Genomic DNA, 288,358 nt, shown 5'->3' on the forward strand with positions numbered 1-288,358 from the left:
TTGCCTAATGTTGTAATCATTTATTCATTTTGTTGCCATGTTGGTATTTCATTGTAGGACTGTGCCACCTTTCTACTGTTGACAGATATTCTAGTGGATTCCAGGTTTGCACTGTTAACCGTGGCTGTTAGTGGCACCCTTGTCCATGTCTGCTGGTACACATACACTTCCTGGGATTGATGTTCTGGCTCCTGTGAGCTGACCTTACTTTGTGTTAATGAGATTTCTACCCATCTGTGGCCACAAAACAGAAAATTGATAAAGACTCTGGAGTTTGGGAATTCGAAGCTGTGGCTCTTGTTGTCGTGGAGTGGTTCTTATTCATGACAAAGTCAGATTTCAAAGGACTGAAAACCTAACAGTTTTCTTAAATGTCAGAATAAACCTGCAGTTATTTAAATGCATTAAAATTATTTTAAATGGCAAGAATCAGTCTTAAAAGGCGTTCTATTTGAAATCCATCACATCTAAATGTGAAGGGCTCTGCTTTGTGACTAATGAAAACATTTGCCAATATTTCAAATTAGACAATTTTGCTTTTAGCCAGAATCAGAAATTTTTGGGGACCTAGAAGAGATTTTAGGGAAACTAGCTCAACCCCTTCATTTCATAAATTGGTAACTGAAACTTCCTTGAGGTCAAATGTCCTCTCAAGGTCATATTACTAAATAGCACAGAATAGAACAACATGCAGACTTCTGACTTCCAACCTTTAATACCATTGAAGTCCCCCAAAAATATTACATTAAGCCACCTTTCAAGTTGTGAAATGTGTAGAAGGCTGAGAATGCAATCCTGCCATTGTCACCATCATTATATCTGATTTATTAATACACCCTGCCTGAGCATCAACCCCTCTGCTTGTTTTTCCTGCCCCAGTGTTACCACGGAGGTACGGTGGCAAGATCATACATTTTATATGGTACTACTGCAGTGGTCAAGTTTTGTAATATTTGACCCATGTATGGCAACAGATGCTGGTAAAACTGTAAATTCTTGAATATTGTTGCTCTGTATTGACCCTAGTCATCTATTATTGCCTATTGAATGGAAGAGCACTAGAGATAGCCACTCTTTGCAAACACTAGTGCTGTGATTCCCAAAGGCCAGTCTGAGATCTGGCACTGGTTTGGTGTTTTTCTTGATCTGTGCTAATATGAGAGAAAAAAGGGACAAGATAAGGAGTTTTTCATAAAGTTAACTTTTTAAATTTAAAGGGACCCCCTTTTAGACAAGATTTGTCTTTCCTACTTTTTTTGTATCTTAAATTGTACTTTTTTCTGTATTTATATTTTTAAAATGTTTTGGAGGACAATGCTTATAAATGTTTTATTCACTCTCCTATCCACAGACTTGGCATGGTGCCTGATGTACAATAGAGATGAAGTGAATATTTAAATGAGTAAAAAGTTAATAACCCTAGTTTGCCCACCAATTTCTTTAGCAGGGTTTGGGGGGAGTTACTAATCCCTGAAATCTAGAAGTCTAATAAATTTCAGGTTGTCACTCCTGAGGAGCAATATAAAACACCTAGTGTTTCTGGAGTGTCCCCCCACAATTTGCATCTAGCTAGAACCTCAGCATGTGACCTTATTTGGAGATAGGCTCTTTGCAGATGTGATAAAGTTGAGATCATAATGGATGAAAGTGAGCCCTGATCAAATGACTGGTATCCTTATAAGAGGAATATTTGGGCACAAGTCACAAGGAGAAGGCCATGAAGTGACAGATACGATGAGGCAGAGGTTAGAGGATGCAGTTCCAAGCGAAGGATGCTGGCACCACCAGAGACTGGATGAAGCTAGAAAAGATTCCCCCCTAGAGACTTCAGAGGAAGCATGGTCCCACTGACCTAGAATTTGCACTTCTGGCCCCCAGAACTGTGAGAGAATGCCTTTATATTGTTTTGAGCCATCCAGTTCATGGTGCTTTGTTACAGCAGCTCTAAGAAACAAATACATAGGAGTTCAGGCTAGGGGATATATTGGGAAGTAGTGGGGGAAAGGGTGCAATTTCTAGAGACTGATTGTAATCTCTCTATTTTGTAATCTCCTATCACCTTTCTATTTGGGAACAAAAAAAAAATAGTGAATACCCACACTCTTTCTTCAGGCTATAATTAATGACTGTAAGTATAGGAAATCATTATCTGTAGGATACTTTTCTATTTTTAGTCACGTCAGATCCAAGGGAAATGCTTTGGGATGGTGTAGGAAGGATCTTTATTAGATACGAATCTTGATGCAAAGAGGTATGAGGCTCTTGGGACAGGTTAGAACTCAAAATGAATTTCTAAACAGCTGGGTGTAAATCAGTTTTTTAAATTAATATATTTTACATGTATAAATATTATAGAAGCCCAGTATTTAAAACAATTGTATGATAAATTCATATATAAGAGGAATAATAAATACTTTGGGGAGAAATAGTAATATATAATTTATATATCTAAATTTTCATGTATCCCATTTATCTTAAACAAGAACCATCTACACAAAAGGAAGTAGGTTAATTTTAACTAAAGATTAAATAAGAATGATAATGCCTATATATGAACTTCCTTAGGGCAGGTATTTTTGTCTCTACTCTTTACTGGGGGTAAATGGTACCTACACATAAAAGTTCAATAAATATTTTTTGAATGAATGTTCCAGGTAATTTATACTGTTACCGGGAAAGGTGGGATTATGTGGTCTCTATTTCTTGGTTGAAGACTTCATTGTTGTGACAAATAACACATTTGTTTATTTCTGTAAGGCAGGATGTGAGAAATAAGGAAAAGACAAAGAATTATGGAATTTAAAAGCATGCACTAAGGTCTGAAAGGCTATCAAACTAGATCTATAAAGCGGACTATCTAAAATGATAGTGGTGACGTAAGCTCTTGATTGATTTCAAATATTAAGTTTTGTGAGGGCAGGGTAAGGCTTCTGAGAGACTAGAAGGTCTCATCCTGCCAGTTAGTAGGGAACATATGCATTCAGCTTGGCCACCTGGGGCCCATTTAGTGCATTAGTGCAATAATTTGCTAAATGGGTCCCTCCTAGTAAAAAACAATGAGTGAACAGTGAGCAATTTAGGCAGGGTAAACTACTAGTAGCTCAAGGACATAAAAATGTGGAACTATAATTACATCCCTTGTTCATAATGTACTAACTAAATGTATTACATTGTATATTGCATCTTTCTGAGTTTATTTCTGGACACAGCTGAGCCTTTAACAATTCAGACTGAAACCATCCCAGCTATCAATTCATGTCTCCATTAAAATTCCAACTGCTTATATTAGAAAAAAAATTCCAAAGATGGTTTCTTTTATCTTGGATCTAAGGATGCGAACAGGTTTGACCTACATGCAAAACACCGCAAGTCAGTTATAAGTCACACAGCATAAAATAAACTGTGGCAGTAAATTGAAAATTATGTTCTCTTTTTCTATACTTGGCTGTGAAAATATTTTAACAAGTTGGCATCAGGATTTGCAACTTTTATATGTGTCGTTTCTTTTCAGGATTATCTTTTAGCATTTTAAGATGTGATTCTTTGAGAAGTGTGGCGAGTCAGAAATGTGGTATTAGAATTTGGAATGCTAAAGGGTAGGGTACATTCGTGAGTTATAGGGTTTCAGGATACTGGCTTATTCCCCACTCTGCTTTTAAGTAGGAGAAGCTGCTATTTCATGGATGTGTGGGAAACATCTGTCCTTTCTGAAATCCTTAGTCAGAGAAATTGTGTAGTTGGGGTTGCCTTAGATGGCTTGGATGGTGTTCCATGATACTGGCAATCTCTAAGTACAAGGTTGCCTTATCAATGCCTGTTATTTCAAGGTTCCAGTTCCTCCAGTATTAAGGATCAAAAAAATCAAAAAAACTCTGATTTTCTTTCTTTTTCTCTTCTCACCCTCAAGTCTAGTAACTTGATTGCAGGTTTGGAGGTAGGACAAGGGATGGATCACAGTGGACCCTTGCTCTTCTGCTCTCCCTCAACTCTGATTTTTATTATTCTGGGTAAAATGGAAAATGGCATCTTTCAGATTATGGACACTATGCATGAAATAGTTTCTGATTGTAGAAATTATATTCTACATTCATCCCTGTCCCCTTCCCCACAACACACTGTTTTACTGAAGCTGGAATGCATCTCCTTTTTCTTCATGTTAAGATACTTTAACATTATTCATTATTCCCCTTCTTTTCCCCATTTAGTAATCCCTCATACCAAGGTTGGCAGGTATGTATGATGACTCCCCAACCCTCCCCTCCAATACGTTGGATACTAAATTCTCTGAGCAATGTTTTTTCTTTAAAATTTTCCCTCTTGGAGATGTTTTGGTTGTAAATAGCTTCAGGGTAAACAAAATTTCTAGAGGATAAAAAGGCAGAGTTGTGGTGATTGTGTAAAGTTAAGTGACAGGAACCTGGGCTAGATTAAGTACAGTACTGTAACTTCTTAGAGAGGTTACAAGTGGGTCCCAATGGCCAATGGTAACAATATTTATGATTAGAACAAACGAGTTCATTACATTAGCTAAAGAAATACAACTCTAGAGAGCAGATTTATAGGAGTTAATATACTATTTCTTAACAGCAAAAATTAAAGTTTTTTAGGGAATTAACCTAGGAACTAATGCATATAAAAGCATGTAAACAGTGTGTGTTTCAGTACTGAAATTTAACATGCATTTTGTTTTTTAATCTTATTAAAGGAAGGCTAAATTAAGATACCATTCTTTTCATTTCTAGAACTAATAGTTTGTGTGAGGGGCTACTTAAGACAACATATGGATTCGTATGGTTGAAATTTACATTTCAATATCATTACATATTTCTCTGCCTTTCTGTTTTCTTTCAGAGTTTGATCCTTCAGAAAGTACTGTTTCATTTGTTCCAGGAAATTTCATCCAAAGTTTAGGTCTTGTTTTTCTGACTACCTAGACTAGATAAGTTTCCTTTGGTTCATTTTTCTTTCTTCCCAGGGCACTTGTATTTCCCCCTTCCCTATATCACTCACTTGTTAAATGTCTTTCTAATCTATAAGTTCTATGAAGGCAAGGATGTGTCTTATTCAATTGGTATAATACAGTGACTGGTATATAGTATGTTTATAATTATTTGTTAAGTTATTGGCTAGACTATCTTATCTGTCTCTGGAGAGTTTGTATTCACCTTAATTTAAAAAATGGAACTCTGCTGTTGAGTGAATTGCAGAATAAAAATTAGTTTCATGAGGCTAAGGGGTAAGACTTCAAAAGAAAAATACAGAAAATCATTTTCAGGAACTTCAAGAATCAAGAGAAATAATTTATTTTCATTCTGGTAGCTTCCTCCAATCTCTTTAATGAGACTGTGTAGGTAACCTAAGAGCAACTTCCCTTACCCTTATTCATTTCTATTATTTCAGCAAGAAGTTCCAGTTGACCTCTTTCCCTTTCCTTCCTCTCTCTCTTTCCTCATTCTCTCTCTTCTCCTTTCTGACCCCTCAATTTAATAACCTTATTGAAGTTAAGGCAAGCACCGGATAGCATGCAGTTGAAAAAGTCTGATATGAAAGACCAGATATATTAAACAACCTGGGGGAATGGTAATTCAATTAAAAAGATTTACCGAATTTAAACAAATAGAAAACTAGCCTAGTCTAGCCTACAATATTGTTCTGACAACAAAGTGCACCTTTTCAGACCATAACTGAACGTTGTAGCAGAAAACAATTTTTTCTGAATGTTGAAAGAAAAAAACAAGAGAGGACATAGGAAAACACACCCACCATGGATCCATTCCAAAGTTTCCTCTATTTTTCACTGCTTTCTGTGCCACTAAGTTCCCTCAGACTTCAAGATCAATGGGAAAAAGTGAGACCCTGGCACTTTGCCTTTTTCTTTCCTTCCTTTTCCCACTTCTCAGGAGTCGGAGAGGATCGGAGTGGGGTTGCACGATTTTCACCAAGCTCATTGAAAAACTGTCCAAGTTAGCATTTCCAGACACTGCCTGTAATCCCTGGCCTTGAAAAAGTTGGGAAAAAGTGAGTTTGGCTCCCTTTGACGGCCAGTTATCCTGTAGTCCTGGGGTTGTGTATCTGTATCTCATACAATGACTGGAGGTGAGCAGAAAGGACCGGGGACCTTCGTGCCGTTTAGGGTCCCTGAAAGCCCAAGCTTTCAATCAGCAGGGAAATCGAAAGTCTTCTGGGGAGCGGGAGTGGGCGGACTGGGTACTAGCTAATGAAAATTTCCAAGCATAAAGTGGAACAGCAGAGGGCACAGTACCCACTGTCCAAGGCCAGCTACTGGCAGCAACGGGCGGGCAGAACCTAACGATTTCTGGAGCTTGTAGTTCGCCACGTTTCCCGCGGGCGTGTGCGTCCCCGCGTTAGGACTACAACTCCCGAGGTGCCTTGCGCGCCGCTCTCTTCGCCACCGCCCAACTCCGAGGCCCGCGCTGGAACTTCCAGGGAAACTGCTCCCACCCCGCCCTCGTACGCACCCGTCAGTTTGTTTACCCTGAGGCCCCGCCCCCTGCCCTCCTTCCGCTGTCCCCACTCCTCCCGGGAATGCGGTCAGGCTACCGATACATATTCATGAGGCCCGCGTGGAGCTCCTACCCTGCCAGCCCCCCCGCCCCCAGCCTTCCCGCTCCCTGCGCTTGATTAATATTCAATGAGCCCAGCTTCGCGGCTGGTTCGCCGCTGCGAGGTGGGGCCTGCGCTCGGGAGCCGGCGACCCGGCTGGGGAGCGCGGCGGGGGGGCGGGGGCAGCGGAGCAGGCGAGCGCGCGGGATGGGACACCGACACACCGACGGAATGCTCCGAATTGCCACATAATTCCCTGGAACGGCCGCGGCGAGCGCCATTGGCTTCTCTCTTCTCCGCGCGCCGCCGCCGCCGTCTCCCACCTTCGCCTCACCGCCTCCCTCTGCGCCCGCTGCCTCCGGAGCTGGGGGGGAAGCGCGGAGCCCCACCGCAATGGAGCCCGCTGCCGCGGCTACGGCGCAGCGACTCCCAGGGACCAGCGGGGAGGACCGAACTCCGGCCCCGGCGGCGGCGGCCGGAGGCGGCCGGAGCCCGGAGCCTGCGCTGACCCCGGCGGCCCCGGGCGGCGGGGCGTGGGAAGAGGCCCCCGGCCGGGCGCAGCCGGGGCCGCTGCCGGGCCGCGCGGGAGGCACGGGCCGGAGGCGGCGGCGCGGCGCTCCCCAGCCCTCCGCCTGCGGGGCCGTCCCGGGGTCCGCGGCCGGCAGCGGCGCCAACTCCCTCCTCCTGCGGAGAGGGCGGCTGAAGAGGAATCTGTCCGCGGCCGCCGCCGCTTCGTCCTCGTCCTCGTCCTCGTCGTCGTCGGCCGCTGCCGCTTCGCTCTCCCCCGGAGCCGCCGGTCTCCCCGCCTCCTACACGGCCTCGGCGTCGCCGTGCACCCGGAGCTTGGACAGGAAGACGCTGCTCCTGAAGCACCGGCAGATGCAGCTGCAGCCGTCGGACCGGGACTGGGTGAGGCACCAGCTCCAGCGGGGCTGCGTGCACGTCTTCGACCGCCACATGGCCTCGACCTACCTGCGCCCGGTGCTCTGCACGCTGGACACCACGGCCGGCGAGGTGGCCGCCCGCCTGCTGCAGGTGGGCCACAAAGGCGGCGGCGTGGTGAAGGTGTTGGGCAAGGGGCCCGGACTCGCGGCCGGCACGGAGCGGCCCCCGGACGCCGGTGCGCGACTCGCGCCCGCCGCGCCGCAGGACTTAGGGCCCGCGCCGGGGAGGAGCGGGCCGGCTGCCGTCGTGGACCCGCCGCGCGCCCCTCCCATGGACCTGCCGCTGCTCCGCGGCGCGGACGGCTGGGCTCGCCGGGCCCCCCGCGCCAGCCCCGCGCTCTCGGACTCCAGCCCGGGAGAGCCGGGCGCCCCGCTCCCTCCGGACGGCGCGGTCGCGGGCCCGGCCTCCGACACCGAGAGCTTCAGTCTCAGCCCCAGTGCGGAGAGCGTGTCCGACCGGCTGGACCCCTACAGCAGCGGCGGCGGCTCCTCGTCGTCGTCCGAAGAGCTCGAGGCCGATCCGACCCCGGCCCCGACAGGGGCTCCGGGCCAGCCGCGCCGGCCGGGCCATTCTCAGCAGCCGCGGCCGGGAGCGGGCGCCTGGACAGCTTCCCCGACGGCCTCCCCGAGTCCGCCGCAGCTGAAAGCCCCGAGGGGCGTCGACGGCCCAGGCGGGGCCGCCTGCGATCGGCCTCGGGAGGAAAAGGCGGCGGCAGTTGGAACCCTTGGCGGTCCCCCGTCAACCCCGGGTGGGAACGGGGTTACTGCGGAGAAGATGCCTCCACCGCCCACCCTGTACGTGCAACTCCACGGAGAGACCACCCGGCGGCTGGAGGCGGACGAGAAGCCATTGCAGATCCAAAATGACTACCTCTTCCAACTGGGGTTTGGGGAGTTGTGGAGGGTGCAGGAGGAAGGAATGGACTCGGAGATTGGCTGCCTCATCAGCTTCTATGCAGGTAAGAAAATCATTTGCACTTTGACGTGTGGGATGTAAACATTTCCAAGGCCCGAGGAATGAGCCCAGTCGGCTGTGGGTTTGCCCAACCCGACAGTAAACGCAGGTCCTCGGGAGTCTTTACAGCTTTCACGTACAATCAATCTGTAATAGTAATGTGAGCGATTTTTTTAATCCTCCAGTTTTCGTCAATCTTGAGGGCACAGAGGTTGGGAAGCAAGGTGGAAGAGGTGGCAGAACCACCGGAAAGTCGAGGAAGCAGGTACTCCTCAAAGAGGCAGTGGTACATTTATTAATGAGAGTGTTTCCTTTGGGCTCCCTTCCTGGGCATGTTGCGTTTGAGGCAGTTTGGGATTTCAGGTAAATTATCAGGTGCATGTAATACAGACAGAGGAAAATGGGCAAGAATGCGTCGTGACACTCTTCCCTGCGTAATATACCCCCAGGAGCTCGTTCCTTGTCAGCTGTGCACTCGTTCAGGTGTCATGCTTATTTGCGCACCTAGTCCTTTATAGAAACCTAAGAAATGTGATCCTTTGAGTGATTTTTTAGATGCTTTTTTTCTCAGAGCTTTTTTTTTTTCTTTATTTCAACTTCCTCTGCAAGTTTGAATCTTGTATCAAAAGTGATTTTGCCTTTTTCCTTCTCTCATTTATTATTTCTGGCCTTTAGAGCCAGAAGTGACCGTTGCGTTGTGACTTGCAACAGGGATCTCAATAAGACTTTAAGTGGTTAGAGTGTGATTTAAAATCCTCATTTTTTTTGGTTCTACATTAAAGTTCTATTTTATTTTTCTATTAATCTATTCCAGCTTTATTGAAATATAATTACGTGTTAGATCAAATTCTTGACTAGGGGTGGCTAATGTTTCTCTTTTCATTTAAGACTTAGAGCTGGTACTAAGTTAGGGATCTATAGATTCTGGTTGTTATATATGAGCTTTATAAGTTGTTTGCATCCTTTTTCTCCTCTGGTTTGAAGAATTATGTTCTCAGTGATAAGGATTTTTATTTAAAATAGAATTAGCCTAACAAAATTAGGTCAAATCTTCCACAACTCTACCATTCTAGTTTGTGGGTGATGGTGGAAAAATAATTATACTTGTAACTTCATTGATCTGTAGCCATTCTTTCTGATGTGTTTTTGGTCCCGCTTGTGTCCTAGTGGCAGTTTAATCAGTTTCAATGAAGAAAGCTTTACTGTCACATTGAAATATGCAGCACCATTAGTGTTCCTGGTGAGTTGTTCCTCTAAGTGTCATTGAAGTTTTTTCTGTAATTCAGGTGGATTTCGGATGTATTTTTGTCTTATAAAGAAAACCTTATCATCATAAGTCATAGTTAGGATATTTGCAGTATCTGAAGATATTGTCCTAACTGGATGACATGTCTAAAAGTTGATGGCCTAGAAAATAGGTGATTTTTTTAAAAATGTAGGAGCAACAACTATGTCATTTTCTCCTGTAGCTCATGTAATTTGTAAAATACTTTAATTTTACAAAAGCATGAAGTGATAATCACACTTGGAGTGAGAACATTTTGTTAACATCAGAATGATAAATGCCCTTATTACCAAACTAAGTACACTGAAGGAAATACATAAATATGTAGCAAGGGATATGTTAAACAAACAGTATTGAGCATATTTTTTTATGGAAAAAGCTCTACAATCTTTGTTTTCCTCATGGTTGATTATGTTGATCGTGATGAATGTCCATGGGAATGGTTTTGGGTGTCATAGTTAGGATATTTGAATCTTTGGTTCCCCTTTGTCTCTTCAGATGTATCTAAAATATTCTAAGTGAATGATGTGAAATTTCAAAAAAATTACCTCAGTATAAAAGTGGCAAGTGGTTAAATCTTACCTTTCCTGTGTGGTCGTTTTAATCTTTTGTTCTTTATGAAAAGCAGTAATTGTTACTTCATTCTAAACTTACTTGCTCTTTTCTATATGCACAGCGTAAATACGTATTTGCCTCTATGTATACACTAGTAAAAATAACTAATGGGGAAGCCACACACACTGTCAAACCTATTCTTGAATATGAAGCCAGTGTACAGGTGTCCTAGAAGGAAGGTGCCTGATTGTTATAAAGCTGTCTAATTGCTTATTGGTTTTTATGCAAAGTTGAATTTATTTTAATCCTGAGTTTACATACCAAATGTCTCTGTGTTGATATTCATTTGCCGTAAAACAAGATTTAGCATGTAGTGAGTCCACTTGCATTTTTGCAAGAAGTTTTTGACCAATAAAAGGGTTTGTTATAAGGTGGTCTCACTCATTATGAGAACATTGTCAAGACTTCACGTGTAGTGAAAGTTTGTACCAAGCAGGAGGAGGTTCCTAGAAATTATCTCTGTTTGGCAGTGGAATGCAGGACACCCAACAGGGAAATGTTACATTTTGGTAGTAAATTCTTTTCCTTAGGAAGAAGAGAATTAATGTTGGTTTTAGATCACACATTTTAAGAGGGTGTTGTGTACCACATTTGGAGTTTTTGTAATTTTACATATAATTTACTTTTAAATGTATTGCTGTATAATACTTTTGTTGATACATGCAGTTGGAGCTAAGGATAGGCTAGGAAGCTGCCTTTGAAACCCTTTGCATATTTTCCTGTTTTTAAATTAAGCTCCTTATCTGCTCTCTAGTTTATCAAGTTTTATCTAGTCAGCTGCCTTTTTTGAGTTCTTGTCCAACCGAGGTCTTTCATTCTCTGGAGGGTCACGTTTCACTTAAATTTTAGTATTTTTAACCTGACTTGTTATTTTTAAAACGCTTTGAAAGCCATTCGTGATTGCTTTGAATATTTAAATATTTATTTGGGTAAAATAAAATGAAAGTCTTTAATGAACTAAAAAGCATTAGACAAAAGGTGCTATCTATTACAGAGTTGTTAATGAAAAGTTAGTTTGAAAATTGTTATTGCACCTTTCAAACCACCATTCTCTTAGCTGATTTAAAATATGAAATATTTAAATGGTTTTATCTGAAGTTACTAGTCTGAAGTATGTTACAGTCTATCAACACTTAATTTCCTTTTAAATTCAGCCATCTTAAATTTTACCTGAAAGAGAATAATTTTAGGTTACAAAAATTCAACAATTTAGTTTGATGTAAGTTATGGACTTCAAAACATTAATGAGCTTGTGTTTTGGACCCTCTGGGGAGTCTGAATCAATGATGAAGGGCTGTATTAAACTCTATTTTTTAGTTTTTGACTCTTTTCTACCACCTCTTAGATTTAGTAGTGTAGCTACTTCAGTTCAAATTGTAATAGTGGGAAAAGATGTTGACAGAATGGAGAGTGTACCCACTGTGTCTAGTGAGCCTTGGACAAAATATTTTTATGTGTGACTTCTTGGGATTGCCCAGGAGAAAATCTCCTTACCCTTCTCACATTTCTCTTTTTCTCCTCTGGGAATGATCAAACCTTACATGGTTTCCTACATGGAAACTGAGAAGGGTGGTTCAGCATTAAGCTGTAATATTGACGAGCAGGCTCTTATTACTATAATTACAGCAGGATTGAGTAACGTGCTATGAACATGTGACACCCGTGTGTGTTTGAACAGTCCTTTTAATTTTCAGAACAAAAGGTCTAACTTAGTTTTTGTATGTTTAAATTTTATATTTGTTGTTTTTGATGTAAAGCTCATGCTGCCTTTTCCTTTAGAACTGTGGTTTGATGACATCTTTTAATATGTTGGGTTTTATTATCTTCAAAATCTTAAAAGGGCTTTCACATAAATTATCTCATTTGTTCTTTCAAAAACATTATTTGGGAGGAGTTGGTGTCAATCCTCTTTTTAGATGGGGAAGCTGGTAAGCAAGAGGTTTGCCTCTGGCTTGTAGTTTTTCCAGTCCTTGGCAGAGCTGAGAATAGAGAGCTTGGATTATTCTGTTTTGCAATTCATATCACTTTCCATGAATTGGTACTGAATTTCATTTACACTTGAATTTTTTCTTGTTTTTTTTAAAAGCATTCAGAAAATATACTATTTTTGTTGGTAATGAGGTGATACAATGCTCTAGTCCCAAGTGGTATTATTCCTTGTGAAATGTGGATGATCCTATCTTTATCATGCTGTCTTCAAAAACGTGAAGAACCAAGACTGGCAAGTTAGACGGTCCGGAAAGAATACTGAAGTGTTCTCAGTATTCTGATTGCAAGTAGTCATTCTTGCATTGAGTTGATATGAAATGAAGTTTACCTACTGACTCTTTATTCTTGTATCCAAGCATGCCTCACTTGTTAAACTGTAAATTTTCATTGGCTAGAGAGAGTTAGCACTTCATCTGAAAAGTGGGTAACTTTTGAGAGTAGAGGTGTGACAATTTGGCTCCTTAAAAAGATAGCCTTACTTGGAGGTATTGACAATAACCATCACGAAAGGTTTGCTTAAACCTTTTATTTAAAAATAGAATGACTTGTATTTTAGTAATCAATAGTGCTTTATAGGTGTCAGTATGGTATTGTACAATGTTTATGATTCATATGTAATATAGAGCTTAGAAAGTAAGCTATGCTCCCTGCATTTCATAGTTATTCCTAAAGTAGTGTGTCTTTTGTGCTCATGGTAGGGCTTAATGTGTGTAAATTAGTTTGTAAAGTTTCTGTCTTGGAAGTTGTATCCTTTTGTTGCTATAAGATTATTAAATCAGCCACCTTAAATGATTGGTCATCCAAAGATGATTTTTTAAAGAGCAAGGTGTTGTTTCTTATTTTCTTTCTTTTTGGAACCCTGATTTTGACTTATTGGTAACATATCATTCATTGACCTTGTATATGATCCAAGCCTTGTATAATACTTGACATTTTAATTTAAACATTTGTTGAATTTGTGGTATTTTGTTAAGCAACTGGTGATATGTGCCCTGATTCTTCAGCCTTCCATCCTGCTTGAGTCCCCAGGGATGTGCTGAACACACGTACACACAGAGGCATTTCTCCCATGGGAGGAGATTTTGGATGTGCCACATACTATTAATGTCTTCTGTTTCACATGAGTGAAGCTCTATGTGGATTTTGAGAGAGCAGTTCTAAGTTTTCTTAGAGTTAACAGGTGTTTTTCCCCCTTTTTTCAAAGGCGTCTCTTACCTCAACTTTGTGATGAATTTAATGAGGCATCTGTCAAATGAGGCATCTTAGATTTAATGATTTTGTTATGTGCCAGGGTTGAACACAGTTCAGTCTATCTGTGCAGGAGAAGGGTTTAATTGTTGTACCATGAAAATTGAGAGATCCTGAAGCCACTCAGTAGAAAAGCTTTTCCTTTAATAAAGATGCCTGACATTTTGAAAAAGAGAAAGATGTTATTGAAGTGTTCAAAACAGTCTAGGAAAATTAAGCCTTTAAAAAAAGTCCCACCTTCTAAAACCCACTCTGCCACTGTAATTCCAGGCATCTGGTACAACACTGGTAATGAGGGGTTTTGAATCTGGTCTCAGTCCCTGTGCTTCTAGGGCAAACCCTTTTATACTTACCTTTGGTTTTCTAAAGATAGTATAATTAAAACAAAACAAAAAAAATTGGCCATGTGGATTCTTCAGACATATTAGGTATTTATAACCTAAGTCTATGATTGGTTGTTTTTGGATTTGTATGAAACTTCAACTCTAGGCCTTGGAAATTTTGATAAATTGAAACTCAAGGATCTGGAAAGAAGACTTTAATGACACTGATTAAGGAACATTAGGATATTTGGTTAACTACCCAGTAGCGGCTCTTTCAAGTTGGGTGATACTGTACTTTAGAATCAAGCGTAACAACAGTCACTGGATTACTGTAGTGTTACTATACTTTGATAGAGGTTAAGTGGTTTTGTTATACATATTGTGTATTTGGTATACAAGTCTGGTATACCTTTTAGTATGTTAAATGAAGCAAAGTGTAATCATCCCATACTGACACATTCATGTTGAAATAATGTTTCCCTGTTGTATTTTTATGTTTGAGATTGCATTAATATGTTATAAAATGTATTTAATGATAAAGTGTCTCATCGAGTTATAAGTTCACTGGCCTCTTAGTGTGGAACCTGTAAGTTCTGTTGGAAATTAAGTGAAAAAATTTATCTGTAGGATGTACATATTTTGTGTTGGTAAATGTCAGCACTTTAGCAAAAACAAAAAAATATTCAGAAATTTTTGTCATATACTTTCCCAAGTTAAGTTTGCTAAAGATAAACTAGTCTCATTTCCAGTTGCATGAAAGCATTCAGTTGAAGACTGAATAAAATTTGAAATAACTTGGCTTTGGATCTTTTCAATAATGAGTGAAACATCTAAGTAGAAATTTGAAGTTTGAGATAATTTTAATTGGTAGATTTTTTTCCCTGCATTTTCAAGCAGGAAGGGCTTTGTATTTGTTGCTGTGTACTTCTACTCACACGTCTGATGGAGAGCAGTTAAAGAATGAATCTTTCATATGTCTGCCTCTGTTAATAGTACATTAAAATGTTTGGGCCTTCTTTTCAAATATGAGGCACGTTTTAAATACAGCTGATGAAAGTATGATCTGTATTTTTTTCATTGCCTATTTAATAATTACTTGGGTTTTACAATCAGTTCACTCCTGGTACATTATCCAAAGAGTGGAATTTTATACACAGAACCAGTTTTTTAAAAAATCTTTATTGTTAATTATGAGAAATATATTCCTAAGGAATTCTTTCTTTGTTGCCATCCATATTTTGAGAGCCTGTCTGGCTGTATCTCAGTGCTTGAATGGGTGCTTAATTGTGGTTTCTGAGTTGGCTGTTGTGTCCCAGGGTCAGGGGAAAGTAACCTTGTTTTTCTCAAAAATTGCTCTGAGAAAAATTTTTTAAGGTTTTATCTCACACTCTGTTTGAGAGAAAATGGTCTGTGGTTTAAAGAAACTGGTCTGCGAGTTGGGAAACTTGGTGTGATTTTGGCCATTCATTTTACCCTGTCCTGGGCTTCACTTTACTCATCAGTATTAACAGTGAGCTTGGAGTAGAAAATGTCTAAGAGCTCCTCCAACTCTCAGCATTCTGGGCTCCGTTAGAGAGCCTTTTCAAATGAGGACAAAGTTGTAGTTGTTTTAAATTCTTTAAGACCTGTCCATGGGTTTAAAACAGTCAAATCCCTGCCTTTTCTTAGGGACAGAGGAATGGATTTGGACCTAATAATACACACAAGATAATTTGAGATAACCAACCAAAGCAGACCACCTTTTTGATGTAGATTAGGATTAATGACAATGGATAATGTTTGATTCACCCTCTTCCTCTGGTCCTATCTCTCTAAGTAGACTTCAGCGTGCTAGTGATGAATTTAATGAAGTACAGCCTTTTTAAAGTTAAAGTGAGATTCTTAAATTGATGCATAAAGCAAGATGCTTTCTTAATACAGTTTATAAAGTTTACTTTAATGATAAGTCTGTATTTGAGGGATCTAAATGTGGAAAACTTACTGGTTCATTAGCTTTAATTGGTGGTGAGCTTTGTGCCTGTGTATTTTGTGCCTAGAGTCAGTAGGGGAAAAAACACTCAAAATAAAATTTTTTGTACTGTTATTTTCATTAGATTATAGAATTTAGGATCCTTTGGAGATACTAACATCTGTATTTTTATAGGTGAGGAAAGCAAGCCTATAGAAGTCAAGTGTCTGGTCTAAGGTCATTGACCAAGTCAGTCTCAGAATTAGGAATAGCACCAGGATTTGGATTATCCATTCATCCATCCATCCATTTTCTTTCTTTTCCTCACTGTAAATTTACATGCTTATTCTCTTTGGATCCACCTTATATTTAATATTCCAAATGAAAGTTAAAAAAAAAAAGGAGTGCGCTTTACACATTGGTATTTTCTCTGTTACTTAAAGATGTTTCTGTTTTTTTTCATTCTAATTATGCTCTTGAGACATTGCTTATCACTTGACAGATTATGGGGGGCCATGTCTAATGGAACAGTTGGGTATTTTAATTGCATAGATGAAATCAGATTTCATCAGTGATACTCTCCTCTTGGGGATTTATGATAGAATTTTAAAGCTTATGGATGGTTGGCTGTGAGGGGTTACAGTGCTGGATAATCAGGAAATCAGTGGTGATTTGTGTGGTACTTAGAAGTTGAAATTATTAGAATAGAAATGTTGGAAAAAGATATTGAATTTTTAAAAATATTAGGGAGAAAAATTTAAGAACAGATATGGAAAGAATTCCCATTTAGACATATGTTTTTTAAAAAGATTCAGTATTTTATTATTTACTTCAGTATTTTTTTTAAAGAAGAAAAGGTGTCTTCTCATAATGAAATGCGCATACTTACTCAGGTGCACATACACAGTTCTACTTTGGTGTGATATAAGAAAAAAATTGAAACAACCCAGTTCAGTAATCTCTGGGCTTTTGTTGTTTGCTGGTTTTGGAATTCTTTATAATGAAATCTGCTGCTGCTTTGAATATCTCCTCTCTTTCTAAAAAAAAAAATTAAAAATTCTCCTATTGGTAAAGAGATTTGTGAATATTTTTAGGGGTGAGAGAGAGCTTCCTTGCTGTATTAGGTTCCACTTTGATTTAATCATTTGCCTTAAGCAAAAGTTTTAGCTTCTCTTACAGGGAAGCTAATCTATGGAGTCAATTCCTCAAAGATGACTATTCATTTTTAATATGAGGAAAGGGACTTCTTAAAGTACAGAAGTATAAAAGGGTAAAAATACGTTGGATCTGGCATGTGAAGTATGTACTCCAGATGCTGAAGAAGAGGAAAAGTACCTCTTGATGGTCTCCTAGGCGGCATGGCCTGGGGTAGCTGACAGTAATCAGGATCTCTCCTAAGGAAAGAAAGAAACAGCCCTGGAATTGAAGGAGGCTGGTTCTCTTGCTTACCTCACACATGCTTTCTCCATTGAGTACTGAGGTGGGATGTAGTGGGAGATGGTAGTCATATTTATGGACGGGAGGGGGAAGGTAGGGTAAATAGTCTCTGGTGGGGGAAAAAACCTCATTTAAAAAAAATTTGCAGTTCTTAAATATTTAGAACATTTTTTCACTTAATATTTGGTAACTTATTTCTGTTGTGAATGACCTATTCATAAACTTTGCCCATTTTTTTTGTTTGATATTTGCCTTTTTCCTACTGGTTTATAAATGTGTTTTGGGGGGCATATTTATAGAGACCAGCTTTGTTTCATAAGTCACTAACTTTTTCTTACCTGTTACACTCTTATGTCAGTCTTTTCCTCTAGGTATTCAGTGTTCTGTGCCGTGCTTAGGGAGGCCTCCCCATCCCAAGGTTAAAAAAATTTTTTCCCAGTATTTTCCGTGGTATCTTGTAGTTTTATTTTCTATGTTGAAAATTTTAATCTGTCTGTTGTCAAAAGGATAGAAAATAAGAAAGAACAAATTGTCCCATACTTTTTATTGGAGAATAAAGTTATTTCTTCACTCATTTAAAATGCCACTTTTCCTGATTTATACTTTTTTTTTTTTTAACTGAGAGGCAGGGATTAACATCTATGATATAGAACAGTGTAAGTTTACCAGCTGTTTTGTATTTGTTGAGGAAAAATAGGGAGAAAGGGAAAGATCTTTATCTGATTCCTACTACAATTCTTTTTTTACTGCCTAATTTCCTAATGGCTGTCTGTACTATATTACTTTTAGGATGGCAACTCATGTACTTCTAGAATATGGATGTATCAAAATAGTCCTTTCTTATGGATACTTTGACATCCCTAAATGGCTGGGGTGGGAGTGGGTTAGCTGGAATATCGAATACTGTTTGGATATGGCTTCTTCCTTTATATACTAGAAATCTTACATATAATACATAGAACATGCTTATATGCAGAGATATGAAGTAGTGATTCCCATTCTCCAAATTTTGAACTCTTTGAATAATTTATCTTGGATTAGGCACTGATTTCAGATGGTTATTTATGCTGAAGAGATTCCCTTTTTCTGGAGAAATTCTGGGGACTACTCTGAAAATCACTGTGAAGTATGTGATTTACCTTTTAAATAGACAAAAATGAAGACTAACATACCCATTGAAATCAGTAACGACTTTGGCAGTGGTGCTTTGAGGTTTTCTTTGGATGAACTGAGAAGGTGTTTCCATGCATAGTCAGGAACTGAGATGACAAGAATATAATAATGCAAAATAATTGTTATGAGATAGCTGAAAGCTGTGGTATGGGACCAATGTGCTGATGGAACCTGTGTTGATTGAGCACTACAGGTAAATGAACTCCCAGAAAAGATGTAGTTTTAGTGGGGCTAGGGGAGGGGAAAAGTCATGGATGTCAAACATAGCAAAGTCAAACTAGAACACCTACTAACTTTGCTGAGGCAGGTTTTCATGGTCTAGCGACCAATCCTTAGTTATTAAGTGGTTGCTTGACAAAAGTTTTGCTACTCTTGCATTTTGTGGCCTTCTAAGAGTCTGATAGAGAACTGGGTTTCTTTTGTGGGCTTTTAGTTGTATTGCCTAAATTCCAAATCATCTTAACTCTAGACATGAGCACATTAACACTTACTGGAAAAATTTTAGGGTTCTAGAGAGACCTATTGCCTTAAAATACTAAATGAAGGAAAGCTGCAATTGCCAAACTTATTTCTTTCTTCCACAATGACATAAGATGACCTATTTCTTTAATTTGAAAAACAAGTACAATAGGATTAATTATAATTATACCCCACTGTATATAATGTTCAAGAAATTGAGTAGTATTTTGTTACTTAGCAAACATATCATCCTTACTATGTGCTGGGCACTATTTTAAGTACTTTGTAGATGTTAACTAATGTAATCCTCTCAACAACCCTATGAATTAGGTAATGTTATCACTCCAGTGTTATAGCTAGAAGAACTGAGTTATGGAGCAGTTTAGTAACTTGTCTGGATTTGTACAGTGGACAAGATGTGGGCAGAATGCAAGTCCAGTTATCTGATGCTAGAGTTAACTAGTAAGTATCCACCTTGGTTTGCTGAGTGTGGAAAATTTATCCCTAATAACCTTCTGGGACCAGATTGGGCAGATCAGTGTGTGGGAAGCATAGACTTTGAAGTAGTTAAGGATTGGACTTGAGTTCTGGCTGTGCCACTGACCCCAGAGCTCTGATTTTCCTTCTCTGTGGAAAGAATAATACCCAAGTGCCACACAAGGTTGTTGAGAAGATCAAATGAAATGAATGAAAGTATCTAGGATGACAGTGCTAGTTACAAACCAAGCCCTAGTCTAGGGTGGAAAGAGCACTGAGATTAACTAGGCACCTAGATTTGACTGTGAGCTGCTTCTTGCCCTGATGTGAAACCTACAACGAACCCATTAACCTCCTTAAGCCTCATTTATGAAAGAGAAACGTGATAAATTTGCCACAAAGAACTTTATTTGAGGTTCAGATTTGAGGCCATATGTGGAAGTGCTTTGTAAACTGTGAGATGTTACTCAAATGAAGTGTGGTTTTATTCTTTTTAGCAATAGTAAATTGCTACAAATGTTAATTAGAGTTAATTAGGGCTCATTAGGGAATATGGGATATACTGTTACTCAGTGTCACTGGCCAGCTATATGCCTTTACTCATTCATTCATTCACCCAGTAATTACCATGAATATCTACTATTTCAAAAGCACTTTTGATTCGAAGGTAACTAATTTGAATTTTCTAGGATCCCTTGAAATGCTTATAGATTTGAGGGCATGTTAGTGGAAACAAGCAAGTCAGCATGTGTGATGCAGTGGTGCAGAGTGCCCTAATAGAGGCACAGTGTTCACAGATACATAGTAGCAGTAAAGGGGAGGGGCTCCCAGCTCTGTGTGTGAATCCTCAGAGAGCACTGGAGCCAAATCTTGAAGGACCAGAAGGAGTAGACTATTGCCATAATTCTGGAATCCTGAACTGTTTGAGGAGTCATTAGTTATTAGAACTTAATAGTTCAATGTCCAATCAGACTGCATTTAGGATTGGTAATTCCAGTTTAGTCCTTTAAGGTTTACTAAGTACCTATCTAGGCATCTAGGCCTTTTTATCCACTTGAATCATTTGGGCTCCATAGTTTGATATCATGGTTTGTAAGGATCTAAGTTCTGGGTTAAACAAATACTAATTTTGCTTTTTGAAAAGAAAATACAAATTGGCACATACTTGGTTTGCCCTGAAGCCTGGCAGGGGGCCTGCAGTATTGAAAGACATTCTCTTATTTCTTGTTTTAAGGTCTTGTGTGGGTTTTGCTATCCTCAGATTTATGAGATTTATGGGAAGTGCTTTGCGTTCTTCTGTAGGCAGTTACTTTCTTTTAGTTCAGAGTAACCAATTAATGTAAAATTTGGAAGGTGACGAATTGGTCATAATCTGGGGATATTATTTTTAACTTTGCCCATCTACTTTCTGGATCTTCATTGATGAAGGTTTTTTTTTTTTAACTTGTGTGAACTAGGAGGAAACACAGTTCTTAAGTGTTCATTTAACCAAAACAGCATGTCAGCTCTTTAAACCATGGCTGTAAAACCTGGTCTATCCATATGGCAAGTTAAGTCTTTACTAAAGGCCTGTTACAATGTTTTTTTGTTGTTTTAAGTGGAAGGCAAATGTCTCTGAAATTCTCATGCATTAGTGTGAGTGACAACACTGGAAAAAGGTCTTCATTTTTCTTGTTTTGTTAGTTTTAAAATTATGACAAATACCATGGAAAAAAAGTAATTTAGATCCTGTGTAACTAGAGTAAGTCATGCTTCCAATTCTAAACAAAGTACTTCCAGTCCATGTGATCGGCATTTTAACAAGTTCGTCCTGTGATTCGTCTGCACAGCGCAGTTTAACAAGTGCTTGCATTGGATGAATTGGAAGTGGGAGAGATTAGAATTGGAGGGAAATCATTAGGTTTGCTGATGTACTAAGGGCTGAACTAGAGCAGGGGAGGGAGAAAGGGAGAAAGATGTAGACGTTATCTGAAGACTTAGTAGCTAATTGGCTGTTCGGGAGATAGAAGCTCAAAGATGGAGTTTGTAGTTTGATGGGAGAAGTGTGGGTCAGTTTGTGGAAGAAGAAAGCAAGAGGTTGTACAGGGGTATCACTAATTAACTCAGTAAAGCTGGAGGGCTAGGCACTAGAGTTAGGAGTTGGTGATGTGAGAATGAATGAGGGTGTGTCTCCTGCTCTTAATATTTACAAATATTTTTCATTTGAGGACTGATTTTGTAGAGGATGAGTTTGAAATGGCAATACACATTAAGCTGACTGTAGCCATGGGCAATACACATTAAGCTGACTGTAGCCATGTAAATTAAATGCACCTGGCTAACCACCCAGCTTCTAGATCTCAGTGGAGTTTTGTTGCTTTCTCCTGCTTACCTAGTATATGGTAACTCCCAGGAAGGAGACATAAATACTATTTATTTACTTTTTTTTAAAAAATAAGGGCCATTTTTTCACAGACAAAATAAATGCTAGTTTTTGCTGTGGCTGTGGACAAAAGTGAAGGGGCTTAAAAAAGAGTGTTTATGTTAAATTTATGAAGCTCTCAGGATGAATGCCTTTTGAGGCTTTCCTATTTGGTGTGTGTGCATGTGTGTGGAAATTTACATAAACAGTGATAATAAAACTTGAAATGCCTTAATGGAGGTATTTGCAGAGTGACAAGGAAACCCAGAAACCTGGCACACCAACTCTCCCTGGAAGGGGAAGGCTTTAAAGGAAAGGCTTCTTGGGAAGGAGCCCCTGTGTGAATGGGGGACTAGCATTGCATGGAAGGGCATGTCAGGAACTGAAGCATGAATGAAAAGACACAATGTGAGTGGGGAATGGTGAGTAGCTGGAGTGATGAAGTGTTAGGTGATGAGATTAAAAGTGGTAGGAGATGAGACTCAAAAGGAGGTTAGGTTCAGATGGTGAAAGGCCTCCCATGCTAAGGACTTGATTTGATAAGTATGGGAGCTACCAAGCATTTTAAAGCAGCAGTGACACAATCAGACTGTGTTATGGGGCATTAAGGGGGCAGCCAGCTGGAGGATGGATTGGAGAGGGAGCTTGGAGAGACTCAGAGCCTGCTTGGTGCAGCCTTTAATAAACATTAAAAGCACTCTGTTAGAAGCTAGAGATCCAAAGAAAGAACGGCCTTGCCTCCGGGGTTCACCTAGCAGGAGAGAAGGAAATCATTGCAACACAGAGTATGCTACTTCTGAGGTTTAAACAGTGTGATTGTCATACCAAATAGAGAATTAATCAACTCTGCTGCATTTGGGGTCAGTGGTACAGGGTTTTGAATATTAGAAAGAATATGCCAGGAGTAGGAGTGGATGGAATAGAGCATTCCGGCAGGGGGACCACGGGCTGCCTAAGAACCAGATAAGGAAGATCTAGACTAGGTCAGTGCAGGTGCAGGACTGCAGACATATGGGAATTGTGTAGAATGTACAGTTCTTGGGTCTCATTGAATGATTATAGCTGGGAGAGAAGGAAAAGTTCAGGGTTTATTATTCATTCTTGAATTGATTTGAGTATCTCTTCCATGTCAGGAAGTGTGTTACTGTATTCCATGTCAGGGTATTGCATATCAGGATGTCTTGGAGTTTTCTCATTTGGTTAACTGTAATCCCTCAACTAAGGCAGAGTATAAGAGCAGGAATTGGCTGTAGGCTGAAGGAGAGAGATGGTCACTTAGATTTTGGATGTGTTAAAATGTAAGTTGCCCAAAGGACATCCAGGTATGTTTGAAGAGCTCAGGGATCTTCTGTGTTTAGGTAATAGTTGAAGTCTTTGGATTGAATTAAATTGCTTTTAGAGAGGGTCGAGTGAGGAGAGGGCTAAGGAAGCAATTCTGAAGAACGCCTATATTTAAAAAGTGGTAGATTACGTTGAGCGAAAGAATTCAGATACAAAAGAGACATACTATATGACTATGTTTATATGGAGGTCAGTTAACAGGCAAAACTAATTTTTGGTAATAGATAATAATAGGTGTTACCTTTCAGAGGGACATTGATGGGAAGGGACTTGATCCATCTGCTGTTGATAATGTTCTTTGTATTTTTCTGGGTTTCAGTTTTCTGGGTATATACATAGTGAGAATTTATTGAATGTACACTTACTGTTTGTGTGCTTTGCTTGATAAAAGTTATTCCTCAGTAGAAAGAACAGAAGTATTCTTGAAGGAAGACACTGGAACATTGTTTCTATGCTGAAGGGAAAGAGAGACAGGGAGAGGCCAGGGATAGATGGATGAATGAAGGATGATGGATGAATGAAGAGGGACAAATAAAGTCCTGGAGGAAATAAGGGGTGGAATATTGAACACCCATGAAGGAGTTAACCTTGGGTGGGAAGGGGAATGTCTGTTTCTTGAGGCTGTTGGGAAGGATGGGTAAAATAAAGATTGACTTAAGTGAGAGTTCAGGAAGTTGGGCTTCAGTTTTCTTAGTGCATTAGAAGGCAAGGAAGAGCCAGGTCTTAATATTTTTTGTTAATAAGTTTAACTTAATAAGTTTTTTCTTGAGTGAATCAACCAACTAATCATAGTGTATGCCCTTTTGGGAATTTATGATTGATTTCAACCCCTGCCGAATTTTCTGTAGAGTGATCCTTTCTTGGACTGTCTAAAGTACCTTACTGCATTGGAGAGGGAGGGTGGGTAGTAAACTAGAGGTGGAGGAAATGGGTGCCCAGCTTGGTGGTGCTTACATTTGGCAGGTTTGTTCTGCATGGTTTTGATAGTGCAATTTGGTTTCCTCCTCCCTGTCTGTGTGTGTGTGTGTGTGTGTGTTGTGGGGTGGGCAGGCTAGGTACGGAGCTATGGTGGTCAAAAGCCTTCAGAGAAGTTGGAGCTAGTAAATGACAAAGCTGGGATTGTCCCTTCCATTATACTGTGTTCCTTAAAATCACTTATGGAGTAATAAAACTTCTGAGATAGGTTTTTTTTTTTCTCATGACCTATTGATTGTACTTGTAGAAATAAGAGCTTGTTCTGAAGAATGTATTTCCCGTTCCTAAATTGTCAAAGTGACTTGAATCTGTTCATAAAGTGAGCATGAAGACATGATAAATTGTAAGTTTAGATACATATAAACCAGATTGTATGGCAGATAATTATTGTTAAATAATAAATACTGTTACAAAATCATGTCAAACCTATTATTTTTCCTCTTGTTAATTGTATGCATTGATTTTCTGTTTGTGCTTTGTACTGGACTGGATACTGAGATTTCAAACCACAAGTATGAAAAAACATACATGGAGCAGTTCAGTTCTTAAGAATATGATTGCCCAAATACTTACTGAAGCCTCTAGATGATCTGGTTACTTTTTAGAGTACAGTTACAAAGTTAGTTTCTGTAAATTTTTATGTTTTGGAGAATAGGATAAAAACTCTTGAGAAACAAACACAATTGTGAACTCTTCATATCAAACCTTGTGAATTGCCAAACAGTAGTAATATTGAGGGAAGGGGGAGACCATTGCTTTTGGGTTGGAAAGCCTGGTGGATTGGTGGTAGAGTTAATGTTTTTTGGTTGTTTTACTTGCTTAGGAACTTCCTGTTTATTGGGCTGGCAGTTGTTGGCACAAAATTTTGTTTATGTTCAAAGGTTAGTGATTAGTACAACAGAAACTGTTTTTATATGGAATACTGTCTTCTTCCCCCCCATCTATTTCAAACTAAGTTGTGGAGTTCTTGTTTCCAAAGGCATAAGGTGCTTTGAAGGTTGGGGAGAAAGATGAGTCAGACAGTTAGTCTGCTTTTTCGGAAGCTCAAGCCAAATTGCACAAGGACGCAGGTAATCATGGAACAGAGCAGGGTAAGACAGTACAGGGAGAGCTCTCTTTCCTTTCTTATAAATTCCTTGTCCCTACCTCATGCCAGTCTTTAATAAGACAGACATGGTCCCTGCCCTTGTGACTTCGCAGCAAGGGGGCTTATCAAACACATACTTATATAAATAATAATTTAATTGTAATTGTGATGTGTGCCACTAAGGAAAAATCTAGTATTTTTTTTTATAGCAGTGAATCCTTGTTTAAGCTGAGACCTGAGGGATAAAGAGTGTGTGGGGGCTTTGGGTATAGGGTACATGGACGAGCATTCTAGATGGGGGAATGGTATGTGTGCAGGCCTTGAGCCAGGGAGCCCAGCATGTTTAGGGACCTAGGGGAAGGACCGCTGTGAGTGGAGTGGAATGAGTGAGACTAAGAGTATCAAGAGCAAGGCTGGAGAAATAGGGCAAGGTCCTGGGTGTGTGTGGTCTGGGGTCAAGTTCTGAGTGCTGTGATCATCATATTTTTTCCTCCTTAAATTAAATACAAAATAGGTGGATATGCACTCTAGGTTATGCTGGCTGCCAGGGCCTTATAGGTCTCAGTTAGTGTTTTGGAAATGATTGTAAGAATAGTAGGCAACCATTTCACTGAATTATCAAACGTTATTTAGATTTGTCTCCTTCAAGACAAATAACTATCATTTTATAGCTTCCTTTTATCCAATCAGTAGGAGGGATAAAAGTAACCTCGTCTTTTCTTTGTTTACTAATATAAAAGCCTTCTATTCTGGACACGCTAAAAACAGCCACTTTCCTGTGCACTCCTGACGCATGCTTTCTTCATCTTCCTAGCTGTCCCTGGCCACCAAATTCCTTACCCAGCTGCGTCGGTTCTGCACTGAGAACCCAAGTCCAGATTACATGGGGCTGTGGTCTGATATTAAAGGCATATAGCCTTTTTATTGACCTCCCAGTAATTTGTACAGAAAGCTTTATCTTACCCTCTTTTTGCCCTGCCCCAGCCCACTCATTCTCTAGAAAAGAAAAATTAGTACCTCTCATTCAATGAGTGTGTAAACATTCCCTGTAGTACCCTCCAGCTTGTCCTAGTTCATCCCCAGTGATAATAAGCTTTGCCGAACACCAAGCGTGTTTGATTGAGGAAATTAAAAAACACCAATTCAGTGTATTCTCTTGGCATTTTAGCAACCATCTTCCATTTTAATGAAGTTGGAATGTGACATTACAGTTTCTATGTCCTTTTAGGGAGACATTAAGTGAGATTATACCTGCTTAGGATTTCTTTTCTGTACACTTTTTATCCATAAATGAGAGAGGTCCCAGGGTCACTTATGCACAGTCAGTTTTTCAAATAAAGGTAGGTTAATTAGTTTCTTTATAGTTTTTATTGAAGCTGTTACTCTCTGTTCTTCTTTCTCCCACTCTTGGTCTTTATCTCGTGAATCACTTTCCTGATTTTGATGAGATCAAGTGATAGTAAATAGGAGAGAGGTAAAAACCTGTTTTTATTTTAGGAATTTATTGTTGTTATTTATGGGAAGTGTACAAACATTTAAAGAGTAGGCAAAATAGTGTGCTGAACCCTTGCATACTCTTTGCCTGGGATCAATTACCTGCTCTTGGCCAATTTTGTTTTATCGTGATTCCCCTTCTTCTGCCTAAATTATTTTGAAGCAAATCCTAGACATCTTATCATTTCATTTATAAGGATCTCTAAACTTAAGTATCTCTAAAATATAAGTACCCTTTTAAAAAAACAACCAAGACACTATTACTTTGTTTAAAAAAATAACACTAATTCCTATTTTTCAGCAAATATCTAGTCAAGTGTTCAAAGTTCTAATTGTCTTAAATGTTTAGTTTGAATATGATCCAGATGTGGTCTGTATTTGTGATTGGTTTTTATTCTTTAAATCTCTTTAATTTTTGGCGTCCTTACTTCCTTCCATGTCCCCTGTTACCCTCTCTCTTCCCCCTCTTTCCTCTGCAAGTTTACTTGTTGAAGAAACCAGGTTGGTTGTCCTGTAGAGTTTCCCACAGTCTGGATTTCTGTGACAGCATCCCTGTGCTGATAACAGGAGTATGTATATTATAAGTTTGCCTGTATACTCCTGGGGTTTTTCTTTTGAACTGTGCCCAACTTTATTTAACTAAGTTGGATCTTCTTTGGGAGGACATAGAACACAGATCTAAACTAGTGCTCATGGGCCACCTATGGCTCCCAGACCTGTTGTTATTTGCTGGACATGGTTTGAACTATTTTTAAATTCATTGCTATCAGTTAAACACTGTAAAGTTTCCCATGAAAATAAAGCTTTCTGGTTTCTTTTCTTTTCTCTTCTTTTCGGTCTGGAGAGTTGTGCATCCTGAGCTTCTGTGGCGATGCCTATCTGGAGAGCTGATGAGAGGTGGCAGTTCCCTCAGGGTGCCTGTCCTCCAGGTTACCCCGAGCACTTCTCTTGGGGTTTCCTGCCTGGTCCCAATGGGCTGGTGGATTTGTGAACCCTGACTTAGAGCAACAGGAATCACTTTTATCTGTGTGGTGTTGCCTAATGTTGCTCTGTGATAGTTTACTTTTAATTTTTTTGCTTACATGTTTTATTCCAAGCTGGTGTTTGGACTGTTTTATTGTTTGACAACTGATACTTATTCAGATAATGGTCAGAGGGCCAGCTTATGTTCCCATTGTGCTTTGTGTATCTGTAAGACTTACTCAATTCATCTTTTGAATTTATTCTCATGCCTCTATGGAAATTGGTGTTTCTGGCTTTAGAACCTAATAAAATGCTTGGCACATGGTAGATAGTCAATAAACTCTTGTTGATTGAGTGGTGGAGGAAAGGAACCAGTAACCAAACACAGATAGAGAAAACAGAAAGAGAAAGAAATCATGTAATGCACATCCATGTGTGAAATTCCATGATGTTAGTACTCTGCTTCTTCCATTGGTGTAGATCATCAAAAAGTGACTGTAATTGTGGTGTGTTATACAACACTATACAACATTAGAAATAACTTCTGTATGGATATGCAAATACCTCATATGTTAAAAACATGTACTTTAGGGGTAGGTTTCTTAATAAGAGATTCAATATTTTGTGGTTTGGAGAACACAATAGCTGGGCTTCCTATTTTGTCCTAAGAATTTGGAGTTTAATTCCTTTTTTGTTTTATATCCAGTGTTAACAGGGACTTTTAGCAAGTGTGAAAAAAGGATAGTACAGCATGGACAGAGCTCATAGACTTGAGGATAGTTTAAGAAGTGTATCTGGTGTAATTGGTAAAGTTTTTAAACCTGGCATTTGGATATTGAAAACAATTTAAAAATACTATTATATTTTAAAGCTTAATAATCTTACTTGTGTTATAACAATGCATATTTAAAAAGTTACAGTTGAGGTGTTTTGTTTTTTTGGTATATATGTGTGAAGCCTACCTGAACTTTTCCTTGTTTACTGACAGACAAGCTTTTATAAAAGTGTGGATGAGGTCAAGTTCTGTACACTTTTGACTATAGGAGAATATTTAATTTACCATGAGTAAAAAACAGGAGAAATAAATACATGTCACCAGTAGCATGCTCTGCAACAGCCTGAATTATTATTTTCTAGAAGATATAATGTATGAAAATGTAGTTTGGATGACACTTAAACCATCAATAAACAGTAAGAAATCTAGCTCATTTTGCACATTTTATATTGCGAAATGAAAGGAACAAGTGGTGCTGTTACAGGTAAGGAATTTCAGTTTGAAGGGTCCTTCAGGGGCATTGGTGGGTGATGGGAAATGATTAACTCTTTTTGAAAGTATATGGCCTCTTTACATATGAGACTGAGTATTACAGGGAGGTGCTGTAATATTGAAGTAAATTAGATTTTTTTGAGTAGATTTGGAATATAATAATAATAACACCACTCTGTATTTATTTACAAAATGCTTTACATTCTTCAATGCACATTCAATATTGAAATGATAATCACTGGATCTAATCTGAAATTCCTGATTAAAAGAAAAATTCTTAATGCTATTGTTGCCTCTTTTTTAGTTACTGTATTTTAAAAGAATTAGTTACTGGTAGTAAATGTTAGCTAATGTTTCTTTTCTATGTAAAGATAAAAGGAAAATTGCGATGAGCATAAGTTAGAGGAAAATTATGACTCAGCAATTTGAAGCTGAAATACTGTACTAATTTCAAATGAACTGTGTCAGAGTTGTTAAATCTAGATAGCTGACCGCTGATTCATTTCTGGGCCCCAAGGGGAAGACTATAATGCATGCCTAATGGATTGCTTTGTATATTAATAAGTGGAGCAAGATCGTTGGAAGAAAAACTTATTTTTTATAGTGAGATTTCCTCAGATGTTAGCACTTCTCTGCTTTTGTTAAATAGTTGTTTTATTTATGCAATTTGATCTTCTTTTCTACATATTGCTTGTGACAACCTTTGAGAATTGTTAGATGAACACTATTTGAATGATTTAAATGAGTTAGTTTAGTTTGATTTTCCCCAAATGATTTTAGTTTTACAGTATTTCTTTCCTTGAAAAAAATATGTTGTGGGCTATTTCAAGCCTGCAGGTGAGAGTGCCCTGGGTTCACACACATTTAGATAGTAGATTATATGCTAGTGTAGATTATATACTAGATAACAAATACAAATAACACTGTTGCAGCTATCACCCATTGTTGATTTCAACATTTTCTCTATTTGCTTCACATGTAATTTTTTACAAAGAAGTGTACCTGTGTGTATTTTATGATCTCAGCTTCCTAGCGTATGCATTGCAACGTTCCCACATAGTTTATGTGTTTGTTATTATTATACGTGGTGGATCCAAATTTTAAAAAATTGTGCATAGCAATGCATTATTTTTGTGTTTTAGTCTTAAATTTAGCAATCTTGCTGAGCTTTTGTTGGTTTTAGTAGTTTGTATATTTGCTTTAATCGTTTTGTGTAGCCCACCATATTCCTTACAAACAGTGGTGGTATTATTTTTTCGGGTCTTAATACATGTAATTTCTTTTTCTTGTCACACTGGCTAGGACTTCCAATACAGTGTTGAAAGGAAGTAGTGATAAGAAACTTCTTTGAATTTTGTTCCTTACTTTAAAGGGATTTTGTTTGCCAATGAAGTTTCTAGTTGATAAACTTTATAAGATTAAGAATGTTATGAGCAGTTTGTTTTTAGAATAATGAAAGGAATATTGATTTTACTGATTACTTTTCTGTACCTAGAGATCTTATGGTGCTCTTTTCCCTTCTTTAATCTGTGGAATGTGATAAATTATATATTTAGATTTTTCTAGTGTTAAGTGATCCTTTCATTCTTGAGATTTAAAAATTTATCTTGTTGAATTTAATGAGCTAATATTTTACTTAGCAGTGTTTAATTTATGTTATGCAAGTGTAGTTGGCTTAAACTTCCTTTCTTGAATTGCTCTTCCCTGTTATACTGCTCTTAAAAGGTAAATGAGGGAGTGTTCCTTTTTAAAATTTTTTTTCTGGAAAAGTTTGTAAAAGAAAGGGGTAATCTTTTTGTTCCCTGAATGTTTGGTAGAATTTGCTTAAATTTTCTGTACTTGGTAGCTTTTAAACTGCTGCTTTAATTTATCTAATTAATAGGATTTCTAATTGTTCTAGGGTCAGTTTTGGGAAGATGTGTTTTTCTAGAAAATATTTCATACCTGTTTTCAAACAGTATTGAAATCTCTACTACATTTTCAATGTCCCCTTTATATGTGTCTTATTTATTGATGTTCAGACATGGATTTGTAACTATTAATTGGTGTTTTGAAAGAATCAGCTTTAGGTTTTATTGAAACTTCTGTTGTTCTCCTTCCCCTATATTTTATTACTGTATGTTCTTATTTTTAATTATGTCAACCATTTTTTTAGGAGTTCTCTTTCCTTTTATTTCTAACTAAAGTCAGATACTTAGCTTATTAATTTTCAGCCCTTCTTTACTAAGACTGTTTTGGTTAGTTTGGGCTGCTGTAACAAAGTATGATAGGCTTAGTGGCTTATAAATAACAGGCATTTATTTCTCACAGTTCCAAAGTCTAAGATCAGGCATGGTTGGATTCTGGTGAGAACCCTCTTGCAGGTTTCAGACTGCTGACTTGTCTATGTGTTCATTTATCAGAAGAGGAAGCTCTCTGGGTCTCTTTTAGAATCCCATCCATGACCTAACCACCACCCAAGGCCCCATTTCATAGCAGATTATATAGAAGATACTATCTACTATAGATAGCAGACCATAGATATCTTCATACCTCTTCAGTGGCATCCTGTAAACTTTGAAATGAAGTGCTTTAGTTTTCATTTGATTTGCAGTTCAGTTCTAAGTATTTTGTAATTTTATTGTGATTTTTTTTCCTTTACTTCCTGATTTATTTTGAAGGGGCATTTTATATTTAATGTATTTCAAATATATTAGCATTTAAGAAATTTAAACCTATTGCTTATTTCTGATTTTATGGCATAATTGTCAGAGAAAATACCTGTATGATACTAATTCTTTGGTATTTGTTGAGGTTGACTTTGTGGCCTGATATCTCTTTATAGTTGTTCTATGTCTGCTTGGAAAGAAAGTATATTTTAATTGTTGTGTGTTGGGCTATATTTGTTAGATCATGCTGGTTAGTTACATCATTCAAATCTTCTGTAGCCTTACTAACTTTTGACTGCTCAGTCTATTGAGAGTATGTTAAAATCTTTCTCAGTGATTGTGAATTCATTAAATTTCTCCCCCCTCTAATTCAGTTGGTACTTGCTTTATGTGTTCTGAGGCTATGTTGATAATTACAGATAAACTAAGAATTTTAATCTCATTGACTGAATATTTTTTCTCATTATTTAGTGACTTTTTATTTCTAAAGGGACCCTTGCCTTAATGGATTTTTTATTTGGTATTAGTGTGATTACTACTAGCTTTCTCTAGTTAATATTTACTTGATATATTTTTCTTTCTTTTATGTTCTTTTGGTATTGATGTTGTTCTTTTTAGGTTTGATGTTCTCTTGGTAGAGTTTTCTTTAGTTCTAATTTTAGCTTCTGTTCACCTAGAAGTTCTATAATTGTTTTTATTATTTTAATGGTTGCCTTAAAATATTTAACTCAAAGTTATGACCCAAAGAGTCTGTGGTTCATCACCATTTCTTAATCATCTTCTCCTTAAAACAAACAAAAAAACAAAGACTTTAGAATACTTTAACTCTGATAACCCTTCCCCTGTCCCAGGTGTTATTTTTCTTGGTATTTTTATTCTTTCTTACTTTTTACCCCTGAAATTAGACATTATTACTTTATTTAGTCAGCGCATATTTAGATTTACCCATAGGCTTACTGATTCTCTATGTATGCAAATATATAGGTTTTTATAGTCTCATCAAAGGCGAAACTTATTGAGGTTTGGGGGAAAAAAGACACATCCCCTCCCCCTCAATTAAAAAAAAAAGAAAAATACTTACTGTCAGAAAATATTTTTAAAGTATAGAAAAGCACAAAAGAGAAAGTACAAGATTCTGGAAACTTACAGGTAATGGGTAACATTTTGTTTAACTAATAACTTCTTCCTTTCAGTTTCTCTCTTTCCTTCCCAATTTCCCTCTTTCCCACTGTATTAGTTTCCTAGGGCTGCCATAAAAAGTGCCACAGATTGGGGGGCTTAAACTACAGAACTTCTTTTTCTCACAGTTCTTGGAGAAGTCCACGATCAAGGCGTTGGCAGGCTCGGTTTCTCCAAAGGGCTTGTAGATGGCTGTCTTCTTGCTGTGTCCTCACATGCTCTGTCCTCTGTGCATATGCAGTTCTGCTGTCCCTTTGTCCAAATGTCCTCTACTTGGAAGGAAACCACTCAGATTGATGAGGCCTGACTCCAATGGCCTCCTTTTAATCACCCCTTTAAAGGCACTGCCTCCAAATACAGTCACATTCTGAAGTACTGGGGGTTAAGGCATCAACTGATGAATTATGGGGAACACATTTCAGCCTGTGATACCCATCTTCCAACTTATTTTGGCAAATGGTTTGTTGATTGCCACTATGTGCACTGATTGCAGATGTGTATTCACTCGGGATTAGTAGTGGATGAGGCAGAAGTAGGTCATGTCCTCAAGGTTACAGTCTTAGACCAGCCAGTGATAATTTCTCTCCCTCCCTCTCATCCATCCTCTGTCTCTCTCCCTCCCCCTTTACCCTTCTTTCCTTACACACACACACACACACACACACACACACACAGATGTGCACTGTACTTGTTTTGTGATTTTTGTATACATAGAAGAAAAAGCTGTTATAGTCTTGAAAACCTGTTACTTACATTTTTATAGTTTTTCTTAGAGCTCTGCTCAGAATTAAATCATCTCTAGATTTAGTATTGAATTTTTGTCTTTTGCAGTTATTGCTCTTTTCTTTGTCCTATATTTTTAGCTACTTGGTGTCTTGCTGCTGTCATGTAAAGACTATTCTACAGTTTCAGTCATAGGGAGGATGAATTTCTTAGGTTTTTGCAAGGTGCTGGGATCTCTACTTTCTTCAGCAATTTATGAATACATTTCTTTTTTGCTGTATCTCAAAAAAGCTGTCTCCCTCTCCCCTCCTTTTTAAAGTTTTCGCTGTCAAGTTACCCCATTTTGGTTGGAGGACCTGGGAGGAAGAATGAAAAGAAAAAAATGAAAGGCTTCAAGGGCAATAGAGAGGGAGAAAAAGAGAGAAATTTGTGGAGCTGACTGTGTGTGTTTCACTTTAAGTACTGTTTCTCAGGTGCCCTGATTCCTGAGGTGCTCAGAGAGAGAGCTCTATTTATTTAAAATACAGTGTTAACTGCCGTTTGAATTTTGAGTACTGTAGCTTAGATGTAGGTGACCCAGAGGGAATCTTGGATTGAGTCTTAGAACAACTAACAACTGCACATCTGAGATAAGTGGTGAGTTTTCCCCACTACTTAATAAGCCAAATAGGCAGAATTGGTCTGGAAACATTTTCTATTATTATTTTTGTTGTTATTGTTATAAAAATATGCATGAATCATGCAGAGTATTCGTGGGAAGAAGAAGGTAATCTTTCCCTGTCTGAACACCGTCCCTAAAATAACTTACTTTTATGGGAATCTATAAAGGAGTAAAACTTGAATGTGACCTCTAAGTAAGAAATAATTTGTTCTTCTATGGAGGAGTGGATTAAATTATTATATCTAGCCAACTTCCTCCTGAAATGTTTGTCTAAGAGTAAGAACAACATCAACTCAAGGAAAGAAACGGGGAGCAGCAGGGGAGAGTCGTCTGGCCTTGTTAGAGCCGTCCAGCTCCTCAGGAGAGGCTTTCATTTGTATGCTGCCTAATTATACTGTAAAATAAAAGACTGAATCCATTAAATAGCCAGGCCCTTTGTGTAGCTCCTGAATTCCTTTAATTTAGTGGCTGCATAGAAGCTTTATTCAGAGCGTTCATGGTCCTGTACTATCTTTCCTGTCTAGATGCCAGGTCCTATTCACGGTGTTCTCGCTGAAGGAAGTTCTCACATTCATTTGGAGTGGGGGAGGTGGGGGAGGGGACAGATGGGAGGGAGGCAAAGGACTGTGTGGATCTTTCTTACCCTCTATTTCCTGCCCTGCTCCTTAAAAACAGAACAAAACAAAACAAAATCCCAAACGAAAAAACAAACTCAAGAAGACAACTATAAAGGAAATTCTCAGGTGAGTCAATGGATTGATAACTCCTAGTACATCACAGAAAAGTTGTGTCTGCCTCTGGCATCTATTTACAAATAGTACTAAAACACCCAGAAACAGTATCTCCGGTCAGATGAGGGAGGGGAGAAGGCACTGGAAGAACAGATGGCGGTGTGTTCCAAAGGATTTATTTCCTTTAACTGAATGTATTTTAAAGCACCCCACTGCCTTTTTTGGTAAAGAATAGCTCTTAAGAGGTTGTATTAGCAGTCAAGATGGGAGTTGATGTAGAGAAGCAGAAGAATTCAAGTGAACATCTTAAAGTCTAAACGGGGGAATACAAAGAGGCCAAGGAATGCTTTTTATCCCCTCCCTCTGCAGAGGTTTTAAAAATAGTGTTGTATTAGGCCTAGTTTCTAATATGTGATCTTTTACCAGTAGGTGCTGAATTATTGCTTACGTTTCTAATTGTTTAATAGGTATGCACATAAGAAAGGGAACTGGAATGATCTGGGTTTTGTTTTGTTGTGTTTCGAGAGGCTGCTGGTGGTGGAAGATAAGTAAAGGGGTGGTGAGTGTAGATGAACCCTGAAGGGTCAGTGAGTGGTGCGCCCCAATTTTGAACTGTCAGAGTGTCATCTTGGTTAATGGGAGTTCTGTAACCTGGAGAAGTCCAATCCTGTTGAGTATTGTTTGCCTAGAAGTCTTGGTAAGTGGAAGAAAGAAGTTATCAGTGGTGGTCAAGGTTAAATTGTACTCTTTTTACATGTTTAGTGCCTTTTTCAGGATTTCCAATTATGTGGTATCATTTCAAGTTTTTGCCCTCTTACTGTCTCAGTAGACCCCTGCTGAGGCTGGCCGCTTAATTAAGACCAAACCAAACCAAGCAGCCCCTCCTCTCTGTGAAATCTTCAGTAAAAGACTGGAGTGAAGAATTAGGTGAAAACTAAAGGAAAGTGAAGAATGTAGTTGCATGGCATGCCATGTTTTCTATGGTGAAACAAGTTTTAAAAATCATAAACACAGAAAAAAAGTAGCTATTTTAGGGGTGTGGTAGGAAAAATTCCTGACAATGTGGAGCCCTTGACTGGATGCATAAGAAACCAAGGAATAGAAAGGAATTAAGATAAAGAACTGACTATTCAGTAGTTTTTATTGAGAGAAATGTGCAGAATTTTTGTTTCTGTGTTTTGGTGAGGTGGGAATTACAACATGCTGCAACCTTTTTATTATGCTTATGTGTATAATTGGGTAAACTTGTCTATTTTACTATGGGAAACTGATAACAGAACTTTCTAGTTAAATTTGAAATAAATGTTGCGCAAGAGATTGGCTCACGTGAGTAGGCATTAAACTATGAGGAAAACTGGGTGCACGCTGTGTACAGACTCATGGCAGGAGGGGGTCACCCAGGTGCCCTGGCAGATGTGTCCCACGTGCTGTGGGAACGTAGAGAAGCAGGGAATAACTCAGGCTGGGGAGGCAGAGAAGTGTCTTCACAGAAGATCTGAAATTAAACTAAGTGAAAGATGTGAAATTGAACTCAGGGAATGTCTAGAGCATAGTGGCATTTTGCTGGACACAGGAATGAGGGATGCCAGCAACATTTTGTACATATTTTGGTAGATTTTTTGGTTTAAAGCCTCTGAACCATTGGAAGAGCCTGTGGAGTTTGGGAAAAGTGGTTAGTGTTGTGTTTCTGGAGTGAACACTGCCCTGGAGGAGGTGGAAGGAGACTGGGGAGGAGTCGGTGAGATAGAAGCAGTGTGTGAAGGGCCCTACCCGCTGCAGGACATGAAGCGTGGACTTGTTTTGCAGGCTCAGAGAAACCTTGTAGGTGAGTGGCATGGGGTACACGTTTCAGAAAGATCACTTTAGGGCAGTTTGAGAGGGATAGAAGCAAGGAGACCAGGTAGAAGGTTGGCTGTTTCAAGTTCATCTGAGAGAGGATGACGCAGTGGGAATGGAAAAGGGGGATAAAGGTGATCACATTCAGAGCTACTTAGAAAAGAGCCCATAGTTTTTGGCGAAGTTATGAGAACTTAAGAGAAAAGAAAAATAATTGTGACTGGGAAGTGAAGAACATAAGCATGTTTGAGGGGGAGCGCTGGGTGGGGTGGGGGGGTGCAAGGTGTTGAGGTGTTCTGCTCCCTGTTTCCACTTAACAGCTGAAGTCCAGAAAGGTCAGAACATTATGTGAGTTTATACAGGTAGTTTTGTGGCAGGGTGGGAATGCAGCTCCAGAAGAAGCTGCTGAATATGGCAGTATGGGTTGTGCACTTCACACCTGCAGGGGTGCCAGTCGCAGGTGAGGATGAAGTGCTGGAGTTGAGCTGCTCCACAGTACTTCCTCCTGATGCCTACAAGAGAAGAGGCGTAGGTGCTTTCAATACAATTTCAATAAAACGTACTTTTATTTAATCCTTACAACATGTTTGGATGGGTATAATTGTTTTAAAGAAACTAAGATGTTAGGAAGTCAATGAGTTCCCTTTTGGATATGTTGAGCTTGTTGATTAGACTAGTGTATTTGAAATTGATCTCTTACTGAAGAAGAGAAAATACATTGTCAGGGACTAGCCTACTTTTTCACCATTTTAACTGATCCATGCAGATACTGTTTTAGGATTAAGGAGGAACCACTCAGCAAATTTATTCTCAGATGAAGCAAGATTTGCTTTATGGCAGAATCTCTCTAATTGACCTCATTGTTCACTCTTTGTAGCACTGACTGTTTCCTCACAAGCGTTTAAGACTGGGAGGCTATTTTCTGGTATGCCCATATAGTTTTACCATACCAATTTAGTTGAATACTATATTGGCACCATCTTCAAAATATGTCCAGGATATGACTTATATCTGCCACTTCCTTAGTTTAAGTCCTGTCATCTCTCTCCTGGATTTATTATGATAGCCTCTTAATGTCCCATCTCCCTGATTCTGCTGTCCCAATGAAAATGATCCTGATAAATTAATTTCAGACCATGCCACTCTTCTCAAAACCCTCCAGTCCTTTCTGCTGCAGTTAGTAAAAGCCAAAGTTACTAATTCCCAGAACAATACTTGGCTTATAGTAGGCACTCAGCATTTGTTGCACAAATGAATGGCTTCTACTTTAAAGTAATAGAAAGTGAATGTGTTAGAGAATGCATTGTAAGTGTGGTTTATGTAAGAACCTTGAGTTTATACTTGGCTTTACATCAAAAGATTGATAAAGGCATACATACTATGTTTTATGTTAAAATGCAACTAAGGTAGTTATATTTACAGTATTCTAAATGTTTTATTTTAATAGGCTTTTTGATTATTAATCAATTGAGCATATAATTCCTATAAGAAGACTTTTACAATATGGTATATATGGAGAGTTTGATTAGTGGGAAATAACTTAGGTCTTATTCTAATAATAGTGATTATAATAACTGTCATTTGTTGAACCTATACAGTATCACATAGGCTGCATAGGCACTTTGTGCACATTGCTGGCATCTTGTCCTGTTCCCTCCCTGACAGATGTCTGAGTCCTCTATTCATTGCCACCTCAAATTTGATCAGTTCCGTGTCAAGAAATGTGTATAGCTGTGTTCAGATGCTGTGCTAATTGGTGGGACTTTGGAAGTTCTTTAGTTACTGATTGCAGTATAAACATTGAAACAGGACGTGCCATAGCTGGTTACTGACTCTCTGGATGAACTTCTCCATACTCAGGATGTGACATGATGTGACTGTTTATGTACCTTCCAGACAATTCGATTAATAAAAGAGTAGTTTCCTTAAGGTAATGACTTTAGAAGTTTGACTTTTTTTTTCCTCTGCAACTTTGCTTAGAGAAATTGACTGTTTTGTAAAATTTCTTAACATGAGCCGAAGAAAAAGATATTGCAGTGATTTTTGATCCTGTGGAATTGAGGCTTTTTTTTCTCTTGAAGTCAGCTCTTTTGGAGCTGGGTTCATTTCCTTGAGCTGTCACCTATCCCGTTTTCCCGTGAGGGCTGTGTGGTGAGAGCTTTTCCTTACAGTCGTCTAACTAGCCCTTCCCACCCTTCCTGTCCTGAGCACTGCAGCTGTTCTTCTGAACTGCCTTCCCATCTTACCTTCGTGGGGAGCGGGGGGTGGGGAGAGCATACTCATTGTGCTCTGTCTTGGATATGGGCCTCTCACTTGTGCTGAGTAGCTTGCTCAGCTGTTCCTGTTCTTCTGTGGAATTCCTTTTATCCGTGTGCAACAGGCATTCCCCATCACCTGTCTTGTCACTCTGGCAGCCTGTGCTTGGGGCCAGGCCAGGCGGTGGTGGTTGTTGGGTGTGTCCGTGTGCACATAGGAATGTGTGAGGGGTTCCGTCTGCATTGGGCCACTCCTAGAGGTGTGGAGGCTGCTGCCTCCATGCTTTTCTCACCTTGGTTTCTACCAGGGTGTCTGTATAATCAAATGTGTCTGGCTGTCAAAGAAGGCTTTCTGTACGAGGAATGAGTAGATTGTTTGCAGTAGATTGTGATTCCCGAGAAACTTTTGCCTACATTGGACCAACAGCGTCAAAAGCAGAGACTTCCTGACAAAAGTAAGAAAGCAGGGCACCTTAGTTATTGTATTAGAGTTGTCCATTCCCTTCTAATTTGCTCTAAGGGTAACTTGACATGTGTAATGGACCGAATTCTACATATAAATTAAGGAAACATACAAGTTGTGGTTGTAATTTTTGTAATGTGTGATAGAAAGCAACAAATTGCTGTATTCTTTATAGGATCCTTAATATGTGTCTCTGGGAAGAAAATAGGCTTCTTGAGATTAACAATTGGCAGGTTTTTAATTTTTTGAGTTAGCCAGCTAGATAACAGCATTTTTAAAAAAACAGATATAGTTAAATGAACTAATAATTATCTTTTGTATGCTATTAAGGTTTAGACAGACATTTTATATTCCTTTCTTTGTTGTCCTTTGGATAGATGATTATTAGAAATCCTTTAATTCTACATAGATATGGAAGGTTGAAAACTGCTGTCACTAGCCAGAACATCCAATATCTGATCCTGTTATGCTCTGTCAGCCCACTGGCTCACTCTTTTTCTTCAGGGTCTTACCAGTACCAGTCTTCTCCATCAATAACTGCTTTCCCTTTAATGACTAGCTTGGGGGAATGAAGAGGGAACCGTTTAGATAGAAAATTGCGCTATTGCATTATATTGTTCTGTTACAATAGTTTGTAACTACTTTTGTTTGATTTAACTCCACATTTACTGCTGAGGTTTTCTTAGAAGGTACTATTCTTTCTTCAGATGTAACTTTCTCTTATTTCCCCTTGGCAGACTGTTGTCATTTCTTTGCATGTGGGTAGGGGTAAACAGAGTCATGATTTGTGAGAACACATTGTTTCTCTTGTGTGTGTACTAACTGGGAACTCAGATAAATGTTTCTTTTTCTTCATTTGTTTTATTTTTTTAATAAAATGTATTTAAATTTAGTTGCTTAAAATAATAAAGTCACTTAAAATAATTTTAAAATGTTCATGTTCTATATATTCCTTGTGGATTAGCACTGAGGGTGTAGGGGTCTCCACATGATTGTTACTTGGGGATCCAGGATGATGGAATAAACACTATCTGGAATGTTTCTAGTTACCATGCCAAAGGGAAAAGTTCAAGTTCTAGAGGGTTTCAGCTCACAGGGCTGATGTGACATGGCCCTATCCAGCACAAAGGAACCAGGAAAGGTGATTCTTCCATGTGCCCGGAAGAGAAGGCCCACGCTGTGGTGTGAGTCACTCAGGTTCTCTTTGGATGCAAGTAATGGACAGCCTAAATCAAGCAGTTTTAAATTGTAAGGGAGTTCAGTATTTTACAGCACTGAGAATCTAGAATTTGGTGGGGTCCAGAGCAGGTCATCTGATCAAGAACTTGAGTCTTACTTCTTATCTCTGCTCTCCTTGACCTGGAGCTTTGCTCTCAGTCAGGCTTCCCTGCTGGTCAGTAAGCTACTCAGGAGTTTCAGGTAGGACTTCCAGAAATGGTATGTCTAGAAGATAAGGGCACAGAAAGAAACTGATGCTTTTTCTTAGGAAATTTTTCCCAGAACTTATATTTCTCTTGTTTCAGTAGGAAGAATTGTCACATGTCCATTTTGAAACAGTTACCACAACTGGTTTAGAAATCACAATCTTACTGGAGGGAGCTAGGAGTAGGGTCAAGTTTTCCCTGAAGCACATGATTATAGGCAGGAGAGGTGGCTACTTAAACGAAAGTGGAGTTCAACTAAGAAGTGGAATGTAGAATGAGCCACCAACAGCATCTTTACTGCAGGTATGCATATGTTTGAGGCTTTTGTTTCTACTGATCATGAGAAATACTCATCTCTTATGCATGAAGGATTGTACATTAAATGGAGGCTTGAGTGGGCAAGAGGTAGCCTTAACTTTAATACCTCTTTTTCAGATTGTTCAGAAGGTGCAGAATATGATTGTTTTACAAAAGTCAGCATCATATGCATAGCACTGCAGTGGGTGCCAGGTAATGCACTATAGGAAAGACAAGACCTCACATGCATCCTCTGTCAGTTTATGGAACAACTACCTGAACAAACAGAAACCTACATGAAGCAAACCTGGAAGGGGCCATTGCTTTAGGTATCTCTGAAAGAGTGCAGATTTTGCTTGGATCAGATAAACTCAAGTGTGAATTTTATTAGTTTTTATTTCATTTTCGATCTGTATTAGAGATGCATTACTAATATAGTGATTTGTTATGCTGTATTTCAAATAAGGCTTGGTTTTTCTTTGTGGTTTTGAAAACATAGTGTTCAGTTTCCTCTTATTTCTATAGTTCAGGCCAGACTGGGGATACTGCAACCCATTTGTATGGGGTAGCCCTGTTTTAACTTCTGAAACCTTTGTTTCTTTTCTGTTCTTATAGTTGAGCTTCACTCTTCCATCTGTCGTATGGGGTACCCAGAAAGGGTACTGACCCCTAAAACTGGCAGTGTGCTGGTGGAGGTGTGATCTATCTTGTGGCCTTTTATTTGTTGTTTTTCTTTCTAATTCTTTAGCAGGACTCCTGGGGCCGGCCCCATGGTTGAGCACCTGGCAGAGAAAACCTGACTGTGTGGTGCTTGCCCTGGGCTGCCCCATGCTCTCTCAGCTTTGTGTTTTAGCTTTCAGCCCTTCCTGGCTTGCTCTTTCACCTGCTTATAGACCTGTATGAACAGATCAACCTCTGAGTATTTTGTGCAAAAACCTTTTCATCTTGCCTAGTTGGCTCTGGATCCTTAAGGTATTTGTTTTTATGAGCAAGGCCTTTTCATTTGTGTGTTTAGGGTTTGAAAGAAATGTGTTCTGTTAGTTTTCATCTGTGGAAAGTTCCAGATTATGGACACTTCTAAATAAATCCTCATAGATTACAGAATGGTGGAGACAGCTTGAAAATTGACCCCATGAGCTGGTTTTCACATGTTTAAAATGCCTTTTTCTCTAAGTATTTGAAAAATATTCTACAAATGTGAAGTCTGTTGTTGTTGTCAGAAAGTAGAAATCTTTTTCTCTAGTCTAAGAAAATTTATTATTACTTGATTGTGGTAGTGAACTGTTTTTTTTTTTTTTTCAACCTTTTAGGGTATATTTAGCAAAGTAAGCCATACCTGTGGCATCCAGTAATTAATAACATAGTGCTAGAAAAAATGGAATACCTCACTCAAGGTCAGTAAACTGACATTTCAAAAATGAGGAAATGGGCACAGGGAGGTGAAGTGGCCTGATGGAGGTCATGCAGGGTAAATGAGCAGCCTTTCACGCTCAGCTCTGCCGTTAGGACATTAATTAGTCTCTCCATAGTCCCCTTTAGCTTCTCTTTTCCTTTCGTTTCTCTTTTCTTTTGCTATAGTTCATGTCTTGTTTTAAAACGTGCAAAGGTCAGAAACTGTACAATTCTTCCACATTTTTCTTTTAGGCTGGTGACCATTAGAACTTTTTAAATATAAAAATAAAACACAGTAAAACCTCTGTTCTTCATTGTATTTTGGATAGTTGTAGAAACCCATAATTACCAAACAAAGAAAAACTAGTTTATTTTTGCTGAGGTAAAGAGCCTCTGACATCTTAACTTTTTAGGTATGATTTAGTGAATTAGTCTGAGGTAGAGAGGAAACATCTTTCTGTTGATTAATTTGCCCAGTGAACCCATTACAGAAAATTTCAGTTAATGAACGCACTTGCAGTTTGCATGTGGAAAAGTCCTGCCACTGGAATGAACTACTTCCTTAAGAGTTAAAAAAATTTGAGATCTCCTTTCTCCATCTCTGAAAATTCTTCTCTTTTAAGGATAATGAAAGCTTACTATCATGAAATCCAAATGCAAATTGACTTCTTTTCACATGGTGATTTCAGTGGTGAGACGGTTGTAATGTTAAAGCCCCGCAGAATGGACGCTCTTGATCAGGTCATTATAAACCGAGAAGAGAGGAAACATTTGTGTCTGATATCTATGTAATATTTATAGAACCAACTGTAATGTTTGTGAGTGAAAAACACAACTTGTATGCAAATATTTATTGGTTGAATTTGTGAGTCTACTTTGTGGGAACTATGGGCGATAGAGAGAATAGTCCTTTACATAAGTTAAAACCACTTAAAAAATCACAAATATAGTGACGAAGTGACTTAGATGTGCTGAGATTTACAGGGGTCTGTTTGTAATAGTATGGAGTCTGTGAAATGGTCATGCCATTTAGTGAGAAGATTGTTGTAGAAAAAGACATAGGTAGAGTGAATTGTCTTGAGACCTTAAAATGTTTGGAAAATGTTTTCTGTGAAAGCTCAAAAAAATCACCATTCACCTATAAAATTAAAACACTTTTTACTTTCAGGCTACTTTCTGCTTTCTGAGAGTTTGTCATGTTTGCAGCTCAAATGTTTTGAATTTATTCACAAACGTATTTCTTTGAAGGTGCAGTAGATTAAGAATGCATAGAGAGACGGAAACAGCTGTAACTGGGTATGTTTTCATTTGTATCTTTGTCAAAATATTATTTTTCACAAAATAATATTTGTCAAAATCTCTCATATGTAAGAAATACACTTGACTCTTGAACAGTGTGGGAGTTAGGGGTACCCGTGTTCCATAAAGTAGAAAACCCATGTATAACTTTTGATCTCCAATTACCAATAGCCTACTGTTGACGGGAAGCCTTACCACTAACGTTAACAGTTGGTTAACACATTTGTGTGTGTTATGTATTATGTACTGTATTACAACAAAGTAAGCTAGAGAAAAGAAGATGTTTTTACAAATTGTCACAAAAGTTTTCCACTATATTTACTGACAAAAATCCACATGTAAGTGGACCAGCATAGTTCAAACTTGTGTTGTTCAAGGATCAACTATATTTCTGTTTCATTTCAAAAATTTGCTTGAAATGTAACATACTAATAGGTTCCTTAGCTATGCTTTGTTGGCTAAGATCTGGGACCAATCAGTCAGAAAGGACTAATTCTACATCTTTGGCAAAACCAGTGTAGCATATACTTGTTTTGGAGATCAATTTCTTTCACTCTTGTGTTTGGAACCATTGATATTTGTTGGTTACTGGATCTTTTATGGCTTAACCCATTTGTTTATAATTCCCAGACTACTTTCCCTTTGGGGTCTACAGGAAGGATGGGTTGAATTAGTGATTTTCCCATTTGGTTTTAAAAAATGAACCACTTCAGGTACATGTGTTCAAATACCTAAATCTAAATTACTAAGTAAGATAATTTTTCCCATATTGGAAATTTTACTTTTGTCTTCCTGTTTAGTTATGATTTTTGATGCTTCTTCAGACCTGTTATGTATGTACTTCTGCGTATCTTTTCAGGGAATTCAGTGTAATTCTAAAACATATTAGAAGGTTATTGAGAAGAATAGTAGAAGACTGGGATTGTCCACCACTACCCAAATTAATCTTAACTGGTTCAGAACTGGTGATGTTACAGAGTTTCTATAACTAGTGGCTTAACTGACACACCTGGAGCAGGTTTTGCCTGGGCATTAAAATCATTGTTGTATGGTTTGTCCTCCTTTCCTGCTCTTTCTTTTGCTGCCTTTCTTTAACTTTGGGAAATTGAAAAGCAAAAAATTGAGAATGGAACATATTGTTAATAACTAATTTCAGTTCAGATTAAACAGATAGAGTGAATGATTCACCTGGCTTTATAGTCTTCTGGCTTTTCTCAGACCTGTGTCTCTTTGCTCCCTGGGTTCCATACTTCCCTATTTTACTTCTGTTGGAAATGATAGCAGTGCCTCAAAGAGTTGCAGTCTGGCAGGTCCAGGGGCTGACGCCAGATTTATATTTAAATCCAGTGGTCCACAGATTTATATTGTTTGAGGAGTATATCATTTAATTTTTTTAAATTAGGTATCCATATTTTTTAAAAATGAGATTTTTCCAGAGTCTCTTGAAAAGAAGTAGAAAGTCTAGCAACACTAGGCCTGTGTTCTTGCGTGAAGTAAAACACAGTTAGTTGCCTTACTTAGATGAAACACAGTCTCCTGTCTCCGGGACCGTTGGATTCCCTTCATTTTATATGACTTGCCTGGCCGGCCCCCTGGGCATTTTCAGTTTGCAGTTCTGCTTAGAAGAATTCTCACTACAGGTGCTTCTCCATTTTTATGGCATTAGATTTTCTATCTTTACAGCAGCTGATTCTGTGCTTATTACTATGGTTTGTGAAGCAGTGAACAAAATGTATGATTTTGAGAGCTTGGATGGAGTAGCTGCTTTTGAATCCTAGTTTTACCATTTACTTGGCTGGGTGTCTTCAGACAAGTTTTCCCTCGCCTCCATAAGCTTCAGATTCCTTGTGTGTGATGGGTGTAATCCCCACCTAGTCGGGTGGGGTGGTCTTCAGTGTAATGTTCGGTTGCCCTCTTCTGTTTTTCTTTCTCTATTTCCACTCTCCCCCAACAGTATGTTTTATATTATTGAAAACTTTTACATTGTAAACTAAGTAACACCATTTAATTTTGTAGGAAGCACAGAGTTTGGGGAAAGGAGGGGAGACTATAAAACAAGATTTACACATAAATGGGTTTTTTGTTTGTTATTATTAGTTGTCTGCTTATCAAAAGTTGATGAAGTTTGCACAGTGGCACCCCTTGGAATGAGTGTCCCTAATGTTTTTAATGAGGACAGGGTTTGAGTGTGCAGATTCTCTGGGGATGAATACATCTTGTTAGAACTTAAAAGCAATATGACATCTCTTTTAATATTTAAGAAGTATGGTGATTGTTAAATAGTATAATTTTCTAAACAGGGTGTTAAAGAGTATATTGGTATCAACAACATAAAGAAAACATACAGGCATTCTACAAATTTGAACTAGGGATACTGATACATGTTTCTGTAAGGATTTTTTTTCAAGATTTAGAAAATTCTAAAAGAAAAATGCTCTAGACTCCATTGTTATTTATAATCAGATAATCTAAGACCTGATAAGGTCTATTAGTTTTTATTTAGTATGTGATTACTTAAGTGATAGCATTTTTATCCTTAATGACAATTAGTAATGATTTTTAATTAATAAATTATAAGTGCTGTGAGAGTATTCCTCATTGTTCAGCTAAACAGAAACCTGTTTTTGTTGTGGAAAACTAATCACCTGTGTTTGTGAAGCCTTGGTTTTGAAATCTTTTGAATGTAGTCCAACTCCCTCATTGGATAGGTGGAGGCTGGGACTTAAGGGGAGAGACTTGATTGTTTAGAAGCCCGCAAGTGATCATCTGCCAAGCCTGAACTGTGACTCAAGTCTTCTCCATTCAGTTTATATTCTTTCTGGAACTTTCTCATCATTAAAAACTTTTCTAGAAGTCACTTCTGTTCTCTTGGTTTTCACGTAGATTTATACTTGAAATTAAATTTCAACATTAGAACAGTTCTTTAATTTTATAACTGGGTTTTATGGTTGATCCAGGTAGAATATAAATTGCTCAAAGGAAATGTCTTTATTGCATATCTATAACCTGTTTTAAAATACTGGCTCTTTTTCTAACTTTGCCATTAATGGTTGTGGTAGAGGTGTTTGTAGGAAAGAGTTCTTAGTGTTCTTACCCTGGAAATTAAAGCTGTTAAATAAGAATCTAAAACACAGTTTTTACTTTTTACCACCCTTTAATACTACTTTGCACTAAATCCACAAAAGCCAACAATCCAGTTTCCACCTAGCCAATTAAAATTTCCATCCAAAATTTCCCCAGTGTGACTTGATTACTCTTCATTCTTGAACAGTTGGTTCTGCCTCCCGAGCATGGGTGAGCACCCAAACTGCCTGGGAAGCGCGGCCCTGGGTAGACAAACTGTTGTGCTAAAGTAGTTGCAGTACCTTGTCTGCCACCTTCCTCCACTGCTCTGTGAGCATTCTTCTCTCTCTACAACTCTGTATGCTTCTGAAATAATTATAGTGTAGTGGCCTGTAGCCATGCTATCTGACCTCCTTTGGAATTCAGGAGGAAATGGTGCTACCAAAGAAAGGAGGAAGATTGTGAGTGATGTCCACATAGGTTATAAGCAGGGCCCTGGACACCTCTGTCCTCAGCTACGGCTTCCGTCCTTTGGCATCTTACAGGCATCTTGCCTGCAGGAAATGATGGGTGCACTTTAGTTAGCCTCTTGCTGTCCTACTAAACCAGTGCTACCCACCCTGCCCAAGTGCTCTTAAAGGAAGACAGACCTCTACACCCCTGCATTTCTGTTCCAAACCCTCTCAGATTTTACTCTCTCTCAGCTTCTCACTTTGCAGAATCCATTCTGTGGCACTGTGATCCTGTTGTTTGGTAACACTGTGCCATTCTCTTCTGCATGTCCTTCCCTTTCTGCTCCCTGGAGTCTTCATGGCATGCCCTGCCCTCTCTACATGTGACTTTCCCCGGTGGCAATATGATATTTTACCTATTGAGCAGACCTGGATTGTGTCACAGCAGTTGATAAACACATAAGCATTCAGATAACCTAAAAAAAACCACAAACAAAACCATCACCTCCAGCTGCTATTCTATCTTCTATTCCTTTGTTCTTTTATAAGCAAACCTTTTATAACTTTTTATAACTCTTCTTTCTCATCTCTCATTTGTTCTCAACCCCATCCAGTTTGGGTTCTGCCTCACCTTACTATGGAAGTAATTTTCTTGATGCTCACCAAAATGAGGATGGTAAAAATAATCACCTCCTAGGGTTCTTGGGAGGATTAAATGAGTTACTACTTGTAAAACTCTTGGAAAAATGTGCCTGTCACATGGTAAGCACTCAGTAGATGTCTGCTTTCATTATTACTCATTTTTGCCACATCCACGAATGTCATTGCCCCTTGTCTCTCTTAATTATTGACAGTATTTGACACAGAAGATCATCTCATCCTTTTCAAATGCTTTTCCCTTCCCTTGGCTGCTATGACATTTTACTGTCCTTGTGTCATTGGCCATTTTCAGCTTCTTCCTTAGTTTCTCTTTCACTTGTCCTTTAAATGTAAACATTTCTCAAGTATGTCTCCAATTAAGTGTCCTTCCTTCAAATTGCTGTTGGTGTATTTTGATTAATGCTAATACATTTTCCAAGTCATTCAGGATTATTACCTTGAACTAATCCAAAATTCTGTCTTTTCCTTCATGCCCTTTCTCCAAACCACTCCAAAATATAGCCATTTTCCAAATGCTGGTGGTTGTACCCTTGTTGCTGCATACATAGCTGCCGTGTGCATTGCCCCTCTTCTAAGTTCAGGTCTTTCAGCTTTTCCCTCTCCACGTTGCTGCCGGTTGTCTTTCTTAAAGCTCAGCTGTGGTGTCATTCCCCATTGCTTGAAGTGGTGGTCTCCAAAGGGTGCTTGCATCATAAGGAGTATGCGCATAGATACATTTGAGTGTGGGAAGAAAATATGAAAACTTAGATTTATGTTTAAATTAAGCTCTAGTAATATTTTATGTGTGCATTGATGTTGGTACCTTCATTGGATTTGTAAGTCATTTTAGTTGGTCTTGTATCTTGAAATATCCCAAGGGAAGAATGCAAGATGAATTCATAGCTCTCCATTGTTTGTTTCTTCTCAGCATATTACAATCAGTTACAGTGTATGTACACTGTATGCCTGCTTAAGTGGATTTACAGAGTATATCACTTAGTTTTTAAAAAGAAAATGCTCTCAAAATGGATAAATGACTTAATAAAGATTCCTACAAAAAGACTGAAGATGATAATGCAAGATCTTAGATAGGGGGAGAGGAAAATTGTTTCAGCCAGAGAGAACAATGTGTGGGAACTTGGAAATGTCATGCTACATGTTTGGTGAGGACCTTCTTTCTTCTGGTTTTGTGTTTGCTTGTGTGGATGGCCACTAATTAGGGTAATACTGCTGGCCGCTTTAGGAACCCTTTTTACTCTTTTGTAGGGGACAAGTGACTTATCTTTCTGGAGTTTGGAAAAAGTTGAGCACATGTCTAGTTCAGAGAGCCTGCATTGTGCCCTGCCCATTCATGCTTTGAGTTTTACAGGGGCAGGCCTGTGCTAGAAGACCTATGGCCGCAGCTGGGTGGATAAATTGGCCTAATTCGGGGCTGAAATATTACCAAGATCTCTTGGCTAACTACCTAAGCTACCTTGTCCAACCTAGGCTTTATTAGCAATAAAGCCAGTATTTTTATCTCCATCTGTCTGGCTTCCCTGTCTTTTTCTTACTGGTTCTAAACTTGAGGTGGGTGGTAGGGGTGGTGAGTACTGAATCCCTTTCACCTCTACACCAGAGCCTCCATCTCTAAAATCAAGTTACGAATCCCTAGTCTGAGAGTTGTTTTATGATGTTAAAGAGACAGAATGAAGCTTTTGAAAAATAAATTGTCTACAAATGTATAGATATTTACAAATGTTCTTGGGCATGGAAAGTAGAAACAAGTTGGAACTTGTTACCTTTATAATTAACCACCGTCCACAGATTAAATCCTAGCGCCTACTGTCTACCCCACAAAATCTCTGATTACAGGAAGTGGTAGTGGCTGTCGTGGGGAAGGTGAGTGGAAATAGCAAATGAAAAAGATGTCACTTCAAATATAATCTGTGTATCAGACTCTAAATTATAGTATTATGATATCACAGAATATGGGAATGAAGAAATAACAGATAAAGAAAATTTTCCAACAAGAATGGGGGAAGTTAAAATTAAAAATAAGTAATCTCAAAAGAGACCACTAAAGCAAAGGTTTCCTCAGCTTTCCAGAAGCACCACAGTGTTATCTGGTCCTCTCTTGGTTAATGAACAGTGAGAGATGTACTAAAATTGGATTATGGGAGCAAAACCACAATTTCTACTTCTACTTTCAAAGTCCTAGAATTTGGTTGCATATACCTGTTACTATATAAAACTAGAAAAAAAGTCATTTGCAGTTTTCTGTTGGATTTGATCCTTTCCTCCATACATGAAAAGAAACAGCCCAAACATGGCCAAACCCGGTTCAGTTTTGGGGGGGTTTAAATGAAGGGATTTAATGGTTTGGGGCATGTCTTACCTGTGGCATAGGCATGATACCCTAAGTCGTGACTCATGAGAATTGCTGCTGCCACAGAGTTTAGAATGGAGGGACTGAACTCTGAAAATATTTACATTTAATTGCATTTCTAAGTAAGTAAGTAGGTAACAGCTGTTTGAATTTGATGGTAACGTGTTTGGGGACACAGAGAATATAGAATATACTGCTTTTATGTTAGAGAAATTATGCGTACCCCCTCTCCAGTCTGGTTTAAGAGAGTACGGTAGCAAAAACCTAATCACTTCAGGGAGCAGCCCATTTAAATCTGGTTCTCTTTATCCACAAAGTGGTTTGGAATGAAAATTGCTAACATGCAATATTTGGCTAGCACTAGTTAGAATAGGAAAGAATGTAGAATGTAGGAAAGGGAGGTGATGGGAGGCTCAAGTCATCTGAGGGCTCTTAGGAGAGGGGTGAGAACCCATTAGCACCTTGATCTAGCGAAGGATGTGTTGCTGAGAAGCCCTGTTTTATGAGTTTGACTTCTGTTTCAGAAATAAACTATCCAGAGAAGTGCAAAGTTAAAAGTTTGAGAACTACAATATAGTAGTCAAAGAAGTCACAGCTTGAAAGAAAAATTTCAGCTGCTATGACCATAAAGCATATATGAAAAGAAACTACAAAAACAACATATTCTCCTGTTCCTCAAGCCCGAAATCAGTGAGTTACGCTCCTCGAGAGCCCTCAGATTGAATGCAGTGGAAAAGATCGCATGACCTGTAAGGCAGGATGTGCAGCTTGAGCCTCTGCTGAAAACAACCTAACAGTGTTATCATTGGCTGGGATGGAGGAGGCTATTTTATAACTCTCTGAAATACGAGTCTAATAATTATGTTATTCTCTAAACAATAGAAACAGCACAGCAAAAGTAGCTGCAGTAACCTCACCTATATGGAATATAGGCAAAAAGGAAAAGAGGCAGACGAATTCTCTGAATATCCAAATTGATGTCACTCAGCCTTACCTAGCTCAGATTTCATTATCTTTAAATATTATTCTGTTAAGCTTGGTTATGTGGTTGTATTAGAAATGTGCAATTGGGAAAGAGACTGCTATTGGCGTTTGCAGTGACAGTATCAAGCAAGCATGTTAGTGGGGATGAAAAATATGATTGCCTAAAAATGGAAAAGAAAAAAAATTATAGAAAGCAAGTACAAGGATTTAAAATCTCAGAAGGTACATTCTAATTAGAATAAAAACAACACTATATATTGGTAAAACTTGAGGTATCAGAATTACGATTATTTTGTAGTCATCTAGACAATAGTTTATATACTCTGTTCTCTAGGGGATGGTGGTTGTGGGATGGCAATCTGTTAGTCATGTTTGCTGTATTAATTGAGCATCATGGCTGAATGGGAGATAAACTTGAAAGTTTATTATTGTATAAAATGATTTCTAATAATAAGGGTAATGATTGAGTCCTTACAAGGATAATTCTGATGTCTGGGAAACTGTAAGTTGGTGATTCACTTAGTATTCCATATACAGAGTTTGAGATTATTTTGTTGAAAGAAAGTAGTCCTGTGATTTGAAGTTGTGGATTAGAAATACATTTGAATTCTAATGGACTGTTGGATGTAAATTTTGACTACAGTTTTTAGTATTATGGCATCAGAAGTCTAGAAGTAGGAAGGGCTTACAGAAAGGATTTCATATAATCCCTGTTCCTGCCAGGCTGTTTTACAGTTTTGAAGACTATCGTGTTAGAAGTAGAAGTACTGACAAATTGAAAAAAAAAAGATTTCTGATTTTGAAATGAATAGAATAATTAGCTGTAACTGCTGTGGGGAGGGAGGATAAACAACCATAATTTTAAACAAACTCTTGTTTAGTCATGCAAGAATTAAAATATATCTTCTGTCTTTACAAAAGCATCTTTTTAGCTGGCACAGAAATGTTCTGAAGCTGCTTTAGTTCTCAAATACCAGGAAAAGTAGTCCATTACCTTTTACTATCTAGATTCAATGGCTCCTTAAAAAAATTTTTATTTAAGTCAGTTTGTAAATAATTTACAGAACAATAAAGGGATAGTGACAAATAACAAATTAGGACTTCTTAAACAAGGATTTAAGCACAGCAATTCCAAATTCTTATCCCATGTTTTCTAGATCTTAAATATATTTACATCCAAAATGGGTAACGTTCTCTGACTGTACTTGCTTATCAACTGTTATGCATGAATCTAGAAATATCCATCTCATAAATATTGATTCAGGATTTCAAGTATATTTCTGATAGCTTATCATTACTTCTTATTCTTGCATCATCAAATGCCATGCTTGGAGAATTTTTCAAAATATTGGATAACTTCGGTTGAAGGGAAGAAAGCTATTGTCTTTGCTCCATAATTGCAAAACATTTTTATTCCTAGGTTTGTAAATGCCATCAACATAGTCAATCATTGAGTATTTTTCATTTCCATATCGTGTATTTTTTTAGTTCCCTGTCTTCAGTATGACAACTTGTAGTGTATTGACGTACCATCTGAAGTGAATGTTGACACACAAACATAATAAATGAACAAATACTGCCAGAAGTCCTTTTAGCTAAATGGTATGGTCAGTGTTCTTGTTGGAAAATACTGCATGCTTAATCCTTCTTGTGTAACTAATTGGATGAGAATACCATACTTTATTTTTGTTCTTAGAAGTATATTATTTATTCATCAGTTCTTGAATTTGAGAAAAAGCCATCTAGACTGTCTTCATTTGAAGATTCACAGTCTGAGATTTTGCCTATGTGATGAATTTCATCACCATCATGGGGAGCCTAGAGTGGTGCCATCTGTCTCTGCATTTTTCTTCTGATATGTCTAATTGTGACATGCCTTCCTTTGTCAGTTTTCTCTTTGCCATTACGGGCAAAAAATGAAAAATTCTGAATTCTCAACTGTTCAATGAATGCTAAAAGCAGATGACTAAGTTAGTATCTTCAGTCTAAAACTCTTGAAAGATCATGTAATGCTTTGAGCAAAACAGTAAGAAAACTGAAGGATGATCACAATAGTAACAACTTATTATATCATCATCCTCAAGATGATTCCACCATCCTTCAGTTTTCTTAGTCTTTTTTTTCTTAAACATAGTTAGTAATAGTTGATTAATAATAATGAAATAATCTGAGGGTGATTTGTAAAGGTGAAATACCTTGCAAATAGCTAAGTGTTTCAAGATACCTGCAAAATAAAATCACTGAGATCCCATAATGTATCTTAGTTTTATAAAATGGTTTATTGGATCCATCTGGTAATTATATGATAGACTGAATTTTGTTTTTAAAAATAAGTAGATTTTCTCTTTGTTCTTTGGAAGACTTCTATGAAAGATTAAGTCATGATGTACAAGTCCTTACAAACAGAACTGCTCACGAAAGAATCTTAAAAATTAAAATTGGTTATAATGGACACCGATGGTATTGACGAGGGCCAATGGTAGGCAATATGTGATATTTTTTATGGAACTAGTGATGTTTTTATGGATGGATGTCAGAAATAGCATGAGCAAGAAAGGCCTGGATCTGGTCACACTGGGAACCTGAGGCCACTTAGGTTTTGAGAGTATCCCTTCAGCTTTAGTTTCTGGGGTACTGCCGAATTGGATCTACTGTAAGATGCTCACCCCACTTTTTTTTTTTTTTTAATGTTTCATAGATTTTAGCTACTGGAAAACTTCCAAGAAATACAGTGGGACATTTGTGTTAGCTAGTCCCAGTCTTGGAGTTAGGTAGAAGGTGGGACACTGTCAGAGCCCTTCAAGACCTGTAATGCAGTCTGGAGCTTTGTGCTTAGTGGATTATCTTTTTGGTGCTTCATGTCAGCCTTGACTTAGTTTGCCTTTATTGTCTCTCTGTGGTAGAGTAGTACATTTCAGAGGCTGCTGGTGGTAAGAAGTTTGGCTATATGTCATTCTTACCTTTGTTCTGTGGCTGTGTGTATTTCCCTCTTAGTTTATTTGTGTGTCTTATTTATTTATACTTCTTTGTCACCACAAGGTGCCAGATTTGGGGAAGGGTGTTTAAAATTTATTTTTGTGTGTGTGGTGGGGAAGTGGGTATTCAATTAATTTGTTCTTAGCCAAAATCTTAGATTATTTTTATTTTGAGGATGTGCAAAGAAATGAAAAGCCATTCCCAATGCTGCTGTGAATTTGGTAGAAAATGTCACAACCTTCTTGTGACATATTTGTTAATTCGCATGCTGGTTCTCCCTACGGTTCAAAATCTGATTAACTGGGCTAGATTCAAAGCCACGTAAGATGTGGTTTTTGGCAGTCCTTTTCCTCCTCCCACATCTTCTTGACTGCAGCTGAATCAAACCCATCTTACTATACTGCCACATCGTTAGGCATGTAGCATGGTATGGGGAAGTGCAAGGATTGGAGTCAGATCCACTTCATTTTGAGCCTTACTGAAGATCTTTGACCTTGGGAGAGTCACTTGACTTCTCTTGAGCCTTTCATTCTTCATCTATAAATGGATTGCAAAATTGTGATCTTTAAATGTGAAAGCTTTTGACATAAAGGTCACTTAGTAAATAGTCTTCCCTAACCCTTAAGTGAGCTAATATAATGATCGCTACACACACCCTTAAATTTGGAGTAAATTTGAAAGATGTCTTGAGAATCTGTAGTACTCATTGAGATGAGTATTTAAGGGAACAGTTCCACCTGTGTTCTTGGTCTCCCATTTAGAAGCCGTGCCTTTCTCTTTTATATTAGCGGTCTCCCTACATTGTGGGTTAGTTCTCTCTGGCTGTAAAAGCATTCACATTTTTTTCTGTGTACATGCAAAACAAAACAATGTGTCACATCAACAACAAAAGCAAAATTCAACCAAACAAAAATACCTATTCCCAAAAAACAAAACCCTTCTTGATTCTCATTCCTATTAATCAACTTCTTTTTCTCTTTCTGTTATAGGTAGCCTCTTCAAAAAATAACACTATTGTCACCATTAACACTATTGTCACCTTAAAAAATTTTCCTTTCCTTTCCAAAACTGACTGCAGTGCAACTTTCACCCCTAGTATATTAAAACTGCTCTCCCTAGTTGGGGATGATGGGTGGGGAGGGAGGGAGAGGGGGATTAAGGGGCATTATTATTAGCACACATAATGTAGGGGGGACACAGGGAAGGCAGTATAGCACAGAGAAGACAAGTAGTGACCCTATAGCATCTTACTGCGCTGATGGACAGTGACTGCAGTGAGGTTGATGGGAGGGGGAATTGATAATATGGGTGAATGTTGTAACCACAATGTTGCTCATGTAAAACCTTCATTAGATTATATATCAATGATACCTTAATAAAAACAAAAACAAAAAACTGCTCTCCCTAACGTCACAAAAGACCCAGTAGCAAAATCCATGGGGTACCATGAAGGTGCTCTTTTTCTTGCTATTTTGTTCTCATTTAGTCTGTCCCTAGCCACTCTTATTACTTTTGTGCCTACAATTCCCAGAGCTGCATTCAGCTCAGATTTATCTTTGGAAGAAGCCTAAACTATTCATTGGCTTTTTCGCATCACCACAGGACAAGCCAACAAAACCATAGCATGATGTGATTAAAGCTAAATCCACTTCAGCGTTTACCTCTTGTATTCTTGACCTCTGTTAATAGCATCATCATTCACCCAGTTGCTCGTGTTAGGTATAATTTATTGATTTATATACAGTAAACCATACCCATTTAAAGTATATAATTCAGTCAGCTTTGGCATACATATATATACCTGTGAAATCACAATAGTAGTCAAGATACAAAATGTTTCCATCATCCTGAAAAGTTTTCTCATACCATTTTACAATCAGTTCATCCTTCCTCTACCCTTGGCCCTAGGGAACCAATGACAATTTACTTTGTCACTATAGATTAGTTTGCATTTTCTATAATTTTATATAAATGACTCATGCTGTATCAGGGTTCACCACAGAAAGAGAATGGCATGGATATATAGATGCTGTATATATCTGTAGATATATAAAAGCTATTTTATGGAATTGGCTCATGTAATTGTTGGAGATGGCAAATCTGAAATGTGTAGGGCAGGCCAACAGGCTGGAAACTAATGCAGAGTCAGTGTTGCAGTCTTGAGTTTGGTGTCTGTGGGGCAGGCCAACAGGCTGGAAACTTGGACAGGATGTAGTCTTGAGTCTAACTTCTGTAGGGCAGGCTGAAAGTTTAGGCAGGATTTCTATATTACAGTCAAGGCAGAATTCCTTCTTCTCTGAGAAACCTCAATTTTTGTTCTTATTGCCGTCAGTTCCCTGTAATTGTATACCAGGTGTTACAGATTTCTTCTTTGGAAGTACTTTTGTTTTTTTTCCTTCTTCTGGAGTAAGGACTCTCTTTTAAACTCTTTTGTCTGTGTTCAAGCCTTCATTGTCTTTAACCTTCACATTAAAATACCCTTCTCATTGGTATCTTGTGTATGGTGTCTTCCTTCTCCAGTGCATTTTGGTAATGCCACAAGTCACTCTTCTAAATCTCAATCTGTTCATGTTATTCCCTGTGGAAAAATCCTCAATAAACTATCAACTCCCCCAAACTGCTTAAGTCTGTGCGATGTCTCCTGATGGAAGTCCCATGTTATGGAGTACAGCATGGGGAGAGAGTGAATCAGCCAGGTTTCTATGTAAAGGAGTAATCCCAAACTTGGAGTGCTTGGGTCTGACTTTTACCATTTCTTTTATTAGCCTGAACTTGTTTTAACACATTGCCTCTGGCGTTCTCCCTAGCTCCTGACACAGACCATCATGACGCAGGCTTTCATATCTGTTTTTTTTTTATTTTTTTATTTTTATTTTTTTTATTTTTTTTTATTTTTTGTGAGGGCATCTCTCATATTTATTGATCAAATGGTTGTTAACGACAATAAAATTCTGTATAGGGGAGTCAATGCTCAATGCACAATCATTATTCCACCCCAAGCCTAATTTTTGTCACTCTCCAATCTTCTGAGGCATAACAAACAAGTTTTTACATGTAGAACAAATTCTTACATAATGAATAAGTTACATAGTGAACAGTACAAGGGCAGTCATCACAGAAACTTTCGGTTTTGCTCATGCATTATGAACTATAAACAGTCAGTTCAAATATGAATACTCATTTGGTTTTTATACTTGATTTATATGTGGATACCACATTTCTCTCTTTATTATTATTATTTTTAATAAAATGCTGAAGTGGTAGGTAGATACAAGATAAAGGTAGAAAACATAGTTTAGTGTTGTAAGAGAGCACATGTAGATGATCAGGTGTGTGCCTGTAGACTATGTGTTAATCCAAGCTAGACCAGGGCAATAAAACATCCACATATGCAGAAGATTTCTCTCAGAACGGGGGGGTGAGGTTCTAAGCCTCACCTCTGTTGATCCCCAATTTCTCACCTGATGGCCCCCCTGCGACTGTGCCTGTCTTAGGTTGTTCCTCCCGTGAGGAATCTTACCCGTCTCTGGCTAACCAGTCATCTTCCGGGGCCATACAGGGAAATGTGAAGTTGGTAAGTGAGAGAGAAGCCTTATTGTTTGAAAAAGTTAGCTTTTTACTTCTTTGCATATTTATGCCCTGTGGCTTCTATACCCAGCATTTGTCTTGAGGTATCTTTACCACTTGGAAGAATTATGATACTCGGTAAATTTGATATGAGGCACGAATTCTATTTAAGGTTGTAATTAGGAAGGAAGAAGAAAAGCTATAGAAGTAGCAGGCAGAAGAAAACATGGGAAGATTGATTATTTCTTTGATATATCTTCTTGTAGAGTAACTTCAGCATGTATAGGTTTTAAGCTACTACTTAAATTGCACACACACATTAACATAATAGGAGTATAGTTACATAACCAAAGCATATCTGTAATTACCAGCCATCTGCAGTGAAACCAAGAAAACCAGTTAGGCACCTTAGGCATTTGTGAAAACTTATCTATGATATGGTGGATATTGTCCAAATGAACTTGAACAGTCAGAGAGAAATCAGACAAATTAAAACAACCCATTCCTGGGGACTGTTCACATGCCATATGTTCTTTTAACAATAAATAGTTTGTAGTTGTAAGACTTTGGAGCGCTACAATTTGCACTTCTCCAAATTCTTGGTTGAGTTCCAACAGTATAGATCTAGTCCAATTTTGTTGTTTTACTGTATGCACAGGCCAGCTTAGATATCTCCTTCCTCATTCCCATGGCAAGTCCAGGAACTGGTGGGATGAGTGCATCTACAGCTGTAGCAGTGCGTGGATCTTTGTTGGGGTTTTTTGACGATCATCTTCTGGCATGAGTCTTCCAGAGAGTGCAGATGTTGGAAGTTCTTTTTCACATCGTATGTTAGTTCATTTTCGGGGTAGCCCAATTAGGCTTTGATCCTCTGTATAAACACAAACAGACCCTTTGCCTACACTTTTATATGCCCTTTATACCCTTGTGTAGAACTCGTTGGAGGTTACCACACAGGAACTGCCCTTTTTTTTTTTTTTTTTTTTTGCTATCACTAATCTATACTTACATGACGAATATTATGTTTACTAGGCTCTCCCCTATACCAGGTCTCCCCTATAAACCCCTTTACAGTCACTGTCCATCAGCATAGCAAAATGTTGTAGAATCACTACTTGCCTTCTCTGTGTTGTACAGCCCTCCCTTTTCTCCTACCCCCCCATGCATGTTAATCTTAATACCCCCCTACTTCTCCCCCCCTTATCCCTCCCTACCCACCCATCCTCCCCAGTCCCTTTCCCTTTGGTATCTGTTAGTCCATTCTTGAGTTCTGTGATTCTGCTGCTGTTTTGTTCCTTCAGTTTTTCCTTTGTTGTTATATTCCACAGATAAGTGAAATCATTTGGTATTTCTCTTTCTCCGCTTGGCTTGTTTCACTGAGCATAATACCCTCCAGCTCCATCCATGTTGCTGCAAATGGTTGGATTTGCCCTTTTCTTATGGCTGAGTAGTATTCCATTGTGTATATGTACCACATCTTCTTTATCCATTCATCTATTGATGGACATTTAGGTTGCTTCCAATTCTTGGCTATTGTAAATAGTGCTGCAATAAACATAGGGGTGCATCTGTCTTTCTCAAACTTGATTGCTGCATTCTTAGGGTAAATTCCTAGGAGTGGAATTCCTGGGTCAAATGGTAAGTCTGTTTTGAGCATTTTGATGTACCTCCATACTGCTTTCCACAATGGTTGAACTAACTTACATTCCCACCAGCAGTGTAGGAGGGTTCCCCTTTCTCCACAGCCTCGCCAACATTTGTTGTTGTTTGTCTTTTGGATGGCAGCCATCCTTACTGGTGTGAGGTGATACCTCATTGTAGTTTTAATTTGCATTTCTCTGATAATTAGCGATGTGGAGCATCTTTTCATGTGTCTGTTGGCCATCTGTATTTCTTTTTTGGAGAACTGTCTGTTCAGTTCCTCTGCCCATTTTTTAATTGGGTTATTTGTTTTTTGTTTGTTGAGGCGTGAGAGCTCCTTATATATTCTGGACGTCAAGCCTTTATCGGATGTGTCATTTTCAAATATATTCTCCCATACTGTAGGGATCCTTCTTGTTCTATTGATGGTGTCTTTTGCTGTACAGAAGCTTTTCAGCTTAATATAGTCCCACTTACTCATTTTTGCTGTTGTTTTCCTTGCCCGGGGAGATATGTTCAAGAAGAGGTCACTCATGTTTATGTCTAAGAGGTTTTCGCCTATGTTTTCTTCCAAGAGTTTAATGGTTTCATGGCTTACATTCAGGTCTTTGATCCATTTTGAGTTTACTTTTGTATATGGGGTTAGACAATGGTCCAGTTTCATTCTCCTACATGTAGCTGTCCAGTTTTGCCAGCACCACCTGTTGAAGAGACTGTCATTTCGCCATTGTATGTCCATGGCTCCTTTATCAAATATTAATTGACCATATATGTCTGGGTTAATGTCTGGATTCTCTAGTCTGTTCCATTGGTCTGTGGCTCTGCTCTTGTGCCAGTACCAAATTGTCTTGATTACTATGGCTTTATAGTAGAGCTTGAAGTTGGGGAGTGAGATCCCCCCTACTTTATTCTTCTTTCTCAGGATTGCTTTGGCTATTCGGGGTCTTTGGTGTTTCCATATGAATTTTTGAATTATTTGTTCCAGTTCATTGAAGAATGTTGCTGGTAGTTTCATAGGGATTGCATCAAATCTGTATATTGCTTTGGGCAGGATGGCCATTTTAACGATATTAATTCTTCCTAGCCACGAGCATGGGATGAGTTTCCATCTGTTAGTGTCCCCTTTAATTTCTCTTAAGAGTGACTTGTAGTTTTCAGAGTATAAGTCTTTCACTTCTTTGGTTAGGTTTATTCCTAGGTATTTTATTTTTTTTGATGCAATTGTGAATGGAGTTGTTTTCCTGATTTCTCTCTCTGTTGGTTCATTGTTAGTATATAGGAAAGCCACAGATTTCTGTGTGTTGATTTTGTATCCTGCAACTTTGCTGTATTCCGATATCAGTTCTAGTAGTTTTGGGGTGGAGTCTTTAGGGTTTTTTATGTACAGTATCATGTCATCTGCAAATAGTGACAGTTTAACTTCTTCTTTACCAATCTGGATTCCTTGTATTTCTTTATTTTGTCTGATTGCCATGGCTAGGACCTCCAGTACTATGTTAAATAACAGTGGAGAGAGTGGGCATCCCTGTCTAGTTCCCAATCTCAGAGGAAATGCTTTCAGCTTCTCGCTGTTCAATATAATGTTGGCTGTGGGTTTATCATAGATGGCCTTTATTATGTTGAGGTACTTGCCCTCTATTCCCATTTTGCTGAGAGTTTTTAACATGAATGGATGTTGAACTTTGTCAAATGCTTTTTCAGCATCTATGGAGATGATCATGTGGTTTTTGTCTTTCTTTTTGTTGATGTGGTGGATGATGTTGATGGACTTTCGAATGTTGTACCATCCTTGCATCCCTGGAATGAATCCCACTTGGTCATGGTGTATGATCCTTTTGATGTATTTTTGAATTCGGTTTGCTAATATTTTGTTGAGTATTTTTGCATCTACGTTCATCAGGGATATTGGTCTGTAGTTTTCTTTTTTGGTGGGGTCTTTGCCTGGTTTTGGTATTAGGGTGATGTTAGCTTCATAGAATGAGTTTGGGAGTATCCCCTCCTCCTCTATTTTTTGGAAAACTTTAAGGAGAATGGGTATTATGTCTTCCCTGTATGTCTGATAAAATTCCGAGGTAAATCCATCTGGCCCGGGGGTTTTGTTCTTTGGTAGTTTTTTGATTACCTCTTCAATTTCGTTGCTGGTAATTGGTCTGTTTAGATTTTCTGTTTCTTCCTGGGTCAATCTTGGAAGGTTATATTTTTCTAGGAAGTTGTCCATTTCTCCTAGGTTTCCCAGCTTGTTAGCATATAGGTTTTCATAGTATTCTCCAATAATTCTTTGCATTTCCGTGGGGTCCGTCGTGATTTTTCCTTTCTCGTTTCTGATACTGTTGATTTGTGTTGACTCTCTTTTCTTCTTAATAAGTCTGGCTAGAGGCTTATCTATTTTGTTTATTTTCTCGAGGAACCAGCTCTTGGTTTCATTGATTTTTGCTATTGTTTTATTCTTCTCAATTTTATTTATTTCTTCTCTGATCTTTATTATGTCCCTCCTTCTGCTGACCTTAGGCCTCATCTGTTCTTCTTTTTCCAATTTCGATAATTGTGACATTAGACCATTCATTTGGGATTGCTCTTCCTTTTTTAAATATGCTTGGATTGCTATATACTTTCCTCTTAAGACTGCTTTTGCTGCGTCCCACAGAAGTTGGGGCTTAGTGTTGTTGTTGTCATTTGTTTCCATATATTGCTGGATCTCCATTTTGATTTGGTCATTGATCCATTGATTATTTAGGAGCGTGTTGTTAAGCCTCCATGTGTTTGTGAGCCTCTTTGCTCTCTTTGTACAGTTTATTTCTAGTTTTATGCCTTTGTGGTCTGAAAAGTTGGTTGGTAGGATTTCAATCTTTTGGAATTTTCTGAGGCTCTTTTTGTGGCCTAGTATGTGGTCTATTCTGGAGAATGTTCCATGTGCACTTGAGAAGAATGTATATCCCGCTGCTTTTGGATGTAGAGTTCTATAGATGTCTATTAGGTCCATCTGCTCTACTGTGTTGTTCAGTGCTTCCGTGTCCTTACTTATTTTCTGCCCAGTGGATCTATCCTTTGGGGTGAGTGGTGTGTTGAAGTCTCCTAGAATGAATGCATTGCAGTCTATATCCCCCTTTAGTTCTGTTAGTATTTGTTTCACATATGCTGGTGCTCCTGTGTTGGGTGCATATATATTTAGAATGGTTATATCCTCTTGTTTGACTGAGCCCTTTATCATTATGTAGTGTCCTTCTTTATCTCTTGTTACTTTCTTTGTTTTGAAGTCTATTTTGTCTGATATTAGTACTGCAACCCCTGCTTTCTTCTCACTGTTGTTTGCTTGAAATATGTTTTTCCATCCCTTGACTTTTAGTCTGTACATGTCTTTGGGTTTGAGGTGAGTTTCTTGTAAGCAGCATATAGATGGGTCTTGCTTTTTTATCCATTCTGTTACTCTGTGTCTTTTGATTGGTGCATTCAACCCATTAACATTTAGGGTGACTATTGAAAGATATGTACTTATTGCCATTGCAGGCTTTAAATTCGTGGTTACCAAAGGTTCAAGGTTAGCCTCTTTAGTATCTTACTGCCTAACTTAGCTCGCTTATTGAGCTGTTATATACACTGTCTGGAGATTCTTTTCTTCTCTCCCTTCTTGTTCCTCCTCCTCGATTCTTCATATGTTGGGTGTTTTGTGCTGTGCTCTTTCTAGGAGTGCTCCCATCTAGAGCAGTCCCTGTAAGATGTTCTGTAGAGGTGGTTTGTGGAAAGCAAATTCCCTCAGCTTTTGTTTGTCTGGGAATTGTTTAATCCCACCGTCATATTTGAATGATAGTCGTGCTGGATACAGTATCCTTGGTTCAAGGCCCTTCTGTTTCATTGTATTGAATATATCATGCCATTCTCTTCTGGCCTGTAGGGTTTCTGTTGAGAAATCTGACGTTAGCCTGATGGGTTTCCCTTTATAGGTGACCTTTTTCTCTCTAGCCTCCTTTAACACTCTTTCCTTGTCCTTGATCTTTGCCATTTTAATTATTATGTGTCTTGGTGTTGCCCTTCTTGGATCCTTTCTGTTGGGGGTTCTGTGTATTTCCGTGGTCTGTTGGATTACTTCCTCCCCCAGTGTGGGGAAGTTTTCAGCAATTATTTCTTCTAAGATACTTTCCATTTCTTTGCCTCTCTCTTCTTCTTCTGGGACCCCTATAATACGGATATTGCTCCTTTTAGATTGGTCACACAGTTCTCTTAATATTGTTTCATTCCTGGAGATCCTTTTGTCTCTCTCTATGTCAGCTTCTATGCGTTCCTGTTCTCTGATTTCAATTCCATCAATGGCCTCTTGCATTCTATCCATTCTGCTTATAAACCCTTCCAGAGTTTGTTTCATTTCTGCAATCTCCTTTCTGGCATCTGTGATCTCTTTCCGGACTTCATCCCATTTTTCTTGCGTATTTCTCTGCATCTCTGTCAGCATGTTTATGATTCTTATTTTGAATTCTTTGTCAGGAAGACTGGTTAGGTCTGTCTCCTTCTCTGGTGTTGTCTCTGTGATCTTTGTCTGCCTGTAGCTTTGCCTTTTCATGGTGATAGGAATAGTCTGCAGAACTGGGACGAGTGACGGCTGGAAGGACTTCCCTTCTTGTTGGTTTGTGGCCCTCCTCTCCTGGGAGAACAGCGGCCTCTAGTGGCTTCTGCTGCGCAGCTGCGCGCAGACAGGGTTTCTGCTTCCTGCCCGGCTGCTATGGAGTTAATCTCCGCTGTTGCTGTGGGCGTGGCCTGGCTCGGGCAGCTACTCCAAAATGGTGGAGTCGCGTTGGAGCAGGAGCTGCTGGGAGGCTATTTATCTCCGTAAGGGGCCTCCCTGCTCCCTGCAGCCCAGGGGTTAGGGTGCCCAGAGATCCCGGATTCCCTACCTCTGGATTAAGTGGCCCGCCCTGCCCCTTTAAGACTTCCAAAAAGCACCCGCCAAAACAAAACAACGACCACAAAAAAAACAAGAAAAAAAAATTTTTTTAATTAAAAAAAAAAAAAATTTTTTTTTAATTAAAAAAAAAAAAGGTGGTCGTTCGTTTTTCTTTATTCTCCGGTGCCAGCCTCAGGCCTCTGCTCACCGGTCTTTCTGCCCTGTTTACCTAATATTGGGGTCCCTGTCCCTTTAAGACTTCCAAAAAGCGCTCGCCAAAACAAAGCAGCAAAAAAGCAAAAAAAAAAAAAATGGTCGCGCGCTTTTCTTATGTCCTCTGTCGCCCAGCCTCCAGTGCCCGCTCACTGTTCTTGCTGCCCTGTTTTCCTAGTATCGAGGGCCCTGCACTCTGGCCCGGATGGCTGGGGCTGGGTGCTCGGCAGCCCTGGGCTCCGTCTCCCTCCCGCTCTGTCTGCTCTTCTCCCGCCGGGAGCTGGGGGGAGGGGCGCTCGGCTCCCGCGGGGCCGGGGCTTGTATCTCACCCCCTTCGCGAGGCGCTGGGTTCTCTCAGGTGCGGATGTGGTCTGGATATTGTCCTGTGTCCTCTGGTCTTTATTCTAGGAAGGGTTGTCTTTGTTATATTTTCATAGATATATGCTGTTTTGGGAGGAGATTTCCGCTGCTCTACTCACGCCGCCATCTTCCCACTCCTCTCCATATCTGTTTTTTTGAGGGAATAACTAGAGGATCTTTAGGAATTAAAAAAACAGTGGTGGAAATAATTGATTTCAAGAGAAGATTAGGCAGTGAGTAATTTGGAGATGCTATACAAATATTTTTAATCTTGTAGTAGTTTTGTATTTAGAGGCCATAATTCAAAGAGAATACTCTGGAAGACTAAATAACAGCCTTCAATTTAATTAGGAAGTAACTTTTGTTTAACTGGCAGTAGAAGATATGTTGAAGAAAATGATAGAGTATCATTGATCTTTATTCTGAATTTCCTTTGACACACTGGATGCTATGGCTGTTCTATTAGGACCCTGCTGTTGTTTTGGTGTGAGATGTAGATTTCTAACAGCAAGATTACCTATTTTTAGAAATATAGAAGCATGTGCAAAATTGACTTTCTTCTATGAAGGGTTTATTTTGGAGGTAGCATTAGAATACTAAACAGGCATCTCACATAAAATTGTTTTATGACTGCTGTTCTAGATAGTACACAGGCTAAGTATCCAGGGGATAGAATAATTTAGCCTGTAGAGTAACTGTACTACTGTTGATTTAGTGTTTATAGCTTGATGATATGGTGTAGATTTCAAGTCATTCCTTAGCATGTTTGCTCAAACTATGCTTTGGAAATATTTTAAATTAAACCTTCTGACTCCTGTATTCTTGTGAAGTGAGCTGTGGGCATGTACATCTTCACTTCAGGGAATGAGAGTTGCTGGGGGTGATAAACTCAAAGGCGTGTTTAGAATTTGTAATGATCCTATTATATTCATAAGTAATCAAATGATGTTGTGCTTCTATTAAAAACCTTCAAGGGGTTTCCCATTGCAGTTAGAATGAAATCCAAACACCCTACCAGGCCTATAAGCTCCTGCCTGTCCCTCAGCCTTATCTCCTATCCCTCCTGCCCTTAGTAGCCTGGCTTCAGCTGCATGCTGTCTGAGCATGCGAGTTCATTTCCTCCTTCTGCCTTTGAACTTGCAGTCACCTCTGCCTGTAATCCTCTTCCTTTAGACCTTCAAATGCCTTTTTCAGGTCTCAGATCAAATATCACCTCAGAGAGGTCTTTACCAGTGTCTCCTCCTCCCCAGTCACCCTATTTGATTACACTATTCCTATTGTTTCCATAGTGCTCATCACCATCCCTCTCGTTGGTCGGTTATCCTCAGGAGAGCCTGTGCCTTGCTGTTCAGCTCACTCGCTGCTGCCATATCCCTGCGCATGGAAACACATAGTGGGTGCTTTGTAAATATTCAGGGTGATGAAGGTAGTCCTTATAATTATCCTCCCTGAAATAAAGTGGTAAGTTACAAAAGACACATGACTAAACAGGTACTAATTCATACCAATGTCTATTTAAATTACTCAATAATTGATTCATCTTTTCATTACATAGTGCAATCCAATTATGGTAGAAACAGATACTGTCTCTTGTGACTGGAACTGGTATGCAGATACAAGATCCTACCTTTTATTCATTTGACAGGTCATGATCTATCAATTCTTTAATAGAGATAGCTGAATAATAATTTCCTTTTTAAAATAGTTTTCAGTTTCTATTACTTCTAGAGACTTTTTGGAAATTGCTGGGATGTCATTGGATCATGCATCCTTTTTTTTTTTTTTTTTTTTTTAAGTTAAATCATGGCTGAGGCAGGGGGTAGATTGAGAGCAGTATGGACAGTAGGTCAGGAGGCCCAGGCACTGGTTTTAGTTCTGCCAGTAGTTAGCTCTCCACGTGAATCTTTTGGCTCTCAGTTCCCTAATTTATAAAATAATAGGGTTGAATGAAATGATCTTAAATGTCTGTCCTCTTTTAACAGTGTATAATTATATAATTCCAGGCATGAACCAGCCATTTTTTCAATTGTGGGAATTTTTCTGAGTTGTATGGATATGTGGTCTATATTATAATTGTCCAGATATCATTGAGCTTTCATAAGAATGGCATGTCAAATTTAATTTAGTGGAACATTAAAACATCTCAAAGATTCACAAGTTTCTGGTTTATTTCAAGTTATTTTTTTGGTAGCAGCCAAGTAAGCAACTATATATGACTTACTGCAGGTGTTAATCTTAAAAATTGGCATTATTATCTAAGTGTATAATTAAAGTTGGTCTTTAGGATACTCATTTTGGCTTTATCACTATTTCAGGGATACCAATCTTTCCCTTCTTTGGAAATCATTTAAGAATTTTATAGTTGACTTGACCTAACGTGTTCCACTTTATAGCAGTCAGTTTCACTTAAGTTCATGTAATTCTTCATTGACATTTAGATACATATTAGTTTTAAGAAATACTATAGAATACAGTATGTCCCATTTTATATTCTGTAGTTCACCGGTCCTCAAGATTTAGTATGGACATTAAAATTGCCTCTAGGATTTGTTCAAACAGACTGCTGCCCCATCTTGAGTTTCTGATGCAGTAGGTCTGGGATGGAGCTTGAAAACTTGCATTTGTAATAAGTGCCAGGAGATGCCAATGCTGCTCACACTTTGAGAACCACTGCTGTAGTTTATCAGGCTTTTTATGCGTACTTGCTGGCAGCATCTTGACCAGAAGAGTCTAGGACCTTCTATATTGTATAGTGATGCATCTCAACAGTACCCCACTCCTTACCCCCTTTACCTTCATCACTGGGTTCCCTGGTATTATATGGTATGTCAAATCCTTTCTAACCTCTTGGCAAGAGTGATACATAACAAAGGGTTAAAGGCAGCTGCAGCCCTGAACACCACCATGTTGGCAGTAATTTAACCTTTTGGATTGCATGTTTAAATGGGAAACACATGCTTTTAGAGGGTGATGGTCAATTTATTGTCAACTTGACAATACTAAGTATTTCTTAGAATAAGAAATACTTTGGCTCAGATATTAGCTTTACCACTTTATTGGCTATTTGAATTAAGGAAAATCATGTAACTTTTCTGAATCTTAGTTTCTTTTTTCTAAAGTAGAGTTGATAGTATCTGCTTTACAGGATTTTTGTGAGGACTCAAATTAGATACGGTTTATAAAATAAGTGATAGTTACTCAATAATTGGTGTTTTTATAACAGGTCATATGTCATTCATAGTGGTCATAAGTTCCATGTAGATTTGGGTAGTATCTGTTACTCTCAAGAGTACTATTCTTGTCTTGAGCTGCCACCCTCCTTGTGGGAGCCTAGCCATGGGCTGTAGACACTTAGCTGTCTACTTTGTTTGCACAGATTTCAGTTCTCTTACTTGTTTGGAAACGCAATGTCTTGTTCCTGCCTAACCTGGCTTTGTATCCCTGGGCATTTAGCTTCAGCTTCTGGTGCCTGTATCAGGCCCTTTCTGCTCTGAGGACCTGTTGTGGCCTGTTTCTCTGCCTCTGATCCTTGCTGTGTCCTGCGGGTGATTTTATGCTCCTTTTTGGTTCCAACTGAAAAACAGTGTATTTAGAGGTATATAGATCTACCCCACACCTGGAATGGTATGATTTTTTGTCACAAAATTTAACCATCCTGATCTTTAAATATGTCTTTCAAAATGTGTGTGATTTTAATTTTATTAAATTTAAAGAACAAACTTTTCTTGTGCATTTTAAGCTCCAGTTTTCATACTGGATGTTCATGAAACACATTGCCCAATGAAAAGAATTGATTTACTGTGCTTCCTCTTAATAATTACCTATATTCATGAGATTTTAGTTAAGCTTTGAGTATATTGGGGAAATTTTCAACTGAATTTTGTTGATTGAGATGGGGATCCACGAGATGGGGATCCACTAAGAAACTGTCTTGGCCACTCACAAGTGTTTTATGAGAAAGTGCAAGTTGCTCCCATCACAGATTATGCTCAGTGGCAGTGGAGGGAGTTCAATGACTTTTCATTGTTTTACATTCCTATTTTGGATATGATCATGTATTCTCTGTTTTTCTGAGGCCTATTGTAATGACGTATTTTCAGCCATATTTATGACTTCATGCTTTTGAAGAACAAAAGAGGTTTGTCTTTGTTACATATTTACATAAGCACTTTGCTTCCTATTTCCTTTTCAATGTATTGATACTCATCTGGTGTAATCGGAGGGGTGGGATCTTAGCAAATATATATGAGTCTGACTGAGTGGTTGTCTCCTAACTATGATTTTTGTTTGCATTTGCAAGTATCTGACAAGCCTGGTGCACCAGACCAAGTGAGACTCATGAGAGAACAGAAGCACCGGACAACAGACTGCCATTTATGGAATTCCCAAAAAAGGATGATAGATTTAAGGCACAAGATGTAGTAGTTTCACCTAATTGAATTAGGATGTTTGAATATTGGTAGAATAATTTGGGATTGGCACTCAATATTATCACCGAAAAAGATACCGCCTAATGTGAAGGATTGAATAATACCTAGTGGAGCTCTCCCTGCCATTTACATGTCCTTGTTTAACACTTGTATTACAGTGCAGACATATCATATATATGTTTAAATGATGCAGCTATATGCACTCCATCTTTTATATAAACTATAAATGTTGTGTATGTCAAAGAATTTACAAATGAAGGTACTTACAAGGCTAATTTCAATAAGATCTGACTTTTATGCTTTTATTTAGTGACTTTAATATCTATCCCTGCATAAGGTGCACTTCAGAATAGAAGGGCAAGGATGATGACTAGTGTTCTTAAGGAGGCCATAGCAAAGAGTGACCTAGTAATAATCTGACAGATTTAAGATCAGATGTTTTTGGAGCAAAGTCCTATTTGTTTTTTACTTCAGCAAGTCTGCTTTTTGGTATCTGTTTATGCTGGAGTAAAATGAATTTATTTGCTTTCATACCTTTTGAACACTTAACCATGGTTTGGGTTGATTTCAGCTCTTAGAAGTAAGTAGCTTTGGTGAAAGTATATGAGAATCTCTTAGTTTAGGGACCAATAAAATATCATTCTTGCCAGAAGATGGAGATGGTATAGAAATGGTCCCCATCAACGGTATTCATGCTGAAATTAGATGAGTTAGAAATTTGTTTTCAGAGTTAAAAAAATAAAGGTAAGGCTGTCACTTGTAATAACTAGATTCAATACTATTCCCCGAAGTCTTTACATAAACGATGTATTGTAATGGCTATTGTGACAAGAAGCTGTTGTGCTATACTCAGGAAATGAATATCTTTTCTGATCCTTGAACACCGCGCTTATCAAGGGGACACTTGAAGTCTTGAAGAAAAGCTTTTCTTTTGCCCTTTCTTCTTGATGCATTTTTTTCCCCTTACAGCAGCTACTGGTTTATGTTTTAGAACAAAAACCTAATAACTTGTGTCTTAATCTAATTAAATCATCTTTCATACAGGGTGAAATGAGTTATTATAGGCATGCCAGTCCCCATAATGGAAAGAAGAAGGTAATATTTATACTTGTCTTTTAGGAAACTCATACTTCTTAAAATTTAGTTCTGATCTCTCATTCAAGGGCCTGAGAATGAGAAAAACAATGACTACAGTGAGGAGGGGGCTGTCGGCGGCTAGCTAGTCAGAGCCTACACAGCTGGTGTGCTAGTGACTCTACAGCCAGGACCATGGTCTTGAAGGTTTTGATCCTTGAAATAGGGGACAGTGCAAAGAATTAGAAGTTATTACCATTCTTTGTACTTTCTTCATCCTTGACTTTGTGGGAGCAGGCAGACAGTGGCATCTCTCTAAAGCAGTGGTTCCCATTTGGAATCATTTTGCCTCCCAGGGGACATTTGGCAACATCTGGAGACATGTTTGGTTGTCACACTAGGGGAATTGCTCCTGGCATCTTTTGTCACTGTACAGCTGAGCATTCTACAATACACAGACTAACCTCTCAGAAATTATCTTGCCCCAAGGGTCAGTAGTCCCATGGTTGAGAAAGCTCCCACGAAAGCATCATCTCAAAGAGAAAAAACAGAAGCTTCTAGTGTAAAATTGTTACTCTGCATGGCAGTTCTAGGAAAGAGAGAACAAACAGAACTCTTGATTTTTAGCTCCTTCTTTAGAATGAGGTAATAGAAATTGGTGTACTATGACAAGTCAGGACTCTGTTTTGTGGCCTCACCTCATCAACTAGTACTCCTCTTCAGTAGGAAGAGAAGTTTACGGCCTGAGTTGGTTCCAGTGCAGGCCATCTTTTGCTTACATAAGGGTGCAAATTCAGAGACTGCTCAAGTCACAAATTTGTCTGTATGCTGAGAAAACAAGGGAATCATCACCAGAAAAACCTCATTTGCCTTGCAAAATGGCATAAAGCCTGCTTCATTATGTGGTACATTGTTGGATCTGCGCTTTTCCTGTCATTTCATTCAGTCTTGACTTTTTCATAGTGAATTGGAACAGAGCACAAATCTACTTTCGCTGACACTTAAATCAACAGGAGATTATAGGGATCTTTTTTTGGAATTTAGTAATTGTGGCTTCTTTTTTGACATAGTTGCCATAATCAAGAAATTGAAGCATGCCCTACTCAGGGCAGAATGAGTCATGAAGTCAGAAATACATAGATATTTGTGGAAAAAGATTAATATGACATAAGTGCTAGAGGAGGGAGAATGATTTGAAAACTCATTATTTATAACTTGAAGCAAATAAATCATAGTTCCAAAATTATGTTATAAAACATGGAAAACCAGATAATTGGTATGTTTTTCTGTTTGATTCTCAATTTTAAAGCACTCTAATTGATGTATTGTTTATATTGTTCACTAAATACAGTGTTTGGATGACAGGGAGGGAGGAGAGAATGCATGTGATAGCAGCTCAGAGATGTGCAGTGCTTCTCCCCAAAAACAATTACAGTGCAGCGGCTGCCAATGGTGATGTCACAGTCAGTAGAGAAAGAGCCATTTAAGATGCTTTATAACCATCATTAGAAGGACAGAGAGAATTTGTGTAAAATCTGAATCAGGGTTAGGATTCCTACTGTGTTCCTCTGTTTTGTTGCCTTATATGATGTGTTCTCAACATTTAATTACTTACATAATATGCAAATTATATTTAGCATCATCCAGGAAAAGAACAAGTACTGTTTAAAGGGGGCAAAGCAGTTGGTCTGTTTGTTAGAGCAGAGGCAGAAACTTAAGGTAATACTTTGGGACCAATATAGAGAAAATAATGTTGATTTCTAACTTAGTAATGTGGCTTTAGAAGTGGTGTTGGGCAACTCTGACCTTCCCAGACTGAAAATTTTAATATTGTTTACAGATAAGTAACAGCCCTTTGGGGAGAGGAAGAGGTACTAATATAGACTGAAGTGGTGTGTATGGGGGGGAGCTTCCTTACAGGCGGGAAGAGCCTGAGTTAAAGCTAATTTTCTGAATGCCAAAGGCCTCCACCCTCAGCTGCCCCCTGTGCGCTGTGCTGTTTTGCCCAAATTTAGCATGTCTTTCCCCTGAATCATTTTCCTTCAAGTTGAATTTGAAGCTTAAGCTGGAAAGAAGTATGCTGCCTAACATGTACATTGCAGAGACGAGGAAACCGTGCCATCATTTGCCATACCATGCCGTGAATTCTATCTCAGTGTTTTCAGTTCATTGCTTAGTGCCTGACTCATAATAACTGCTTCATCAGTAACTGTAATAATTTGTAGGTAATAATGGATAAATACCAATAGGGAGATTACTACTTCCGAAATATGTCTTTTATCACCTCCTTTTCTCTTTCTGCCCCTGTTAGACGTGCCTGTCAATTTGGGAGACAGAGAAAGAGTAAGAGAGAAAGAAAATGAATACCACTACAACAGAAAGAAAACCAGAGCACATAGGGCCAGGTCCCTTATACTTTATTCCAGTTAATATTTACAACCACCTGTGATTTACACAGTAGTATTCACGTTTTACAGATAAAAAACCTAAGGTTCAGAGATGTTACTCAGTTTATAGTAAAAAACAGAGCTGGGCTTTGATCCCAAATCTGGAGGATCCCAAAGCAGGCTTCTCTTAGAGCGGTCTGTATCTTGTGGTACTTGGGAATCTTCTAAGGACAAGGATTGTTACTCATCTCTGTATCTCCATAACTTAGCAGGTTTAGTTACAGAGAAATGTCCAAAAGGTATTTGTTAAAGGTATGTTTCAATCTAGAAACTTGAGCTTTTCTTTGGAGGAACAGATGAGAGAAGGAAAGAATTAGGGTCAGACTTAGAGATAAGATGAAAGGATAGAGAGGTTAGCATTTGTGGTACATACAGTGAGCCCTGGCAGTGGCAAGCCACTGCTAGGAGGGAAACACACATTTATGATTTTGCCCACAAGTGGTAAAAGCAGGGCCACTGCATACAAATGAGCGAGCTGTATACCGCACAGCTCCTTGGGGAGCCATTCACGATGCAGTCCATGATGGGGTCTCCTGGAGTTGTGCAGGGTGTGGCTGGGTGCAGGGGCTTGCATGGTGAGCATCTAGGTGTGTGCCATGTGGAAGAGCAAGCACCTGCTGCAGGCACAGGTTGTGTTTTTCTGGAAAAAGAGAGAAGTGCTTGGAAGCTTAAAAGTCAGAGTTACTGAACAAGAAACAAAACAAAAATAACTCATTAAAAATGAGCAAAGGACTTGAATAGACATTTCTCCAAAGATACACAAATGGCCAATAAATGCATGAAAAAATGCTCAACATCACTAATCATTAGGGAAATGCAAATCAAAACACAGTGAGATACCACTTAATACTCATTAGGATGGCAACTATAAAAAAGTGTTATAAAGATGTGGAAAAAGTGGAACCCATGTGCACTGTTGATGGGAATGTAAAATGGTTTGGGTGCATATGGAAAACAATATGGTAGGTACTAAAAAAATTAAAAATAAAATGACCATATGATCTAGCAATTCCACTTCTAGGTATATACCGCAAAGAATTGAAAGTAGGGTCTCAAAGAGAGATTTGTACATCCATGTTCACAGCAGCATTATTCATAGTAACTGAAAGGTAGAAGCAACTCAAGTGTCTATTGATGGATAAATAGATAAACAAAAAGTGGTTTATGCATCCAATGGAATATGATGCAGCCTTTAAAAAGAATGGAATTCTGGCACATGCTACAACATGGATGATGTTGATGACATTATGCTAAGTGAAATAAGCCAGTTAGGTAAGGACAGATACTGTATGATTCCATTTATATGAGGTACCTGTGTCATCAAATTCATAGAGACAGGAAGTGATTGCTAGGGACTGGAATGATGATCCCTAGTGACTGGGGGAAGGAGAGAATGGGGAGTTAGTGTTTAATGGCACGATTTCAGTTTGGGATAAAAAAGTTCTACAGATGTTGGTGATGATTATACAACGTGAATAATATACCCAGTGCTACCAAACCATACACTTAAAAATGGTTGAGATGGTAAATTTTGTGTTGTGTATTTTACTATAATTTAAAAAGTAACTGTTCCCATAAGCTTTACTATTCTCTTCTCTTTTTGCCACAAGCTTTTCATTTAATCATATAGTTCTCTTGATCAGTATTAAGGAGAAAAACAGTGATCTGTAATTGAAGAATGTTTTCTACAAAGCAGGGCAATAAAATGTTGACTTTTGCCACATCCAGACTTAAAGAATATCTCAAGCTATTACTCCTAATATTAATTATATTTGTTAGAGTTAATGTGCCCTTCCAGACACAGTGTACTCTGACTTTTCCCTACTAAACTGCATCCTCTCAAAGTTTCACAACTACCAATTGTGTCAAATGGGTAATGACACTTGACTTTGTGCCTTTGGATGGTTTGTGTTATTAAGTATAAGGGCTGTTTTTTAATGAGATTAAAACCAGTATATGATCAGTTAGTTAAAAAAGTTAGTTAAAGCAGAACATAAAGTGTTTTAAAGCAATTTTTTATACATTCCTCTTCCTAGACTTTGTGTACTGGTAGGGAGGTAGGATACCTCTAAAGCATCATTTTGAAGAGGAGCATAGAGAATTTCTAATGTAGTATTCATAGGTTGACAGGTAGTTCCAGGAAATAAGTCAGATAGTACTCTTATTTTAGTTCTTACCTGAGAACCAGGTGGATTTTTAATAGTCTACCCCGCCAACACTATTTACAGTTTCTCCACAAACCTATTTTAATATTACTTTACTAATGATGCACTTTATTGAGTTTTTTTAAAGCATTCGATTTAGTTTTCATAATAATAACTTTCCCTTTGCATTCATATTTACCTGTCTGTATAAAAGTTAATATAATTACAACACGTACAGTTGGCATTACAGGTTAGGTTCAAACTCATCACTCAGCAGATGGAGGTAGAAAGTCCTGTGTTACGGCTGGGGCTTCAGAGAGCCATGGAACTTCAACACTGTGAGAGTGGTTAATCTGACAGGTTGGTGAAGAGGAGATTGGGGAAGAGAGCATTTTGTTTTCTTTGTTCGGAGTCCTTATCAAGTTTCCTGCTTGGGGAGACCACTTCCAGTTGTATCACACCTCACCAGCCCAGTACTTGTTCACTACCCTTGTGTCATAAACATTCATGTCTGTTTTATGTTATTTGATAATTTCCAATAATTTGTCCATGAAGAAGTTACTCCAGTAGCATTTTCTGTCTAAGGCTGTGGTCTCCTGAGCTGGGCTGAGAGGCCCGCTGGTGTTTGTTTTTTGTTAAGATCCTTCCTTTAAATCGCTTGTTGGCGAGAACCCTGGGTGGTATCTCTGGGAGATGGATCGTCTTTCACTGCCTGGTGTTGTGTAGTTTGGCACACTTGCATTTTTCTCTTTGAGCTAGATACTGGGAGTGCAGAAAGCTGAGGTGGTAAAGCAGGAACTGGAACGGTGGCAAGAGAGAGAGAGGGCTGACTCCTGTCAGAGCCAGGAGGACGGGCAGGCCCCCGTGGGTGTGTGACCCTACCATGATTATGCAGGCGAGCAGGAGAGCACAACAAGAAGTCAGTCCCTCCCGGGCTCACTTTATATTGGAATTGTGTCCTTTGCAAAAGGTAAAAGCTTTTTCCTTTTGTATGTTATTTATAACAGAGCATCATTTTATGTGATTCAGCTATTTTTAAAGGCTCACTTGAATGAGTGAGCCTCATTCACTACCCACCTTCACGAATAGGTGGGTGGTGCAAGGTATTCCGTTCTAACCTCGGGGCTGTTCTTCTAGTTTACTGTGGTGTGTCACCATAAATTGTAATAAAAACTTGTTATATCATGTGTGTTTTAAAACACCAATCTTGAGCTTAAAATACCATACAGAGCCGTTGATAAGGCACAGCTTCTGTTGTTGATACTGGATGGATAAACCTAAAATAGACAGATTTATGTGAAAAGATATTCTGAAAAGATGGTTTACTCAGAATGCCTTTTTTCTTTTTCTTTCTCTTTTTTTGCTTAGCACATTGCTCTCAAATTTTGATATACAGTTACTCCCAATTGTCTTTATATGGAATATAGGCAGGTAGAAACTTCCAGAATATCTTGGCCACTTTCACCCACTGTTTTCCTTGCTGTCTGTCCTCCGGTAGTTATTAGTTATATGTTCATGAGTGCAAACTAATATTAATTTTGGCCTGAACTTCAGAAAAATCACAATACATTAAAGAATATTTTTGAAGTATCTGAAATTTAACACACCATTCTTTTCTTCTGTTAGTTTAATTGATTGTATGCAGAAACTTCTTACATCTTACATTCCTTTTTCTATTTGTATTCCTATGTCTGTGTCTGTCTATATTGTGCAAAGGGAACCAGTTCTTCCAGGCCCTTCCATCTTGGCGTTAGCCAATAAGGAGTGACTGAAAAACCAGCTTTAACCTGCTATTGAGGTGGCTGGCTTGATTTCCCATCACTGGAGATGTTGATGTTATGGCAGGGAAGCCTATAAAGCTAAATTAAACAAAGCCACATCAAGGCTTGTGTCAAGGCAGTAAACCAGACGAGATGCTCTGATGCCATGTCAGATGAGCACACGTGGGCATGTGGGAGAGGAAGATTAAAAAATACCTTAGGCGTCTGAACTGTGCTGTGTGATTTCTTTCTGTAAGCGTAAGTGAGTAGATATGACTGAAACAAACATAGCAGTGAACATTTCTGTATTAGTAGGTGGCATTGTTGTCCCGAGAGAATCATTGCTTAAAAAATGTGAGATGGGTTTTTATTGTGTGTGTGTGTGTGTGTGTGTGTGTGTGTGTGTAGCTATATATATATATATATATATATATATATATATATATATATATATTTGTCATGTAATAAGTTACTTATAATTATTGAAGAAGCTACTACACAGGTACACCTTAGATTCCGTAAAATACTGCATTTTTACCAGAATTTTCTAGGTTATTTAAAAAAAAAGTTTTATGTGGATATGAAATACTGATCCTATTCCCTGCCATGAAGGGTATGGGTACATTAGGGAAGTCCCATGGCAGGAGGGAGCCTGCATCCTCCACTCCTTGTCAGTGTCTCCTTATTCAGCATCAGACCTTCTGCACCTCTGAAGTCTAGTCTATAGGTACCACAGTCCTGCTGACTGGCTTCTGTTTCTCCATGCTGCAAATTCCTGATGCTCATTTGGAGCATAGCTTGCTTCTTCTATGGCTGCACAAGTTCTGACTGACAAAGGTAAATAGTTCCAGGCTGTACTTGAGACCAATTTTTTATATATATATATATATATATAAAATGCATATATAAATATATCTAGAAAATGTGCAAACCTCTAATGATTTTCATAGCAACCACTTAATTCTCTGGCTTTTTCTCTTCTTTAACACACCCCACATGCCATTTATTGTGGTTGTAGTCCTCGGTGTAAGTTTTTACTAAATTCTGTCAGAAGCTAATGATTTCATGAGCTATAAGGTGATAAAACAGTAATAATAGGAAATAAGATTGCATAAGAAAGAGTAACTGCCTTCACAATACTTAAAAGAATTTGGAAAGGCAGTACTTTATAAATAAGAAAGTTAAATATAGGTACACCTCACCTGTTTGGTTATCAGGCATTATTATCTATTATAAATACAACCTTAAGTCAAGAGGCTAGCAAAAAGGCCTCTAAGCAGCCCAAACAAACACTACAGAATTTCAGTGTAAGCACTTGGGGAGCATTGGAAGTATAGTCATAAAGTGGGGGCCAGCCAGCCTGGAACCTCAGTAGTCCCTGAGGACATTTTTATGAATATCATTTATTATACTCTTACATATCCTTTAATAATGATGACTCAGGGCCATCAAGAAAAAGTATTCACTGTTCATTTGATTTTTGACAAGGCAGGACAAGTTACGGTATATTCAAAAGTATTGAAATAGAAGCTATTGCCAAAGGAATAAGTTTTGGGGCATCTATAAACCTTGGAAATGTAGAACAGCACATGATCCCAGGTTTAGGAAAACCAACAACAAGGATTTTAAATGTTTCAAAAAAAGTCACAGGGTTTAAGTGGGACAGGAGAAGGTACCCACAGTAACTCTGGGTGCTGATGTGTATGCTGGTGGCATGATGGGGAGAAACAAGGTCAGGAAAAGTAGTGAGTGGCTATTGCTGTAGTTGGAGGGGAAGTGGGGAGTTAAGGTCAAGAACCTTAACCTGGGTCATGACGTGGGGAATGGAGAAGGAAAGAGGCAGAAGAGACTGTGAAGCCTACTGGGAGAAGTGATTAACTGGATATGGATGGCAAGAGGAGGGGACAGCATTTAAAAGTAACCCCAAGTTGTGCAGCTCTTAAGTCTGGGAGAATGTTGTTTTACTACTGCAGAAACGGTATAGGCAGCTGATTTTGCAGTGAGAGCAGCTTTATTTCCAGGGTACCTAGCTGTGGAGTTGGCCAAAGACCTGGCAGCCCTTTGGAGCTCTGAGAGGCTCTTTTCAACCATTTCCAAGACAAGTGAAGACAGGCATGCTTTCACTGGTGCCCTGGTAAGTGCTTCACAATTATTGGTTGGTTTGTAGTTCTTCTGAGTTTTGTGACATGATTGGATTTGCTTGAAAACAAACTTTGTTCTGACACATAGACCACTTAGAGACTGGGAACAGAAGCCCAGGCAGGTGTGCTAGCTTGACATTGCTGTAACTTCTCAAGTTTTCTCTATTCTATTCCATGATGTTTATTTTAATATAATTTTTTAAATATAAAAAAATAAATAATTGCCATCAGTCCAAAGTGAAAAGAATTTCCTAGCATGTTTATCTTGTGGTTTTGTTGGACTCTTCTTGCTTCTAAATAGGTATGCTTTTCTCCTTAATTTGAGCTGCAAAGGGAAATTCAGTTTCCCGCCAACCTTATGACAGCTCTTTTGGTACATCAGTGAATATCCTTGTGTTGTTTCCATGACCTTTGCATAAATATTCTAAATTAGTGGAGCATTATGAAATTCTGTTAGGAAGTCAGGATAGTTCAGCCCATTTCATTGAAATATTTTTGTGGTTGGATTTATAGTAGGTTAATAGGAACACCTGAAGGGGCTAGTTAAGACTTTTGTCTTTTTAGAAAATGGTGTTTTTTAAAATTAAAGTGGCTAATTAATAATTATACACACTGTCATTTAAGGATTCAGAGTCTAAATGGTTAAATAAGTGTACTTGAGGGAATTCAAACCTTAGGTGACTTGGATCAATAACTTTTTGAAAAATGATTACTCTGCAGATTAATGGGCATACCATTTTTTCCTGGACTGAGACATTTTTCTTTCTAAATGAAGAAATGATAAAAAAAACCTTTTTTTTTTCCAGTTTGGGTATAATCAACTTGGAATCCTGTAGCCAAGGAGAACATTTTGTTTTTACAAATTCATCAAACAGTTTTCTAATCTAAATGATTAAATCAAATGCATCTTTCTCTGCTACAAACTTTTTTCAGACGAAGGCTACAGAAATAGGAAACTAAACTCCAGAGGAGTATAAAATACTGGCTAAGCTTCACCTCTAGACTTGGGGAGTTTCCCGTCTTTCACAGTGCTGGAGCCTGAAGGCAGTTTAGGAAAGAAATGTTTTCTCAGGCATAATTTATTGCATCTCCAATGATTATTTTTCAGTGTCAGGGTAAAACTGTAATTTGCTTTCACATTTGTGCTCCATGGACACTTATGTGAAAGGGTTGATATTAATGCTGATGTTCTCAGTATAAATCATTTCTCTTCATTTTTGCAAATGGCATCACTTTTTCCTTGGGAAAATAAGTTGATTTTGCTATCCTTTTCTGACCAAATGACTGCTTTTACTTTTTCTTATGTTCTTCCAACCTACCCTTTGTCTTTTTATCAGTGTATTCTGATGAGTTTTCTAAGTATTGGCTTCTTCAAAACTAATGCAAAGGAACACCCATTGATAAACAAGTTGGAAAAAAATCGTCCCTTTTATTACTGAGCTCTGAGTTTGAATTGTTTTTATAATTAAACAACCACAATAAGAGTTTTCAAATTTCCCTTTTCTTCCCCCTCTTATCTCTCTTTTGGGGGTTTTCCCCTATGTTTGATTCTTTGTGTCACTCAAAGAATGTCCCTTGCAGTTAAGAATAATATTTACCCATTGGAATAGAGATAAGAGTATAGTTCCATTAGAAAATCTGTTGAAGATTTATTCAATGAAAATTGGTTGCAAGGGGTACTTGTCAGGACCTGTCAGTAATGTAAGCTAGATATTTGCATAGAAAACCAGTTCTGAAATATTATGTTTATGACATTAATTGGATGTGATTTTATGTAGTTCTTAAGAAATAAGCTTTCAGATACTTTGAAGGGACTTTCTAACAGTCATCAATGCATATAATGAACTAGATGAACCTCTGTAACTTGGAGATATTGGCATCTGCTTGCTGTACAGCCCTGATAGCAAATCACAATGATTCACTGAGTACTGTGGCTGCAGAGATGAGTGAGACAACCCCATCCAGGGGCGCATTCTTGAGCAGATATCTCAGCTGAGTTTCGTAGGATGAGAAGAGTATTAACCCGGTGAAGTTGGTAAGGAAGAACATTCCCAAGCAGAGAGACTTCAGTGAGACATGAGCATATTGGTGGGTTTGGAATACTGCAGGTGGGTCTAGTGTGACTAGACAGATGGCAGGTTAGAATAGAGCATACAGAAAGACGAGGTTGCAAATGTCAGCAGGGAGAGGGGCCTGAAGAGCTTCCTTTGCTGTGCTAGTTTGGGGGAAACAGTATTGTCCAGTGGTTAAGAGCATGGCTTGGAGTCGAATCTTGGCTGTACCTTCTTCTAATTTGTTCTGCGACCTGGGAAAACTGTTGGTCTCTGTTGCCTCATCAGTAAATTGCAGCTAATAACTGTTCCTACCTCATAAGAATGTTATGATGATTAAATTAGGTCAGTGCCTGAGAGTAGGCACTGAATCAGGGTTAATTCCTCATTATTGTCATTGGTGATGTAATTATTGTTACTGTCATCTGAAGGCTGTGGAGGAATCATTAAAGGGTATTAGAGTAATTAATGACATGAGCATTTTAGAAAACGGTTTCTGGTAAGCAGGTGTCAGGATGCAGTACAGTGGATTAAGTAAAATGGATAAGGCACGTTTTTGCAATAGTGACATGAGGGCTGAAGTGAAGCAGGTGCAGGGGGAGTGGAGAGAGGAAAGAATGAATTAGATTGAGAATGGAGATTTGGCTGGTGAAAAATTTGATAGGGTGAGAAAGAACAGTGTGTCCAGGTTAACTAGCAGCTTTAGGTTTGAGTAACAAATGGGGAAACCAGGGAGAAAATATTGGTGAAAAGATGATGAGTTTAACTTGGATTCCATGTGCTTGTGGGTTCTCGTGGTGGAGAGTCCAGCAGCCAGTTGGGAACTGGTATGTGGTTCTGGAGAACCACTAGGATGATCCTGAGGTGTGGGAATTAAGGAGTGAAGTCATGGAAATGAATAGAAGTGAAGAGCCTGAGAAGGCAGAGTGGAAACCAGCCACATTTATAGAATCCCCCATATTTAAAGCTTTTGATGATGGGGGCTTCCACAAGAGGGAATCTACAAGGAAGATGAAAAAGAATCTGAAGAAGTAAAGAGAAGTGGAGAAGAGGAATGTTACGGAAGGCAGGGTAGGAGCTTGTGATGGAACAGAGGGTTCCTCTCCCCACCCTCCTCCCGTATTGAAGTCCCTCCTCTGGTTTACAGCCTAGTACTTCCATTTCTTGGAGACTGAGTTCCCACCTTTTGCCTCAGTTCTTAATGACTCTTATGAGTAAATCTTTAAAGCTGGGTCTTTATTGCCTACTGCCATTTCACCCTCGTGTCAGCCTGCCTACCTGTTTGAACCATCTCATTCTAACGCCGGATTCACCTGGTGACAGAGCCTGATCTACAGCTGTTTAGCCTTGGCCATTCCTAATACTGACTGGTCCTTTGCCCAGACAGTCTCCTACAGCCTGCTACTCAGCTGTCCCATAACAACAACCATAACCTGTATTTATTGAACACAGTTTTATATACATTATTACGTTAGTTAACAGGGATTGAGTGCTTGCTGTATATCAGGTATATGATTTAGATGGCAGTTTCATCTGTTTTACAGATGAATAAACTGAGGCTTGGTTTAGTAACTGCAGTTAGGGAGAGATGAGCGAGCATGCAGACACAGGTCTGCCTGACATCAAAGCCTGTACTTTTAACTGTCATATCATGTTGGCAGTTCCCAGCTCCACCTGCTCTGGTTTGGACTAAATGAATGTTTCTCAAACTTGGGTCCATTGACCTACTGTTTGGGTCTTAATTTCCATTGTGTCAAGTGCTACATCAAACCTCAGTTTTACAAGTTTGGTTTCTTTCTATGGATGGGTCTCTGCTGTTGTTATTTGTGTGTTTAGTGACCTTTGCCATAACTAACTGATCTGCTTTCCTGAAAGGTAAGTTTTGTTAAAGAAATTTTAAATCAGCCCATCTATTCTGGGGGTAAGTGGCTCTCTGCAAGATTATGATAAGCCTTCTTTAAAAATTTCAGGAGAAATGTTATAAATATACACATGTACACATAATATGACATATATATAAAGTGCTTCTTTTTTGTTTTATGTTTTGGGGTTGGGAGGAAGCTCTACATCCTTGCTTAGAACTTTTTATAAAATCAGTATAATAGTTTGTGACTTTGGACATGGGAAAGAATGACTTTCCATTCTACAAGGGTATGATTTTTGTGGATAATTATTACTATTTTAATCAACAATTAACAATTTGCTTTTTTACACAGATCACTTAGATTTTATTTGTAGGCTTATTGTTGATGAAAGAGAGGGATGAGGGATTCAAAACAAAATTGGCGCTTATTTAAATATTCAAAGAAACTCTGTGGACCTGGGGTTTGCAGTGCTGAAAGGATTAGTTTTTAATGAGTTTCAGTAGTTTTACTAACATTAACATAGCCACATTGAGGATTAAGTAGATGGAGTGGGCAACAAAACTTTTATCTTAAGGCTAAAGAGTAAGAAGTAGAGGAAATGGAAACCATGGACCTTATGCTGTGCAGCCTCTTCATTTTCCATCACTTCCACGTTACATTGGAATCTGCCTTAATATTGCTTTAGTCAAGGCTTGGCAAACTCTTCCCATTAAGGGCTAGATGGGAAATAATTCTACTCGTTGCCGGAAACATAGATTTTCCTTCCTTCCTTCCTTTCTTCCTTCCTCCCTTCCTCCCTCCCTCCCTCCCTTTCTTCTTTCTTTCTTTTTTGTAGATAATTATTTTTTACTGAAGGGTAGTTGACACACAGTATTACATTACATTAGTTTCAGGTGTACAACACAGTGATTCGACATTTATATACATGATAATTCTAGGTACCAGGTATCACCATACCAAGTTGTTACAATATTTTGGCTATATTCCTTATGCTATACGTTACATCCCGGTTACTTATTTATTTTACAATTGGAAGTGTGTACTTTTTTTTTTTTTTTTTGTGAGGGCATCTCTCATATTTATTGATCAAATGGTTGTTAACAACAATAAAATTCTGTATAGGGGAGTCAGTGCTCAATGCACAATTATTAATCCACCCCAAGCCTAATTTTCGTCAGTCTCCAATCTTCTGAAGCATAACAAACAAGTTCTTACATGGAGAACAAATTCTTAAATAGTGAATAAGTTACATGGTGAACAGTACAAGGGCAGTCATCACAGAAACTTTCGGTTTTGCTCATGCATTATGAACTATAAACAGTTCAAATATGAGTACACATTTGATTTTTATACTTGATTTATATGTGGATACCACATTTCTCTCTTTATTATTATTAATTTTAATAAAATGCTGAAGTGGTAGGTAGATACAAGATAAAGGTAGAAAACATAGTTTAGTGTTGTAAGAGAGCACATGTAGATGATCAGGTGTGTGCCTGTAGACTATGTGTTAATCCAAGCTAGACAAGGGCAATAAAGTATGCAGAAGATTTCTCTCAGAACAGGGGGGGTGAGGTTAAGCCTCACCTCTGTTGATCCCCAATTTCTCACTTGATGACCCCCCTGCGACTGTGCCTGTCTTAGGTTGTTCCTCCCTTGAGGAATCTTACCCGTCTCTGGCTAACCAGTCATCTTCCGGGGCCATACAGGTAAATGTTAAGTTGGTAAGTGAGAGAGAAGCCTTATTGTTTGAAATGGTTAGCTTTTTACTTCTTTGCATATTTATGCCCTGTAGCTTCTATGCCCAGAATTTGTCTTGAGGTATCTTTACCACTTGGAAGAATTATGATACTCGGTAAATTTGATATGAGGCATGAATTCTATGTAAGGGTTGTAATTAGGAAGGAAGAAGAAAAGCTATAGAAGTAGCAGGCGGAAGAAAACATGGGAAGATTGATTATTTCTTTGACATAACTTCTTGTAGAGTAACTTCAGCATGTATAGGTTTTAAACTACTACTTAAATTGCGCACACACATTAACATAATAGGAGTATAGTTACATAACCAAAGCATACCTGTAATTACCAGCCATCTCCAGTGAAACCAAGAAAACCAGTTAGGCACCTTAGGCATTTGTGAAAACTTATCTATGATATGGTGGATATTGTCCAACTGAACTTGAACAGTCTGAGAGAAATCAGACAAATTAAAACAACCCATTCCTGGGAATGTTCACATCCCATATGTTCTTTTAACAGTAAATAGTCTGTAGTTGTAAGATTTTGGAGCACTACAATTTGCACTTCTCCTAATTCTTGGTTGAGTTCCAACAGTATAGATCCAGTCCAATTTGTTGTTTTACTGTATGCACAGGCCAGCTTAGATATCTCCTTCCTCATTCCCATGGCAAGTCCAGGAACTGGTGGGATGAGTACATCTACAGCTGTAGCAGTGCGTGGATCTTTGTTGGGGTTTTTGATGATCATCTTCTGGCATGAGTCTTCCAGAGAGTGCTGATGTTGGAAGTTCTTTTTCATATCGTATCTTAGTTCATTTTCGGGGTAGCCCAATTAGGCTTTGATCCTCTGTATAAACACAAACAGACCCTTTGCCTACACTTTTATATGCCCTTTATACCCTTGTGTAGAACTCATTGGAGGTTACCACACAGGAACTGCCTTTTGTTTTTGTTTTCTTTTGGTATCACTAATCTACACTTACATGACGAATATTATGTTTATTAGGCTCTCCCCTATACCAGGTCCCCCTATAAACCCCTTTACAGTCACTGTCCATCAGCATAGCAAAATGTTGTAGAATCAATACTTGCCTTCTCTGTGTTGTACAGCCCTCCCCTTTCTCCCACCCCCCCATGTATGCTAATCTTAATACCCCCCTACTTCTCCCCCCACTTATCCCTCCCTACCCACCCATCCTCCCCAGTCCCATTCCCTTTGGTACCTGTTAGCCCATTCTTGAGTTCTGTGATTCTGCTGCTGTTTTGTTCCTTCAGTTTCTCCTTTGTTCTTATATTCCACAGATAAGTGAAATCATTTGGTATTTCTCTTTCTCCGCTTGGCTTGTTTCACTGAGCATAATACCCTCCAGCTCCATCCATGTTGCTGCAAATGGTAGGATTTGCCCTTTTCTTATGGCTGAGTAGTATTCCATTGTGTATATATACCACATCTTCTTTATCCATTCATCTATCGATGGACATTTAGGTTGCTTCCAATTCTTGGCTATTGTAAATAGTGCTGCGATAAACATAGGGGTGCATTGGTCTTTCTCATACTTGATTGCTGCATTCTTAGGGTAAATTCCTAGGAGTGCAATTCCTGGGTCAAATGGTAAGTCTGTTTTGAGCATTTTGATGTACCTCCATACTGCTTTCCACAATGGTTGAACTAACTTACATTTCCACCAGCAGTGTAGGAGGGTTCCCCTTTCTCCACAGCCTCGCCAACATTTGTTGTTCTCTGTCTTTTGGATGGCAGCCATCCTTACTGGTGTGAGGTGATACCTCATTGTAGTTTTAATTTGCATTTCTCTGACAATTAGCGATGTGGAGCATCTTTTCTTGTGTCTGTTGGCCATCTGTATTTCTTTTTTGGAGAAATGTCTGTTCAGTTCCTCTGCCCATTTTTTAATTGGGTTATTTGTTTTTTGTTTGTTGAGGCGTGTGAGCTCTTTATATATTCTGGACGTCAAGCCTTTATCGGATGTGTCATTTTCAAATATATTCTCCCATACTGTAGGGTTCCTTTTTGTTCTATTGATGGTGTCTTTTGCTGTACAGAAGCTTTTCAGCTTAATATAGTCCCACTTGTTCATTTTTGCTGTTGTTTTCCTTGCCCGGGGAGATATGTTCAAGAAGAGGTCACTCATTTTTATGTCTAAGAGGTTTTTGCCTATGTTTTCCTCCAAGAGTTTAATGGTTTCATGACTTACATTCAGGTCTTTGATCCATTTTGAGTTTACTTTTGTATATGGGGTTAGACAATGGTCCAGTTTCATTCTCCTACATGTAGCTGTCCAGTTTTGCCAGCACCATCTGTTGAAGAGACTGTCATTTCGCCATTGTATGTCCTTAGCTCCTTTATCAAATATTAATTGACCATATATGTCTGGGTTAATGTCTGGATTCTCTAGTCTCTTCCATTGGTCTGTGGCTCTGTTCTTGTGCCAGTACCAAATTGTCTTGATTACTATGGCTTTATAATAGAGCTTGAAGTTGGGGAGTGAGATCCCCCCTACGTTATTCTTCTTTCTCAGGATTGCTTTGGCTATTCGGGGTCTTTGGTGTTTCCTTATGAATTTTTGAATTATTTGTTCCAGTTCATTGAAGAATGTTGCTGGTAGTTTCATAGGGATTGCATCAAATCTGTATATTGCTTTGGGCAGGATGGCCATTTTGATGATATTAATTCTTCCTAGCCACGACCATGGGATGAGTTTCCATCTGTTAGTGTCCCCTTTACTTTCTCTTAAGAGTGACTTGTAGTGTTCAGAGTATAAGTCTTTCACTTCTTTGGTTAGGTTTATTCCTAGGTATTTTATTTTTTTTGATGCAATTGTGAATGGAGTTGTTTTCCTGATTTTTCTTCCTGTTGGTTCATTGTTAGTGTATAGGAAAGCCACAGATTTCTGTGTATTGATTTTGTACCCTGCAACTTTGCTGTATTCCGATATCAGTTCTAGTAGTTTAGGGGTGGAGTCTTTAGGGTTTTTTATGTACAGTATCATGTCATCTGCAAATAGTGACAGTTCAACTTCTTCTTTACCAATCTGGATTCCTTGTATTTTTTTGTTTTGTCTGATTGCCGTGGCTAGGACCTCCAGTACTATGTTAAATAACAGTGGGGAGAGTGGGCATCCCTGTCTAGTTCCCGATCTCAGAGGAAATGCTTTCAGCTTCTCACTGTTCAATATAATGTTGGCTGTGGGTTTATCATAGATGGTCTTTATTATGTTGAGGTACTTGCCCTCTATTCCCATTTTGCTGAGAGTTTTTTTCATGAATGGATGTTGAACTTTGTCAAATGCTTTTTCAGCATCTATGGAGATGATCATGTGGTTTTTGTCTTTCTTTTTGTTGATGTGGTGGATGATGTTGATGGACTTTCGAATGTTGTACCATCCTTGCATCCCTGGGATGAATCCCACTTGGTCATGGTGTATGATCCTTTTGATGTATTTTTGAATTCGGTTTGCTAATATTTTGTGGAGTATTTTTGCGTCTTTGTTCATCAGGGATATTGGTCTGTAGTTTTCTTTTTTGGTGGTGTCTTTGCCTGGTTTTGGTATTAGGGTGATGTTAGCTTCATAGAATGAGTTTGGGAGTATCCCCTCCTCCTCTATTTTTTGGAAAACTTTAAGGAGAATGGGTATTATGTCTTCCCTGTATGTCTGATAAAATTCCGAGGTAGACAGAGGCGGAGCCAACATGGCGGCGTGAGTAGGACAGTGGGAATCTCCTCCCAAAAACATATATACTTTTGAAAATACAACAAACACAACTAGCCCTAAAAGAGAGACCAGAAGACGCAGGACAGTGGCCAGACTGCAGCTACACCAGCGAGAACACAGCGCCTCGCGAAGGGGGTAAGATACAAGCCCCGGCCCCGCGGGAGCCGAGCGCCCCTCCCCCCAGCTCCCAGCGGGAGAACAATAGGCAGAGCAGGAGGGAGACGGAGCCCAGGGCTGCCGAGCACCCAGCCCCCGCCATCCGGGCCAGAGCGCAGACACAGTACATGCCCAGGGGGCCCTGGATACTGGGGGAACAGGGAGTAAGACCTCTGAGCGGGTGCTGAAGCTGATGCCCCTGTGACAAAGAAAAGCGGGGGCTTTTTGGAAAGTCTTAAAGGGACAGGGACTTAACAGCTTGACGGAAACAACCCAGGTCACAGTACAGCAGCTGGAAATTACAGGGAAAACCGGGTGCACTAACCCCCTGGGCAACAGCTCTGAGACCCCTCACGGAGGCAAACAGTAAAGCAGCCCCCCCATCCATTACCCCACCGGGCGCTGCGAAAGCAGAGAAGCAGCCTGAGACAAATTCCGCCCACAGAAAGGGAAATTTCTCCCTTCCGGCCAGGCAAGACACAAAGACCCAGTCTACACGCAATTACCCAACACAAGCCACTAGGGGTCGCAGTTGCCCCAGTAAAGAAAGGCCAGTAGTAAGTGAAAATTTTGGCCCTCCCAGCTGACAGTCAATAGCACCTGTCAACATGAAAAGGCAAAAAAATATGATCCAGACAAGACTAACCCAGACAGCTTCGGCATCTGCTACATCTTCCCCTGAGAAGGAATCTGGGGAGATAGATTTAGCCAGTCTACCTGAAAAAGAATTCAAAACAAAAGTCATAACCATGCTGATGGACTTGCAGAGAAATATGCAAGAACTAAGGAAGGAGAATTCAGAAATAAAACAAGCTCTGGAAGGACTTCAAAACAGAATGGATGAGATGCAAGAGACCATTAATGGACTAGAAAACAGAGAACAGGAACGCAGAGAAGCTGATGCAGAGAGAGATAAAAGGATCTCCAGGAATGAAAGAATTTTAAGAGAGCTGAGTGATCAATCTAAAAGGAATAATATAAGAATCATAGGCATTCCAGAAGAAGTAGAGAGAGAAAAGGGGATAGAAAATGTCTTTGAAGAAATAATTGCTGAAAATTTCCCCAAACTAGGGGAAGAAATGGCCTCTCAGACCACAGAGGTACACAGAACTCCCATGACAAGGGATCCAAGGAGGGCAACACCAAGACACATAATAATTAAAATGGCAAAGATCAAAGACAAGGACAAAGTATTACAAGCAGCCAGAGAGAAAAAAAAGGTTACCTACAAAGGAAAACCCATCAGGCTATCATCAGACTTCTCAACAGAAACCCTACAGGCCAGAAGAGAATGGCATGATATACTTCATGCAATGAAACAGAAGGGCCTCGAACCAAGACTACTGTATCCAGCACGAATATCATTTAAATATGAAGGAGGGATTAAACAATTCCCAGACAAGCAAAAGTTGAGGGAATTTGCCTCCCACAAACCACCTCTACAGGGAATCCTACAGGGACTGCTCTAGATGGGAGCACTCCTAAAAAGAGCACACAACAAAACACCCAACATATGAAGAAGGGAGGAGGAGGAATAAGAAGGGAGAGAAATAAAGAATCATCAGATTGTGTTTATAATAGCTCAACAAGCGAGTTAAGTTAGACAGTAAGACAGTAAAGAAGCTAACCCTAAACCTTTGGTAACCACAAACTTAAAGCCTGCAATGGCAATAAATTCATACCTTTCAATAATCACCCTAAATGTAAATGGACTGAATGCACCAATCAAAAGACACAGAGTAATAGAATGGATAAAAAAGCAAGATCCATCCATATGCTGCTTACAAGAGACTCACCTCAAACCCAAAGACGCGCACAGACTTAAAGTCAAGGGATGGAAAAAGATATTTCAAGCAAACAACAGAGAGAAGAAAGCAGGTGTTGCAATTCTGGTATCAGACAAAATAGACTTCAAAATAAAGAAAGTAACAAAAGACAAAGAAGGACATTACATAATGATAAAGGGCTCAGTCCATCAAGAGGATATAACCATTATAAATATATATGCACCCAATACAGGAGCACCAACATACCTGAAACAAATATTAACAGAACTAAAGGAGGAAATAGAATGCAATGCATTCATTCTAGGAGACTTCAACACACCACTCACTCCAAAGGACAGATCCACCAGACAGAAAATAAGTAAGGACACAGAGGCACTGAACAACACACTAGAACAGATGGACCTAATAGACATCTACAGAACTCTACATCCAAAAGCAACAGGATACACGTTCTTCTCAAGTGCACATGGAACATTCTCCAGAATAGACCACATACTAGGACACAAAAAGAGCCTCAGTAAATTCCAAAAGATTGAAATCCTACCAACCAACTTTTCAGACCACAAAGGCATTAAACTAGAAATAAACTGTTCAAAGAAAGCAAAAAGGCTCACAAACACATGGAGGCTAAACAACACGCTCCTAAATAATCAATGGATCAATGACCAAATCAAAATGGAGATCCAGCAATATATGGAAACAAATGACAACAACAACACTAAGCCCCAACTTCTGTGGGACGCAGCAAAAGCAGTCTTAAGAGGAAAGTATATAGCACTCCAAGCATATTTAAAAAAGGAAGAGCAATCCCAAATGAACGGTCTAATGTCACAACTATCAAAATTGGAAAAAGAAGAACAAATGAGGCCTAAGGTCAGCAGAAGGAGGGACATAATAAAGATCAGAGAAGAAATAAATAAAATTGAGAAGAATAAAACAATAGCAAAAATCAATGAAACCAAGAGCTGGTTCTTCGAGAAAATAAACAAAATAGATAAGCCTCTAGCCAGACTTATTAAGAGGAAAAGAGAGTCAACACAAATCAACAGTATCAGAAATGAGAAAGGAAAAATCACGACAGATCCCGCAGAAATACAAAGAATTACTAGAGACTACTATGAAAACCTACATGCTAACAAGCTGGGAAACCTAGGAGAAATGGACAACTTCCTAGAAAAATACAACCTTCCAAGACTGACCCAAAAAGAAACAGAAAATCTAAACAGACCAATTACCAGCAATGAAATTGAAGCGGTAATCAAAAAACTACCAAAGAACAAAACCCCCGGGCCAGATGGATTTACCTCGGAATTTTATCAGACATACAGGGAAGACATAATACCCATTCTCCTTAAAGTTTTCCAAGAAATAGAAGAGGAGGGGATACTCCCAAACTCATTCTATGAAGCTAACATCACCCTAATACCAAAACCAGGCAAAGACACCACCAAAAAAGAAAACTACAGACCAATATCCCTGATGTACGTAGACGCAAAAATACTCAACAAAATTTTAGCAAACCGAATTCAAAAATACATCAAAACCATCGTACACCATGACCAAGTGGGATTCATCCCAGGGATGCAAGGATGGCACAACATTCGAAAGTCCATCAACATCATCCACCACATCAACAAAAAGACAAAAACCACATGATCATCTCCATAGATGCTGAAAAAGCATTTGACAAAGTTCAACATCCATTCATGATAAAAACTCTCAGCAAAATGGGAATAGAGGGCAAGTACCTCAACATAATAAAGGCCATCTATGAAAAACCCACAGCCAACATTATATTGAATAGCGAGAAGCTGAAAGCATTTCCGCTGAGATCGGGAACTAGACAGGGATGCCCACTCTCCCCACTGTTATTTAACATTGTACTAGAGGTCCTAGCCATGGCAATCAGACAAAACAAAAAAATACAAGGAATCCAGATTGGCAAAGAAGAAGTCAAACTGTCACTATTTGCAGATGACATGATACTGTACATAAAAATCCCTAAAGACTCCACCCCAGAACTACTAGAACTGATATCGGAATACAGCAAAGTTGCAGGATACAAAATCAACACACAGAAATCTGTGGCTTTCCTATATACCAACAATGAACCAACAGAAAGAGAAATCAGGAAAACAACTCCATTCACAATTGCATCAAAAAAAAAAAATACCTAGGAATAAACCTAACCAAAGAAGTGAAAGACTTATATTCTGAAAACTACAAGTCACTCTTAAAAGAAATTAAAGGGGACACTAACAGATGGAAACGCATCCCATGCTCATGGCTAGGAAGAATTAATATCGTCAAAATGGCCATCCTGCCCAAAGCAATATACAGATTTGATGCAATCCCTATGAAACTACCAGCAACATTCTTCAATGAACTGGAACAAATAATTCAAAAATTCATAAGGAAACACCAAAGACCCCGAATAGCCAAAGCAATCCTGAGAAAGAAGAATAAAGTAGGGGGGATCTCACTCCCCAACTTCAAGCTCTATTATAAAGCCATAGTAATCAAGACAATTTGGTACTGGCACAAGAACAGAGACACAGACCAATGGAACAGACTAGACAATCCAGACATTAACTCAGACATATATGGTCAATTAATATTTGATAAAGGAGCCATGGACATACAATGGCGAAATGACAGTCTCTTCAACAGGTGGTGCTGGCAAAACTGGACAGCTACATGTAGGAGAATGAAACTGGACCATCGTCTAACCCCATATACAAAAGTAAACTCAAAATGGATCAAAGACCTGAATGTAAGTCATGAAACCATTAAACTCTTGGAAGAAAACATAGGCGAAAACCTCTTAGACATAAACATGAGTGACCTCTTCTTGAACATATCTCCCCGGGCAAGGAAAACAACAGCAAAAATGAACAAGTGGGACTATATTAAGCTGAAAAGCTTCTGTACAGCAAAAGACACCATCAATAGAACAAAAAGGAACCCTACAGTATGGGAGAATATATTTGAAAATGACACATCCGATAAAGGCTTGACGTCCAGAATATATAAAGAGCTCACATGCCTCAACAAACAAAAAACAAATAACCCAATTAAAAAATGGGCAAAGGAACTGAACAGACGGTTCTCCAAAAAAGAAATACAGATGGCCAACAGACACATGAAAAGAAGCTCCGCATCGCTAATTATCAGAGAAATGCAAATTAAAACTACAATGAGGTATCACCTCACACCAGTAAGGATGGCTGCCATCCAAAAGACAAACAACAACAAATGTTGGCGAGGCTGTGGAGAAAGGGGAACCCTCCTACACTGCTGGTGGGAATGTAAACTTGTTCAACCATTGTGGAAAGCAGTATGGAGGTACATCAAAATGCTCAAAACAGAGTTACCATTTGACCCAGGAATTGCACTCCTAGGAATTTACCCTAAGAATGCAGCAATCAAGTATGAGAAAGATCAGTGCACCCCTATGTTTATCGCAGCACTATTTACAATAGCCAAGAATTGGAAGCAACCTAAATGTCCATCGATAGATGAATGGATAAAGAAGATGTGGTACATATACACAATGGAATACTACTCAGCCATAAGAAAAGGGCAAATCCAACCATTTGCAGCAACATGGATGGAGCTGGAGGGTATTTTGCTCAGTGAAACAAGCCAAGCAGAGAAAGAGAAATACCAAATGATTTCACTCATCTGTGGAATATAAGAACAAAGGAAAAACTGAAAGAACAAAACAGCAGCAGAATCACAGAACTCAAGAATGGACTAACAGGTACCAAAGGGAAAGGGACTGGGGAGGATGGGTGGGTAGGGAGGGATAAGGGGGGGAGAAGTAGGGGGGTATTAAGATTAGCATCCATAGCGGGGTGGGAGAAAGGGGAGGGCTGTACAACACAGAGAAGACAAGTAGTGATTCTACAACAGGTTGCTACGCTGATGGACAGTGACTGTAAAGGAGTATATAGGGGGGACCTGGTATAGGGGAGAGCCTAGTAAACAAAGTATTCGTCATGTAAGTGTAGATTAATGATTAAAAAAAAATGCAGTTCCTATGTGGTGACCTCTAATGAGTTCTACACAATGATATAAAGGACATATAAAAGTGTAGGAAAATGGTCTGTTTGTGTTTATACAGAGGATCAAAGCCTAATTTGTCTACCCCGAAAATGAACTAAGATACGATATGAAAAAGAACTTCCAACATCAGCACTCTCTGGAAGACTCATGCCAGAAGATGATCATCAAAAAACCCCAACAAAGATCCACGCACTGCTACAGCTGTAGATGCACTCATCCCACCAGTTCCTGGACTTGCCATGGGAATGAAGGAGATATCTAAGCTGGCCTGTGCATGCAGTAAAACAAAAATTGGACTGGATCTATACTGTTGGAACTCAACCAAGAATTAGGAGAAGTGCAAATTGTAGCACTCCAAAATCTTACAACCACAGACTATTTATCGTTAAAAGAACATATGGGATATGAACAGTCCCCAGGAATGGGGTGTTCTAGTTTACCTGAATTCTCTCAGACTGTTTAAGTTCAGTCGGACAATATCCACCATATCATAGATAAGTTTTCACAAATGCCTAAGGTGCCTAACTGGTTTTCTTGGTTTCACTGGAGATGGCTGGTAATTACAGGTATGCTTTGGTTAGGTAACTGTATTCCTATTATGTTAATGTGTGTGCACAATTTAATTAGTCGTTTAAAACCTATCCATGCTGAAGTTACTCTACAAGAAGATATGTCAAAGAAATAATCAATCTTCCCAGGTTTTCTTCTGCCTGCTACTTCTGTAGCTTTTCTTCTTCCTACCTAATCACAACCTTTAAATAGAACTCATGCCACATGTCGAATTTACCGCGTCTCATAATTCTTCCAAGTGGTAAAGACACCTCAAGACAAATGCTGGGCATAGAAGCCACAGGGCATAAATATGCAAAGAAGTAAAAAGCTAACCTTTTCAAACGATAAGGCTTCTCTCTCACTTACCAACTTAACATTTCCCTGTATGGCCCCGGAAGATGACTGGTTAGCCAGAGATGGGTAAGATTCCTCAAGGGAGGAACAACCTAAGACAGGCACAGTCGCAGGGGGGCCAACAGGTGAGAAATTGGGAATCAACAGAGGTGAGGCTTAGAACCTCACCCCCCCTGTTCTGAGAGAAATCTTCTGCATCCGTGGATGTTTATTGCCCTCGTCTAGCGCGGATTAACACATAGTCTACAGGCACACACCCGATCATCTACATTTGCTCTCTTACAACACTAAACTCTGTTTTCTACCTTTATCTCGTATCTACCTACCACTTCAGCATTTTATTAAAAATAATAATAATAGAGAAATGTGGTATCCACATATAAATCAGGTTTAAAAATGAAATGAATATTCATATTTGAACTGACTGTGTATAGTTCATAAGGCATTAACAAAACCGAAAGCTTCTGTGATGACTGCCCTTGTACTGTTCACCATGTAGCTTATTCACTATGTAAGAATTTGTACTCCATGTAAGAACTTGTTCGTTATGCATCAGAAGATTGGAGACTGACGAAAATTGGGCTTGGGGTGGATTAATGATTGTGCATTGAGTATTGACCCCCCTATACAGAGATTTGTTGTGTTTAACAACTATTTGATCAATAAATATGAGAGATGCCCTCACAATATATATATATATATATATATATATATATATATATATAAACACACTTCCAATTGTAAAATAAAGAAGTAACCGGGATGTAATGTATAGCATAAGGAATATAGTCAAGATATTGTAACAACTTGGTATGGTGATACCTGATACCTAGAAATATCATGTATATAAATGTTGAGTCGCTGTGTTGTACACCTGAAACTAATGTAATGCAATGCTGTTGTCAACTACCCTTCAATAAAAAAAAAAAAAAAAAAAAAAATTCCGAGGTAAATCCATCTGGCCCGGGGGTTTTGTTCTTTGGTAGTTTTTTGATTACCGCTTCAATTTCGTTGCTGGTAATTGGTCTGTTTAGATTTTCTGTTTCTTTCTGGGTCAGTCTTGGAAGGTTGTATATTTCTAGGAAGTTGTCCATTACTCCTAGGTTTCCCAGCTTGTTAGCATATAGGTTTTCATAGTATTCTCTAATAATTCTTTGTATTTCTGTGGGGTCCGTCGTGACTTTTCCTTTCTCGTTTCTGATACTGTTGATTTGTGTTGACTCTCTTTTCCTCTTAATAAGTCTGGCTAGAGGCTTATCTATTTTGTTTATTTTCTCGAAGAACCAGCTCTTGGTTTCATTGATTTTTGCTATTGTTTTATTCTTCTCAATTTTATTTATTTCTTCTCTGATCTTTATTATGTCCCTCCTTCTGCTGACCTTAGGCCTCATTTGTTCTTCTTTTTCCAATTTCGATAATTGTGACATTAGACCATTCATTTGGGATTGTTCTTCCTTTTTCAAATATGCTTGGATTGCTATATACTTTCCTCTTAAGACTGCTTTTGCTGTGTCCCACAGAAGTTAGGGCTTAGTGTTGTTGTTGTCATTTGTTTCCATATATTGCTGGATCTCCATTTTGATTTGGTCATTGATCCATTGATTATTTAGGAGCGTGTTGTTAAGCCTCCATGTGTTTGTGAGCCTCTTTGCTTTCTTTGTACAGTTTATTTCTCGTTTTATGCCTTTGTGGTCTGAAAAGTTGGTTGGTAGGATTTCAATCTTTTGGAATTTTCTGAGGCTCTTTTTGTGGCCTAGTATGTGGTCTATTCTGGAGAATGTTCCATGTGCACTTGAGAAGAATGTATATCCTGTTGCTTTTGGATGTAGAGTTCTATAGATGTCTATTAGGTCCATCTGCTCTACTGTGTTGTTCAGTGCTTCTGTGTCCTTACTTATTTTCTGCCCGGTGGATCTGTCCTTTCGGGTGAGTGGTGTGTTGAAGTCTCCTAGAATGAATGCATTGCAGTCTGTTTCCCCCTTTAGTTCTGTTAGTATTTGTTTCACATATGCTGGTGCTCCTGTGTTGGGTGCATATATATTTAGAATGGTTATATCCTCTTGTTGGACTGAGCCCTTTATCATTATGTAGTGTCCTTCTTTATCTCTTGTTACTTTCATTGTTTTGAAGTCTATTTTGTCTGATATTAGTACTGCAACCCCTGCTTTCTTCTCACTGTTGTTTGCTTGAAATATGTTTTTCCATCCCTTGACTTTTAGTCTGTACATGTCTTTGGGTTTGAGGTGAGTTTCTTGTAAGCAGCATATAGATGGGTCTTGCTTTTTTATCCATTCTGTTACTCTGTGTCTTTTGATTGGTGCATTTAGTCCATTAACATTTAGGGTGACTATTGAAAGATATGTACTTATTGCCATTGCAGGCTTTAAATTCGTGGTTACCAAAGGTTGAAGGTTAGCCTCTTTAGTATCTTACTGCCTAACTTAGCTCGGTTATTGAGCTGCTATATACACTGTCTGGAGATTCTTTTCTTCTCTCCCTTCTTATTCCTCCTCCTCGATTCTTCATATGTTGGGTGTTTTGTGCTGTGCTCTTTCTAGGAGTGCTTCCATCTAGAGCAGTCCCTGTAAGATGTTCTGTAGAGGTGGTTTGTGGAAAGCAAATTCCCTCTGCTTTTGTTTGTCTGGGAATTGTTTAATCCCACCGTCATATTTGAATGATAGTCGTGCTGGATACAGTATCCTTGGTTCAAGGCCCTTCTGTTTCATTGTATTAAATATATCATGCCATTCTCTTCTGGCCTGTAGGGTTTCTGTCGAGAAGTCTGATGTTAGCCTGATGGGTTTTCCTTTATAGGTGACCTTTTTCTCTCTAGCTGCCTTTAAAACTCTTTCCTTGGCCTTGATCTTTTCCATTTTAATTATTATGTGTCTTGGTGTTGTCCTCCTTGGATCCTTTCTGTTGGGGGTTCTGTGTATTTCCGTGGTCTGTTCGATTATTTTCTCCCCCAGTTTGGGTTAGTTTTCAGCAATTATTTCTTCCAGGATACTTTCCATCTCTTTTCCTCTCTTTTCTTCTTCTGGTACCCCTATAATACGGATATTGTTCCTTTTGGATTGGTCACACAGTTCTCTTAATATTGTTTCATTCCTGTAGATCCTTTTATCTCTCTCTGTGTCAGCTTCTATGCGTTCCTGTTCTCTGGTTTCAATTCCATCAATGGCCTCTTGCATTCTATCCATTCTGCTTATAAACCCTTCCAGAGTTTGTTTCATTTCTGCGATCTCCTTTCTGGCATCTGTGATCTCTCTCCGGACTTCATCCCGTATCTCTTCCGTATTTCTCTGCATTTCTGTCAGCATGTTTATGATTTTTATTTTGAATTCTTTTTCAGGAAGACTGGTTAGGTCTGTCTCCTTCTCTGGTGTTGTCTCTGTGATCTTTGTCGGCCTGTAGCTTTGCCTTTTCATGGTGATAGGAGTAGTTTGCAGAGCTAGGACGAGTGACGGCTGGAAGAACCTCCCTTCTTGTTGGTTTGTGGCCCTCCTCTCCTGGGAGAACAGCGACCTCTAGTGGCTTGTACTGGGCAGCTGCGTGCAGACAGGGCTTCTGCTTCCTGCCCGGCTGCTGTGGAGTTAATCTCCGCTGTTGCTGTGGGCGTGGCCTGGTTTGGGCTGCTACTCCAAATGGTTGGAGGGGGAGCGGCCTGGAGGCTATTTATCTCCGTAAGGGGCCTCCCTGCTCCCTGCAGCCCAGGAGTTAGGGTGCCCAGAGATCCCCAGATTCCCTACCTCTGGATTAAGTGTCCCGCCCTGCCCCTTTAAGACTTCCAAAAAGCACCCACCAAAACAAAACAACAACCACAAAAAAAAAAAATTTTTTTAAATTAATTAAAAAAATAAAAAATAAAAAAAGGTGGCCGCTCGTTTTTCTTTATTCTCCAGCGCCAGTCTCAGGCATCTGCTCACCGGTCTTGCTGCCCTGTTTCCCTAGTATTGGGGTCCCTATCCCTTTAAGACTTCCAAAAAGCGCTCGCCAAAACAAAACAGCAAAAAAGCAAAAAAAAAAAATAATGGTCGCGCGCTTTTCTTATGTCCTCTGTCACCCAGCCTCCAGTGCCCGCTCACTGTTCTTGCTGCCCTGTTTTCCCAGTATCGAGCGCCCTGCACTCTGGCCCGGATGGCGGGGGCTGGGTGTTCGGCAGTCCTGGGCTCCGTCTCCCTCCCGCTCTGCCTGCTCTTCTCCCGCTGGGAGCTGGGGGGAGGGGCGCTCGGCTCCCGCGGGGCCGGGGCTTGTATCTTACCCCCTTTGGGAGGCGCTGGGTTCTCTCAGGTGCGGATGTGGTCTGGATATTGTCCTTTGTCCTCCAGTCTTTATTCTAGGAAGAGTTGTCTTTGTTATATTTTCATAGATATCTGTGGTTTTGGGAGGAGATTTCCGCTGCTCTACTCACGCCGCCATCTTGGCTCCCTCTCTTGGAAACATAGATTTCTGTTGCATATTCTTTTTTCTTCACAACCCTTTAAAATTTTAACTTAAAAAAACCTAAGAACCATTCTTAGCTCACAGGCCATGCAGAAACAAATCACAGTCTGGACTTGTCCTCTGGGCAGTAGTTGCTGACCTCTGCTTGAAAGGAACTTTTCAACTGAGCCCCATGATCACCTGAAATGTAAGCTCATCTTGCATTCTATCCTCCAGAAAGTCCCTTTCCACCCCTAGTATCCTGTTGTTCTTCCTCACTCTCAAACTAGAAACGTCTGTCTACCCCTTCCTTTCCAAGTTCACCCTCTAAACCTTTGTTGCCCAGTTGTCTGGATTATTGAAGCAGTTGCCTGGTATGCAGGTTTCTCAGCTTTCAGTCTTACTGGTCTGGACTGTCCTGTACACAGGAATTAATGTTCTGGAGATGCAGTTATACGTGTCATCTTTTTACTCAAGGTTCATTAATTTTTGTTTGTGACGTTGAAGCTAGTAATTCTCATCTTTGAAAGGTTACTGAGTTTCCTATGCATGGAACATTTTTCTTATTTTCCTATGTCAGCCCACAGTTTATAAAGCAGATTTTGTGATTGCTTTTTGGGAAAACTTAATGTTGTTGGTCATAATGGACTTTGTTAAAGTGCATTGTTAAAACTAAATTCCAAGTTTGTAAGACTTAGAGATTATAGTCAGAGGCCCTAAGAAGAATATCCATGTGAAATGTCGGTCATTGCACTTAACAGATGTGTAGCATCCTTACCCTCACATGGTAATAAGGAAAGTAGTGTTGTTTTTACCATTCTTCAGGAGGACCCTAAGACAGGTCAGTAGAGGAAGTAAGTGGCAGAGTTAGGATTTAAAACCTAGGCTCTGTGGCGCCAGAATCCATGTTTCTGAGCCACTGTGCTATATTGCTTCTACAATGAATTAATAGTTAAAAGAAAGACTTTGAACCTAGTAGAAGAAAGGAAGGAATTGTTCAAACATAGCTTTAACCTTCATCCCTTTCCCTGCCAAGGTCTCAGGTCTCTTTGTATTTTGTTGTTTTGTCAGAGAGTTTGCGAACTTGGCTGAGCTTTATAGGTGGAAGTATTTGAACGTTTGAAATAGGGAAGAGTTGAAGGTTATCAGAAGAATAAAAGTACAGCTCTTTTCCCGGAGTGCAATGAGGTGCCTTTAGATAGAATGTGCCAGGGACTCTATCCAAAGGCAAAGAGAAGTGAATGCATTTGAACATAATTATTCATTGTGAAAAATTTTTAAAAACATCAATAAAACACTGTTTTGGTCAGCCATCTGCTGGAAAATAGAAATGAACTTGTTTAAGAATTCGCAGTTGTTTTAAAAAACTGTTAATTACTGTTTGGTTTATGGATTGCATATTGTTATGTGGTTTGTTAATTGCTCAGGAAGAGAAATTCTGTTTTCTGTTTCTTTTACAATCCAAGTCCATATTGCCCTTTCTTAGGATTCTGTACATAGGAGTTCAGTCTATGAACGTTGACCAAGTGGGATACAGATATCCAATCTTTTGTATAGTAAACTTTGATCTTCCATTGGTTGCAGTTAAATCATCAGGTACTTAAGGTAAAGAAAACTGATAAAATTCTTACTTTCCAACCTGTTTGGTTAAGAGTATATTATTCTTTTGTAACTAAGATACTTTATCATAATAAAATATATCTTAAATATTACCCATTCATTGTATGACTTTTTATTGAGGCCACTGTGTATGAATGGCTCCTTTGTTGCAGGCACTGTTACGGGTGCTCAGGATACAGCCAAGAATAAAACAAAGATCTGAGTCCCTAGAAAACTTATATTCTAGTGGAGGGAAGAGATAATATGCATAATACAAAAGTAACATATATTAAATGATAGATGCTATGGAGAAAAGAAAAAGTAGAGCAGGGTAGTGGGATGCCAGTACACTGGCAGGAGGCAGGCAGGTTGCAGTATTATAAATTATAAATAGGGTGGTTAGGGAAGGCCTCATTGAGATTTGAAAGAAAAGAGGAACTAAGCCAAGTGGCTAATTAACTGTAATGCTTGTCACTTTCTCTTATTTTATTACCACTTTTCAGCTTGTTGTAGGTAGACCATGATTAATTTGAGTCCTTATTTTTTTCCGCTGGCTATAATCTGTGATGGCTTATTTAGCATACGTTGTGGAATTTTGAAGTATCTTCCTCTACCTTTTGCCACCATAATCAGAGCAAATAAATGAAGGCTGTTGCATAATGTAACTTACTGGGGCCAACTTTATAGTTTTTGTGTTTTGGTTAATATGAACAATTACAGTCTTCATGTTTAAAACTTGCTCTAACGTTACTAATATTAGATTAGAATGTACAATGGTGGGCTCAAGTTTTGCTTTTGCCTCTAGATTGATCACAGGTAGGTAGTGCAAACTCTCACACCTTTCATAATATGCAGTTTACATTGTTCTCATGGGGTAGACTTTCCTCTAGGGGAACAAATGGTGACAGGGACTAGGTCTGTGTTGTGAAAGACCCTCTCAGTTTTGAGAATTGCCTGGGTTCCAATTATTTGTTTTATTGTCCAATTATTTGTCTTAACTGCTTCTGATCCTAATAATAACTTACTGAACTAGGGCCTTATTTTCTAGAGTGCCTTGAAGATGTTGGGTACTGAGTGGGCTTCTCTAGCTACCTGCATTCTTTGCCTGGCATAATAGTGAGTCTTTGTGAACACTTAACAGCATCAGCCCTTAGGAGTGAAGCTCTCCTGTCACTGCTGGTAATAGATGTACTAACAGAGGGAAATTCAATGGAAGTTTATTTTTTGCACACTTTTAATTGCACACTTTCACTTAATTGGAATTCTCTCTTCTTGGTATTTATGCACATTGAGAGTTGAATTAAAATTACTGTCTTAATATGATTATCCCGAGCAATTAATTCTTAAGTTTATGTGACATGTTCTACAAGGTGACATTGCCAAGGTGACATGCTACAAGGTAGCTGTTGTTGGAGCTAAAGAATGTATCAAACAGAAACTTTTCGTATATATAATTTCACTCTGAAATTACTCAGAGGAACAATTGAGACAAATATACCAAAGCAATTAAAATGTTCTTGGAAAACTGAGTATTTGTAATCAGCTATTTGGGTACGTGTGCCAACGTTTGTCTTAAAAATGGGATCGAGGTCTGTGGAATCAGTGGACTTGTGCAGTCTGTTGAGCTGAATGAGCCTAGAGGATGATGTTTTAGTTCTCATTCTAAAACAATTGGTAAAACAAATTGCTTTGTATCTAATGGTGATCATTAGCCATTATAAGTCTAGTAAATTTCAAAATATTTATGTAAGTTTTATACCCAGATTTTAAAAATTGTCATCAGATACCTTGTGCAATGAATGATTTAAAAGTTATGTTATCCTAATTTGCTTATTATCGCAGGCTGGTGGGAGGAGTACTTCTCAAAAGCTCACTTTATTGAGTGCCTTTTGTGATGCCTGACATTGTTCTGAGTGCTTTACATGTGTCTTCACAACAACCTGGTTTGATAAAAATTTCACTTTATAGCTATGGAAATTCTTAGAGAGGTTAAGGGTATTCATTCATTTATTTGGTATTTTGAGTTTATACCATATGCCAGGCATTGTTCTACGTGCTGTGCATACAGCACTGACAAAAGCATTAAAATAAAGTAGAACCAAAAAAACAAAACAAAACAAAAAAACCTACACTCAGGGAGTGATTAAGGAACTTGCCCAAAGTCACAAGCTGGAATTTGACTGGAGGTGGTCTGACCCCTCAGCCCAGGCTCTTCACCACTGAGCTGTGGGGACATCTGTTTGCTTTTATGTCATTTCCCTTTTTCCTTCCCAAGAGTTAGGCATTTGCCTTCTGTCTCTTCAGCATTTTAACACATTTTCTCACTTCTTTCTTGTCTTTCCCATATTCTGTTGTTTATATTTTGTTATGTCATATTCACATTCATGTACACTAAGGCTAAATTCCTAGTCTCCAGGAACACTTTTCTCTGTGTTGTTTTGCTGTATGTCCTCACCATTTATATTTTCACTTTCTCTCCCCCTCCCTGTCTTCTTGTATTGCTTTTCATCTTCACCTCCCTTTCCCTCATGCCCCTGACAACCTTCCTTCCTTGGCCAGTGTGTGTGCTAGTACCAGAGGCCAAGAAGGGCTGGGAAGGAGAGGTGGGGGGAGGGGGGTTGCTTTGAGCGAGCCTTTCACCATGTTGTTGAAGGGAAGAGAAGCCCAGGGAGAAGAAGACAGTAAACTCAGCAGTGGTAGGTAAAGGACCGACTGTGTGGGTCTGCTGGAGCCAACCCCGGGGCAAATTTGAGCAGATCCCGGGTCTACTTGGAGGGGAGGATATTGGTGAAGGGGGCAGATTAAATTCTATGTAACGGAAAGAGCAGAGTGTAGCCTTGAGCAAGAGAAGCTAACCCCTTCCCAAATAGAATTTGACTTTACTGATTTTGATTATTTTAACTGTTCTAAGCATTGCAGTTACAGTATCTGTGACTCTAGAACATCATACAGCTAACTAAATAGGTAGAGAGAGCAAGACATGGACTATGAAATGCAGCTGAATTACAGTAACTTTATTTCTAATCTCCTAATTAGGGCTAAATATCTGAGATAAAATAAGCACTTAAATACTGGTTGAATCGAAAGCGATATGGTCTTGTTCTCAACTTTTATTTTTAATGCACATGTGCATGTTTTCATCCATCCTCCTGCTGTGGGCCACCCACCGCAAACCGGTAAACAAAGGAGGTAATGCCCTCTGTAGATACTTGCAGCTTAGCCGGGCAGATGGATGAATGACAACTTCTAAAGTTGTCTAAGGAGCTAAACTTGGTAGAAATCTACTAATTATGCCTTTTCTGTAGGGGAGTCCAGTCTGGTAGAATCCAAATGAAAGATTGGATTGGGTAAGTGTTCAGGAAAGCTATTTTAGTCAGGGAGACAGAATTGAAGGCAGGGCAAATGTGGAAAGGATTAAGTGTAGAGGAGCCCAGCGAGGGTTGGGTATATGATGAGTGGCAGAAGATAAATTTATAGAGTGGGCTGGAGAATGGAGAATGCATACTGCCTATGACTTAATCAGTTATATTTTTATTTTTATTTATATGCCTTAAAAAAAAGCTCTCTTAAATGAAGTAAGATTTAAAAATAATCTCAAAATGTTTAATTCTGGAAGGGTTAATCTATCTTTGGATATATTAGGGGTTCACTTGCATACTAGAAATTTTAATTTAAAGATTTGACTGCTCGTTAGTTTTCTAAATCAAATTGCTGTTTTTTTAAAAAAAAAACACAGAAAGTCTTTTATTAAACTATAACATGCATTCAGAAAGATTCACAAGTCTAAATCACCAAGTGACTAACTCTGAACTCACGAAATAGAATATTACCAGCATCCTAAATACCCTTGTGTACCCTGTGACCACCCTCCTTCTCTAAAATAAACACATCCTCATTTCTAACATTATGTATGAGTTCTGCCTGTTCTGACATTTATATAGATAGGATTTTATTATATACACTCTTTTGTGTTTGACTTCTGCTTTAGGTTGTTTGTGAGATTCACCCATGCTTTTGCATGTAGTAGTAATTCATTTGTTTTCACTGCCGGGTGGTATTACATTGTATAATTATACCCAGTTTATTCATTCTACTGTTTATGGACTGTTTTGTTTCCTTTTATTTTCCAGTAACAATTGAGGCTGACCTGAACATTCTTGTATATTTCTTTTAGCTCATTTACATGTGTCTTTTTGTTGGGTTAATCTCTAGGAAAGAAATGGATGAGTCTTGAGTATTCAGATGCTGATTTTGCCATCGGTTCCAAAGAGGTTGTAATGGTTTTCATTTCTGTCAGATACAGAATTCTGGCCATGTATGAAGAGTTTGCATTTCTCCACAACCTTGTCAACACTTGGTATCGTTGTTAAGTTCAGTCATCCTGGTTGATGTATAGTCTGATCTCATTGTGGTTTTAATTTGCATCTCCCAGTAATTAAGATTGAGCACTTTTCATATATTTATTTGCTCTGTAGATGTATGTGTGTGTGAGAGAGAAAAGCCAGGGCATGAGGGAGGCCCAGTTTTTAATGGATTGTCTTAAAAAATTTTTTTTTATTTAGTAATTTTAGAGGTTCTTTTTATACATTCAGAATGTGAGCCCTTAGTTAACTAGTATATGTTGCAGATATCTTTTTTCCATTCTGTGACTTGCTTTTTTTCACTTTCTTAATGGTGTCTTTTGATGGCAGACATTCTTAGTTTTGATGTATTCTAATATGTCCACATTTTCCTTATAGTGATTCCTTTTTGTGTCCTACTTAAGAAATCTTTGCCTATATTAAGGTCATATAGATATTGTGTGTTAGTATCTACTTACTGGTGTGACATAAAGGTCAAGATCTTTTTCCTTCGTCCATATAGATAGCCACAATTGCTGTTTTAAAATTTTCATTATCGGGAAATAAGGTATTTCAAAAGTTTTATGATTGTCTCTTCTGCAAATAATTTTAAATGGCATAAAATGCTCTCAATAGAAATCATGGTTGTTCTGTTTCTGCTAGCTTATAGTATCCTAAATTGCGAACAAACTTTTTTCTGCCAGGCATCCACTTCTCTTCATCTATCTATAGAGAAAACCAAATAAAAGCTCATGCTCAAGAGTCTTTATCCTCAGAAATAATGTCTTTTTATTGAACACAGATATATACACATAACCTTTACCTTTGAGGTCATCACTGCTTGTGTTTATACATATGTGGAAGAATGGGAAATTGGTAGATAAAATTTAGGTAAGTCTGTCAGGAATACCAGTAAGTCTATTACTTCACTCCTTTCTGTTTCTTCCTTCTACACTGATTTCATATAGTGATTCCAAAAAGGTTCTATTGATAGATTCAGAAGGAAAGGAAACCTTCTGTGTTATTACTTCTTAGAATTTATTATTCATACTTTTCTTTTCTATTGTTTTCCCCATTTTTAGGCATAAGGCATAAAAATGGTATTAGTGCACACATGAGCAGGTACAGTACACTTTCAAAATGGTTTGTTTGATGAGTTGGTTCTTTTTGTTGTTGTTTTTATTTTTATTGGTCCTAAGATTTTGAGAGAACCCCTTTCTTCTGAAAGACAGATAAAACTCACTTCTAAGGCAAACATTTTGTGGGGAAATAAAAAGATGGCACATAAGAATTTTATAGTGTATTGTGTGTATACTACTTCTCTCTGTAGTTGGACTATCTAAATGTTGTTTACTTTGTTGAAACTCTCTTTGAGGATTAGCTTAACATCTGTTTGAAATCCGTAATTTCCAGTTTATCTAAACAGAACTTTGCCCTCAGATTTTAGTATGAGATTCTATTCTTTATTTATAGTTTTATGTTTCTTATAAATTTGGGATTATATGAACTGATGTGTTGTCTAAAGGAGATAAGAAAAAGAGTCAGAGCTGTTTGAGGAAACTCCAGAAAGTAAAAATCTTGAGATGAACACTCAGTTCATCACAAATTAGTTTAAATCAGTATGTTATTTAGCCAAAAGTCAACTTTTAGTTTATTCCTTTTTATGAATAAAGTTGCTCTCACGCTTTTTTATTATGAAATCTTATGGTGTAGTGTAAAAATGAATATATTAACTAGGTTTTCTTTTTTTTTTTCTATTACTAATCTTTAGAGATTATTGTAGTATGCAATCACAAAATAATTTTCTTTATCCTATGAAAAGGAAACTCGTGTTTTTATAGCATAGTTATTGGCAAAATATGAGAGGTAGTGATGGTGAAGGACAATAATCCTTGTTAATCACAATGAATATCAGTTTGTCTAGGAAGTTATATTTTCTATTGTAATTACTCTAAAACTCAAGGGCATAAAATGAATGGACTAGACTAAATTTTTAAGTAAATTTCAATTGTATGTATTGAGCATTTGTTCTAAGGCTTATGATTTCTGGGGTAGAAGCATAAACAATATATCATTGTACTCACGTAGCTTATAAACTAAAATCGAACAAAGACATTTGTACAGATGGATTATTCTAGGGTGAGCATTTAGAAATGATTGATTGAGTGGTGTGTTCCAGAGTTCTTCTTCTGCTGTGTGGGAGGAAGGGGTGGGTGAGCCCAGTGTGGTGGAGAGAGTCCAGTTGTGTAAGATGACCCAGTGGGGTGGCTCCAGCAGGCATTCACTTCCAGAGGTGAGTGACATTTTGTCCTCATGCTGGGATTGGAGAAGTTGCCTCTGCAGTTTAATCTACAAACTGAATGTCTCAAGTAGAACTCAACATGCAGATAAGCAGAGGCCAATTAACAAGAGCTGGGTGAATGAGAAACATTCATTCTTCTAAACTTGGGTTAAAAAAGCTACTCATATGACTAAAAAGTTAATAATGTTGTCCCAAAGGAGCTTGTCACCATTAACAATGATAAATGTGAAAAAGGACAGTGGTTTTTCGATTTAGCATAAGAAATGAATGGAGTTTGTCATATTCATAGTTTCTTAGAAAGTTTTATGCTTGGTTGGTTTTGATCACTGTAGTATATAATTTTGTATTCATAACTAGTAGTTTTTCTTTGCCCCTAAAAATATAGAAAGTTTTAAATTTAATATTTTGTGTATATGAAGAACAAGTTATGTAATAGGTTTCACTAGTTGTAAATCTATAGTTCTTTCTGAGTAGTCTATTAGTTAAACTATTCTTTTTCTTCAGCTTGTATCGTCTTTGTATCTTAGGTAATTGAGGTAGTTTCTTTTATGTCCTGTTTATTATTAGAAATGCCATATATAAATTGAATTTTTCCCATCACTAGAAGTGGTTTCTTAATTTTCTTCAGTTATTTCAGTTACTTTGTTTAGATTTTTATTGAATGTCTGCTGTGTGTTTGTCATTGTTCTAGGTTCTCTGAGAATACAAAGGTGAATGGCATGATTCTTGCTCTTGAGCTAACAGAAGATAGAGAGGTTAATAATTTTAACATATGAATCATGCTTTAAGTTTGAAGTATATGTGAAGTGTTACGGAAAGACAGTTGAGGAACAATTAATTCAGTAGGCAAAGAAAGGCATAGATATGAGATATTTAAGCAGGGCCTTGAAGGATAGGTAAGAAATGGTACTCTGATTTGAATAGAGTTAAGAGAAAAAACGTGGTTATTTTTTAGAATTATACAGACTGAATTTAATTACAACAAATATAACAAATAGGAAAAACTCATCTCCTCTTAAATTGCCAAATTCCTCTCAGTGTTCTTAGATTAAAAAATATTCTATTAAATAAACAAGTTTCAATAATTATCAGTAAGGTTTCCATAAAAGGGATTTGACCAGACTTGAGACAGTTTAAAAAATATTTAGTTATTATAGTGATCCATACTTTTGGTGTAATTTCAAGAAATCCATGCTTTTTCTGAAAACCAGTTAATTCATTTTCAGATGTGTGTGTGTGTGTGTTCCCTTGCTATACTGTTGGCTCAGGACTTTTGTCCTACTTAATAGGACAAAAGCTGATGAGACATACTGTGTAAGTTCATACTACTGCATGATGTAATTAAAAATTTTTACTTATTGGTAATCAGTGAATTAATTCTGTTAGTGTTAAATACCAATAACTAAGAATGAATGCCTTTTAAAACTGCTTATAATTGTTAATATGAAAGGCTCCAAATTCCATATGTGAAAACCCAGAATTAACATAGAAGTTTTTAGATGGTTAGCCTGAGAAGTTAGTGATTTAGAGTAGAGGGTGGAAGATTGAACAGAAATAACCAGGGATAATATTTGGGGTCAAGAATGGTTACAGCTAGTTCAGATGCCTTGAGACAAGGAGGCCTCCTTGACTGGGAGGACATGGGCTGGGCAAGTGTGGTAGGATATTAGGTTAGAGAGGCACCCAGGTCAATAGAACCTGGTAGGTGGTTAAAGGGTGGCTTTTACTCTGAGTTAGTAGGTCACTGAAGGCTTTTGAGCAGAGTAGTGAATATGATCTGATTAGTCTTAAAAAGGCCACTCTGGTGCTATGTTGAGAGTAGACAAGAATGGGACAAGGGCACATGCAGGAAGAGCCGCTAGCAGGCTATGCCAGAAATCCTTCAGAGACTTGGTAACCCATCTAGTGTGGATGGTAAGAAGGTTGATAAATGGTTTAGTTCTGGATATATTTAAAAGATAAGGCAGAGGTGGAGCTTGGATTGGATTTGGGGTGTGTGAGCTAGAGGAGTAGAGGAAGATGTCATTAACTCAGGATACTCAATGGATAGAACTGCCTTTTTTGAAGATGGGTTAATCTTAGAAGAGGAACCTTGTAAGTAGATACATGGAGTAGACAGCTGGACAAAGGAAACTGAAGTTCAAGGAAAGAAGATTTGGATGGAGATACAAGTTTGGGAAACTGAAAGTCTGATGTAATGAATCCATACTTAGGATTCCATCCATGCATGCAATCGTGTAATTATCACACTAACTATATGCAAATGATACTTGTTAATAGTTCTCTTATGCTAAGTACTTGTCTAAAATAATCACTTTTGTTTGGAATCAGAATCTTGTGTGATTCCCCAGCACACTGTACTGTAATTGCTTATTTTCTTACTAGACTGTAAGGCTTCTGACAGCTGAACCTGACTTCTTACACAGCCACTGCCAGGTATACTTTTTAAAGAGCTCAAATCATTAATTTCAGAGAAGTTCATGAGGACTGGAATACAAAACTTAGTAAATTTTAATTTTTAAGAATACACATCTTATATGAAAGCTAGAAACCACCATCTTTCAATTTTTACACAAAACTTTGTTGCTGCAAACAAAAAATAACTGATTTTTCTTTTCTCCCTGTGGAGGTTACCTTTGGGGAGACAAGGTCTAAAGTGGTATCACAGTGGAAACATAAGTCAGAACCATGTAACTTTTTAAAGGGCTCAAATCATTAATTTCAGAGAAGCTCAAAATAGCTCTCCTCTGACTGTCTTATTCTCTCCAAAGTTGGGTATTTCTGAAGACCAGTGTAAGCCGTGGGAAGGTTGTAAAATAAAAACGTCATGTTTTTCCATTTAGCAGTAACTTGGATTTCTCACCCTTATTCTTAATAATTGACACAGTTGGGTAAGAAGGAACATTCTTCTGACCTTAAGAAACTTGCTTGATTGTAGCAGATTGCACATAGGTGTGATTAACACATTAAAAAGACATCTGTTGAAGCCCCTCTGACCTCTTACAGAAGAAAATACCTCCATTCAAAGATAAAATAACATTGAAGGAACTATCACCAGTATTTAAAAAAATTAGGAGCATCAAGGAGCCGCCCTGTATATAAATGGGGAATAAAAATATCTGAGGAATGTTAATGTGTAAATCATAGAAAGCTAGAACTTTGCACCAGGATGGGACCCTTAATAATTAGATGATCTAATGTGTGTGTGTGTGTGTGTGTGTGTGTGTGTGTGTGTGTGTTTGTGTGTGTTTCCCTCAGAGCCCTTTCTTTAGAGGAAATATTATTTTCTTTTGTTTTATGAGGAGTTTTACTAGTAAAATAAAACCAAAAATTAGTTTTTAAAATAAAACAAAAATTGTTTTATTAGGAGTTGGATTGGGGGAGAAATGGGACCTAAGACCACTAGGAACATGATTTGGTAATCAGTGATCTAATCTGATTTTCCATTTTCTATCCCAATTTGAGAGAGAATAGCCTAGAGAAGTGAAGCTGTATCTAAAGCCATAAAGCTGGTTAGTGGCAAAGCCAGATCTAGAATTCATGTTTCCATGTCACCTGAATTCTCACTTTAGACTTATAATGTTAATATTTTATTTTAAGTAATGTTAATATTATTTATTATAAGCCCTTATTTAAAACTGGAAAATAGATATATTAAGTTAAAGATTTTTTTTCCGTTTCTAAATTTATGAGAGAAACCAAAAATCAATAACCCAAGACATGAACAAAAATACAAAATTTTGGTTTGGGTTGAGTTTTCCTGTGTGCTTGACTGTGGACTGGAAGGGTATATATAGTTTTGTAGGTGAAAGACTGGACAGAAGCAGCCAAATGGAGCAGCAGTTGTTCGTCAGTAGCACAGAACCCTGGGACATGCTGGTGTGACTGGAGTGTCTAGATTAGTGGCCTGTTCTCGTGCCATTGGCCATGTCCTGGTGAAGGCATGACCTTGGCGGTCTCTTAAAAAGCTGCATGGTGTGCTGACTGCACAGTTAACTTATGAAAGTTTATGGTATTGATGGGAACTCAAGGATGTACAGAAACCAATTGGAACCCTTTTTTTTGCCTTTTCTTAACTGTAAAGGTGAAGTTGGCAGAAATCACCACCATTTTCACTGGTAGTTTTTGAAAGCTTTATTTCGCTTTTATTAAATGAGATAGATAGCTTATGTGAAACAATAAATGTTAGCTTTATTTTTACTCCATATCACATATTGTGCCAATTACTGAAGCTCGAAAGATGAATAAGACATGGCTGCTGCCTTCAGAGTGTATAGTCATAGAAATTGTGGGTAGAGGGGTAAGGTGGGGAAGGTTAGAATAAAGATCTGAAAATAGTGGTATGGAACAAGAAAGCACTTCTGCCCTCGCGAGGTGGGGGTTGGGAAGGGCTTTCATCATTTGAATTGTGCCTTGAAAGATATGTAGGGTCTTACTTGATAGGTATGCTAATGTCACTGGAGAAGTTTATATGTGTTCACAACACATAGTTCCCACTCATTCTTACCTCCCTTCATTTCTTCAGTTCTTTTCTCTCTATGTCCCCCTTCCCTTCTCTCTAACAAATATATATTCACTTGTTAGATAAATTCATGAGCTTCCTAGGTCTATGCCTGGTATGGTAGGGCAATTATGGCTACCAAAGTTATGTCTGCCTCTTAATCCCTGGAATTTGTGAATGTTTCCTTATTTGGGAAAAGGGTCTTTGTTGATGTGACTAAGCTAAGGATCTTGAGATGGGATGGTTATCCTGGATTATCCGGGAGGGCCTAAATCCAATCACAGATTCACACATAGAAGATGTGAAGATGGAGACAGAGATTGGAGTGATGTGGCTATAAACCATAGAATGCTGACAGCTTCCAGAAGCTGCTTCCTAGGGCTGCTAACAAATTACCACAAACTGGGTAACTTAAAACAGCAGGACTTCATTGTTTCACAGTTCTGGATGCCAGAAGTGCTCCCACTGATGGCATTCGGGAGGGACTCTTCCTTGTCTGTCCCAGCTTCTGATGTTGCTGGCAATCCCTGATGTTCCTTGGCTTTGCAGTTGCATCACTCCAGTCTCTACCTCTGTTGTTACATGGCCATTTTCCTTGTCTGTGTGTCCAAATTTGCCTTCTTACAGGGATACTAGTTATTGGATTAGGGCCTAATCCAATATGACCTCGTCTTAGCTTGATTGTATCTTCAAAGACCCTATTTCTGTATAAAGTTGCATTCATAGGTACTGGGGGTTAGTACTTGAACCTATCTTTTTCAGAAATACAGTTCATCTAAAAAAGGGGGTGTGGATGGCTGCCACAGCAACAGAGAGTGGTAGCAGGGAAACTAATTTGGGAGTTTTTTGTACTTTGGGCAAAAAATGACAGCTGTTAGACTCAGGTTGTATTTAGGGAACAGAGCTGATAAGATTTGCTGAAAATAATGAGGGAGACAGGGAGGATGACTTTTCTACTTTATGTATGTGGAGTTGCTAATCCAAGGTAGTAAGAATGGTAGATTTTATAGTGATGACCTTGAATACACTTAGGTGATTAAAAATTTCATTGGCATTTCTCAGCACATTTATAATGAATTGAATGTTGGGTGCTATTTTTTTATGATATTTTTTATCCTGATTTGGTTGAATGCATGTGTATGCTAAATAAGTAAAATCTGTTCATTGTTCTATAACTCATGTGCAAGTCATTTGTGCATGTGTTGGATTTTAGCTCACCGTCCAGTTGGTTTATTTAATTGATGGATGCTAGCTTTATTTGGAGTTATGAGTAGGTAGCAAAAATATGTAAAACTTGAAAAAATATGTAAGACTGGTAGTCTGCAGGGTTAATCTTCGTGGTTTTTAAGTCCTCTTCTAGTGCTAAGAGCTTCTCTTGAAGACGGTTAAATAAACAATGAGGTTTGTTTAACTTAGAAAGAAGTTTGTTTAGTTTAGAGAGAAGTAAAGTGCTAACACTGACACACTCTACTAATGTACCGATTATTGGACTTTAGCCAAGCCTTTGCCCTGCTATAGACAAAAATCATGGAATGCTTCATGTGTCTTTAATAGTTTGAATTTCCAGATACAGTGGTTGGCCGTGGTACTTTTGTCTGCTGGGGCATTTGCCTTTAACATTTAAAAAGACAAAATACCATATTGTACCTAGCAATCTTTTGAGAACTCTGCTAACAGGAATTGCTTCATTTTAGGTGATATTTCATGATTAAGTAAGTTGTATTGTAAACAATATATTCACTGTGTTATATTGTAAATACACTATAATAATACTGAACAAAGGTAGTGCTATACATGTTTAAATTATCAAATTTAAAAAAACTTGTAAAACCAAAGAAAATTAGACTTGTTTAGATCAGAGGTCAGTAGTGTAGTTGGTGTTCTCACAAAATTCATGTCCACTCAGAACCTCAGAATGTGACTTTAGGATCTTTTGCAGATGTAATTAGTTAAAATGAGGTCATAGTGGATTAAAGTGGGTCCTAATTCCAATGACTGATGTCCTAAGAAGAGGATACATATAGATACACACAGAGCAAAAAGGCTGTGTGAACACGGAGTTAACAACTGGAATTATGCTGCCCAAGCCAGGGAATGCCAAGGATTGCCTGCAACCCCAGAAGCTGGGAGAGACGCATGGGGCAGCTGCTCCTGCAGAGCCTCCAGAAGGAACCAAGCCCACCACACCTTGATGTCAGACTTGTAGACTCCAGAACTGTGAGAAAATACATTTATGTTGTTTTAAGCTACCCAATTTCTGGTAGTTTGTTATGGCAGACTTAGGCAACTAATACAGATAGTTTAGGATTACAAGACTAATTTTCATTGAAAAATGGATAATTTGCTACTCTAAGAGCCACTTTACCTGCTTTTTAAGCTCCTCCTCAGAGTCACACTTCTCAACAGTTGACAGCCTTCATGCTATCCGTAAGAACCGTGCTAGTGTCACACCCCCTGCCCCTCCTTTGGGCCAGGCGGCATGTGGGTTACAGCCCTTTTCCCTCGTACATCAGAGGAAGTACAGGAAACTTGGCACCCTACTTACGCCTATTGGTGTTCCCAAGTCTTGAGGTTTGCTCATGGCATATGATAGCAGTTTGCTTCAGTTCCAGTGAGGGTGAAGTGTTGACTTGAATGTAACAGTGTTAGGGAAATTTTAGCTACTGCAACAGCCAAACCGTACCAATCTTATACTTTGACATAATACAGGTTTCTTTTGTTCTCATGATCAAGTTCATTGCTGATGTTTCTGGTCAGGCAGCTCCATTCCAAGGATTCAGTAACCCGGGCTCCTTCCCTCTGTGGCTTACCGTCCCCTTGAGCCCCCTCAGAAAGTTCTCCTGGACCTTTTTCTCCTACCTGGTCTCAGTGGGTGAGGAGAGCATGTGTGGAGACAAATCTAGAAGAGGCACGTATATCTCTGCCCGCATTTTATTGGTCAGGACCAGTTGCATGGCTCCAGCTGAATTCCAAGAGAGGCTGAGAAGTGTAGTTACTGTGTGTCCAGGAAGATGAAATAAGAGTGTTGAACATCCACCCAGTCTCTACCAAAATAGTGCATTACTATCATATGAAAAATAGCATTTTTGGTGAATTCATATTTTAAAATTCATTTCAATATATTTTATAGCCATGAAGTTTTTTTTTTTTTGAATGTAGGATTTAGGTTTTGTGGTGTGTGTTCTAAGTCATTTCTCTCAGACTTTCCCTGTGTTGTTGTGAGTAATAACATTTTATAATTTGTTCCCTTACTAAAATTAAAACTTCTCTTTGAAAACTTAGAAGTGAAAAGTATGACCTGTAGTTATGTACCATTACAATACAGTATTTTGCTTCTTTAAATCACAGTGAAAATTTGCTGGGTTTTAAATTTCTGATATAATGTTCCATAGTACCTGGAAATTCATGTTTCTCAGAAGTCTGTGTTCTTCTGGTCACTTTATTTATAGTCTGAAGAATGAGCTGGCAAATACTCCTTTCTTATTGTCAGCACGTTTGGGAGACAGATTTTGCTTTCTAATTTCCAGGGACACTGAAAATGATAAATGGACATCATTCCTGTTATAAACACAGGCCTCTCATCTCTCCTCCTTTCTGATTGTTCCTAGTGTGATCTCTGTTACTCATCCTTTTTTCATACCTATTTTGCTTGAGTGTTTACATATGTTACCTGTTTATTATCATACTCCTAATACACTTTATGATGAAAATAAGGACAAGCTACTTTTTCAGAACTATAGATGTACTATAACTAATTTGGCTGAATGACTTTCATTTGTGCATTGATAATAACCCCTTTCCTTTCCTTAAAAAAGAAATATCCCATATGGTTCCAGAAAAGAAGCTCAAAATATTTGGCTGATAATTCTAAGTAGATGTTCTCTTTTATAATATAAACTAAAGATTATTAGAGGCTAGGAAGTTTATTTTGAGCCACCCATATTCTTTCTTATCCTGTCTTTTTCCCCAAATATGTAGCTGTAGATTTTATACTTTTTGTAATTTGTGTATCTTGAGAAGTAGTGGTTTTCTTTGGCATAAACTTAGGAGTGTATTTATTCATGCAATAGGTACTGGTTGAGCACTTAGTCTATTCCAGATACTGCACTATGCTTTGGACCTGCACTTAGGAAAGAGCCATACCTAGTAGACTGTGCATTTGGTCTACCCTGGAGTTTACAAGGCAAGGGATGGGGTTAGTTGAAGAAACTCTAAAGCCCAGTTAGAATAGAGTTCTGGGGTTCTAGAACCCTCTGAAGAAGAAAAAGACTTACTTGTGAATAAATGATTTGGTCACCAAGGACTTAAACCAGTACCCTAAATCCTAAAGACTTATTAAATATGTTTTTATGATACCAAGCACTGTGAAATCTATGATAGTCAATCATATCTATTTTTGTTTTCACTGTGACTGTTTGGAAATGCTTTTTTATTTCCAAGTGTTTTTTTATTGCTAAGTGTCTTGCTGCTTCTTTTAGTCCCAGTGACTTAACGGCAGAACAACCTCTCCTTCAGCTTTTCCCATTTGTTGAAAAGCTGTCCTTAGTGGGTTAGGAGCAGAGAGAAAAAACAGTATAGAGTGCTAGATAAAATTAGAATGCTACTTGTCTATGTACAAATATAAATGTTTTCACAAGAGATGTTATAGCTTCTTTTTCTTTCTTTTACTTTTTAAGTCTATTTTCTTTTAATCATTCTTTAAAAAGTAGTGACTTTGCATATCTTAACCAAACATAACTACTGTTATCAACATGTGAAACCTATTTCCATTATGGGTAGTGGATGTGGGTTCATTTTTAATAATGTGGCTTCAGTGTGCTATTTTTTTCTTTCACATGTTCTTAGGATGTCTGGAAAGGTTATTAGTTCCTTTGGGAGAAATATTCAATAATGGAAGCATGCTTATATTTTGCTCATTTTGATTTACAGCTGACTTAGAGTTGCTGGGTTTAGATTTAGAATGAACTGGTAATGTTAAGGGGGGATTGGGAGTCATAAAAAAAAGCCATGCACTTTCATTCAGCAATTAGTAGAGTGAAAACTTAGAAACAATTGTCAATAATGTGGAAATATATAAACAAAAAATACTAATGTACTATCTCAAAAATCTTTAAGATGTAAAGACTGACAACTTGGAAGGTGTGTATGATACAATTTGAGAGACTAAAAAGCAGGAGAGAAAATGGTGTGCATGTTATGATTACAAGTATGTAAGCAAATTAGCTAAGTGAAAAATTTGGGAAAAGTACACCAAGATGTTTATCATACTATGAAGAAAGTAAGTTTATGTTTATTCTGTTGTTCTTTACTCTCTTAAGCTTGATGATAGGGCTGTCCTTTTTTTAAAAATGAGAATAATTTAAGTGGGAACTTTGTGGCTTTTGTGTGTGGTTGTGAGGTTTAAAATAAAGCTTCCAAAGTTTCCTATAGGTAAATCATAGGGGTGGGGTGGGCTAATTGTGGGAGATTTTGTAATTTGTTTTTGAGACTCCTACTAAGTTAGGGATTGTCATCTGTTTGGAATGGGTGAGTTTTAGACATTTCTCAGTTGATGTTTATATAAGATAATTTCTTAAGATCAGTTTTAGAACTTCTGAATGTATGCTCAACATCTTTCGTGTGTAATCCATCTGCGAAGGGAAAAGGGCAGATTGTCAACTGAGTATTATCTAATGCGTTAGAGAGAAGTGGAAAATAATGTTTTTAAGAAATTGTTTTGCTCTTGAAATCTTTGTTTCTGTTTATAAAAGTCAAACTTTAGCATTTGAGCTTAAATTTGTATGTATGTATCAAAAAATGGACAGCAAACTCTAACTATGCCTCCCAGAGAGAACACTGTGGAAGATAATTTAGAATCACACACTGCGTCTTGGGTGATTATGTAGACATTGTTCTTTGTAACCTTCTCAAGTCAGCCTGGCGAAAGCCTGTTCTTGGCAGCAAAGGAAACTGAAATGTAGTTGGTTATTTTTAACATGTCATAGGAGAGAGGTACTGTGGTGTGGATTATCCAAAAATCATTCATGCTTGCTTTTAGAATTTTTATTTTAGTATTTACTTACAAATGTCTTGTGCCTGGCTTCATAACAGTCCTAATAAAAGCATCTCCCAGTGAAAATTTGACTCAGCTGGAGCTTGTGGAGCTGTCTAGCTTCATCAACCTGATTTCCACACCCACAGCAGTATACATCACCTCTGACACAAGTTACCATTCTTATCATAGGGAGGTGTAGTGAGTATGCTGTTTATTCTTTGAGAGCAGTTAGAATATACGGGTATACTGGACCTTAGGTATTCTCAGATGTAAGTCATTCTGTGGCCTCTAGAGCACCATGATATATAGTAATTTGTAATTTTTTTGAGGCCAGTATTTGAATCAAGCCTACCCTGAGGTCTGCTGCCCAGCTTCATCATTTCAGCAAAGTTCAGCTGTTTCTCCTCACTCATGGTGTTTTATGCTTTAATGTTTGTGCCTTATGACAATCTTTGTGGAGAAGTACCACAAAAATGAAGCCAGCTGGGAAAGCAGGTGATTGAAAATTCTGAAGCCAACCAAAGTGATGGTTTTTAGCCAAAAAGTAGAAGTTGTAGGTAATTTAAGATTGTTGAAGGTGACAGAAGCCTAATAAACTTATGGATGTAAACAAGTGTACCATCCATTGTAATGCAGATGACAATAAAAAGTTAATGAAACTATTCAAATGATTTTACTGGCCAAGGAAAGCATTGCTTATTAAATGAAAAAAAAAAATTCAAGAGATTGTTGAAAAGGCTCTTAAGATATGGGCTGGTTATACACTGGAAAGATGAGACTACCATTTCTGGGAAGTAATAGATGGTGAAGACATTGACTAACAGGTGAATGGTGATTTGGTGAAAATTTTCAAATGTGTGTTCTTTTCCAAATATGATGTTTATAAGCAGGGGCCACACCAGCTGACCTCTATATTGCTCCTGAAACTGAGCTGAAGAAGCTCATAAAGTAGGGAAGTGTTATGGTCTCTGTGAATGCAAAATTGTAACGAAATCCACAGTTGAAGAAAATACCTTCTCTAAATACATATCTATCCCATGAAGAGACATGAGCACCAGATATTCAGATACCTAAGGAGTAATTTTCATGACAGAATGGAGGGAACTTTAAAGATGCCTGAGAAATGACTGGTTCTTTGTGAGGACGGGAGATCGGGGAAGGAGGGAGTGAAGAGTGGAGTGTAAGAGGGCAGTACCTGCCTTCTAGTTCATTTCCAGTGTTCTCTCATCTTTTCCCCATCTTGATTCACTTGCTTCTTAGGTCAAGGTTAATCAATCAAATGCTGATGACCCACCAGGTCAAAAAGAATTGTTAACAATACTGTAATTTTTTTTTTCTATTTTAAATTGCTTTGGCTCTGTGTTTACAGGCTCTGTAAGACTGAAGGGTTGGCTCACAGTTTCCAGGTACTGTTTTAATGAATATTATAAGGAAAGCTGTGAGCTCTAGTGGTATTCAAGAATTCAGAGATAAGAAAGGTTCAGGGCATGATATTCTCAGGGATAAGGGTCTGTAATTTGGGAGATATAAATAAACCTAATCAAATTGAGTAGCTGTCAGTATGAAGCAAGATTTACTAGACAGTTGACTTTACATATTTTGATCTGATGCATAAATTAACCCTCCCCTAATTTATTTAGCAGCTGGTTGTCATTTCCATTAGCTAAAAGCAACTAGTCTAAATCTGTTTCGGTGCTCCTGCCAGCACGCCTTGCTGGGCTTGTTGAGCCTTTCAGCTCTGAGACAAAATTCCCAGGTGCCAGTTCGTGCTCAGGTCTCTAGACCTTGTTATGGGGTTGTTTAAATCCTCTGCCAGCTCTTGAAATGACCCTAGGCAAGTAATTTAATTCAGTGTTTCTGTCACTGGAGGTAGTCAAGAAGGATTTAAGGATTTATATGTAATAAGAAACATGCTTTAGAGTTTTATCAGTCTAAGCTCTCATGGTAGAGGAGGTTGAGGTGCGGGTTGAGTGTTCTCACTCATTCCTGGCCGTTTTCAGGTCCAAGGACATGGTAAATCTTCCATTAGCTTTTATGTAGTGATCAGATTTTCTGTTTTTGGTGCCATATCATCATGAATACTGTCATTCTCTAAAGCTTTGGAAATTGTGATTGCTTAATGTGCTGTTTCTATTCTTGCTTTTGACTATTTCAGGTTACAGTAGACCCCCCTTATTTATACACAGTTCTGTAAATAATTTTGTAGATTATTTTAGGGAAATGTAGGTTATTAAAGTACCAAGTTTAGGTAAATAGAACTAAGTAAAACCACCTTGGTTAAAGTTGTATTAGTTATTGCCCCAAAATTTAGTGGCTTAAAACACTCTGCGTTTATTATCTCATAGTTTCCCTGAGTCAGGAATTCAGCTGGGTAGTTCTGCCTCCAGTATCGTAAGGTTTGCAGTCAAGATGTCCTAGGAGCAGCAGTTCTCTGGGCTTGACAGGGACAGGAGGATCTGCTTGCAGTATGGCTCAGTCACTTGGCTGCTGAAGAGAGGGCTCAGCTCCTTACTGGCTGCTGGCAGGCAGTTTCAGAGCCTCACCTCTTTGGCCTTTTCATTGGGTTCCCAGAGTGTCCTCATGCCAGGGCAGGCAGATCACTCCTACTGGGACCCAGTAGGAGTGATCTTAAAGAAAGCAAGGACTTTTACAAGCTGATTTCAGATGTCACAAGTGGCTGTCATTTCTACTGCATTGTATTTGTTAGAAGTGAGTCACTAAGTACAGTCCACATGCAAGGGGAATAGAATTAGATTCCACCGTTTGAAGCGACAAGTTTAAAAGAATTTGTGGACATTTTTAAACTATTGCAATGACAGACACTAGGATATATTTAGCAAAGACTAATTGGCAACAACCAAATTTGTACTTACTTCTTGGTGGTTTCAATGGTCTAGTTAAAGCAAGTATTTCTGCTACTATACATATTTCCTGAAAATCCCGATGTCCTCTAAAATCATAAATTAAAAATAAAAGTGCTTATGCAAAAATGGAGTTGGAAAGGATCAAGACTCCAGGTCCAGGTATCTCTATGACTAAAATACTAAGAAAAGGTAATAATGGCTGCCTCAGGAGATAACCGTGGCAGCCCACGCAGGCAGCTTATTGTGGCTGGAAGTTGAATTGCTTTAGGGAATATTAAGAATGCATAGTATCAGAAGAGTAGAAATGCTTATTTGGGCACTGAGACTACATTTATTGTGTGCTTTTTCCTTTGCTTTTGCAGGGTATAATTCTACTCCCAGTGTTATGGCTCCTTTTGTTTAGAGTAAATCCTTATAAACCAATACAATATGCATATTATACTGACATCATTCCCCATATATTTGCAGCCATATATGAGCTAATTGGCATTAATGAATCACATATTGTGGCGGGGCAGACTGTAGTTATTTCCCTTAAATAAATACTTTTCTTCTGATCATTTCTTGGTTAAAATTCCTTACAGAAGATGATTTCAAATGCAAAAGCTCCTGGTCAAAATTCTAAGTTAGTGAAATCTAAATTAGAGGTAGTTTACTATATTCTTTTCCCCCAAAAAAGTTTAAATGCTGTATGTTTGTGGAATGACATTTAAGTGTAGAGTTTAAACTTGAGAGGAAAGGAGAAGAAAGAAAAGAAATGAGCAAAAACCCTGGCTCTTATTTTTAAAGATGGTTGTGTTTGTCTAAAGCATCACGACACTCTGTCCTTTGGTCCAGACCAGTGTTTATGTAGGGCTTGTTAAAACACAGATTGCTGGGTTGTACCCCCAGAAATGCCAAATCAGTAGTTTTGGGGTGGGGCCTGAGAATTTGCCTTTCTAATAGGTTTTCAGATGATTTTGGTACCACTGGTCCTGGGACCACACTTAGAAGCACTATGTCTGAAGCAATTGTAGTAATAATCAGCCCTACTCCCACTTGAGTCACCAAAGAAGGCTATTTTAGAATTCTCAGTCAGGATTTTCCTATCAGAGTTGTTCTATCCAGTTCTCTTAGTTACGTCTTTTAAGGTTGAAGTTCTAATATTTGTGTCAGGGTGGAAAGATTAATTAACAATGTATTGTTGTTCTTTTTACATTTCTCTTTGAAAGGCAATACAGTGATACCCAACTTAGCCAGAAGTGAATTGTTCAGAAGCCTCCACTACTTGGATTTTAATACAAATATGGAAGTCAAGGCCAGCCTTTGAGTAGAGGAGAAGACTTACCATGAAGTTCAGTCCTTTATTTTACAAAAGTGTAGAGCTACCTTTAGGTTTTTTGTTTTAGGATTGAGTGTAAAGTAAGGCAGCAAGTTGCATAGGTATTCATTACAGTCAGTAATGGGAGGAGAAGAGGAGCCAAAGCTATGTTAATACTGAAGTTTGGAGCCATTTTTGGACAAGGGCAGATGGCTCTTCCAGTGCACTGGTCTGACCAGGCTTCTCTGAATTTCTGAATATAGTAATATACTGATATTCAGCATTTTGAAGAAAATCTTTAATTATGTTAAGCATATTTTTATAATCTATTAAAGTGAATAGTAAGTATTAGAAGGAGTTAAATTTAAACTATGGCACTTTGTTCCAGCCAAAATGGAGTAAATGGGACCACATTTACTCTTCACCCGAAACAACTAAATTCAGGTGAAATATATGAAACAGCTTTCAGACATTGGGCATCGGGCAGCACAGGACACAAAATTCCACAACAAATGCACTAAGAACCCTACAAATTTAACCAAATTTCGATGGGAGAGAGTTGCAGGTGTCACTTGCAGAGAGGCGGAACCCAGACAAGCTTGGTATTCACCCTGAGTTCAGGAAACAGAGCTGGGAGTCCAGTGAAGTGGAACAGCATGAGCTTGCAGAGCAGAGTGCTGGAGGGCAAAGAGCTGCTCAGAGAGGGTCCTGGAGATGTGCAAGGAGTCAGCACTGAGCCTGCAGCTAGATAGTGATCATTGAGTATATGTGAGGAAACTGTCTAAGGCTGGGGGATAAAACACTGAAAAGCAGCAAAGCGGACAAACCTTAAAGCTCACACAGGCCAGGAACAGTTCATATTCCTACCAGCCCGAGTGGAAAAATTTTTTAATTTATAGGTGTCAGAGTGCTCAGCAGGTACTTCTTGCTAATACTACTATTAGCTCTAGACTTAGGCCTCTCTAGTCTTGTATGACAAATCTTAGACAGTAGGCTTCATAAGAACCCAACCTGTTTCCAACTGACTTATCTGTGTCCCAAAATAAAACTCAATAATATTTACGGAAATGCAAAAATACCCAGTACTCAACCCATCAGGTTCATATTGACTGGCATCCAAATTACCCAGGTATGCAAAGAAGGAAGAAAATGTGACCCATAATAAAGAAAAACTCAGACTAACATAGAAATGATACAGATGACTGAATTAGTTGACAAGGACATTTAATCAGCTATGATAATAATTTATTAGCCCCACAATGGTCAGTAGAACTTTGTTTTGATACAGGTGCCAGAGCACTTCAATGGGAATAGATAATCTTTTAAAAAATGGTCCTGGAATAATTTAGGGAGCCATTTGTTAAAAAACAAGAAACTTCCCGACCCTCTACTTATTTCTTGACAGGTACAAAAATTAATTTGAAGTTAATCATAGATCTAAATGTAAAAATTAAAACTATGAAATTGGAAGAAAACAGGAGAAAGCCTTGGTCACCTTAAGCTTGTCAGAGAGTTCTTAACACAAAAAGCACTAATTATAAAAGATAAATAATTGAACTTCATTAAAATTGAAATTTTTGCTTCCCAAAGTGCTGTCAAGAAAATGAAAAAGTAAGCCAATGTGGGAGGAAATATTTCTAAGTCATGTATCTGACAAAGGACTTATATTCAGAATATAATTGGGCAGAAGATTTAAAATTAGTTACCTCAGCAAAGAAGGGAAGCTCTTGAGAAGATGATCAGCATCACTGGTCATAGGGAAAGGCAAATTAAATCTATAATCACATACCACTACACATGCCCTAGAACAGCTACAGGTGTTGACGAGATGGAACAACTGGAATTCTCCTGCTCCGGTGATGGGGATGTAAAATGGTACAACTCAGCCCTCCCAGGCCTGTGTGTTTACCCAAGAGAAATAAAAGCAAATGTCTACACACGAACTTGTGCACCAGTGTTCTTAGTCAAAATAAGCAAAGCAAGTGGAAACAACCCAAAAGTCCATCAGCAGATGAATGGTTAAACAATGGTCTATTCCTACAATGGAATACTATTCAGCAATAAAAAAAGAACGAACTCTTAGCACACTAAACAACATGGGCAAAAAGTGACTGAAAGCAGTAGTTGCCTGAGCATGGGAGGCACAAGGGAGGGTTGGGAGGAAGACGACCGAATCAATAACGGGCACAAGAAAGTGTTGCAAAGATCAGCACACTCATTTTCCAGCAGTGATTTTATGAGTGTGTGTATATCAAATCTTACCAAATTACTATGTGCCAAGTGAGTAACAGAGAAAGTGTATGTTTTAAATCACTCTCTGTTTTGATCAGGTCTATCTCAGCTTGAAATACTTGTTTTGTCTGTCTCTCCTCCTGGATCATGTAAGAAATGCCTTAAACCTATAGGGAATTAGAGTAACATTTCTGATAAATAAAAGCATGAATGACTGATCCACCTTTACATGGGCAGGCTTTGGTTGCTTTGGTGTTATCAGCATTTACTAAGTGCATAGGACAGTTTGAATTCCTCTGAATTGAGAAGTTTGAGACTTGTCAGAACTAAAATAATTCCTTATGTCATAGAATAAGGAAGTCATACACAAAGGAGGGTCACCTGGGTGACTGCCCACATATACACTGCTCATTCATCTCCTTATTCCCCAGAGCTCACTTGGTACATAGCAAGTCCTGAGGTGTGTCTCATCTGGAACCCTCAGGGAGGGAGCAAACAGCAAAGATACTGTAGTTCACTCAGAATAAGACAAGAGGGATTTGATTCATTAGAGCTTTCCAAGGTCAGACTGATCTTACCGTGAGGCTCTAGGACTGTTCTGGCCCCTTCGGAATTTTTCTAACTGGGGAATAAAAAGCCTGCCTCTGCTGATGTTTCCATATTTATATATATCCCTTCCAGCCTTAGTCCACTCTGGTGATTTCCTCTGAGCCTTTTCCTAGGATTATTGTGCAGTTGGAGAATTGACAGACTGTTCCTTATGTGGCCCTGTTGTCTTTTTTTTCTCAGTCTCTAATTACCCACAGATCTACATTGGTGTGACAGGTTACCAAGTGTCCTTGAGGCCAGTCTCTGATGTGGCTGAACAAAATGTTTGTTTCTTTACATTCTTAGTCTGCATGCAAGTGTGTGTGTGTGTGTGTGTGTGTATTCACATATTTAGATCAGACCCCTTGTTAGAGAATATTAGTTTATTACAGTCATGGTGCCTGTTGTACATTGTTTTTAGTCTTGTACTTGCCTTTCACTTTTTATGTGAGTCTCTCTTCTCCCACTTCTTCCCTATAGGAAGAAAAGTCCACCATGTAGAAAGGAGATCTTAGCCTGGGAGCCTGGGCATCTTTCTCTCTGGGTGTAAATAAACTTGTACAGAATAGGACAGGTGAATGACTGTGGTCTTATCTATCACTGGCAGCCTTTGGCAAGTCACGTCTGTTCTGCAGTTTCCTGGGCTTATACCCCTTTGTGGGACATTAGCATTTGGTGGACAAACAACTCAGTGGAGAGGACTGGGAGTGGTTGTTTGCTGGGCATCAAGTTCAAATAGCTGAACCACTGTTCCACCTTATTGTGGCCCAGCCCCAGCAAAACTATGTAGTGTGCAGTATTTATTTTATAAAACATTCTCATACACTGGAAGAAAGAGGAAGTTTCAGATTTGCTGTTTTTTGTTATTTACTAACATTTCTGCCCAAAGGCATGTATTGGGAGGGTTCAAACACTCTCTGAATGGTCTTAAGATACATTTTTGGTGCTGCTTGCTCTTCCTGTTCCTTCTCCTTTAGGTGTTAGACACCAGACATCTACCAAAACAACTTGTTATTTATGTTAATTTTTAATATTCATAAGAATATAATTTCTTTGATATCTGTTTCTCCTGCTAGCCTTTGGCAGCTAGACAGACTTCCAAAAAATATAAGACAACACTGCTGGCTTGGTTCTTATTTGAGAATCTATGTCCCTCATTAATTTATTTTAAGAGCATGGGCTTCATTACTATTTGATATTATATACTCAGTTTCTAGAACTGGGAAATAATTTTTCTCTTCTTTGTATAACTCATCACATGTTAATCACAGTAGTTCCCCTACTCTGTTGACAGGACTTGCCTGAATATCATTCTGCCAAATTCATTTCCATCTGGGAAATGAAGACTCTTCAGATCATTTCTGCTCTTTGTTTCTGAGTCTCAGTCTCTCTTGTTCTCTCTCTGTTTCTGTGTCCCCTCCATTAGTCACAAGCGTAGCCATACAACATCCCTTATAGATTGGTACTAAACTTATTTTTGAGACTTAGCCTATAGTTATAGAGTAGCATTTTCTTAATAGAAAGTCATTCATTTTTAAGTTCTCCTTAATAGTAAGTATACATTGGATATTTGTAGGAGGAAGAATATCAACAGTTAATTCCATTAAAGCTGATTAGTTTCATTAAATGCTGGATCTTGAATTTTCCTATCTCAGTCTGTAGTCTTGCCTTCTTAGCAGATTAAATTTCCTCTGGCCATTCATAAAATTCTTGAAGTCATCTCTTTTTTAAATATAAAATTGTGAAGGATATAGAGGAAAGTAAAACTTGGGATATAACAGAGGAGTTAAAAGGGCCTTCCCTACAGTTTTAAGGAAAAAAACTCCACTTCACCTAATATGAAAATGTTCATGGGGATAGATGTAATTGTTTTTGCCCTAATTGCATTACTACAGGTTTCAGATAATCTCAGTTATAAATTAGGTTGTTTCCCTGTAATTATTCTCTGTTGTTCAAGTAATTTATCTGGTAGGCCAGTGAGTAGAACAAAGCTCTTTCTTTAAGACTGAAATACTTGCTTGTATTTGTTTCAGGAAAGCCTCACAGCACCGGTAGCTCTGAACGGATTCAGCTCTCAGGAACGTATAATGTCCGCAAAGGCAAAATGCAGTTGCCGGTGAACCGATGGACCAGACGCCAAGTCATCCTGTGTGGGACCTGCCTCATAGTATCATCTGTGAAAGACAGCTTGACTGGAAAGATGCATATCCTGCCACTGATTGGTGGAAAAGTAAGTTTAAACAAACGAAATACTAACACTTTTGCCAGCGTCATTAAGGAGCTTACTTTGAGCCATTTCTGTAATAAAGGGTAGGTGGTTCCCTACTCATCTAAGGTCTTATTCAGTTCCTGTTGTGCTCTGCCAACAGGATTGCAAAGAGTCAATTTGAAAGAGTGGGCACTGTTGGTTGGTGGAATTGTGAAAAATAATAATGCCCTTGTTTCATGTGAGGCCCTGGCAATCTTTTCATCATTATTAGTACATGTATCTTACCTACAGGAGTGAAAATAGAGCAACTGGAATTTCAGTGTTATATTTTAAGCTGTTGTAGATGATAAATCAGTCTATCTGAGTAGACTTCCTTTTGCCATCTTGTGCACATATTTTGTAGAATGGTGTAATAAATGATCTTTAAGTCTGTGACCTTAGGATCACTCAAGCATGCTTATTGAAGGTTGAACTCTCTAGCGTGAATCGTAGATCCCCCTTTGCCATACCTCTCTGTGTTTAGTGACTAGTGGGGTTAGCATTTTTAGTTTATCACTAAAGCTGGTCATAATTTTTAACCTGAAATGTTACTTCAGAGAAAACCTGTGATACAGCTGATATTTCCGACATTACTGGCTGCTTTTCTTTGCGCATGTTAATTATTTTATTCCCATCATTTATAAAATAGAAAGAAACCACATTGGGAAAATGGTGCAGTCTTTTCTTTTTTTATTCCAGATTTAGTAATAAACTCCAAATATCAGTAGGTTTTACTACCATATTATATGTTACTATTTCCTGATTTTTAAATGGTGTGATAATTTTTTAATAAGAAGGCAAATTTGGATGAAGAAATGAGTTTCAAGAAATTAGAGGCATATTAAGCACTTTGTTTACCATTTTCCCCCCTGAATAGGCATGGGAAAGAAGGCAGGATGTGGAGAATATAAAGAGAGGAAAAATAAGAAACCAACTTTTGTTCAAGTGAGCTTGTTGAAATTGGTAAATGTTTGCTCTACTGGTTCCAGGGATTAGAAATGAAGAAGGTTAAGACCAGATGTGTGCAGTAATAAATGGTTTTGTTATTCATCTGCTGTGTATTAAGTTCATTCTTCCTAAGTTTAAACTAGTCCTTCCTTTTGAGTAAATACCCATGTCAGTTTTTTAACCCCTTCTACTATATTATGCATTGTAGTCCTAAGAAGACTTATAGTTGATCATTTTAGAAAAACTATATTTTGGCCAGGCTGCAGGGTATATTTAGATCTATTTCAGTCACCCATTTTGAAACCTTTGCTTCTTGACTTCTGTCTGAACATTGAAGAATTAGTGATATCATATTACTGACAATTTTGTGCTTTGGATGGATTGCTGAAAAACTAGTCATCGTTATTAGTCCCCTAGGTCATGATTAAAAATGCATATTTAATATTTGATACCCTGTTAGGTCAACAGTTACTTTCTTCTCTATGATGTTAGGCATTTGCATAGGCAAATTTAATAGTACTATTTATTAAATATCCTCTGTGGGGAATCCACTTTGCTAGGCATCCTGGAAACACCAAGATGGGTAAGTCACCATTCCTAGCTTTGAATAGCTTATCATTTACTCTCTGGAGGTGACGAAAGGGCACAATATCTGCTTCAAGAGAGGTGCAAAAAGCAGTGGAGGAGATTAGTGGAAGGAGAGATTACTTGTGGGGGGAATTGGAATTTTGTGATGAAGGAGGAAGCAATTATGGTAGAACTTTAAGGTGAAAAATTTCTTAACATATAAAGGAGATGGTCAGAAAGATTATTGTGTTGAGAGAAGGAGAGGCAGGAAGGAAGTGGAATGTTCAGATAAAGGTCAGAAGATCCAGTTATAATGAGCATTTTCATTCAGTGCCAGAGACTTGTCCTATTTCCCAGGCCTATTATTGGATGGACTTCTACCATTGAGTGAATTGAAAGGTAATAGCTTCCTCTTCTCACAGCAAACCTTGTAAAACCTGTTTTGTACTACACCTTTAAAAATAATTCAGCATGTTGAAAAATTGTGGCTATGAAAACCTGTTGACCAAGTTAGGAAAAAAATGATTCGTTCTTTACAATCTGAGTTGTCATTAATGTTTATCTGTTAGGTTTTTCATTCTGTTCTGTTCTTAAAGGGAAAACTGAGAGTAAATGGAAGATTTTTTTTGTTTTTTTAATATATATATAGAGAGAAATGAGGTGTGTGATAGATTGGTTAAAACCTAGCCAGAATTGCTGTGGTAATCAAATTTGACACACTACTTAAACATAATCATCAGTATACATTTTCAAATGTAGAATTCCAAATATGAAGTTAAATAAAGCTCTCTTAAAATTTAATTGTTGAGAGAAGGGGGGAAGAAAAAAGGGGGCCTTACGATTAGCATGTATAATGTCTGTGGGGGCACGGGGAGGGCTGTGCAACACATAAGACAAGTAGTGATTTTACAGCATCTTACTACGCTGATGGACAGTGACTAATGGGATATGTGGGGGCGACTTGGTGAAGGGGGGAGTCTAGCAAACAATGTTCCTAATGTAATTGTAGATTAATGATACCAAAAAATAAAATAAAATTTAATTGTTGAAAAAATAATTGTTTAATAGAGAAGTTTTTATTCATTGTGCAGTTATATTTAATTTGTCCTTTAGAATTTAACATAGATTTTTAGAATAATACTTTCCTTTTATTTTATATTTGTTAAGTAGTTGTATATAATAAAGTAAATAACTGTTAACCTGCTACTCAACTTAGGAACATAGTAGTAGCAATACTAGTGTTTCTATCCATGTTCTCTTTACCTCTGTCCCTTTGTGTCCCCCAACTCCAGATGTAGCCACCGTCCTAGAATATGTATTCATCATTTTTTCTTACTTTTTTGAAATGTTTTTATCATTTAACTATGTTTTGCTTGATTTTGACCTCGGTAAAAATGGTATCATATTGTGTGTGGTATGTGATTTGAGTTTTTTCACTCAATACTATGTCTCATAATAAGAGTCTGTGCTGCTTGCTATATGTGGTTTTTATTTCTGCATAACGTTCTACTCTGTAAATGTTCTCAGTTCTCATAATTTCTTAAGTAATTTTCCTGTTGATGGACACTTGGGTTGCTTCTTTTTTGTTATTATAAATAATGCTGGTGAAATAGTCTTATGTTGATATGCTTCCTGGAGTGCAAGAAGTTCTCAAGTAGGGTTACTGTGCCCAAAGGGGACATTTGATGATATGTGCAAGTATTCTGATGGTCATTAGTTGAACATTCAGCATATCATTTAATGTAAGGTAAGTTGTGTTGTGGTAACAAAATTCCCCAGATCTTAGTGACTTGCCATAGCAGTTATTTCTCACTCACGCTAAATGTCCACTGTGGGTTGGTAGAGATCTCTTTCTTCACAAAATTGTACAGGGATGCAGCCTGATCAGTCTCTGATGCCTCATAACACTTGGAAACTTCAGCCTGCCTTTGTTGTTGGAGGGTCATCAATTGGCTTTTGTATATTTGGATGCAGAAGTGACATGTGCCATTTCTGCCCGTGGCACATTGGCCAGAACTAGTCACATGACTTCATCTTAGTGCAAGGGGCCTGGGAAAAGTGAAGCAGTAGATAACATGTTTGGTTACTACTAGTAACTTTGCTGCAGGGAACAGGTAGCACCTACAGGGAAGGAGCTCAGAGAGTAAAACACCATGTAGAGCACCAGACAGTCCTGCACGATGTGTAATGAAGGACAGTTCAATCCAAAATTCCTATCACAACCTCCTTGAGAAACATCGCAATGGATATATACTTTGGAGTGCATTTACTGGGCTGTAAAGCACATGCACATTTACTTTTACAAAATGGTATCAAATTGTTTTCCAAGGTTGTTGCACCATTTTATACTCACATCAGTGTACAAGTGTTCCTATTTCTTTACATCTTCACCAAACTTTATTGATGTGTAATTGACATATAATAAACTGCACATTTTGATAGCAGTTTGATAACTGTAACTCCCATGAGTACGGTTTGGTAGCTGTATAATCCAGTAAGCTGTCACCACAATCAAGAATAGTGGTCATATCACCCCAAAAGTTTCCTTGTGTTCCTTTGAACCCCTTCCCTCCCACTCTTTTCCTCTTACCTTGGCCCATCCCCATCCCCAAGAAGCCACTGGCCTATTTCTGTCAATACAGATTAGTTTAAATGGCATTTAAAAAAAATTAATTTTCTCTTCAGTGTCTAGAAATGCAGTTGACTTTTGAGTATTCATCCTATACCCAGCCACCTTACTAAATTTTATTTATTCTAATATAGGAGTCCAGACTGTGTAGTTAATCATGTCATACTGAAATAATGACAATTTTCTTTCTTCCTTATTAATTGTTTTTGTCTTACTGTGATGGCCAGACTCTAGTACAACATTGAATAGAAAAAGTAGATACTTGTCTTATCAGTAATCTTAGGAGAGAGTGGGATCTCTTCATTAACATTGAAATTTGCCTTGGATGTTTGATAATACTTTGTCAGCTTAAGTAAGTTGTTTTTTGTGTTCTTAGTTTGCCAGGAGTTTTTATCATTAATGATGAATGCATAGTGAGTGTTACCAAATGCTCTTCCTGCAACCATGGGGATGATCATATTAATGTATTAACATGCTCCTTTAATCTGTTATGTGTTTCATGATTTTATAATTCAAATGTTATAAACCATCTTTTCTTTCTTGAAGTAAATCAAACTTCATGATTTTTTTTTTATATTGCTGGATTCTGATGCTATATTTTGTTTAAGATAAGTGTTCATGACTGAGATTAGCCTGTAATTTTCCTTTCTCTTACTGCTGTCATCTGTTTTGGGTTATTCGGGCCTTATAGATTGGGGTGTTTTTCTTCATTTTTTTGTTTTGTTGATGAGTTTGCATAAGTTTGAATAACCTGTTTCTTGGAAGTTTGGTAAAACTCATCTGTAAAATCATATGGGTCTGATATTTTCTTGAGGAAAAAAACTTTTTAATATTCATTGAATTTCTTTAATGGTTATAGGACTATTTAGGTCTTATGTTTTTATCTTGATTTAGTTTTGGTAAAATATATTTTATAAAAATTTGCCACAAAATTGTTTATAATATTCACCTTTTAATCTGGTCCATAATCATGTCTCCCTTTTCATTGTTAATTTATTTAAACTTTTCTTCAGTTGGTATCATTGATCTGTTATCAGTTGATATTCAATTTTTCTAGCCTTTTCAAAGGACAAAGGTTTTGGCTTTGTTAATGTTAGTGCTCTCTGTTGTATATTTGGTTTACATTTCATTAATTTCTGCTTTTTATTACCACCTTCATTCTACTTTGAGTTCATTCAGTTTTTGGTTTTGGTATTTTTTCCTCCCTAGGTTCTTAAGATACATGCCAGTCAAATTAATTTTCTGCCTTCTTTTCTAATATGAGTATTTAAAATTATAAATTTCCGTCTGTGCACCACTTTTGTTGTATTCCATAAATTTTGATATGTAGTATTTTTTAGTGGTTTAGTTCTAAGAATTTCTAAATTTTTGTTATTTCTTCATTTACTCACTACTTGTTTAGAAATATGTTATTTTCTTCTAAGTGTCCTTGGATTTGAAATTTATTTTTTTATTATTGACTTCTAATTCAATGAAGTCCAAGAAAACTATCTGTGTGATAGTGATCTTTCTGAAATTTTTTACACTTTCTTTGTGACTTGGTTTGTGATGATTTTTGTAAATGAAACAGGAGCTTGTGTAGTGTCATGTTACTTTATTGTTTGGACTTTTCCTCCTCATGAAGAATTTACTGGCAGTATAAATTTGATTTGACTATATCACTGCATTATTAACACTTGAAAGTTTTCATGGTAGGGTTATTTCAGGTTAATCTCAATTTCACATTAAATATTTAAAACTTAACATGCTTGAAGACCTCTTTTAAAAAAGGTGGTAATCCAGGGTAATACGAAAGTCCCTTAAGAAAAAATCCACTTGAAGTAAAAATCCTTAAATAATATCTTAAGTAAAAATCCCTCCAAAGAAAGTAGAACCCCAGCATCCTTATTGTGAGGATATAGAAAGATAAGAGAGGGAGTCTGATCCAATTTTGAATAGGAAGGAGAGAATTTCACTATTGTAGGGAAATCTAACAAAGATAAAACCCCCTTTTTTGATTTCCTTGTAATTCTTGGTTGGTCAGATGCAGGAACTTAACATGTTTTAAGTAGTAAGAGAAACATATATAGAGAGGAAAGATGCAAATCTGTGCACACTCACTAATCTAAGGTGTAGTTAATGAACTATGTAAATGGTTCTGCTTTCCTGACTTGCTTTTGTCTCCGTTTGTTTGTTTTTATAGGTAGAAGAAGTGAAAAAGCACCAGCACTGTTTAGCATTTAGCTCCTCAGGACCCCAAAGCCAGACTTACTACATTTGTTTTGATACATTCAAAGAATATTTAAGGTGGCTTCGACAAGTCTCCAAGGTAAGCACTTACCCAAGAATTCTGTTCAGCTGCTAGCTGGCTAAAGAGTTGCTTTCTGCTTTACCCAGTTCCAAAATACAGTTATACACTCAATTTTTTTTTCAGATACTGCCAATAATTAGCAATTTTTCATTTTTTTTAAAAAAGCTCATTTTGGCTAAAAAGTAGCTTGTAGCTCTTTAAAAATAACGCTTTATTTGCGAGGTTTTGTTTATACTTAAAAAAAAGAGAAAATTGAGGGGATAGACTGACAATACTATCTTAATGTTATACATAAGAACACCAGATCGAGAACATTAAAGGGACTAGCCCAGGGTAAGACAACTACAAAACCACAAAATACCCAGAAAATTGTTACAAGTTTCCCCTCTGGTTTTTCTTATAAGATAATCCTGTGCCATCTCTCGTTTACCTTTTCAACTTCTGTCTTTTGAGTGGTTTAATTTATTTTTTCATCTTAATATTTTAAACATTTTATAGTCCCCTGATTAAGTAAGATCACCATGATCTACGAAACAATATAACTCTGTGTTTTGTGTGTATTAAAAACTCGTATAACATGATAGATGAGATAAATAAATGCTGACATTTCAGGTATTATGTGTGAGGATGTTTTTATATCACACTTAGAGAGTTATGTGTAAAATGGATGATTGTAGTACTTGGTGCCTTGATTTTGAGTTTGTTTATGAAATGATGAAACCTCTCTAGGGTGCAGAAGCACTACAGTGGAATTTACTTTCATATGTTATAATCCATTGTGTTATCCAAGTTCAGTGTGATTCAGATGGCTGTATGATGTAATTATTTGTGAAGTGAATGAATAGGGAATAGCTCTTTAAAACAGTTAACAGAAAATTACAGAGTAATGTCTAGAAAGTCTTTTTAAAATACTGGCCACATTTGAATTATCAGGTAACAGCTATGTCCTTTGATGATGCAATATACTTAGGAACGTTAGTGTCTTCTCATTTTTAGAGAAGAAGCAATAGACAGAGTTTAGGTTAATGGGACTTAGAAGATTCACCCAACCTAGTAGGCAAATGGAGGTTCTAAGTGTACAGAGCAGCATCCCTACTAGAGGAGATCTGAAAGATGACACTTCTTCAGACTTAATGTAGGATTAATGTGCAATTAGAGGCATCTGTCTAGTTGTTTTAAAATTACTCTTGTGGTTGCATATGTGAGGAGATAAGTATTAAATAATAGTGTGCTTTAAATTTAAGCAATCATATGGGTTCAAAGCAATAAATCAGCAGCCTACACTCTTGCTTTATTCAGAATAAAATGCCAAACTATGGTCAAAGTACAGTAAATTTCTTTCTACATGGAGATGTTGATTTTTTAAATCAATCTTTTATTTTGGAATAATTTTCTATTTACAGAAAACATGTGAAGATAATACAGAGAGTTTCTGTATACCCATCACCCCTTTTTTTCAAATCTTACATTACCATGATACATTTGTTAAAGCTAAGAACCCACATGAGCACATTACTCTGAATTAAACTTCAGAATTTATTTGGATTTCACTAGTTTTTCCACTAATGTGTCTCTGTTCTAGGTTCTAATCCAGGGCATCACATTTCATTTGGTTGTCGCTTCTCCTTCATCTCCTGCGGTCTGTGACAGTTTTTCAGTCTTTCTGTGTTTTTCATGACCTTGACAGTTTTGGAGAGTACTGGTCAGGTATTTATAGATTGTCCTGTATGGAGATATTTTGATCTTTTAGACTAAATTCTATATCTCAGCTGCTTTGCATCCTTTTTGGAGCAAGTCATAGATACAGTTCTTGAACAAACACAGTTAAGGATGTAAATGAAAATACCCTTGAACAACGTGGGTTTGAACTGCACAAGTCCACTTGTATGTGGATTTTTTTCAGTAAGTATATTGGAAAATTTTTTGGAGATTTGTGGCAACTTAAACTTTTTATTTACTCTGGCTTATTTTGTTGCAAGAATACAGTATGTAATACACATAACATAAAAACATGTGTAAATTGACTGTTTATGTTATTGGTAAGCCTTCTGGTCAATAGTAGGACACTAGTAGCTAAGCTTTTGGGGAATCATAGGTCATACATGGATTTTTTACTCCACAGGGGTTGGCATCCTTGACCTCCACATTGTTCAAGGGTCAGCTGTATATATCCATTATCAAGCTTACCAATGACAGATTGTTTTCATTGAAACAATAATAACAAAAAGATTAGTATCATTTAATAGTCTTATATATTAATTGATTAGTCAATGTCCTAAGCTAGCAAGCATTTATTAAGTACCTCCTATATGTCCATGTTTAATGCACTGGGATTCAGCAAAGAATAAGTTCATTCCCTTCCTTCGGTAGGGCTTATATTCGGGAGACAGACAATAAGTAAACAGACAAGAAAGAAAATAGCAAATAATCATAGTGCTATAATATAAGGTGATATGACAGAGAATGATAGGAGAGGAATAATTCTTTCTGAGGAGGGGACATAAAAGAAGTGTCCAATTATTTGAAGATCTGGTGGGAGGAGCTTTCTGGTCAGTGGGAGAAGATAGTGTGAAAACTCCGAGTGGAATGAGGGATGTAAAGTCAGCGAAAGCAAGGGTCTTATGTTATAGAACAGGGAAAAGAGTCTGGATTTTATTATTGGCATTATGGCAAGCCATTAGTTTTCTTCTAAAAAGTCACGCAATCTGACATTGGCTGTTGAGTGGAGGGCAAGAACAGAAGCAGGGGGGCCTGACCAGTAAGAGGCTCATGTGTATTCTAGGCAAGCGGTAAGGGTAGAAATGGAGAGAAGTAAATGGGGCCATGTTTTGGAGATTTACTAATACATTATACAACACGAGAAAAGGAAGAAATAAAGAATGTCTTCTAGGTTCGTACTTTTGATTACTTAGTAAATTGTAGCCCCAGTCAGAGGCCATACTACTAATTAGACTCCTTATATTTGCACCTTTAAAACTATGGCAAAATACAGTTCTTAACTACAAAGAGCTTCTGTTCCTAGAGAAACAGCAGAGGTGAAACATAGAGGTAAATGATGAAATACCTTTTAAACAGGGTGTGGAAAATATTGATTTCTAATGTTCTACTGGTGGTTGTAAATGTCAAATGTTAACTTGGTTAGTACTCTTTCCTGTTGCTGGTTGACTAATCTGCTATATCCATGGCCTAATAGGATAGTGCATCTGTAGCAAGGCTCTCACTGATCACCCAAACCATGAGCAGATTCAGGCGTCAGACCTCTCAGTAGGAGAAGGCCGGGGGCAGGGGGAGAATTAGGACAGAGGCGAACATGATGGTGGCAGGGTGGAGGGATATTGGTGCAAGTTTTCCATTCCACTGATTACTGTATTGCCATTAGAAAGCATTTGATATGTACACGCTGAAATTTAATGTAGTGGCATGCAGAAGATAATTCACACTTGTACACGCACACTTACGGGACTGCAGCTTACATTTCCTACAAATGTGAGTGCATGCTTCCAGGAGGGAGGAGGTACTTTGAGATAATTACCTTAGATCGCTAGTATTAACAAGTAGCTAATTGGCATTAACAATTTGAATTAGAACTTAACTTCCTTTCCCTTCAGAAAGTGTCTGATGTTTGGAGAAGCTGCATTGGGTGGGGAAAAAGAGTGTGAGTTTCAAAGTAGGGCAGACATGAGTTCTGCCATTTACTGGTCCCGTGACTGTGTCCAAGTTTCTAAATTTTAAGCTTTTTTATTTGATGAAGAGAATAGTAATAGTTCCTACCTCTCAGGGCTTACATGAAATGTGCACATGATGGACTTACACTTGCACATTGTGTGTGTGTGTGTGTGTGTGTGTGTGTGTGAATGACTAAACAAATGCATAAATAAAGAAAATAATCTTATGACCATCATTCCTGCTGTCATCACTGATTAGCCAGCCTTTTTAAAGTATTATCTGTTTTTATGTTCATTTTAAGCTGATAAAGATGTACATATGCTTAGTTTATCTGAACAAATGACCTTCTGCTGTTCTTATAACCCAGCAGCCTTTTGGGGTAAAGTAATTAAGGATGGAGACATTGTGGAGAAAGAAAATTACTTACTGAAAAGTCAGGGGTAGAGACAGAGGACAGAACATTTTAGTAAATGCAGATTTTAGTACAGTGTCTTCCCTTTCTCTAATCTTAAAAACCAAACACACATTTCAGCATTTTTTAGAAGTTGTAATAGTGAGTTAAAGGGGAAATGAGTTGAAAGGGGTTGACTATAGAGATTAGATATTACAGAAGAACTCAGTGAGAGACCTTTCTATCCAATATAACACGTGGCCATACTTTTCTTTAAGTCCTATGACAGTGTCTTTTTCTTTCACCCGGCATCCTGAGAGGGTAGGCTGGGCTACTGGAAGGAGGATGAGAACCTCGGTCCATTTGGGAATATGTGCTTACGGGAAACTAGGAGCAGCAAAGTCTGACTCTTCTAAGTCACTTCTACTTCCAGCTTCCTCTCCCCGCTACTGACTGTTCTTCCTCATATGTAGCTATTAGGAAGTTACATGTATAGTTTAACTCAGGGTTACTGTGAAAGCAGTTTCTTTTTCTTCTCTTCTTATTGAAGAACAGATCACAGAATGGATTGTCTTTACATCCTGCTGTTTGCATGAGGATTCATTTTGGTAAGAATCTAAAAGAAAAACGAACAGCAGAAAGAAATACCCAAGTTTCTGAATTTTAATGGCCATCCCCATCCCAGTCAGGATTGCAGGGCAAAAAGAACTAATTCCAATGATTTTTAAATTAAAATGAATTAGGTAATTAATTAAAAGGAAAACTCCTTATTTTCAGTTTAGTTTCTAGATCTTGGCTACAAAGAGGTTGTCATCTTTGTTTTAATTTGTTTCATTTGCTTTTGGGAAATTTCACAAAAGGGTATTAATTAGAAAAGTTCTACCAAGATATGTCTTACATACTTATTTTTTTAAAAACTTAATCTTAGCACTAAGTATTGCTTGCCAAAATAATAACCACGGCATTCCCTTTAGATTTTTTATTTTGGGTGTGTGTTAGCTGTAGACACTGTGGAGGAAAATAACTCCTTCGGGAGGATTACAATGTTGATTGTAAAGTCATCCCTAAAATATTGATGCACCACATGCTTTAAGAATCCAGTAAACATCCCATTGTATGCTGCGTAAAAAAGGGCTATTTGCTCAGCATGGATACATGTATCCAACATGTTTTCAAAAGTAGTCGGAAAGTTGTGATATAAGAAGACCCAGGTAGTAGCTGAGGAGGAAGGAGAATTGCAGAAGAGCTCCTGTCAAATATACAAATAACAGTATAGAAATGCTGACCTAGCTGTCCCCATCTTTGTGGCCCTCTTTTTGTAGTGCATTAGTTTTAGAAGTGTTGATTGATCCTGTGTATTCTTTTCAAAGGTAGTCTTTCATATGAATTTGTAGTCTAAGTTGTACCTATCTTATTTTTAATGTAGAAGTGTAAGTCACCTCTGTGACACTCTGTGGTCCCACTTTAAAGTCTGTTCTTAATTTCAAGGAAGATTAAGCTAAAGGTGATTCAGATAACAGATGTGATTTGCTTCAGATAACATGACTGTCTTTAATTTCTTATGAAAAATGTCAAATATTCAGAAGTAGAGATAATAGTGTAGTAACATTTATACACATTGACTCAGCTTCCACAATTATCAACTCATGGCCAGTGTATTATAAGTATATGTTATATGGCCCAGTGTTATAAATTCATGGCTCATAAGGCCATTTAGCTTGCCATGTGTCTCACTGATCAGTGGCTGACATGCTGGCAATGTCCTGCTGTCTTTATGTCATTATTAACTGTGGTATTTGAATTCTGGGCCATCTTTTTTTTTTAAGTCTCTGCAGTTAATTTTTGATTGCCATGATATATTGAGTTCATCCTTAATATGCATAGTTTAGGCAAGTCAGGACCACATTTCATGCTGAATTAAAGGTCACATGAAATAATGAGTGAATATCACCCTTTAAACAAGACTAAGATACGTGGTGAATCACAGTTGAACTTCAGTTTTCCTGTGCTTAAAAGAGTATTTTATTGTCTAGATTTTACTCAAAGACTACTTCACTAACAACTTCAGTATAATCACTTTGCTGCTAATAGGATTAAAGTTTCCAACATAATAGATTTATGTCATTAGATATGGCTGCAAGGAACCCTTTAAAATTACTTAGTCATCTTGTACATATATTTTGCCTCTTAATTTGAAATGTTTGCTGCTTTTTGTCGGCACGGTTTACCTCCCGTCTTTTAGGATTGTGGTCTTCTGGGGATTGTACTATCGTTGGTTACATTGGGATTATAATAGTAGAAACTTTACTCTCAACATCATTCTGCTAAGGAGTCTAGGGCTTACAAGGGCTTTTTGGGAAATGCTCACTTCACATTTTATACCCATCCTTTAGATAAAGAATCAAGGGCCATTTGACCAAGGACAATCTAGCAAGTCTGTGTGGAAACTGAAGTGGAACCCAGGATCTGAGAGATACGGATTTTAGCTTTTACTATGTCAGCCCTGTCCCAAGAAGATTGCTCTTGTACCAATTCTGTAGTGCAAATACAAGAAAAGCTTGGAAATTCAAAATAGAGATATTTGGGTACAGGAAGACTTGAAGGAATGGGCAAGCTGAGTCTTAAAGGAGGAATACAACACAAAGACGAAAGGGGAAAGGGCATTTCAAGGAGAGAGAAAATATGTACAAAGGCCCAACTGTGTAAAAGGTAACATTATTGGTTGTTTTCTGGAATGATTACCTTAACAATTATTTGGCATTTTTTTGAAAATGTTCTTTAATTTTAAATTCTAGTCATCATGAGGTGGCTCATAGTTCAGAGACTTAGAATTTAAGATTTGAAAAAGGATCTTGGGGACTCTCAAAACTTCCTTCTCTCTTAAATGTCTGTAGTGTTTTGGGTGCCTGTAGTGTCTGACAAGACCGTTCTTCTTATAAGTGAGCAGAAGGCTTTATCCCTATAGCTTCAGCCCACTAATCCTAGTTTTGCTGTCTGGTATAATACAAGCCAATTCTACTCCCTCTCTTACTTGATAACCTCCAAGTGTTGAAGAGTTATTGTGATTTCTGTGCCTCTCCCACCCTCCAGCAGTCTATTTCCAGGAGAAGTGTCTCCTGGACGCTTATGACAGTTCCTTGTCACTTGGTTCCCAGATCCCTTCTCTAGCTGACCTTCTGGGTACTTTCTGGTTGTTGATATACTTGCAGATAATATCTGATGAGCCGGAAGTATGTGACCATTATTTTCCTTGCTTTGGACGTTATGTCCAAAGTGAATTAGCTACTCATTCATGAGGTCAGTACCAAAATAAACAGACTTTTTGTTTTGCTTTTCCCCCCAACTTGTTGATAGAGATGTTTTGTTGGTAGGAAAATGGTGTCACCTACTGAATTGATCCAATAGTGACAGCAATAATGCAAATAGTAATAACTAACATTTTGGTAACTCTTTTCCTAATTGCTAAGCACTGTTCTGGTTGCTTTATATAGCCTGTGAAATAGGTACTCATAACAACTCCTTGAGGTCAGGTTTTACAACAAAAAATAATAACTCTTGAGGAGATATTATCACCTCCATTTTGCAGAGGAGGGAACCGAGATACAAAGTGTACACAATCTGCAGGAAATTCTGCTTCCTTGCTTTTTTTCTTTAATTGTACTTACAGTGTTTTATAGTGGCCTAGAAGACAAGACAAACCAAGATTCAAATAGCAACTGAGATTTACTGGAAACATCAGAGGAAAGTACTTCTTACATGCAGTTGTCAGCTGAATCCAGGCAGTGCAGTAGTGGAATAAAAGGTGGTCTGTTGCCAAGCAGTCCATTGAATAAGGTATGCTGCTAAGGACACTTGAGCGTAGCCAGGACACTGATCAGTGACCTTAAATGATGACCAAGAGGCATTCAAGAAGTCTGAGATGCCTTCTGAGTCATCTAAGGCTGAGTAAATTAGTTTCATTGTTAGGAGACTACTGTTGTCTAATTCTTCCAAAACTGGTCAAGTATTGCTATATCAGGAACTTAGCATATGATTAACCAGATCTCTGTAACTGGTCATTTTTTTTTTTTTGCAGTTCAGTCATTTTAATCTGAGTATTTAAACCAGTGTAAAAATATTCTTAAGAGTTTAATTTCCATTATATATTTACTGATCTTGGAAGACCCCAATATTTGTAACCAGAGTATAAAATTTTCTAAAACTACTCAGAAGAGTTAATTATTCTACCTGCTGGTTTGATTTATAATTTTATAAAGTGAGGAATAGTGGAATAATTGAAATAATTTCAGTGAATTCTCTATGTTAGATATACCAGACCATGTTATACTTGGAACTTGAGGTTTTTATAAAATACAAAACTATGATTTCTAATAGAATCAATAAAGTACATATTCATATTATTTCTTTAAATAGAAATTGAGAACATTAACTTTTTGTGGTTAGCTATCTTTTCCCTACTCTGTTGTCAAAGGGATGCCCCCTTCGGGGCATGCTGCCACGGTGGGCCTCAGGGATGTCCTCAGGTGGTGACGTTCTAAAGAGGTTTGTTTACACACAGTTTGCCAATAAGGAAATGAGGAAGGAACCCGAGTTCAGACTTGATCTCCACCCAAGCCGAGCTCTATTTTTCTGTTCTTACTGAGAGACACAATGGGGTTTATGTGTGTGGAGGGGAGATAACTGCTGGAGTGACACGGTTAGTGATTCTGGAGGCTGTGGGTGCCATATCCTCTGAGCCTTTCACAGGGAGAGCGAGGCGCCAGGTCTCCATTTCCAGATTAGGCTGTGCAGTGAGCTCCCTGGACACATACCGCAGTCCTGCCTGCTCTTGGTAGTGATGTGCAAGTCTCTGCACAAGGGCCTGGGAATACCTGCCCATTTTGCCAAGTGAGGGGACTGTGGGTACTGGTGATGTCATGGGAGCTCTGAGGTCTGTGTTCTCTGCTCTGTGTGCTCGTATCCCACCATTGCACGTACCTTTTTGAATTACAGTTGTGTAGGTGTCTGTGTCCTCCAGAGACCAAGGGTTTGAGGACAAGAGTGGATCTCTCCAGAACTAAAGGCAAATGAGAAAGATTCTCTCATCCCATCCCCTCCATTCCCATTGCAGAGAGGTTAGGATACTTAGCTGGAGCTCTTATTTTAAATGCTCAATATTGTTTTTTTTCTATATTGTTAAAGCCTTGTGCTTTAACAGTGAGCCAGGTGTGTGGAGGTTGTATTCCCTCCTTCGTGCCTCCCTTCCTCCGTCCTTCCCACTGAAGCTCTCTCCATACTCTTTTAGTCTTGGGTTCTTTACCTGCATTTGATTTGGTACCTTATGGGGTTAATAAGCCTCATCTTAAAGTCAATGTCCCCTCCCCTCCCCAAATGCTTTTACCCTCAGAGAACCCCATCTTTTATTTTGCCTAGTAACGATAGCCTCTCCAGGCATTCCTGCTGTCTTACAGGTTTGCCATTTCATTACCTCTAGTGATTTAGAATTATGTGCAAATTTGTATATTTTCTTTCTTGAGTTCTTTTTTTTTTTTTTAAACATCACTTAATCATTTAAGGCAAAGAAATGATAAGCTACTAGAATTCCAGGTAGAATTTACTAAGTTCAAAATTGGTATACTTCTATTAGGACATTATTAATGTATATATTGTAATTAATTTTATAGGAAGATTTTCTGCATCTGCTGTTAAACAGATTTTATAAAATTGACAATTAGTACAGGATCAAGAAATGAGATATCATTATGAAAAGGTCTGAGGTCAAGTTAAAGCGTTTCTTATATTTGTAGAATTTTTTTAAAAAGAAATGATTGTACATCGTTAGAATGTTTAACTAATGGAGATTTAAAAACACTATTCTCAATTTATATTCTCTTACCTCATTCCTTCCCAAAGCATTTTTTTGGGAGATGAGAATTAAAACTAGGTCAGTTGAGGTTAAGCATTTTTTGCACAAATCTAGTAAATTCTCCAGAGACTGTCCTTGTAGCCGGGTCTGGAAAATAATTTTCCAAGCCACAGAAAGCTAGGCCAGAGCAATTAATGACTCATTATGCCAGTTTATGGCAGTCTTTTACTTTACCCAGCAGACGTATCTGTGCTCTTTCAGCTGCTTTGACCAATTTCAGGGTTACTTTGCTTAATTTTAAGCATGCTTTGCACTAAATAAGGATAAATATCAGTTCACTAAAGTATAGTGGGGACAAAACAACATGAATGTTATTCTGAACTTTCTCTGACTTATAAAAAGATGATTACCCACTAAGTGAACATCAGAAATAATGGGAGTAATGTGGAGTACAGTCCTTTGCAAAGGAAGATGATCATTTCAGAAACATGGTGGGAATAGGTTAGGGATAGGACATATATATTGGTTTAGAAATGTAACTCAGCTAGACATAGAATGGAGACATTTTCTAACAAAAGTGTCCTAAAGATTGGCAAAGAAATGATAGAAGCAAATGTTGAGCTGAGTAACGTGTTCAGAAATGTATGGATGCCCAGCAGGTAATCTGAAAAGTTTGTTGTTGTTGTTCTTATTTTTATGTTTATCCTTTGATGTTCTTTGAGGGAGATATTTTGATGGCCAAGTGAACTTTTTTCATATATGACTATAAGTCATTTGGAAAAGAAGACAGCCTGAGCAGGTGGTTGGGATTCATGTTCATTTTAGTGACTCTCCTAGGGTATGTAATTTCATGTGGGGAAAAGAATCCCACTTAATTTACAAACTAAATCATCAACCTTAAAAAAATTTTTGTTGTTGAGACAAACACCGACTTCCCAAACCACAATTATTTTGAACTTATCTTCTAAAACTTTGAATCCCTTTGTGTGTTGGCGCCCTGATGGTCTGTAAGCTGCGTGACTGCCATAGTGTCTGACTGAGCCTCGCCTGTGTGACTGCTCAGGGTGGCGAGAGCAGCGGCCTGCTGTCTAGGCCTTTCTCTGTCCTGCAGATTCGTATTGCTTGTAGCTGTGAATGTTGGTCTAGGAACACTCGGTTTGCAGAGCCCCTCCCGATTTTTTTAAATGAGAAAAGCATTATTTACAGCAGTTCAGTTGGTCAGGGCAGTTACTTATTTATTCCATTTTAGAAATGAGGAAATGGGACAGATAGGCGGGGTGAGCTGTGCAGAGCCACGTGGCTGGGAAGTGGTGGGACTGTTCTACATGCCCTGCCTGTTGCTGTTTCTCCTTTAGGGCAACTTGCTTGGGCCTCAACTTTGTGTCTTCCACTGTCTTGATTTTTGGCAGCAAAATTGAAGTAGAGTAGCTTTTGCCATAAAGATTCTATACTCTAATTGTGAGGTCCCTTCCTGTGACAAAGCTTTAAGGTGATTTTTACATGTGCCTGTTTCTTCCCTTTTTATTCCCAAAGTTCTGTAACTTTTTGCAGTTCAATTGTGCTCACCAGGTGGCATCATCCCTGCCCAGGTGGACAAGCTGTGCAATATAGGAGTGCACAGAGCCCGTGGTATCCAGGATGGGTGGCTTCATGGGCTTCACCCCTTCCCTGAGGTCTGGGTGTTTTCTTTTCTCAAGTAGGACTCACTTCATTCCTAAGGCTTCATTCCTAAGGCTTCAGCTTCTTCTTGGGGTGACATCTAGTCGTCTTTGCTCTGGGCAGAGGGGCCATGTGACTACTTCATCGTGGGAGTTGGAGGAGCAATCCTCAGGGAAGGTCTGAACTGTGTCCAGGCTGACCGGGTGGCATAGCGGTAACAGGGCAGGCTCTGCTCAGACCCAGCTTCTGCTTTAGCCATGTGATGTTGGCTCTCTCCATGACTCTATTTAACCTTCATCTTTGAAATGAGGATAAGTCCTCACTCCGCTGAGTGGCTGTAAAGATTAAACTATTGTGTCTAAAGCACTGGGAAGAGGGCCTCTCACAACCAAAGCACTCCCTGAATGTTAGCTGTTGTTTCCAAGTACTGCTACTTGGAGAAAAGCTAGAATAAAGAAAGGCTACTTGGCCTGAGGTATATGCAAGTGGTTTTCTGATTTATTTCTGTTACTTACTTAGGTCTTTCTTACTTTGAGAAGGGCCTTGGTTTTGAGGTGCAGTGTATGTGGGTCTCAGCTTCTTTGGGTAGCCCAGCTGGTAGGGTTTTCATTTGGGAATCAAGCTGATCTCTTTTTGGCAGAGTACTTAGTGCCCAGCCTGGCCTGGGTGGAAGCGCTTAACTCCCTGCTTTGTTGCAGGGCGTGGCACTGGGGAGAGGGGCGACTAGTGGCAGCTTTGTGGTCCCCATGGCAGCTCACTGCCCCACTGCCAGCATGGCACTGACGTGTGCGGCTCCTCTTCTCACTGTGGGGGTTCCCAGTTCTGCCGTGACTCGCACAGACTGCGCTTGGTGGCTGTACCCTTTGTTAAAGTGGTTTCTTTCCTCTTCTTTCCAGCATGAACAGCTTCAAGTCCAGAATGAGGAGAGGAATCAAAGACAACTTGACGTTCAGTCATTATCTTTTAATTGTCCAGAGAGAACATTTAGTGTGATGCTTTAGCTGAAACAGAATTTGTCCTCCTCAAAGTGGTCTCCACGTGAAAGAACACACTAGACAGATCAGATGCAAGCTGGTGAGAGAGGAAGTCTTGTCAAGTAGTCCAGTGGCCATTCTTCTGGCAAATGCTTTTTCTCAGGGCCCTACCAAGTACTGGCCATGGAGTGTTTCAGTGAACAAAATTGGTAGAAATCCCTGCTGTTACGGAGCTCACAGTCCAGAGACAGACTCTTGAGAATTTTTCCATGCACCTCATTTTGCTGACATTAAAAGCCAGAGTGTGACAGTGATGGAAAGGCCCTGCGGGAGCTGCCCCCTGCCCCCACGCCCTTGCCTTTCTGAGCCCCCTGCAGCTCACTCTCCCCTTACCTTACTGGGCTCCATGCTGTGTGTGCCTCGAACATCCCGGGCATACTTCCTGTTAGGGCCTTTTCTCTGGCTACTTCCTCCGCCTAGAATGTTCATCTAGATAAACCCTTTCAACTGATTTCCTCATGCCCTTCATGTCTAAATGTCATCTTTTCAGTGAGGCCCACCTTGTCCCACCAATTTAAATTACAACCCACCACTTCCCCAACAGTCCTGACTCCCTTTTCCCTTGCTCTATTTTTTCCATAATATATACCAATATTTTTAACATGTAATTTACTTATTTGTGAGGTAAATTTAATGAGGACAGGGGTCTTCATTTTTTTTACTGAGGCATACTAAGTGCTTACCTATGTCATTGATTGGCACATAGTAGGTATTCAGTAAACATATTAAATGAATGGAAATGGGAAGTACTATGGGAAAATATTATAAAGGGTGTGTTAGTTTCCTATGGCTGCTACAACAAATGAACAAAACCTTGGTGCTATAAAACAACAAATTTAATCTCTCTCAGTTCTGGAGATCAGAAGTTCAAAATCAAAGAGTCAGCAGTACTGTGCTCCTTTGAAGGCTGGAGGGAGAGTCCATCCCTTGCCTCTTCTGGCTCCTGGTGGCTCTAAGCATTCTTTAACTCGTGGCCCACGTCACCCTAGTCTCTGCCTCCTGGTCAGTCACATCGCCGCCTCGCCTATGTCAAAATGCCCTTTGCCTCTCTCTTACGAGGATGCATGTAATTGTAGTTAAGGCCCACCTGGATAATCCAGGATAAGCACCTCCTCTCAAGATCCCTAACTTAAACACATATTTTTCGTCATATCGGGGTAACAGTCACTCTTTTGCCATATAGGGTAATCTTTACAGATTCCTGAGATTAAGTTGTAGAGATCTGTGTTTTTGTCTGCCCCAGTCCCTTGTTGGGGGCCACCATTCAGCCCAGCACCAAGGGCTGAGGGAACACTTTGACTGCAGGAGGAAGATCCTCCCTGGTTGGGGGCCACCTAGTGGCCCAGTAGAACCTATCACCTAGTGGAACACTGAATGCAAGGAAAGCCAGAAGACTGCCCTCATCCATTTTCCCCTTTTGTTGTACTGAAGTTTTTATTGTGATTATATTTTTTTTCCAAATTAAACAACATATGCACACACACAGAAAAACACGAAGGATAATATTACAATTTCCATGTACTGGTCCTTCCTGCTTATTAACATATTGAGATAGTTCCTTCATATCTTCTATTGTCCCTTTTATAAGGAAATAAACATTACAGATAAACTCCAAATAACCTCTCTTCCCATTCCTATGCCCATTTCCTTCCCCACTTATCTAGAGGCAATTAGTATCGTTAATTTGGTATATGACCAGTGAATGGTTTATATGGCTAATAGTTACCATACATATAACTATTCATACATAATCTATTGAGCTGTGTGTTTGTGTTAAGAAGGTTTTAATAAATGGTATTATAATATATGTAACATTCTGCAGCTTTTTTATCAATCCAAGTTGATACATATGAATCTAGTTCATTCATTGTAACTGCAGCTCTAAGCAGCAGATTCCTTCCTTCTCTCTCACCAGGCTTCAGAATATAAAAATCCCAGAGGAGGCCTCTGATTAGCCTGGCTTGGATCAAATGCCAGTACCTGTTGGATCAATCTGTTGGTCAGTGGATGGGGTACTCTGATTGCTGAAGAATGGAGTACATGCCTACCTGTGTAGCCAAAGGGTCAGCAGACTTTGCAGCTCCCATCAGGATCTCTTGTGTTTAAAGATTGTTGTAGGAGAAAGCTACAAAGTAGGAGAAAGGATTCAGGGCAGACAGAAACACAACTTCCACTCAAGCTTCAAGTTTGCGCTTGGACGTTAGGTCCTCTGGGAAGGCATCCCTGGCTCCCTAGAGCAGGCTCTGTGCTTTTGCACTTACAGTTATATAACCATTATGTTGAAGCTTAACTGCCTCCTCCTCTTAAGGTGTACTCATTCAGGGCAGAGATTGAGTCTATCTTGTTACAGCTGCACCATAAGAATACAAGGTCTGACACGCCATTGCATACACCTTGAGTATTTTTGAGGGAATTATTCCACTGACTGGTATGCCTTTCAACCTCACTTCCCATGAACATATCTGTGATATGTTTGCACCTGTACTACAGGCTCATTAAATTCCTAATGGCTCTTTTCACATCTTCTGGTTGACTGGGATTTTCTTTTTCTTATTTAATAGTGAAAATTGAAGGAAAGATGAAATTGCTAAAATGCAAACTCAGACTTCTTCTGTAAAATTTTTTGAGTTGAATGCTGCCAGAGCTTTTTCATCCTGCTGTTATCCCCTTAGCTTTCATATGTGCAGAGCAGTTGCTTTCTAACCTCAGATATGCCATTAACAGAGTATGTTCTATGCACATTTGCTTCTGAATACTTTCTAGTGTCCGAAGAATTTGGATTCCAATGGCTGTAGATGACCCATTCTATTTGGAAGTAGTAGCAGTAGTAGTGATAATAGTACTTAAATTACAACCCACCACTTTCCCAACAATCCTAACTGCCTTTTCCCTTGCTGACCATTTGTTGAGGGCTTTCTCTGTGCCAGGCATGTCGATGTAGTTGTTGTCTTTTTGCCTGTTATACGAATGAGAAAACTGTAGGGTGGAGGGCATTGATCCACTCAAGTTCCATCAACTTCTAAACGGTGGAGCTGTGATGGGAATCCACACACTGACATGAGGGCCACACTCCTAAGAACCATGCTCTGTAATGAGGAAAGAGAAGTCCAAGGTTTGGTAATATAAAGGACATCAAACTGATCACAGGTATGGAGTGGAGTTTCTGCTATAAAGCTTTGGTAATGATAAAGAACACAAGGGAGAATCAATCCAGATCTTAGAACAGCACTCCCTTGGCCTTTGTGAGGAGAAAGGAGCCACGGTGTGTGGAAGTGGGGCTGACGTCCTGTGCTGCGGCATAAGCTGGTGCCACATCACCTGAAATATTGGAGAGGGCATTTGAGAAACACAGGCTACCCAGTGCAGTTCCCATCTCCAGCATGCCAGTTGGTCTGTAGCCCTGGGATTCTGCATGGCAGGAGTCATTTAACCAGGAAGGCTTTGAATATGTGGATAAACATTTAGACATAAAATAAATTTTACTTAAAATACCTACATGAAGCAAAGCACAATGAATTTAGAAGCATCTCACTGGAACTTTGTGGGAGACACAACCCGTGTAGTTTTCAGCAGGCAGGCAGTGGAATCTGATTATGTGCTGCCATTACTATTAAAATTGTACACAAGGCCATTGATACTAGTTTTCTTTATTTGTGCTGCTTTAAATCAGTGTATACAAGACTTTCATAGGTTCAGTCTAGATCTTAGGGTCTATCTCCCAACCCTATTTTTACTCTAACGTCTTGTATTATTTAGCTCTGAATTCTCTTACCATGAGTGTTTTCAGGAATATAACCCCTACAGTTGGAAGAGATTGCTGATATCGCTGAAATTGATAGGACAATCTGTGCGCTTTGTAACCTGTCTCCTCTATTAGTTTACTGTACATACCTTCCAGGCAGGGATACTGTTTTCTGCCTTTATAGTACTTGACTCAGTTCTATACTAAGTAAATATTGGTTTATATTTGGACTGATAGTGCTGCTTGCATACTATGTCTGTGTTCCCAAATGGAATTATCTTATTTCTATCCATAGAAAGTAATTATTGGAAAAATGGATGGTGGTAAATTGAATTGTGCTTTTGTCCTTCACTAGGTTGCCTCACAGCGCATTAGCTCAGTGGACCTCTCGTGTTGTAGCCTGGAGCATCTGCCTGCCAACCTCTTCTACAGCCAAGACCTCACTCATCTCAATTTAAAACAAAACTTCCTAAGGCAAAACCCCAGCCTACCAACTGCCAGAGGGCTCAATGAACTGCAGAGGTGAGCGTGCAGAAATGGGAGGATAATTAGAAAGCGGAGGGGCTGTCGCCTTCTGGTTGTTTCTTGAATATTCTGACTTAAAAAGCTATGTTGTGTAGCCTTTCTCTTTCAGAGGGCAGGGTAAGAGGACTTTTTAGGGAGGACATTATCAATTCTCATTCTGAAACTTTTTTCAAGGTCTCTGCCTTTGAAGTGAATGATTTATGATATTTGTTAACTGGATAAATTTGTGTAAGAAGAACATATCTCTTTAAATCTCATGTCTTATCTACAAATGGTAATGTGAAAAGTTAACAGTATTTGATGTGTTGCTTCTGAGCTACAGAGATTTGGTCAAATTAAATTTTTATTAATTTAATTGTATCATTTTCTATAAAGACATTTCCTTAGAAGTTTAAGAACAGGTTTAAATTCATTAACAGCGGGTCATCTGGATGATTTGTGTGTTAAGCTTCAAAAGTCACATGTTAATTGAAAAGAGTCTACTTTATAACTAGAGAGAAGGGACTTTATTTGCGTGTATCTGAAACAGACTTAAGATTTACCGTATTCTTTTCCTTGCTGTAGCAGCGATCAGTTTTGATTGTGTGGTAAATTAAGCCTCTGATACTTATATATTTGTTACAAATATATGAGGCTATAACTGCAGAAGAATATAACTTTTAAATAAATCATTGTTTATTCTTGAATGGCTGATATGATCAGAGATTAAACTATGGTAATTAACCATTGTGATTGTGTGTTTATGGTTTTTAACATTCAGAAAGAATAATCCAATAAATGTTTATTATAAAGTTCATGCAGATATATACCTAGAAAAGAGAAGAATGTTTTAATGATCATTTCAGATAATTGTGAATTTTCTTCTTTGATACTATACCAAAACTTGACAAGAGATCACTTCTCAAGTGCTGGTTCCAGTGTGAAATACAAAACCCTATTGGTGAACTTTTAAAAATTCTTTTACATTAGTATCTGTTGGCCTTTTTTGGACTTTGAATGGCATCATTTTACCACATTAAGGATTGGTCCTATGGAAAATAGTGGTTCGTTGGGTAATGCAGATATTACAAATGTTAATGTATTTCATTGTGCAATTTAAAGAAATCACCATTGTTAGTATTACCATTGATCATATCAGAAAAATCTTTACCTATTGAGAAGTTGTCAAGTTCACTGTGAAAACAAGTTTTCCAAAATTTAATTTTCATGTGAAAGCTTGAAGGCTGTCCTTGGCAACAGGTATTGTCAGTGGTTTTCCGGCAGTGACCTTCTCACTCCCTTGTAGAGAAGTCTCTGCCAAACACCCAAGTCCACATAAGGAGTTTGTCAGTTGTTCTTTCAAATGAAAGTGGTATTCGGTGAACGTTGTGACTAATTTGGCTCACAACTCAAATAATCATACAAATCTTGTCCTTGAGATAAGTAACCATCATAATTTAGCATACAGCTGAAGTACTTCTCATTCTGTCACCCAAGTAAAGAAGATATGTACCCAAGGGTCAAGAGGTAATACAAATAACTTTTCTTGCATCATCAATGACATTTTTTAATAAAACTGGCATTTCAGTTTTCTCAGACTGTTTTTGCTATGATTGCCTGTCGGAGACAAAGAAAGCAACAACTGACAGTTTGGTGCTGCGTTGAATTAGTTACATAGGCAGTGAGAACTCCAATGAGGATATTATGCCTGAGCACTTCCTTATTGTCCCCTGGAGCTGGTGGTTTGTTCCATGAAAGGAAACCACAGCGCAGTTCTTGAACTTAGGTTTTTATATGCTCTACATACTACTGATAATATTTTTACAGACACTAATAAAGTTAGTATGATTTTTGGCAAAAGATTTATATCATGATTCAGTCTGTTTTTGAGGTTTGACATTATGTTGATGTCAAATATTTTTGTGTATTTCATAGTAGGGTAGTTTTCTACACTTTCATTACAGAATGACCAAGAACTTTGTCATACTTTTGAAGCCTGGTTGTCTTAGAACAGAAAGGGGCATTAGAATTCTCCAAACCAATGTTCTCATTTTAGAGATAGAGTAGACGGAGATGTAAAATGTCAAATTCAGGTAGATGTTGCTGTCTGGGAGAGAGCTGGGGATTGGATTAGAAGTTTAATGAGGGTTTCAGCTATATCCATTATGTTTCTTTTAAGACATTAGAGATAAATATGGCAAAAATGTTAGTATTCGAAAAAGCTGAGTAGTGGATACTTGGATGATCATTATTATTTCCTGTATTTTTCTATTTGTGTGTGTATTTTGTAGTAATCCAAAAATTAAAACCTAAATAAAAAGAAAATCAAAATGCTTCTAATTACATATAAGGGAATATAATGCTCCCAAAGAGCCAGCGTTTTCAGACTGAATAAGTACCCAGATGGAAGGATATTTGGGGCATTGCCTTGCCTTTTACTTCTTTCAGGGTCCCCTGACTTGTCCTTCATATCTGTTAATTTTACATCTATAAGTGTCTTTTCAGCGCATTCCCCTTTCCCCTCTGTTCCCCGTCCCTCAACACACCGCTCCCGCTCAGCTGTCACCTGGACTGTTGCAGGAGCTCTGGGCAACTGTTGTCTTACTGTCATTTTCCCACTGCAGCTCATCCTCTCTAGTGTTCTTGCCTACTGTTTCATACATTTCTTGGTTTTGTTTTGTATTTTTAAAACTTTAAACATTTTTCCCCATCAAAGTAATACCCTATATAGATTTTTTTTTAATCTTAATAAACATTGAGACTTATTAAGAAACAGGTGGCTGGAACTCCAGCCGATCCTTATACCCAAGTCCTGCTCCCCAGGCAGCCAACCACTTTTGAGTCTTTTGGCTATTTTTGCTGTTTTCCTCCATCTTCTGAAATATTATGTATATATTTGCTGTTTTTAAATTTTTTGTTGGACATTGCATATTGACTTATTACAGTGAGGGATGAGGGTATAACTCTTTTATACCCTCCTCCGCCCGAGGCCAAATGCACCAGCCACTGCTTCCCATTCTCTCAATGTGTAGGTGTCAATTTTTGGCTAAGTTCGTGTTGAAGATTGGTATTGTGATCATGGATTTGTGAGTCACAGCTAAGGCACTTAACTGCAGTGATTACATTTCCTTTCTTGTGCAGGGTGAATAGTAGCCTCTTGTGTGCTTTTCTTTGTTTCTAGTATTCCTGTGCTTTTTGACAGCTCTAACATTCTTCTTAACACCCTTCTCTCAGACACCTCTTCCCTTCTGAAGCCAGTGTAGCTCCTTGCTCTGTGGGCGTGCTTCACTCCTGTGGTCCTGGGATTAACTTTGATCGTTTTTCCTGGTAATTCAGGTTTTGTCTCTCCTGTGTTGGGTATTTTCAGATATGCAAAGTATCTCATAAATTTATCCCCCACATCCCCTTTCTCAGGAAGATCGTAGAAGACATTCCATCAAAAAGAGGGAGTAAACCAAGAAAGAAGTCACTAAACACAGGAAAACTAGGAGGTTTTTTTCCTTTTTTATAAAAAACTCCCAAAAGATTTTAGGACCTTTTTTTCTTAATGGCACTCTTTATCAATCTCAGCCAGTATGATGAATACCTTATCAGAAAAAATGTTGTCCATCAGTTCTGAAAAACTTTCTGGTGATGTTTTTGAAAATTTCTTCCCCCTTAGTTTTCTTTTTCCTTCTTCGGGATTCCTATTAGTTAGACAGACCTCCTTGTTTATCCTCTAATTCTCTGATTTTCCTCTCTTTGTCTTAATGCCAAACTTCTTGACAGGTTTTTCTCTCCTTAACCTTTCTGAATTTCTGCTATCTTTATTTTTTTAAGAGCTCTTTTTTGTTGTTTAAAATCTGTGTGCATTTTAATAGCATTCTGTTCTTGTTTTCATGGGTGCTTTTCTTCTCTTTCTGAGGACATTAAATTTATTTGCTAATTTTTTCCTTCTCACACTGCCTTGATTTCCTTTTTACCTGTTTCTATAAATTTTTAAAAAATAATCAGCTGTACATTACAGTGGTTCACAGTCCCTCTCCCCCTGCCCCCACCCACTCCCCTCCATCTTGGTAACCACTAGTCACTTCTCAGTGTCTATGAGTCTAATGCTATTTATTTCCTTCTGTTTTGCTTTGTTTTCACATTCTACAAATATGTGAAATCATGGTATTTGTCTTTCTTTGCCTTGTATAGGTTTCTTTTATGTTAGAAACCTGACTAACTGGTGATCCTATTATGCTTTCTGTTCCTACTTAATGGTAAGTCACTGAAAAGTGAATTGGATGCTGAGGTCTGTGGGCAGGGGCTCTCTGCCAGTTGACTGCACTGCCAGGGCTATCAGGAGTGAGCCTTGTGGTTTCGTTGGGGAATTTCCAAAGACAGAATCTGTGGGTCTTTTCCCGAGGGCATGTCACTTTTACTTGAGAAGAATCCTTTGGTCTTCTGCCTGGACAGTGCGTGTTAAGATTCAGGGAGCTGAGTAGAGAAGAGAAGAGAGCTGGAAACTCAAGGGTTAGTATATGGATTTAATCCCCCTGTTTTAGAACAGTGTCTTACACTATACCTGGTGTCTTTAAGCCAGGGACCCTCTGGTTGAGTTTCTTCCAGGGAATAAACTGTCTTTGCACAGAGAGGGTCCAGGGTTTAACTCCTCCTTGTAGATCCTATTGAAAGTCTTTTTGTAGAAGTATAATACAAACATAGAAAAGGCACAAATACGAGTATACGATTTGGTGAGTTTCACAAAGTGAGCACATCCATGTAACCAGGACCTGTATTGAGGAATGGAATGTAACTGCCACCCCAGAAACACTCTTTGTGCCTGTTTTCCTGTTACCCTAAAATAATCACTATCCTGACTTAACACCATAAGTTAATTTTGCCTGTTTTTGTACTTGATATAAATGAGTCACATTAGTATGTACTTTGTCCAGCTTCTTTCACTGACATTTCCTCTTAAAAAGCAGGAAAAAAGCATATCAGGTTACATATTATCAGCCTGCACTTTATAGTATGTAGCATAAAGCCACGACTTTGATTTGCTTAAGGTAGAGGAGTTTTCAGTTTTATCCTGCAACAAAAGCTTTCTGTTTTGTCTCTCTTTAAGTGTGGGGGAGATAGACTGAGGGGACTTCCTGTGTGGGATCTGAGCGACTGGGAAAGCTGCTGTTGTGTAGCTATTTGGGGAAAAAAAAAGAGTTTAAACCAATTTCTTTTTCACCACATACAACTGTGAGATTTTTGCCCCACTATCCAAGAAAGATTTGTATTGCTAAGCTGTCAAGGCAAGAACTTTGTGAGTATACATGCACATATACACGGACTCTAATGGTAGGAATTAAAGTTATAATTTTTAGAAACTCATGCTTATACTTCAAAAAGCATTGATGTACCTTTTTTATGTTCATATAGTTAGTATGGTAATTTTGAGATGCACCACACATTTGCTAATTTTTGTGTGCTTAAGGAATTTGGGGTAATCTCTAGAGTGTCACAGGGAACATGTTAGGAGGGTACCAAAGGGCAATTTATATTTTTTTGTTTTTACTTCAGTGTCAAGAAATGAATTTTTCTATTACAGTCCAAAATCCAGAGAGAAGCTGAAGTACAACTGAGTTCTGAGACTTTTCCTGTTGATCACATATCCCCTTAATTTTGCTTCTTGTGGCAAATTCTCATCTTAAACAAATGAGATGTTTTCACAAAAACATTTAAATTGGTATTTGGAGCAACATTCTAAGTTCAGAAAGATAATATGTTCATGGACCCACACAGGCCAGCAGTTTCTATGGGGAAAACATTGTTCTTGGAACTTGCTCTGTTTATTTTGCCTTTATTGGCATTGAAACTCTTCAAGTTAGTTTTCAAAATATATAAGGCAAAATTAGAGTAATTTTTAGTAGCTTTAATGGTTTCTTTTCCTAATTATATATGTCACTGATAATAAGGCATTATTTACCTCCATTTTATTAATAGGTAATACCTCACATTATCTATGCCTCCATTTAGATGACCCATCTGATATGGCATTAGTAAAGATTATTATTATTTGCAATGGAGAATTGTTTTTAATAAAATATAGTAAGTCTCTTTGTAAAGTCAATGAAGAGGATAGCTTTTTCTGGTTTACATTCAAGGAATAAAACTTTCTTTTCCATGTCTTAATTTTATTGTTTTATTGTTCACTTATTTGTACTATATTGGCATTCAAACATTTAGCTGTACTGGTAAATTTAGCTCATAAATTTGTCATTTATGCAAGTTTTTTGGATAGTATATATTGCATTGAAGGATCTAGAGTTCATATGATAGACCAGAGAGTTCTTTTATGGTGATACCCAGTGCAGTGTTCACAAAGAGCAATGTAGATAACAAACTTAAAAGCAAAGTTTGATAGTAACAATTTATACATGTATGTTTCTGGTAGCTTTGTGTATGGTACTTGGAAAGTTTGTCACTGAACTTGAACTTACATGTCTTAATGTTAGATAATTTTATTTTACTAATCACTTCTACCTACCACTTTTAGAGATAAACCAAGTTTTTATTAGTAACTTGACAAACTCATGATAATTAAAATAGACACACTTATATTGCTTAATTCTGTATGTTGAAAATTAGACAAATTATAGTAAAATAACTGTCATAAATAGAAATTGGTTATATATGATGTTTCAATTGTGTTTGATAGCTGGTGGTTATCTATCACTCTCTTCCATTAGTTGTGGAAGTGAACCTGCTTTCCAGCTCACTATCTGTAGGTGAATTGGTGTGGAAAAACAAAGCTAGCACAGCTACGGGGTCCTAGCAAGTTCTAGAAGTAGAGGTTTTTTATTATGGGGAGGATTACTAACTTTAATTTCAGTAGAGGTTGTTATTTCAAATCATTTGATAAATTATGTCTGTAGAATTATTAATGTGCTCTTTGCCATATGTGATTCTGAAATAGGTTTAAAAAACCCCAGCAAGTTAGATGTAACACTGTCAACTTTTTTTTAAGCATTCACCTTTGGGTACTGAACTTTGTTGTTGTTTTGTTACTATTTGTCCTCTCAGAGTTTCACAATATTTTATGCAATAGTTAAAAAAAAGAGCCTGTTGGCATAAAGATATAATGCCTAGGAGTAACAGTATTGCTTCAACTTTTAAACATTTGATGTAACATTTAATTTTTGCGTGAGTGGCCCACAGTGTAATAAGGAAAGAATTGGCTTCAGCCTATCACCTTTATGACTTAACTGTTTTCTGTATTTATCTTGTTTGCTCTGCCTGACTTTGAATTCCTAGAGGGCAGGAATCAGTTCTTCCTCAGAGGGAGGGCCTGTTGCCAGATATACCATTAAATACATTCTTGGTAAATGAAGGAATGTGTGAATGAATGGTGGTGGGAATTGTGCTTTTCATTCTATTCTGTGTTAAGTATACCCCACTTCTTTGTAGAACATATTTGTAATAACTTGTAGAAGGAAATGAGACAGGTAACTTATCATTATAGTCCTTTTTGGTTAAAGTTAAGATGAGAAAATAGCCTGTATAATGAGATGACTCAGGAAACATTACATAGAAAAAGACTGGTAAGAAAGGACTTAAGGGTAGAAAAGGAGACATAAGGTTTAAAATGGCCAATATGATACTAGGCTTTCTAAAAATAACCTCAATCTGTTTGCCTTCCTCTTAAGGTACCTTCCGCTGAACTGGAAGGGATGTGCTGCTCCGTCCACCTGCCCAGCCCAGGCTCCCCCTAGTGAGCCCCACCCACCCTTCAAAGCATATGTGTAATGAATTTTGTTTCTTGAAGTTTTTAGTTATTTCCCAATACCATGCGACTCTTTCCTCTTTCGAACTGTTAGTTTTCTTATACTTAATGCACTTATCAATCGTACCTTTTATAGTAAACATTTGAGAACTTCTAAAATTCCCATCTATATGAAAGTCCTTGAGAATAGAGATAGGGTTTCCTTATCTTTGTATATCCTCTCCTCCCCCTTCAATATTTAGCCGTGGGGGAAATATATATATATATATATATATATATATATATATATATATATATATTTATTTATTTATTTATTTATTTATATTTATATCTCAAACCCCTCAATAAATCATTTATTGAATTGAGTTGTTGGTTTTCACCACCAAGGATAATTATAAAAGAATGTGATCCTAAAACTTTCAGAAGAGAACATCCCCAAAATGCTTTGAACAGTGGGGCCATTTCATGTATTTAGTGTTGAGATGAGTACTATTTAGTATTTACTATTTACTGTTCACCTCAGTGAATATTGAAATAGTTATTCATTTTATTTTAATGGGACAGCAGTCATTCAGAGTGATTGTTGATCAATCATATTATACTGCCTAACCTAGAAATCAATTTCAAGGAATTTCTGAGTGTGTGACTGTCTTAGAGAGTATGGTATAAAATGAGTATAATGTAACAGGAAATAAGGTGAAGATTACCTTTCGGTCAAGGAGAGAGCAAATTAAATACTTGAAGTAAAGAAGTGATTTGAGCTCTGATTAGATATGAAATTTGTTTTAACTAAAAGGAATAGGAAATTTGAGGGGTTCAAATGAGAGAACAGTGGAAGAGAAGGAGTGAAGTTGAGTGTGCGATTATGTGGGTGTAATAGAATGAAAGTTATGAAGCAATGAGTATGGAGAAACTCATAATTATGCCTGGCATTTATCAAGTACCTTTCTTCTTAGAAAGCTCAGTTTTCTACATTTTTAATCCCCATGAAGTAGAAAACAAATGACCTTATTTCCTACTCTGTTGTTTTGAGGATCTTGGCATTCCGGAGCTTACAAACTTATTCATGTTAATTACTTATCCTTACCAAAAATTCACATTTCCAGGTTTTTATAGAAAGAGAGATTTTAGCTTTTTGTTTTTATCAGTAATTCCTGAAAACTCACTTTTAATGGAAGTAGGGGTGATTCATTAACATAGTAGAAACAGGAGTGGCATGTTAAAATACTTCTGCAACTCATTTACTTCAGTCAGACTGTAGTACTTAGAACAGTTTCAAGCATCTCTGAAGATTCTCTGCCATATAAAAAATATCACAAGCAAAAAAGACCTGCTAAGCACTGAAGAAAGGGTATAGTTGATGTATTAAAGAAAAGCCACTTAGCACAAGGGCTGCTCAGGGATAGATAACCTTGGGCAGGAATTTCCACTCCTGGGGTTTGGTGAGTCTTGCCAAGTGTTGAAGGAATCCCATAGACTGTATGGAATGCCTTACTTTCAGTTAACTCTTCTCAACATTGGAAGTTCCTTTCTTGTACAGCTTTGCTTTTCAGATGGAATTTTTATCCTCTTGGGAAGCTTTCCATTTCGCATGATTCCTACTTTCCTTCCCTGAACATTTGATCAGAGGAGAGCCTTTTACACGGTGTGTGGGCACTGAGATTGAGTCCTCTCCTTGGCTTCAGCTTCCAGCCATGTTTCTGGAACTAATAGCCTATTTTCTTCTTCCATCTTACAGCGCATTTAGAAGAGAGAGCTTGGAAAGGAATAAGAAAAGTTTTATTGATCAGCCAGACTTTATTAAAGTACAGTTTGCCCTATTGACTTCTTAGGATCCTTTAAGTTGTTCTTTAACTTCTTTTCCCATTTAAATAAAAAGGGAGGGATCTTCAGAAACCTTGGCTTGATTCCAGTGAGACTGTTGTTTTCTGGCCAGTTACATTCTTCTCTTTGTTTTAGTTGAGCTCTTTGCTGCACTCTATAAGCTTTAACTTCATTGCAGAAGTTTAAAGTTAAATGTAGTATTTGTAGGTATTTGCTGTTCGGAGGGGTAACCAGCTTTTTCACTCTCAGTAGCTCTTAGGGAACAGCTGATAAGCAGGCATGAGAGGGCCAGCAGGGTCTTATCTTGTGGTTGTGGATGGGAGTGTCCTCATAACTTGGGACGAGAGGACATGATTAACATTATTGCTGATTTCTGAAATGACTCTGGTTGCCAGTGTGAGAACACTTTGTCCCTCTCTGTTCTTCCTCATGTCAAACATACACAGCTAACTCTGGAGTGCCTCTGACAACACGCACATGTTAACTATTGAAAGGTGAAGACCCATGAGAATTTCTGTTTTCCTTAGTAGTGCCTGTATTTTTTATGTCACTCACCATGCTCTCCATAGTAATAAAGCTTTGAGTGGGAGGAGTTGCATGCCTGTTGTCATTTCCCATGGGTGTGTTAGGGGGATGATGCTGGAGCTGGCAGGATATTTGGCAGTGGCTCTGTAATAGGGCACACCCCTCTCTTGCTGGGGATGTCTTTGGGATTTAGAGCCTTAGGGAAAGTCGTAGTTTCCAAATAGTTGTTTTTTCCTCCAATTTAAAATTTTTTGTCAGAATACACACTGTCACCCCACATCAAGAGGGGTGTGGGGGCGGGGGGAGTGTAACAAGGGAGGTGGAGCTATTTGATTTACATGATACAAGTCCATGCATCTGAGGATAAATCATTTCACTCCCCTATTCAGAATTTTTCAAAGGTAAATAGCAGTGTCTTTGTCTGGATTCTGAGGTTCTCTGTGATAGTCTTCAAGTGTTCTTAAAACCTCAGGAGTTCTTTCTGCACAACAGAAAGACAGTTTGCTTTAATATAATTTTGTCAGTGTTTCCCAAGTACACCCTATAGTTTTTACCCTTGAAATCAGTGTTTCTCAAAATACAATTTATGAAATTCCTGCATTAGACTCACCTTGGGTGTTTCCTGGAAAAAGAGATACATGGTTTTTGTCCCATCCCTGCTCAGTCAGAGCCTCTGGTGATGAGACCAAGGCATCTGCATTCTTAACAAAGCATGCAAAAGTTTGAGAAGTAGTCCTGCCACCCTATTCTCTTTAATTTCTCTCTGACAATTCCCTTCTGTTTATTGCATTCTTGTCCCTTAAAGTGAGATTCCTCTTCTGTAAGCAGTCATAATACTTTTTTTCCAGTAAGTGTTTATCTTCTACTTTATATTATGGTAGCTTTACTCCCAAACTGTTCCAAGTTCCTGGAGTTTGAAAACCATGCCTGTCCGCATTTGTGTGTTTCACACACCTTTGGGCACAATAAAAACTCAAAGGTTTAATGAGTGAATGGTTTAGTCCTAGGCTCAGACTTTTATTACTCCTAGTAAATTTTTGGTGTTGGATTTTTTTCTGTTTAACTGTCAGATATGCTTGTTCTGTTTGTAATGTGAACTTAAGATACGTCTAAGCATGTTTTCATGATATTATTCTCTCTGGCTTTAGCATTTGCTCACTTTCTCCTTTGGTAATCCAATATCCTTGATAGAGATGCTATGTGGTCTTCATTTTTATATATCCTTGTATGACTCAACTGGGATTTTACCCAAGTATATTGTGTGGCTCTGCTTTGAGAAGAGGAGTAGAAAGAGCAATCTCTTTTCCGCCTTTTTCAGAAATCTTCTTTTTGCAATTTTGTTATTTGTCCTGCTGATGTGTTGGTTAATATTAAACATCTCTTGAATAACACTGCAATCAAATTAGCAAACTATGGTCAGATCTATGGATGAAAAAATGTAATCATGGATAAGTTGAGTTTAAAGGAACCATTTCATAAGAAAGATATGTTTAATTGTAACATGTTCTTGTTGGTCTTTTTGATCATCATATTGCCTGTTTATGAAAGAATGAGAAAATGACAGATTTATGCTGCTTATGACTTGTTTTCATAAATTTAGTTTGTGCAGGGTTATTCTAGGTACAGTAGCTGGTGTTTCACGTGTTTGCTGTCTGAGGATTTGCAGTGGTGTTCTGTATGATGTACTTACTTGATTCATGGGAGCCTGCCCTTTGCATGCCCCTTCCCTGCTCCCATGTGGGCTGGCACATTCATTGGGTTGACTTGGTCTAGGGTCAGGTGCAAAATAAGTAACTAGTAAGTGCTTCCTATTTGAATTAGTTTAAAAGAAGATTAAAATTAAAATGTTTCTCTTTAGGGAATGCTTTAATTTGCCTTTATAAGCAGTTTGTCCATTGTAATTATTGCCAACACTGAATGTTCTCTATTTCCTTTATTATTATTTTGGAAATATTATGCTTCTAGGTTGTAGCTTTGGAATACTTATTCTGCTTTTTAACATCTGCAGCAATTCTTAAGAAAAATTTGCTCAAATCTTTTTGTGGCTATAAGTTTCCATTTTTATTAAGTAAAATATGCATGTGTTTATTTTTGTTTTCTATCCATGTGAGAGGGTGATACGCTTGTGTTGCTTGTACTGAGAGTCATTTCTGGTGATTAGAATTAAGATGGGTGGCTTCTGTTTATTTTGGCTCAAATGTTGAGGAGCTGCTTGTATGCCACGTTAGCATTTGTGTGCCCTGATCCTCCCAAAAGACTGGCAGGTGCTCACTGGGAATGAGGCTGGTGGACTGCTCAAGGCAGAATGTCATACGTAGTTCATGTGGATTCATTTCAAAAGTCATAAAGGGACAACAGGAAAAAAGCAATCCACCAAGAAATAGAGAAGTCACCAATGAGAGTTCAATCTCCGGGCACTAGATGTTGGGAGTGTGAAAGCTTAAAGGAATTGAGTCATACCTTCTAAAGAACAGGCGTTCCCAGCGATTCTGAAGCAGGCCCAATGATTCAAATGTTCCTCATGCCACCACAACCACAGACTAGTCCAAGAGGAATGGGGGGCAAAAGGTAGTCTCTCTTTCTGTATGCATCCAGGAGAAGGAGCCTTTTAAGTCTTTTGTAAATTGTTTTGCTTTCTTATGTAATTATTATAGCACAGGTTGCCCTGTATCATACCTGGATTGGGGTAAAAACATTAAAGCATGGCTGTAGGACTATGTTCACATGCCAGTAAAGTTCCACACTAAAGAAATCAGTATTTGAGGAGTGCATGGAAGATAAGTCAAAGAAGTTTCTGGCTTATATCTCTTTCATACATTGATTTAACTAATGTTTCTTGAGAGAAAGTGAGTTCAATACACATTTTTAAAAAGCACTTTGATATTCTTCCCAAGAGTTGCCCTTCTAAAAAGAAAAAAGAAAAGTTACTCTGTCAAACTAGTCATTTTATGAAAGTATTTTACTGGCTCACAACCACAAGGTGGGCCCTTAGGAAGAACAACACTGACACTTAATTTTATAAATTCTCTTGGAAAAAAAAGAAACAAGAGTAAATGTAACTTGTTTTTACCCAAGCTTTTCTCTTTGTCTGTTTTATTTGACTAGCACTAAGCTTTCTCTTCTTAGACTCTCTTTCCCTATTGTATGATGTATTTAAATTGAATGGATATTGTAAAGGATAATTTGTTTAGTAAGTGGTGTTCATAGAGAAAAGAAATAGATTTCTACCTAACATTACATGCAAAAATACATCAGTGAAATAAAGATCTAAATGTAAAGAATAAAATATCATAAATATTAGAAGGAAATAAAGCCAAACATTTATACCACTTTAGGTTAGAGTAAGAGAACAGCCTCAAGCAAGCTGAAAACATAGACTCCAATAAGGGAAGAGATTGCCAAACTTGAGCAAATAAAATAGTGTGTGTTGTTGAAGTCACCATTAACAATGTGGGAAAAATGAAATAATAGGCTAGAGTGTTACGTGACACAAAGGCAGCACATGACACTGTGGGTGGCACGCAGTATTCAGGGAGCTCCTACAAATTGATAAGGAAAAGTGGGCAAAGGACAGGAATGTGAATTTCAAAGATGAGCTTCACCGAGAAACAGAAATTGAAATGACCTGACACCCTTTTTGTCCATCAGATTAGCACCCATGCAAAGGATGTTAGCAGGAAATGCTAGTGAAGGGAGCATGGAAAGAAATCTTCTCCTACATGATGATGGGGAGTATGAATTTCTAAAACTTTGTGTCATTTTGCAGTATGTATTATAAATTGTACATACTTTAGTGCCCATCAGTCATACCTTTAGAAATACAGGTGACAGTCCCTTATCCAAAACTCTTGAGGCCATTTGTGTTTCAGGTCTCAAGAGATTTTTCAGGTCATTAAAGGTACTATGTTGTGTACTGTATATTACATAACACTTTTGGCAGAGTATGGGACAGTACTCCATAAGCAAATGCATTTGTATTTCTAATGAGAACAAATGAATATTTATGTAATTTTGCCACCACATGAATCAGTGAAAATCTTTCCCTTTTCAGAGACTTTTGGATTTCAGAGTTATGGATAAGGCATTGAACACCCGTAAATACTGTATTAATCTTAAAAATAAAAGTTATTTTACCAGCAAAAACTAGTTTATTCAGGAATAGCAGAATTGCAGTTCAGGATAAGCAGGCTAGGTATGTGTGGAGAGCAGAGAGGACCATTCTTTTATATAAGAAGCAGTTGAGCTGGGAGGGCTGTTCCAAATAAAAAGTCCATTGGACTAAACTGGGAGCTCTGCAAATTGTGGCTTCTCTTTGGCTGAGTTGTGACAGTCTCTCACATTTCAGGGAGGCGGAAGGGGGAACCTTCCTTCCTCCTGCTGGGGAGTAAAGTAGTTAAACAGTTTTAACCTGCAGAGTGTCTGTCCTCTCTTCCCCACTGGGTCTGCAGTTCAGGAGGAGTCGGAGGAGGCAAGAGCTATCCCTGCGGCCTCCCTACACCTTATCATTGATCCTTGCCTTTATTAATTTGCACAATTGCAAGATAAAATCATTGATACACAAATGGATAAGCTGAATTATTTCTAACAGAAAAAAAACCCGGAGTGCTCCTAACATCAATGAGCAGAGGGGTGGAATAGATTGTGGTACATTTGTCCTTTGTGTATTACGTAGCTGTCAAAGAGTGAGATTTTTATGTACAGACTCAAAAAGATGATTTGTTTGTATTAAGTGAGAAAACAAGTTGTAGTGGAAATGTGTGTGGAATAATTCCACTCAAAAAATAGGTTATCTGCCCAGAAAATGAAATAAGATACGATATGAAGAAGAAGTTCCAACATCAACATACTCTGGAAGAGTCATTCCAGAAGATGATCATCAAAAAATGTCAACAGAGATCCTGGCGCTGTTGCAGTTGTAGCTGCATTCATCCCACTGGTTCCTGGAATTGCTATTGGAATGAAGGGGGAGATATCTAAGCTGGCCTGTGCATACAGTAAAATAACAAATTTGACTGGATCTATACTGTTGGAACTCAACCAAGAATTAGGAGAAGTGCAAGTTGTAGTGCTCCAAAATCGTGCAACTATAGACTATCTACTGTTAAAAGAACATATGGGATGTGAACAGTTTCCAGGAATGTGTTGTTTTAAATTGTCTGATTTTTCTCAAACTATTCAAATTCAGTTAGACAATATCCATCATAACAGATAAATTTTCACAAATGCTTAGGGTGCCTAACTGGTTTTCTTGGTTTCACTGGAGATGGCTGGTAATTGTAGGTCTGCTTTGGTTATGTAACTGTATTCCTATTATGTTAATGTGTGTGTGCAATTTAATTAGTAGTTTAAAACCTATACATGCTTAAGTTACTCTACAAGAAGATATGTCAAAGAAATAACCAATCTTCCCATGTTTTCTTCCATCTGCTACCTCTATAGCTTTTCTTCTTCCTTCCTAATTACAACCCTTAAATAGAATTCGTGCCTCATATCAAATTTACCGAGTATCATAATTCTTCCAAGTGGTAAAGATACCTCAAGACAAATGCTGGGCATAAAACCCACATGGCATAAATCTGCAAAGAAGTAAAAAGCTAACCTTTTCAAACAATATGGCTTCTCTCTCACTTACCAACTTTACATTTCCCTGTATGGCCCCGGAAGATGACTGGTTAGCCAGAGACGGGTAAGATTCCTCAAGAGAGGAACAACCTAAGACAGGCACAGTCACAGGGGGGCCATCAGGTGAGAAATTGGGGATCAACAGAGGTGAGGCTTAGAACCTCACCCCCACTGTTTTGAGAGAAACCTTCTGCATCCGTGGATGTTTTGTTGCCCTTGTCTAGCTTGGATTAATACTTAGCCTATAGGCACACACCTGATCATCTACATTTGCCCTCTTACAGCACTAAACTATGTTTTCTACCTTTATCTTGTATCTACCTACCACTTCAGCATTTTATTAAAAATAATAATAATAAAGAGAGAAATGTGGTATCCACATATAAATCAAGTATAAAAATCAAATGAGTATTCATATTTGAACTGACTGTTTATAGTTCATAATGCATGAGCAAAACCGAAAGTTTCTGTGATGACTGCTTGTACTGTTTCACTTGTACTGTTCACTATGTAACTTGTTCACTATGTAAGAATTTGTTCACCATGTAAGAACTTGTTCGTTGTGCTTCAGAAGATCGGAGACTGATGAGAATTAGGCTTAGGGTGGATTAATGATTGTGCATTGAGTCCCCTGTACAGAATTTTATTGTTGTTAACTGTTAACAACCATTTGATCAATAAATATGATAGATGCCCTCTCAAAAAAAAAAAAGGTTATCTGCTATTTATACATGTGTATGTTTTATAAGGTGGAAAATCTTTGGAAGGATGTATACCAAAACTTAACACTGGTTATCTCAGGAGGATGGGAAAGGTTTGGAAGGAAGTAGGAGAGACTTAATGTTTTCTCTGTATGCTTCTCTAATTTGACTTGTTAAAATGAGGGTGTATTATTTTGGTAATCAAATAAAAGCAATCTTTCTCTTAAGAGCTATATAGTGAATATTACAGAGTACTGACAGGCTGGCAACTCTCCACTAAGGTGCAGCCACTCTGAACCATCAGGGAGCTTGCTTAGCTTGCTTTTCGTAATTAATGGAAAGTAGAGGACTAAGCCCATAGCTAGACTTACAACTCTAGTTCTCGAGCAGGTCCTTCATTACTTAATATTGAAGCCTAATAATTTCCAAAGTGTATTAGCATGTCCCCAACAGGGAAAAAAACAAGTTAAACGTGGACTATTACTGTGAAATGGAAATCCAGCTACTCAGTGAATCTTTTTTTAATTGATCCACTTGTAGTGAATAATAACTCCAGAAAATAATATTGATGTTTCTCTGTTAGCTCATTGAGTAAAGCAAGTATGGTTTCCTCTTCATGACCATAGTGCGTGACACTCATTTTAAGAACATTTGGAATATGTTTAAAAATAGAACGACTTCTACCACACTGTTATTTTATTTTACAGTTAAGTTTTCTAATATATCCTTAGTAAATCCTTTAGTAAAAGATTTAAATGGATCTTAAGCTAATTAGTATTGTGTCTTCAAATAATTGTCATACTATTTATTTGGTTTTTGTTTCTTAAATAAGTACAGGCTTATATAGCCATTTTCTTTAACTTAGATGCAGAAAGAACTCTGTGCATGAATTTTTGAGTGTGGATAGATTGAATGGATAAATGCTGAGAAATGAAGAAGGATTAAGCATATCTTTGATCATGATAAACCAAGCCCAGAGGCAGGAGGTATATGAGAATTGGCAGCATTTGTGTGGGTGTTTTTCTCAACTTTGTATCGTACAACATTTCCTTTTTCTTTCCTGCCCTTGGAAAAAATGACTGCATTTCATTTTCTAAGGAGTACTTGCTTCCAGGTGATTCTTTTGGAGGTCAGAATGAAATACCCTTGAGAACTGTGGGTCATCTGTTGTAAAACCCTGTATGTCTACCTAATGAAAGTAGGAAAATTAGATGCATGGAGGTGATGCAATTTAACATTTCAGGTTAATTGTAAGAAACTAAGCAGTATTCCATTTTGTAAAGTTAAATAATTTGTTCAAGGGAATAGCTATGAATTGTAGTTCATACTAGAAATTTAGTTACTGAAGAATAAAATCCATTTCAAGCTACACATAGACTATAATACGTTAGCCTGGTGTAATGATTGCTCTGTTCCCTCAATAGCAGTTTTAAGGTATGTGCTATTCCTCCTTTGCTGTAATTAGTTATGAAGTTAGGCTATGAAATTAGAGAAAGAAAGGAAAAGGTAAGATTATACATCAACTCCGAAGATAGTTGAGCACATCTTGTATCTAGATACCCTATCATTGTTACTATACTTTGTTTTGCAATATACAGTAGGAGATGCTCATGAAAGAAATGTCACTAATTTAACATAACAGTGATATTATCAGCTCCATTCCACCATCCTTCCATGTCCCCACTATAACCCTCTATCATCAAGGCACCCCCACCCTTTTTAAACAATCATGCACTTTGTTATATGGCCCTTAGGATGCCTAGTTTGAAAGAGACTTTAAGGCTTGTTTGTGAACACACTACAATTAGAGTTTTCTATCTCTGTAGATTATCAAGTATGTTTAGTTGGTTATACTTTTCTGTGACACTTGGTATTAAAAAACAGAAATGTGCCTTGGAACTTGAGGTTAACTTAAACCTGCGTTCTAAATGCCTGCAATTGCCATTTGCTAAATGTTAATACTCTAATACTCTACCATGTAACTTCACTTTAAGAATTAACTAAGATTACTTTTTATTAGACCCTGGATAAGTGTTGATTTCTTTTCCCTACTCAGAGCTCTTTTATAGAACAAACAGACATGAATTATGTCTCTTTCCTCAAAACATATTGCTTGCTCTGGAAAGCGAAGTCATTCTTTTCAGGTTTTGTATAGTTTGGGAACACTGGGCTGTGCCTGAATTGCTTTGAATGTAAATACATGGTGTTCAAAATACCTCTTGTCCAATACTGAATCCCCTGCTACCTCTGAAGGGTAAAAAAGGAATGCCTTCCTTACTGTACTTGGAGGCCATTCTTTGACCTAGAATTATTAGTAATTGATATCTATATGACCCTCTTAATAAGATGTAGTAAAAGAAGAGCTGGAGGGATGACAAGTAGCACTGATGTTGAATGGCAGTAGATTCAAGTTACATGCTGCAGTCACACAATTTCTAGAGCCTGTTTTCTTTTTCTATGATATTGGGAAACAAAAGAAAGTGACTTCAAAGGCCCCTTCGGTTCTCACTTAATAACCCTGAGAAATAAGGAAGATATATCCACTTTAACTTTCTGTAGCCTTGGCACTGTCAATGTATATACATGTATAATAGATGTTTTTAAAAAAACAGAGTTCCTTGTCCTTTTAGTTTCTAAAGCATCAAAAGAGTCATCCCTTATTGTTAAACTGACTACTGTTGTTATCACAATTGTCATTAAAATAATTTTTATTTATTTTAAATTTTTTGATGCTCTAATTCTCCTCTACTTAGCTATATTGAACAGTTATGAGGAAATATTTGTAACCTGAGTAAATATAATATGACTTCCTTTTAACATTTAAGAATGGCAATGTTAACCTAAAGTAAAATTATTTCAAATATTTCATCAAATATATATTCTTCCAAAACAGTTTTAGTTTAGAATCCGAGTCTGTATGCACATTTGATAACTTAATTTGTCCCATCTGTTAGCATCTTTTATTTTGTAGGAAACAGATTTCTAGTCTTTTCTTTCCTAACAGTATGCTGTCACCTTGCTCCCCACTCTGCACTCTTTAGAATGAAGGTCATGGGAGGAAAGGTCATCCACCCTCCATTTTGATCTCTTATCTTTCTCTTAAACGTTGCCTCCAGTTATCTCTTTCTCCCATTTTAAGACCAGAGGAAAGTGGATTCTAGATGGACTTTCACTGTTATCTTTCTCTGAGGGGGTTTGTGAATTAGCAGGTATCTGTAATCTGACTGCTTTCCACATCCATAAAGAAAAAGTGGAACTCTAAGAAGGCTAAGGGTTAGAGTTTTCAAAACAGATGAATTTTAATGTGTTCTGATCAAGAACTTGAGTTCTCAGAAACAATCCATGCTTTGTTTGCTAAACAAGTCTGAAGAACTCTGTGTTCTTTTCTGGAAAGAACTTGGGGGATGGGCAGAACAGGGAGGAATATGAGGGATGCAGGGAATGCAGTGAGGAGGAGAGAGAGAAATTTCAGATGCTTATACATGAGAATCAGTCCTTCTGTTTTACAGGTCTAGGGCAAGAGTGTAGATGAAGGCCCCATACCACATATCTAAACATTTTTTATAATCAAGCTAACGAACTGTTAAATAAAATACATCTTTCCTCCTACCTTGACAGATACACTTTTTTAATAACCTGCAGGCATAGATTCAAATTTAGAGTCCTCAGACCCCGTGGGATTCTGGTGATAGCAGCCTGAGGAGAGCAGGCCCAGTGACCCAAATCTCTTCCCATCTCCACTCCATCCCTCACCCCGCAGGGATGCGGACACTCATCCAAGCAGCCCAGACCTCCAAGTTCTGTCACTGCCAGGGCCTGTGGGTGCACATACGCTGGGAGGATGGGCCCAGGGAAGAGGCCCACCTCGGCCCTGACAGTAAGTATGGTGTCATTTGGGTTAGGGAATCCTGAAATCTGCTTGCTCTTAGTATGGAGAGAGTGCTTGCTTCTCTGATGGAAATATAACAAGAGCCAAATAGGTACTTTACATTTTCTGATAGCCATGTTAGAAAAGTAAGAAGAAACTGGTGAAATTAAATTTAATAATACATCTCATTGATCCAATATATCAATTATCAGTTCTGAAAAATGAGTTTACATTCTTTTTGTACTGAGTCTTTGAAATATGGTGTGTATTTTATACTTGGAGAACTTTTCAAGTTGGCCTGTCCCCATTTCAGGTGCCAGTAGCCACCTGGGCTAGCGGTACGGTATTGGGCAGTGCAGCTCTCGGGGCAGGGAGCCCAGACTCCTTGGTCTGTACGGGGCTCTTGGCCTCTGGGACTGAGGTCAGTTCTCTTTACACAAGGTCTGGTAGTGTTTTTGTCACTGAATTGATGTAAAGAATTACTGCACTTCTTTGTATTTAGAGTTGGTGACCATTTAAAAATACTAAAGACACACACATAAAACTTGTGGAGGTGCTTGTTAGAGTTGGGGTTTGTTTGTTTTTTTTTCTACTAGGGCTTTTTCTTCCCAGAGGAACTTTTTTTTTAAGTTCATTTCAATTGCATGCATATTTTAAAACTATGGCAGTTTCACCAAATGAGGAGTCATATCTGGAGAGTAGGCTACTGTTTTTGTTTGGACTAGAATAGCAGTTTCATCTGTTTCAGGATAGAGTTGCCAGATTTAGAAGAAGAAGAAGAAAAAAAAAGCACACAGTTAAATTCTTTTTTGGTATAAGTATATTCCAGGCTTATCCTTAAAAAATTATTTGTTGTTTATCTGAAATTCAAATTTAACTGGATGTCCTGTATTTCATCTGGTTGCCCTATTTCAAGCCTCCTTTACCCTCCCAAAAATTGAGGACCTAAGCAGTTTTTATTTTCATGGATTAAATCTATTAATATTTACTGTCTTAAAGTTCTAAACTGAGAAATGTTTTAATATATACTAATTCATTAGAAAAATAATAAACCCATTCATGTCAACATTTTTTTTAGTGAAAAATAACTACTTTAAAACAAAAAATAGGGAGAAGAGTGTCATTGTTATTTCTGTAAATCTTTTAATGTTTGGCTTGATAGAAGAGAGCTGGAATCTCATGTGTTTCTGCACCTGATCAGGTGTGCTGTCACCAAGACAGGCACTGTGTGGAAACCTCCACTGGGTAATTGGGAGCAAATGAGAGTAGCTAAAGGCAAATGACATCTAATATTGTTATAAAAATAGTTTTGACCCTGGGAGTGTCCAGAAGGGATCTCAGAGACTTCTTCCAGGGTCCCCAGTGGACTAGAAGTAATAGACCCTGTAATTCTAGCTTGTGTATATAGATCATAGATAATCAGAATAGAGAATAAGCATTCTCTGTTTTAAGAAGGCCTGATGAATCCCATTGTGAAATGTAAAACAAGTTAAAAAATGATTATTAATGTTTAGCAGTAATTCTTAAGTAGTTTTGTTTTTTAATACTGTTAGGTTAATACTCTGCCATCCAAGAAAACAAATATAAAAAAATCAAGGTCATACTTTCAACCTGTCATATAGGCTCATAGTCAGCTTTCTGTTTAGAATAAACTTCTACGTGGTTATTTAGAATAAAAGTTAACATTTTTATTATGTAATTCGTCGAATAGGTCACATGACAGTTTCTTTAAAATGCGGATTGGATTGAATTGGGTTTATTTTTAAGGTGTGTGTTCTAGGCATAGTGCATACTGCCTGGTATTCAGGCTTGGGCAGCATTTAAGATAATTAGCATAAATAATTAGCAATAATTAACCTGATTCTCATCCAAATAGAAAAAGAATAGAGGGCAGCAAAGGCCCAAATGTAAGGGGTGCACAGAGAAGTGAAACTTAAAGACTTCTTTAATTACTCTAATTGCTTTGACAATTGAGAAAATGCAAGAGTCATTAACAAAAATAGAGCAGGAGGAAGTGCTGGTCTAGGATAAAGATGGTAAATACAGTTTTGGACTGGATATGTTGTAGTGTAGCTTCGGGAGAGGAGATGGCCTAGAGTGATGGGTTAGAGAGAGTTGTTTACAGAGCAGGTAAAAAGTTTCCAAAGAAGGCAATGTAGAGCGAGGAGAAACTGCCAGAACAAATCCGGGAGGGACACTTAACTGAGCTGGGGACAGGAGATGAAGAAGGAAAGAGAAGGAAACATGGGAGAGGAGGTTTGGAGAGAGCAAGGGAGGGGCAGGGTGAGGACAACATCTCCGCGAGATGAGAAGAGCTTTTCGCAGAGGGGTGTGTGGTTGGCAGTGCCAAGTGCTAGATCGATTGAGGAGTGATGGATAATTGGTTCTTCAATACAGAGCTATAAAACTTGGTTACCTCAGAGAGAGCGTGGCTTTGATGAATTATTGAGTTTTTAAGATTTCAGGTTTGGATTTGAGAAAAGTAAAGCAGGAGAGTGTTGGACTTGTCTGGATAACGCAGAAATTCAGAAGAGCTAGTTCTGTCTCTACTTTTCCTGCGGCTCTGTTACCATTAACACATGTATTAGGCTGGCTGAGGTTCTCTTAGGTCTGTTCACTGCCATACACCAAGAAATTTACTCCAGCAGAACTCTCCTCCCCAAATATTCAGCCTTAGAGTGACACATTTGTGTGTTTTTAAATATGTTTATATTTTAGGTAAAACACTGACTTTAGAGTCCGAAGATGTGCACTCCAGCTCTGTTGCTCACCTTACCACTAAGATTTCTGTTTCCTCCTCTGTTGAATTAGAGTTGGGCCAAATTATCTCTAAGACTATGCTAAAACTATGTGATGTTTTGCATCTGTGACATTTTTCTTTTCTTTTGTTTTATTGTAATAGGTTCACCAAGTTGAAGAGTCTTAACCTTTCCAATAATCATTTAGGGGACTTCCCATTAGCAGTCTGCAATATTCCAACTCTGACGGAGCTCAATGTGTCCTGCAATGCCCTTCGAGCAATCCCAGCAGCCGTCGGAGTTATGCACAAGTGCGTACGGTAAACCCCACTGCCCAGTATTCCTCAGAAATCTCTGCAAGGCTATATTGTAGCCTCAGCACATGAGATTAGTTAGCTTGTTATGTTGGTTAAGTAAGTCTTGCCCCATATCAAGAGATCAGGCTCTTGTATCAGGTTCATTTGTAAGTTCTTAAACAATGAAAAAATATCCTTGTTTACAACTGAAGAGCCCTGTGGATGAGTGTGTCTAACTATTCGAGGAGTGGTTACTTTCTCATTTTCTGAGTTATGTTGAATTCTAAGACTTAGAAGTTTATTTCTAAAAATAACAATGTAAGATGGGTATTTGTGCTGATTCACACTGCAGTTAGCTCATGTTGTTCCCATTTAGGCCTATGTAAGTTGGGAAAATTGGTCATAATTTTCATTTTCAATAAAAATTAAGATGCTTATCTCTGATCTTTTCTCTCTGGTTTATTATTGCCTTGGGCTGTGCCCTTATGCATTTCACAAAGGATAGTACATTTTCTTTTTCTAGTAATATGATCTAAATCTATGGAACTTGTGTGTTGATGATAATAAAGATGTAAAATTTCCACATTCTCTTTATAATTCTTCTGTTTTTTATAATAGCTTACAGACATTTTTGTTGGATGGAAACTTTCTCCAGGGCCTTCCTGCTGAGTTGGAGAACATGCATCAGCTTAGTTATCTTGGTCTTTCTTTCAATGAATTCACTGACATTCCAGAGGTATTGGAGAAATTGACTGCTATGGATAAACTTTGTATGTCTGGAAACTGTATGGAGACTCTTAGGCTACAGGCTTTAAGAAAAATGCCTCACATTAAGCATGTGGATCTAAGGTAACCAGTTTTAAGACATATATCCCATTTGAATGGTTGGCTTATATTTTGGGGGGAGGGTATAGTCTTTTTGGTGGCATTCTCTTGCCAAGACAGACAGGCTGGTTAGTTGCAATTAGGACCCGTTTTTCTATTTCTGCCCAGAGGAAAGACTAATGATTAATTAACTGTAGGGTTTGCTCATACCTGAAAATTGTTTTAAGAAATTTCTCATTGATGAATGACTATATGACATAAAGTTCTGCCTAGTTTTTTAAGTTTGAACTCAGTTGAATTTGTAGGAATAGCTAGGGCTATTGAGTTAGAGAGCTGTTTATGAATGAAACCATATCATTGAAAGCAAAGTGGATTTTTTTCTTTTTCTCTTAGTCCTCCTTTTCTGTGGCTTAAAGCATTTGACATCATTAAACATTTCTCCTTTCTTAAATTTTTGTTCCTTCCTTGGCTCCCCAAACTTAATATAATGTATACATTAAATTAAATTAATTTATTTAACTTATTTTAATTTTCTGTCTCTTAATCCAAGTGGCTCTGCCCTTAATTTACTGTTCTTTACAGAAATATAAAATGCATAGTCTCTCATTAGCCCCAAGTGTGACTAGAACCTCTGCTCTCACCCCTTGCAAAAGCAAGGAACCTCCACTTTGAATCCTGATCACACTAAACTCCAACTGAAAACCACTAGCACCGTCCTTGCTACATCAAATATGCTCAGAAATCATCCCTTAGTATGTAAGATTCAGTTAGTTTCTAATGCACAAAGAACTAGGACACAAGAAGAAAGCTATTAAATTTCCCCTTTTTTCAGAAAAAGTAAGAGCCTGTCATGGGATTAAGTACCTGTAAAGTAACCTGTCAGACTTAGGCCTTAATACTAACTTGACCAATTTGATGTTTCTCAACCAAACTAACTCTCCCACTAGCCAGGGGCTAATGACCACATAGAAGCCATGTTAAATCTTGGGAAAGATATTTAATGTCTTTGTGCAGTTGTGTTCTCATCTCTAAATTATGGTTAATAACAGAACCTAATTGATAAGGTTTTGGAGAGAATTGAGTTACATACTTAACACTACCAGCAAATGTTACATACGATTATTATCTGATTGCGGACTCTGGGGGCTTGCTCAGCTGTCATTTTTGACATCTTTACAACATCTCCTCTTTCCTTACTATACTACCCACTTTCCTCTCTGTTGGTAACCCCAGGCCTTCAAACAGCCCTTCCCAGTTTCATCAGGTTAGAGAATCATCATCTTTTGCTCCTCTCTCTTTTCCATTCGTATTATCTGGCCTGGGAAACCCGATCATTCTGGTCCTTTCCCTTTCCTTGGACTAAAGGAATCAAGCCTGTCACACCTGGGGAAGTGTTAGCAATTTGCAGACTTAGAATTCTTAATTTGGGAAATACAAATGGTAATAATTTATCTGACTTTGAGAGCTTTCAAGAATGTGACAGGAGAGAAGACTGGACACTTTGTCTTGTTGACTTCTGATATAAATTGTTAACATTATTTGCTTCTGTGTCATTTGGATTAAAGAAAACCATATCCAAGAATTTAAGCTCTTTTATTTGAGCCACCCTGCTTGGTACAACAATAGTTCTATTGACTTCCAGTAAAAAGCATGGGAGGATTTCTGAGTTACCTGAAACATAGAAGAAAATATCATTTTTTAAAAATCTGAATGAATTCATAAATAAGATCTAGAAGTAACTGTTCTTATTTATAAATTCTTCAGATTTCTAGGTCTGATTGGGTCTTTTTAAATGCAGTCAGAGGATATTTAAATACTAGAATTGGCTTTGGACACTCTAAAGGTTGAATGATTATGAGTAGATAGCTTCTCCCCTTCAGGCCACTGAGCTGAGGAAGGGGAAATCTGGCCAGATTTGCTTATAATTCTGCCTTAAAATTTTAAATTGAAGCTAATGGAATGGTTTAAGGGACATTTCACTTAGTTTCTGTAAGCAAAGAGCTAATTTTATTGATTTTTTTTATTCCTTCAGATGGAAATATTGCATCAGATTAAAAATGATCATTTTTCTTTTAATCTTACTCTTTCTTGATGTTCTTTGAGTCTGATATTATTTCTTCTGTGTCATCATTAGTAATTCCTCCTCCTCTTCTGGGTCCAAAAGGAGAGTGTCGCCCACATTTCTCTTCATCATCACTTCTCTTTCTACTTGGCAGTTGCTTATACTCTGAGGGCCCCCTCATTCATTCACCTTTCTTCTCCATGTTAATTATCTCCTAGTCTTTCTCTAACCCTTATTTCTCTTCTTGGGACTAATTCCAGTTCATCTGACAGCTGGGGTTTCCCCTGTCAATGCACTTAACCAAATACATGTGAAAGAGAATTCAGTTTCCTTCTTGATTTAACCAGTTCTTTGCCCTGGATTCTTATTTTTGCTGATAGCAACACCACTTCATTGGTGTTATGCAGAAACAAAATTTTTGACTCTGCGTCTAGTGTCTAGTCTACCACCAGAGCCTATTAGTTCTGCTTTCACACTTGTTTCTCTCTTTGTCCCTGCATTTTCCTTCTCACTGCTACTGTGGTCTCCTGGCTGAGCCCTGCTTCCATTGCACAGCCTCTAAAGCAAGCACTGTCTTGCTTAGAGCCCTCAATTTCTCGTGCATGGCATTCAAGCTCTCATATCTGGTTTCACCCACCAACCTGTGAGTCCCTTGAGGATGAGGCTCTAGTTCAGAGCTGCTCACAGTCTGGTCCTCTAACCTGAGCTGGTAAGCCAACTCTGTGCTACTTTTTCACTTTGAGATATGTATAGAAATTGAGTCTTTATGTTTTAGAAAATGGAATGGTTTGCCATTATTACCACAATATCTAAGTAGATCTGTTTAAGTTGACTCATCTTATTGTACAGGGAATAGACCAGTATAGGTGTTAGCCAACTCCCATGATGAACTGCCTGCAGTGTGAGCTGCGTATTGGTGTACACATCAGTCTATGATGGATTAGAAGTTCAGAAAATAGATACTTCACTGTAGGTAATTCAAAGCACTCTGATTTATTCATGAGCCCTCAGCATTAGCACTCAATCAGGACAGTACTTGGTAACTACACATTAACTAACACACCTTGTAGCCACATTCACACTCACATCACACGCCCAGCACTCTGCAGGACTCCTGCACTCGTGCGTGAAATTCTTCCATGCAGATGATATTCTGCTCTAACTCATGGATTTGTGGGCTGCTGTCTTCTCCCACTGACGTCTATTAGATTCTGCCTGCCCTTGGGATTCTGATGAGATGCTTCCTCTTCCATTGCATCTTTTTAGGCCATTCTCTGTATTTTATACATCATTTATGGCACTTATCACATAGTTATAGTATTTATACTTCATGTTTTAAAGCATATGTGATTTTCTTTACTAAATTATTAAGTCTGTTGACAAACACATCATTTTATTCATCTCTGATTGACATGAAGCCATAGGTCATCATCATCACCACCGTAGACTTTCATTGTTTGCAAAGTCCTGGCACATGTAGTCATGTGACTTTCTCAGCTTGCCTGTATTAGATTACAGATTAGCATTAGACTTAATGAAGAGGTTAGGTGACTTGCTCAAGGTCATATGTGCCAAGTGTTGAGCAGCCATCTGGAGCTAGAACATCACACATGCTCTGTCATACTGCGTACCTACACTTAATAATGTTCAGTGAATATTTGTGACAAATAAAGTGCCTGTATTAACTGAGGGGAGTGGGGGAAGGAAATTTTAACCACATTTTGCCATTATAAAAGTTCATCCTAAATAGTTGTATTTTTGTGTCAACTAAAAATTTTTGATATCTGCATCCTGAAGGGACTTGGCAATATAAAGCAAACAATAGGAACAACATCCCTCTCATTAAACCAATCCTTTAATAATTTTAGTGTTAATACAGTTAAGTCATAGTGGGGATGAAGATGCTAATACCACAGTATGAAGGTTATTTACAGTGTAAATTAGGAAGACTGGGCCATTTTTTTCAATTCCTGTAGTCTGTTGTATCCAAACTGAGATTTGTTTTTTCTTTTTATTCTGTGCATATATTCTAGTAATCTAGTGAGCATTTAGAAATAGACAAAATGCTGGGTTGAGGCCAGTTTTTTAATCTTACAATCTGGAATAAAAGAGAAGAGGAAGAAAAAGAAAATCCTCTTGGGGACATTTGAAGAGGCTGTATGCTGTGCTTGCAGGTTGATAAATCCTAGCTCTTTGCTCTCTGTCACTCATCCTTGTGTTTCAATAACTTTATGATATTGCTATTAATAATAAAGTTACCATCACTTTGTTTTATTTTTTCAAAGGGCAGAAATTCACTACTGAGTACCTTTGGCTTTTTTCTAAGGTCCAGTCTTCATATTAATGCTCTCCTAACCACGTGCATGATCCCAGCACTTTGTTGGCTTTGTGATGAGAAGTACAGGGCTCTTGTTTTTTGATAAAGGAGTTGGGCATAGCCTAGGAAACAAGGAATTGGAATTTCCATATATTTCTCTCCCTTTGAAGCTCTGCTTGTCTTTGTTACGTCAATTCCTGGGCCCCATTACTACTTACTTCTTGTTGGTGGCTCATCCGTGGCAGCTTCAGTCTGTTATCCTAACTAGTTCTCGTGGTTGAGGTCTGCCGGCTTTCCCTCTGTCTTGCTCTATCCTAGACTTAATCCGAGTCATTGTCCTGTGTTTCACAATCTCTCAGTGAATCTAGATGCCACATTGTGTATTTTCTGTACTTGGTTCTTTCAAACAGTAATTCAATGATAGAGATAGTTTCGGTAGTCAGTCTTTTCTCCTGAGCCAGTGAAAAATCCATATATTTGCCTTCTTACCTCTGGTGCATAGGTGGCTCCGTTCATTTCCCCCCTGCCCCAACATTTGCCCTTTAATTCTGTCCCATGTGAACTGTTCATCTACCTGCTCACTAATTATTTTTCCTTAAATATTTAGTAGTAATGTGCTTAATGGTTTGTTCTGTGTTCTTTCAATCAAATTCTTTGAAAATAAATGTTTTAAGTGTTTCTTTTTTTCCTTCTTGAAATGAATTAAGGTAAAATCAGTATGCATATTTCTCTTCCAGCCTTTGCAGTCCAAACTGTGGTTCTGACTATATTGTCAAGGTTAAGACCTTTGTGGGGTTGTAGATAAAAATAGCCCGAGAATCTGGCCAGTTAAGGAAGGCCTAGATGGTGAGATTAGAGAAATCACAGAGAACTATCACATAGTCAGACTTGAATCCCTTCTCATTACCTCGGCATATTAGGGTGTGGCCATGTATTTATAGCATTGTGGTTAATTGTAGTCTTTGTGTCCTTTTCCCCTCAAGACTGAACATAATCAGGAAGCTAATAGCAGATGAAGTGGACTTTCTCCAGCATGTTACTCAGCTTGATCTGCGTGACAATAAACTTGGTGATCTAGATGCTATGATTTTCAACAACATTGAAATTTTACACTGTGAAAGGAATCAACTGGTGACGTTAAACATCTGTGGCTATGTTCTAAAAGCACTATATGCCTCTTCTAATGGTACGTAACAGAGATGAACTTAGAGCTTCTCTTTGGTTCCAAGGATTTACTTGGCACCATCATCTCTATCTTGCTTTGAAGTTACTTTCCTCATTTAATAAAATAAGTGTAAAATTTTGCTAAGATATACAACACTGATGGACAGTCACTGCATTGGGGTTTGGGGGGATTCGATAATATGGGTGAATGTAGTAACCATATTGTTTTTCATGTGAAACCTTCATAAGAGTGAGTATCAATGATACCTTAATAAAAAAAAAAGTTTAAAAATTTGCTGAGATAAAAATCGTAAATGAAGAATGCTGGTATGGTATTGAAAGGAATCAAAAAAGAAGGTTTTATGGTTCCTGACTTGTATTTCTCATATTGTGATATTTACATAAGTTGCTCACACTTTTCATTTGGCTCCTCTGCTGAAAGGGGAACGAACTAATTCCTGGGCTACCTTGTTGAGGCCGTAAATCTGGAACTATGATACAATTTTGGGGAGTGAAAATGAAAGAAAGGTCCCTTTTAGACTCCATTCAGGATCTCAGATTTCAGTGTTCCACTGTCAAAGGAACTAATCTTAAGAGAAACCTGAATTATATACCCACAGAGACACCACAAAGCAAGTCTTATTCATTTGATGAGATCTCTTCCTCAAAATCTGAAAATCATGACAGTTCTAAAAAAAGAAAAGGTTATACGGGCATATGTTTGATAAAGTGAAGATTTAAATTTCCTGCAAGCAAAAAACTGAATGACAATTATTTACTCTACAAGTTGAACAAATTTTCCTCCATCATTTGTTTTATGTATAGCATAGTGCATCTGTTCTAAGGCTAAGGGAATGTTTCTTAAAAATGAGTTCACCATCATCTCTCTGGAAACAAGCCAAACCTCAAATAGCTACAGGTCACTGAAGAGTTACAGGATTTGGAGTGTGTGTCAAAGAGAAAAGAATCTGAATGTGGTTTGTTTGGCAGATGGGAGAAGACAGGGAATTGTGACCTCATAGGTGCCTGCTGGAGAGTGGTAAGGAGTAATTGTGGGATGTGTGGCTTGGAGTCAGATGGTAAAGCTTTAAAGCAAGTGCATTAAGCTATAGAGAATCAGTGGAGATTCTTACATGGTGGAGATGTGATGGATGTGATGTGTAAGACCTGTTAGTGTCAAAGTTGTGCACAGAGAGCATTTGCGGGAGAAGAGTGGAGGAATCCTCCTCAACACTAGTCCAGGTTAGTGTAATGGTCTTCATGTGAGCTGGTGGGAACTTGCAGTCAGGACCATAGATGTTGATTTGAGACTCATCTGCTCAGAGGTGGTACCTGAAACTATGGCAACTGGGAAAGAAAAGAGCACTAGTTCCAAAAGTGGTCTTAAACCCTCATAGTTAGCTGGTGCCAGAGTGGGCAACCAGGTTGCTGGTGAGTGTTTAGAGAAGCGGAAGGACGTCTTGAAACTACTTTGTCCGAGAAACAAAACCCGTAGGTGGATGGTGGTATCACATTTCCTAGTTTGAGGAAGGGTTTTCAGATTTGAGTAGAGGAAGTCACTTATGACCCTCAGGAGTGCCGTTTCTGTAGAATGAAAAAGAAAAAAGCCAGGATTTGTTTGCTTTTATGGAAAGAACACTGAATGTAAAAAAGCTGTATTCCTACAATTAATCTTCTATAGATAAAATTTAGCTTAGCATATATAACAAGATGAGAGCCACAGTAAGTGGTAGGGAAAGAGGTAAGAAAATAGAATGAGTAATTAATTTTGATCTCTAAATAAGATCTTGTGATTAAATTAGAAGTTCTCTGTACTTTATGGTAGTTTCCAAGTTGAATAAGTAGATGTATTGTACCTCCTAACCTAAACAATGGAGAATGAAGCCCATTAATGATATTCTACATAGAACAAGAGTCTCTGTGTCACTTGAATGATAATGTTTTTGTGTTTTTTTTTCTGCCTCCTAGAACTTGTTCAACTTGATGTTTACCCAGTTCCAAATTATCTGTCCTACATGGACGTTTCAAGGTAAGAAGCCAAGTCCTAGAGAACTATAGAGTGTGCTTGACAGTTATTTAGATGATTCTGTCTGAGCTTATGCATAAAAACTTCTTATATATTTTGAAGGTAAATAATACAAATTAAATTTAATAGTTTCTACTTATTCTCTGAAAATGTATATAATTATCTGCCAGTTAAAGTAACTACGTTTGTGTGCTGTAGCTCAAATCAGAAGAATCAGAGTTGTGTCAGTGTGGGCACCAGTTTGACCACATAAAGATTCGTGAGTTGAGGATTATATATGGTTGGAAGATCCAGTAGTTCTTTAATTATATTAACCATATCTTCATAGCTTTCCCTGAAATGATGTTAATTTCATTTTTTTTTAATGTGCTCTAACTCTGGTTTTTCCCCTTCTCTGTTATTTTGCACATACATCACCTTGCTAAGAACCCTTAGAAAGTAGCAATAGCCTATCAAAGTAGTATTTCTGTACAGCCTACTCACTTTTCTCAGCTCTTTTGCAGAAAGGCCGACCTTCTTGCCTTTTATAGAAATTCACTACTGCAGTGTGTCAGATGTGCTCCAGTTCCCACAAATATTACAGACTTTTTCCTGAAGGCACAGGCATGTATTTACACAAATTATGCTTTAATAATCTTAACACACTAAAACTGAAACTTACTTTTAACAATTTCAGAATAAATAATCGAAAATTTTCTGAACAACCATAGTACAGGGGACTGTGTGGCTTTTCTCAACATGACACTTGTGAGCTCGTTTCAGTGTATAAAATTCGATACAACTGCTAATGTAATTTGTCAGGTGCACAATTTGCATTTCATCATGAAAACACAAAAATCTAGCTATTTTGATAATTTCTCAGTCAAGATTATATGATACTGGAATGGGGTTTGGATACATGGGTGTGTAAAGTATCTTGAAGGGATAGCCTTAGTTCATATAGTTGGCCATCGAGTGAATGTTTTCATTTGATTTATAGGATGTAATTGGCAAAGGTTTCCATGAAACCCCTGAGACTGAATTGGAATCTCTTGTATTGTGCATGTCCCTGAACTCTGCCACTTAAATGCTGTTTGTCTTTCTTTTGTCACTCCCATGTCAAGAACTGCACTGTAACTTGCTCTGCTTTATCTACCTCTCAAACCATAAGACTTAGTCCTAGAAAACCTCTGATTTCCCTCCCATAGCTCTGAGAAGCTCACCTCATCCTTTTGTATTTATGTTGCCTCCGTAACTGAGCTGTCATTCATTATAGTGTTAGTAGGTCCTTAGAGGTCCTCAGCGTTCAGAGTTCCAGGTGACTGTATCACTTAGAGGAGTGTGTTACTCTGTCTTGAGGCGGCATATAATGAGTGGGCCTTCACTTTCCTATCTTACTGAGGGATTTTAGAGGTTAACCACTGTAAAATAAAATAATGTGTCAGTCTTTCAAAGCCAGAACTGTGTGTGACTACAGACATTAAACAGAAAACAATGCCTTCTTCTCTATAGTTTAATAGAAAAGTTGATATAGCTGCTGAATTTAAAGAACATGATTTTTAAATAACACATAATGCCACCACCCTAACATCAGAACTATTTTTACATTTTCTCTAATACTGTCTTTGTCCTAGGTTTTTCACAAAACTGTTTATCTGTTTTTAAACAATTGTAGTCATAATATACATAACATTTTTGATTTCCTTGGCCTGGTCATTTCACATATTCAAAAAAAAAAACAATGAAAGGCTAGCCCTCTATGACTGGGGAGACATTCAAATATAGTAGACTTGTCTAAGAGTTGGTCAGTTGACTTAATAATTAAAGTCATCATTAGTTTAGTTCACTTGTTTCGGATAATCATAATTGCCATCTGGTGCCTAAGTAAAAATTTTCAGATCATTAATTCAGAGTCTTAAGAGTCAGTATACCTTTTCTCTGCTATTTCTTCCCATTAACCTATGGCTGTGTTTTCATACCTACTGGAATTGAGAAGTATTTTAATGTTAAGGGTAAAAATGTATATTGGAAAATAAACCTCTTTTATGCCATTTGCCTTACTTGACTTAACTGGACGTAGTGTATAGTTTTAGTTTGTTTTTTTTTCCAATATAAGACATCTTCTCCCTAAACTTACCTGGGCTTATAGATGTTGTAGGAGAGCAATTCTGGGAACCAACCTTTTTTTTTTAAGACTTTAGACAGGATACAGATATATATAACTATGTCCTTTCTACTTTTTCTTTCTTCCTTATTCCTTATCATATTTGCTTCTAGATTAAACTGAATACATATATCCTTTTGATTTATACTCACTGTGCTTTGGCATTTTATTTGAACTATATTTAGTCTATGTATTATTTTGAGTTTTGAACCACATTTTAGGCCAAATGACAACCAAAGAAAAAATTGTATATTCTTATATTTAGGAACTGCTTAGAAAATGTGCCTGAGTGGGTATGTGAAAGCCGAAAGCTAGAAGTTTTGGATATTGGCCACAATCAAATATGTGAACTTCCTGCCCGGTGAGTAGGACAGATCAAGTGAGAAAATCTCAGATTAGATAAGCAGCTTTAAAAATTGCTTATTCAAGTTTTTAGCTTGTTATTATGAACCCCTAGAAGAGTTTATTTTAGAACCTTACTTAGTATCTTTTACCTCATCTGGTGTCTTCAAGTAATAAACTTTCTTCATGTTGTGAGGAGTGGAGTGATGCTTTGACTGTCAAGCCAGAATTTTCAAAGCCCTGCAGATGGTGGTGCTTGTTGGGAATGTTTAAATAAGCCAAAAGAAATGTTTGAAGACTTAGCAAACAATATGATTGGTTTACCTCTGTTATCCTAATCTTTCAGAATCTTCTACTTCTGTTGATTTAACATGTCTACCTTACCCACAAATAATTTTTGGCTTTCCTCAAGCATAACTTTGGGGGAAAAAAAGATTATTAGGTCATTAAACATAGAAAGAGCAAATTAGATTTCTGTTTTTGTTGGTGTGAAATTTGGAGTAAAAGTCCAAGAACTTTTCTTTCCTTCTCTTGTCTCTCAATATGTGTTGTTATTTTTATTTCTTAATTTTCACTTTAATGGCAAGATTTGTAAAACAGCCATGTGATTATATCTAGTGTCCACAGATGCAAATATCTTCAAGTTGACTAATTGTGGTACAAAATACTACTGGAATGTTAGTGACCAGTCACGCAATTAGTAACCAAAAGGTAGCCTATTCCAGTGCTGTCCTATTGAACTCTCCATGATAATTAAAATATTTTATATCCATGCTGTCCAGTAGCCACATGTGACTATTCAGCACTTGAAATGTGGGCTAGTCCTAATTGAGAAGTGCTGAAGTGTAAAATACACACTGGATGCAAAATATCTCAGTAATATTGTACCTTAATTACATGTTAAAATAATATCTTGTATATATTGGGTCAAATAAAACATAAAAATTAATTTGTTTCTTTCTGCTTTTTTTAATGTGGCTATAGAAATTAAATTGCATATGTGGCTTGTATTATATTTCCATTGGATAATACTGTCTTAGAATATAGATCTCATAAAATAAATCTGAATTACATTTTTAATCCCTGGAATACTCAGTTATAATTTAATTTTGTCCCTTAGCCATACATTATACCTGTAAATCCAATCTGTTTGAAAATACTTTCCACTTTAGAGTTTTATGTTAATTGAGCATTTAGTTGATCCTGTGCAGCTAATCACCATTATCAAGAGGACTTTGGTGATGTGCCTTGTGGATGGACAGAAGTGTGTGTGCATGAGACAGAGAGAGAAAGAGAGAACCTTTTAGAAGACAACAAAAAATCAAAACAGGCAACTACTAATGGAGAAAAAATAATTGTTGAAAAAAATCTTTTACTGTTATCTTTCCTTCTGTTTTCTCTCTTCTCTTCCCCCAATCCAACAGATGGCACATTGGCGTCTAAGGCTTCTATTTCACTGAAGGCTACAACAAAGATATTATATACATAAACCAACAATTAAATAAATACTCGATAACTGATATTTTATCCAGTTTCTCCAAAGTTAATTAATCTTTGATTTGCTTTGCCTTAGTACAGGCTTTTTTGGAATCCAAACAAATGCTCATTCAAAGCAAATCCCAGATGCTGTTGTCAAGAAATTTAAACAGTGTTTGTGTGTGTGTGTGTGTTTAACACATGGGACAAGAACAGTATGTATTGTGTTCTCATTTATCAAGTTGTTCAGTTGCAGACTTTCTATCAGCCCTACCACTGATCTGATATTTAGGCAAGACAGTCATTCATTAGAAGTTGATTTAATATTCAAGCTTTGTTTACCAAAGTAATGGTGTGAAAGGTTTGCCAGAACAAATGAACATTTAGAAGGAAATGTATTAAAAGGAAGAGAAGTTATGTTAATGCTCAGACAGTAAGTATCCAAAAGAATTGAACTATATCCAGTCATTATCATTTAATACTGTTATCATATCTACTTTTTTTATTTGGAAAAATCAAGATTTTTTCATGTCTTTCAGTTATCCATTTATTTAAGGGTAAAATGTGTGTGTGTGAGTGTATAATAAATAACCCCATTCTACCCTCTAACAATCCTAAATTATACCCCAAGCCCAGCAAGACAGTCAAATGGTGAACCAAATCCTGAATTATTGGGTTGAAGTGACCGTTATAGAGATTGCCTCCTGTGATAACTGTGATTGAATGACAGTCCTGGATAATCTGTCTTGTCCCATTGATATCTAAATCTTCAAAGTCAGGCATGTCAGATATCTTTCCTGGTGGCCCATGGTATCACAGCACTGAAATAAGTAGTTGGCATCTTTGTGAACAGAGTATAGTTTTGATCTTTATCGTGAATGAAGTTATGCCATAATGTAGAGTGATTTTCACAGCTTTGGAGGCAGTGAGGGAGGTCAGAATGGTGGAAACCAAGAGCTGGATGAGGAAGCCTCATTCTTGGACAGCAGTGCAAATGAATTCTCAGTCCAAAGTGATCCTGATACACATTATAACCTCATTTTCCAAGCCCCCAGATTTCTGTGTTTTAACTTAACCAGGACCTGTTTTATTCTCTACAACTATTGACGTCTGAATTGGTCATAAAGTGAGTTTACACTAGATTTACAAGCATTGGTTGCACTTGTCATAACCCTCAAAAACACAGCAAGGCCTCCAAAGAGCTCTTTAAGGCTAAAAAAAAAAAGAAGAGTGGAGTAACATTCTATTCTCTTTAGGAGGGAGTCTACTTTAGAATTAAACCAAAAAGAAAAATAAACAGACTTAGAGAAGTGAGCAAAGAGAAATAATGATTGTAAAATGAAACTGAGGAAAAATGTCACATTTCATCTGTTGGTGTTTGTAAAAGTTTAGTTGGATAGAAGAATCTTTATTTAGTGTTGATCTTACAGGTAAAAATTACTTGACTGTATTTGTTCAGAATCTGTTGTGGGTAAAACACCTGGTGTTCCAGGGTAACACAAGACACAAGCCCTACCTTGAGAAGCCTATAATATAACCCTTGAAAGCTTACCTAGTAAAATTAGTTCTCTTCAGTATCTTCTTCTGTGAAACTTTTTTCTCTTTACTGAGGAGAGTTTCATTGTTAAATTAGTGTAGTAGTTTTTTCCTACCCTCTTTTACTTTTGTTTAAAGTACGGAAAGTATTGGAACATAAAGAGCTCCAAGTTTGAGCTTGTGTTAAAGTGAATTTGCAGTTTCTCTGAATGACTTTATGCTTTTTGGAGAGATAATTAAAGTATGCTTCTACTCCTCTTCATTTTTTATTCTTTATCCCAAATTAGCTCTAAGTAACTCTCCTTCTGTCTTGTCCCTTTCCGCAGCTTATTTTGTAATAGCAGTCTCCGGAAACTCCTGGCAGGACACAACCTGCTGACAAGGCTGCCTGAGAGGCTGGAGAAAACCTCCGTGGAGGTCTTGGATGTTCAGCACAACCAGCTCCTGGAGCTGCCACCAACCCTGCTGATGAAGGCCGACAGGTGAAGTGGCTTGTTTGTTTCGGTTATTCACCTGCCTTGTCCAGAGCCTGCTTGTTAGTACTCTTGCTTTACGTGATTGGAGACCGTTTGTGTGGACTTTTGGATTATCTGTCTACCCAAGACTTATGAAGAAAATGGTTTTGTCAGCTACTTCTCTGTTCGATAGGGGGTGGAGGTGGGGGATATCCTGTAGATTTATCTTTAATTTTGCTGCTTTCTGGGGAGGAATGGGTTGAGTTGCTCATAAGCGTGTGTTGTGGGAGCGTAGGTATGAAACACGGATGAGAAATTTGTTACCTGGTCAAAACTTGGGCAGGATGCTCCAGTCTTAGCTTAATTATCATGATTCTCTGTTTTTGCTTTCACATATTTGTGAGAATTTGCTTAGTTATCTTCTTTTTGTTTTTAACTAGTTATTCCTATCTTTACAACAGTTTTCCCCTGGCATTAAAATAATTTTCCTTTGTACAAACAAGTTTTTCTAAACAACTTGTTTCATAAAGTAGTTAAAGAAATTGTTACTCTTTGAAGGGAAGGGTTGCCAGTTCAGAACTTTCTTCAAAGAAAGCTTTAAGTAACTGTGTTGACTTACTTTGGAACATCCTGTTGGCTATAGACCCCTTGTGCATTATACTAAACTGCTTATAGCCTAATGGCATGAATCATTTTGACCTCTTCTAATGTTTATTTTTAGTGAGTGACCATAGAGATGATACAAAAGATCTAGAGTGTACCTCATGATGAAGACCAAAAAGTTGCTTAATTTTGTGCTTCTCTAAGAGAAGGAAATACTGATGGGTCTTTCTGCCTTAAAAAATAAATTTGAGATACACTTCAGCATGTGATTTTTTTTCTGTGGGTGAGATAACTGTCTGAGAACTCTGGTCCTCCGACACGGAATGACATACCTGACATACCTGACCGTGTGTCCCACACCCGTGTGCTTCCTCCTGTCGTAATACCCATCACACACTGCATCACAATTTCTTGTTTGCTTATCTATCCCCACTATTAGATTATGAATTCTGTGTGTCTAACAAATGTCTCTTAATGTGTCTGGAATAGAGGAAGATGCTCAACAAATACTTGTTTAATGAAAGAAGGAAAATTTAAGGAATTTTAAATACTACCTGAATTCTTGGGCTTACATTTTCTTTCCTCTCCTTTTCCTTTTTTTTAAAAACATTTTTTTATCAAGCGGTACATATAATCATAAAAGGGCTCAACTCTTAAGCACGTTGCTCAGTGAAGTTTTTCACGTATGTAATACCCATGTGGCCGTCACTCAGGTCAGGGTGGAGAACATTTCTAGCATTCCTACCGTTTCCTTTTGTTCTGTCTTCCTCATTTTAAAAAACATTTATTCTCTGTATTTATTTTAAGTTACAATGATTTCCTACTGGAATAATTATAGAGAAGTAACCGAATTGTGAGGAACTGGGACTGTTACACTGTAGCTGACCAGTGCTATAACATTCCCCTGGCAGAAAGAGCAGTGTTTCAAGGTATGCTGAAACCCTGTGTTTTCTTTCATAAGGCTAACAAGGCAAAATTTGAGTGCAGTTTTATAATGAGAATCCACTTGTTCTCCTGTGGATCTATATTGAATCTGCAGAAACAGATGGATTCAGGTTTTAGGAGTCTTTGAGTGAGATAAAACCATTTCTGAATCTGGCCAAGTCTGCTAAGTTCAGGAATAGTAGAGTAGATAAATAGTACTTGAACTCTCCAGTAGAAAATAATCATTCTTCATTTCTGAGGATTTAATTTTAAAAAGACAATTCTTTATATTTTTCATCTTTTAGAGGCAGTCACTAGGCAGTCACTTTATCTCCTTGGTGCCAGGGCACATCCCACATGTCCCTGAGGGAGCTCATAGGTATAGTAGAAGAGGCTGTGTTTTCATGTTCAGACGGGGTTTTGAGTGGGGCAGCCGTAATTCAGATTGTTCCACAGGTAATTCTGCTGACCTCCAGGGTCAAGAACCACTGCATGAACTATTGACTTTGTGACCTCGTGCAGGTCATCACTCTGAATCTTGATTTCCTGTGTTGTATAATAGTTCCCAGTAGAATCTGTAAGTTGGAAAAGGAAGGATGTGTAAACTGAAATATTTCTAGTAATGCAACATGGAAAAGTTAGGACAGAAATCAGGCCACTGAAAGAGGACATTGCTATCATGGAGAACAGTGTAAGCTGAGCTAAGAGTTTAAACTAAAGGCTTGTAGGCAGAAATTCCCATTGTCTGAATGGATGAACCTATCCAGAGCCAACTGCATTTTGGAAAATAGGGACTGTGATGGGAGGAACAGCTGGCCTCTGCAGGCCTTAGGAGGAGGGCAGCTGTGCTAACTGTATTTCTGGCACAGGGAAGTTCTGGAGTAAAGGGTCCAGGGGAATTAGAAGGAGCAAGCATCCTGCTTTCATTTTATGAGAGAAAAGCAAATGACCAAAAAAAGGCTGAAGTAAACTGTTTCAAGAAGTCATATTTCAGTGACTTTGTTTTCCAACCAACACAATAGCCATTTCTCCAGCACAGTGGAACAACTGATATTAGTCATGACTCTTAAGAGGCTTGGTTCTCTTTGGCAAATAGGATTATGAAGGGGGTGGGGTAAGTCAGTTAGTTCTTTTGAATGACATGCTATTTCACTTGTTGGAAGACAAACACAGAATACTTAATGAATTTTCCTCACCAAACTTTTACTGCTTCTTAAAGGATTAATACTTCTATTTAACCCCTTCTAAAACCTAAATAATGGAGGTTTTATCTACCTCAGTTAAAAAAATTTTTATTGTGTTTTTTATTGAGGCATAATTTACATTGAGGAAAATGTAGAGATACTGTGTGTTTGGTGTGATGAGTTTTGGGGGAGGGAATTAACTGACAGTGTGGGACAGGCTAATCCAAAGACCATGAAGTTTAAAATATTAAAGAAGGTTTTTAAGAAAAGAACCTTTGTGACCAGCTTCTTTGCCATGGTTCAGTTGAGACTGGTTTTCATTTACATGGCTCAGGATGGCCTTCATCTCACTGGACTAGTAAATCTAAGTCACATTCCTGGGTGCTGCAGGGGATTGAAAAGCGACTTATGTGGGTATTACCTGTCCAGGAGCTTGCAATCTAATGCAGAGTTTGAAGTAAGTGCACAATAAACCCTAGTAAAAGGAGGCCTTGAGAGGGCAAAAGAGAAGGAAAATGATCACACGGTTGGTTGTAATTGAGGCGCACATCTGAGGAACAGCAGTCTGCTGTTGCCCATACAGAGCTGGGGTTCAGCAGCAGCTTCAGGCGGTGATGAAACTTTGCTTAAATTCTTTACCATAGTACAAATCTTAATCGAAACTTTGTACAAATTTGTGCTTAATTTGTGTTTTGCTTTAATTCTTTTCTATAGTACAAACCTTAAAACTATATAGATACTCCTTGTTTTGTTTTTGGTAATAATTATTGTTATCAGTTCTGTGTTTGGTCACATAACTGAGGAAAGGGCCTGAACACAAGTCTTCATAAGTTGTAAGTGGTTCATAGTGTGTGCTTTAAGTAGAACTTGTCCTTGGAAGCTTCAAGAGACTGTCAGAACAACATGCGTTATTGAACACAGAGCAAAAGACTGAACTTTAACTCTTTCTTGGAAGTGTTCCTTCAACTCAGAATCTGGCCTGCTAAAACCATTGTCATGTTTTAAATTACATGAACTGTCTGTTAGAATGGTGCATATTAACCTGTCCCACCTGGCATTTGGTAACCAAATAAGAAAGGGGTATGTGTTTTAAATTAGATGAGTTTTAGTAGTACCTTTATCTTCTGAAAACTTTAGATCAATTTTATTAAAAATTCTTATGACTTGAGTCAGCAATTTCAGTTTATGGGTTTACTCTCCATATTCATCTTTGAATTTGGCTTATTTCAACTTGCTTTGCACTGGCAGCTCAGAAGCCATAGACATGTGAAATATGATGGACCATATGTTGCTGAGAAGTTGAATGTAATTTCACAGCTTATGATTAGGGCAGGATTTGGTTCTGTGGGGTGAGCTGGCAGATACTCAAATCTGGATCATACCTGCCTAGATTTCTCATCTTACCTTTTTTTGCTTAGAGTTGAGGATTTGTTTATGGAAAGAGAGTTTCAAATAATCAGTTTTCATCAATAGATGGTAGATATTCCCTATGGCCCACCAGGATGGGTGAGGTACTGCCCTCCTTCTGTTGTTCCTGAGACCTTGGTGGTGGCTGACTGTCCATCTCACATCTGCACACGCATTTGATGGCCAGAAAACTACTGGTAATGTCAGTCTAATTAAAAAGCCACAGCAGACCCGTTAAAAAGGAGAGTTGTAGACTGCTGTTATGGGTGGACCTCAGGGTCTGTTGTTATCCCTGGCTGAAGCAGAACAAGGTATTAGAGGGTGGGGGTGGGGGAAGTGTATGTGCAAATGAAGAACATGGTAATTATTAAATACCCCCAAGTATTAGTCATATTATAGACCATACGTTTTAGTGATTCAGATACAACGTGTAAATATCAAGGGGACTAAAAAGGAATAGAAAATTGGGAAAGTGTGATCGATTGACCATGACAACTACTGCCTTTTGGCAGAGACAGTTATTTCTGGCATTTTGAAGAGCTAGGTTGCCTACACTATTTTTTTTTTTTAATGAAGAGAGTTATTCTGTGAAGTTTGATATTTTGAGAGCCAGAGTGGAATAAAACTGTTTCTTAAAGCATGTCTCAGAATCCCCTAGATTACTCATTGAACATGCAGATTACTGGCCCTTATCTCAGTTCTAGTGACTCAGCTTGGCCAATCATCAGAATACTTATTTATATATATTTTTGAAGGTTTACCCTGACCTACTTAATATCTGGAAATGGAAGTTGAGAATCGTGCGCCTTCTAATAGGAGGGCACAGCACTGAGAAGGACACAACCTCACTTCTGTGTGATTTTGTCAAAAATGTATCACATCATTCTAATGATAATAAAACATCAAACACACCAAAACTGGGAGACATTCTACAAAGTAACGGTCTGATACTTTACAAAAGTGTCAAGGTCATTTGAGACAAAGACTGATCAGAAGAGACAAAGGAGGCATGGGAACAAGATGCAGGTGGGATCCTGAATTGGGTCCTGGACCAGAGAGAGGACGTCAGTGGGTGACTGATGAAATTAGGATAAGGTTTGCAGGTTAATTTATAATATTCTATCAATGTTAATTAATTACTAATTAATTGCACTTAATTTAAAAATTAATTCTTTTGTGTTCTTGTTTAGCAATTCTTAACTTTAGTTCCATTATTTTGTAAACTCTTGATCTTTATTGCCAATGCAGGGAGATTTTTAGACCCTCCAAAATAATAGTTCTGTTAGACTGCATTTTTTCTTCACTTGGAATCCCTTCTATTAGGTGGTTTCTAGACAATGATTGTGGTCCTTTTTTCAAACTGTAAAGTGGGTTTCTACTAGCACTTTATTAAATAGGATAGAAAATAACAGTGTAAGAGTGAGGTTAAGTATTGTATCATGGTTTCAGTTGTACATGTGTATGTTGCATGTGTACTGGGTGGTCATGTAATACATATTTTGTACTCTTGGTTACCATCATAAAAGTTTGAAAGCTATTGCTTTAAGAGCTATCAGCCTTGTGAAGACAGATGAAATTATCAGAAGTGTTGCACTGTACACACAAAGGACAAGGAATTCAGAGTGTTTTGTCTGACACTTCTGGAACATTTGGGGGCCAGCAAGCAGGAGATTATCTGAAAGTAGAAGAGCTTTGCTGGGCTTTGAGTCTTCGCCTTTTGCATTTTAACAGAATACAAGTTCCAGTACTGATCTCCAGAAAGATGACTTAAATGCAGAATGCCTGATATGCCTACAAAGAGGTGACTCTGTCATACTTCCTATCAAATCCTGTTGTTTGTTAGGACAGAATTTGGCTGTAAAATTGAAGGGCATGCTGGGAAAGTACTAAAAAGCAAACAAACAAATATAAAACAAAACAAAACAATTTAGATGAGCCAGAGTAGATGTACAGAATGTGCCAAGGAAGGAAAAAGCAATTGCTGTAGAAGCAGGAAGTGGGTTTGCCTCATTGCTGTTGTGAGCAACTTTCCAAGTGCTTTAGGGCAGGAGCCATTTATGAGTGTCTTCTCTCTATGAATTTCTCACTTTCCTCTAAGAAAAGCTTTTGATTCCTATGCTATTTATTAGGTTATTTTAAGAATGGGGTTTAAGTGTTGTGCACATGTGGTCTTTACACCGCACATCAGGTGCCCTGCTTCATCTCCAAGCTCTTTGAAGAGCCTATGAAAATATTCTCACAAAAATGTCTGTATTATTAGTGTTTTTCAACATTTGAATTTCAGAGAGATGAGGGAAATAGTGGACTCTTAAGACTGATAGGATCTGGGTTTTATTTCTGGCTCTGCCACTAATTGCTATTTATCAGTTTCCAAGTAGTTTGACTCTTCTCAGCTTCGTCTCTCATCTGTCAAATAAGAGGGGGGCCCCTCCGGGATGGTGGGAGAACCAAATGAAATAAAAAATAGGAAAGAGCTGCGGTGTCTACAGAGCACTTTACAAGTGAAAGGAAAGCCATGAGATGATACTGCTTTTTCTCTAATTAGCAAAAGAGGGCTGCAGAGTGAAGAGGGTTATATGGATGAAGCATTTCTTGGCACACTAAAAGATCTTTTATATAGTTGTCATGAAACCTATAAGAGAGAAGCTTGAGGAGGTGACCATGTTATACTGAATTGAGACCAACTTCAGTGCTTTAGGAATTTAGCTTTTTTGGAGGTTTTGAAAGCAGGGGTGGAGTTATGCACCCTATTTATTGAGTAAAATTGTTATCTGTACTGGAGAAATTTTTCAAAATTAAAGTAGTTGCTCATTCTTATGGAAGTACAACACCTAGACTCTTAAACAACTTAATTTGTCTCCTGCTGGAACATTGTGGGGTTGTGGGACAAGTGTCTTATTTTTAAGAGGATGGATATTGAATTTAATTTTCCTAAGGCCATTATAAAAAATCTTTTTAGCCCAGTTGTTTGCTCTCTTTTAATGAACCAGATGATTCATTCAGGCTTTATTCAGTTCGAATTATTGAAGTTCAGATTTGGAACCAGCCCATGTAGTTTCATTTCCTGTAGGGATAGGGTACAGGACTTTCCCCCCTCACTTCCCTTAGAGAGTGTATAGCTCTCTCAGTATGGCAAATTTCAACAAGAGGAGACGACAAGTCTGTTTTGAAATCACTTTCTTCCCTTCATTCAGATGTTGTGAGGGGTTTAAGGTCCCTTTTGCAGCTTTCTAGATGAGCATTCACTAGTCAATCTTTTTTTCCTTTCAAAACAACATTCCCTCTTTTTCTGGCCTAAAAATATATAAGCATTCATGAATTAATTTCTCATTTCTTTACACATGACCCCAACTACATATTTCCTAGAGAATGCTCTTTTAATGAGCCTGTCAGGTAGTTTCCCAGCCAGCCTCAGTCCATGATGTAGGGTAATGCATTTTAATTTTTTCAAATTCCACATTGAATAAATTCTTAACAGTGTATTTAAGGCAGGTGATATAAATGGGACCTAAAGAAACACACTCATAAAAATACTTTACAGAACTATGGTGTTGAAACTGGTTTTCTTCCTAGTTCAAAACCATTTCAGAAACTGCATGAATGACCTTTATTTTCTTCTCTGTAGCACACACGACTATAATTTCCCATGACTATTTATGGTCTGTACAAGCCTTTTGTAACTTCCTTTTTTTAAAAAATGTCAACAGAATACATGTTTCTTTAATGGAAAATGTTCTATTTTGGGGGAGCTGCTTTTCCTTAGATAAGTAGTGGAGTTGGGGTGGAGTGTGTGTGTGTGAGTGTGTGTGTGTGTGAGAGAGAGAGAGAGAGAGAGAGAGAGAAAGTATGTTGGGGTTGTAAGATTGAGGAGTATTAAATTGGTGGATTGAGAGTTGAGAGTTTGGAATGACAGTCCCAGTGATGACTCCTGAATACAAAGCCTTCTTTTTGTCCAACATTAAAAATAACTGTACCTGGTATTCCATATTCTTCCTTTTTAAGGACTATTTTATTCTTTTTCCTAATATATGGGAAAATAGTGCAGAAAGTTTCAAACCCAGGTAGTTTTGAAACGAGAGGAAGGTGGTTCATTAACAGTGTGGTTCCAGGTGGGGAGGCAAGGCAGCATTGACCTGGTGGCAGTGGCAGGTGAGTCCTGTGGGCTCAGTGCTCCAGGCTCCAGTTGCTGCAGCCTCACAATGGAGTGCACACAGTGGAGAGCCATGCATGGTAGGCAGCTCATCTGTCTGACTCGGGAGCCTTGAACAGTACCTGCACTGTCCTTCCCTTCCCTTTTGAATGATTTGAAACCCGATCAAAGGTTTCTGTTTCAGTTCTCCAGCTTTGCATTTTGCATTTGTCTGTGTTTCACAATAACTGTGGAAGAATTACACATTTTAAGTTTCAGTTCTTTTAGGTCTAGAAATGGTCTTCACATTTTAGCCGTTGTTCACTCTCTCATTTAGATAACTGATAGCATATACATCTTGTTTGTTTTAATGTAAATTTTATTGAAGTATAATATAAATACAAATCAAAGTGTAGCCCTTGATGAATTTTTTCACAGTGCACACATATTTGTGTGACTAGTACTAGGTCATGCACCAGAATGTTATATTAGAAAAACTGGAAGCCCTGTCCTGCCTCTCCTAGACACTGCTTTGCTTCCCTGACTTTTGATACCAGTCTTGCCTGATTTTGGACTCTAATTATGGAATTAGGCAGTATATCCTCTGGAATATGGCTTCTTCACTTGGTACTCTGTTTGTGAGATTCATCCTATTGATACATAAAGCTATAGTTCTTCATCTTCACTGCTATATCATATTCCATTGTTTTAATACAGAGCAAATTATCTCCTGCAGTTGTGAATATATATCAGTAAAATGTGGTTTAGACTTCATACTGAAAAGGACTTAGTAACCATGTGATTAGTTGTACTCTGATCTAATGCCTAATTGTTTTATTACTATAAGAGCTCTTTTATTTAAAAATAGGCAACTGTTTTTCTCTTCCTTAAGACAGAATATTAACTTTATCATATCATTTTCCATTCTACTCCTCACCTGCTACAAAATTAGTCAGTTCTCATCTTTGTGCTTCCATAAAAATTTATTTCCTTTTGTATTTAACACATATAGATAGCTATTGTGTTCATCATAGGTAGTGGGGTTACATCATATACATATACCTCCTAAAGCCAGGGCCTGTCTTTAAATTCATGTTTCTAGATCAAGTTTCTAATATGCCAACTATCAATCAGAAAATTTCTAGGTGTGTTGTGAATTCTAGTCTGGCTTATCAGCAGGATTTTGTTGCATTTTGTCATTGTAGCCTGAGATTCCTGAATGCATCTGCAAACAAACTGGAAACCCTTCCTCCAGCCACACTTTCTGAAGAGACAAACAGCATCTTACAGGAACTATATTTGACAAAGAACAACCTCACAGATAAATGTGTGCCCTTGCTAACAGGCCACCCCCATCTGAAGATCCTTCATATGGCCTATAACAGACTTCAGAGTTTTCCAGCAAGGTAAAAGATCACAGAGCAATAGTCTTCATTGCATTTCTGAAGTAGATTCATAGATGGGTAGGCAAAACTAAAATGTTAATTTCGTAGATAACGTAGAGCTTTTTCCACCTGATTCTTGTTCACAGTTGTCTTTTATAGAAGCCATGATCAGCATTCCTCGAAAGAGAAATGTGTTAGTTTGTCTAATGTGAATGTATCTAAAGACACAATCACTAGAATGTTCTTTTGATTTTGAAATAAGGTATGTTATTTAGTGGGTATGGGTGTTGGGTTTTTTTTGTCTGCTTCTTTTTAAACAGTCAACTTAATTTTTTGAAAAATCAACCTAATATGGTGTGTGGGAATTAGAACATAAACTAAGAGCCTGAAGGTTCTTAATTAGCCACTAGCTTTTGTTTTTGTGCTGGTGGTATAAAAAGCAGTGGTGGCCTGTGCAACCATAGAAACTGTGTGGCATTACATATAATTTATGGCTCTCAGGAGATTCCATTTTTAATTCTGTTTCAATTTTAATTTCTAATTTTGGGGAGCCCATGGCATTATGTCTAGCTTTGAATGAATCTACACACAGAGCCTGCCATGAAGGATTTACTCCACTTCCATGTTGTTGGCATTTATCCATCTAACAAGTTAGGACTTGGAACCCACACATCAAAGAAGCAAACGCTAACTGCTCTGGTGTCCTGCTGCTCAGTGCAACTGAGCACGGGGCCAAAGGGAAATATTGGCACAGCGTCCCTCTGCTGCCATCAAGGCTGCCAGGCTGTTGAAACTCTTCCCAAAGAAGAAAGGCCCAGTTATACATTCACTTAAAGTATTGCTGTGGGTATTTTTTTTTTGGTACATATTTATTTCTTTAATCATTAACATCAAATTAAGGGAAAACAGACTTTTTTTTTTACTGTGTTTTATTTTACTGTGGAATGAGGAGATGATATTTTTGGAAGAAAACATGGTAATCACATAAGAGTAAAAGCTCTGAAAGGCTCTTCATCCTATCTGAGATGGTGAATCACTAAGTTCTGCAGGAGAAATGATGGTCAGCTCAAATTCCGAGGGTATCCCAGTGACTCATGCCAATTGTAATCACCCGAAGTACAGAGAATTTTTTTATGTACCTCATAAAAGTCCGTGTTGCTATAATGTCTTTCTCCCTGGGGATGGTGATATGGCACGTTAGCTCCCCTACAAGACCCTGAGGTCCTTAAGGGTCAGGACTATGATTTTCTCCTTTAGCCTCAGGTCTTACATGAGGTCTGACCTGGGGTAGACGTTCAGCCAGTGGTTCCTGAAGTGAAGAACGTGCCCCACCAATTAAGTCCCTCCCTGGCCATTTCTATGTTGAGGGATGGAAAATCCTTTAACTTGTTCTTTCATGGGCCTGATTTCTGTACATTCAATCATTTTTTCATAACCCATTACACATTGATTTTTCCATATTTCTTTTTAAAATGTGACAACATATTCAAATAATAGTCTTACAAATTCAGACTACCCAAGATGGATTACTTTACAGCTTATGTATCTAATGTTGTTTGTAGTGTATCCTCAACCATGTTGCATGTTTATGACATTTAAAGATCTGACTTCATAAGACTAAAAATGTAGTTCTTATATTCCGACATTCATTTATTTTCAAGATAAGCAAATAAGATAACCTTCATATTTGAGAGATGATAGAAAGAAAAGTAATAAAGGTTTCTTGCTAAATTTTTTAAAGGTTTATTGTGACAAATGAAATGACAGCAAGCAGAGAAGATACCAATAACTGTGTACTAAATGACTCACATAAGTTGGAGTTTCACTCACTGGGAATCCTGTATTTCTTGGGGACCAACATCACCAGTGGTAGAAAAAGGGTCAGAGGAGTGGTAGAATGATATTATAGGATTATAGAGGTGGATGGCTTTTCCCTCTAAATTTACAGGAAATATAAGAAACTCTAACTCTGGAATTTTTCTTTACTTGGTTATTATAATTATTGCTTAATATTATTAAGGTTAATTATGTATTATAAATTGAATAATAAAAGACATTCTTAAATAAAAGTTAAATTTTATCAGGACATGTTATTAAGGTGAGGTCAGAGAGATTCCTTCTTTATAGATGCTTAGCAGGAGTAGAGAGAAATTTCTTCCAGGTATGGTTTGAATTTGGGCACTGCCAGCAGGTCAAGAAATGATTCAGATGACCCCCTTCTCACCACCACCTTGTCATCACAAGTGATGTCAGAGGAATTTGTGGAGTGGGGTTTAGGAGAAAACATATCTTCGTATGAGTAGAGCCCTATTCTCCTCAATATCCCCTTGAGTTTTCTGTCCCAAGGCAAGAAACTATACTCTCAAACTAAGCTCTTTTACAGCACTTACACTGGATTAAAGCTAACTTTTGCCCATTTGAGTAAGATTTTCACTGGAGTTCAGACTAAGCTACACAGCAAAGTGATTGTTGCCAGGATAATTCACACATCGAGTTTCAAGAGGAAAAGGACATCCATTTTTCCTCTTGTTGCCAATTTTAAGAGTCGAAGTTTAAGATTTTGTTTTGTCATAGGAAAGGAGGTGTAAAATATTTCTGTGACTCATAAGCAATAGTGGAAACATTGTCTTGTTTGTTAAAATGACTTACAAGTGAATCTTTCAATAATCGGTAGAGTCACAGTACATTTCCCTTTTGATTCTCATTATATATTCTTTCTTTTTAAATTGCCTTATTATTTTATGACCCTCTCCCCCTTGGGTTTCCTCTTTTTTAGTAAAATGGCAAAACTGGAGGAACTTGAAGAAATTGATCTCAGTGGAAACAAACTGAAAGCCATCCCGACGACGATCCTGAACTGCAGGCGCGCGCACACTGTGGTCGCTCACTCCAACTGCATCGAGGTCTTCCCCGAAGTCATGCAGCTCCCAGAAATCAAGGTATGAGGTTTGACTCCATAAACTCCCAGCTTCTGGTCAGCACAGAGAATCTTTTTTCTAACCCGCCAGTTCAGAGTGCTTGCACTGGATTTCCTCAGCATGAAGACTTGCTCCATCCTTCCTAACCACCGGACTACACTGTGAATAAAAAGGTGGAGAAAACACCCAGTAGACAAGAAACACTGGACTGGGACTTGGGAAAATTGTGTTCCGGGCCCCATCCCTAACCAGCTGCATGACATGAGGCTAGCCACATAGCCACCTGACTCTCCCAGCTGTCAAGCAGTACTTGTCCTCCTTATTTAGCCTTATTTGAGCCTCCTTGTTTGAACCTTGAAGGCTCAAAAACTGAATCAGGTGGGACAGCAGTTTGGCCACGTTAACTGTACTACTGCACACCCTCCCCTCATTAAATAGCACCCACCACCTCAGTCCTGACCAGTAATCATTCTCTACACAGATACAGCTTCATTCCTGCCACCATTCATTCATTTCAATTTAATGAAACTGGTAGAGCAGATATTATTCCCATTTTATAGTGAGATGCTAAAAAGGAATTGATTTGTGTAAACGAAGGCAGCAAATTGGTTGCAGAAACAGTCTGCAACTGCTGACTCAGGCTAGACGCATGGGATAAAACCAGTTCATTAGAATGAAAACCATCTAACTTTCTATGCAAGTGTTTTTGGTGTAAAAGTAAGAAGTTCTTTAATATAATTTTTCATTTGTATCTTAGCATTTCTGATTATCAGGTTTGTGCTTAATAAAAAACACTCAGTGGATATAGACTTGGACCATATTCTAATCTCCTAAAAAGAAACAAAAGTCATCTTGCTTGACCATTCTTCACATTTGAGGCACTTTGTGATATAAACTTTGTGTGTATCACACAAAGTGTGATATTAGCTATATTAGCTATAGAGTAAATATTAGCTATAGAGTAAATATAAGTCCTCAGCATGGTTCAACTGTGATGTTGATTATATGGAGCAGGTGTTTTGGCTGATGATCAACACAATCCAGGAAATCTACTGCTTAAGCAAATGCCTCTTTGCCTCCAGCACAGGAACAAGGTTGAGAGCTAAGTGTTCCAGGGGCTGTAACAGTGCCCGTTGCTGGACATGGGCTTGCTAACTTGGTCTCTGTCCATTGTGCACAGTCGTACACCCACAAGGAGAGAAGGGCCTAAAAATTAAACTCCCAATTACTGGTCCCAATTTCTGTACCCATCTTTTAGTGTTTATAACTCTTAATTGTAGATTAGGGTTTTTTTTAAGTATATTGTTTAAAATACAGAAAGACATTTAAACTTTCCAGGTTGACTAGATTTTGCAAAATACGAATCTTGCTCTGTGAAAGTGCATCCTCTCCTAGACCCTTGCTTGGATTCCTGGATTTAAAGTCAGTGCCTTCTATTTCCATTTAACTCCTTTCCTGCTCTCTTTAGTCTGCACCCTGCTTTACAGCTCTTTTTAAAATTTTACTTCTGTTACTGCTTTTTAAATATTTTTCTTTCTTTTGTTCTTTGATTTATTTTAGATCTTAGCTATCTTATCTTAGCACTTTCCTTATGTTAGCAATGTCCACTCTTTGCCACCCAGCTCTTAGTTACCAGTGGATATTCTATCGTCGGGTTTTTTGTGTGTGTTGGGGGCTGGAGGTAGGGAGCACTATCAAGTGTTCTTTATATACAAAAGTATATGTTTTGCAGCCCTAGACAGATAATGTTACTGAAAAAGTAGTTATTTAGGGCTCTGAATTGATATTTTAGTGTTCTTTCTTGTAAGGATATTTTAAGTTATAGTATAAGTATTTATGCACATTTAAACCATCCAAAAGAAAATTCCTGATAAAAATAGTTGCTGTATCTAAAAGAAGATACCTATGAGAGTCTTCACTGCACACTGAGCCCTAAAGCATGTTTTTAAGGTAAAAGAAAGTGTTTTTCCTGAGTTAAAATATTCCAGCCTATATTAAAATTTTATTGAGTTAGTAACCCTAGATTATATTCCTGTTGCTTCTTGAAAATAAAGTGCAATAATTGTAAAATATTTCATAAAAGGTATTAAGATCATTGCAGTTATAAAAACTTACTAGGTAACATATTTAAAGAGGGATGAAACCCTGGTATATCTAACTAGCTAGTTCTCTCCAAGCAGTAGAATCTGTTCAGACATTAAAGGAAAGTGCTTGCTCACAGCTTTATTACCAATTATTTTAAAGGGTAAACAAGTCCCCTTACTAAAAGATATATATGTTAAGTGTCTCTTTTTAAAACTTGAAAAATTAAACCATATTCCTCCACCCCTAAAACAGACTATCTGCACCTTCTGATCTTGGATAAAATTGAGGTCTAACCTTTTGTCATTTGGTACATTCAGTGAGGTCTGTTCATGTGAGCATCAGGCATCAATTTCTCTACTTAGGCAGAAAGTCATATAAGTTGTTAGCAGGAAAAAAAGTATATTTTTCAGAGTTTTCCAGTGAGCCCAAGTGGACCCAAAGCCATAGCACTTTTGTTCCTTTCTATTATTGTCTTCACCTTTGTTTAGCACTTTCTAATTAATCTTCCAAACCCCTGCCACCAGACCTGTATTCCTGGAACATGTCCTGTTCTATTCTGGTTCAAAACTGACAGAACTTCCTCTGGATACAGATTATTTCTCATTCAGCTAGAGATAAACAGAATCCCAAGTCACCACATAGGCTAGGCTTGGCTTGGTTGATCCAGGCCCAAGTTCACACTTGGGCTGCTAGTGGCTGATGAACCCAATCAGCCATTGGTAATGTAGGAGTTTTACAACAAAACCCAAGCATTTAATTGAGTAACTTCCAGTTACTGACTTATTCCAACGCTTTTTGCAGTGTGATATAAGTGTGCTCCATATAATCAACATCACAGTTGAACCATATTAAGGTCTTATATTCACCATGACACAAATGGTGGATGAAATTCGTAATTTAAACACCATATCAGCAACTTCTTTGTCAAATTTTCCATGTTACTATGGTGTCTTGATTCTAATTACTGAGTATACAGCATCTTTGAAAATATATTAAATTCTCTCCACAAGGTTATCTTCATGTTTGTGCTATGCATTAACAAACTACTTGGATAAGTTGAGAGAACTCATCTCCTCAGATCTTTGTTATTTTTACTGGGAAATGAAGTACAAAGTATTTTTAATACTCCTCACTTTTGAGAACAATGGTTGCAGGAAGTTGAGTATCCCTTAGAATCAAGCCTTGTTTGTTGTTTCTAAAGTGAGATGAAAGAGACAGAACCAGCTCAGTCACAAACACAAGAAGAACATGGAGAAATGGCTGGGTCAGAATGAATGAGAGAAAGGGAATTCTTTGGAAGTAGGATAATGGAAGAAGACAGATCAGGGACCACTTAGGTCTCATCAGTTGGGTATAGCTGACCTAGTAGACTCAAAAGCTCATGTAGTAGGCACCTGTACTACTTAACCGAAAACCAGAAACCAGGAGCAGTCATCATTATGGTCCTGGAATCGGGTAAGAAATAGTTATTTAGGAAACTTTCTAACAGTTGGAGAATCTGGCATGCATTCCTTTTTGAGACAGGGCTCCATACAAGGGCTAAGAAAGAGGAATGAAGCAGTGCTGATCAGAAAGTGGCCTTTTTATACCACTTTTCTTCCTGCCTCACTAGCAGCAGACCAGCAAGAAGCGATGACTGCATATTCTCTCTCTTTCAAAATTGCTGTGATGGATTAAACTCAGACTGTTTGGCTTTTTAACTCTAGTTTAAAAAATCATTTCAGCAAATCTTTTAAATCTTAGAGCCATGCCCTTTTCAATAAAAGACTGGCTGCATCTCATGAAGTGGGTTGGTGTACATCAGATAAACGGCTGGTCCTCTGTGAGCTTGTGAATAGTAAAAGTATCCCTTCAGAGATGCTCCCGGAAAAAGGAGCACCTATGGCCTTGAGTCCTCACAGAAGTAAGCTGTGAAGTGGTCAGCTGTGCTCTTCAAACTCTTCTGCCCCTAAGGTCAAAAGGAAGTGACCTCATAGTCCCAGAAATCTGGGATATGGCCTGGAATTGCCTGTAAATTTCTTTCAAGTCCTCCTTTTGATCTAAAATTACACGATAATTTTGTGTCCTAGGTTTTACCATTTCATTTAGTTTTAATGTAAAAATAAAGGCCCTTCCTCTTCTGAATCTTTTAGTAAAACAAGCATGGGCCAGGTGGCCTATAAATTTGGGGTATACCACTGAGACCCCCCCAAGGGCATACATAGCCAATTTTAAGAAGTAATGATATAAAGGAATTGCTCAGTTTATATAGGAGGCATTTTCTCAAGGTCATATTTTGCTAATAATTTAGTGTTTCAGGGAATTCACTGAGGAATAGAATTTGGAGGAATAGAATGCCATTTTGTGGAATGAGAATTTTTTTAAACATAATTTTACCAACTATTGTTTTTATCAAATTTTTGCCAATAAAGTTTCCTAAATCTAAAATCCAGTTGGGAAAAATCACAGATTGTGTATGTAAATTTAAAAGGAGGGCTTTTTGCAAGATTAAAGGTCTTCTTTGGCAAACCTAAAAGGTGAGAAGGTTTAAACAACATATATTTCTGAATAATTACAGACAAATATGATTATTTTAAAAAAAATAGAACTTCAGCTTTGGCTTTGGGGTCTGTATTTGGGTAAAAGGTTCAGACTGACTCAGTTGGTTTACTTAGATGTATGAACATCCTACAGTAATGATCACTTAGCCTTGTACAACATCAGGAATGTATAGTAGTTTGTTTTAAGAAAATATGACTTAAAGTTCCATAAGGAGAAAGAATATACATGTGTATGTTTTACTATTAAGCTGAAATGTTCTGGCCCTCTCTGTGTAAGTGTAAGGGGGAGGCAGTACAGACTGCTTCTATGTGGGACGCAGTCTGTAGTGCACCGTTTGGCCCTGCCTGCCTTCCCAGCCTCATCTTCTGCACTCAGGCCTAACCATCTCCAGCCACACCAACCGCTTGTGGTTCATGTCCTGGTCTGTCATCTGTCATTCGTGTCTCCTGCATTGTGCACATGCCGTTAGCTCTCCTGTTTTCACCTGCCTCATTATCCTTAACTCTGATTCTCCACAAAAATCCCCTCCCAGAAAGCCCTCCTTGAGGTCCAGTAGCTGCCCCTTCACTGTCACAGTCCTGCACACTTGAGGTAGTACTTTTTTGTCCCCTCCTTTAGCCTGGGAGTCCTCAGGGAAGAAACTGTGTCTGCTATCTCTATAGATCCCTGATGTCTGATTTACTGTCTGCCACTTTATAGGTGCTACATAAATGTCCTTTTGAATGAATAATTGCATTTATTTGCTAATTAGAAATTCAGAATGAAAATTAGTGACCCTGGTCAGGTAGCAGCCTTAACCTCCTGAGAGCAAGGGAGTGCGCAGGGTGCTAGGGAACCCCGTGTGGGAACCATGCAAGCTGTTGGCAGGGGCATCTGATTTAAACAGGGGCTGTAGTGGAATTGACATTCAGGTGAGTCTCAGAAGAACAAGGCAGCTTTCACCAGGTAAAAAGCCTGGAGATTTCCATTCACTGAGAATAGAATGTACAAAAAGGCACAGACAGATGAAAACAGGACACATGCAGGAACTGGAATTCACTTAGACATAGTGGAATATGGAGGATGAGTGAGCAGGGGGTGCAGGATGGGGATGAAGGGCTGCATTTGACATACTAAGGAGTTTGGTGGCAGATCCAAGGGCAGCAGGGAGCAGCTGAAAGACTGAAGCTGGAGTGTGATCAGGTGGAACAAATCACAACAGAGAGTCACCCTGACAGCACTATGGGGGGTGGACCCGGAGGGCAGGAGACTGAAGGCGGCTAGGATGCACGCATCCTCCAGGGAAACGTGATGTGGGGCAGACAGGAAAAGGGAACTGGCTGCAGGAATTCAAGACTTGATGACCAAATGGGCCTGGGTGGGAGGAGTGCATGAGAACCATCGATCTGCATTACTGTCACCAGCATTCTCTTTATAAGTAAATACACTCCTAAACTCATTTTATAAAGAATGAGCAATTTATCATCTGTACAACTCTGAAAGTTTAAATCTTTAAGTAACATTAAAAACCAGTGCTGATCTACTTCAAGAAATTTAGTAATGCTCTAAAAAGTCTTTAATCTTTCCCCGTAACACATGCTCTGATCTCTGAATGTGTTTCTGTCAACCACTTGTGTTCCAAGTGACCCACACCTGTCAGTCCTTAAGCTCACATTTCATCACCACCCCGCTGATTGCATGTACACCATTTGTGGTCTTCTCTGTGCTGGTGTATACTGGCTGTGGTAACAGAATAGCCCATTATTAACCAGTATTATCCGTTTTTCATTAAAGTCCAGTTGACTATTCATGCAACCATTATTTATAATTGGAAAAACAAAACCAAAAAGGAGATGACCATTTCCCTATTATTACTTTTAGAAAGTATTATGGCCATTAAACTGTTATGGGAGTGAGGATACAGGGTAAGTGAAATGTAATGAAATTGTACCTACATTCATGATTTTTAAAGGTTTTTTTGATATTAATAATAACACACAAAAAAATGCTAACACTGTTAGGATGCTAAATTTAGTGGTAAGTTTTCTAAGCTTTTCTGTTTGTCCAACTTTTTATAATGTGGTTATTATGCTTTCATGATAGTAATTGTTTAAAATTGCAATATAATTTTACATCATCGTTACTGTGTAGTAGCAAGGGTATGAAACAGTCTGTGTGGAAACATTGCATTGTTTGAAGTCAGTTGAGAATATATTTCCCCAAAAATATAGGCCTTCATTTCACCCAGTCTCTATCCCTCTGCAATCCATAATAGATTTAAATTCTATAAGAATTCTTCCAAATAAAGATGATTTTGTCCACTTATGAGATTCTAAAATTCTTGGGTACAATTTGCCTTTCAAAACATCTTAAGATTTTTAATAGACTCATTAGGCATTTTTTTCTTAATTATAATAAATAAGGTGCCACCCCAAGCCAGATAACGAGTAGCTTCCCACCCTGTTCTGCCAAACCCTGGGCTGCACATACTCTTATCCAGAAGAATTGCCAAATACTCTTGTTCTGTCTTTTGAGCATGTGAGCCTTCCTTTACCCTGGTTCCCTGCTCCCACAGCAGAAGTGCAGCAACTCATTTTAGGGCTGACTTCATCTAAGCTGTACATTGGTCTTGTGAGAAAGGAGGCATTCCCATTCCCAGATAACTCATAATTTTGGTTGTAATCAATATGCTGACCCTTTCTGTGGTTGTTTTCCAAGTGAGATTAGCCAAGAGCTATTGAAGAGTCCAGGTGCTGGATGCCTGGAGGACAGGAATCCTGTTTGACTCATGCGTTTTGCCTTTCATGTGGCAGGCAGGCATGCCTACTAGTCTTGTACCAATTTCTTATTTCGCTTCTTTTGAGTTATCTTCTCATTTTGGATGTTTGTTCCTTGCCTTTTCCACATTTTGATGTTGTGACTGTAACCCTCATGGCCACATCACGTGCAGATACTTTGTGAGCATTAAGAAAAACTATACTTAGGGTTTTTCAGTCAGTGCTTCATTTTTTTAATGGAGAGGAAAACTTAAAAAGATAAAAATGGGGAGAATAAAGAGCATGGATTTTTTCTTACTCAAAGAAACTAAAAATGTTAACTGCATTTAGCAAAATATGTCTTAAATGTTTATAGCAGAGCAGCAGACAAATTTATTTTTCTGCATTTAGCCCGTGTAGTGTAGTGAATGGTCAGACTGATGGTTCTGCAATGAGGAGGAGCAGAGAACCACCTGGACAACTTCTCCAGGCTAACCCTTCGTGTCTCCACTTGTTCCTTCAGTGTGTGGACCTGAGCTGTAACGAGCTAAGCGAAGTCACTTTACCAGAAAACCTGCCTCCAAAGCTGCAAGAACTAGACCTCACCGGAAACCCTCGACTTGCCCTTGATCACAAAACCCTGGAGCTGCTCAAGTAAGTGGTTTATGAAGTGCCACCACCTCCTCAGTGTTCACTGACAGTGGATTTATAGCTTAGTGAAAACATTAAACAGAATTTGAAGCATCCATTGACCTATTAGATGTGTCTGCACACAGTTGAAGTCATTTGTGAGTCTGGTTTGCCAAAATGGGGGGCCAAAAAATACTTCAAATAGGTACTCATCTGTCCTTTCAGAAAGTTTTTGAGAAGGTATCCAGACAGAAAGAGAATGAGAATAATGAATACAAAGAGGAAAACAGAAAGACACAGGGGAGAGAGAGCAATAAACATCTAACACATAGATTCACATCTCGGTTGCTGATAATGTGGTGTGATAGTTAATGCAAATATTATGAAAGAATTTTGAAAGAGATGCATAATGTGGGGGAGATTAACAATTTGGAACAAAAATCCAAGTGATCTGAACAAAACTGGGAGTGTGGAGCAATTAGATGTTAGGTTCTCTTCCTATTTTGGGAAAAGGTTCACTGAAACTAATTTTATATGTTGATAAAAAATTTTATTTTGAATTACAGATTAAAGTTCACCATGTAAAACATTAAAGGTAACTTCATTAAGAAAGGTGTCTTTATGAGAATGTTTGCCACAGAACTCTAGATGTCTGTCAATAGAAGCAAATAAATATGCTCCACAATTGAATAAAAACAATGATGTAAACTTACATTACTAACCTGAAAGATCTCAACATATGATGGCAAGTGAAAAGAATATTTATAAAGAAATTTGTAAAGTGTAATCCCACTTTTTGCAAAATAAATCTGTGTGCATTGGTTTTATGGACATATAGGATTATGGATGGTCTTTATTCTTTAAACTTTAATGACTTTTCAGAATTTTTGCAATGTATCTTAACAGTCTTGAACATTGACACATTAGTTACTGTGTATGCCATCTATGCTTAGAACCCTGTTGTAATATCTGTTGCTTTGAGTCATTTTCCGTTATCTGAGAAAAAAAATGAAAAGGAATAGGATTTTGAAAAGAGTAGTAGTAATGGTTCATTAATACTATCCTCAGCTTTAGTGCAAACCAGAATTCAAGAATCACTTTAAGGTGATTCCTAGATGGAATTGGCCTATTTAGTGCCTGTTTGTTGACATTTTGAGGACTTAATGAGAACACTGATTTCAATATATAATTGTAGAATATTGCCTGAGTGTCTTAGGAAGCCACAGGGGACCTAGGCGCTCTCCATTATTTATCAGTATGTGAAACATTGGTCAAACCCAACAGTGTGCCCAGAACTGTTTTCTCATTTATAAGATGAAGAATATGGCCCATACACTGTCTAAGGGACTTCTCAAAACTAAGAGTGCGTGGATTACCAAAATATATTTCATCTTTATATATGTAACTGTTAAGTATTTTTACAAATACAATGTAAAATTTTGTGTAAAGAATAATTGTATCAAAACGTGTGAATACATGGAAGTAGCTGTTTGAAGAAAAATGTCGGCTGACTTCTCACCGCACACCAACAAACCCCAGCTAAACCGAAGAGCCCGATCTATCAAGTGAAATACTTTTTTTAAAGTGAAATACTTTTTTAAAGTGAGAAAGAAATCATGTGACTATATTCACAAACTAGGAAAGGACTTTTTAGGCCCAAAAGGGAGAAAAATCACAAGAAGAGAAATTAATATATATATATAGATAGATTAGTTTTGATATTTATAGATATGAGAATTATTACTATTTATATATATACTTTTTATACAGAAATGTTTTAAATGTCTATTCCAGAAGATATCAAGAGTAAATCTGAAAGGCAAATGGCTAACAAGAAACACTTGCAAAAAATGTGAAAAATAAAAGGACTAATATTGGTAATAGAAAATGTTCTTATAAGCCAGTAAGAAAAGTACTCAAACAGAGAAGAAGTGGAGACCATTAACATTTAAAAGAAGTGCAAATAGTTACATGAAAAGATCATGTTCAACCAATTAGTATATCAAGGAAATATTAAATAAAATATTTAAATGATAACATTTTTCCCCCTTAAATGAGTGCTACCAGAAGGCTGTAAATTGATATAACTTTTCTTAAAAACTATTGGCCACATGTATCAAGCTTTTAAAAATACTCACATACTTAGTAATGGTAAAAAAAATTAAAACTGTTTGAAAAAGACATATGCACTCCTATTGTTTATCACAGCACTATTTACAATAGCCAAGAAATGGAAGCAACCTAAGTGTCCATCAGTAGATGAATGGATAAAGAAGATGTGGTACATATACACAATGGAATATTACTCAGCCATAAGAAGAAAACAAATCCTACCAATAGCAACAACATGGATGGAGCTAGAGGGTATTATGCTCAGTGAAATAAGCCAGGTGGAGAAAGACAAGTACCAAATGATTTCACTCATCTGTGGAGTATAAGAACAAAGCAAAAACTGAAGGAACAAAACAGCAGCAGACACAGAACCCAAGAATGGAATAACAGTTACCAAAGAGAAAGGAACTGGGGAGGATGGGTGGGAAGGGAGAGATAAGGAGGAAAATGGGGCATTACGATTAGCACACATAATGTAGGGGGGGGACATGGGAAAGGCAGTATATACAGAGAAGACAAGTAGTGATTCTATAGCATCTTACTACGCTGATGGACAGTGACTGTAATGGGGTATGTGGGGGGGACTTGATAATGGGGGAGTCTAGTAACCATAATGTTCAAGTAATTGTACATTAATGATATCAAAATTAAAAAATGATAAGATTTAAAAAAATTTAAACTGATCAGAAATATGGTGTTCATTTTAGGCACAGAGATAATCAAGATATCTCTATATTTAGGATGAATATAAAATGACATGGGGAAATGTTCATGATGTACTTAGAAAAAAGATACAAAGCCACATAGATAGAATGACCCCACTGTTAAATATGCTAAGAGAAAAGCTATTTGTTAAATTCTCCATAAAGAACCTATGTTGTTACTGGAGTGGCCTGAGCTACTGCAGTGAAACACAAGGGCACATTCAGATTTTTTTAAAAGTGAGGAACAGACAATGAAATCATAATACTGTTAGGTAAAAACATTACCTTCTGTTTAACATCTAAGAGGTTATGGCTTCTTAATAACTTGGGGAGCTTCCATATCTAATGTAATACCTGCCCTTTTAGAGGGTTGGCGTTGGTTCTGCATGGACCAGCATAGTGCATACGGTGGCTCTACTGTGACTGAGCTCCTGCTCCCAGGTTCTCTCAGACTTCTTAAAGATGGACAGGAGTCAACATTCAGGCCATTTCAGACAGCTGCTCACCCACACTGTAATGAGCTAGACAGAGAATAAGAAATTGCTGCTTCACTGGAAAGGATTATGGGGGCGTTTAAGGGTTATTTTTCTTCCTTAATAATCAGGCTGAGAAATGGAATTACTTCTTTGAAGGCTGTGCATTCTGCAAAAAGTATAATTAAATGTCTTTAGAAGTGAGCCTTAGATTTTCTCTAGAATTCAGAAAAGCGTCACAGGTGTGGTGAGAGCCTTAAGGTATGCCTCAGAATCCACTGCATTGCTGACGATGCTACACGGGTAAAACTTGGTACCAGGTAACATGGACAGCATATAATGGCCTGTTGTCTTTTTAATGCTCTTTTATTGGTAAACTCTGAAAATATGCTGTATGCTTTAAAATTAAGTATTAATTGGATTTTAGGATTTTCTGTTGGCACCATCTAGGATTTTTGTGATTTTTAACTTTTTGGGGTAAAGGGAAAAGTGAACATTTGCTGGTAATTCAAGTAGAAACTTTCCTTTAGCAAAATATTCTTAAATTTAAAGAAGTTGCCACCAGCTATTTCTAGAATTACAGTGAATACTGTTAGATATTGATTTGCTTCTTAGAGTTGAATGGCTCTTATGGAGGGTATTCAGTATTTGTTGTATTTTGGAGTTACTGAATGCAAACACATTTAAATTCTTGAGGTCATGACAAAAGTGTTTAGGTGTTGTTTAAGTTGAGAGATTATGCATGTAGCTTGTTCTCTGTTTACATAATAGTGTCAGTGGGGTCGGGGGCTAGTGGCAATTTACAAGTAAGCAGCATTATTTCTCCATGTGGTAGCCAGCCTTTTTAAAAACCTGCTGCCCATCTACATGACTTCCTGTTAGGGGCACTGAATGCTTTCTAGTAGGTTGGTTTTGAATAAACTCCATCTGCATTTACCCTTTTCATATTTCTGTCTTGGGTCCTGTCCTGTTGGACCGGTTATAGCATATGGGAGCTAGGGCAAGATAAGAACTTGTCTCATAAGATAAGGTATAATTCACAGATGTTCCCCTCACTTAACTTTGTATAATTACATGACATGAGTCTTAGCATGGATGGCTGTGCAAGCAGGGAAAGAATTGGAAGCTCCAGGGGATGGTGTCCTCAGTAATATTTGTGAAATATTTGAAGGAGTAACATGGGCAGAAATTGGATTTGAGGATGAATGTTGCCAAATGCTCTCACATCATCTAAACAATATGATTGTGTCTTAAGTTTCATTCTGCTCAAATCTCCGTGTTGTTCTTACAAGAACATAACCAACTTACCTAGTTAACTTTTCTTTTCTCATGCCATGGTTGAGAGCTGTCCTCTTTCCCAGGAGAAAGTGGCCACCGAAGGGAGGTGTGTGAAAGTCTCTAATAATTGCAGTGTGAAGCTGATAAAAACTAACTTTCATGTTCTGTATATATGCCCTTGTATTTTCATTATGATGAGTAGCTAGTTCTTGTTGCTGATGAATATTGTAGATACATTGAACACAGTAAGAAATGGTTAAGTACAGAGTGCTTTGTGGGTGTTTTCATTTCTCAGATAAAGGTAGAAATTTGCACATCTGATTTTAATGATTCCTGTCCCCTCCATTTCTCTTGTTAGTAACATCCGCTGTTTCAAGATTGATCAGCCATCCGCAGGAGACGCATCTGGAGCCCCAGCTGTATGGAGCCATGGCTACACCGAAGCTTCAGGGGTGAAAAACAAGTAAGTGTGTGAAACTTTGGAGTGAGAACTGCCTCTAGTCTCAGAAGGAAACCCCACTAGTGCACACTTTCCTCATATTTATTTGAGCATGTTTCCCCAAAGTGAGGCCCCCTTGTGACTTAATGTTTGAACATTGAGCTAGGCCCTGCTTGGCATTACATACTCTGTCTTTGTGAGAGCTGTTGCTAGGATACAGTGTAACTGACACATTATATCTATGTGAGAGGCCAGTGTTTGGAGAAGGCATAAGTATTGAAATGCATCCCTGCTCTTTTGAAAGCCCCTTTATCTTCTCTGAAGCCTGTTTTCCAAGCAAAAAAGGGATAATATTAAAGGAGAAGTAGCTTCAATTCCCATATTTGAGCTCACTTATATTATTGACCAGTCACTGGTTCTGTGGAGCTATTTTTCACAATCTAAATCAGCTTGCAGGAGTGTGATGTCCATTCCCTGTAATGTCAACTGCTTTTCTTGCTACCAGGACTTGTCAGTCTGTTTTTCTTCCCTATTTTCATCAACCTTCTCTGTCTTAGATACAAATGTTGATTTTCCTGAGAATTCTAATCAAGCTCTTCAGACTTGCTTGTTTTTTATGAAGAGGTGCTAATAATTAGTAATAGAAATATAAAGAATCCTATAATTAAAATAGTCATAATTTAATTAGCTATGGTATAAGAACAAAATATTGAGAATAGAGGAAGAACAGAAAGTGGAGGATGGTCTTAAATAATAGCTAGCATTAGTATTCAATGCTGGGTGCACATTAGAATCAGTCAGGAGAGGAACTTTTAAAAAATTCTCCGACGTAGGCTTATTGAACCAGGACATTTGAAAAAATCTCCCCAGAGGATTCTGATATGCATCCAGGATTGAGAACCACTGGCTAGCTGAATACTCTTTGTGGAAAATAAAGGGTGGCATGGCAGTTGCCATGCTGACTACTTTTCTTTTAGGATAGAAAACAGAATCAACTCAAGCTCTGCATCTAATCTTTCCTCTTTCCTCTTTCCCTAAGGGTGTGATTTGGCACTGTGCCATTTAGAGAAGAAGTAGGCCCCCGTTTCAACACCTCCATTCCATTTGCCAAGTGAAGGCAGAGTAACCAGTCCTGGTTGTTGCATTCATTCTATGTACTTTGCACTGTATATCACTGTATTTTGGGGAGATGGTGAGAAATTAGTACATTCTTTGGGGCAAAGTTCCTTTCTAGAGATCAATAAATTTTTAGAGTAAAGACCTTATGTCTTAAAACCACCAGTACGTGAAACTGCTTTCTAATTCCAGAACAATGACATGAAACCCAAGATTGGTTTTTCATCATCTCTGGATATTAAAATTTATTATCTACTCATATATTAATGAAGAAAGTGACCAATTAGATCTGGTTTTTCTGCATAGTTCCCCCTTCCACAATTACTTTTTTAAAAATGTGTTATATTGAAGTACAAAATGGGTATGGAAAAGTACACAGATGATAGGCATATGACTAACTCTGTGAATGGTCCTACCATCTGCAAACCACTACCTAGATCAAAAAATAGAATGTTACTAGTATCTCAGAAATCTATGCCACCCCTGGCTCTCACTTGATTTTCCCTTGCTTGTTTGGTTTTGCCAGCAGAAGTTTCTCAAGTGTTCTCTTCTTGATTTGTAGATCAAGTGGTCTTTCATCTACATCTTGCCATCCTGATGGAGGAGAGAACTGTGCTTGTCCCTGCCCGCAGGTCTCTGTAGATCTCTGTACCATCTCTCCTTCCCCAAGGAGTGCAGTGCTGCCTCCATCTCAGCTCATTTCAGATCCTTTGGGGAAACCCAAGCCGGAGCTGCAGCTGGATAATTTAAGTTCTTCCTCAGACTAAAAAATAAACAGGAAGCTACAGTGGAAAAGAAGAATCACTATTGTACTTTTAAAAAACACATTATGTCCTTTTCTTTTTTTTTATATCACCCCCATTCTGACTAGCAAGAAGAAAGATAGAATTATAAGGTGATTTAATATTATAGTATTAAATTTTACTTTGCCACTGGTTACCGTATCATTTGGCATGATTTATTTTTCTTAATAAATGGAGGCAAGAATTTCAGAGTACTGAGATAAGAGGCAGACTGCTTGGCTTTGAATCTGGGCTCTAAACTTACTTGCTCTCTGACCTTCTGCAGTTACTTAACCTTTCTTTGGCTTAATTTCCTCATCTATAAAATAACACTAAAAATACTACTTGTCTTCACAGGGTGGTTGTAAGGATCCCCTTGGTTACATATGTGAAGCACTTAGAACAAGTCTTGCTGTATAATAAACCCTGTTTAAGTGTTAGCTACTATTATTGTTAATGATAGTGATTATCACTATTGTTATTTATCCCCAAACTCCTTAGGAGCAGGGATTATCTTTTCAGGTTCATATCTCTTGTTTAGCTGTGGTATATATCAGGTACTTGGTAATTTTTTTCTTTTAATGAGTTTATATACAGTAAGAAGGTATGATTTATATTCAGTAAAATTCATCCTTTTTAGTGTGCGAATCTGCAGCTAAAGATGATGAAAGAATATCACTATTTAACCACCACCAGTGAAGTTATAGAGCAGTTCCATCACTCCTACAGAACTGCCGTGCCCCTCTGTTGTTAGTTCTCCCTATCTCCAACTGCTGGCAACTCCAGACTTGTGTTTTATTCCATTTGTTTTGCCTTTTCTGGAACGTCAATTCTCAATTCACCTCTGTCACTCAGCATGGTGCATTTTAGATTCATTTATGATGCTGCACGTGTTAGTAGTCTGTTCCTTTTTACTGCCGAGTATTACTTCATTGCATGAGTGTACTGTGATTTATCCATTCACCATTTGAAAGATAAATGATTTAGATTGTTTCGAGTTTTTAGCAAATACAAATAAAAATGCTATAAACTGTTACATACACGTTTTTGAACATATGTGTTCATTCTCTTAGGTAAATACCTGGAGTAGGATTGCTGGGTCATATGATAAACATACTTTTAATTTTATAAGAAACTGCTGAATGTTTCCCAAAGTGGCTGTACAGTTTTGTGTTCCCAGCAGCAAGTTGTTAGAGTTCCTGCTGCTCCACATCCTTAGCGGTACATGCTATCATCAGATGGTGGTAGTGATGGTGATTTGGGCCATTCTAATAGCAACACCTCATTATGATTTTAATTTGCATTTCCCTAATGATTAATGATGTTGATTGTCTTTTCACAATCTTATTTATCATCCATCCATATATCTTCTTTGGTGAGAATGTGTTCTTTCACATTGTGACTTTAGCTGAAGGCATTTTTGTAGACACCCGTCATCAAGTTATGAAAACTACCTTCTAATCATAATTTGCTAAGAGTTTTTATGATGGGTATCAGATTTTGTCATAAGCTCTTTCTGTATCAATTGAGGTGATCAGATTTTTCTTCCTTACTTTGTTAATATGATAAACTACATTGATTTTAAAACAGTGAATCAGCTTTGCATTCCCAGGATAAATTCCAGATGGTTATGATAAATTATCCTTTTTATATGCTACTGGGTTCAATTTCCTGGTGATTCATTGAACATATCTCTATTTATGATGGATATTAGCCTCTTGTTTTCTTGTGATGTCTCTGTCTGGTTTTATCAGGTAATGTTCACATTTTGTGGAAGAGTTTGTACAGAATTGATACCATTTCTTCTTTAATATCTTCCTTTGGTAGAATATATTCCAGTAAAGGCATCTAGGCCTAAAATTTTTTATGGTTTTTAACTAAACATACAATTTCTTTAATATAAGATTATCTCTTTCTTCTTGAATGAACTTTGGTAATTTGTGCCTTTCAAGGAATCCATTTCATCTAGTTTCCAAATTTACTGGCATAATTTTGTTCATAATATTCCATCTTATCCTTCTAATGTCTGTAGGATCTGTTGTGATGTCTCTCCCCTCTCTCATTCCTGATACTGGTAATTTGTATCATGTCTTTTTATTCTGATCAACTTGGTTTGAGGTTTATTAATTTTATTGATATTCTCAAAGAACCAGCTTTTGGTTTAATTTATTTTTCTCTGCTGTTTTTCTGTTTTCTGTTTTAGTGACTCCTCTTACTTTTATTACTTCCTTTCTGCTTGCTTTGGGTTTGTTTTGCTCTTACTTTTCTAGTTTCCTAAGGTGGAAGGATGCTTTTTTTTTTTTGGAGGTAATCAACATCTTTATAAATCGATCGTTTACAGTAAAAATAACATTTGGTTAAGGGGAGTCATGAAATCAGTAAAAGTAACATTGAATTTAAGAATTATACTAAATATTTATACAAAAGCACTGTACTTTATTTAACTCCCCTTGTGGTGATTAGAAACATTAAATAGGTAATGAGTTTTTTATTTGAAGTTCATTCTCCTCTTTGTGCTTCAGACCAAAGTGTTTTCCAGGCAGTTAACTAGGCAGGCATCAGGCTTGTTCTCTGACCTGCATTTCTTATTGTCCAGTTTGTGAACACTGTTGTTTCTCTCTTTTTCTGCTTTTTTAAGAGTTATTTGAGACTTTTCATGTTTTTATATACTTTTCTGATTTTTCATATTTTTTCTGGTTTTTTAGGTGTTACTACTTTTCTGCCCATTGTAGAAGTTCTCCTTAATAAATATTTTGTGAATGAATGTGGATATATGGACTCGTAATCTTGTATTATTTCCTCTGCCTCTTATTCTTTCTTTCACTGCCATTTAAAAATAAAATCGTACGTCTGAAACCAGCATAATATTGTATAGTAATTATATTCCAACTTAAAAAGAGAGAGGGGGAAGAAAGAATGCAGAGCTGAGGATCAAATTCTTAAGAAATTCATTAAAAACTCTTACTGCGAATTAGATAAATAACTAAAATTAGAAGAAGATAAGGGTGGGGGAAGCCATGTATGAAGTATAAATGTGTTAATCATTCTTTGCCTACAGAAATTGGTTGATGTAAGTTAGCTGATAATCAGCTTAATCTGTCAGAGGGCATGCAGAAAAGTGTGACCTGAGCTAGGCATAGCTGAATAAAAATAGAATTGGCTCAGGCATGAAGAAAGGAGTATGAGTAGACTTAGCACATTCTTGCTTTGTAGATTATGTGTCGCAGCCCTGTCGGTGAATAACTTCTGTGATAACCGGGAGGCCCTCTATGGTGTATTCGATGGAGACCGTAACGTGGAGGTGCCCTACCTTCTCCAGTGTACTATGAGCGACATTTTGGCCGAGGAGCTTCAGAAAACAAAAAATGAAGAAGAATACATGGTCAATACATTCATTGTTATGCAAAGGTAAAACTTACAGTCCCTGCTATGTTTTCTTGCTCTTCTTTGAGCATTTGCCCTCTGGTTAGAAAAATAAGTGCCCAATAATCTCAAAGCACTGTTGTTGAATATGGATTTTCAAGATCATTCAGGCAATTTGGTTTTGCCCAAGCATCAGGTATGGACTGTGTTCCACTTGAGACACTACTGATGTTCAGGCAGCGTTTGTAGGAGGCCAAGTCAATGACAGAAACTTAGTTTCTCTTAGAACTGCATCTCACAGCCTGTCATGATTCCAGAGCTTCACTGGATTATTCACAACACACTTCCACCTGCCCCTGGATCCCATGAGCCTGAGGACTGTTTCTATCTCAGTTTGTTCAACATAATGCATGCCTTTGTGAACTTGAAATGGTTAAATTTTAGGCCAGGAGTTAAATCATTCTTCATATATTGTTTTTTCCTCCTTATTAAATGTCCAAGGTAGTGTTACTGGCAGAATCTAGGCCAGTGCCTAGAGTTTTTGTCACTGTAGAAATTGTGGAATGTTGTTTGTAACTCCTAGAGCTGAATGTTATTAAGCATTCCCTCTTTCAAAGGATTGAATGTTCTTTTGTCACTCTACGGCCTTGAAGGTTGTAAAGAAATTGCCTGCCTATTAATATTGCACTGCAAACAGTGGCTCATGTGGGGCCAGGAAGTGCAGAGTGCTCCAAAGGTCATGGGGACAATGACAGTCTTCTCTCTTTCTGTCCTTTTTCTCTCCCTTGAGAGAAAGTATCTTTGTAACAGGGTAGGAAGGTATCTTTGTAACAGGGTAGGAAAAGTATCTGCTAAGGAATGCAGGTTTGGAGCAGCCTTTTAAGTTACCTAAGTCATGAGTAGTTCCCTTTTAAGAGCTGGGTAGAGGCCAGCCCCGTGAGGTTCTTTGCTATAGACTCATCTCTGTCTTTCACATTCTCGATGGACATGTACAATTGTATTGGATACTGAGAACAGCTAGTATTTAGTGAGCCCTTAATGTGTACAGTCATTATTCTAAATGCCTTACATGCCATAAATTTTCCCCAGAGGGGTTTAGAGAGGGGGACGAAGAGGAGTGGTCATGTGCCTGCAGTCTCTGGCGTGTGGGGAGAGGGGAGCAGCAGGCCGGATGCAGCAGGCCGGGGCTCCCTTACCCACACTGGCTCCTGGGGCTTGCAGTGTCACTTCGCCCCAGTTGTGAGCAGACATCTCTCTGTGTGCAGGTGTGTGTGTCAGATTACATGGGCCCTTTTCCTCGGAGAAGTTGCTGTGCCTGCTTTGGTGAAAGAGGCTGAATGGAACGCCCAGATTCTGTGTTCCTCCTCGCCCTGGCCACTGGTACAGTCTTCCTGTTGAATTAGCAAAACTGACACATGATGAGATATGTCTGGGTTTTTACCCCTTCTCTTTGGATTCTAGGAAACTTGGAACTGCTGGGCAGAAACTTGGAGGTGCTGCTGTCCTTTGCCATATCAAGCATGACCCTGTGGACCCAGGAGGATCCTTCACCTTGACCTCTGCGAATGTGGGCAAGTGCCAAGCGGTTCTCTGTCGGAATGGGAAGCCATTACTTCTGTCCAGATCCTGTGTCATGAGCTGTGAAGAAGAACTGAAGAGGATTAAACGGCACAAGGCCATCATCACTGAGGTGAGGGGAGGGTGGCTGTCCTCAGATGGCGGGAGGACAGGGCCAGGGCTCTGGCAGAAACCTGCCAGGGAGCATTTTCCTTCAAAGAAAGGTCTTTGAAATCAGTTCAGAGTTCAAATTCCAAATCCATAGTGTCGCAGTGTAAATTCTTTGTATGATAAATATGAGGACATGATAATGCACAGAATAATAAACCATTTATCGATGGCCTGTGTGTCAGGGCTCTGCTAAAGGCTCATGACATCCTCTCATGTGCTTCTCACTCTGCAGAGGCTCTTGCAGATGGTTGAGGGCCCCACCCCTGGAATCCTGCAGGTACTGGTATCCTAGCTCTGCTGCTTGCATGCTATAACCTTTAAACCTCCAAGCCTCAGTTTCCTCATCTGTAAACTGGGAAGAGTAATGCATCTGATCTGTCTCAAAAGGCTAGTGTATCAGGGTGAATGTAAGTAAGTCATTTCATTTGACTAATAAGTAAGGCAGCAAGTGGTTTTCAGCCAGGGTGATTTTGCCCCACATGGGACATATAGCAACATCTGGAGACATTTCTGTTGTCACAACTGGTACAGAGAGTGCTTTTGGCTTGTAGTAGGCAGAGGCAGGTGTTGCTAATATCCTCCAGAGCACAGGATGGCCCCCTCAACAAAGAATTATTTGGCCCAAAATGTCATCATGCCACTGTTGAGAAACCCTGGAGGAAGTCTGCCTCTAAGCAGATTCATCACAGTGCTACTTCAACACAGTCTCTAGGGGCTCTGCTCTGCTCCCTAACCCATCATACGACGTTGACCACCTGTGGGCCTGAGAAATGAAAAGGGGATGCAGACGTGCAACCGCAGACATCTGCCAACAGGAGGTGTCCAGTCTTATATTAGTAGAACCCACAGAACCATGTAAAGCCTAGGCAGACAGTAGTGAACATGCAGTTCAGTAGAGAAAAAGACTGTGATTCCAGATAGGCTTCGTTAAGGGCCCTATGGCTGAGAGACTCAGGACCTCCTGTGAGTCTCTGTGTCAATTTTTAGTTCCTTGCCTATTCCGGGAGCAGAGGGGATTAAAATGGACAGCAGACACTGTTAAGGAGCAAAGACAGTCTAAGGTGGGACATAATGTATTGAAGTAAACATTCAACATTGCATGATATGAAGGCTAACGGTTTCTACTGTATAAAGGCATCACACTTGGTGCTTTGAATTTTTCTCTTGTTTTCTCTGCCCTTCCTCATCCTCACTTTTGTCTGCATTGCTGAATATTCAACCCCCTTTGGTTTTTCTCTTCTCTACTTGGAGGCACATCCCCAAAACATGCACACACGTGTGTGCAACCATTGTTTCTGATGGGGAGAGATCTGTGAAGGTTTGGGCAGAACTACAAGGGAAATTTCTGCTGAATTCTACACTTTGGGGAAGAATTAATTAGCAGGATTAAGGGAGTTATAAATTGTGTTTGAAGCACAATTAGTAATTTTGCTTCTAAGTAATTTTACTTCTAAGAATATTTTTAGTAACTGTGGTTCTAAGAATGCTGGCTGCTCCAGATTGTGTGCAGAGCTGGGGAAGGCACTCCCAGATAAGGGAAGGTGGGCAGGGTTGGCGGGGTTGGAAGGGGAATGGCATTCTCTGGATGAAACACTTTCTTTGAGGGGCATGGTGAGGCCATCTCTGTTACCTCATACCTGTTACCCTAGTCACCCACTACAAATTGCCCTTGTCATAATGGAGCCTTCTCTGGAAAAGGTGTTAAAAATAGCAGCATGTAGAGGCATGTTACGGACCTGAGAACCTTAAATGTGAAGAGAGAACCAAGCAGGTGCCCAGGGTGTCTCCCTGCCTCCCCTCTAGCTGCCGAGTAAAGGGGTTTTTGCTGGCGAATGGTCTGAAACTTTGGCTTGTGATTTAAATGTCATGAACCCAAAAAAACCCAGAGACCAACTTCTCCATTCGCCACCGGGAAAACCAGTTCAAGGAAATGATGGTAATCGGCACTTCCTCCCTTAGCATCTACCTCTCCAAACACATCATTCTTACCCAGCTAGTCAACCAGGATTTCACCACCATTTATGTTCTTAACCTTAAGTTTAAAATAGTGTCTCTCTGCCCACTTCTGTACCTCAGACATCAACGCTCCTGTGGTCGATGCACTGTTGGGAGTTACATTTGGGGCATTATCTCACACCGTTTCTGCCTCGTGTATCTGCTCAGGACTGGCTTATTCCAGAAAAGCGCATGCCCTCCTGCGGGTTACAGGGGAAGCCAATCGACCATATGGCTGTGTCAGGCTAGAGGGTGGTTTGCTTCGAGATAAATGGGTCTTATTAATGTGTGAACATGATCCCAAAGGGAAAAGCTGAAGTACTTTCTTTTTGTCCCTCCTTTTCCTGATGTCAAGTTCCTGCCCCAAGTTTGTGATGACAGGTGGACATTAACCACTCATCAGAGAGTGAGCCCTTCCCTTTGAGTGCCCTAGACAGACTCCCCCGGCCTCGGGTGGGAGGCTGCCAGGAAACTGCACGCTTGCCACACGCACTGCCTGTTAATGTGTCTGGAAACTCCTCTTCCAGGATGGCAAGGTGAATGGAGTGACCGAGTCCACACGTATCCTGGGCTACACCTTCCTCCACCCCAGTGTGGTTCCGCGCCCCCACGTGCAGTCCGTGCCCTTGACGCCCCAGGACGAGTTCTTCATCCTGGGCAATAAGGGCTTGTGGGACAGCCTGTCCATCGAGGAGGCGGTGGGGGCCGTGCGCAACGTGCCCGACGCCCTGGCTGCCGCCAAGAAGCTGTGCACGCTCGCCCAGAGCTACGGCTGCCACGACAGCGTCAGCGCCGTGGTGGTGCAGCTCAGCGTCACCGAGGACAGCTTCTGCTGCTGCGAGCTCGGCGCAGGTGGAGCCGGGCTGCCGCCCAGCCCGGGCATCTTCCCTCCCTCCGTCAGCATGGTGCTCAAGGACCGGCCGGCCGACGGCCTGGGCGGGCCGTCCTCCAGCAGCGGCATGGCCTCCGAGATCAGCAGTGAGCTCTCCACCTCCGAGATGAGCAGCGAGGTGGGGTCCACGGCTTCGGACGAGCCCCCGTCTGGCCTCCTGAATGAGAACAGCCCCGCCTGCCCCAGCGAGCAGCGCTGCATGCTCCACCCGGTCGGCCTGTCCAGCTCCTTCCAGCGCCAGCTGTCCAGCGCCACCTTCTCCAGCGCCTTCTCTGACAACGGCCTGGACAGCGATGACGAGGAACCCATCGAGGGCGTCTTCACCAACGGCAGCCGGGTGGAGGTGGAGGTCGACATTCACTGCAGCCGGGCCAGGGAGAAGCGGCAGCGTCTGCTCCAGGTGCCGGCGGAGGCCAGCGACGAGGGCATTGTCATCAGCGCCAACGAGGACGAGCCGGGGCTGCCCAGGAGGGTGGACTTGGCCGCCCTGGGGACCATCGGGCGCCGGAGGGCTAACGGCTCCGTGGCGCCGCAGGAGAGGAGCCACAATGTGATAGAGGTGGCGGCTGACGCACCCCTCCGGAAGGCCGGAGGCTATTTTGCCGCCCCGACGCAGCCGGATCCCGACGACCAGTTCATCATCCCCCCCGAGCTGGAGGAGGAGGTCAGAGAGATCATGAAGCACCACCACCAGCAGCGGCAGGGCCCGGGGGCGCCGCCGCCGGACTGCTGCGACACGCCGCTGTGACCCGCCTGGGGCTGCTGGCGGGCCGAGCAGCCGAGGAAGGCGGAGCCGCAGGGGGCTCCCGGCTCGGCTGCGCTGAACCAGGGCTTCCCCCGCGCGAGCCCTGTCTTTGCAGCCAGTCTGTAGATTCCTTTTGTTGGTCATTTTTAAAATAATTACCACTTTTCTTCTAGTGCTTTACCAATATGATTTAAATTTGTTAACTCCTTCCCCTAACATATCAGATGTATAAAGACAAAGAACAAAAGGTTTAATATATTACAGAGAAACAGTTAATGTAATATTTTTTAAAATGGATTTTTTGTTGTTTGTTTGGAAGGCAGGGCAGGTTGCCAGAGCTCAATGATTTAATAATATTGTAATTCTGTATTTCTTTGGGGGAAAAGGTATTTTTTTTTTTTTGTCTTGAAAATGATAGACATTTGTAGAATATGGAGACTAACTCCTAGGAGTTGCTTTACTCTGTCAGGTGACGTATGTCACTGGGATTCACTAATTTTCTCTGAGAGAACAGTTGATTGAGAAATTTCTATTGTAAATAGCTCAGTGCTGTATAGTGACGCTTCAGGTGATTTGTAGTTTCGGCACAAGGGCACAGCCCGAACCACTAACTTCCCTTCCTCCCCGTGTGTGAGCCTTCCCGCCCATGCCCACCTCATAACCCGCCTTCGGTTCATTTCACGATGAGGCCGAGCAGCTAAGAGCATTTCTGTTTGTATTAGGCCTCTGGAAACAAACCTGCTCCCACGGGGCCTCTGAACCCTTTTTCTTCCCCACCCAGCCTCTCGACTTTTGCAGACACTTTTTAACGGTGTCCCTCCCTGCTGCCACTGTCAGCATGACCGTACAGACTTCCATCAGACGCTTTACGTACCAAGAGTCCTATGAAAGCAGAATGCACAAATGAACATGTCATAATTTTTGTTATAATAAATATAAAATTTATAAGTATTGGACCCATCTGCTTTTGTCTCAGGAGCTGGATATGTCTTGCCGGATGATCACACCCAGCTTGGGTTTGGCGTGGATGGATTAATTTGGGGGTTATCAGATATTTCTAACTGACTTTTTTTTTTAAGGGAAAACACCAACAGATGAACCTACGTTAAATGAGGAAGTGAAGTCAACCCTATGAAATCAGCAACAATATAAGCAGCTGACCTTACAGCCTTTTTGTTTCTTGTTATGTAGAGGAGATGATAAAAGGGGACTAGACAGAGGCTGCACTGAGGTGGTTCCTGGGAAACGTCTCTCACAAAGCCAAGTTCATTTCCAATTCTCGCAGGGGCCCTTTAGTCACATGAACAGGTTAACAAACCTTTATTTGAACATAAAAATCAGGAGCTGGTTGCCTCGGTCTCCACCACTAGCAGAAATAATGTCAGTGCCATGGGGCCCACTAGGAAATCCTTGCTTAATGGCCCCATTTACAAACTGTAGCGCCACCCCCTCCTCCCCACCTGCATCTTTGGAAGTCTTGTTGAAGATACTGTTGGTCTCCTGGTCTCAGGTGGACCAGCTTCCCAGGTAGACCTGTCTTCCTTCAGGTCTGCCCTCAAGTGGAACCTGACTAGTTCAGTGACAGGACAGTTGGTATTTCTTAATCTGTAGACTTGGTGATGGGCTGTCCATCCCTTTGCTGTGTGGCCAGCTCAGGGGGCTGCCCTTGTCTCAGTAATGTCCAAACTACTTTCCATGTCAGGCTACTTGTACACCATGCTCTTTGAAAACAACTAAGGCTGTGGAAGAAGAGTGAGCTCATCTCAGCTCGTGAGGAACCTAGTGACCAAGGGACTCTAGGTCTCTGCTCTGGACAGGAAGCAAAACCATGTTAATTTAACCCTGTGCCCAGCACCACTCACCAGAGTTTTGCCTTCCTCAGTCTTCACCCTGCCCCAGGTGGATGGGAGCAGATTGGAAGGCCCTGGGTTTTCACACCAGTGCCTTATTTTCTACAGAAACCTGGGCTGGTTGTGTGAGTTCCCTGGCCCTTCAGTCACCATGGGGGGGCTCACCTGCTGCCTGTCCGTGTGGACCTGTCTCCCACTCAGCTCACTTCCTGAGGACCCAGCATGCGCTGCCCTGAGTGTGGTCAACTGAGGCAGCAGCAAGTTGAAGATTCTTTGGTGGGTCCCACAGTGGCCACTGGTGCCAGGGCAGCCCCTGGGACCGGCAAGTCCACGGGGAGACTTACCCTGATTTCCCACCTTCTGTGCTGATATGTGAGAAGAGCTTGGTGTTGCTGTTTTCCAGTTCAGCCAGCGCTTGTTCGCTATTAAGTCACATTGATCACATGCTAAATAAGGCACCATGGAGATCAAGGACAAAACTTTGCCCTGTGGGAGCTTGGGGAAGATAGGCATGTGGATGGAAAGACGGCAGCAGACGAGCACACGTCAAGTGACCGAAGAGGCGGGGATGCGTGAATAGGTCTCCTTGCTCTTGCATACGAGCCACTCAGTTAAGGGGGGGTTTCTTTTCACTTCAGCTCATCAGCATCTAATAATATATGTAGAACTGCTTCTAAAAACTGCAAAGTGTTTAATATTTGAGGATTCCCAAAGCCACGGCATCTCTGGGGGCAAGTGTGAGAGAGAGGACACCGCCCTGCCCCCCTTCCTCCTTCCTGCCAGGAAGGCTCCGGGGGTGGTGAAAGGGCTGGGGAAGCCCTGACTGGCCTCGCAGCCTTGCTAAGACTCCTAGTTCCCAACTGAGGACTCTACAAGTTGGTGTGGGATCAGCCACATGCCACCACATGTGGCATGGAATATGGCTCTGAGGAGGGCACCAGTTCCCTGGTTTCTCCTGATTGCTTTTGTCACAGCACCACCTGCTGGTGAGATTAGACTTCGGGTGGAAATGGACTTAACTCTTATTCTTTATCCTTCCTCTCTGTTCTTCCAGAAGAAACAAAGTTTAAGTTACTCATTATTTTCCTAGACATGTGACAGAAAGTACTCCCAGCACTAATAAGGAGGAAGAGAAGCTGCATTAAACACTTACCATCGCGCCTGTGGGGCTGGCTTTGTAATTGCCAACGATGGCCTACCGGCTCGTGTGATGGGCACTGCTTTCTACAGGAAACTGACGTGCAGCCATACCAGGACGTGTTACCAGTCTTAGTGTTGATGGGGAGAGAGGAAGTCAAACTCCAACCATCTGGGCCCCATACCGCATGGTGAAAAGTCAGTAAGTAAAAATCCGTAATCTGCTTTAGCTCCTCTAAGACAACTTCCGAGAGTCAGTTTTTGAACAGCCCCACCCAGAGGGGAGGAAGAGCAACTCCGATTTAATCATTTGACCGTGTTTATTCCCAGGTGGGCACTCAGAGCAAGGCATTTTTGAATTTGCCCTGACAAGTCAGGAGACAGAATTTCTGTTAAGTGCAGGGGCTGTAATATCTGCCCTACCTACATCCCCAGTGATCGAACTAGGTAATGTATTTGCAGCAATCTGTAGACAGTAAAGCCTTATGTAGGTGCAAGTACTGTTACTGTAAATGAAGAACTGAGGGTGGTCAGATAGAAAATCATTGGGAACAGCCAAAAACTTAAAAACTCCTAGAGAAACAGCTGTTGGAATTGTTATGGTAGGAAGAGATGAGGTCACAGTAGAGAAAAACTGGCTTTTCTCATTCCTTGCCACGGAATTCATTTTTCTTACATCCCCCCATCCATTCAAACCTTTTCCCTGTTGTCATCCATCTGTCGTGACCTGATTCCTATTGCTATGTATTTGAAAGATGACTCTAAAATTATTTCCCCCAGCCCCAAACTAAAATTGCAACCAAGGCCAGACTTAGTTTGGCAAGCCCACTGCCCTGATTAGCAGATGGAAGAAAGAATTACATGGAGCCAAAGCTTTGGGCTGGCAATAAAGCGCTGCTGCACAGCCACAGCCCACCCGCCGGCCTCACCACGCTCATTCACTCAACACACCGAAGGGGTGGTGGCCGTGCTGACCTCCTGAGCTCTTGAGGTGTGAGCCAGTGGGAAGGTGGGCTGCGGGCTCTGCATGTTGTCCCCTGCCTTCTAGAAGATGGGCTGGACATCTGACAGGAGGAACAGGGCAAGGAGGTCCCCAAGGCCGCCTCTGATTCTCTCGTCTGTGTGGTGCAGAAAGCTTGCTGCCCCTGGCCTGAATTCAGGGGCCGTAAGCAAGCCTGCTTTGTCGGGCTCCACTTCCTTCGTCCCTTCATTTTATTCCAAGTCGGAAACACAGTGTTCTAGCCAGTTCAAAGGCAGAACAGCCGAACACTTGGAGAATTTCCTTCCATCTGCTTATGACTAGAACTACTCCCATCGTCATTCCTCCTTTTCTAAAGGCGTGGAAGTAAAACTGGCTCCAAACTGAAATTTCAAGTACTTTCTGGTCATGACCGTTTCTTAGGTCTTACTCCAATAAACTGTACTTCCCTCTAATTACTAATCTATTGAAAAAAGTTGAAATGGCAACCTCAAGATAATTTTCCCAAATGTTGCTACCTCCAGCTGTTGACTTCTGTGAACTCATTTTTATAGGTCATTTGCTTTTCTGCGTCTTTAGGAAAACTGCTACACACTTAGCATTTGGAGGTTCTTAAATCAGTTTCACTTAATCGAAATTGCCCCATAACCCAGGAACAAATTATGCACACAGAGCCCCCCTCTGTAACCCACTGTTGTATAGTCTAGAATACATCTTAGAACTAGCTGAATATTCCTTTTCCTGGAGCATTTCAGTAGGGTAAAAATAGCTCATTGAGATGTGTGTTACATCCCTGCCTACTACCCTCAGCATAATTAGCCACACTTTTTCCTCAGGAGCTAAAACCACCATCTCTCACGGGTAAAACTATGAGGATTTTATTCCTAGAAACTTCATTAGGCATATTACAATGCTGCATATAATTTGCATAGATTCTCATGTAAACATTTGTATGAGTCCTCTTGCTTTTCAGATTTAAATCCCATGATATTCCTGGGGGCTCAGGTGTTGGGCCTGGGCCTGGCTCCTCTATTACCGGCACATCTACTAGGGGATGTGCGCGTTGGGGGAAGAAGCGCCCGTGGGCAGGGGAGGTCAAGCACACCGATGCGCCCAGACACGCTGCCTTTCTTCATGTCAGTCTGGCCTGAGCATCGGCGGGCGGAGACGGCCCCAGAGTTCACGGGGTGCTGCTTCCAGGCGGAATCCAAACTCGCACTGTCACTCTGCCGAGTGGCTGGCTATTTTTTCCTGCTGGATCTCCAAGGATAGAGGTTCCTGGTTCCCCATCCGTACAGCCGAGGCCCTGCATGAGTAACTGAGTAAGCTGGGCATCTGCTCTGTGCAGCAGCACCTGGCTGGGCCCAGGGCAGTGCAGGCCGCCCGCCTGATGAAGTAACCGTACCCTACAGGACCAAGGGTGCAGTGTCGGGGCGGACGCACAGCCCTGCCTGAGCTCGCAAACTGGCCAACCCCACGTTGGGGGTTCTCTGCACACCCTAGCCATGAGGCGTGGTCACTGAGAGCCCATACCACAGCAAGGTCTTCTGTCCACAGTGGCTTTTAAACGTTTCTGTCGTGACTTCCTAAGAAACCACACTGACTTCCCGCCTCTAGTGAACAAGACAGAGAAGGGCCCACCCCCCACGGGCTGCTCCTCTGAACCCCCACATGGGCCTCACCCCCGGTGGTGGGGCGCCAGAAACTGCTGTGGCTCCCGCCCTCGGGGACTGTGCAGAAGACCGAGCCTCTTCCAGGGGTGCTGGGCACTGAGCGTCAGGATCCGGAGGTGGGCACTGGACCTCTGTCTACTGAGCTTGGAAGACGAACTCTTGAGGCAGAGAAGAATGGAAGGCCCAATGCTCCTTTGTTCGGCCCACCAAACACCAGCAAACAGCAAAACCATTTCCCAGTTGTTTTTCTCCAACAGGGAGGGTTTGTTCGGAGCAACTTTGGATTTTGCACACTGTGGAGATAGGTACACCTCATCAGGGAGCATGCTTGCTGGGAGCAACCTCTGCTTCCTCTTGAGCCCCCCTCTGTAACCCATCCCAGGCCCAGACCCTAGACATACATGCCTATTTGTTTTAAAAAAAAAAAAATGGCAGCCTTTCCCCCATCCCAACACAATCGGCTCGGCCACACTGCCATTAGTAATTGAGGCTGATGACCCTTGGCATCTTGGGGCTCAGAAGAGAGGGAGGTTTCAGCAAGTCCTCAGAGGAGTCTGACATGGCCCCCTGCCTCCACTGAGAATCGCTGCCTTGTTACTTCAGCCATGCTTTTGCTAGAAGCCTCCTCAACATCGCGAGGCCGGTGACCTTGCGGCCAGTCCAGCCCTCCACCTTTGCTTGTCCACCTAGGCCATGCAGCAAGGCAATCACCGGTTCCCGCAGATGACACCTCACCAGGTTTGCAGCCTGTCCCCTCCGAGCTCAGAGCTGCTCGTCACGCTTTCCCATCCTGCTTGTCATGCTTTCCCATCCTGCTTCCTCCTGACATCCCCGCAGGAGCTGAAACAAACCATCCCTGTCCCAGCTGCTCACTCCGTGCCTGCCTTTCACCTACAGCCACAGAGCCCCAGTCCCTTCTATCTGTCCTCCCAGAGAAAGGGGACTACGTCTCCGCTGCCACCACCCCGCTGCTCTGCGACCTCAAGGCTTTGCCCCCCTCCTCCCGTGGCACTCCTGGCAACCTCTGCGTATGTGCAGGCCTCTCCCACTTAAAAACGTGAACGTGAAGATCTCCCCCGTGCCTGAGTTTGCAGCCAGCTGTCCTGGCTCCTTCCCTTCTGTGCTGACCTTCCTTCCCTCCATCCAGTCCACACCCTCCCTGCCTTGGGACGGTGGCCTGCTGCTCAGCACTGTCACCAGTGGCCTCCGGGCATGCTTCCAGTGACAGTGACACGTTGCTGCCTTTTACAACATTCGCTGCAAGCCCGCAGTTCCCTTCTTCAAATCTCCGTTTGGCTCCCATTGCTTTCACTCTGCCTTTGGGCTGTCATCAAACTGCGGCCCCTCCACCACGCTTTGCAAGATTTGCGGGATCCAAGAATTGGGCCAAGCCCTCCCTCAGCCTCTGGCGCGCACTCAGCTCTCTCCCTGGGGTTGCTTGTTGTCCCCGCCCTGTCCCCTGCTGCCTGCCCTGGTCGCAGGCACCTGGCACTTGGCACACCCCACCCCACACCTCAGAACCTGGCATGTGTCATCGAGGCCTGCCAGCTGCACTTCCTACCCCCATCCCCCCGCCGAGACAATGAATGGACACCATTCTAAAAATTATTTCAGCTGTGAAGACAATAGAAGGAGAGGTAATAGGATCAAGAATAAGATTTGACCTAAGACGTGATTGAAGAAACACAAGGTCGGGCCTGGGGAAGAGAATTTGAGCAGCGGAAAGGGCAAGGGCCGGGGCGGGGCGGGCGCGGGGAGTGGGCAGTAATTGCATCCCTCTTCCTTGCCCGCAGCCGGTTCCGAACCAATGGCGAAATAAGGTAGAACTAAGAAGGGGCTAAAAGGTCACCTGTATTACTTAAAGCTGCCAACGGACAATGTGGCTCGTGCTACTGGGTAAGTGCACTTCTGATTACCGAACCCCCCCGTCAGCGGGCGCACCCCAGCCCCCAGCTCGCTCCGGAGCCGAGCGCGCCCCCTGCGGGTGGCGGCTGACACCCCGGTTCCCGCTAGGCTGAGGGGCCGGGCTGCGCGTGCGCAGTGTGTCCTCCCCGCCTCCCGGCTGGGAGGGAGCGCGAGGCACGAGCGCCGCGGCGGGAGGGCTTCCCCCAGCGGCGGTCCTGCGAGCCCACGGGTGGCGTGGTGAGAGCTCCGTGACCAGGGCAGGAGGGGCTGAGGGGAGGTGCGGCCGAGGGCCGGGCGATGCTAGAGAAGCTCGTGCCTTTCCCAGGGGCCGGCACGGCGCTGGCGCGAGACGGGATGTTCAGCAAGTTGATTTCACGTTTCCTTAAGCTCAGGCCACTGGTCCCCTGTCCGCCGCCTCCCAACCCCTGAGCACACAGCCCCGCGGCTCTCACGGGCGTCTGGGCCCAGTCATTCGTTCCCAGGGGGTTGTATGCACACAAATGCACATAAATGTCTACCCGGCAATGAGCAAAAATACCAGTGAGCCTGAGTATTTGGAAACACTGTCTCCCCAAGTCTTCTCTCTCACTTACCAAAGCGTGGTGTCTGGGTGTTCAGGAATTTACGGCTGTGCCTGAAACGCCAGGGGCCCAGTACCGTCTGCGCCTGACTTGGGGTGGCCTGGGTGCCTTTGCGCGGGGCAGGGACTCTGCCTTTACATACAGGCCCTCCCTCTTCCCCGCGGGGTGTTTTGCAGGAGGGTGGACGATTACTGCACACCCCCTAGAGTGTGGATGCAGATGGCCCTGCTCCTCCTCAGCCTCTGTCAGCCCAGCCTAGGAGTGTGGCGGCCCAGCTTCCTGCCCTGGGGCCGGTGCCTGCCGAGGAGCAGGGAATCCAGCGCTCCTCACCGTGTCCTTTGGCATATGAAGTCAGTTCTGTATTTCCACCCTCTCTGCCTTGCCGTGGTTTTGCCGCAGGGTTATGCCCTATGAAAGATTTCAAGTCAGCCATGTGCCAACTGATGGGGACATCTTGCTGATGGAGTACTAACCAGAACTAGCTGTATGTCTCAAATGTCTAATACTCAACAAAATACTAATTTCCTCTCTGGGTTGATTAATCTTACTCTCGTTTTAATTCAGGATTTTGGCAGTAGCTGGAAAACAGCATCAGTTTCACAAGCTTGCAGACATCACCTCCTTTCTGTCTGGAGAGACCCCCGTGCAGTCTCCATCCTGCTGTTGGAGCTTTGGCAGGTTGGCACAGGTATGAGGTTGAGCCATGTTCCCTTGTTGTTCTGGTGGACCAAAAGTTGGTGGCATATCCACAATTTCCTGTGGTTCATCTCGATAAATAGAGTTTTTGGAGCTGTACAAAATGTCCTGTTAAGCTACCCACCCACCCACACACTCTTGGCTTCACTTTGTGCTCCAGTGTATGTTTATGAATTGACTTTAACTCTGGTTAGGCATTTCACTGTATCTCCCTTTTAAATTGCCTAATGTGCCCAATACAGGCTATTTCGCTTGCTCCATAATCAATTGCTATCAAGCAAATTATCCAAAAACATGTGGAAACCGCAGTCTGGATAATTAGCTGATGGATGCCTTGTGAATCTCTGCCATTGTCCCCACAGTGGGTGGGCACCTGGGAGCTTCCCACTTTCATCCCATTCCTCCCTGAGCCAAAGACAAATTAGACTGGGCACCGTTCAGGTGTTTTCTCAGTGAGTAGGACCCTCCTTTACAGATGAAACAGACAAGGCCTGAGGGACTGAGCCCCCACCCACTAAGAGCTGTTGCAGGGCCCAAGGGGAAAGTGTGTGTGCAGAGGGGTACCCTGCTCCCCCAGTGCAAAGCCTTGAGAAGAGGCCCTTTTGTGGCCTCTGAGGGCGAGGAGGAGGGGTGGGGCGGGCTGTGGTCACGCATGTGCTCCACCCAGAGGACACATCGGGTATGCAAAAGAAAATGTCAGAACTTCCCTTTATGTTTGTTGGCATTCTGAAAGATGCAAGAGTTAATCTTCACACACGGCTTGACTAAGTCAGAGGAACACTACCCTAAATGCTTCGCATACAGTGATTCACTTCACTTTGACAATAGCACCGGGTGGAGAAGAGGGCTATAAACCTCATTTAAAGAAGTCGTGGCAGGGAGGGCGCCAATGATAAATTCAAGGTCACCACCGGGAAGTATGAGAGCAGGGGCTTGAACCCAGGCTGGCTGGCTCTGAAACTCTCTCATCATCATATTATAACCATTTCAAGGGTGAGATCAGCTCCGTCATTGTATATGTAGTGTATATAGACACACACACACACACACACAGGTTCCAGCTTCGTGTCTTACTGGGACGTACAGGTTTTCAGCCCCTGGGTCGGAGCCCTCACGAGGGAAGGAGCCATGTGCTGTGCTGGTTCTTACCCACCACTGGGAATCTGGGCCCCCGTGGACCTCAGTTTGTAAGGGAAGAGCTCTTGTCATTCCCTGCTAGCACTAAGGCAGTAGGTTAATCCTCTTGATTAATCGTTAATCAAACAAAGGCATGAGTTTAGGGCAAGTAGCACAGTTTTCTGTCCCACTTAACTGCTTGTTTCACGGATAGTGCCTCCGTCAGCACTTAGGAGAGTCTGGGACCTTTTCATTCTCCATGGATGTGATTTCACAAAATTAAGCTTAAAAAGAAAAGGAAATGCACTTTGGATTTTTTGGTGTCTGTAGATCTATCACTAGTGACAGAGTTGTGACCTCACTGCTCCAGTAAAGCTCAGGGGAGGAGAGACTCCCCGGGGGAGGGATGGGGGTGGTGGTGGGGGATTGGGGAGGATCCAGGATGTCACAAACCAGATTACAGAGCATTGGAGAGGCCCCAGGACTGAGGGAGGAAGGATTTGTCCAGTTCAATGCAATGATGCAATGTATGAAAAAAGCTGCTTTTTTGTAGAAGGAGGAGCTATAACCCTGAGGTAAGGCTTCAGGTAAGTTCTAGAGTATTCTCTACCTTCTTGCGGAGTGTACTGGAGATGGGAAGGAGGGTTACAGCCTGACCTTCAGAAGGTAGGAGACAGACTTGCAAAAAATATCTGGAACCCCACTTAGGTCATTAGTTTTTTATGTTTGATTGATTGCTTAATACTGAGAAAGGTTAAAATATGGCGATAAAAAAGGATCGGGGTCCTCCCTTGTTTACATATTCTTTTCTCATTCCAAGATTTTAAATGGGTCCCTCCCATCTTGCAAGTCCTTGAAGAAGAGATCTTGCCTTACTAATATTTGTATCTCCGGGGCTGTCTGCGCCTGAGACATTGTAAGCTTTCAGCGTATTGTTACGTAGGTATGTATAAAAGAAGCACCAACTTTGCAAACACTGTGATTTTGTTGTCTTTTTGATTATGCTCTTCTTATGGAGCACCTCTTTACAGTGGTGGTAGAAGAGGAGCAAAGCTTTCTCTCACCCAGGAAGCCACGGGCTGATTAGAATATACAACTGATAATTTTTTTCTGAATATAAAAAGTTTGAAAAGATCAGAACATTAATGAAGAAAAAATGACCCATAATCTCATTAACACACGAACGCTGTTTCATTCCCTTCCAGTCTTTTTTCTAAGCACTGTGTTTTAATACACAATTTTGATTATGCTGTATTCAATATCCTTTCCTTCCTGTTATGTTTTGAGCATCCCCCCCCCTTGTTCATGACATTTCTTGGTAAACATTTTTAAAAGCTGGTAATATTTTGTCAGGTAAAAGTACCATAATTTGTTCAGATGTGTTGTAATGGTGGTCATTTGGATGGGTTCTGGCTTCATCTTTGCTATTACCCTGATCAAATTTATGCACACTTGGAGCAAGAGGCGGGAAGCTAGGCTGTTACTCTCTGTGAGTTAGGAGGGTGTGGCTCTGCTTTCCAGGCATGGGGAAGACGCAGCCCCACCGAGAGTGGTGAAGGGCCGGTGGGCCGGGCAGTGTTGCCAGAGGGAGGAGAGTGGTGAGCTCCAAGCACTGTGATGAAATGGAAAAATGCCCCCCATATTTTTTCTTCCTGGAAGAAGAAAGGAAATTCACTGAAGAGAAAATTCTGATATAGCTTTGGGCCAATTCTTAAAGAGTCAGTCATCTCAGCTTTGAGAAAAAATCCACAATTTTTATTTATCTTCTCTGTAAAATGTTCCTTTAAGTGACTGGTGGTTGAGAGCCACAGAGGGGGTTCACAGGGCACAGTCTCCATGAGAGGGTGCATGTGTGTCTGTCACAGGCGTGACTTGGGGAAAGGGCTTAATCAGGTGTCCTAGTGCCCAGAGAAAAGCGGCCACCCGGGTCAGGAGCAGAGGTGGCGTCACAGAGGGGTGCGTCCTGCAGTGGTCCTTGGAGAATGTTCAGGAGGTGGCCCATGGAGAAGTGGGGTGACAGCATCCCCGCCAGGGGCACCATTGTTTCTGGTATGTGAGGGCAGGACACCAACAAGGAGCTCAAGTTATCTGAACCCGGATTCTTAACTGCTTCGGCTGGAGCAATCTTTTACCAACATCATATCAGATCTCATTGTCCTGCCGCTTTAAAAAAAAGTTACTCTTCTAAGGTCATAGGGTATTTGAACTTCAGCAACTCTTTTTATGTAAATGTCAAGAGGAAGAAAAATTTGCCCAATATTCCTTTGAGGTTGAATTTCATGTTGTTTATGCAGCCCCAAACTGGCACACTGTTGGTGGACTTGAGTGTATCTTACCTACGCCAAGTACCATCCTCATAGTGAGAGCCTGCTGTCTCTGTCGTATCTTTGCATGTGGGCATTTAACTGGCATCACAAATTCATCCCATTCTAAACAGAACTTCTGGTTTTCTACCCTCCCCAAAGAACCTCTCTTTGTCTTTCTTACTACAAAAACACCACGAGTCACCCTTGATTCCAGTCCTCTCACCACTGCCCCCAGCCAGCTCCTCAGCAGTTCTGTCTGCTTCATCTTGGAAATGTGTCATTCTAAACCATCCACATCTGTCCCTCTCCCCTCTTGCCCAAGCCACCATTCTCTGTCAGGTGGGCTTCTGTACGAGGTTCCGTTGGGTAACCTCCCTCCGTTTTCCACCAGAACCACCATTTCAGGGCGTGGGCCACGCCAGGTTCCCGAGCCATCTCCATCGCTCCTGAATGAACCAAACTTTTCACAGGGGCTGCCCAGTCACCTAGGACCTGCCAGCCTCCCTGGGCAGCCTTGCCCACTCTCGCCTCCCTCTAGGCCAGGGCTTCTTGACCTCAGCACCCGTGACATTTTGGTCCTGATACTATTCCAAGTAGGACATTGAGAGCCATCTCTGGTCCTGTCCGCTGGCTGCCAGTAGCTCCCTCCCACACCTGTGACCACACAAAGGTCTCCAGACATTGCCAGATGTCACCTGGGGGCAGAATCAGCCATGTGGGGTCACTAGTCATGTCCCGCTGAACAAGCCGTGTGTCTCCCCTTGTAGGTCCTTGTGGCAACTCCCCGCCGGCCGAGCGCTCATGCTCAGACGCCTTCACGCACGCCTCCTCCTCTCTCTGAGCTCAGCTCAGTCGTCACTCTTCAGGAGGGTCCTCTTGACCACCCAGACTGAGGTGGCCCCTTGGAAGTCACCCTGGACTGCACCACGGCATTTTAATTCCCTCACATCAAGAGGTGAAACGATCTTGTTTCTTTGTTCACCATTCCCTCATTGGTTGTGAGCTTCATGAGACCAACAGTTGCAGCCACAGAGCGGGAATGTGGCAAACTTCAGAATGTCTTGGGGGAGTTTCTTTTAACAGCATCTTCTGGCCTCAGCTACCTCGGTCTGGTGACTTAGTGCTAGGGGTCCCAGTGAGTAACCCCACGGATCCAGTCTCCTGGCAGAGAAGTTCATGCGGCCTTCCTGGCTCTGACAGAAAGGTCTTGTCTGGGGCAACCCAAGCAAAACGCAGCAGGTTGAAAAGAGTCAGGTCTTGGAGAGGTTATTGACTTCAAGGGAGCTCTGAGGGTTGTGTCTGCAGTAGGAAGCTAATCCAGTAAGAAGCTGGCAGGGAAGGCGCCCTGCTGGGGGCCCAGCTGAGGGGGGGCAGGGGCTGCATCTCAGGGCCAGAGCGGCCCTCCCTGCCCAGCAGCCCGGCGCCCAGCCCGTCCCCCTGACCACTGCCCCATCACACGTCTCCCTCCACATCCTCTCTCCCCACATCCCACAGGATGCATTTCCAGGGCCTCCAGCCAACCTCTCGACTCTCTTCTCTTCGCCAAACGCAAGAGCCAATTCTGTCTTCTTCCGGCCTCTCTGAAGCTGCTGATTTAGTGCGTCACTTTCTGTCCTCATTGTCCTCTCTGCTCTTGGCGTCTTCCTTAGAGAAGAAGAATATCCTTTGCAAGATTAAAATTGACCGTGAAGTATATGCTTTTCTACATTTGTTTTTTTACATCTCATTTTTCAATCTCAATTGATTCAACTTGTTGCAACTATAATACATTACAATTAAACATTAGAGGCAGGCACTGGCAGGAAAGGCAATATTGATAGAATGTATGTCAAATACTGAAGTTTTCAACATAAAAATGAATCACTTTATTATTTCTTGTGGACATGCAGCTGCTCAAAACAGCATGCTCCCAGGTGGCAGAACTGAGTGTCGATGAGCATGTAACACATGCCCCTGAACTTGAGCTAAGCATCCAGGACTCTCGGTGATGTTTTTCTCCAGGGGCAGAAACTGCAACAAGCCTGTGGTTCCCTCTCCACCAGCACCAGTGTGTGCAAGGCTGGGATATCCGGTGTCTGGACTCATGAGATTTTGTCATTTATGGCTCTGTGGTGAGCTAATGTTGAGGAATGCTCTGACTCCAGCCGCTTTTCCACTGGGTAGATGTCAGCGACAGTGCTCGAGAAGCAGAAAAGGAATTAGAGAATTACTGTTGGAGGGCAAAAGTCCAGACTATTTTATCAAAAGCTTATTAAGCTAGCTCTCTCTCCCCCTCTCCCGATCTCTCTTTCTCTCTCTTGCTCTATCACTCACACACACACACACACACACACACACACACACACACACACACACACACACACACACACACAGAGGATTCCCTGGCTACAGCTCAGCTCTAACAATTTTGTAATTTTGGGAGAATGTACTGGATTCTAAAATCTTCTGGGAGGTTTTTGTCTTGAGAGGCTAACCCTGGTATGTCATTTTTTGAGGCTGACTCCAGTACAAAATCCACATCCAATACACAAATGTAAAGAAACATTTTGTTCTAGGAAAATCATGAAATAAGCTGAATGCATACGTTTGGATGGGAGGCAGAGTCTTCTGCTTGAGGTTTTTTTTTTTTTTTTTTTGAGAGGGCATCTCTCATATTTATTGATCAAATGGTTGTTAACAACAATAAAATTCTGTATAGGGGACTCAATGCACAATCATTAATGAACCCCAAGTCTAATTCTCAACAGTCTCCAATCTTCTGAAGCATAAGGAACAAGTTCTTACATAGTGAGTAAGTTCTTACATGGTGAACAGTGCAAGGGCAGTCATGTCACAGAAACTTTCGGTTTTGATCACGCATCATGAACTATAAACAAGTCAGATATGATTATTCATTTGATTTTTATACTTGATTTATATGTGAATCCCACATTTCTCCCTTATTATTATTATTATTATTATTTAATAAAATGCTGAAGTGGTAGGTAGATGCAAGATAAAGGTAGAAAACATAATTTAGTGCTGTAAGAGGGCAAATGTAGATGATCAGGTCTGTGCCTATAGACTAAGTATTAATCCAAGCTAGACAAGGGCAACAAAACATCTATGGATGCAGAAGATTTCTCTCAGAACAGGGGGGGTGAGGTTCTATCTGCTTGAGGTTTTAAAGCGCTCTCCCTGCCCACTCCAGGAGTGCGTAGCCCCAGCACGATTAGCCATGGCCATATGCTTATCTGGTGATTGCTATTTGCATGTGTATCTCTGCATTAAGCGATTTGAGGTACAAGATGAATCCCCTTTGTTGCCTTCCCTTGCGCTTGCTGTGCCTGTGTGTGAAACATATTCACTGTAGAAACTCGCTGAGCGGACAAACTGCAAGGCCAGTCCTGGGATGAACTCTCATCCCCTCAGGTTGCTGTAACAAAGCACTGTGATATGGGCGGCTTGCAACACAGAAATTCATTGTCTCACAGTTTTGGGGGCTAGAAATCAGATCAGGGGTCGGCAGGGCTGTGCTCCCCTCTGGGACCCATTGGGGAGGATCCCTCCACACTTTGTCCACCTCCTGGTGGCTCCTGGCCACCCTCGGCAGCCTTGGCTTGCAGCTGCACACCCCCATATGGGGTCTGCCGCTGTCCCATGGCCTTCCCCCTATGAGTCTGTGTCTCTGTTCAAGTTTCCTTCTTCTTCTAGGGGCACCGGCCATATAGGATTGAGGCCCACCCAGTGTGACCTCATCCTAACTAATTATATCTGCAAGTAGGGCAATTCTCTGAAGTACTGGGGAGTCAGGACACAATTCAACCATAACAGGCCTTTCCAAGGAAGCCTGTGACAATACCCTGATGTCTTCAGAAACAATGGAGGCTGATCACGGCGGCCAGAAGGCCCAGCCATTGTACCAACCTCCTGGCCAGTGGTTCCTGAACTGAGCCGTTATGCCCAGGGCTCCCCTGCACGGAGGCTGCACCACGGTCTGACTGTGGTCCTCGAACTTGTGCTGATCCATGGGCATGTCCCCAGCAGCAGCAGAGCCGTGGGGCCCAGAGATGAGCTGGGCTGGCAGGAGATGCCCACGGTCGGCAGGAGATGCCCACGGTCGGCAGGAGGCTGGGAACGAAGCTTGCGTTCCCCTTGGACAGCTACGGGGGCTTGCACACGCCCAAGACGGGCGACGGTGGGAGCCAGTCGGCGAGAGGAAATGAGGCGGAGGCCCAGGCCTGGAGGCTCGTGGTGGTGTTCAGGCCAGCACGCCGCAGCGCTCCTGCAGTCGGGGCGGCGAGAGCTGGGGGCGCGTCCGCATCGTCAGCCAGCCGGGAAGGTGTGTGTCCCATTAGGCGGAGCCCCCATCCCAGGAGGGCGAGGTGGGCCAGGTGAGGCAAGGAGCATGTGGGCTTCGTCCTGGCTTCCCCTGCCCCCCACCCCCGTCTTACACCTGCTGATGCTCCGCAAACCAAGCCGGCGCTCTGGCAGGAGGCAGGGGCCCAGGGGCCGGGCCAGAGAGGCGGCGGCGGCGGTGGACTCAGTGCCCTGGGGGCTGGGGTGCGTGCGGGAGGGTTGGGTCAGGGGGATTCGGGGGCCGGAGGGTGTGGCTGGGGCTTGGCATAGCCACGCTGGGAGGCGAGGGCCCGTCCTAACAAGTGTGACCAGCACCTCGGGGCAGCTGAGAGCGGACAGCATCTCTGACGGGATCCAGTGATCAGGGCTGCTGGTGCGTTTCCCCCCGAGGGGTTCCCAACCCTGCTGCACGTGAGAATCGCTTGGGGAATATTTTAAAAATACCCCGGGGTGCCAGGGTCTCACCAGAGTGATTCTGACGTAACTGGCCTGGGGGCGGGACCTACGTTAGTATTTTTAAAGCACTTTAGGCGATTGTATTGCAGAGGCAGGGTGGAAAATCTCCTACCCCTTATTGAAGGACAAAAGAAGAAAACGGGGAGTTCTTTTCCCAGCTCCAGGGGAGCAAAGGACTCCCTGAGAGCCAGGGCTCTGGTTACGCACAGACAGGCGCCGCCCAATCCGCTGCCCCTGGAGCCTCCTTCCGAGCGCAGAGAGAGCCATCCTGGCAGGGCCGCCGCGTCCGCGAGCCCCCGGCCTGGGCTGCGAGGCCGCCCCGCCGGGAACGGGGCTTCTCAGCGCCTCTGTGTCTCGGGGGGCCGTGGCAGCAGGCACAGGACCACAGCCAGAAACTAACAGCTGCCCCGGGGCGGCACCAGCTGAAGTCACCAGCAGGGGCAGCTGGGCCCCGGGGCGGCGCCCAGCAGGCACCCTGGCGACCACCACAGAGGCACCCGTGGGTGAGCCCTCTAGGTGACGTGGGGGGTGAGGGCAGGGAGGCGGCGTGAGCTGGGGCGGGAGCCATGCCCCGGTGCCTCTGCGTTGTAGGCCTGGCTCTTGCACACAGGGCAAACTGCCCGTCCAGCCTCAGCAGGATGGGGAAAAGCGCAGTCACCTCGCTGCCGCTGCAAACGTTAGTTACGGCACATTTCACTGCCTCCTGGAAGCACGAGGTCCCGCCGCACAGCCTCTGCCCCCCCACCCATCCCCCGGGATCCTCTCTCTGGTGTTCGCTTAAATTAAATTTCAGTTCTCTAAAGTGGCATAGAGGCTGATGATAGGGAAGCACCAGGGTTTTATTTACATTACAGTTGACCCTTGAATAACACAGGTTTGAACTGTGTGGGCCCACTTATGTGTAGGTATTTTTCAATAAATCCACTGGAAAATTTTTTAGAGGTCTGCAATAATTTGAAAAAATACTTTCTTTTCTCTGCTTACTTTATTGTAAGAAAGCAGTATACAGTATCCATGACATACAAAATATGGGTTAATTGGCTGTTTATGTTATCAGTAAGGATTCCAGTCAACAGTAGGCTACTAGTAGTTAAGTTTTGGGGGAGTCAAAAGTTATACAGGGATTTTTGACTTTGAGGGGGAGTGGGTGCCTCTAACCTCCACGTTGTTCAGGGGTCAAATGTAGTTTCTTCCACCAAGATACAAGTTGAAGGCGTCTTCTGGTAGAGATGCCAATACCTGTTTAGTGCCCTGTGGTTTATGCCTCACATAGTTCTCATCTCTTCCCATCATTACATTCTGGAGACAGACACCCGTGGATCTGCACTTTGCACCGTCTCTGCATTATCGGGGGACTTGCGGCTTCTCCTCTCCAGACCTCCCACTGAGAGATTTTTGGTGCTCGAGAAACTAACTCTCCTTGATGGAATTCAAGTTACAGCTGCCGTATTGTGAACTTAGGGTCTAAGCAATAGTCCGGTTATAGCCTTGCTCCTTTGTAGCCATCAGTGTCACATGGGAACAGTGCCAGCCTCGCAGCTGTGTGACCCGAGCCATCCCACAGGGCCCCACATTCAGAAGGACTCCACACTTAGGAGGGTTGCCCACTGGCTTCATGTTCTGCTCTCCTTATCTTGAAATTCTTAATTTTTGAGCATGGTGCCTTACACTTTCACTTTGCAAGGGGCCCTGCAAATTTTGTAGCTGGTCCTGCCTGAGAACATCTTAAAAATGCAGAATCTCAGGCCATACCCCACATTTTAACAAGATCCCTGGATGGTTCATATGCATGTGGAATTTTGGGAGATGCTGCTTTATACCACTTTGGAGTTGTTTTCCTAGTAGTTAGCACAGAAAGATGTTACTACAAGAGATTTCAAAGTCCTGAAAAATGCATGCAGGACAACGAAAATGTGGGTAACCTACAATTGTGTTTTCATAGTCTTCAACTTAATACCTTGGAATGTGCAGTGTGTTGGCATGAAGTCGTCTCAGAAGATTCTCACCGAACAGAGCTCTTGTCACTGAAGGCTGGCGGGGAACAGACCAGGCACTGCGTCAGCCCAGTTCCTTCATTTAGTGGTGGTTACACTGAATCCAGTTTTGGTTTACGGTTCCCAGGTCATCGCCCTGTCCGTCCTCTGCCATCCATCCTCTGCCATCCGTCCTCTGCCTCTTCGGTGATGGGGTGAGGGCGCACCTCGCAGCAGAAGGCACACAGAGCTTGTCGGTAGAATCGTGGGGGGCCACAAGAGCTCCTCTGACTCTTCTCCATTTCTGAAGCAGTTATGCCTGCTTGCCACCCCCTCACTTTCCAAGGTGGTATTTTTATCCGATTTGGATTCATATAACTTCGAGGACCCACCCTGACCCAGACACAGTGCACAGTGGGTGTTTTCGTACATGATAAGAATCCCCCTTACATCACAGCCTACCAGACATGTGGATAGTTCCCGATAGGCACTGAAGAGGGGTAGTAGTTGACCTGAGCTTGGGTGACCCCAGTGGCATCCTACCCCAGCTGCCCCATCTGGCCTCCTCTGGGGGCCATCTTCCTGGGACTGTCTCCTCAAGGCTTGTGTGCGTTTCCAGGGAACCAGACTTTGTCATAAAGTCATGCAACACTGTGTGTGGACGCGGCACTAACCCTTTGCATTGGCGTCCTTTCCCCCTACTGGGGATGCTCAGGATTCAGCCTGTGGTCTGAGGTCTGCGGGGTAGGAGCGCTGCTCTGGGGAGGCTGCTGGGTGGAACTTTCTGCACAGAGGCCACCGTGGATGCGTTGGTGGCCTTCCTGGTGTGCCTGTCTTCATGCACACATAATCAGGTAATGTTTTGCACATGGGGCCTGCCCCGTCCCAACTTCCTACCCAGTAATCTGCTGAGTGCCCTCCTTTCTCCCACTTGTCTTAGGATCTAGGCTCCATAAGCGTGTGTGTCCATAGAGACACAGCCACCTGTACAAATCCAGAACATCGATGGTTCTGACCAGTGGCTTCAGAGTGCGTCCGTCTAGGTACTCCGTGACGAGTTCCCTACCAGCCTGTCACCGCATGGCCTGAGCATCTGCTGATGCAGCCCCAGGGCCATCAATCCTGTAGGTGTTATAAATGGTGATTTTCTAGTTCTGCCCTTCCTTCCAAAATGATAACAACACTTTCCCTCGGGAACTCTTGGTTGTCCTGCATACAGTTTGCACCAGAAAGACAGGGTAAATGGTACCTTCATGCTCTCCAATGGTGACCAATATTTTTTTAGTGTGATTATAAATTCATGGGCTTTACATATTTTATGGGTTTCAATCCATCACATTCATTATTCTTTTAAATGCTCAAATTGTTCCAACTTAGATCAGCGCAAGCCCTGTCAAGTTTTGGCTCCTGTGGCCAGTTTCCCATTATTTTGCTGCTCTTTCTTGACTTTAGGGTGTATTCCGTTGGGTATGTGCAGTCAGAATACTGCAGTGAAAAGCCACCGAAAATCGTTCTTTCCCTGTGAGGTTCTGCCAGCTGTTTAAGGTACATTAGGTTTATTATACATTTCTGTGCTTGACCATTCCATGATATAAAGTGAAAAACACAGGACCTCTTGTGCATTTCCTCTCGGAGGGAATTTTCCCAGAGAAATGAAAGGCCCAGCACGTTTAAAGGCCAATGTGTAAGGATGTTTATTGCAGCACCTCTGATCATGGAAAAGGGGGAGTGGGGGATGCCTGTTAACATTGATTTCTAGTTATGTGAACACTTGTATGGCCCCAAAGTTAAAACTATAGAGCAAGGTACATCTCAAGAAGTCTACCTTCTAGTCTTGTTCCCTTCGTCCCTTCCCCATAGTTAGCAATCTGTATTACTGTTCTTTGTCCTTCCATTGTTTCTTTTTGAAAAGATAAGCGCAGAAGACAGTATTATAAGCACTGTTCTGCACCTGGGTTTCTGTTTTTGACCTAACAGTGTATCAGGAGATGTTTCCATCTCAGTGCTTAGAGAGCTTCTGGTGGCTTCTTACAGCACTGTGCTAGTACTTTATGAAGTGTGTTCATGGATATTTGGGTTGTTCCCAATGTTTTACTACCACACATAACGCCCCCATGCCTTGCTCAGATACCATTTGGCTTTTTTTTTTCAGTGTCTCTTTGGGGTAGATTTCTAGAAGTGGGATTATTGAGTCAAAAGGGTAAATGCACACACAATGTCAGAGGGCATTGCAGGTTCCCCTCCGAGAGGTCATGTCATCTTGTACTTTTAACAGTCAGGTGTGACAGTGCCTTTCCCTATGGCCTCATCACAGTGCTTGCCGTGTTTATGTCTATTTGCCAGTCTGATAGGTGAGAAATAGTGTTGCAGGGCACATTTAATTTGCATTTCCTTTGTTACGTGTTTAGTATATTTTCATGGGTTGAAGAGCCGTTCCCATTTATTTTTTGTGAATTATCTGTTGTATCTTTTGCCAATTTTTCTCACACGAATCACTGGTTCCTTTCTTCTCAATGTTTTGACTCTATACATTCAGGAAACTAGTCCTTTGTGATAAAAGCTGCAAATATTGTTTTCAGCCTTTTGACTTTCTTTATCCTGTTTTTTTTTTTTTAGAAATTAGCTTTATTTTCAAGAGCAGTTTTAGATATACAGAGAAATTATGGAGAAAACAGAGTCCCTCATGCCCTCTCTCCCTGGCACACAGCTTCCCCTATTATTGACATCTTGCAGGAGTGTGGTACATTTGTTACAATTATGAGCCACTGTTGATACACTATTATTAGTCACTAAAACCCATCATTTACATTTGGATCCACTCTTTGAATCCTACAGTTCTATGGGTTTGGACAAATGCATATTGTCATATATCCACCGTTATTACACTATCACACAGAAAAGTTTCACTGCTCTAAAGCTCCCCCATGCTCCACCCTTTCTCCCTCCTTCACCCCAATCCCTTGGCCACCACTGTTTCTTTTTACTGTCTCTATAGTTTTCCCTTTCCCAGAGTGTTGTATAGATGACACTGTGTATCCTCTGCAGCCTGACTTCCTTCTCTTCACAATGTGCATTTAGGATTCCACCTCCTCTTATAGTGACTAGATACTTCATTTCTTTTGGTGCTGAATCACATTGTTGCATGGAGGCACCACCCTTTATTTGGCCATTCGCCTCCTGAAAGACATCTTGGTTGCATCCACGTTCTGGCAATTATGAATAAAGCTACTTTAAGCACCCATATACAGGTCTTTGCGTGGACATAAGTCTTCAACTCACTTGGGTAAATACCAATAAATGAGGTCTCTGGAGCATATGGTAAGCGTATGTTTAGCTTTGTAAGAAATTGCCAAACCATTTTCCAGATGACTGGGCCTTTTGCATTCTCTCTGTGATGAATGTGACTTTCCGTTGCCCTACATCCTCACTAGTATGTGGTGGTGTCAGTGTTTTAGGTTTTAATCATTCTAATAGGTCTGTAGTGGGAGCTCATTGCCTTAATTTGCAACTCTGCCCAGTTATATATGATTTTGAGCATCTTTTCATATGTTTGTTGCCATCTGTATATCTTTGGTGAGGTGTCTGTTCAGATCTTTGGCCCACTTTTTTGTTGGGTTGGTTTTTCATTGTGAAGTTTTAAGTGTTTCAGATATTTTGGATATGAGTCCCTTATTGGGTATGTGTTTTGTAAAAATTTACTGCTGGTCTGTGGCTTCTTTCCTCATTCTCTTGACAGCCATTCATAGAGCAGCTTTCATTTTCATGGGGTCCACTTTATCAGTTATTTCTTTCATGGATTGTGCCTTTGATGTTGAATCTAGAGTCATCACCAAACCCAGTGTCACCTAGATTTTCTCCTGCGTTATTTTATAAAAGTTTTGTAATTTTGATTTTTACATTCAGGTTTGTGCTTCATTGAATTAATTTTTGTGAAAGGTGGAAGGTCAATGTCATTTCTTTGCATGTGGATGTCCAGTTGTTCCAGCACCATTTGTTGAAGATGTGTTGTTTATATTCTCCACCAGATGGCTTTTCCTCCATTGTCAAGGATTGTTGACTGTAACTGTAGGTTTACTCCCGGGCTCTCTCTTCTGTCCCCTTGATGCATTGGTCTGTAATTTCAGCAGTACCCCACTGTATTGATTACTGTAGCTTCATAGTAAGTCTTGAAGTCGGGGATTGTCTGCCCCTGTTGTTACTATTGTATTGACTATTCTGGGTCTTTGGTTCTTCCATACTTCAGAATCAGTTGGTTGATATACACAAAATAACTTGCTGGGATTTTGCTGGGAATGCACTGAATTGCATGCATTTGGCATTTCTTATATCTTATGCACCTGCCTTTTTTTGTTTAACATGGTACAGTTCAACCATTGTGTCATATGTAACAATAGTTCTTTCTAATTTCAGTATATAGTATTCTGTTTTACAGATTAGACCACAGGTGTTTTTTTTTTATCCATTCAACTCTTAATGGACATTTGGGTTGTTTCCAATTTAAGGTTATTGTGAATAAAGGTAACATTAATATTCTTGCTGAAATTCTGTGGTGCCTATACCAAGGAGTGGAATTGCATTATATTTTCAGTTGAATAGATAAAGATAAATGATTTTCTGGAGTACTTGTACCAAGGATGGCTCGCATCAACGGTACATGAGAGTTTTAGTTGTTCCAAAATCTCATCAGCCCTTGATATTGTCTATCATTTTACTTTATTTTACTTTTTGAATTTCATTCTGTGGTCATGTCTTATTATAGTTTTGTTTTGATGTTGAGCACCTTTTGATATGTCTGTTGATTATTTGATGATAGTCTTACCTGAAGCACCTGATGAAGTTTTTTATTCATTTTTCTGTTGGGTTGTCTGTTTCTTGTTGATTTCCAGGACTTTTTTTTATCATCTAAAAGTTAATCATTTGTTGGGTATATTTATCTTCTCTTACTCTGAGGCTGCCCTTTCACCTTCTTAATGTTTTATTTCAATGAAAAAAGTTCTTTATTTCAATTAAAAGGAGTCCTTAATTTCTTAATCTTAATTAATTTCAGACTATGAGCTTCTTCTTTAAGGATTAGTGAACTTTAGATATTCTCCTATGTTTTCTTCTAGATGATTTACTATTTTATCTTTTAAGTTTAGATTTGCAATCTATCTGGAAATGATTACTGTGTATGATGTGAATTAGGTATCAAGGCTCATTTTTTCCCCAATGGTATCCAGTAGGCTCAACATTCTTTATTATAACGATTGGTCTTTCCTTATGGCACTGCATCAACCAGGTGACCATATGTGTATGACTTGATATCTGGACTTTCTCTGCTATTTCTTGGTTTGTCTGTCTTTTCTTATGCTTTTATCACACTGTCCCAGTTGCTGTGGCTTTATAAAAAGTCTTTTTTTTAAAGTTGTGGTGAAATATATATATAACATAAAATGTTACCATTTTAACCATTTTTAAATGTACAGTTCAATGACATTAAGTACATTCACAGTATTGTACGATCATTACCAGCATCCATATTCAGGATTTTTTAATTAAAGCATTTAAACATTTTTAAATTGTGATAAAGACATATGATATAAAATGTACCACCTTAACCATTTTTAAGTGTACAGTACAGTTCTGATAAGTATATTCACAATGTTGTGCAACAGATCACTGGACCTTTTTTATCAGCGCTTCCCAAACTGATAATGCTGGTGAGGATGTGGAGCAATGGAAAGTCACATTCCTCACAGAGAGAATGCAAAATCGCCCAGTCATCTGGAAAGTGTTTGCAGTTTCTTACAAAGCTAAACATACTCTTACCATATGATCCAGAGACCTCGCTTCTTGGTATTTACCCAAGTGAGTTGAAGACTTATGTCCACACAAAAACCTGTTCATGGGTTCTTAAAGCAGCTTTATTCATAATTGCCAGAACGTGGATGCAACCAAGATGTCTTTCAGGAGGCGAATGGCCAAATAAAGGGTGGTGCCTCCATGCAACAATGTGATTCAGCACCAAAAGAAATGAAGTATCTAGTCACTATAAGAGGAGGTGGAATCCTAAATGCACATTGTGAAGAGAAGGAAGTCAGGCTGCAGAGGATACACAGTGTCATCTATACAACACTCTGGGAAAGGGAAAACTATAGAGACAGTAAAAAGAAACAGTGGTGGCCAAGGGATTGGGGTGAAGGAGGGAGAAAGGGTGGAGCACGGGGGAGCTTTAGAGCAGTGAAACTTTTCTGTGTGATAGTGTAATAACGGTGGATATATGACAGTATGCATTTGTCCAAACCCATAAAACTGTAGGATTCAAAGAGTGGATCCAAATGTAAATGATGGGTTTTAGTGACTAATAATAGTGTATCAACAGTGGCTCATAATTGTAACAAATGTACCACACTCCTGCAAGATGTCAATAATAGGGGAAGCTGTGTGCCAGGGAGAGAGGGCATGAGGGACTCTGTTTTCTCCATAATTTCTCTGTAAATCCAGAACTGCTCTTGAAAATAAAGCCTATTAATTTTTAAACAAACAAGGTAAGCAAAGTCAAAAGGCTGAAAACAATATTTGCAGCTTTTATCACAAAGGACTAGTTTCCTGAATGTATCGAGTCAAAACATTGAGAAGCCAGAGGGGTTCAAGGCCAAGAACATGACTTTGATTCTTGGCCCCAGAGGTGTCCCGTTACTCTTCCTGAAAGAGAACCTTTAGGAAGTTCTCTCCTCTGGGATCGAAACCCTTCGGGTTGGAATTTCTCTTTATGGCAGATTATGATCTGGTCTCCTGGCAAAAAAAAAAGCGATGAAAATTATGTCCCCGTGACTATTTTGACAAAAGAAACCACTGTTGTGAGGACAGAATGAGAGCAGCCTGGCTCAGCCACTTTACATGTGAGGATGATGGGGGTGTTGGGAGACAGAAACTCAATAGGAGCCCATCAGATAGTGTCTTTGATAAGGGAACACACACAGACTTAGTGGCATCAATAAAGACATGGTTGCATGGCCTTCACCAGAAATAGCCGTGGCTGGTATGGCCAGACCCCACGGTGAGCACACATTCAAGCCGCCCCAGCACACCGCTTAGTGGAGAGCACAGGAAGAGGTGGGAGCCAGGAGACAAGCATTAGGGAAGGGGCTGCTCTTGGTTTGGACAGGAGGCCAGGGGTGGGAACGAGACAACCACATTACGTGGAGGCAGGCTGAGGTCTATTTGGGAAGTTCCAGGTCCCAGAATACAGCTGGGGAGGGAGTGAACATTTCATGTTGGATCGGAGGGAGCTGTCCAGCAAGGGTTCCCAGAGTGACTGACAGCCGTCCCGGGAAGTATTTATTATTACGAGGGGTGGAGGATGGCCCTGGATGGAGCCTGTGGCAGAATGAGAGGAAATCACTTGCTAAATTCTAGACTCCTTATGTGGGGGACAATGCCTCTGATTACACACACATTTTCCAGTAAAAGCACACTTTATTCATTTAACTTTTAGCACAGGGAACTTTGAGGTTGTGGCAAATTTAAGAAAATCTTTTTTCATGAACAATGAAACAGTAAGAATAGAGGCAACGAGGAAAATTAAGAAATGTGAGGGTTCTTACAATTTGGAATGCGGCCACTAGGGGGCAGAGAACGATAGCTATTGGAGCTACTCAAACCATTGCGATCCCAGTGCTTTTTTCACTACCACGGAATGCTTGAGTTAAAAAGGAAACGTTTGGTAAAACCAAAAATGGCTTTACCATTGTCAAGAATGTTGAGAATTCAGAGGTAGCTTATGTATTCCGTATAGAGTGCTGAGTATCAAAAACTTCACACCGACTGGACAGCTCTGTTCTCTTGGCCTGGCCGTAGTGACATACAAGCACGAGTGTGTGGTGGCCACGGCTGTTCAGTCAGGCTGGCAAAATGAGGGACGGGTCACGCACATGGAGAGTTAACACAGCTGCTTTCTCCGCTGCTGCCGTCTGATTCTGAAGCATTGTTAAGTCCGAGGTAGACCCAAGGGAATCAGCCCCAGGTACAGCCTTGTCCTGGTCTCAGAAAAATTTGAAATTGTCACCACATGGGGAATTTTTTCCATCGTAACCATTCCTGGTTCACAAGGCCCAAAGACGGTAGATAGTAACGGGTGGAGAACAAGCTGCCACACGCAGTGGAAGGGCACGGAGAGGTACCTCTGTTGGTGCGTCATAGCTTGTGAAGGCCTTGTAGTTAATTATCTTAGGCAGAGAATTAAGTGTTTAATGCAGTGGTCTAATGGGCTGGATTAAAGCACTTTCTGACCTTGAAGGTCTGTGATCTCTCAAGAATCCTTGAGGTGTAGATGGGAGAAAATATCCCATTCACAGAAACTGATGAGGAGTTCCTTGTCCGAGCTCATTCATTTGGCAAATATTTATGAGCTCTGTACTAGGCCAGTTGAATGTTAAGGGGCTCACAGATTAATTGAGGAAACAGACACATGGCCTCAAAACAGAGTGTTGTCTGTGGTGCCATAAGATGTGTGCAAGGAGCTGTGTGAGCAGAGACATTCCAAGGTCCATGTGAGGGAAGGGACCCAAGGAGGCTGTGCAGAGGTGGTGGGCTTTTTTTTTTCCCACTGCCTGGACTATCCCCAAGGCATTGGGACTAGCAAAAGCAAAACCACCATGGGGGGACATTTCTGTGTCCCAAATTGCACTGGGTTCCCACAGAAAACAACATAGGACAGAACAAGAGCATCCCTGTGGAAGCAAGCTTACAATAAAAATAAAAAATTATAAAACACTAAAAGACATAGTCACCATAAGTGAAAGTAAGCATCTGTCCGAAATGTCACTGCTTTCAGATAATAGGATGTTCAGATAGAAAGTATAAAGTTATATGTTTAAAATACAAACCACAGAAGAGATTCAAACTAATGAGGATAAATATGACCAGGAGGATTTTAAGAAGGGCCAAACAGAACTTCCAGAAATGAGAAGTAAGACCATTTAAATGAAACACTCAGTGGAGAGGTTAAGCAGCATCTTAGACACAGCTAAAGAAAGAATCTGCAAATTGGAAGATGGAGCCAATGGGAGACAGAGGATATTAATGAGATCCTCAGAAACAGGGAGGATAGAAGAACAAGAGCTGTCCTATCCTTAATAGTAATTTCAGGTGAGAACAGAAAGAATGAGAGTGACAATCCTCAAAGAGATACTGGCTGAGATTTTGTTTTATTAATTTTAGCATTTCAGAACATTTTATTAATTTAGAATTAACAGGAGACATGATTCACATTCAAGTGGTAGGGGGTTCTATACAAGATAAATAAAAATAAAGACACACCTAGACAGATGGAAATGAAACTACAGAACACCAGAGAGGGAAAAAGAGATTAAATCTCTCTGGATTAAGAAACCAGAGATTAGAAAGCATGGAAATAGGCTTCCTTTCAAGACAACAACAGTCCGACTGAAAACAGCCTTCTCAGTATCAACAAGAAAAGTCAGAGGCAGTGCACATATTGACAGAAAATAACAACCCAGGCAGACATCAAAATGTAGCTAAACTACTATTCAAGAGCAAAGACATGACAAAGACCTCTCCAATCAATAAAAATGAAAGGTTTACCCCTAGCAGGTCCTCCCTGAAAGAAACACTAAAAAATATACTTCATAGAAAATAAAGTCAAATGAAAAGGTCATGAGTGGGATGCAGGAGGGCCTCCTGCTTCCCCTTTTGTGCTTCTCCCTCCCTTCCAATCCCTCTGCCATGGCCCCTCCACCTCCTGCCTCATGGTTAGGTGAGTGCCCAGGGAGGGTGGTGGAGGAGGGCAAGGGAGTCCTCCATGGTACCACTATCCCAACAGCAGCATATAACCTCTGCCCACCCACACCTGTGTTCTCAATGCCTCTGTGTGGGGGTTCCCTAATCAGCTTGCTACTGCTGGGACCCCCAAGTGCATCAGAGGGCCCCAAACTGTAATCCACAGTGCAGGCTCTGGAAGGGGCCACACTTTTTGTGAAGGGTTTTAAGATTTTGTGAGGACTCTCCCAGATGTCTGTGCCCCACAGCAATACCCCATTGGTAGAGGCGGTCACCCATCTCTATTTGGATTCTTTCCGAATCTGACCCGAAGACAAAGATTCCAGATGAGCAGTTTGTTTGGGAGCTGGTCTCAGGAGATGCTGGCAGGGGCATGGGGAAGGAAGACAGCAATGGGAGGTAGCCAGGAAAGCGTGTGGTACCAAACTGGCTACCATGTAGGTGACCTAAGCTTAAATCTACTCTGAAAACTCTGGAAACCAATAAAGAATGCACACCTCAGAGTTACCTGCTTGAAGGTCCAGGGAGCAGGGCTATTTATACACCAAGTCCTGTCCACCATCGTTGGGAGGCCGCGCCCAAGAGCATCAATTCCTTGGCACTTAGTTGGTGGCACAGGTGGCAAAGGGGGACTCCAGGTCAAGAGAGGGTAGGGTCCTCAGGACATGAAATGAGGTGCTGGCAGTTGGAATTTGTGCCTGTTAGTGTTGAAGGGGAAAGACAAGGGTATGGATGGGATACAGGCAGCATCTGCTTTAGCACCTGAATTCAGTGCCTTAAGAAGAATGCACTGTTTTTACAGGTGAAAATAAAAAGACCCCAACAAACTCAGGACCATGGCTGGCTGTCTTCCTCATAGGCAAAGGTGTCTTAGAACTCCCTGTCGCCCACTGACATTTGCTCACATAAGCTCTCACATTTCTCACACAAACTCTCAGTTCTCCCAAAACCTTTGGGAGGGATTGCAGGCAGCCTGGAGCTTTTCACTGTCATTAAAGTAACAGAATCTAAAACACCCAAGCATGTGATTTGTCCAGTGGCCTTGCTAATGGCCTAGCAGGCAATCCAGCAGGTACACGTGTGCTCGGAAATCTTTGCAGGTGCAGCTCCACAGACAGCAGGTGATGGATTCCAAAGAGGAGGAAGTTCAGGATGCTTAAACTTACGGCTGAATTAAAATACCAAAAAAACAGTACATCTTTTTATAAGTCTGATATTTGCCCAGATTTGAGTACTAGAAAAAGAACTGGAGAAGAATGGAATTAGAAACTCACCTTTTGGCACTCCTAAAATAGAGCGGAATACAGTGCTTTCAGGGAGGACAGGAAGGACACCAGGCAGATGGCACTGCACTCTACAATTTAGCCTTGGCAGTAACCACAGTGGGGTGACCTGTCCTGTCCCACTGTATGACTTTAATGACCCTGTTCTTTCTCTCTTTGTTCATTGCTGTGGTCTACAATTTTATTTTAAATGCTTGGTATTTTATAAGGTTTCTAATAGCTTGAACATTCATTATTCAAGGGGAATTCAGTTCCCTCACCTATAAATAAGGATGCTAACCCTGTGCCTCCTCATTTCAGCCTCTTCTCACTCTCCATGCCATTCTGTGAATGTGAAGGGGAAGGATCATGCTTGAAGGCTTTGCATCCATCTTGGCAGCTGTTAATGAGACTAGTATAAAAAGCTGTGATATGGGGGGCATGGGGAGGGCTGTGCAACACAGAGAAGACAAGTAGTGATTTTACAGCGTCTTACTATGTTGATGGACAGTGACTGTGAACGGGGATGTGGGGGGTACTTGGTGAAGGGAGGAGTCTCGTAAACATAATGTCCTTTATGTAATTGTAGATTAATGATACCAAAATAAAATTTTTAAAAAAAAGCTGTGATATTTCCATCCTACCTAGAAGAGAAGAGAATTATTCCAGCAACTGCTCTCTTCCTAAGCTTAAATAGGCCACAGTACTTGAATGAGAGTCTTGTTAAACTTTAATATCAGTTTCAGCTTTACCCATCATTCCATCAATTTACCAATCCATCTTCATCCACCCCCCACCCATTGTTCCACTGCATCCAGCTAGCCAGCCAGCCTGCCTCCCATCTCAACCGTCCTTCCGTTCATCCATCCGACCAGCCCAATAGCCTCCCTCCCTTCCTTCCTGCCTGCCTTCCCTCCTTCCGTACCTCTTTCAGTTAACGGATCTCAAACTGTCATCTATCTGTCCATCCATCCATCCATCCCAATCTTCCATGATGGATGGAGGGCATGTGGGCTAACTAAGCAGAGGTAATGATAGTTTTACCTTCAATAAGTTTACCCTTTAAGAACATTTTTAAAATATCTATAAAGGAGGTACTCTTTCTAAATTTTTTTATCTTAATGGAAATAATCTTACTTGGAAATATTTGTGAATCTTCCCACATTCAATGGTAAGCATATTCAGGGAAAAGTGGAAAGCGAGTTCTTGAGATTTCATTGCGATTCAGTGTGGGGCCCTGCAAGTAGTGTCTGCAGAGGGCTGCTTCCTCTTGTCAGCCATCCTCTCCTATTGTGGATTTTTACTGAGCACAGTGGGTGACTTTGCCCACTTCCTCCAGTGGAGTAGGAATTGAAACCAAGCCTTCAGATGTCAGGAGGATTATGAAAATGTGCACAGCAGGTAGAATGGGCATCCCTGGACCATGTGTTAGAAAGCGTGGCCCAGACTCAGCTCCCCTTCACTGGCTTGGTAGCTCCCAGCAGGTCTCAGACCCCCCTGAGTCTCTGTTTCTCCATAGTTATTGGGGCCCCGCCTGCTTAGGCATAAACTGTGTGCAAGTCGTCTGTGAAAAGAGCTTTGAAAACCACTAACTGTGAGACAAAAGTGTTGCTTTTTAAAATTGTTTTTTATGTCTTAATTACATAAATGATAAATGTTAACAGTAGAAAAAGCAGAAGATCCAGTTGAGAAGAAACTAAGACAAACCTAAAACCCTTTTAGCTCCATCACTCAGTTTCCCTGAGATGAGTTGATTGACAGAGAAGGATATTGACGATGAATGTCCATGACAGAGAAGCCGGCACTGTGACAGGATGGATGTTAATGGCAGATTTAGCACAGCTATTGAATATAGATTTTAGAGTTATTTAACACTGTATTTTCATATTTACACATATATCTGGAAGATTAGTTTTAATTAACTTTCATTATAATAGTAATATATAATATCAGAAAAGTCTGGTAAGTAAAAGACAAAAATTAAAATTGATCTTGACCTATTATCTAGCTATAACCATTGATGACATTTTGATGTATTTATCCTACAGAGTTTATTTGGATCTATATTTACATGTTTACAAATATTGTATAGACCATATGTATAAGTATGTAACTTACTTTCCCACTCCCTGATATACTATGGCTAGTTTTCCATGTCAATACATATACTTCATGATGTTTTAATTAGCTTTTAGTATAAAACATGCAATTAGGATCCCTGACATTAAATTTTTGTGCACACACATATTGCCATATTGCATTTGAGAGATGTCAGTCTCCCATTGTAGTACATGATAATCCTCCCTACCCCTTGGGAATAAGAATATATTTAGTTAAATTTGAATTGGTAACACCATCTTCCTTTCAACAGTCAGTGCAGAAAGGAGAGAACAGAAAGGCTGCCTCTAGGCCTCACCCCTGTCCATCCATGTGCTCCGCAGGTCACCTCCTTAAACAGTTTTCCTAAATTTATTCAGCCATGCTTTGCAACACCAAATAAATACAAATATAAATTCTTATCTTCCATCCTTTTGGATAAAAAACGTGGCAAATTATATATACTGTCCTGAACCTTGCTCGCTTGTCCTAACAACATGAGCTCTTCCCCAGCCGTACTCGGAGCGTGTCATCTCAGCGTCTCAGTGGCCCGGTCACTGTCCCAGGGAGGCTCCCGAATCTGGTAAGAGCCACCCAGTTGTTTCCATTGTTTTCTGTCACAAACAAGGTTGCAATGAATGTCCTCATCCATGTGTGCCTGTAGCTACTGGTAAACCCTCTGAAGAGGAATTGTCTAGTTGTAAGTTTTGATGCATGGGCCACATTCCCGTTCAGACTGGATATACCAGCTCACATCCCCACTTGCGATGTGCCAGAGCCTGTCTTGCCACAGACTGGCCAGCCAGTGTGGTAGTAAAATGAGAGTTTTTGCCAGTTCCGTGGGGTGTTTCAGGATTTCTTTCTGTGAATAGGGCCCACATTTTCTTTTCTCTTCTTTCCTTTTATCTCCTTTCCTTTCTTTTTCTGTCTCTTTCTCTTTCTCCTTCTTTCCTTCCATCTATTTCTAGAAGCTCTTTTTGTATTAGGACTATGAGGCCTTTTTAATCATATGAATCACAGAAATATCTTTTCTGTTTTCATTTTTTAACATTTAGCATCAGGTGGTTGTTTTTTCCTTTCCTTGCAAAGGGTTTAAAAAATGTAGCCCAACATATTTGTCTCATTTTTTATGCCTCTGTATTTTGAGTCCTAAGTTCGGAGAGTGTGGACCTGGGATGCTGTTCAGGAGCTGCCGCCCCAGGCCTGGGGAGCCCGGGGAGCCTGGGGCTGAGTGCCGACGGGCCCTGCAGCTCCTTGCTTCAGAGGCTGCCTGCCTTCCTCTTGTCCTTTGGTTAAGCCTCCTTGCAGGGAACAGGAGAGCAGTGTGCCCCGGCGTCACTGAAGGCAGCCAGCTCTCCTCAAGCCACCCCCAAACTGTTCCTGAGACCCCAGGGATGCATGACCTGCCCTTTCAGAGTCTGGACTGGGGGACCCTCAGTAGCACCCTCTTCTGAATGTCCCATGCAAAGCAGAGGCCAGGCAGTGACGTTTAACAGCGCTTTCCTGATGGTGAAAGGGCGATGGAAACTCCAACCGAGGACACACCCGCACCCAGGGCTCCCCGTTGCCCCCCGTTGCACCCCAGTCTTGCTAGCAGCCTGGCCCCCAGCCCGAGCCAGGCGGCTTACCCAGCAGCACAGCCCCCGTTTTGGATGCTTGGCTGATGGATCAGGTATCACACGCTGGGTGGCTCGACAGTCCAAAACGCCTTATGCCCCAGCCTCGCCCTGGACATCTGAGAGCAGGTGTCAGCAGGGGGCTCCTGGGGGCCCCTCCTTGCCTGCGGCCGCCCCTCCTGCCCCTGCGCTCACGTGGCACACAGGCTCCCCTGCGAGCATCAGTGTCCAGTCCCTTCTTATGAAGACACCAGTCAGATGGGGTTAGGGCCCATCCTAATGACCTCATTTTCACATAATAACATTTTCAAAGGCCCCCATGTTCAAATACAGTCACAGTCTGAGGTACTAGGGTCAGGACTCCAGCAGGGATTTGGCGAGGAGGGTGGGGGAACACTTCAGCCCCTAACAAGTGTGCTGGAGGAACACATTTCCCCTCTTTCTAGAAGTGTAAGACTGCTCCAAGTCACGGGAATCTTACTTTTTCCAAAGACGAATGTTAGTGGGTCTATTCATTTCAGTTCCTGCTATCAAGTGGGGAAAGTGCTCACATCGCATGGTCATATATAAAAGAAAGTGTGCATCTGGTGAATTTGGTGGACTAAAGGGGCCCACTAAGCTATAAATGTGTGAAATGCTCTATTTCCCAAGCACTGCGGGAGAATACAGTTAGGAGATGATGTGGATAGGGGAAGGTGAAGGGTTGGGAGGCTGAAAATGGGAGTCACCCTCAGGCTGGAATTCTGCTCCTCCTAAAGGCTGAGCCCCTCGTTTTAATGCTGTGAACAAAGCCATTGCCTCTCCTGTAAGGGCAGAACAGGGCGCTTCACATGTATCAGTGCAGGACCACAGGGCACGGCTGTCTCCCTGCTCTGGAGCCATTAATTAGGGTCTGTTCTGCACTCATCTGCTCGCCAGCTCTTGGCAGCTTTGTCTGGACCTCGGTTTGAGTACTTACAGTCTTTGTTCAAGTAAGCAGACTCCCAGTGGTGGGCCCAGATGTGAGGCCCACATCTGGAAACTATCCCTGGTCTTGGCCCCAGCGTTCGGGCCTGGGGGATGTGCGTTTCAGGTACAGCCACGCCCTGCCGGGTGATCCACGCAGGGCCTGGGCAGGGCGAGGCTGGGGGCGTGCGGCTTGCCGTGGAGACGGTTGTTGGGTTAGATCCCACTGGGCAGTGGCTTGGAAAATGCTGGGGCCCACTGCCAACAGCACCACATCCACGTTTGCGTCCTGCCATCCTTCCTTGGTTTTCTCTGCGGGGCCCTCAGCGCCAGGCCTGCCACATGCATCCAGCATGCAACCCACCTTCTCGCTGCATCTCCCTGATGCTCCACCTTGGCCCTGGGTGGGAAACGGTTGTCCAGGCCTGGGACTGGGTCTTCCAGTTTGGCGATTTATACCTGAGATTTACAGCGCAGCCATGAGGGTGAATTGTTCCTACATCACAAAGTTCAGGGAGCTCCTATCCTTATAGAAAATCTTGTGTTATGAAGCCAAAAATACAGCATGACCCACTTTGGACCAGCAGTATTTTTCCAAGAAGGAAACACTCCATTCACTAAGGAGCAGTGAGCACCAGAGAGTGGTTTGTGTGCAGAAAGAGGTCACATTTCTGGGAGAACCAGAGTTTGTCCGAGCGATGCTTGAATCAGGTACTTGGGTCAAGTGGCTGGTCGCGCTTGACAGGCTGGGCTCTGACGGATCCTGTGGGCCAACAAGGATCCTCACCTACGTGCTTGGCTGGCCTGACCTCTTGGGTCTTCCGCCTGAATGCATTAAAAAATTTCTGAAGTAGAAAATTTTTAAAATACAGATATAACAGAAGAAACAGTTATTCCTCAAATCCCAGCATCAGTGATAACCACAGTTAACTTTTTGGTGTATATATGCCAAACCCTTTCTTATGTGTATGAGATGCATAAATACGTCCTAAAATAATAAAAAGCGGTGTTTTATAATACCATTCTATCACCTGCTTTTCATTTAATAGCATAATATTTTCATGTCAAAAATAATCAACTGTACCAGTGGTCCTCGCAGGAGCAGTAGTGCCCTTTAGGACAGGATTGAAAATCTGTGGAAGCATTTTTAGTTTTCATAAAAGGGGGGTGGGAGATGCATGACTGGTATTTAGAAGGGAAGAGGCCAGGAAATTAGATTTTCTACAGTGTTTAGTCCAGCTCAAAGTTTGAATGTCCTGATGGATATTCACAAAGGTGAAGAAAAGAAACTGCTCATAATGATTTCAGCTCAAGACCTAACTCCATTTTACATATAAACACAAAGCTTTTTGGCATGATCTTAGTATATACTGGGTTTTGTAACAACGCAGCTGAGTTCTATTTTATTTACACTTTTTACTATGAATTGTCAACTCAACCATTTGGGAATCTCATCAGCCAGGGCACACCCACCCCCAGCAGCTGAGTTGGCACTATGGCCCCCTGGACCTGGCTGGACTGTAGTCATTGCCTCAGTGACTGTACTTCCATGGGGATACACATACTCAGCCTTCTCTTTCCAAACATCAGATATAGAAAGTGTCTATAACATTTAGTGGAACATTGTCTTACTTCTATTAAATTCCGACTCATTTAAAAGCAGATTCAAGCATCTGGCTTCTTCATTGGATCTTCAAATGTAGTTGTACCCCAAATTTTGCAAACTGGAATGGTTATCTGTCAGCTCTGCACGCTCCTTCTGAGCCCTGCTTTCCACGTCTGGAGCCAGACACCTCCAAGATACAGCTTCCAGATTGCTTCCCATCTGGCTTCTTGGAGGGTCTGCCAGTGGGAGACACTGGGAGAGGCTGAAAGAGGACATCAGGGAGACGCCACTTGCCCCTGGTTTCTGGGTCGTGCGGTGTGCACGCTGTGGCGGGTGTGCGGGGCAGCAGCCTGGGCATCAAAGGCTCTGGGTAACACCACTTTCCCCTTGGCTTCTCCAGTTCTAGCGGGTAGTGAGTCCTGTGGTTACTAGTCCTGGACAACCTGTGTGCTCTTCCAGTCCTTCCCAAACCTTTTAAACCAGTTCTCTAGATTACTTACCTCTCTGAAATACCAAGAGTGGTTTTACATGAACGGATTAAACATGTTTAAGATTTTATTCTATTCAACTTGTTTATACTGTAAGCAGGCCAGTATGTCCTTTTTTTTTTTTAATTTAAAAAGCATGCACTTTGTCAGGGGTGTCAAAAGGTTTAAACTTCCAGTTACAAAACAAATAAGTCCTGGGGGTATAATATATAGCACGTTGACAATAGTTAATAATACAGCACTGCATGTTTGAAAGTCACTAAGAGAGTAGATCTTAAAAGTGCTCATCACAAGAAAAAAAATTTTGTAACTATGTATGGTGACAGATATTAAGTAGACTTATTATAGTGATCATTTCTGTGTATATACATACCAAATTACTATGTTGTAAACCTGAAGCAAATATAATGTTATATGTCAATTATTCCTCAATTTTTAAAAATTTATGCACTTGGGTAGATACATGACCTACGAATTTGATTTTGGGATAACAAAGGGGGCTATTACTGTATTTATTAATTACAGAAATATTTGTTACTATAAAAAAGTGGTGTTGAGCTTGCTAGAGTTGAAAGCAGCTCATCTGTGTCATCATGTGTAGATCTTGATCTTTTCCACATCCCCCTATTGTTTGGCACTGAGAATTATTTCAGACTGACAATGCCACTTTATTGACTCTCCTGGCACTTAGAAACCTCTACTCCAAAACCAGACGGGTTTCTGATAGAACTCAGCTCCATTGCAATCTCATCTCCTTCCTGGATGTGTTTTGGTAAAGGGAGACCAACAAAAATTGCACTTTCAGAATACACCCAGCTGTAGGTGCAGGAGGGCAGCAAGGGGAAGAGGCTGCATGGGCGCCTCTGGCTGCGGATGCACAGGGCAGGATGCATGGAGCGTGCACAAGGTTGGGAGCCCTGGGCTGTGTTCTGGGAGAAAGTGCACACAGAGACACTGGCAGGTTGATACGATAGCATTAAACCTTTGAGAAGGCCACGGTCATGGAAGAGGTGCAATGGTCCGAGTGTGCCGAAGCTGAGGCAGGGAATAAACATGGAAACTGGACTCCAGCCCTTGCCTGGTCTCCACCTTGAAGCCAAGAATGTCTTTGAACAAGGAGCCCAGCTTTGTTTTCACACCTAGGATTCTGAAGACATAGGTCTTCTGAAAGGAGCTACCATTGTTGGAAGGGCTCATACAAGTTTCCACACACATACCAATTTTCTAGCTTTCATAAGCCTAAGGAGATACATATCTAGTCAACTCTTCATCTTCCTACCATATTTCATGATTTCCACTTGAATAAGAAATCTTGTGCAATCTTTGGCTTCCCTCTGCACCCACCAGATCCAGCCCCTCACCAAATCCAACCCACTGAACAGCTAGGGTGTTCTGGAAGCTGCCACCTCTCTCTGTCCTGATGTCACCGTGCCAGTGTAACTCATTCTAAGGCTTACAGTAGCACTCACTGGTTTTCCTCCTTCAGGTCTTCATTTTCCATTCTTCATATTCCAACCAGGGTAAGTTTTCTCAAAGTCAAGAAGGAACCTTTAGGGCCTCCTAGTTTCAAGATAAAGTCTACAGTCCTTACCAAGTCTTAACTGGCTTTCGCTCATAATATCTATCATGTTTCTTCACTTTCCCCTCTACCTTTCCACACTCCCCACACACCCATAGACAAACAATTCCACTTGATTGATAATAGCAGTAATACTTGGTCTGTGGGGAAAAGATTAGGATTAAATAATAGGCAACAGTAGCACACAAGTGGGGAGGAGCAAGCCTGGAGTTTAAACTTCCAAAGTTTCTCAGCTGCACCCTAATGTTATTAACTTTAAGTTTTGTTATGCATGCAAGCTAACTAGAGTAACCACCAAGCAAAGAGACATATTGCACCTAATTTCCAAATAAGTGGAGGAGGGGAAAATGGAATGACAAAAAGAAGAAAACATTTTGAAGAAAGACAAAAAACAGGAACAGAGTAGAACAAATAAAAAACATGTAATGAGAATGATGGATAAAGATCCAACTTTGTCAGTAATCATGTAGATGTAAAAGGACTAAACTTTCCAATGAAAAGACAGAGATTATCAGACTCAACAAAAAATAAAGTCCAGGCATATGCTGTGTCAAAGGGATACTTCTTAAACATAATAGTACAGAAAGATTAAAAGTCAAAGAATGAAAAAAATCCTATACTAAAAAAAATTAACCAAAAGAGAAATCAAGTGATGTCAATATCACACTAAGTGATGTTTAAGATGAAAAGCATTACTAGTGATAAAGGCCATGATGAATGAATGATGAAATGGCCAATTTTCCAGAAATATGTAACAATTCTAAATCTGAATGCAACTAATAACAGAGCCTCATATACATATATAAAACAAAAATTGACAGCTCTGCAGGAGAAACCACCAAATTTACCATTTCTTTGGGAAATTTTAACACCTATTTTGGTACATATTTCAAAAGATTGATATCATGTACCACAGTCTAGAGTCACAAAAATATTTCATAAAATTGGAAATTAAAAAGATAACTATGAAGCTCCATGCATATGGAAGCATACATAAAACATTTCGAATTTGTTCATGTATTAAAAACAAAATCACCATCAAAATCATGAAATATTCAGAGCTAAACAGTAACTAAAAATTCTGTATCAAATTTGTCAGATGCAGCAAAAATGATAGAGTATAATTTATAGCATTAGATGTTTATATTAGAAAAGAAGAAAATCTAAAACCTAATAAGCCGAAGAGCCAATTTAAGAATTAGATAAAAATAGCAACATAAGCCCAATGAAAGAAAAATGATAAAAATAAAAGCAGAAATTAATGAACTACAAAATACGTATTAGGCTCAACAAAGCCAAAGGTTAGTGTTTTTGGGGGAAAAAATCTAGCAATTTTAACCAAGGAAAAAAAAAAAGAAATGCAAATTAGAAGTAATAGGAATTTAAAAGGGATTATAGCAGTAGTGGGAATTTAAGAAGTGCTGGAGAGGTCAAACAAATGAGCAGAGGATATTACAAGCAACAGTAAGTGGTCATGTTGTCACTCAGTGACCTGGATAAGTCCCTTCCTTCTTTTATAAAAAGTTTGAATTAGCTGATGGCAAATATCCCATAAAGTAGTGCTTCTTCCAGGCTAATGGGGATTTCATTAGCAAATGTAGAGGCTGGCTCAGTAGGTCAGGTGGCACTGGAGAATGCATTTCTGATGAGACCCCCTCAGGGATGTAGGCTCGCTGGTACCTGTTGGAGTGGTAAGGCCTCAGGCGTCATCACCCTCACACTGGCAAGTGCGCATTTTGCTACCATCCTTTTAGGCAGATCCTAACCTGCACTGTGCTGCCTTTTCTCAGCTTTCTCTCCCAGTCTCCAGAATCCTTCCCATGCCACCGGGATATGGTAAAGCTAAAGTTCATCAGAGTCGAAACCTTGAATGATCTTTAAAGAAGCAGAGAAAAAGCATAAAACGAGTCCAACGTCCTCTCATTTTACTCCAAGCTGCAATGGAAGGACATCATTCTTAAACGAGGACACCTACAGTTAAGTCCCCATTTTCCTTTGTTTTGATTTTTGTTTTGTTCTGTTTAGATGAACATTTACTTGGAAAATGGATGAATTGAAAAATGCTATGTAGACATAATGCATGACAGTAATTTATTTACAATGACAGAATTGTGTAATGCATTCATTGATGATAAACATCCAAAAATTTCTCTTTTAATTATGTATGTGGAATTCCTGTTTGTCTTCATCCAATGTTTCAGAGGCTTATCTTAATTATCCCAATATCATTCACAGTTGAATAAAAAGTCAGTTTGATGTGCAGTGTGGGAGAAAAAAGTCTCCTACGTAGTGCCTTCTAAAGCATGAACTTTAACTTCAAATTCCCTTTGTGTAAGTCAAGGAGAAATTGATTAAGTCATTTTGCTTGAGTACACAAAAGGAGAATTCTCTTTTACTTAGAGTTTTGAATAATAATGGTTGTCATCTTTAATATTTAAGCTCAAGGCTGGAGGGGAAAAGATTTATGTACATATATATGAAACCTAGCAAATATTAGTCATCTGCCCCCAAATACCTGGAATCAAGCAAAAACAAACAAACAAAACAGGTTTCTCTGGCTGTCCCAGAACATCTGTAAGCTTTTCCACAAAGCATGACAGTCACTGTGTGACCACCGCCCTGGCATCCTTCGTATTGCTGCTGGCAACACAGTGTCCTCACAGCAGCCTTGGGCCAGGACTGAAGGAACAGGGGGAGATAACTGTTAGAGGTCAGGACTACCACTGGAGCATTCCAAGCCATAGGCCTGCAGGAGTGACCAGTTATTCCTGCCATCTTCAGCTTGGTCTGACTAACTGCACCCCAACACAAAACTCAACCTAGAATCAAGGCCATTCACAAATTCCAAAATGTAAGCATGCAAGGTAAGGAGGTATACATGATTCAAAGACACCAAGTGCTAGAGAATCCGAGTGAAAGACTCAGGGCCTAAACCACAGTCTGTGGCCTCCGAGAGCACCAGTTTGTGGTGGCCTTCTGAGTCATGGAACCCCAGCAGAGACATTTGTGATGAAAGCCTGCGCAGACCCAGAGTAAGAAGGAAACAGCTGTCTGTGGAAACAGGGAAACAAAATCATTTTTCAAGACTGTTTTCGAAAACCTAGCATAGGTTTCATACCTTGCAGTGAGCTTTCTCAAGATGATCTAATCTAATATCTAATATCAAGGACAGTTTCCATGTGCGGTTTAGGAACTGTGGCCCAGAAAAATGGCCATGCACAAGTATTCCCTCATGAGATACTCCTGACTATCCATGAGGTAGGATTGCACCCACCTTTTTACAGGTGAGCTCCCTGAGGCCCAGACAGGTTAGTGACAGACCAAGGCCCAGGAATTAGGACCTGGGTCAGCTCCTCCATCTTGGGCCTTTCAAACTCCAAAGATCATGACCTTTCTGCTCCACTATGCTGCTTGTCTTGCAGTAATGGAGCACAGCAACCCAGAGATGGATTTGCCTCTTACAAGTGCCAGTAAGTCCTGAGTGAGTCACACCATCATGCTTTCAATAAACTGCTCTAGGGAATCACACCAAGGGAGTGAGTGTGTTCTTCATACCGAGGGAGTGAAGTCTGTACAGTCTTTATGTGGTAAATAAACTAGGCACTGGAGCCTTTTAACATAATTATTTGTTACTCTTCTCAAGGTCCACAAGAGAAGAGAACCTCTCTCTGTTGCTCACAACTAACTTCCTGACACATAGTTTGTGCTCAGTAAGTATCTGTGACTGCTTCAGAGCTACCTGTTGAAGGAATTCATTACTGAGTGAAAAAAAGGGTTCAGGGAAGGACAGAAAGGTCACTGGTGAGGTCATCCAGAGGATCTGGAATATGACATATGCCTAATTCCTGGACTGCCTATTTGGGGAGTTAACAGCCTAGTTAATAAGGTAAGTCCTTCAGTTAAGAGATTTTTCACTAGTGCATTAATTAGAAAAACTATGAAAACATATATCAGAGCCAATTGTTCAGTATTTTTTATCTCTTTCTAGAAGCCTTCCCTGAATAACCATGCATCATATTGGTCATTGCCTCACTTTCTCAGCCCATTAAGTTATTTGTTCACAAAACACTTAGTGAGTCCTTTCTAGGGACCAGACATTGTGGTTACAAATGGGAATTAAGCAAAACCACAGCTCAAAGAGTGCATAATCAGTGCTCAGATGAGTAAACCAGTAATGTGATAGATTTCTGAGAAAGGTGGCAGAATGAGTACATCAAACCTCCCCCTTCTAATGCTAAAATATATATTTTAATGTATCTGTTTAATATAACACAGGCACAATTGAATATATATATATTTAAAATTATAATGTACAGTCATTGTATTGGTTTTCTAGGTATGCTGTAACAAGGTACCACAAACTGGGTGGCTTAAACAACAGAAATTTACTGTCTCACAGTTATGGAGGCTAGAAGTTCAAGGTCAAGGTGTCAGCACAGCTAGTTCCTTCTGAGGGACCATCAACAAATCCCATCCTGGAGACCATCCCTGTCTCTCAACTTTTCTCTCATATTTTCCATTCTTTTATTATTTGTATTAATTTATTCAACTTTACCTACAGACCCCCATGTTGAATATTTTCATTTGGCTCTTTTAAATTTAAAGGAGCCAAATGAAAATATGCTTATTCTTAATCCCTAATTATCACCATTTTATAGCCCTGTAGCCTTGTTTTAAAGCAGCAGTGTTTTCTTGCCTCTGAGTTTATTTGTGAAGGTCCAACATCTGACTAACAGGAGCTTCAGAATGACAGAGCAGAGAAAATGGGCAGGGAAAAATAATCATGGAGCATTTTATAGAACTGGGATGTATGTCTCCACATTGAAAGAGCCAACGGAATACCCAGCAAAACAAAGGGAAAAGATCCACACCAAGGGACATTGCTGGGGACAACAGAGATAAAGGAATGCTCCGAAAAGCTCTCCAAGCAGAAAAAAATAGTTGGCATCAGGCTTCTCAACATTGGATGCAGAAGATGGTGGTGCAGTACTTTCTAAATCCTGAGAAAAAGGAATTCAATCTAGAACTTGGTTCCCTGCTAAACTCTTTCAAATATGAGGCAAAATAGATTTTCAGACCTAGGACAGAAGAATCTCTACCTGCCATTCATTCTGTAATAGGAGGTGAGTGGAGGTTATGCTCTGGAAAGATGAAAGAGTAAACCAAAAAGACAAAGAACTGAGATGCAGGAAAGAGGAAGTGTAGCCCAGGAAAAGGGTGCTCGGAGTTTTCAAAGAGACTGAAGGGCTGCAGGGTCGACCTGAGAGCTCAGGGAGAGAAGACTGGGAAGAAGGGGACTCCCTAGAATATAGGCTAGGAGGTCACCAGGGCAACGTTAAAGACAGATGACGGCAGAACTGATGGAGTATTTGAAACAAAATCAGTAACATTCATATAGTCCATAAGAATATGAGTTAATTTAAAATAGTAATCCATCATAACAGACGATACCATCTAAAACGGATAAATCAAGAACAGGCCACATAAGTATATTATGTAGTTATATGAAGGCAATGGCCAGAGGCAACAGCTATGAGTTCAAAGGGGTTGCCTCCAGGTATTGGAACTAGAGGGTGGGGCAGGGCAGGGAGCAGAGGGACTGCTGTGATTTATTACCAGCCTTTGGGTGCTATTTGATTTCTAACATATACACACATATATGTATGACTTTGGTAAAAATATAAAACCAAAGGAAAACAGTCGCGATGTGGTAGGTGCTATGAGAACAGGAGCGGAGAGGAAGCAGCTCTGAGTGGTGGTCAGAAGGGGGACCTTCCCTGAAGAAGCTGGTCATGATTAAATGCCCCCAGATCCGAGCTGCCCCGCTCCATTCGTTCATCTGCCCATCCACTGTGCTGCAGGTGCTGGGCTGCGTTCTGGTCTCTATCAGTGACTGCAGAGACCTGGAGACTGTGTGCATTTTATCCCAGCTGCCTGGAAACAACTGACACTCAGTGCTCTCTCGTATCCCCACGTAGCACCTTGAACGCCGCTCTACCAACGTGGCCAATACATGCTGGTGATATGAGTTGATGAATGAATGCATGATCTGTCCTGTAGAATCCATAGCCATATGAAGAGACAGGTAGTGAGGATAAAGTGCATTTTCTGTATTTGAAGTGTAAAGAAATGTCTCCTATAATCAAATGGTGACACATTGAGAGAAAACTTGGAAATCCGGCGTCCCTGATAGAAAGCATCTGAATCTCCTCTTAGCTCAGTGGCAATATAGCTTTACTTATTACTTCATTTCTCAGAATTACAAAAGTCCCATCCATAAAATGGGAATAATGGTAACACCTCATAGCACTGTTAAAGGAACCAACTGAGATAGTGCTTTGTAAACTATAGTCCTATGAATGCTCTCATTTCTTTATCCTTGTGATTACAAAGAGACTGCTTATTCCTTTGAGAATGATGGGAGCCTAAAACCTTGGAGTTCCATCCCCTCACTTGATAGAAGAGGAAACTGAGGTCCAGAGTGGGGCAGTGGGTTATCCAAGATCACACAGCCAGGCTGTGCAACGTCAAGGCTGGGACCCGTGTCTCCTTAGTTCAGTGCTCCTTCCTGTTCAACCCAGTCGGTCCTCTTTGGGGTCAGAGATTTCAATTCAGAATCTTTTGGAAGTTCTGTAATTTAAAAGTAAAATCCTGTCATTTAAAAGTGCAAAAAGGACTGGTCAGACTTGAGAGAATTCAGTTTTGCATATCAGAAGGTCCAGAGGCCTGAATGAGCAAGCTTAGTTTGGAGTCCCGCAGAATCTTGTCTTATTTCAGGTGATACGTCCACCCATTATTTCTTAAGAGCAGAGCTGACACCCCCCCTTTTTTCTGCCCCTGTGACTGCTGTGTGCATTCGTACAGCATGCTGGGCCGGCTGCTCCCTTTCTGAGGCCTCACACGGCAGTGTATGTGGTACTGTGCCAACGCTCTGCAAGGGCCCAGGAGGAAGTTAAGCTTTAGGAAAGGGATTGCATCTCATAAAGGCTTGCAAACTCATCCAGAGAACTTTATTCCTTGAAGCCATGAGTGAACTTATATTTTAGAAACTAATGACGGAAGAACAGCTATTATTTATTGAGTGGTTCTGTGCCAGGCATTGTGCTAAAAACTTTTTGTGTATTAGTTCACTTAATCCCCTCAGCAATCATTTTTTAAATAAGAGAGCTAAGGCTCAGTGACTTTCTCAAGCCAGAGAGCAAATCAAGTCAGAAGGGTGAGATATAAGCCAAAGTGATGTAGCTCTAAGGCCTCTGTGTTTACCCTGGACCACATGGCACAGAAGAAAGTTGATTGCTGATGCGCGTGAATTGGGCTTTGATAATGTAGTTGGAAGAAGTAAGGTTGCCAGGATACTGAAGGCCCAAAATATACCAAGCACTGAAAAATTCTAGTATGACTTGAGTCTTTGAGTTGAGTGTATCAGGGCACACCCCCACAATGTCTATGTTTTTATTTTATGTGTATATATTATATTATGATTGTACATATTACATGACATGTAACACATAGCTACTATTGCTATTATTTCATTTCTTAGGTTTATTTATGTATATAGGAGGCATTAGGAACCATAGCAGTCTGGGCATTGGGATCAAGGGGAGAAGCCCAGGAACCTATCTTGGGGTATTTAGAAACAAAGCCAGTCATCAGAGGCCCATCACGGGTGACTTATTAACTTAGATCCTATATTCAAATCACTTTAACAAACAAATGGTGGAGTTCTTACCCCGAGTGCCATGCACTTTGCCGGGCCCAGTGAGCCTTTGCTCTGAGTTACTTATATGGGTTAGACTGGAAGAACTTTCCATGACCTCTTTCCTCCATGTCTTCTTGGGCCTGCCTACATTAGTAAGATTTGCCCGTGCTCAGGTTGGAGGTAGTAGTGGAGATGGTGCTGTCTGTGTCTCAAACTGGCATCTAAGTATGGAGCTCCGGCAGTCCAGGGATGTGATGGGCCCCATAAGTTCTCCATAATAGTGTTCATTTTGTTGCTAACCTAAAATAAAATCTTAATGGAAGTGAATGCAGGGTCATTTGATGACCACTTTAGAACTAAATCCCACTCCAAGAGTGAGGCATCTGCATTCCTCTTTACAATCTGTTTACCACCTCGGAGCATTTGATTTCCCTGGACTATTGAGATAGGATCTGGTAAAGGAGGGTTCTCACTAGGTGACACCCAGTAACACCACCTAGTGGCATCCTCAGTGATGTCACCTGTGCTGACGGTCCGCAAAGATCTGACTGTAGTTGAACAGAGAAAAGGGGAGGCAAACAGGGGGTCATTCTATGGCCCCCAGGAATATGGGTATATCAGAATGAAAGCAAAACAGTGAATCAAAATCACTGCCCCGGCAATCTGTGCTGTGTTCCCATGGAAAGGAGCCACTGAGCTTTAGCAAAGAGTTGTGTTAACTAAACTTCTCATTTTGTTGGTTTTTTGGTTTATTTTTGACTTGTAAACTTGGTTTTATAAATCACTGTATAAGGGCTATGAGTACAAGGGGTTAAATATGGAGTTTTGCGGTTGTAAGTAACATTGCTATAGAAATAATAGAAGCCAACCGTAAGGATCCAGATGATGTTTTCCCTTTAAAAGGGACCCGGCGTGCTCAAGCTTAAAAACACTCAGGTAGCTCAAAAGGGCACATTTAGTCCCACGTGGCCCAGAGAGACAGGTTGCTTATTACCATGGGGAAGGAGAGAGAGAAACTGTGCTGTCTTATACCAAGAAACCTGAGTCTCCTGGAGCAGAAAATTTACAAGTTTTCTCCTGTAACTTATGTAATAAGTAAAACAAAACAAACTAGATAGCCCCTCACACATTTTGTAGTTGACATTTAAAATTTTCGTCATAAGTCACAATAGTTACAAAAGATGGACTTTCCACTGTGTTGTAAATAGTGGTCTTTGAAAAACAAGCTGTTAACAGAACTCTTTGAAGTATACATAATGATGCCCACCTGCCAGAAGAGTCGAAAACGTCCATCCTTTATTTGAAGAGGATGCGAACCACTCTTGTTTAACTCTTGGAACATCTATTATGTTCCTTTTTCTTCTTAAACCCGCGTTTCCATTCTGCTTTGCCCACAAATTTTATCCCCATGTGACATCTGTATACTTCAAAGTAGTACTTGATCACCTTATTGTCCTTCTTTGTCACAGATTTATGTATCTAAATCGGAATTTTAAACAGTTTAAATTTCTAGCGGCCCTAAGGCACTAAGCATTCCTTTTTATCTAGATTGAGTTATTGAGACAATTATTATTAGTTCACAGTTGATCAAAACAACATAAGTATATTTGAAAGGTTGATACACAATTATTACCTAGAAGAGTAAAATGCCATTGGAAATGCCCCTCTTAGAAATGGATTCATCCATATTGAACATGACTTGTGTGTTCAGCTTCGGTTCTATTCCTAGTTTTTCATTTTTACATATGTAGGTCTTAACAACTCCCTGCTCCCATAAATAAATAGCAGGCATTTCGTTAACAGCAATGGCGTGCAATTCTTTGAACTCCTTCCAAGGGATATTTCAAAAATCACATACTAATCCATCTTCAAAAATTATTTCCATTAATCCATCACTTGACAACTCAATTAGGCCTTCTTCCTTCAATTTTTTTAAAAGCCTCCCCAACCCAAAAGAATAAAAGGACACCATCTGATTTACAAAGATTTGTTATTCAATCATTAGAGTCATTTAATTTCTTAAGTTGGGGAAAATATAACCCAAAGGCTGTACTAAGACTTAGCAAATGATGATTAATTATACCTATTATTCATTCACTTTGGCATTTTATTTCATCCAGAAAGATTTAAGAAAATCTAAATACTGTTAATTTCAGTGTGCCTTTACCAATAGAATACTTTTGATAAAATGCTTTTACTTATCAAGGGCTCTAAATTTATTTTATTCAAGACTTTGGAGCAACCATTTAGCTCATTTAATTTACAAGTAATGGCTGTCATATGAATGAATTGACAGTCACTCTCCACAGCTGAATTAGACTTAGGTTGTCTATTAGAAAGAATCTGCCTTCCTATCTCTATTCATATGAACATGTTAGATGTGTCCCAGGGATAACACCTCACTTCACAGAGGGCAGGGGAGGCAAGCAGAGAGCCCTGCTCCGCAGCCGATTTCCCTCCGTGCTCGTTTTCCCGCTAGGGGCAAGGGCTCTGTCAACAGTGGATAAAGGAGAGAGCTTTAAAATACTTGGAACACCTAACTTGGACTAAAACCTCCAGCTCGAAGCTATGCTTCCCTTTAATAGAAATATATGTAGAAGGCACATGTATGATGCTTCATTACATACTAATATGTCAGATTGCACTGGACTTGGCCCTCTAGTTTTTATTTGCTGAGCTTCCCATGAGAAGCGCGCTTCTTCTGTAAGCAGGGTGAAAAAGAGAGGTTGACAGAGAAGACCTGGTCCTTCCTCAGGCATGTCCGTCCCAGCAGATTCCCAGGGAAGCTAGGCATCTGGAAATCAATTTGTGTTAACCCCGCTGTGGAGCGTCTGCGGCTATGGGGGCCCAAAGACTTCCTGGGAACAGTATGAAGCGCTGGGTTACTGAAAACATCCTCAGATCTGAGACTTCCTTGGGGCTCTGCCTGATACCGATGCTCCTGACAGAGTTCCTGACACTTCCCGGGAGTCAGAAAGCAGCCCTTCTGTCCGTCCATAGAATTTATGGATGAGGCCCAGAAGCTCCACACCCTCCCTCCAAGCCCGCCCGGCTCTGCCAGCTCCCCAGTCGCATGCCCAGCGTGTGAACAAGCAGGTGCACGGTGCCTTCAGAGATGCACTTAGAATGCATGGAGGAGGGCAAATTAGGGCCAACATGATTTAAAATATGCTTCTGATTCTAGTAGACATGAGTCCATTGAAATAGTCCTACAAACTTTAGTTCAGCCTATAAAAAGTTCAGAGTAATTATTGGCCAAGGTTCTAATCCAAATTGTGGAGAAAAATTGCTAAATGGACACATCGGGGGTATTGTAACTAGTCATGAAAACTCAGTATCAAGAAAAGTGAACCTCAGTAATAGTGGGAAGTCTTCACTCAACCCACCTCCAGTAGTGGGTTCCTTTAAAAGCGGAAGCAAGGAGTCAAATGACCCGGGAAACCTCCCTCTCCAGAAGCACAGTTAGAGCCTTCCTCCCAGAAGGCTTTGCTTGAGGTTTATTCCAGAAATCAGAAAGTGCGGGGAGTGGCTCCAGGCGCCTGGAGCCTGCAGCGACGGGAGATCAGGTCGTCTTGAACCAGCGCGGAGGATGGGGATGTGGGAATCTGTAGGAGGCGAAAGAAAAGAACGTGCCTGTGAGGTTTCCATGTCTCAGTGCTTCTGAGATAGCGGGGCAATTATAGCTCAAACCCCTTCCCCAGGGGAACATCTGGAATATAAGTATTTCTGTGCATATTAAGAGGACTATTTATAGTTTCCCACGAATGTTAAAGAAGGCAATTAAGTAAAGTACTACTGTATTATTAGGTATTTGACAAATGCCATGCTTGCAGTCACTGCAAAGGTCTAAAAGCAATTCAGACTTCCACAGATCTGCATCCTCCAAGTCAGGAAGTACTGGGTTATTTTCCCGAAGTAGTGGCACCATCAAATCCAGCTACGCTGCTGACACTGATAAATGATGTCACCAGGCACGTCCACCCTGCTGAAGGCATGTTGGTGCGGGTTCCACACTCACACCAAGCTGGAGAAAATACAAGCCTCAGTTGCTTCTGGGATTATTAGGAAAAATCTGGCATATGTTTGGCATGAATGTGGCTGCTTGGACTGAGCCCACGGGGCTGCACAGCTGCTGAAGGACCAGCTAGAGGGGCTTGCTCTTTACATGACGCCTGGATGCTGAAGACCTTCCGAGGGCTGTTGGCAGTGTTTCCTATGGGTGCGAAGTGCTATGCTCAGTTGATTTCATGTGTTTTCTCATTTGATGACGTTGCTAATAATGCAGCCCACCTCATAGAACTAACATTATACTCATTTTATAGATGAGGAAGCTGAGGTTAGTAAGCAGTGGAGCTGAAATTCAAAAGAGTATAACTTGAGAACCTGCATGAGTCTGTGGCCAGTGGGTTTCACATTGGACGTATAGGAGAAGGTGAAGGGACACATTTAGGGGCCACTTGCCAATAGCCCTCAATGTGATGCAAGACTGTGAAGGTCTTACTGCCACAGTTGCAGCATATATGTGTGTATGTGTATGCAGATAAAGATATATGCTTATGTGTGTGTGTGTGTGTATATATATATATATATATATATATATATATATGTACATATATTTTCCATCTGACAAATTCAATACCTATGTGCACCTCCACCCCCACCTAAGTCTAGAAGTGATACTTCTAGATCCCCACCCACCTTTGGGTGTGTCTGATTTCCTGAGTTTCTTGTCTGGTGGATGTGGGGCTGCTGCCAGGCCTGTTTTCTGATTTGTCTCTGCAGAGAATGCTCTTGAGGAGTGGGCATCTTTCTGCTTCCCTGCCCCTCTCACCTCCTCTGCGGGGCTCACACAGAGTCCCCATCCACAGGACGAGGAGGAGGTGAGCTCCCTTCAGGTGTTCTGCCCCAGACTGGCCCCGGGGAACACAGCTCCTGAAAGGCGATGGGGTGGGGCAGGGTTTCCAGAGCCCTACTGGGAGGAGGGATGATTTTGATAAATTTACAAATCCGAGCTTGATTTGCACATGGTTTTGTAATCATTTTCTGGGCCTTTTGCTACTTGTTAAACATCTCCACTGGAATCAAGACCAGTTTTCTAAAACAGCTCGGGACAATTTTCAGCCCTTACCAACTTACCCCTCTGCTGTTGCTTAACGACGTGTCCCCAGGACTTCTAAATAAAGCTGTGAACCTTGGTTTCATGGGGATTATGAGGGTGCAATTCCTGCGCAGTCTCCTTTTCTTGGTCTCACTGAGTCTTTGAATCACATAATGAAAAACGGCTCGAGAGAAGAAATTAAATTCAAAAGTAAAACAGGAGAGCCGTGAGAAGAGAAAAAGAGGCACAGGAGAAAGGTTGTCCAAATCCTGGTGACTTAATAAAGAAGTAGAAAAATGTAGGTGTGAAGGCAGGATTACAGAGCCATTAGGAGACTGGGCATCAGACCGGCGATTACGCCACCGGCTGCCAATGAGAAGGAGATGTACCGCTGCTGCCGAAGAAATGAGAAACTAGGAAATGGAGAATGAAGCTCGGTTGCTTATAATGCAGCCTACCCAAGCATGTGATTTAATTTCGCCTTGAACCACCCAAATCCTCTCTTGAATATTAGGTTCCACTGACTGGCATTGTTTGTAGAATTCTTGTCTTCGTCCATGAAAGAGGAACAAAATCACAATGGCCAAAAGTAATTACATTTTAAGTAAACTTAAGCCACCTATTCTTAAACAGGTCTTCTTAATTTCAGTGCACGATTTTATAAATATGGAATTATTATCCCCCAAATTCAGCATCCTCATTTCAGCAGGTAAGGATGAAGTGACCAACCAGTTATTACCATCTTTGCAAATCACATTTAAAATATGGTCCCGTTCCTAAATCAAACAAAAATGCAAATTAAATGTCTTAGGAAATCAGTGTTGGATATTCACAATTTCATAAAGAACCTAAGGACCAGGGCCCTAGGCTGGCCGCTCCTCAAACTGCTAAAGCCCCAGTGAAGGGGGCGCACGCTGCTGAATCCAATGCCGAGACTGATGGTGTCCTTCACGTTGGGCCTCCTTGTCATTCCTGAGACTAGAAAATGCCTCCTCTTGCCCAAAACGCAGACCCGGCTCTCCGCCTTCTTAGCCGGGAGCTGGAACACTCCCCTTTTGGACATATAAATAAGGAAAGACAAGACAGAGGGAAGCGAGGCAGGTTTCTTTACCGCCGCACAACAATGGGTCTCCCAATGAGGAGACGATTCCCCAGGAAAAAGTCACCTCAAAAGGCCCCCTTAATAGTAAATTATTGCTTTAGTGAATTAAAGTGTACCCCAGAGGCCTCAAGGAATTATGGAAAACTGCCTGGTTCACTTTTACAAAGTGATTTACACACGGGGGTGTAAACTGTCTCAATGAATCTGAAGCCTCTACAGAACAAGCCACTGCTAAGGTAATACAAAGCAGGGTGATTTCAATTAGGTAGTTATTTACCACCACTCCCTTCAGCTTCCCTCAGTGTCAGCATCGGGGAGAATAAACACAGGCCTCTTTAATTCATTCTGTCACATGAAGACTGTTTTCACATCATGTAAGAAAGCAAGGGGAAAGGCAGTAAAAGAACAACCCTGTCTCTCTTATTCTCTCTCCCTAGGTTCTATCCTGAGATGCTTTGGGATTTCTATGTCCTCAGACACTGCCAAGGAGATTCACAAAGGCCGTGGAGCTGGAGGCCACAAATGGCGAACAAAGGGTATCTCGCTTTCAACACGACTGACGGAACGTTATTTCACTTTGACCTGCCTATCCTTTGGTTCTGCAATTTGATTGGTAATTGAAAGGTGAATCTCAAGTTCAATTAGTAGGACAGTTTATAACCTTGAAAATAGAAACGGCAGTTGAAAACTGATATTAAATAGTCTGTCTTCTGTGACTTCGTGTAGTGAGTCTTGAGTTCATAAAACTCTTTTCAAACTTATTATTTATTGAGGGTATTTCCCAAAAGAGCATTTACAAAAGTTGCTGCTGTCATAAGCTGAAAATATAGTTCACTAAAAGCGGTTTTATTTATACACCACAGAATATGTAGCCATTATTGATTCAATGTTCAGCCCATTTTTTTATCAGCAGTGCATCTCCCCAAATTGCAAAGTGGTGATGAGAAGCTGTATGGACTGAAATGTCCATCAGGTTTGACAAAGCTGGGTCTGCATTTAGGAAAGGACGCTGGAAGTCTGGAAATGGCTGCCCAAAGAGAAAACATCTCCTCTATCTAGTTGATCATAATAAAGCTCTGATCAAATTCAAAATCATAAGACACACATACTCAGACTTAGTCACACAAATTATTTCTTTTCCTGAAAACTGTTCTTTAAGTCTGAAATTTCGACAAGGAGTCTGGTCATTTCAAGGTGCATTAAAAAATATCTCCTTCCCCCCACTATCCTCCAAGACACTCCAGCAAAGATGAACGTCAGCAAGACTAAGATGGCAAAGCAGGGGACCCCAGCCTCCATCACTACACAAAGATCAACAGTTCGCTATCCATGGCCAGAAACAGCTCAGGGAGAGTTTCCATTTAAGAAGCTTCAGCAACGCAGTGGAACAAAACCCTGGAGAATCACTGCACAGAAAGGGAAGGGGGAACAGCTTCATTTTGCTGCATTATCCCATTCCTGGCGTGCACTGGCCGGGGATCCCAAGATTAATAAAACTCAGTGTAAGCTCACAGCCTGTTTTGGGGCTGGAGACGCCCTTGTTTCTCCAGCTAGCAGGTGTGATGTTTGTTGATGTGATTTCCAACATCTGAGCAGCAGCTCAACCCTGGGTCTCCTGGTTGGGCTTGACTGGCAGCAGAGTGTAGGACTCCTGTCATGTGAGTGAGGTGGGCCTGGGCGAGGTGACCAGTGACCCTCTGGGACAAGGACGGATGCCACATTTGCAGCATCACTGCTTCCTGTCCTTAGCAGTCTTAGCTTATAATTCAGCTTGAAAACTCACAACTTGTGCAGATTGTCTTTTTCTGTTTGCAAGGTATTGTTTTTGTCTGGTTTGGTTTTGGTTTTGGTAGAAGATTTAAATTCCAGATTCTATGGATGATAACCAATACTAGCTCACAGGCTTTTTAAATATCCCCTTCACAGTAATGGGGATAACTTATTATTTATGGCTGAATTTTAAGAGCACAAAAGCTCCTGCTCATGAAGTTGTTTTGAAAGATACACTGGCCTCTTATCAGGGAAGTTTTGGATGCTGGAGCGCAGACACCCCCCTTTTCCTCCCCTTCTGCACAGGTCACTGTGGGATCTCATGATCACTGTGGAAGAGAAAGGACTGAATTCACTCCCCAGAGACTAGGAATGAAACCCAGTCAGATGTTGCCTTGCTGGTGGGCTCTGGAGGAATAAATCACATTTGGGATTGGGGAGAAAGGTACTGGGTTTTAGAAGGCATCTTGCAAATATTGAGATAAACATTCTTTTAGCTTACAGCGCTGGACAATCATGAATAACCTAAGTGACTACATAAGCATTGGCCCAGAAGGTGACATGCACGTGATTTTGTTGAAATAACTTAGTTGAGTCAATAATTTCTAAAAATAACAGTAAGTTGGTTGAAATGAATAATGTTTAATCACTGTTGGTTTGGGTTTTGTTGTTTTTATTGCACATATTGATAAATTTTTTGCACCAAGGGGCATTGTATTTCTTAAAGCAATTTAGTCTGTTTCCAGAATTTGTCCAGTCATTTTATTCCTTTTCCTCTCTCCTTTATTTATAATTTATTTTCATCCAGTTATTCTGGTTTGTGTTGTTTTGTTAGGGACAAGTTGGAAGCAACCAAAGTGTCCAACAGTAGGAATTCAGTTGCAAACAACTCAAAAGTCAGACAATAGTGGATTGCTAAAGTAAATCATAAAAGGCATTTTATATTATGCACAAAAACTTTAAAACTATGAATTGGTCATTTGTAATCAATTTTGCCCAATTCTAGAGCTTCATGAACACATTCGGGTAAGCAAAGCAGGTTAAAAATAATTTGGACAAATAGTGTTCTAACCCTGAAAAATTCTAGATAACGTTTTCTTTATCAACTAGTAAAGTTATGGTTTATGGTTATTTTATGTGATTTTAAATTATGTCTTGTTTTATAAAATCAGCTGATGTTCATTACACTAAAAGGGGTACGGTCAAGCAAAGAGAAGATAATAATGATTTGGCAGTATTTGTAGCCACACAGAAGCAATCACTATTATCTTGATGTGAGAGTATCTCGGATGATTTTCCATGCATTTGATCAGGACTTTACTTCCAACATTCCACCATAATGGCTTTTGTCAAAGTCACCTGTGATTCCTGTGGCTAAATTTCTGGTCCTGATTCCAGTAAACATATCCATCAGATACGGATGATGAAGCACTGTCCACCTCACTTTCAGAACAGGTGAAAGCAGCCTTCCTGGGCTGCCCCTTCCTCAGCACCCTCACTTCTTAACGCTCTGGGAATTCTGTCTTGATGCTCTCATGCCATGGTTTGTTAAAGTACTGTTTTTCTAAGTTGCCTTCATTTACTGAACCAGCACATATTAATGGATGTCTTTTAAGTGCTAGACACTCTAGTCACTGATGATTTTTAAAGAACGAAAAAATCCCCAGGCTTTATGAAACTTATAGCAGGAACACTTGCATGGGGAGAGGGCCTAGAAGATAAGCAAAATAAACTTGAAATATTGTGTGTTAAGGGGTGATATGCTGGACTGACTAGTGTCCCCCCAAATTCATGCCAACATAGAACCTCAGAATGTGACCCTATTTGGAATGGGGTCTTCGCAGATATAATTAGTTGAATTAAGAGGAGGTCATACTGGATTAGGGCCTGTATTTGGTGACTGGTGTCCTTAGAGGAAGGCCGTGTGAAGACCCAGAGACAGAGGGAAGAAGGATGCAGAGGTCAGAACGATGGGGCTATAAGCCAAGATCACCAAGAATTTCCAGTAACCACTAGAAGCTGGGAGGGAGCGTAGGAAGATTTATCCCTCAGATCCTCCTGCAGGAATCCATGCCAATCAGTACCTTAATTCTGGATTTCTGACATCCAGAATTGAGAGAAAAATTTGTTGCTCTAAGCCGCTTGGTTGTGGTGCTTTATTACAGTGGCCCCAGGCTGAGTACAGATGAGAGGCCCCATGGAGAAAGCAGGGGTGGAGGACAGCATATGTCAGTAGAGGAGGAGCTTGGAGTTGTCCATGTGAAGGCCTCATTGCAAAGGTAATATGAAAATTAAAACCTTTAGCAAGTGAGAGAGCAATTCATGGGGCCAGCTGGGAGAGGGGTGCTCCAGGCAGAAGGAAACACAAGCGCAAAGGCCATGAGTCATTGCCTACACAGCGTGGTGACGGAACAGCAGCGGAAGCGCCAGGCAGCTGCTACAAACGCAGATTCTTGGCCTCACCCCAGAACTCCTGCATCACAACTTCTGGAGGCGAGGCCTCGGGCTCTGTGTTTTGACAAATGCTCCAGGGAATTCTGACACAGCTCCAAGTCTGAGACCCTGTCCGACATGACCTGGGCTCACAGGGCCTCCGTCTCTGTCCCTACCGCTCAGCCCCTGTTCCCTCAGCTCCAGCACCTCAGGGGGCTGCTCTTCCTTGGGGCGTCAGCCTGGCTGTTTCCTTGCTCTGACAGTGCCCCCCCTGGGCCTCCCCTCTTGCCAGGCTTCCTCACCTCATCACCTCTTTGTTCCAGCATCACATTCTCCTTGAGGCTCCCCCAGACCACCCTAACACGAGCACCATCCATACCCCAACACCCGCACCCCCTTTCTCCTGCTTGATTTTCCCAGTGGCATGGTGCGCCGACAAACCTAGGCTTTCGTTATTGACCTTGCTTAGGTCTAACTGGAATGAAGTCCCATGAGGACAGAGATCTTTGATGCTGTGTCCCTGTTCCTGCCTTATCCCCAGCACTGACCAGAGGGCCAGACACGCAACAGGTGTTTGTGAGTGATCTGTGAACATGGCCCCGCAGTGACCCACACCCTGATCCCTGGAACCCATAACTGTTGCCTTCTGTAGATGCAGGATCTTTGCAAATGTGATTAAGGATCCTGAGCTGAGGAGATTATCCTGGACTATGCAGTGGGCCCCAAATGTGATCACATGCATGCTTATAAGAAGGAGACAGATTTAACAGACACATGGAGGGGGAAGGACTGTGGGCACAGTGCAGAGGGAGATGGGGAGATGCTGGCCTTCAAACAGCAGTGAGGACGCCGCAGCCCAGGAAGGCCAGCAACCGCCCACAAGCAAAAAGCGGCAAAGGAAGGTTCTCTGCTAAGTCCTCGGGAGTGAGCGCAGCCCAGCTGCCACCTGGCTTGCAGCCCAGGGACACTGATTCAGACTTACAGCCTCCAGGGCCACGAGAGAATAGAGTTGTGCTGTTTGAAGCCACCCGGGTTGTGCTGACTTGTTAGGGCAGCCGCAGCATTCCATGAATATCTTTGACTAAATGAAAAAGAGACACGTGTGTTTGTTTTGTAAAAATGGGTCATGCTGCACCTGGATCTTGTTGTGAGGGTTTCCCCTCTCTGCCTGCGTCTTGGGAAGCAGAAGGCAGTGCCTCCCCCAGAGGGCAGCGTACACCAAGGGGCTGCAGCCTCCAAGCGGGTGTGGCGAACCGGCTGCTGCTGCTCCCCTGGGTCACCCATGCCTGGAAGTGGCCTCACACCCTTGTGCAGGGCCTGGAAACCGAGGACACGGTAATGCAGCAAGCTAAGAGCCTCACTTTGGCCCGTAGCTCGGCAGCGGGGCTAAGGAGCAGAGTAATTCGAGTTTCTTCTCTCCAGCTGGTGGAGGAGGCTTGGGCAGAGCAAGCAGGCAGCAGAGACGCCGGGCGGCAGTGCTGAATAAAAGTCAAGCTGAACAGACAGAGCCGCGTGTCTTTTGCCCAGAAACGAGAGTTGATATCCCCAAGGCAGCGAAGGAGACCACAGAAAAGGAGGCTGAGATCTGAGTTCTGAGTCCTGGTGAAAGGCAACAGGTAGGCCACCCGAACAGGGAGACTGACACATGCGGTTAATGAGTCAGAGATGTGGGTGGGGCAGGGTGGGTTGGGCTCAGAAGGAGGGGAGACAGTTTAACACTGCAAGGGAAAGAAACCTAATCCTTGGGTTTTCAAACTTGGATATTCATTTTTTAAAATCTGCATAAGCAGTACTAATAAAACAGATCGGAGCCAAGTTCCTTGGGTTGGCAGACGGTAAAGGACCTCGGGGGCATCCCTGACCCCAGGGTACTGTGGAAACTCCTGGCTGCATTATCTCATGTATTAAACTGAAACTGAAGCTTAAGCTTGGATCTAATTTTACTTAGATAAAGGAGCTACCTGTGTCAGATTAGCTCAGCTCTCAGGCATTAACAACGTCCTGTGACGTAATGGACTCTCCTAGCTGCTCCTCCAGAACACGGTGCCCGTGGGTCTCTCCCTGACCGTCCCACGTCACCTCCGCCTCCCTCTGGAGGGCCAGCCCCACACTTCCCTGACCGGCTTTCTCACTGGCATCACTGGTTTCTGCAGATGCAAAGTGTTGACTTCCGCTGCCCTTTGTCCTCTGACTCCAGGCCCCCTCACTCGCTCTCCTAGCTCCAAATTCCCCTTCATTACACCCGAGCTCTCCGTGGAAGAGGCTATGTTTTATGCTTCCTGCAGTATTGGGCACAATGTAAGTGATTTATGTATTAAGTTGACTTAAAAGCTAGACGGTTGGGGAGGAGGAGCAAATGGATGGGTGACGCCTAGGGAAGCTCAGCGACTCCCAGCCTAAGTGGGGACCTTGGGTTTCATCTGCCACAGGACCTGCAATAATTCTGTATTTCAATCAAAGTTGGGGTTCCACGGGTACACACAATTACCAAAACTTATCAGGCTGACTACTTACAACCTGTGCATTTTACTGTGTCTGTTATACTTGAATTAAAAAAGGCTGTCAAGCAAGTGAGGTTATTCAGACTTGGGAGTTACTAGTATGGGTTTGAACTGTCTCGGTGCTCTGGGAGACAGGTGAATGTAATTCAAGGTGGCAAAACTGAAGAAGGACAAGAAGTCGCATGTCCTCTGTCCGAGAGGCTTCTAGATGTGGCTCCCTGTGTGTGGACTTGCGTGTGTGGCCTTCTGGAAGGCGGAAGTGCTGGTCTCTGCGTCCTCATTCCACTTGGGATGGGAAGGAGAGTGAACTCAGCCATTCGGTCGGCGCATGTTCCTCTGCTGTGTGGCTGCGTTTGGATGGGCTGTACGTCTTTCACCGTGAGTGTTCCCCACGCCGGTCCCCAGGCCCTCAGCCGGTCAGGGTGCACAGAAGGGGAGAGAGTGCAGCCACCCAGCTTCCCTGCCCGTCCGGCTCAGGGTCCTGCCTGGCGGCTCAGCCCACTCCCTCCACACATTTGGTGAATACCTGATACATATATGTTCCCAAGTTCCTCCCAGACTAGAGAACAGTCTCCCCTTCAGGGATGGTTGGTGATCCGCACAGTGCTAAGCCCTGTGGGCTGTACGGGAGGTAAAAGAGCTCCCGGTGATTCGCATCTTCTTCACCCTCCTCCACCTTCGCAGACGGGTCCTAACCTGTGCAAGCAGAATCCCGGGTAGTGTGGTGTTAGTAGTGATAAGCAAGGTCCCTCCTGGGCCTTCCCCAAAGAGCTTGCTGTCTGTGTCAAGGGGCAAGAGCAAGATAACAGTGCAGCCAACCATTTAGCAAGGGCAGCTTCTATGGGGTGATGAGCTGACGCTCTGACCGCGTCTGCAAGGAGAGATAGCCAGTAAGAGGCATACGGGGGACAACAGAAATCAGTGTGGCTGGAGGAGACCTCGTGTGGGCCCCACGGCAGAGAGAGAATGTGCATAGGAGGCGGCCAGCAAGGCACCCAGGGAGTGACAGAGGCGTCTGGACAGGGGTGGTGTGCTCGCAGAGCGAATCAACCATTGGAATAAGACCAAGCAGAATGATTATACTACTGTGAGTTTCCATGGAGGACCTTGCCAAGAATGTCTAACTTACCCAGAGCACCGGTCTCTGAAGGTCAAGTATGGGTGTTAACATAAAATGATTTTTTTTCCAGTTGCTAAAGGTGTGTGTTTTGTTCAGACTCCTCCAAACTGCTGGCTGATGAGTATTTCTCATTAAAATACTATAGCTTTATATTGTTGCTCTTCCTCAGCCAATTTTATTTTTCATCTTTTAGGGGCAGCCGTGCATTTCTGTAGCACGTTTCCCTGTTTTCAGAGTGTTTTCAGGGGCATCCGCTCACTGGAGCCCACGGGCTCTCTCTCTCCAAGAGGGCAGTCTGAGGTTCCTGGAGGCCAGGGGAGCTGCCGGCTGGGTCACTGATGAGGAAGGGCGGTGGTTAGGACCTGGGGCTTCTGGTCTCTACTCTGTCTGTAATTACGGTCTCTGCCTGCTCAGACCTGGGGCCTTGGTCATGGTCTTCTGTTTTCCTTTGATAGCAACTTGCTGATAATTTCTCAGTGCTGAATTGTCTTTGGCAGCCAACGTCAGGGGCACTGGTGCCCTTTTGTAAAACAGTTACAGCTCTATTTGATAAGACGAGTCATACTTTACTGCTGTTCTAACCTCTCTGTTGCTCAGGCAACCAATATCCTGAATTCAAACTCAGGCTATTTTAGTTAAGTTTACAAATTTATTACCTTACAACCACTCAGCCCATCGTATTGCTCACATGTCATCCTATGAGTCACTGAACCCCTAAGAGTCACCTACAACTCCAAATTAACTAAGCCCTGTGGCTCGGGTGCCTGTGAAGAGCTGAGACACATGCATGGTGACCGCATGCAGAGAGCACCCTGCTCTCTCCTCACTGAGCTCACTGACAGCGAACCAAGGGCTGCTCCACGCTGATCTTTCAAGGACGTGCCCTTTCTCACAAGGTCACATTTCCTGCAGCACAGGCAAGCTTATTTCACAATTACTAGGCTGGCTCAGGGCTGCAAGTAACCCTTCTGTAACCGGAAGGGGTTGCTGGTGCTAAGGGTGAGTGAAGAAACTAGTGCGCAAACAAGCCCATTGCATGAAGCCATCCGTGGAGCTGGTTTTGGCTTCGATTTCCCCCTTATTGCTGCCAGGGGACATCCAGGGACACTTCGCTCTCTCTCGTTTATTTCCTGTCCTTTCTCTCCCATCACCACTTGTGTCCCTCCGACCCGAGCTCCCTGCACCCCTGGGCTGGACTGTGGTGCTAACTTCCCATCTTCCCGTCTCCACCCCATCCTGGCAGCGCATTCATTTAACCAACATTTATCACAGTCTGCCCTGCCCTCTGTGCTGGGGCCTCTGCAGAGCTCACAGTCCCATGGAAGAGTGACAGGTGAGCAGTAAGTGTGATGCATCGATCAGACTGCGGTGCTGGGGACGAGGACCATGTGGGTTGTATTCTTCATGCCTAGTATTTGTTGAATAAATAAATGAACAAATTTTAAGAGGTATAACTAAACATGTGTCGAAGAGCTAAAATTTTCAGAAGACAGGGACTGGCTGAGTTGACAGAGGAAGGGGTCTGGCTTGGCTGGGCCAGGAGCAGGGCAGGTGAAACTCTGCCAGGAGGCAGCACGGAGCCTGCAGGCTCCCCACAAGTTCTGCCCCCTCTCCTGGCCACGCCAGTCCTTGGCGACCCTCTCCTCTTCCCAACTGTGCTCTTTAAAATATTTTGGCACTTCATATACCTAAGGGCACCATTTTCTTTTCATATGGCTGTGTCGTGAATTCCTAATTAGACTACAGTCTCTTTGAGGGACTACAGTTTACTTCCTAAATGCAAAGACCAGCTATTCATAACTGTCATCTCTTTTTAATAGGCTGTATTCTACTCGGGGAGCACCTTTCCGTACATTTTGTTTACTACTAAGCAAAAGGAATGTTTCCCTTTAAATGTCAGTTTCTCTGGGACCTGTAATTGTTCATTTAGAAAACTGTGATTACGTGCTAGGGTCGGGGACTGGGTCAAAAGGAAATTTTAAGGTGCCAAGCCTAACTATCCACTGTGGTGCAATCAGAAATGCAAATAAAGAATCTTTGGGTAAGTCAAAGGAAAACCATTGTTTGATTTACCCAACACTTTGATTTCAAAAATACATTGGCCCCATTAAAAAAAAAAACAACTCTTTTTAGGTTTCAATGATAGTGAATGTATTATTTGTCAGTTTTTGCACGTGATATATCACAGAGATCTCATGAGTTTAAATACAGTGATTAACTTCACGTAGCCAGCATAGCAGCTACTTGTGAGAACTTAATGCTCAGAGGGCTTCGTTCTTAGTAAGCATTTGTGGGCGCTCACATTTCTTTAACTGTTCCAAAATAATTTGTGTTTGACTGGAGTGAAATTAATAAGAGATTTGGATAATTTCAATACATGATGTTCAAATCCAATTTAAATGGATTTTAAGAATTAGAGCTGGGAAGATAAGGTTTGAATCTTAAACCTTAATTGTCACATGTCTGTTCATGAAAAAGAGATTTTCCTTTTTCTTTTTCATTCTACATTCACCTCAGCTTAAGTGAAATGCTACTATAGCACAAATGCAACAGTGGTGTCCTGTGGCTTGGTCTGTGAATGACAAGTGCGTGTCACAACTGTGGCCTGGGGAGGCTTGGGTTCATGGCTACACAGAGGTACAGAATCATTGCAAAGAACAGGACAGTGGCGAGAGAAAGAACAGCCAGTAGTTATTTTTTAAAGACCTGAAGTCATTACAAATGAATCTTCAGGGTCTTTCATTTTCATTCCATAAGGATGAAGTGCGTGTATAATTTAAAATTGAATTGAAAATTAAGCTGGTCTTTTTTTAAGCTGACTTTTTGGAGAATTCAACATAGGGTTTCCTTCTAATTTTTATACAGAAAATATGCCATCATTTCTCTCCTGGTGTCATGGCAATGTCCTGTAATGTATGTATAGATGACACGGTGACTTTGTCTTTCTCACATTTTATAAAAGAGAAAGTGAAAAGAAGGAGACTATTTTAAAAATTGTAATTTTTTATGTACGTGTGGGAAATGGAGTAGAAGAGTTCACACCAAACCACTAACAACTGCCAACTTTTCCCCCAGAAATAAATTGCAACTACGTCTTGGCTGCTCTGTGATTGACACCCTGCTTCTCACTGGTTCCTTTTCTGTGTCTTTATATCTTCACATACAACATCCAGTGTTTCTTTATTTTATCTAAAATTTTTATATAAATAGGATTATGGTGTTCATATTCTATATATTTTTTCACTCAGGATGTGAACTCTCTTAAATGTTCACTGTGAGTGAAAAAAAAAATCTATTGACTATGAATACCATAATTCTATTTATGTAATTTTTTAAAATAAGAAAAAAATATAGGTATATGGTAAAGGCATTTGGATTTCCACTTTTGAAAATTACCTTTTCTCATTTTTTCTCCCACTTTCCTACCGGG

The 288,358-nt window shown here is 39.9% G+C and overlaps 2 protein-coding genes and 1 long non-coding RNA gene across 7 annotated transcripts in view; 2 read left to right on the top strand and 1 right to left on the bottom strand.

Annotated features, from left to right (window-relative positions):
• The first annotated feature begins 6,809 nt into the window (after positions 1–6,809).
• PHLPP1 (PH domain and leucine rich repeat protein phosphatase 1) lies at positions 6,810–225,773 on the top strand. Its single transcript, XM_036876709.2, has 17 exons — positions 6,810–8,467; positions 127,504–127,700; positions 134,045–134,170; positions 150,845–151,011; positions 174,177–174,323; positions 174,927–175,157; positions 180,496–180,698; positions 182,645–182,705; positions 185,111–185,206; positions 188,526–188,681; positions 198,107–198,307; positions 201,063–201,225; positions 209,089–209,219; positions 214,121–214,225; positions 219,313–219,507; positions 220,924–221,152; positions 223,713–225,773. Exons 1-17 carry the CDS (start codon positions 6,958–6,960, stop codon positions 224,823–224,825), a joined length of 5,031 nt encoding a protein of 1,676 aa, XP_036732604.2. The 5' UTR covers positions 6,810–6,957; the 3' UTR covers positions 224,826–225,773.
• A 6,737-nt stretch (positions 225,774–232,510) lies between these two features.
• Positions 232,511–288,358, top strand: part of LOC118907749 (uncharacterized) — a 102,019-nt gene continuing 46,171 nt past the window's right edge. For 2 of the 5 annotated variants that reach the window (XR_008998374.1, XR_008998373.1), the window contains exons 1-8: positions 232,511–232,603; positions 233,512–233,635; positions 235,580–235,702; positions 237,833–238,020; positions 264,996–265,181; positions 266,849–267,091; positions 277,542–277,728; positions 282,730–282,923. This is a non-coding gene — a long non-coding RNA (uncharacterized LOC118907749). Of the gene's footprint in view, positions 232,604–233,511; positions 233,636–235,579; positions 235,703–237,832; positions 238,021–264,995; positions 265,182–266,848; positions 267,092–277,541; positions 278,264–282,729; positions 282,924–288,358 lie in introns of those variants that run through there. The other 3 variants (XR_008998376.1, XR_008998372.1, XR_008998375.1) reach the window with 3 other exon arrangements.
• The window catches only part of BCL2 (BCL2 apoptosis regulator), a 214,686-nt gene continuing 197,218 nt past the window's right edge, over positions 270,891–288,358 (bottom strand). Inside the window, exon 3 of the mRNA XM_057504251.1 lies at positions 270,891–274,509. Coding sequence (XP_057360234.1) covers positions 274,414–274,509 — 96 coding nt within the window. The 3' untranslated portion in view covers positions 270,891–274,413. The remainder of the gene's footprint in view (positions 274,510–288,358) is intronic.

This window comes from Manis pentadactyla, chromosome 6 (assembly GCF_030020395.1).
Source record: "Manis pentadactyla isolate mManPen7 chromosome 6, mManPen7.hap1, whole genome shotgun sequence".
Taxonomy (NCBI): Eukaryota; Metazoa; Chordata; class Mammalia; order Pholidota; family Manidae; genus Manis; species Manis pentadactyla.

Coding starts and splice junctions, on each gene's coding strand:
- PHLPP1 (XM_036876709.2), top strand. CDS start 6,958: ATGGAGCCCGCTGCCGCGGCTACGGCGCAGCGACTCCCAGGGACCAGC. Junction 175,158..180,495: donor ATTAAGCATGTGGATCTAAG/GTAACCAGTTTT, acceptor TTTCCCCTCAAG/ACTGAACATAATCAGGAAGC. Junction 221,153..223,712: donor ACAAGGCCATCATCACTGAG/GTGAGGGGAGGG, acceptor CTCCTCTTCCAG/GATGGCAAGGTGAATGGAGT.